General features: G+C 53.6%; 65 protein-coding genes and 6 non-coding genes across 71 annotated transcripts; 32 read left to right on the forward strand and 39 right to left on the reverse strand.

Moving 5' to 3' along the window:
* Window positions 1-3,810: 3,810 nt before the first annotated feature.
* On the forward strand, window positions 3,811-5,291 carry COL26b_003804 (uncharacterized protein; the record flags this gene model as incomplete). Its single annotated transcript, XM_053176695.1, has 2 exons — window positions 3,811-3,924; window positions 4,002-5,291. 2 exons carry the CDS (start codon window positions 3,811-3,813, stop codon window positions 5,289-5,291), a joined length of 1,404 nt encoding a protein of 467 aa, XP_053039305.1.
* A 1,289-nt stretch (window positions 5,292-6,580) lies between these two features.
* Window positions 6,581-6,662, forward strand: COL26b_003805. Its single transcript has one exon. It is a non-coding gene; the product is annotated as a tRNA-Ala (tRNA).
* A 314-nt stretch (window positions 6,663-6,976) lies between these two features.
* On the reverse strand, window positions 6,977-7,886 carry COL26b_003806 (uncharacterized protein; the record flags this gene model as incomplete). Its single annotated transcript, XM_053176696.1, has 2 exons — window positions 6,977-7,476; window positions 7,571-7,886. The coding sequence occupies 2 exons, from the start codon at window positions 7,884-7,886 to the stop codon at window positions 6,977-6,979; spliced, it is 816 nt and encodes a 271-aa protein (XP_053039306.1).
* Window positions 7,887-8,630: 744 nt separating this feature from the next.
* COL26b_003807 lies at window positions 8,631-8,741 on the reverse strand. The gene has a single exon. It is a non-coding gene; the product is annotated as a tRNA-Leu (tRNA).
* Window positions 8,742-10,082: 1,341 nt separating this feature from the next.
* Window positions 10,083-11,459, forward strand: COL26b_003808 (uncharacterized protein; the record flags this gene model as incomplete). Its single annotated transcript, XM_053176697.1, has 1 exon — window positions 10,083-11,459. The coding sequence occupies one exon, from the start codon at window positions 10,083-10,085 to the stop codon at window positions 11,457-11,459; it is 1,377 nt and encodes a 458-aa protein (XP_053039307.1).
* Window positions 11,460-11,546: 87 nt separating this feature from the next.
* Window positions 11,547-12,338, reverse strand: COL26b_003809 (uncharacterized protein; the record flags this gene model as incomplete). Its single annotated transcript, XM_053176698.1, has 1 exon — window positions 11,547-12,338. The coding sequence occupies one exon, from the start codon at window positions 12,336-12,338 to the stop codon at window positions 11,547-11,549; it is 792 nt and encodes a 263-aa protein (XP_053039308.1).
* A 2,715-nt stretch (window positions 12,339-15,053) lies between these two features.
* Window positions 15,054-16,304, forward strand: ALTA7 (Minor allergen Alt a 7; the record flags this gene model as incomplete). Its single annotated transcript, XM_053176699.1, has 4 exons — window positions 15,054-15,080; window positions 15,454-15,539; window positions 15,617-16,109; window positions 16,134-16,304. The coding sequence occupies 4 exons, from the start codon at window positions 15,054-15,056 to the stop codon at window positions 16,302-16,304; spliced, it is 777 nt and encodes a 258-aa protein (XP_053039309.1).
* A 902-nt stretch (window positions 16,305-17,206) lies between these two features.
* On the reverse strand, window positions 17,207-18,406 carry COL26b_003811 (uncharacterized protein; the record flags this gene model as incomplete). Its single annotated transcript, XM_053176700.1, has 4 exons — window positions 17,207-17,507; window positions 17,573-17,774; window positions 17,839-18,053; window positions 18,132-18,406. 4 exons carry the CDS (start codon window positions 18,404-18,406, stop codon window positions 17,207-17,209), a joined length of 993 nt encoding a protein of 330 aa, XP_053039310.1.
* An 855-nt stretch (window positions 18,407-19,261) lies between these two features.
* On the reverse strand, window positions 19,262-20,285 carry COL26b_003812 (uncharacterized protein; the record flags this gene model as incomplete). Its single annotated transcript, XM_053176701.1, has 3 exons — window positions 19,262-19,801; window positions 19,855-20,065; window positions 20,137-20,285. 3 exons carry the CDS (start codon window positions 20,283-20,285, stop codon window positions 19,262-19,264), a joined length of 900 nt encoding a protein of 299 aa, XP_053039311.1.
* Window positions 20,286-23,929: 3,644 nt separating this feature from the next.
* COL26b_003813 (uncharacterized protein) lies at window positions 23,930-24,703 on the reverse strand (the record flags this gene model as incomplete). The annotated part of the gene is made up of 2 exons (XM_053176702.1): window positions 23,930-24,154; window positions 24,179-24,703. 2 exons carry the CDS (start codon window positions 24,701-24,703, stop codon window positions 23,930-23,932), a joined length of 750 nt encoding a protein of 249 aa, XP_053039312.1.
* An 11,739-nt stretch (window positions 24,704-36,442) lies between these two features.
* COL26b_003814 (uncharacterized protein) lies at window positions 36,443-38,130 on the forward strand (the record flags this gene model as incomplete). Its single annotated transcript, XM_053176703.1, has 2 exons — window positions 36,443-37,122; window positions 37,179-38,130. The coding sequence occupies 2 exons, from the start codon at window positions 36,443-36,445 to the stop codon at window positions 38,128-38,130; spliced, it is 1,632 nt and encodes a 543-aa protein (XP_053039313.1).
* Window positions 38,131-38,705: 575 nt separating this feature from the next.
* Window positions 38,706-39,220, forward strand: COL26b_003815 (uncharacterized protein; the record flags this gene model as incomplete). Its single annotated transcript, XM_053176704.1, has 2 exons — window positions 38,706-39,077; window positions 39,215-39,220. 2 exons carry the CDS (start codon window positions 38,706-38,708, stop codon window positions 39,218-39,220), a joined length of 378 nt encoding a protein of 125 aa, XP_053039314.1.
* Window positions 39,221-40,489: 1,269 nt separating this feature from the next.
* Window positions 40,490-41,389, forward strand: COL26b_003816 (uncharacterized protein; the record flags this gene model as incomplete). Its single annotated transcript, XM_053176705.1, has 1 exon — window positions 40,490-41,389. One exon carries the CDS (start codon window positions 40,490-40,492, stop codon window positions 41,387-41,389), a length of 900 nt encoding a protein of 299 aa, XP_053039315.1.
* Window positions 41,390-43,471: 2,082 nt separating this feature from the next.
* On the forward strand, window positions 43,472-44,762 carry COL26b_003817 (uncharacterized protein; the record flags this gene model as incomplete). Its single annotated transcript, XM_053176706.1, has 4 exons — window positions 43,472-43,654; window positions 43,708-44,006; window positions 44,057-44,404; window positions 44,456-44,762. 4 exons carry the CDS (start codon window positions 43,472-43,474, stop codon window positions 44,760-44,762), a joined length of 1,137 nt encoding a protein of 378 aa, XP_053039316.1.
* A 1,261-nt stretch (window positions 44,763-46,023) lies between these two features.
* COL26b_003818 (uncharacterized protein) lies at window positions 46,024-46,826 on the forward strand (the record flags this gene model as incomplete). Its single annotated transcript, XM_053176707.1, has 4 exons — window positions 46,024-46,050; window positions 46,109-46,146; window positions 46,200-46,337; window positions 46,409-46,826. The coding sequence occupies 4 exons, from the start codon at window positions 46,024-46,026 to the stop codon at window positions 46,824-46,826; spliced, it is 621 nt and encodes a 206-aa protein (XP_053039317.1).
* A 161-nt stretch (window positions 46,827-46,987) lies between these two features.
* On the reverse strand, window positions 46,988-48,155 carry COL26b_003819 (uncharacterized protein; the record flags this gene model as incomplete). Its single annotated transcript, XM_053176708.1, has 3 exons — window positions 46,988-47,197; window positions 47,255-47,893; window positions 47,949-48,155. The coding sequence occupies 3 exons, from the start codon at window positions 48,153-48,155 to the stop codon at window positions 46,988-46,990; spliced, it is 1,056 nt and encodes a 351-aa protein (XP_053039318.1).
* Window positions 48,156-48,637: 482 nt separating this feature from the next.
* On the reverse strand, window positions 48,638-50,460 carry COL26b_003820 (uncharacterized protein; the record flags this gene model as incomplete). The annotated part of the gene is made up of 3 exons (XM_053176709.1): window positions 48,638-49,808; window positions 49,867-50,265; window positions 50,414-50,460. The coding sequence occupies 3 exons, from the start codon at window positions 50,458-50,460 to the stop codon at window positions 48,638-48,640; spliced, it is 1,617 nt and encodes a 538-aa protein (XP_053039319.1).
* Window positions 50,461-51,122: 662 nt separating this feature from the next.
* Window positions 51,123-52,726, reverse strand: COL26b_003821 (uncharacterized protein; the record flags this gene model as incomplete). The annotated part of the gene is made up of 3 exons (XM_053176710.1): window positions 51,123-51,953; window positions 52,009-52,349; window positions 52,411-52,726. 3 exons carry the CDS (start codon window positions 52,724-52,726, stop codon window positions 51,123-51,125), a joined length of 1,488 nt encoding a protein of 495 aa, XP_053039320.1.
* Window positions 52,727-53,311: 585 nt separating this feature from the next.
* COL26b_003822 (uncharacterized protein) lies at window positions 53,312-56,236 on the reverse strand (the record flags this gene model as incomplete). The annotated part of the gene is made up of 5 exons (XM_053176711.1): window positions 53,312-54,452; window positions 54,506-55,254; window positions 55,307-55,988; window positions 56,043-56,058; window positions 56,158-56,236. 5 exons carry the CDS (start codon window positions 56,234-56,236, stop codon window positions 53,312-53,314), a joined length of 2,667 nt encoding a protein of 888 aa, XP_053039321.1.
* A 904-nt stretch (window positions 56,237-57,140) lies between these two features.
* COL26b_003823 (uncharacterized protein) lies at window positions 57,141-58,670 on the reverse strand (the record flags this gene model as incomplete). Its single annotated transcript, XM_053176712.1, has 2 exons — window positions 57,141-58,297; window positions 58,622-58,670. The coding sequence occupies 2 exons, from the start codon at window positions 58,668-58,670 to the stop codon at window positions 57,141-57,143; spliced, it is 1,206 nt and encodes a 401-aa protein (XP_053039322.1).
* Window positions 58,671-59,716: 1,046 nt separating this feature from the next.
* COL26b_003824 (uncharacterized protein) lies at window positions 59,717-61,221 on the forward strand (the record flags this gene model as incomplete). The annotated part of the gene is made up of 5 exons (XM_053176713.1): window positions 59,717-59,884; window positions 60,221-60,410; window positions 60,467-60,490; window positions 60,812-60,937; window positions 60,992-61,221. 5 exons carry the CDS (start codon window positions 59,717-59,719, stop codon window positions 61,219-61,221), a joined length of 738 nt encoding a protein of 245 aa, XP_053039323.1.
* Window positions 61,222-61,760: 539 nt separating this feature from the next.
* COL26b_003825 (uncharacterized protein) lies at window positions 61,761-62,852 on the forward strand (the record flags this gene model as incomplete). The annotated part of the gene is made up of 1 exon (XM_053176714.1): window positions 61,761-62,852. One exon carries the CDS (start codon window positions 61,761-61,763, stop codon window positions 62,850-62,852), a length of 1,092 nt encoding a protein of 363 aa, XP_053039324.1.
* A 1,389-nt stretch (window positions 62,853-64,241) lies between these two features.
* COL26b_003826 (uncharacterized protein) lies at window positions 64,242-64,636 on the reverse strand (the record flags this gene model as incomplete). The annotated part of the gene is given in 2 exon segments (XM_053176715.1): window positions 64,242-64,548; window positions 64,566-64,636. 2 exon segments carry the CDS (start codon window positions 64,634-64,636, stop codon window positions 64,242-64,244), a joined length of 378 nt encoding a protein of 125 aa, XP_053039325.1.
* A 982-nt stretch (window positions 64,637-65,618) lies between these two features.
* On the reverse strand, window positions 65,619-67,266 carry COL26b_003827 (uncharacterized protein; the record flags this gene model as incomplete). The annotated part of the gene is made up of 2 exons (XM_053176716.1): window positions 65,619-66,115; window positions 66,171-67,266. The coding sequence occupies 2 exons, from the start codon at window positions 67,264-67,266 to the stop codon at window positions 65,619-65,621; spliced, it is 1,593 nt and encodes a 530-aa protein (XP_053039326.1).
* A 752-nt stretch (window positions 67,267-68,018) lies between these two features.
* Window positions 68,019-68,724, reverse strand: ERV14 (COPII-coated vesicle protein; the record flags this gene model as incomplete). Its single annotated transcript, XM_053176717.1, has 4 exons — window positions 68,019-68,111; window positions 68,169-68,235; window positions 68,293-68,448; window positions 68,624-68,724. The coding sequence occupies 4 exons, from the start codon at window positions 68,722-68,724 to the stop codon at window positions 68,019-68,021; spliced, it is 417 nt and encodes a 138-aa protein (XP_053039327.1).
* A 1,756-nt stretch (window positions 68,725-70,480) lies between these two features.
* Window positions 70,481-71,869, reverse strand: COL26b_003829 (uncharacterized protein; the record flags this gene model as incomplete). The annotated part of the gene is made up of 4 exons (XM_053176718.1): window positions 70,481-70,602; window positions 70,660-71,206; window positions 71,268-71,669; window positions 71,729-71,869. The coding sequence occupies 4 exons, from the start codon at window positions 71,867-71,869 to the stop codon at window positions 70,481-70,483; spliced, it is 1,212 nt and encodes a 403-aa protein (XP_053039328.1).
* An 821-nt stretch (window positions 71,870-72,690) lies between these two features.
* NIC3 (Kynurenine 3-monooxygenase) lies at window positions 72,691-74,581 on the forward strand (the record flags this gene model as incomplete). The annotated part of the gene is made up of 4 exons (XM_053176719.1): window positions 72,691-72,802; window positions 73,062-73,279; window positions 73,329-73,748; window positions 73,802-74,581. The coding sequence occupies 4 exons, from the start codon at window positions 72,691-72,693 to the stop codon at window positions 74,579-74,581; spliced, it is 1,530 nt and encodes a 509-aa protein (XP_053039329.1).
* Window positions 74,582-74,877: 296 nt separating this feature from the next.
* On the reverse strand, window positions 74,878-76,031 carry COL26b_003831 (uncharacterized protein; the record flags this gene model as incomplete). The annotated part of the gene is made up of 3 exons (XM_053176720.1): window positions 74,878-75,312; window positions 75,387-75,759; window positions 75,814-76,031. The coding sequence occupies 3 exons, from the start codon at window positions 76,029-76,031 to the stop codon at window positions 74,878-74,880; spliced, it is 1,026 nt and encodes a 341-aa protein (XP_053039330.1).
* Window positions 76,032-76,831: 800 nt separating this feature from the next.
* COL26b_003832 (uncharacterized protein) lies at window positions 76,832-77,874 on the forward strand (the record flags this gene model as incomplete). The annotated part of the gene is made up of 5 exons (XM_053176721.1): window positions 76,832-76,916; window positions 76,978-77,288; window positions 77,339-77,449; window positions 77,509-77,809; window positions 77,867-77,874. The coding sequence occupies 5 exons, from the start codon at window positions 76,832-76,834 to the stop codon at window positions 77,872-77,874; spliced, it is 816 nt and encodes a 271-aa protein (XP_053039331.1).
* Window positions 77,875-80,477: 2,603 nt separating this feature from the next.
* COL26b_003833 (uncharacterized protein) lies at window positions 80,478-81,890 on the forward strand (the record flags this gene model as incomplete). Its single annotated transcript, XM_053176722.1, has 5 exons — window positions 80,478-80,803; window positions 80,862-80,991; window positions 81,048-81,607; window positions 81,662-81,788; window positions 81,840-81,890. The coding sequence occupies 5 exons, from the start codon at window positions 80,478-80,480 to the stop codon at window positions 81,888-81,890; spliced, it is 1,194 nt and encodes a 397-aa protein (XP_053039332.1).
* Window positions 81,891-82,361: 471 nt separating this feature from the next.
* COL26b_003834 (uncharacterized protein) lies at window positions 82,362-85,280 on the reverse strand (the record flags this gene model as incomplete). Its single annotated transcript, XM_053176723.1, has 6 exons — window positions 82,362-82,864; window positions 82,917-82,974; window positions 83,029-83,648; window positions 83,703-83,966; window positions 84,020-84,694; window positions 84,776-85,280. 6 exons carry the CDS (start codon window positions 85,278-85,280, stop codon window positions 82,362-82,364), a joined length of 2,625 nt encoding a protein of 874 aa, XP_053039333.1.
* Window positions 85,281-88,113: 2,833 nt separating this feature from the next.
* On the forward strand, window positions 88,114-89,588 carry COL26b_003835 (uncharacterized protein; the record flags this gene model as incomplete). The annotated part of the gene is made up of 2 exons (XM_053176724.1): window positions 88,114-89,367; window positions 89,424-89,588. 2 exons carry the CDS (start codon window positions 88,114-88,116, stop codon window positions 89,586-89,588), a joined length of 1,419 nt encoding a protein of 472 aa, XP_053039334.1.
* A 3,296-nt stretch (window positions 89,589-92,884) lies between these two features.
* On the forward strand, window positions 92,885-93,352 carry COL26b_003836 (uncharacterized protein; the record flags this gene model as incomplete). The annotated part of the gene is made up of 1 exon (XM_053176725.1): window positions 92,885-93,352. One exon carries the CDS (start codon window positions 92,885-92,887, stop codon window positions 93,350-93,352), a length of 468 nt encoding a protein of 155 aa, XP_053039335.1.
* Window positions 93,353-94,057: 705 nt separating this feature from the next.
* Window positions 94,058-94,525, reverse strand: COL26b_003837 (uncharacterized protein; the record flags this gene model as incomplete). Its single annotated transcript, XM_053176726.1, has 2 exons — window positions 94,058-94,139; window positions 94,173-94,525. The coding sequence occupies 2 exons, from the start codon at window positions 94,523-94,525 to the stop codon at window positions 94,058-94,060; spliced, it is 435 nt and encodes a 144-aa protein (XP_053039336.1).
* Window positions 94,526-101,403: 6,878 nt separating this feature from the next.
* Window positions 101,404-102,042, forward strand: COL26b_003838 (uncharacterized protein; the record flags this gene model as incomplete). The annotated part of the gene is made up of 1 exon (XM_053176727.1): window positions 101,404-102,042. One exon carries the CDS (start codon window positions 101,404-101,406, stop codon window positions 102,040-102,042), a length of 639 nt encoding a protein of 212 aa, XP_053039337.1.
* Window positions 102,043-108,121: 6,079 nt separating this feature from the next.
* COL26b_003839 (uncharacterized protein) lies at window positions 108,122-108,477 on the reverse strand (the record flags this gene model as incomplete). The annotated part of the gene is made up of 2 exons (XM_053176728.1): window positions 108,122-108,161; window positions 108,305-108,477. 2 exons carry the CDS (start codon window positions 108,475-108,477, stop codon window positions 108,122-108,124), a joined length of 213 nt encoding a protein of 70 aa, XP_053039338.1.
* Window positions 108,478-113,149: 4,672 nt separating this feature from the next.
* Window positions 113,150-114,381, reverse strand: COL26b_003840 (uncharacterized protein; the record flags this gene model as incomplete). Its single annotated transcript, XM_053176729.1, has 4 exons — window positions 113,150-113,324; window positions 113,383-113,737; window positions 113,800-113,893; window positions 113,956-114,381. The coding sequence occupies 4 exons, from the start codon at window positions 114,379-114,381 to the stop codon at window positions 113,150-113,152; spliced, it is 1,050 nt and encodes a 349-aa protein (XP_053039339.1).
* A 1,683-nt stretch (window positions 114,382-116,064) lies between these two features.
* COL26b_003841 (uncharacterized protein) lies at window positions 116,065-117,267 on the forward strand (the record flags this gene model as incomplete). Its single annotated transcript, XM_053176730.1, has 1 exon — window positions 116,065-117,267. The coding sequence occupies one exon, from the start codon at window positions 116,065-116,067 to the stop codon at window positions 117,265-117,267; it is 1,203 nt and encodes a 400-aa protein (XP_053039340.1).
* A 1,444-nt stretch (window positions 117,268-118,711) lies between these two features.
* Window positions 118,712-119,382, reverse strand: COL26b_003842 (uncharacterized protein; the record flags this gene model as incomplete). The annotated part of the gene is made up of 2 exons (XM_053176731.1): window positions 118,712-118,758; window positions 118,854-119,382. The coding sequence occupies 2 exons, from the start codon at window positions 119,380-119,382 to the stop codon at window positions 118,712-118,714; spliced, it is 576 nt and encodes a 191-aa protein (XP_053039341.1).
* A 661-nt stretch (window positions 119,383-120,043) lies between these two features.
* Window positions 120,044-121,832, reverse strand: COL26b_003843 (uncharacterized protein; the record flags this gene model as incomplete). The annotated part of the gene is made up of 4 exons (XM_053176732.1): window positions 120,044-120,268; window positions 120,320-120,669; window positions 120,743-121,440; window positions 121,501-121,832. The coding sequence occupies 4 exons, from the start codon at window positions 121,830-121,832 to the stop codon at window positions 120,044-120,046; spliced, it is 1,605 nt and encodes a 534-aa protein (XP_053039342.1).
* A 1,726-nt stretch (window positions 121,833-123,558) lies between these two features.
* Window positions 123,559-124,515, forward strand: COL26b_003844 (uncharacterized protein; the record flags this gene model as incomplete). The annotated part of the gene is made up of 2 exons (XM_053176733.1): window positions 123,559-123,977; window positions 124,113-124,515. The coding sequence occupies 2 exons, from the start codon at window positions 123,559-123,561 to the stop codon at window positions 124,513-124,515; spliced, it is 822 nt and encodes a 273-aa protein (XP_053039343.1).
* A 1,166-nt stretch (window positions 124,516-125,681) lies between these two features.
* Window positions 125,682-127,276, reverse strand: COL26b_003845 (uncharacterized protein; the record flags this gene model as incomplete). Its single annotated transcript, XM_053176734.1, has 2 exons — window positions 125,682-126,968; window positions 127,019-127,276. 2 exons carry the CDS (start codon window positions 127,274-127,276, stop codon window positions 125,682-125,684), a joined length of 1,545 nt encoding a protein of 514 aa, XP_053039344.1.
* A 1,757-nt stretch (window positions 127,277-129,033) lies between these two features.
* COL26b_003846 (uncharacterized protein) lies at window positions 129,034-130,125 on the forward strand (the record flags this gene model as incomplete). The annotated part of the gene is made up of 1 exon (XM_053176735.1): window positions 129,034-130,125. One exon carries the CDS (start codon window positions 129,034-129,036, stop codon window positions 130,123-130,125), a length of 1,092 nt encoding a protein of 363 aa, XP_053039345.1.
* Window positions 130,126-130,390: 265 nt separating this feature from the next.
* COL26b_003847 lies at window positions 130,391-130,462 on the reverse strand. Its single transcript has one exon. It is a non-coding gene; the product is annotated as a tRNA-Ala (tRNA).
* Window positions 130,463-130,466: 4 nt separating this feature from the next.
* On the reverse strand, window positions 130,467-130,540 carry COL26b_003848. The gene has a single exon. It is a non-coding gene; the product is annotated as a tRNA-Val (tRNA).
* Window positions 130,541-131,533: 993 nt separating this feature from the next.
* COL26b_003849 (uncharacterized protein) lies at window positions 131,534-132,325 on the forward strand (the record flags this gene model as incomplete). Its single annotated transcript, XM_053176736.1, has 1 exon — window positions 131,534-132,325. One exon carries the CDS (start codon window positions 131,534-131,536, stop codon window positions 132,323-132,325), a length of 792 nt encoding a protein of 263 aa, XP_053039346.1.
* A 1,725-nt stretch (window positions 132,326-134,050) lies between these two features.
* On the forward strand, window positions 134,051-134,122 carry COL26b_003850. Its single transcript has one exon. It is a non-coding gene; the product is annotated as a tRNA-Met (tRNA).
* A 3,477-nt stretch (window positions 134,123-137,599) lies between these two features.
* On the forward strand, window positions 137,600-139,474 carry COL26b_003851 (uncharacterized protein; the record flags this gene model as incomplete). The annotated part of the gene is made up of 5 exons (XM_053176737.1): window positions 137,600-137,984; window positions 138,039-138,093; window positions 138,141-138,308; window positions 138,370-138,510; window positions 138,571-139,474. The coding sequence occupies 5 exons, from the start codon at window positions 137,600-137,602 to the stop codon at window positions 139,472-139,474; spliced, it is 1,653 nt and encodes a 550-aa protein (XP_053039347.1).
* A 280-nt stretch (window positions 139,475-139,754) lies between these two features.
* COL26b_003852 (uncharacterized protein) lies at window positions 139,755-140,988 on the reverse strand (the record flags this gene model as incomplete). Its single annotated transcript, XM_053176738.1, has 3 exons — window positions 139,755-140,448; window positions 140,506-140,715; window positions 140,774-140,988. The coding sequence occupies 3 exons, from the start codon at window positions 140,986-140,988 to the stop codon at window positions 139,755-139,757; spliced, it is 1,119 nt and encodes a 372-aa protein (XP_053039348.1).
* Window positions 140,989-144,067: 3,079 nt separating this feature from the next.
* COL26b_003853 (uncharacterized protein) lies at window positions 144,068-144,923 on the reverse strand (the record flags this gene model as incomplete). Its single annotated transcript, XM_053176739.1, has 2 exons — window positions 144,068-144,567; window positions 144,734-144,923. 2 exons carry the CDS (start codon window positions 144,921-144,923, stop codon window positions 144,068-144,070), a joined length of 690 nt encoding a protein of 229 aa, XP_053039349.1.
* A 2,249-nt stretch (window positions 144,924-147,172) lies between these two features.
* On the forward strand, window positions 147,173-148,962 carry COL26b_003854 (uncharacterized protein; the record flags this gene model as incomplete). Its single annotated transcript, XM_053176740.1, has 3 exons — window positions 147,173-148,401; window positions 148,454-148,605; window positions 148,667-148,962. 3 exons carry the CDS (start codon window positions 147,173-147,175, stop codon window positions 148,960-148,962), a joined length of 1,677 nt encoding a protein of 558 aa, XP_053039350.1.
* A 1,179-nt stretch (window positions 148,963-150,141) lies between these two features.
* On the forward strand, window positions 150,142-151,560 carry COL26b_003855 (uncharacterized protein; the record flags this gene model as incomplete). Its single annotated transcript, XM_053176741.1, has 1 exon — window positions 150,142-151,560. One exon carries the CDS (start codon window positions 150,142-150,144, stop codon window positions 151,558-151,560), a length of 1,419 nt encoding a protein of 472 aa, XP_053039351.1.
* A 389-nt stretch (window positions 151,561-151,949) lies between these two features.
* Window positions 151,950-152,744, reverse strand: FPR2 (Peptidyl-prolyl cis-trans isomerase fpr2; the record flags this gene model as incomplete). The annotated part of the gene is made up of 5 exons (XM_053176742.1): window positions 151,950-152,158; window positions 152,217-152,290; window positions 152,345-152,386; window positions 152,448-152,505; window positions 152,564-152,744. 5 exons carry the CDS (start codon window positions 152,742-152,744, stop codon window positions 151,950-151,952), a joined length of 564 nt encoding a protein of 187 aa, XP_053039352.1.
* A 3,284-nt stretch (window positions 152,745-156,028) lies between these two features.
* On the forward strand, window positions 156,029-156,304 carry COL26b_003857 (uncharacterized protein; the record flags this gene model as incomplete). Its single annotated transcript, XM_053176743.1, has 1 exon — window positions 156,029-156,304. The coding sequence occupies one exon, from the start codon at window positions 156,029-156,031 to the stop codon at window positions 156,302-156,304; it is 276 nt and encodes a 91-aa protein (XP_053039353.1).
* Window positions 156,305-157,774: 1,470 nt separating this feature from the next.
* Window positions 157,775-158,413, reverse strand: COL26b_003858 (uncharacterized protein; the record flags this gene model as incomplete). The annotated part of the gene is made up of 2 exons (XM_053176744.1): window positions 157,775-157,998; window positions 158,278-158,413. The coding sequence occupies 2 exons, from the start codon at window positions 158,411-158,413 to the stop codon at window positions 157,775-157,777; spliced, it is 360 nt and encodes a 119-aa protein (XP_053039354.1).
* A 5,414-nt stretch (window positions 158,414-163,827) lies between these two features.
* COL26b_003859 (uncharacterized protein) lies at window positions 163,828-166,116 on the reverse strand (the record flags this gene model as incomplete). The annotated part of the gene is made up of 2 exons (XM_053176745.1): window positions 163,828-165,588; window positions 165,664-166,116. The coding sequence occupies 2 exons, from the start codon at window positions 166,114-166,116 to the stop codon at window positions 163,828-163,830; spliced, it is 2,214 nt and encodes a 737-aa protein (XP_053039355.1).
* A 4,981-nt stretch (window positions 166,117-171,097) lies between these two features.
* Window positions 171,098-172,272, reverse strand: COL26b_003860 (uncharacterized protein; the record flags this gene model as incomplete). The annotated part of the gene is made up of 4 exons (XM_053176746.1): window positions 171,098-171,279; window positions 171,373-171,403; window positions 171,469-172,079; window positions 172,134-172,272. The coding sequence occupies 4 exons, from the start codon at window positions 172,270-172,272 to the stop codon at window positions 171,098-171,100; spliced, it is 963 nt and encodes a 320-aa protein (XP_053039356.1).
* Window positions 172,273-173,126: 854 nt separating this feature from the next.
* Window positions 173,127-174,806, forward strand: COL26b_003861 (uncharacterized protein; the record flags this gene model as incomplete). Its single annotated transcript, XM_053176747.1, has 2 exons — window positions 173,127-173,877; window positions 173,932-174,806. 2 exons carry the CDS (start codon window positions 173,127-173,129, stop codon window positions 174,804-174,806), a joined length of 1,626 nt encoding a protein of 541 aa, XP_053039357.1.
* Window positions 174,807-175,891: 1,085 nt separating this feature from the next.
* Window positions 175,892-178,307, reverse strand: COL26b_003862 (uncharacterized protein; the record flags this gene model as incomplete). The annotated part of the gene is made up of 3 exons (XM_053176748.1): window positions 175,892-175,918; window positions 176,067-177,033; window positions 177,988-178,307. The coding sequence occupies 3 exons, from the start codon at window positions 178,305-178,307 to the stop codon at window positions 175,892-175,894; spliced, it is 1,314 nt and encodes a 437-aa protein (XP_053039358.1).
* Window positions 178,308-180,517: 2,210 nt separating this feature from the next.
* COL26b_003863 (uncharacterized protein) lies at window positions 180,518-181,396 on the reverse strand (the record flags this gene model as incomplete). The annotated part of the gene is made up of 2 exons (XM_053176749.1): window positions 180,518-181,085; window positions 181,215-181,396. 2 exons carry the CDS (start codon window positions 181,394-181,396, stop codon window positions 180,518-180,520), a joined length of 750 nt encoding a protein of 249 aa, XP_053039359.1.
* A 380-nt stretch (window positions 181,397-181,776) lies between these two features.
* Window positions 181,777-183,088, forward strand: GPI14 (GPI mannosyltransferase 1; the record flags this gene model as incomplete). The annotated part of the gene is made up of 2 exons (XM_053176750.1): window positions 181,777-182,483; window positions 182,605-183,088. The coding sequence occupies 2 exons, from the start codon at window positions 181,777-181,779 to the stop codon at window positions 183,086-183,088; spliced, it is 1,191 nt and encodes a 396-aa protein (XP_053039360.1).
* Window positions 183,089-183,528: 440 nt separating this feature from the next.
* Window positions 183,529-186,333, forward strand: COL26b_003865 (uncharacterized protein; the record flags this gene model as incomplete). Its single annotated transcript, XM_053176751.1, has 6 exons — window positions 183,529-183,565; window positions 183,627-183,692; window positions 183,743-183,825; window positions 183,877-184,028; window positions 184,081-186,068; window positions 186,125-186,333. 6 exons carry the CDS (start codon window positions 183,529-183,531, stop codon window positions 186,331-186,333), a joined length of 2,535 nt encoding a protein of 844 aa, XP_053039361.1.
* Window positions 186,334-186,484: 151 nt separating this feature from the next.
* Window positions 186,485-187,654, reverse strand: COL26b_003866 (uncharacterized protein; the record flags this gene model as incomplete). Its single annotated transcript, XM_053176752.1, has 1 exon — window positions 186,485-187,654. The coding sequence occupies one exon, from the start codon at window positions 187,652-187,654 to the stop codon at window positions 186,485-186,487; it is 1,170 nt and encodes a 389-aa protein (XP_053039362.1).
* A 3,142-nt stretch (window positions 187,655-190,796) lies between these two features.
* COL26b_003867 (uncharacterized protein) lies at window positions 190,797-192,827 on the forward strand (the record flags this gene model as incomplete). The annotated part of the gene is given in 2 exon segments (XM_053176753.1): window positions 190,797-191,171; window positions 191,184-192,827. 2 exon segments carry the CDS (start codon window positions 190,797-190,799, stop codon window positions 192,825-192,827), a joined length of 2,019 nt encoding a protein of 672 aa, XP_053039363.1.
* Window positions 192,828-194,051: 1,224 nt separating this feature from the next.
* Window positions 194,052-194,123, reverse strand: COL26b_003868. The gene has a single exon. It is a non-coding gene; the product is annotated as a tRNA-Thr (tRNA).
* A 3,727-nt stretch (window positions 194,124-197,850) lies between these two features.
* COL26b_003869 (uncharacterized protein) lies at window positions 197,851-198,360 on the reverse strand (the record flags this gene model as incomplete). Its single annotated transcript, XM_053176754.1, has 2 exons — window positions 197,851-197,940; window positions 198,073-198,360. The coding sequence occupies 2 exons, from the start codon at window positions 198,358-198,360 to the stop codon at window positions 197,851-197,853; spliced, it is 378 nt and encodes a 125-aa protein (XP_053039364.1).
* A 1,362-nt stretch (window positions 198,361-199,722) lies between these two features.
* Window positions 199,723-200,917, forward strand: COL26b_003870 (uncharacterized protein; the record flags this gene model as incomplete). Its single annotated transcript, XM_053176755.1, has 2 exons — window positions 199,723-199,960; window positions 200,037-200,917. 2 exons carry the CDS (start codon window positions 199,723-199,725, stop codon window positions 200,915-200,917), a joined length of 1,119 nt encoding a protein of 372 aa, XP_053039365.1.
* An 881-nt stretch (window positions 200,918-201,798) lies between these two features.
* On the reverse strand, window positions 201,799-203,902 carry COL26b_003871 (uncharacterized protein; the record flags this gene model as incomplete). The annotated part of the gene is made up of 3 exons (XM_053176756.1): window positions 201,799-202,728; window positions 202,787-202,970; window positions 203,022-203,902. The coding sequence occupies 3 exons, from the start codon at window positions 203,900-203,902 to the stop codon at window positions 201,799-201,801; spliced, it is 1,995 nt and encodes a 664-aa protein (XP_053039366.1).
* Window positions 203,903-210,259: 6,357 nt separating this feature from the next.
* COL26b_003872 (uncharacterized protein) lies at window positions 210,260-210,818 on the reverse strand (the record flags this gene model as incomplete). The annotated part of the gene is made up of 2 exons (XM_053176757.1): window positions 210,260-210,495; window positions 210,584-210,818. 2 exons carry the CDS (start codon window positions 210,816-210,818, stop codon window positions 210,260-210,262), a joined length of 471 nt encoding a protein of 156 aa, XP_053039367.1.
* Window positions 210,819-212,092: 1,274 nt separating this feature from the next.
* COL26b_003873 (uncharacterized protein) lies at window positions 212,093-213,974 on the reverse strand (the record flags this gene model as incomplete). The annotated part of the gene is made up of 2 exons (XM_053176758.1): window positions 212,093-212,355; window positions 212,408-213,974. 2 exons carry the CDS (start codon window positions 213,972-213,974, stop codon window positions 212,093-212,095), a joined length of 1,830 nt encoding a protein of 609 aa, XP_053039368.1.
* Window positions 213,975-230,629: 16,655 nt separating this feature from the next.
* COL26b_003874 (uncharacterized protein) lies at window positions 230,630-231,962 on the forward strand (the record flags this gene model as incomplete). Its single annotated transcript, XM_053176759.1, has 2 exons — window positions 230,630-231,241; window positions 231,294-231,962. The coding sequence occupies 2 exons, from the start codon at window positions 230,630-230,632 to the stop codon at window positions 231,960-231,962; spliced, it is 1,281 nt and encodes a 426-aa protein (XP_053039369.1).
* Between the last annotated feature and the right edge of the window lie 2,088 nt (window positions 231,963-234,050).

Raw genomic sequence — 234,050 nt, forward strand, 5'->3', positions numbered from 1 at the left:
ATGCACGGGTGTCAGCAACAACGTGGTGGCCTGGTAGGATTCGCGACTCTGGGGGGCCGGACGTCAAGGACCCGTGGCGCAGTGAGGAAGGCTGCATGTGTTTTTCTTGCTTCGGCAGATCGTCGCTGGGGCGCTGTGTTGGTTGCTGCGGTGGTGCTTTGTGGTTTGTGCGTGCATGGAGGCGGGCTCAGAGGATTCGCGCTGCAGACTGCGAAGTGTGGTGGTGATCATCCTTCCAAAGCACTTTGCATATGACTTAGAAAGTGCACCGTGGGACAAGCTTCTTGAAGCTCATCCCAGCTGAGCTGAGACGGAACGTGGGAGTGGCAAGTCTGCGCTGCGAGTTTGCGTTGGCTCTGGGACGGTTGGAATGAGGGGCAGTTGGGGTAAACCCGCTGCTCGTATAATTGAAGACGGTGGCACGACGACAGGCCGATTTAACGTTGCGTTGCGCCTGGTTCAATGCGGGACGGATGCCTTGGTGCTGTGTGAAGCGTTGGGGACGGCGCACCAGAGGCCGCCACCGTCAACCAAAATCTCGTTCGACCCGAGGCATGGCCGGCTGCCCTGCGATGAGGTCGATTGAGTGCCAGACTCAAGTATGGACGAAAGTGGGATGCCACCCCGTTCCGCCTCTGTCAGCGCTACTCGCGAGGAGCTGCGAATGAGAGGGCACAGCCAGGCGATTGGGCAATTTAAGACGACATGCAGGCAGGTCTTAGACAAGTGCGTCTTGTCTGAGACTTGCATTGAGACCAGCCATCCGTCCCTGAGAGTAGGGCACAGCGTGGAGAACTTGCAGGTTTGGGCATTTGGAGCCAGGATAGAATTCGCAATGGTATGCGGGCATCAGCGCATGGCTGGCAACAGGCATCATATCGCAAGGATGACTTTGTAGTTGCGCGAGATATCAGAGGCTGGTGATCAAACAGGGCTCTGTTCATCCTGCCGTTGGTTGCGATGGGACAGCGCAAAAGCCACAGTGCGATTGGGGGATGAGGCGGTGCGCCTCATGGCGGGGCATCCTTGCTGTCGTCCAGAAGTCTCCTAGGCTCTGCCAACTGGTGTGGTTGGCGGCTACGGGATTAGTTTTTGCACTTTGATCGGGCTGGGGAACCCTGCAACGTCTGTGGGCTGTGGCAGAGCGCATTCTTGGATATCAGTCATGAGAACATGTCGAGAGGGCGGTGGCTGGAGGGTAATGCATCCCAGGCATCAGCGAACAATTCTTGTGTTTGAGGTCTCTTGGAAGTGGGAACATTTCGTTGATGGGTCGTCACTGGGCGGTGATGCTTGTTGTGCTTTGGGTCATGATGTTGCTTGAAATAGTAGCACGGGCAAAACTGGAGACGACCCTGAGCGCTCGAGCGCGCTGATGTCCTTCCTCATGTGGGTAACAAGACCGAGGAAAGCAAGGAGGCCAGCGGCATGGCGACCTCGTCACTCCTGAAGCGCCTCATTGCTGGTCGAGTCGCTACGCGGGAACGGGAAGTTACAGAAGCGAACTCAGTGTCCTGGAACAGGATAAAGCTGGTATCCGTCACCCTCGAAAACAAAGACTGCATCGTCGCCAGGAGGAAGACAGTGTTTCGTCTGATGTCACGCGTGGACCCCGTGTCAAGGACGAGATGGGGGTCGCGATGGAGAAGTGACGCTGCGGTGGTCCAAAAGTTTTGGGTCTCGATACTTTGAGGTGAGCGTTTGGACAGAGTGGGATCGAATGGAGCGTTGTAGCGTTGCAGCAGCCAGGACAGCCATGGACCAAGGGGCCGGAGAAGTGGGCAGGGCTGGGTGGTGGTGACCACTGACGATTGACCAACAGGTTTGACGGCAGCACCGCCTGGCGCACCGCCTCAAGCCCCGAGACTGGAGGTCGGGGTTGGGCTGACTGGTAATGAGGCGGCGATGGCTTGGTGGCTTGATGGCTTATGTTGAACTGGGAATGTTTAGGGTCTGACGGCATACAGCTGGAGATGGGCGCGTGAAGTGGTTCGTCGGTGAAGGCCGAGAGAATACCAATTGCTTGAATCTAATCGAAGGAAGCGCGGGAGACGCATTGATGGAGAGGTCGGTTCCCGAGATTCGGCTTGGTCCGTTTGCTGGACACGACAGGGCTCTTCCCTCCGCATTGTTTCGCCCGTTCGTGTTTCCCGTCGCGTATGTTCCCGGCTGCAATAGATGAATATTCGAGGGGTTGTTCATTCGACGAACACCAGTTGGACAGGTGCCATCTTCTGTAAACTCAAAAAGTTGCATTGATTGCTTCCCCTGCCATCCGGAGAGCCTCATCCAGTGTGGACGTCGTCGTGTGTCAACGGGCATAGCCTCTTGGGCGTCCGTCTCTTCCGTGGCGGTTCGGTCCCTTCGGGCGCAGGACCAGCCATCAGGGACGGGCGGTGTCTCTTGGTCTGATATCATCGAGGAGCTGTATCCGCGGGGTCCTTTGCAGAGGACGCGACGACTCGCATCGTCGCAGCAGAGGGGGCGGCTGATTGGCTCAGGGTCTGGCTGTTCCCGCCGCCGGCGCCCACTAAGGAGCATACACGAACCCGGGGTGGGACGTTAGTGTTTCCGTCGAGGTCGTGTTTTTGGAGGCCCAGGGTTGTCGGCGGAGGGACGGCCTTTGCACAGCATTGGGTAAGGTAGGTAGGTAGGTCTGCTGTCTTGTTGGTGGTGGGTGATGATGATTGCGGTTTTTGGGAGTGGTCTGCGAAATGAAATGAATGCACTGCGTGCACCGAGCATTGCATTGCATCCGGAGCTGCAGATGCTCGAAAGGAGAACGAGATGGCACCTCAGGCACGAGAGACAGAACCGAAGAAAAAAAAAAAGACAAAAAAAGGAAAAGGCTTGGCTGGAACTGCAAAATGGGGGAATGAACGAACAACGGTGGTGCTGACGGGACCTGGACCTGACCTCCTCCAGCGTCCTGCCTGCCCGGGCTGACGGTAAACCTGTGACCGTGACTTGACGCTGCTGCCTCCACGTCCCTCCTTCCCATAATCCATAATCTGGAATCCATCTCCATATCCATTTGCATCCAATACTTTATTCATATCCATCCTTACCTACCTACCTACCTCATCCCTATTCGTAAACCCTTCACTGCTCTTCTCTCTCTCTTTCTCTCTCTTCCCCATTCAAACCCCTCTCCTCCACCCTCAGCTCCTGCTAATAATAAGGCGAGGTCGGTCCCTAAATACCCAAAAGGCATCTCTTACACCTCCTGGCTGAACACACCCACTGGCACCCTCTCCAATCCCCATCCCGTGTCCCACCTGGCGTCCTCGTACACTAACGCACCTGGTCCTGGTCCTGAACCTGGACCTGGACCTGGCCTTTGGGTTGCCCCCCCCGGGACCTTGCCTGCAAACTGGGACCTGCACCTCTGTCCTGCACCTGTTGTTCCATTCCTTCCTGACCTTACCTTGCCTCACCTCGCTCACCTCATCCGCACCTCTCTCACACACACTCACACACACCTACCAGCCAGCAGTCTGCGCTTCCCGCCGCTGCTTCCCTCCTTCCTGTCTCGTACCGTTCCTCCAACCCACCGGAAGAAAACCCTTCTCGCAACCGACTTCGATTACATTTCGCGCGTCGCGAATTCCTCCATATTCCGCTTCTCCATCTGCTGTTGTCAATCGTCGGTTCTCAATGTCCCAGCTCTGACGCTTATTTTTTGCCCTGCGCAGCTGGGACGCCCCGCCGTAATTCGCCTTACGCCTTACCTTAGTCACCTCCGCCCTCTTAACCGCCGCCTCTTCCGCTCTGCGCCCTCCATCCTTTGTCACTCGTTTCTTTACCAACATGTATCTCAATATGCGAATACCTCTGCAGTTGCTGGGAGCTGCTCGAGAGCACTCGTCCGGGGCCTTGCGTCGACGTGACGGCGATAGCGATCCCAGGAAAGTCACCATCATTGTAAGTACACTATCATGCCATGGCCCCGAGCCGCTCGTGCCAGTCAACAACACCACTAACACCTATCGCCATTACAGGCAATCCTCGCCGCCCTGGTCCTCATTATCTTCGTCGCCTTTGTAATATTCTCCTTCCGCGCCTCTCGACGCAATCGCCAACCCTCGAAAAACTCCTCCCGTGGAGGCTTTCTCAAAATATGGAACACGGGCGCTGGCCGGAGCAGGTACCAACAGGCTCAGGATGAAGAATCAAACTCCACCGAACAGCTAGCCACCCGCAGCTCCCGTACTGGCCCGACTTCCCTGCGCTTCGATGCCTCCGCCAACCAGTCACAGGCCGACAGCCGCTCCCCCAACAGCGCCGTGAACCGCAACACTTCTATTCGCTCAGTCATGACCCTACCAGCTTACAGGGTCGATGCCAACGATAACGAACAGGTTTTGGGTCGTGAAGGCGAGCGTGGCGGTGTGGATGTTGTCATTGAGTACCCGACGGAGGAGAATGAGGAGGAACTGCGTGACCAAGAGATGGAAGCACTGTATCAGATTCGCCTGGCTCGACGACAAGAACTTGCCGAACGCGAGGAGAGGAGGAGAGAGCGTCGCGAAGCGCGAGACCGTGGCGACCACGTCGCTCTGGAGAACATCCGCACACAAGCCCGCAACGCCAGCAACAACAGTGTCGTTGGCGTCCTCCGCGAAGAGCATGAACGTATCAAGGCCGAACGCCAAAGAAATGTCTCTAGCGTATCTTACGCCGATCTTGGCGTTGCACGTCACGATGGCACCCGAATTCGAGCCAACAGCCAGGAAAGCGAGAGGATGGGCTTGTTATCGGACGCTGCTAGTATTGCCGCCACATCAACCAGGTCCGTTGCCGAGTCGGGCCACAGGAGAGGTAGCTCCGTTATGAGTATCGACAGCGACCTCCCCTCTCCTGGGCTGCCGAGATCCCGGGCGAACTCGCGACCAGATACGCCCCGTCTAGACACGAGAGCCGGTTCGAGCCCTGAGATTATCGAGGCCGATGTTGGAGAGGCCGATGTTGGAGAGGCCGGCATCCCCATCTACTCTCCTCCCGGATACGACGAAGTTTCCCTCGACGATGAACACTCCAGAAGCAACACTCCTCGGCCAAATGTCGAACCCCCTCCGACCTATCCCGGACCCTCTCAACAACGCGCAGACAATCTTGCCTCAGATATGGCCGACTTGGCCGCGGAGGAGCACACGACTGGCCAACCGGGGCAGCAAAGCCAGCAGAGCCAGCAGAGGAAGATACCACAATTACCAAGCCTTCGGCTACAGCAATTACCACAGATCGTGATTGAGCCATCCAGCGCCAGGCCTCGTGATGACGAGAGGTGACGGTTGATCCTGGATAGAAGAGAAGGAAGAAAACCGGATGAATGATGGCTGGATTTAATGAGCCCCCGTGCAAAGGAAGAAAATTTGGTGGCGATCTTTTTTGATACATATGGCCTGAATCGGCAAATCACATACACACTGAGCGAGTGCTGTCAGGACGAGGCAAGCTCTCCAAACTCATTGTATAGTACCTTACCAGTAAACTGGATATCGGCGTTGGGCGAGTCTCGGCCTGGACAGGGAGTTATAAAGGATACCAGAGCGTGTTCAGGAGGTTTTGCACCTCTGCGGCCTGCGCGCCCGAGGTACCATCATATTTCGAAGCAATCATTTCAAGCTTTCACTCTGAAAATGACTTTCTGTGCTCATTGGTTATACTGCTCTCGACGGTATTATCTGCCGAGTGCTCCTCGAGTGCACGGAAGGTATGCTTTATGATCTGCATTGTATGTAAGTAACCCTTGCTCTTATGACATGGCCAAGTTGCTGGGGCCAAGTCGAAGGTCAATTCCTGATGCTTGGCCTAGTCTTGATTTTGGGTCCTGACCTGTTTGCACTTGCCAAGCATCTTGGCCCAATGCTTGACTCTGCCTCCGGTTTTCCACCGGATCGAAGACGAGCGATCGTAAAAGGCTGTAGAAGAACTTGCGGAAAACCCATGCGCAGTATTTGTATCAGCAGGACCGATCAGAACCAAGTGCAGCCAAGACACTCAAGGGCCTCGGATGTGCTCAGGATTTTTGTTCGTCGACGTCAAGCTCACAAAGCGCTATTTCTCTTACTCTTCAACGATACACATTCGCCCTAGGTGAAGGTTCTGCTGCACGTAACCTTTGAGTAACCGGGGATGGGTTATTGAGTTTGTGCAAGCAGCCCTATTGGAGGCAATCAGACGACAGCAGGGGGAAGCAGGGAATCATCAACGGGTGCTTGGAGACTCCCCAAAATCCTCAGCTTATTTTACCGTCACTTCAAGCAGCTCGTCTCAAATGAGTCATTCTTTCTGTCCAGTACAGTAAGGCCCGACGCGGACTGCTTTTGTTTGGTGGTATTCCCTGTCACCTGAGGTCGTTTCCATCAACACATCCTGGCCTCTGCATCAATCTTATAATCGATGAAAAAGCATGAGAAACGGAGGGCGACTGATCAAAAGCCCTTGACGATTAGCATAAGCAAAGCTGGAGCGGGATTCACTATCCGGAGCGAATATGCAACATTTGCGCTCGTCGTACATGTACTACTCTGTGACCCAATGACAGTATCCGAAGTTATTCACATAACGCGTTGATGGGCGTTTGGCGCAGTGGTAGCGCGTCCGCTTTGCATACTCGCATCTGCGGAAGGTCTAGGGTTCAATCCCCTAAACGTCCATGACCTTTTGCTGATTCTTACGACTGATGCGTTTTTGCTTTGAGGGTCTTCGCACGCATTTCTTGACTTTTAGCGTCTTTCAAAACAGCTGTGCAACAGCTCACAATACAGATTGCGGTGGTGGTAAACAATAAAAACATGGCTTGGTTCGCTAGGCAAAAAGACTTCGGCCGGCCTGTATGTACAAAGTGTCTCAATCATTTCATCCATGCTTTGCGGGCTCTGGCCGTAAAGTGAACACCTCCCGTCCCAAAACGCCGATAACCCAAAAACAGCCCGTTCCCCAAAACTCCAATTTTCATCCCAAGATGTTATCAAATCCAGTGATCGTCCAATGCGCGGTTCTTGTCGAGGTACTCATACACCTGCTTGGGGTCCTTGCACACGTGCTTCGCGTCCCAGCCGTCGCTGCCCGTGAACCCGGGGGGGAAGGTTGTCTGGGTGCCCTCGAGCGCGACGTCGCCCGAACACAGGATGGCCTGGCGCAGGTACTCGAAGCAGTGCTGGAGGTGCCAGGGCCCGTCGGCGCCCTCGGTGCCCTCTGGGATGTGGGAGTGCATGTCGACGGCGGCGGAGCCGTTGACGGAGAGGCCGGCGTAGCTCTCGAGGATGGCGTAGAGGCAGTGCAGCTGGTGCGTCATGGAGGTGGTGAAGACGGTGCGCGGGGCGAACTCGGGCAGCGGCACGGGGAGGTTGCTGTGGGCGCGCGGGTTCTTGACCTCGAGGTAGCCGAGGCCGCGGGGCACCATCTTGAGCCAGTTCTCCTGGAGGGAGGCGTTGGTGAAGAGCGACTTTGGGTCGTCGGGGACGAAATCTGTTGTCGGGTGGAAGGTTGTTATTTGCTGGGTGACTGGAGGTTTCTTGTGTTAGCCAAGAGGAGATTCGACTGGGATGGGGAAGAGACGAACATTCTGGCGCGAAGCCTGTGAGGTCGCCGACGGGTTCGAGGCGCTTGTCGCGGGCGGGCGACTGGAGGTATCGTCTCTCGACGAGGAGGCCGACGACGACGAGCATCAGCGCCGTGTCGAATACCCAGCGCCAGCGCCTGAAGGCCTCGCATTTCTTGGCGCACCGGCTTCGTCTTGTTGCGCAACCGCCGCCGTCTTCGATGTCTGCTTGCTTCCACGGCTTGTCGTCTTCGCTCAGCAGCGACACGCTGATGTCGGTCATGGAGTCATTGTGAGGCGAGACACCGCGGCGGGTGTCTGAGTAGCCGTGATTCATGGTGTCGGTTGTCGTATAACAGAGGGAGCTCTTGATGAGTGATGACGATGGCTATGTATGTCTTCTTCGAAGAACAAGATACAGCCTGACTATCGAACGCTTCAAACTAATAATTCGATCGTTGAAGGATAGAAAACCCAAGGCCCAGACTTCTGGGCCGCCAGCCAAGGACGCGGCATCATGTCCCTATTATTCGGCCAACGTGAAACACCCTCTGGGCTGATGTCCCTCCCAACGGCGGTGCGTGGCGTCGCTGGCCGGTCGATGATCTGAAGGAGATCCGACACTTTGTGTCTGAGAACGGCGGAGCGGCGGGAAACGGTGACCCGTGCGTCTGTACGTACCCTGGGCGAAAGGACTTGAGGGTGACCCATTGTCATGTGGCCGTGGACTCTTTTCTCTGAATAATACTTGCGATGGTAGAAATCCGAGATTCGGTCACAAAGATTGGGATGGATTGATTGAGGTCGGTGGTGAATGAGATACTTTACCCATGCGCCCACAAGATTTGCGCCAACATTCGCACTTGCAGGCTGCCAAAGCCAAGCTCAAAAGCCTAACGAGTTAAGCATAATCCCCACTGGGCAGCTAGCTTCCTTCCTGTGAATAACAAATGTCGCTAACAATTAAATGATATTGTTGACTATTGGCAACCCATCAATCCGCAATGAACTGCGTCTAAGCGTCGGAGATCAAAAATTCAGTATGTCTGAGACTATTCCGATGACGATAAAAAGGCAAAAATGACAACTGTGAGATTCGAACTCACGCATCTTTCGATACCAGAATACTGCCCTTTGGAAGGACAAGCTCGTCGCTTGAGTCTGGCGCCTTAGACCGCTCGGCCAAGTTGCCCGATGATTTCCGAGGCAACTTCATTGCTGGAGTACCCTTGCGCGCAGGTGTGGAGACCTCGCCCAGTTGCAAGCAAGCTTCATCCGAAGCACAGCTTCCGTCCAGTTGCTGGGCCCGGTGGTTTTTTTCTTTGGCTTTGGCATTCTGCAGTTGACTTCACATCATCTGAGATGGTTTTCTTTCTGAGTACAGCAAGCTTTCGCTCACCTACCACGTCAAAGCTGAAGCCCCAAACCACCGCTCAACCTCTGGCCCAAGGTTTGCGCGCCAGCTCTGGCTGACTTCATCATCGTATGAGCTTCACTGCCCTCACATCACCTCCCTCCAACAAGACCGAATGTCTCGGATGCAAATGGCCTCCGGCATGGGCCCGTCCGCACCGGCCTCGGCGGCCGCATACCGCCGAGAACATGCTCCCCCGTGGGCCTCCGTTATCGTCGTCGTCGTCAAAATGTGGAAATCATTCGAGTCCCCAAAGGTCCAGTCGTCAGTGCACCGGGAAGCCTAAGCTGGACTCGGCCTAGCCGGTGGGAATACAGCGGAGACCAGCAGAGGACGGGAGTTGACGTCGGCAATCTTTCAAGCCTGCTTCTGATTCTTTTGTTGCTTTCACCCTGCCAACATGTTTGGCCTCCTCTGGGCGAGGCGTCTGTTGCTGGAAGAAGGCCAGTTGCGGCCCTCATGGGTCGAGCATTGGCTGCGATAGATATCACTTACATCTTCACCTATTCTTTGGATATGTTCACTAGTACCAAGGTGTATTAGACAGACCTCCAAACCATCACTTTCTCGGGAGAAGCCTCCCGATCGCAACCCTCCCATGCCCTGGCATCCGCACTGCCGGGACGAGGTGGCGGATGCGCATCTCAAATCCATCAACAAAGATTTTTTTTCTTTTACACGGCCCCCAAAGATAGGGAACAGTGGACCCTTGCAAATGGTGCAATACGCAGAGTTCCATAGTTTCCCATGTGCCATCCCTTTTTTAAATGTCCGTCGGTCTGCCGCCGCCGCCACTGGTCCTTTGCCGCTTCCACTTCCCGATTTCTAATACATCTTCCGACCTTTCGTTTCCTTTTGCTCGGCGTCAGATCAGGATAAGACCACGCTCGTTTGGGGGAAACACATATTTAATGTTTAATCGCTCCTTCTCTCACTTATAACATCGACTTGAGCCGCCGGGCAGATTTCCCGACTAGATCTTCGAAAGGATCGCCGTCGCAACGTCGCAACGAGCAAGGTTCACCCGCCAAGGAGGCTTGCATGAACCAACGATCCCCCTCTCGGGACAACATCACCACGAAACGACGAGCAAAAATTCCAGCTCAAAAAATCTAGAACATGTCTTCGGCCCGAGACCCGGCCGCCGAAGCCGATGAGAAGCACGGCTCCGCGCCCCCGGGCCTCCGTTTAAACCACCCCTCCGAAACGACTCTCACGCCCGGCTCGAACTCGGACAACGACCCCGAAACCCAACCCTCCGCGGCGGCGGCGCCCACGACATCCGACCCCGGCGCCGTCCCAGATGGCGGGCTCGAGGCCTGGCTCCAGGTCCTCGGGTCCTGGGTCGTCCTCGCCGCCACGTGGGGCCTCGTCAACACCTTCGGCGTGTACCAGACCTACTACGAGACGACCCTCGCCGCGACGCCCTCGGCCATCTCCTGGATCGGCTCGCTGCAGGGCGCGCTGCTGATGCTCGTCGGGCCCGTCTCCGGCCCGCTGTACGACGCGGGCTACTTCCGCGAGCTCCTCTGGGCGGGGCTCTTCCTCATCCTCCTCGGCCAGTTCATGACCTCGCTGTGCACGACCTACTGGCAGGTCCTGCTCGCGCAGGGCGTGTGCATCGGCCTCGGCTGCGGGCTGACCTTCCTCCCCTCGACGGCGATCCTCAGCCAGTACTTCCTCAAGCGCCGCTCCTTCGTCATCGGCATCGCGGCCACGGGCTCCCCGATCGCGGGCATGGTGTTCCCCATCATCTTCGGCCGGCTGCAGCCCGTCATCGGCTTCGGGTGGGCGACGCGCATCATGGGCTTCATCCTGCTCGGGCTGTCCGTCATCCCGGCACTGTGGATGCACACGCGTCTGCCGCCGTCGGGGCATAAGCGGTCGCTCATCGACCGGACGGCGCTGCGCGACCCGGCCTTCATGCTGGTCATGGTCGGCTCCTTCTTCGCGTTCCTGTCCATGTACATTGCCTTCTTCTACATCCAGCTGTTCGCAGTCAGCCGCGGCATCGGCCCGGCGTCCTTCTCGTCGTACTTTGTGACGCTGCTGAGCGCGGGGAGCATCCCTGGGCGGGTGGTGCCCAACTACCTCGCGGACAAGATCAGCGCGGTGTACGTGCAGACGTCGCTCGCTGCGGGGGCGGCGATCATGATGTTTGCGTGGCTGGGGATCAACAACATGGCGGGCCTGATTGTGTTCGCCATTATCTACGGTTGTTTTTCGGGAGGCATGGTCAGCATCACGCCGAGCGTCATCGTGAGTCTGTCGCCGGACCTGGGCCGCGTGGGGACGCGCATGGGCATGATGAACTTCACCTCGGGCATCTCGATCCTCATCGGCACGCCTATTGCCGGCGCAATCCTGGGAGGATACAGCGAGGTGGAGTGGCAGGCCATGATCGGGTACGGAGCAGCGGCTCTGACGGTGGGATGTTTCTGCTTCACGCTGGCCAAGATCTTCCAGCTGAAGCAAGAGCGGTCTCTGAAGGCTTGAGTCAGTGGCCAGTAATGTATCGCAATCGTGTATATTAAGAGGGCTCTGTTCCACGTTGATCGCGGCTATCAAGACGCACTTGTAGAGTCACCGCATCCACCACCAACCGCAAGCCACTGCCGCGACGCCGCCAAACACAACCGCCCACCGAGCCAGCCCGCGCATGATCTGCTCTTTCGCAAAAGCATCCATAGCGTCCCCGTCGTTGACGTTCGGAAACGGCACATCCGGGATCGGCTTCCCGAGAGCCTTGCACAAAGGCTCCCACCCGTCCTTAACATGGTAGAACACCAGCTGATCCGCGGGCACCACCCTTCTCAGCCACGCCTGGTGGGTGTCCCACACGGCGCGGTCCGGCACAGGAGCTTCGTGAGGAAACAGCTCGCCCCAGCGACCCTTGGGGATCGCATCAATGTACCGCGGGAACCAGCGCATGGTCGGGACGAGAAACAGTGCAAACGACAGAAAGGCCTGCAGAGACGCGTTGCCCGTCTTTTGGATGCTGCGGACCCACGCGTCCGGATCGCGGACGGTGCAGATGACCTTGACGCCGGGGTGCATCTCGAGCAGCTCCTCGAGGAAGAGCATGCCGGGCACGTCGAGCACGGCGGCGAAGCCGTCGTCCAGGTGGTTTCTCAGCGTCTCCCGGACGACTTTGTCGTCCTCAGCTGATTTGATCGGGGTGTGCTCGAGGGCGGCGATCCAGGAGCGGATCTCGGATTCCGGGCCCCTGGTGACTTGGGTGCCGCCGTGGTGGACGGGCCCGTGTAGGAGGATTTCGAGGGCTTTGCTGAAGGAGGCCGTGCCGGTTCGGGGGAGGCCGGCCCCGATGACCTGGAGCTTGGTCCCAGGCTTCGGCTTGGAGGCTTCTTGGCCCATTGTGAGACTTGAGATGCTTCTTTGAAGATTTTGCACTCGAGACAGAATGCGAAAGATGGAGCCACTGTAATCAGATTAGATGAATGAGTGATACTTACGAGTTTCCCTTTTTGATGCCAATGCTGACACCGTTCACTAAGGAGGCCGAGGATGCACCTAATGACCCCTTCCGTTTTGGCGAATTAAAAGTCACTTGTCATCCTTCTCACTCGACGTGGTAAGGATATCGGTCACAGATGCACAAGGCAGAGTGTTTGGCATAGTGAAGCAGTTGACAATCTGAAATGGACGAAGCCGTTGCCAGATACGGGCGTGAGAGGTGAGTCCCAGGTGAGAGCGCACACCTCCGTTCACCGACCCGACTCACCGAGAAATCCAGCGTTTCGTACCCCATCAAGGTCGGCGGGCGCTTGCCAATTTTGGCAAATGGGAGTGGAACTGGTTTTCGCACCATATCGAGCATCTGTGTCACTGAGCCGGAGACAATAATAGTGCGGCGAGGTTGGCGGTGAGGGTCCGTCGATGCATCGGACGTTGGATGCGTTTCGTTTTCGTGGTGCGGATAAGGCTCGATGTGGGCATTGGCTGCTCCGTGACCCCCGTCAGCGAAGCCAAGTCTTTCTATCGTGACCTAGCCCTCGAGAGATCTCGATAGCGGACAGGGCCTAGGTGTTGTAAGCCAGATGTTGAAAATGAAGACCAAGGTATTACCATTACCCAGCGATTCATGACCGTGTACCTACGGAGGTAACTGCGGGTTACGATGCGCGGATCCGTACCAGCGGCGGCGAGGGCGGCCTATCACGGCGGCAGGTGAGGGTCCAGCGCTGTGTGTTGCTGATTCATCCTTGGATCATGGCGCTGGTGCAGCTTAGCAACCGCTTAACTCAGACCCGCGCGCGAGGGATGACAGCGACAGCGACAGCGACAATGTGTGGGGTGCCGCAGCGTCACAGTGCTCCGTCGTCGGGTCCAGGCGGTGTCTCCACTGAATGCTGACGGCGGTTGACGAAATCTGCGACCATCTGCTTTGTGATCTGATGGACCTATCCAATCCATGGATATCAGACGACGATTTCGATGGGCGCAACCGTCCAGGATCGGTCAGAGGGAACATGAGTCCCACGTGTAAGTCATGAAGAAAAGATGTTCCGTGCAGTCCACGTCGTACCTTAGACACTGGAATCCCCGGCGTTCTTTCATTGGCTCACCGTGTTCTGAGCTCCGTAGAAGGATATGGGCTGCCATTTGTCAGTCAAGACTAATCTCTTCGTCCTGCCATCGATCGTCACCGCCAACTCCGGACCTCGCTCGCAAAAGATGCCTTCGGCTCCGGCACTTGGCAACAATGGGAGGGAAAACAGGCTTTGGTACCTGATCCCATCCCGCCGTCTGGCTGAGCTTTGACCTTCGAGGGCCTCAACTCTAAGTGAGGAACGCTCCTGATGTTAGGTTCGTCTCGCGGTTCGTCATACCAATTTGAGGGAACGGCAAGAGGGCAATCCGTGATACACCCGCGATCCGAAAGTATTTGCGCTCCTCTAGAGACAGTCGTGCACAAAAGAAGAGCCTCCCCCCCCCACCGTTGGCTGCCAGGTTGCTGAGACTAAAGTGACAATGGAAGTGCCGCCCTTACCCCACGGCCGACAGGGTGGTCGAGGAAAGGGATTGCCTGTGTATTCGTAAGGCTTATGATAGCTGATGGCGTTGTTAAGCACTTATTCAGCACCCTCGTCTCTTTCAGAAATCCAGCCCCCCCGCTGCTGGACCACGGATCACTGCGATCTGTCGCAGGGCAGCTACTGGAACAAGGTCGGCACGGGTGGTTTCTGACATGGGTTCGATGGGCAAGATGGTGGTGTTCTCCGGGTAGCTTGCATCATGGCTGAACTGGATGTTGCATCGCGACCTGACGTGCCTATCGCAACCCATCCTCGCCCGCGGCTCCGATTCGCATCGTGTCTGTTTCCTGTGATGAGTATTGAGTGAGACTTTGATTGCACAGAAACAGTATGGCGGGTAAGTACTTGCCTACCTAGGTACAGAGTAGAATACATTGAGATCACGAACCCAAGAGTGTACTTACCTGCCTACCTAGCTACCTCAGGTGGTCATGTCACAATAACAAGCCAGCCCCGCAGCGGAGCATGGACCAGCTTGGAGGGGTGTAGCTCCCCATGCCAGGCAGGGCAGGGGCAGGGCAGCTGCTTTCCTTCCCTCCCCTCCACCCGCCCGGACACCTTGCGGTTTGTCAATTGTCGCGCGCCTGCTTACAGCACCTTAGCTGAGCAGCATGGAGCTCTTGGCCGTTGAAGCTGGATGAAACCGCACCTCATCGTCCACCTCAGATCCCAACCTACCTATGGAAAGTACCTACCTTGACGCCCGTCTGGTTGGCCTGCCCGAGTCTAGCGTGCCTTTGATGATGCAACACCGCCGTAAGGTACCTTATCCAAACCCCTCCAGCCCCTCTCTGGCCGTTTCCGCGCCTGGCCAAGCTGCCGGCCTTGCGTGGTAACGTATCCGTACCTTGTCTTGCCCGTGTACACTGGGTAAGGTAGATTGATATAAGATGTGCTCCTTCCCAACAGACGACACCTCTCACTCCATTCCCTCTCCAGTTTCTCTGTGTTGAGCACTGATTTCCTCTCTTCACTGCAATCGATACCCTTCCTTTTCTATCCATCCGTCCTACAGAGACACACATCTGCCACAATGGCTCCCAAGATCGCTATCGTCTACGTGAGTATCCACCCCCCAGCCCGTAGCTCTTCTTTCCTAATCGGGCAATTTCTTCTGTCCCGTTCTCTGCCCCCTCTCCCCACCTACCTCACTCAATATCTTACCACCTCACTCAATCTCAACGGTGGCTTGGCAACCTCTGTCTCCCTTTCCAAGTCTACCGCATGCCTTGTACGCAGTAGATGCCCATCGTTGCCTCTGGCTGCAACCGAAGGCCTCGTTCTGCAGACAACATGACGACTCCCGCGCACAATCATGACGCCTCGATACGCGTTGCCCGCACCTCGGCGCCCTGAACCCCGCCGCGATCGCCAACTCAACTCCAACCCTGCCCTTAAGACCGCCATGCTAATCCCGTGCGCCCTCACAACAGTACTCCATGTACGGCCACATCCGTACCCTGGCCGAGGCCGAGAAGGCCGGTATTGAGAAGGCCGGCGGCACCGCCGACCTCTTCCAGTACGTCCTGCTTTACTACAAACCCCTCCCCCGCCGCGAGTCGCTTGTAATCCGGCTAACCATTGTGCAATCAACAGGATCGCTGAGACCCTCCCCGAGGAGGTCCTCACCAAGATGGGCGCTCCCCCCAAGCCCAGCGACATCCCCGTCCTCGAGGACCCCTCCACCCTCGAGGCCTACGACGCCTTCCTCCTCGGCATTCCCACCAGATACGGCACCTTCCCCGCCCAGTGGAAGACCTTCTGGGACAAGACCGGCAAGCAATGGAGCTCCGGTGGCTACTGGGGCAAGCTCGCCGGCCTCTTCATTTCCACCGCCTCCCTCGGCGGCGGCCAGGAGTCCACCGCCATCGCCGCCATGTCCACCCTCGCCCACCACGGCATTATCTACGTCCCCTTCGGCTACGCCAAGGCTTTCCCCCTGATGGCTGACCTCAGCGAGATTCACGGCGGTGGTCCCTGGGGTGCCGGCACCTTCGCCGGCGCCGACGGCTCTCGCCAGCCCTCCGAGAAGGAGCTCGAGATCGCCCGCATCCAGGGCCAGTCCTTCTACGAGACCGTTGCCAAGCACGTGGGTTGACTGCATGGCAGCAAGGACGGTGCCAAGGTGGAGAACGGCACGAGCAACGGCACCAACGGAGCGGACAAGCCTGCCCCGGTCAAGAAGGACCCGCCCGCGACGGAGAGCCGGGCGCCGAAGGAACTTGACGACAAGGACGTCAAGTCTGGACCGTGTGGACTTCCCAACAAGTGTGTGGTGCAGTGAGAACATAGCCTCTGCACGTTTAATCCTGTAAAATTATCACAAAAAAAATACATTGTAATGACATACGTTCCACTTTGCACACAAATCATCCCATCAGTACGTGAACGGTTCTGCCACCGTCAAGAAACTCCGCCTACGCCCGTTATGACACTCGGACGCCATCCGGTCTACGGCTGCGGAGTCAAAACTTGGACGGAGCAGGAGCAGGGTCCAAATAAGCTTTGTCGCCGCGCGCAGACATCGGGGACGGACGCGACCCTCCTCGGACTGGCTGACTGCATTACGGCCAGGAGAAGTCAAGGCAACGATAGGTCAGACTCTGGACCACGGCAAATGAGGGATCGAGCCATCTCAAGGACAAACCAGGAAGGCGGGGGAGAGGGTTGGAGAAGAAGAGGTTTAGCGCACGGGACTGACAAGCTGACATGCAGCGCTTTCGTAGCAGAAAGAAAACCTTCTTTTGTTCGTTTTTGCCGTTTGCCCACGAACGATCCCTGGAATTGGAGTATTTAGACTTCTCGACACCATTTGCAGAATAATGGTTCGAAGATGGATGGTGGCCGAGGTTTGACCGAATGATTGAATTTTCGTCTGCCTTTAGTTCCATCTCAGCTCCGTCTCTTTCAAGGATCATCGAATGACAACCCCGGGTTATGGGTCGTAATATCGCCGACCACCGCCGACTACCGGCCGCGACGTCTTGGGCTGTGTGGCAGATTGTCATCAAAGTCTGTGACTATCAGTCACAAACGAATGTTGGGAAAAACAAGTCCTTAATTCACACATTGACTGAACTAATAGGGCATCCATGTCCACACATGTTATTTGCCGTTCGCATGTACCGACAACGCCCTTAAACAAATGCAATATCACCATGCCAAACACCGTATGCTCAGTGGCTTTTACCTGCCGTGGAAAAGGACGTTGTTGCGGTCGTCGACGTTGACCAACGTGTACTCGGCCAGCTGGGGGTATTCGAAACCCAGAGTGACGGCGAGTAGGTTGGGCTCGGTCCAAGTAGGACGCAGGCCACGTGCTTCCATACGCTCCCACCAGTCGAGGTACGTCTTGGAGTTCCTCACTGTGAAGAAGTGGATCTCAACCATGAGCTGGCCGATGGGGAACTCTCCGCTGGCAAAGTCGGCCATGAGACCGTCTATGGCCTCGAACTCGGCCTCCTCAATGTCCATCTTGAGAATGTCACTGTGATGTCGCCATGTCAGTGGTTATGTTCAGCGTGGAGGTCAGGAGTGGGAAGCATTGCGTACATGTACTGATGACCGTTCATTTCCATCAAGTCCCTAATGCTGTAGAAAGGAGGGGTCGCGTTCAGGTCCGTCTTTCCGGCAATACCGACCTGGAGGAACTGGGCACGAGCACGGTTGGAAGCCTCGAGCTGTTCGCCAAAGTCGACAACGGAGAAGTCGTACGCCCAGACGTAGCAAGGCGTGCGGCTCAGCATTTCGTTCTCTGAATGGCGAGCCTTGTCAGGAAACACCATCGCCAATACTCAGTGATATGGCGGGTAACTCACCGAAGCTAGACTCGTCACGAACGCCGAACGAGTAAATGACACACTGCTTGTTCTTGGGGAAGTTGACGTAGTGCGACATTCCGCATACCCACTTGCCGCCGTCTCCCATGCGGCCAACACGCTCCATCTCGTGAGGGCAGCTCCATGAAGCTGGAGTAAAATCCCAGATCGAATACGGGCTCGTCTTGTAAATTTCCGCGTTGATGGCAGGGAACCTGATGGATGTGAAGACATATGGTCAGCCGTGGGTTTCCTGAACTATGGACGTGGGATAACGGGGAGGGCATTCATACATGGGCATCTTGGAAGCATCACCGTAATCGGCAGCGATCATCTCGTGACGCTGTCGGACCGTCTTCTTCCATAGAGCCTCGGATCTCTCCATGGCCTCACGCAGGGAGGGACGGCCGGATCTGAGCTGGGTGATGGAGCCAACCTTGTTTGCCGCCCACTCCTTGGCCTGGGGTGCGGAGCCGCCGATGGCAGACAGGAAGGCGAGCACAAAGAGCAATCCGGCAGCCAGCCAGAGCATCTGGACGATGCGGCGATTGTTGGCGGGCAAACTCATGATGGAGTTTGGTTGCTAAATCGAGAGTCAAGATGTGACTATGCTCCGATTGTGGATCCAGGAGAAAGGCGGGCTGCTTTCGTAGAAAGCGGAGGATGAAGAGAAGATGATTGAAGAGCTGGTGGCTCAGGTAAGGTAGATTAAGTAGAATGAGGGAGGGGCGTTGCCAGAATGTACACTGCAGCCCTTGAATGTTTGTAAGCGTGGCTTCCCACCGTGGGTGGACACGGAAGTCTCGATCTAGTACCTGCTCAAAAAGGGAAGTATATTTAATCGCAGGAAAGAAGGGGCGACTTCCATCCTCCTTCCTACACGTTCCAAGGGACATGTTGGATTGGAGAAGCTGAAGAGAGAGAGGCTTCTCGGCGGGAGGCGGAGGCCAGGGATGATGAGACCCGGCATGCTCAAGCCAACACAAGGGTGCACCAGGGTCTGTCCTCACTTCAAACATTTGCCTGTTGATTCAAGGGGGATTCAACGCGTGCCATACATTCCTGCACATCTCCAAAACCTCACGAGCTTCTTTGCTCGACTGCCAGTGCAAACGCCACCTCCCTAGGCTAAACTATCACCGACGCCATGCTTTGTTGTACTCACTCAGCTGAAGACGAAGCCTCCGCACACCAGTCAATCGCTGGCGATAGCAGCCACCACATGCCTAATGGTCTTCTCGCGCTGGCTGAGCGCCACTGTGGGTGGTGCAATTATAAATGATATTTTAGCATTGCTGGCTTTAACTCGAAAGGTACATTAAACGATGCAGGCCAGTATCCTGACAGACAAGGGAGAAAACAACCGGACACCTATCCCATCCCACCCGCTACTCCTCGTCGTATTCCTTCCAACAAACTATGATTATCGCGCTCCAATCTCCTTCTTGACCAACACGCACATCGCCTCCATACAGTCGATGCTCGCAATCTCATGCGAGAAGGGGTATTTGGTGGCACCGACCGGTTCAACATGAGCCTCGTACGCCGGCAGGCTCATCATATCGTCCAAGATCTCGTACAGGAAACGCATGAAGGTGCGCTTCGTGGCGTCGGTCCTGGATGGGTCGCCCTGCCACGAGGTCAAGTAGCTGGTGTGCAGGTCCTCGATGATGTAGATACCGCCGGGGCGGACGTACTGCCACAGCTCGTGGAGACTGACTTCCTGCTGCCGCATGCTGTGGCCACCGTCGTCGATGAGGATGTCTAGGAGACCATCGGCCGTGGCAGCGGCACCCGCTGCGTGGAGGAAAGACGGATTGGCCTGGTCGCCGAAGTGGACCGCCGCCTGAGGATGCTCGGCAGCCCATGCCTTGCCACAAGCCTGGTTGTACTCAATGATGTTGATCTCCAGTTGGGGGAAGTACTGGATCCAAGTCGAGAACGAGGCGCCGGGACCGTACGACTACGATGGTGTAAGCTTGCGGACGGGGAGGAGATGTAGGAGCCCAGACTTACCATGCCGCAGCCGAGACCGATCTCGAGCATCTTGACGTGGCTGTCGCGGAAGGCCGGGAGGTACTTGTCATACAGGACGGCGTAGTTGTGGTCCGTCACCTTGTCCGTGCCGGAGTCCTTGGCCAGGTCGGCGAATGTCGGCCGCTTGTCGTGCTTGCCGTCGTAGGTAGACACATGTCCTGGCCTGTAAGTGTGGCCATTGCTGCCGGCACTGCGATTGAAATGTCAGCATCATAGGCCGTTCAGTTGCATATAATGAGAGGCTTTGGGGCGAGGACGCACTTATTCCATCCTGTCGTTTGCTTGATAGACTCCGGCACACCCTCACGCGAGACGTGAACCGTGGCAAGGAGGAGGAGGAGTGTGGCACCAGCGAAGAAGATCGACAGGTACCTCCTGTTGGCGGACACGTTGGAAATCGGAGTCTGCATCGTGATGGTAATGTTAAAGCCGATGCTCTCTGCTGGACTACCGAATTGTGTGAAGAATAAAGGCTTGAATAGTGGAGAGAGAAGATGGGCAACGAACGGCGAGCGTCCTGCTCGTTTAATACTTCACGTACAACTACTGATCATTCTGTCCTGATCGTCAGTTTTCCATCCGCTTATGTTTCCAGTCTCGTCTGCGCTCGGCATTCGTTCCAAAATACCTGGAGCAAAGCTGGCTTCGTCCTACCCAACTGTAACTGGCGGCAACTAAGCGACCCCATCTTGGGTCACTAATGAGATTGGTCGGTACTATCGATTGTCCGAAAACGGCGTTCAACGATGTCGCGGGGCTCTGCTTGGTTGTATGGACGGTGATGTAAAGGCTTGGAGGCATCCCTCTTATTCGCTTGTGAGACCAAGTGCTTAACGTTTTCGGCCTCTTCTACATGTGGAGCCCTCTCGAGATTCCCTCGTTACTTTGCTCAGAGGTAGCGCAATACTGTAGGCACTGGGGGTATCTCCCTACTGGCTGCCCCGCGCTGACGGTTTGGGGAAAAAGCCCATGTCTCGGGGAATATGTAGATATGACCATCCGCAATAACTCTCTGTCCACGGCAACGTTCATCCCCGACGTGTTCGCGATCCAGAGCATTTCGTGAAACAGTGTTTCGATCCCATCCGCGATGGCATTGGCACCAGGAATGTGTACATCAGCGCCGCTTTCCACGCCCAGTGACATTGTCTAGAAAAGAGGCAAATCTTACCTTCGTTATCTTCTGAGAACAGCGCCAAGTGTACTCTTGGGGTCAGAGGAAGGATAAGGTATCCAGTAGAGGGATGTCTTAACCTCTACCTGTATCCCCATCGTCTTCTCTGGTGAAGAAAACAAGACGCGAGAGATTATGTAACAACTCAACCTTTTATCGTTGCTTTTTCTACGTGAAATCCCTCTTCCTTTGAGTCTTATTCCGACCACGTTTTGACCGCATAGAACGTAGGAACGTAGGGAAAATCACTTCTGTGTGTTGCTCGTTTGTTCTACTTACTTGGCTTGAAGTGGATGCGTACCTGTTCATCTTCCGGGACGATGGCAGATCTGGACTTTTTGAAAGAGAGTTAGCCTGTCTCGCGACATCGATGCGCCATCATATGCGGCGGGCCGAAAAGGTCGCTAGTCTCGGGACTCGATGGGGAGAAAGCTCGGATGCCGCTTCAGATTTCCTGCATCTTCGATTCGGGTGCCGGTTCCGTTTCAAACAAAACGCAGCGACGGGCCGTCCTGTGAATCCTGTATCTGAGTCCGAGCGAGATGGCCGGTTTCCCGCTAAGCCTGTGGAAGCAAAGAATGTTTCTGACGGGGGCTTGACGTCAGAAGAGGTTGCCGGGCCGCATCCGTGAGAACTAGCACCATCAAGCGAACTTAGCCGCCCGCGGATGTGTCTGGCTGTTTTCGGCGACGCTCATGTTTAGCAGCAACGGTTGGTCTTGGGTTGATGAGTCACTGTTCCTCATCGAAAGAAATAAAAACTATGATACCGGTAATTGTCCCGAGAAAAACAACATGGTTTCATTATAAAACTGTGGATGCCCTTCCCAGGCTTCAATGTGGTCTGCGCTTCGGTACGCGAATGACGTGTGTTGGAGAGTTGGTAAAGCTTGTCGTGGGAAAAGCTCGCAGAGATGGAGTTCTTGATTGATTGAACTCGAGCTTAAGCCTTCCCGGTAGGGCTGTTCTTGAAAGAGGTCTTTCTCTGGGATCATCCATGATAGGATTCGCAGGATGCAAGCCAAGCCAGGGGAATTAGCCACGCCAGGAAAAGAAGCTCTGTCACTGCCACGCGACCAGTGAGAATCCTTCGACGCCTCGTCTGCGAATTGACCACCGCCCACTTTTCAGACTCTCCTCGCGGCGCGCATATTCCATGCCATAGCTTCTTCCCGGACCTGAGACGTTTCTTCGCGGCCTTTGCTTCGATATTCTGACTTCTTGGGAAAGTTGCCGGCACTGATACTTTGCTCACGGACGGGAGAAGACCGGTAGGATTTCCATCGACGGACGTTGTCCGCGCCCAGGACAGGGTGAGCCACAAGCCTTTTCGGCACAGTCTGCCGTGGCCCGTCCGTGTACATGGTTCGCATGTCGAAGATCTCAAACCTCGCCCTTCTGAGTGGGAAACGTCCAAACTCTCCGTCGCCTTCGCGCCTCTAGGAAGGGTTCCGGGTGTCATGGCAAGCTCCTTGCAGCAACCTTGGCTTTCTGCCCACCGGCCGGTTTAGCCCTTTTCGCTGCACGAGACCGCGTCCCCTTCCGTCCGGTTTCTGGAAGAATCACAGGCTTCCTGGGTCGGGCAATTTCTGGTTATCTTCTTACTGGCATTCCATGTCCGAACGTCGAACGCTGCGATGCGCCGAAGACCAGTCTCGCCTGGACCTGTGCTACGGAATCCCAGGTCAGACTGAGCTTGCGCCCCTCGGCCGAGTAATCATCAAGCCAAAGGCACATGCCAAGTGGGCTGTTTCCATGCAGCATGGGGTTATCTGCACCTATCAACTTCCTTCCTTCGGCGTTGCGCTCCTCAATGCAAGGGCGCGCTGCTCCAAGAGTCGCAGGTATACTCTCGCCTTGCGAACTTTGCTCAAGGCGCAGTTGTCGGAGGAATATACAAGCCATGGAAGTCCCTGCCGCATCGCCACCAATAGTTGCGACGACCAAAGGCTTCCATCATTCATACGGGTCTTTTCTTTCTATATAGAGTACTGTTGAGAAGGATATTTATCTCGTTATCGCTCTTGTCAAGTTGTACGCGTTTCCACAACAGACCTATTGAACCCAGCGTTCACACCAAGTAACTAGTGTTCACCACTCAATCTGGCACATTGCTCTAAATTTTACAAAGTGAGTCCATCTGGCGACTGATTGTGAGAAGACCCTGTTCACACCTCTTTCCAGTTACCCGCATCGTTACTTGCCAGCCATGGACTACCAGAGTTCCCGCAGCTCAAGTCGCCAGACGTCAAGGTCAAGCCCTGGGCAAAGAGACGCCAGCGAAAGATCTCGCGAAGGTTCTCAGTACGTCAAGATGGCAGAAAGTGAACGACGACGAGAGGTCCCTCAAGGTCGCAGCGGTTACAACCGCACTCGGGATCACGGGATGTCGACCAAGGGGAGATCAGGCTACAACTAAGCTGGCCTCGATGCCTGTTGATCAGGCCAAAACGAAATCAAAACATAGACACATTAGAATGGGTTCGGCGTTTATAGAATAATCCTTTGGACACAGTCATAGAAAAGACACTTGGGCAATCCAAAATCATGCATTCAATCTATTCACATACACAAAGCAAACAAGCCTTCCGGTCCAATTTCAAAATACCTCACCGTCCTCTGACAGCTTGCCTCCCACCAATCCAAGTTTTCCGTGTAAATCTGCCGGAGTGCTGTTGTCCTCCGTGGATATCAGATACACTCTCCAAATTTCGACGACCGCGCCAGAACAAACTTCGCCAGAAGAAACCGAATCCAAGATACAAAGAAAAGCTGATGATACAGTAGACAGGAGCACAGTGCTCCGGAAGGCCGTCTCCTTCCCCTCACGCATCGCCGTCGCAAGCCGACTGCGACTCTAGACAAGCCTGCCATCCGTCAATCAAGGGTCCGACCCATCCGACTCGTCCGACTCAAAGGTATCATCCTCTTCGTTAGGGTTCCTGAGCGGGCAAACGCAGTTGCAATCCGGGCAAGGTTCATTCTCATCGTCCACAACGGGGCGTAGCACTCGGCAGCGGCAGGCCCACCAAACCGGGCCGGTCTCTGAATCGAAGCGCCGGTAGCGCCGGTAAAAGTGGAGACGGACGCCGCAACCCACACAGAACTGCCGCAAGGGTTCAATGTTTACTGATTCGGGGTATTTGCGCTTCTTGTTGAACGGTCTGTAATTTCCGTTGGCTTTCAGGATGGCGTAGGCGGGCTGGTCCTTGCCGAATCTGTCTTCTCCGTACTTCTCGTAGCAGTAGTAACAGGTGCGACCACTTCCGCTAGGCTCACTTCGGTCGCGCTCTATGCTGGCCGCCAACAGTGTCCCTTTTGCGTTTGCGGATTTTTGAATCTTGTCTTTGTACCAATCGCTTGAGTCAAAGAGTTTCTTCAGTGTCACCGCGTCCAATTGACCAAACTCTTCCTCTCTCGATTCAGGAGTCATACTCTGCAGCCTTAGTGAGAGGACGTCGATCGAAGCCTCTTGGCTCAGCTTCTCCTCCGGCTGGCGATCCAACGATAATGCGCCGCTGTTGCTTGCGGAGCTTGCTACTGAGCCCCTCTTGGCCCGTCTGTTGGATTGTTGCCCGTATAGCGAATTGGAATCGGTGTTGGCGTGTTGTCCGGACTGGGGATTGCCGTTTGTATTGACCGAACCGAGGGGCATGATAGGAGACGAACCCTCATCACAGCTGATGAGCCTGGACTGAGGAGACGCAGAACATCTATGGCTCTGCATAGGGGGGTACATGGACGGTTGGTGGTAAGGCGGTGGAAAAGCTCGAGATGCAACGAGTGAAGATGGAATCGGTGAGTTGGATGGTGAAGGAACAAAACAGTGCACTTGATGTTGGACAGGCTGAGGCGTGGGCTGCTGGACGTATCGGTGGTGAGGAGGAGATAGCGCGGTAGGCTGTTGAAGAAGAGTATCGACAGAGAGAAGTCGTGTTCTGTATTCTGAGCCTTCGGGCTCTTGGCTTGGTGTGCGGGCCTTCTTGGCCATCGGTGCTGTGGATGATTCAGAGTTTTCCGTTTTGGTTGAGTGTGGAAGACGTCGCTTTATCAGAGTTAATAAGCGGCTGGCGTCAACTGAAGGATGACGAGAACGTCCGGATCGGCGAAAGGCCAATGCGGGACTTTGAGGATTGGGTTCCCAGGTTTCCACTGGAGACGAGTACTGATTCTGTTCGCCACCAAAGGTCTCCATGTCGTATAGGTTCGGGGCTCGCTTTGGTTGGTGGCAGCCTCGAGAAGGTTGTTGGGTCGTTCGCTCAGCTGCTTGCTGGGAAGTGCGTCTTTCCTGGACGCTGATGGCCATCTTGAGAGGCTCTCCGACGTCTAGTGAGGTTGAACGTTTCTGTGCGGATGTCCCTTGATGGAGTCAGACGACAGCGACGTGAGCGAAGACGGAGAGACAAACTTGAAAAGGATGAGGTGGAAGAGAGATACAGTGTGTTCGTATCGTATGAGGAGGCTGGTGAAGAAGAAAAGAGGGTACGAGGTGAGTTCTCCGCACTGGCTCTTATATGCTAGCAGAGCCCAGGTACCGGGGATGTTGGACAAAAGAACGCGGGCTTTGAGACAGGAGCGCTACCACAGACCGGGAGAAAAGAGAAATCAAGCTCAAGGTAAAAGGAAGGCGACATGCACCCTGACAAGCGATGGATGCCTACCGGCATATCAACAACGATAACGTGACAAGGGGTGGGGTAAGGTAGAAGAAAACTGTCAAGGGAAAAGACGCCAACATCGAACGGATACCGTATCCGACCACGACGAGCTTTCCACTTTAGAACCGTCCATCCATTGTAGCGACGGTATCGCAAGCCCACAAAGCCCTACAGCTCAAGTCCGAGATACCACCATGCAAGCATTCATGGGTTTCGTAAGGTGCTGATGCATCACCGCCGGCTAGGACCACACCGGCATGGATCTTCGGGAGGACCAACGGCGCCAGCAGAGACTGCAGACTGGCGCAGAGCACGCCCTACCAGTTGCGGTCCGATGCAACGCTGTTGTTGGCGGTGTATGTCCACCAGCATTTGTCTCTCTCTCTCTCGCTACACGCAGCGCTGGTCGATGTGGGCCAACGGGTGACCAGGTTCTTGAACTCTCCTGGAGTCTCGACAACTCGAGGGCGTCTGCCCGCTAGTCCCTGTCGTCGGCGACTGTCCAAAAAAAGGCTGCAAGTGGGGGCATCTTGGCGAACATGGTGCAGGGAAAAGAAACGATCGATCAATATCTAGACCCCAGTGGTAGGAGCCGCTAGTCCTAGAGGGGAGGGTGGAAGGGGGGACAGGAGGGGCGATGGATACCCTCCAAGGTCGACACAGACTCTGGTCCTCCTGCAAAGTCCAGATAACCCTCCCCCACCCTAGGGTATGAGTAGCCTGTTATTTATTTAAATTTCTCTTATATTAGTCTTAGTATACTACTTTATCCCTTAACTCTTATAGTTATCCTGCTTTTTTTATACGATCTAAATTATTAATAAAGCTTATAATAAACTAGCTTTATACTTAGTAAGTATTAGTTATTAAAGCTACTAAGTAAAGTTATAATCTCTACTCTTAGAACTAATATAAAATAAGTATTATTAGTATTATAATAAGAAATTAACTAAAATATTCTTATATATTTTAATACTTAAGTATTATAAACTAATTTTTTAATCATAGTTTAGTAGTATTAAGTTTATAAAGAATCCCTATAAATAGTATAAGTTATAGTTTTTAATAATAAAAATATACTTCTTAAAATAAACTTCTAAATAAATTAAAAAATTAATATTATATTTAAAATAAATAAGGAGTTTCTTAAGTATAGAATTTATATTATAAAGTAATAATCTATATATTTAATAAATAAAGAGAGTACTAACTATTTATTATATTACCACGTTTTTTATATAAAGTAAGGTTTTTATAACTTTAGTAGTTATAGTTATTATAAAGAAAAGTTATTTATATTTTATTAATTTTATTTTTATCTCTTTAGAGACCTCTATATCTTCTAATACTAAGTATAGTACTCCTATGTTTACTTATTAGGTTATATCTCTTAGGGTTACTTAGTCCTTTACTATATCTGTACCTTGCTGTATATTGTACCTCGGCAAAGTCCAGATATCCGGTAAAACATCCCGGGTTCTAGGTTCACAATGAAGTTGGTCTGCAAGTCGTGTCCCAGAAGTTACACAACGTAACACTGTCGCCGCCTCATATTCCGACTTCTCGGACCAATGGACCTCATCTATCCGTCCTCCTCCATCGGTCTGATATTTGAGGACGAAGCTGTCACTTTTTCAAGAAAATCGTTCGGGCACAACCTCTCGACAGCGTCTCTGGTCTCATGGACGGAGAGAGAGAAATGAGAAAAGATGCATGATTGGATAATGTGGACGACCATGAACACGACACAGCCTGTGCGTACGGGAACCAACAACCCCTGCCTCTGTCTTCTGGGCAGAACTGTGTATCCCAGCATCGTTCTCCACGCGATGGACAGATGGATTATGTATGCTGCTAGCCTTTAAACTACGCAAGATGGCCAAATGTGCATTGGTCTTTGTATGTCATCTGCAGCACCGTTGGCAAGGATTCATCAACCTTGCGTCTGAAGTCACCCTCTTGATCCCCGGTCACAGCTTGTCTCTCCCAATCGTAGACTGCGAGGTCGCAATGAATCCACGAAGGAGGCACGCACGAAGAAGAGAGAGCAGATCCATAAGGGCTATCAAAAAAATTGCTCAGGCGCTCGAATCGCCGGAGCGCGCCCAGCCTGCTAGTCGGAAGCAAACTGCAGGTCGCATACGCCGTACTGGTGAACGGGAAAAGGGAAATTACGTAGTATGTCCAATGTGACAAAATGTGTGATAGTAATTTAGTGTGCATGTCGACCCGTCCCGTCGGGTCCAATACCACCATCTCACACATTTCAAGGCTCGTTCAAGGTGCTCAACCTCTGTTGGTGCGGTCCTGTCGAGGCTGGCCTGGTCCATGATTGGCTCTCTCCTACCCTTGTCAATCTTGTTGGAGTTTCGATGACCACCGGACCGGGGTTGTGAGGTCCGAGAAACATCACCGGGCAGGGGTGTAAGCAAATTCATCAACGGTCCTTAGTGCCAACAATGACAATATCAGCGATTGATCTGAGCGCTGCCCTCAGTCTTGTGGGCCGCTCGACGCTCGGAAGACGTAGGCTTGCATCCGGGACTGGAGACGCCCTCGATCATGGACACGAAATGGAGAGCGCCGGAACCCCGCCTGTTATTCCCGGTCTCTAGCTCGGTTCTGAATGGGTACCAAGCCCACGGTCGTCGGAGGAGGAGATCGGCCCCGATGGCTCGCTGCGGTCCGTCCGTGGAGCGATCAGTTCCGTCTACGTTGTTGGAGCTTGAGATTTCCTCTTTTCATCTCTGCGCACCGGCCCCCGAGCAGCTGGGAATCCAATCTGAGGAAGCCAAAGGACGGTAATGTTCACCCTCCTGCTCCGCCTCTTGCTGCCCACCCCCTCCTCTTTTCCAAAATACCCCTGCTGGTACAGCACTTGGCGGGTACGTGACATCCACGACCCGGCCTGGCCTACATCCTAATAGCATGATCAGTCCCCTGCGGTCGGCCGCCCTGCAGTCCATGTTTGCTTCCCCTTCTGTCACCCAACGCGCGCGTCCTGCATCAGGTTGATATGGAGAATACTTGCGGTTGGTGGCGCAAAGACGTTGGCGCAGTTGCCGGGATAAGCGCGGTAACTTAGCCTTTAATTGGACACTGTACGAGTTACGAGGTCTAATTCGTTGCGTCTCTTGTAATCACGTCTCCTTGCTTCAAAAGACTACCATGAGAAACGTACCGTCGCCCCAGGGTGCCGGACGGACCTGTCCAACCCCGGGCCCCGGGACGTAAAGACGTAAATACCTGGCACGTTGACACACACTGGCACACTGGCAAGCTAGCAAGCTGGCACACCGGCTGACCAGGGTCCCCGCCATGGTGTGCGGGCTTGCAGGCATGTTCGGTGTTCGGGGCCAACGCGGCTCGATCTGGTCTCCGCCTCTAATTCCCTTGTGAACCAAGATGCACTAAGTTGTACGCCAGCAGTGTGAGGGGGACAAGAGGGCATCGGAGAGGAGAGAACAGTGGCGAAAGAGAACAACCGAAGCCAGCCGGCGCAGACTGACCGTAGTGGCCTTATCAGATGTAGGGTCTACGAGGAGAGCATGGCGACTTCAGCCCTCACCAGTCCGCGAGACGTCCGAAGTAAAGTCTTCTCAGGCTCGTTGCCACGTGGATAATGTGTCAGTTGTCAGTTGAGAAGGACGTGCACAGCAAACAATGGCCTTCCATTTCATGCCATCTCATCATTCATTCAGTTGATCGTTTCACAGCGTCGGGCATTACCTGATCAAGCCACAAGATGGTGACCAGTAATTCTCCGGTCGTCCACGTCTGATTGGTGTCGCCAACTTGTGGCGTACTTGGTCGCCGACTTCGACGGAGCTTCTTCTGGGCGCACACAGATAGATACATGCGATCCTGGGTAGGACAGAAATCGATCTATCCGAGGACTCGAGTCACACAAAATCAACGCTGGAGACGCATTCACGCTGTCGACGATTTCAGGCGAGCCGCTCATCGCGGCGCGGGAAAAGGGGGCGAGGGGGCCAAAAGGGGGGGAAGATTGGCGGTGACACCAACGCCGCCGCAGTGCCACTGCGGGATGACTCGTCAGATGCGGCGAGGAAGCTTGGGAAGAAGTGCTCTGGGCGGCGGAAGACTCGTCAGATATCATGCCACACCTGAATGGAGTTTGAAGTCAGCATTGAGGCCTGAAACTGGCCAGCTGAATGGCGGTCACATATGATGGGAGCGCTCGGGGAGACGGTGAGTGGCAGTACAGCATCGCAGCAGGCACCTCAGCACTCGTCATCCTTCGAAAATTCCAGGAGGCGACCCAGCGGACTGGTTTAGGTCGGCGATGTCCACTCATTTAGGCAAAGTGAGGATACTGTGCCGCTGCTTTGAAGACAGCCACAGAGAAGGGCCGAAGAGCTGCTGAATGGTGCCGCTGGGATTTGGAATTCTCCATCACGACTCCGTCATGTTCACGTCTAAACTGATAGCATGGAACAACATCGGAAGGCAAAAGGGTTGGTATGATACTGATGCTATCAGCAGACCGCCCGGCGAGCAGCAAAGGTCTGGTGGATCTCCATGGTTCCAACAACGGCTGTTGCTCGCATGCGGCCTTCATGTAGCAAGCTGACGTGGGCAACAGCGACGTCCTGCAGCGTTGGTGTAGCAAACCTGACGTTGGCGACAGGAGATTCCCTACTGCAGATGTCGTATTGAGGCATGACGAATAGCGAACTGAGGAAGCGGACACGGAGGCGGACACGGAGAGAGAGTCCTTGGCCTTGGGTTCCAACTTCCTGCTCGATCTCCCCTGAACACAACAAGCGATGACAACAACGTCTCTCAGGAGCGAAGATCGAGAGCGAATGACAGGAGCCAAGAACTCCCTCTCAGCCGATCTCAGCCATCTTGGGTCCTGCGGGCGTCGTCCATCAAGACGACAAACATTGTTCCAAAACCGCCTTCTTGCGTCGAAGCCAGATGAAGGTACGCTGTCCAAGGGGCTCGCCTAGGGACGCAATTCATTTGGAATGTTCCATGATGGAAGTAACATGCATGCTGAATCTCGACCGCTTCTTGGAGAGGCTGTCGAAGGGGGTAGGGCTACGCCGGGGGTTTGGCCACATGGACTGGACCGACGTTGGCGATAATCCGTGCTCATGTCGAAAGAGTTGCCTCTTCTAAGCGCCCAGACGTATGCAGTTTGCTTCGACCCCCATTTACCTGGGGTTATACACGGTTCCCGTGCGCAGCTGTAACGGAAACGCAGATGCTGAAAGCAACCAATGAAACCAACTCCAACGGCGTCAACTCCGGTAGACCAATCACGAGTTGCATGGGGGAAAGGAGTAGCCACCACTCACTTCGTTTAGCCAGCCTGACTGCTGCTACTACTGCTGCTAAACTAGTCTTTGTCAACCATGATAAAGCCGCGAACTGAACGTCAAACCGCTCGAGAGGTTGTCAGGGGAATCGCATACGCTCAATCCGGTGAAAACCCCCGGCTAGCTGACCGGTTCATGTTGACGTTCAACGGTACTAAGAGGAGCTGGAGCCGGGAATAGCTTCATGCTGCGGGGACGTACACAACGTCACAGCCCCCATTCACCACCACCCTCGTCATGTCAACGGGCGGCGGGTACCAGTGCTAAAAGCAACCCTCATGACACACCCAGGGGCGTGATTCTCTGGTGAGGGGTAGGTAGACCACGTTGTTTTCCCAACCTGTCTTGCAATATTGGGACATGACGATAGCAGTGGACACGCAATGCGAGGTCCTTTCGTCTCTCATTAGCCTTCCTCCTGCGCTCTTCCGGGTATCGGGGAGAATGCCCGGCCGTGTGTTTGCACTAACAAGACGAGCGTAACTACAGACATGGGTGGGCATCTGGGAAAGTGGTGCTGTCACTCGGCCGAGTCTCGCAGTCTTCGTCGATCTTGGTTGGTACGACAAGTGTGAGAACTCAAAAAGCGGCGGAGCCTCCTGGACGAGAGGACAGTCAGGGATCAGCGATGTTCTCAGATGGCGAATAGATTGTGAACCTCGCCCGAGCAGCAGGACCTCGAGTCTCGACCGTACTTGAAGTGGAGCATCGGACTACGGAGTCTGACATTGGGCTGGACTTGGGCTTGGGTTTGGGCTTGGGCGGAGAGCCAGTTGATTCTAAAGAGTGGTAATAATACCACAATACAAATTGTCCCTCAGGTCACATCAAGCAGACGATCTCTTATTCCCGTGCTGCAGACGTGTTTTGACATGCCATAAACAAGCAGCAATTCACGAGTCCCAGCTTTCCAGCAAGTCTTGGCTTTGCAGTTGCAGTGACTCCTGGCTTTCCAATTCACAACGTCTCATACGGAGTACCCCGTGAACAAGCTGGACAGACCAACCATACGTATGCCACGCTCCGCTCCAAGTGCCTGCCGGCGGGATAGACAGGACGAGCTGCCATATTATGGCACCCCGGCCCGTGGTTCACCGGTCCCCGTAGACGTTGAATGGCACGATGGCATGCATACCGTCATGTCCAACGCCACATCTCGCGGTGGTGGCTCCATTGAGGCTCCCCAAGGTCTAACGTATCCACTGGAACGGCAACCTGGCTCATGTTGCGCCAGATCCCTTGGACTGCTACAAAGGCACATCAAAGTGGAAGAAGGCGGCAACGCGGCGGTTACTTCCTCACTTTCCCCGATAGAGCAAATGCGGATTGGCCACACAGGACAAGCGTGCGTCCAACTCACGAAGAGGCTACAGGGGGGTTTCGCTTGTTGGTAAGATTGTGACCAACCGGACCTCGTCGACATATTGAACGAGACCACCACCAGCAGGTTTATCAAGCGCCCAGATCCTCGCCAGCGGTGCGGGTCTGCCCATGTGTGGCCCAACAGACGAGCAAAACGGTATGAGGGGGCTAATGCGAAGATGCCTAACGGATGTGCTCGTCTGTCGAACGTGTGGTCGACGTCTTCTGTCTTCTGAACCCAGCCACATCCAATTTGTTCGAACGTGTGGTCAAATCAAAGTGTGACTAGGGAATCGCTCCTCCAGACTTCTGAAAGAGTAGTAGGAGGAGTAGAAGGAGCATGAGACTTTCTCAGCTGGCTGGGGGACCGACAAGGTCTGGTTGCTCCTCCGGCCTGGTCCTCCGTCCGACTTCGAAGGGTGATGGGCGCCAACACGACGAAGGCCCCCGCAGGACCAGTGATGATCTCCAACGTCAAACTCGTTCAGCGGGGAGGAGACAGTATCCAGGTTCAACCTGCACCATGGTAGCACTCGTCGTGGAGTACGCGGTCGATAGGGCGAGATGCGGACATCCTAGACTTCATCACCTCTTGATGGAGGGAGGTGCTCGCGGGGAGGAGGGTGGTCGTTGTTTTCCTCGCTGAGAATCAAAACAAAACGGATGACGGTTACGGCTCTCCCTCCCAAGACGACCAACAACAAAACTCATTTACATTATCGCCAGGGATGTGCGCGTTCGTATTGGAAGGTAGCGAGAGTCCCAGTCCCCGGACGAATGTTTATGCTGTTGGTAGATGGACAGGGAAGCAAGCAGCAGCAGCCGGCGCGAAGAGGCCCTGGGTACTGACGGTTGTTGCTGCTGCTCACTTTGGGCGGAATTGGGTCCGGGAGATCGGGGGAGCATGCCGGTGACGAGTGAAATGGCTCGGAAGACGGTTTTGGGAAAGACGATGGAGAGAGATGGAGGGGGCAGTCCATGTCATGCCAGCCTTGGGAGCGGGCGGGCAAGACGGTGGCCATGTCCGAGCAGTTGGAACTTGGGCTCTCTCTCTCTCTCTCTCTCTCTCTCTCTCTCTGTCTCCTCCTCGCAGGGAACATCTACCGTAGCATTAGCATTCATAAGAGGAAAACCGTCGCAGCCAGCGCAGCCCAGACCGGGTGCGTGTGGGATATGAGGAGCGACGAAGGAGAAATGAGAAAAACCCGAGAGTTCGGGAATACCTGCACCCACCTGCCTGCACCACAACTGAAATTTCTGCCTGCACGGCGACTGGATGGATTTGGATTCGGTTTGCATTGACAGTTACTCAGCGTTCATAACTGTAATGCAGTCGGACGAGGGACGACAACGTGGGAGAGGAGCGCGCAAACTCAAGCGCGCCATCACGCCAGACCAGACCCCTTTGCGCCAAATGCCATTCCAAAGCTGGGAATCAATGCATTTCCCGCTTCTTCCCCCGCTCCCAATAGACTTTGGTCTACGGTTCATTGACACCTCGAGCCCTGAGTTCTTCCCCTCTCGGTGAACAAACCCCGTGGATAAAAGTTGGCTTCTGCTTTCGTGATCCCCCACTCGAGGGCGGGAGGTGCCTGGCGGGAAGCATATCTCTCTTCCGCAAGCATCACATCGTGGACCAGGGGCCTGCTGGGCGGAGTCGTACGGGAGGTGGACTGGTCATCTCCTGCACCGAGCGCCGGGCCAGACTGATATGTTCCGAACAGAGTTAAGCGAGAAGAGAGGGGGGCCAGGGCAGAGGAGCACTGAGGAGGCGCCGTTTGGGCGTCTGCGCCTCGGACGTGTCTTGCACGTGTTTTGGGACCGTTGGTGCTTTGTCTCTTGTCCTCAGTCGCCGTTTGGTCGAGGGGCCCAGCACCCGCGGATCGTTCCGGCCCGTCAGGAAGAACCTGGGACGAGAGAGAACTGAGGAGTGAGGAGTGAGAAAGCAAAAGGATACTGGATGATGCCCGATACGCGGCCGCGGTGAACCACCCAAAGACGAAGGGGAGGAACCGGGGCGAAGGGTCCCAATCTCCCCCCGTTCCAACAGATGGGTAGCAGGGCAGTCCCCCGAATTGCCAACACGCAGTTCCTGAACTCTTTTCGCTCTCGTCCTCGCAGCGGACCTTCACTCAGGTGCTGGTCCCAGCCCGCAGAGAACATCCCAATGCAAAGGCAGACGCGGTTCTTGTCGTCGCCAACAACCGCGGCGCATCCCAACGCGCGTCCATTGCCTCTTGCAGAGGAGGGTCGGCAAACAGCAGGAGAGAGTCCAGAGCTGCGAATAGCGCATTAAGCTTACCCATTACCCAACGATTCTGCCACTCTGATGCTTGTTGTTGTCTGTCATTGGGAAGATTGGGGAGGGAAAAGAGGGGAACAGCTTTGGGCATCCGGTTGCCTCGGTGCAAAAGTGCCATTGCCCGAGGACTTGGGACCTGCGTTGGCGTATCTCTTAGGTCACCACACGACGGAGGAGTAAGACGACGACAACGACGATGGGCGTGAGCAATCAATGAGACAGGGCAGCGGGAGACTGTCGATAGAAGCCGCCACGCAAGCGGAACCACGTCAGTGCTCTGTCTCTGTTTCCGTCTCTCTCGCTCTCTGCTTCGGTGTCGTGATGTGTCGTGATGAGAAATACGTACTCGCTCTCACTCCAAATACCTGCCGAACACACTGCTGGAACACACAACACACAAACACACACAGACAGCAAGGTCCCGAGTCTGACATCCCCAATCGGGAGGCGGCCGGCGTCCGAACACGCTCATTGGGCGCCCCGAGCTCCCCCAATCCCGAGGGGGAGCTTTCTTGCTCCTCCTCAGCGATCAGTCTTACTGTCTTCCTTGTCCATCCCTGAAGTCGCACCATGCCTAACCTGGAAATTGGGAACGCTGCCGCCCCCATCTGATAGGTTGCCGGGCTGGCGACTCAGGGAACAGCTCGTCGTCGAAGGCAGCTCTCCCGCCCGTTCTACTGCGTGTCTGAACTGTGACTTGCGTGTGTGTGAGAGAGACAGAGACGGAGATAGGCAAGAGAGCTCCAGGTACAGCAACAGCAGCAGCGACAAGGCAGTGTGTCAAGTGTCATCGAGCTGCTACCGCCGCCCAGCCGGTCGGGACTTTTGACGCCCCCAAAATTCATGCAGCCCTATTACCTCTTCATTGCGTAGCTCTGGTTGCTGTTTTGCAGCGGCGAACCTGTCGTGTGCCGCCGCCTCTCACAGCTCACCCATTGCCTTCTTTGGAACATTCTCTTGGCCGCTCATTCGCAGGCTTCCTCGCAAATCATTTTCGATAGCCGGGCCAGATTTCTCCTTCCCTCTCTTGCTTGGTTTTTGATGCATTTGATGACGACAGAGCACATACGTCTGCCCCGTCTGCTGTCTTTTCCTACTTTGGCGCAAAGGTCCGCCCAGCAGGGCCCTGAGAGCGACTCGCGAGCCCATCTCATAGTAAGACGGAGGAATATTACCTCCTCGTCCGCTCGTTCAACCTGCTTTTTTCGGGCAGGACATTGGACCTTTTGGCCCCCTTGCTGCATCGTGTCGTGTGCCTTTCTTATCGTGCCACGCAAAAGACCTGAGGAAAAGCTGCCACGACTGCGCAAGCCAAGGTACGCAACACACGGCTCCGCGGCAAACGCATACGGCTCGCGAGTCGCAGATACGTCGAGGTTGCAGCAGTAGCTCCGGCGGCAGAGCGAGAAGCACTTCGTTGCCGCAGGGAGTGCCTTATTTTCAGTTTCAGACCGCGTGTCTGAACGTCGGGGTCCCATCACGTCAGGAAAGGGATAAGATTGCACTCTGCGTCTTGTCACCACACCATCATCATTGCCTGCCCTGCCCCAGCGATGCCATCTCAGTCATATTTCTTGAGCTGTCTTCCCTCCCCTTCGTTCCTTTTGAGAGTCCCTTTTGGATCAAGGGACTGACTCGCACCTATTCTCTGTACTACACCCCGTTCTTGAGAGAGCATCGGAGCGCCACAGCCAAGCCCACGGAACCGTTACACCGCAGCCAAGATGCATCGCCGCGCCGAGCAATCCGACGACTTCAATGGGGACCACGAACCCGCCGCGCCGTCTAGGTACTCCGTAGACGAGGAGCCCACCGAATCGACGCCCCTCATCGCCGGCGATGGCAGCCCACGCCGTCCCGGCGCCGGCCGTGGCCGCACCGACTCCCTCATCCGCGCCGCCAACACCATCCACGTTCCCAAGGTCCACAACCCGAACGTCATCGTCGGCATCTTCTGCGCCATTATCCTGCTCGGGTCTGCCGCCGGCGGGCTGTGGACCATCCCCACCACCCGTAAGGTCGAGGACATTGTCTGCCGCCATTACTATGACGTCCTGAGCAACGAGAACATAGACGAGAGCCTCTGCAAGGAGGACGCCATCCAGTCCAAGGTTGCGTACATTTTTGCGGTGTATAGCGCCCTCCAGGCCTCCATCGGCGCCATCTGTGCATTCCCCTGGGGTATCGTTGCTGATCGCCTCGGCCGCAAGATGGTCTTCTCCCTGACCATCTTCGGCATGGCACTGGACCAAGCTTGGTTTGCTACGGTCTGCGCGTTTCCCCGGGTGATTCCCCTGGAGGCCCTCTGGTTTGGCCCCTCGATGCTCATGATTGGCGGTGGAAATGCGGTTCTGAGCGCCATCGTGCTTTCAATGCTCGCCGACGTGACAACTTCCGAGAACAGGTTTGTCTTCGAGTCTTACTCCGTCGATCGTCGAGAGATACTAACTTTTGTACCAGGGCAAAGAGCTTCATGCATGTTCACCTGGTGTCAATGATTGGCAACCTGTGCGCCCCCGCCATCGCCGGCTGGATGATGGAGAAGACCGGCCCTTGGCCCGTCATGGGGTTGGCGTTTGGCCTCTTTTCGACCTTGATATTCACCATCCACCTCATTCCCGAGACCAAGCCAGCTGCCCAAGTATCCGATGACCCGATTGAGGACGAGCCCGAGGTCGAGTCTCCCGCGCTTGGGGCCATACAGCACACAATCCTCCGCCTGAAGGAGTCCTTGGCGCTGTTCAAGTCGCCGTCCCTCATACTTCTGCTTGTAGCGATGCTCACTTCTTACCCCGTCATGCTGTCGACGCTGCAGTTCATGTCCATCTTCGCCTCGAAGCGATACCACGTCTCGCTGTCGCAGACAGGCTACCTGTCGTCCCTGTATGGCACGGGCGTCTTGCTTTCGATCGTGCTCATCCTGCCGGCCTTCTCGAGGCTCCTCGCATCCACCAAGATGCCCAAGTCGCTGCGCCTGTCGGACGACCACCAACGCGACCTCTTCCTGGCCCGCCTGTCCTCCGTGGCGCTGTTGATCGGTTCCCTGAGCATGTCCGCATCGCCAACGGTTGGATCCTTCATCGGCGGCCTGGCCATCCTGTCGCTGGGTACCGGTTGGGGCAGCTACGTGAAGAGCGTCAGCAACGTCTACGTCGACGCGGCGCATCGCACCCGGCTGTTTTCCATCATCTCGCTGGTTGAGACTGCTGGACAGACGTATGCGCAGCCGTTGCTCGCAGGCCTGTTCAGCCTGGGCATGAAGATGGGAGGGCTCTGGATCGGCCTGCCCTACTTGGGTGTCGCAGCGTTCTGCTTGATCGCGCTAACTTTGTTGCTCATTGTTAGACTACCGCCGCCCGAGGGCAAGGTCCCGGAGGACGGTGGCGAAAGCAATGCGCCCGCCCAACACTAAACGTTCCATGATTTTCCTTTGTTGCTGTCCTTTGTTTGTAACAACACCTGAACGAGCGATTTCCTTGTTTGTTTCGATACCATCCACGCTTTTAGAGAGAGAGAGCGACTCTGTCGTCCTAGAAAGAAGATGAATAAAGTAGACCTTCGCAAGTGTAATCATGGCCCGAGATGCGGCTTACCATATGACGGCTACTCGTCCCCATTTCCTTGGTAAAAGTACCATTTTGTACGTCACATTCAGTCGGAGCGCAAGGAAGCCATTGGATGCGTCTGGAGCAGATGGGACTCCAGGAAGGCTAAAGCGATTTAGCTGTGGTGTCCGCTGTTACCCTTGCTCTAACCCTGTAAAACACCGAGTTAGCGACCCATTTCCAGCCATTTCAGGGGACGAAGTCCGGCATGATGGTCTCTTGTGCCTCCTGCGCCGCGGACCCGCTTCGCCCGGCGCCTTCGCTACTTAAGGGTTGGTGTGGTCCTCGTCGTCTTCGTCGAAAAGACGAGCGCAGCGAGGTTGTTGTCCTCTGTAATCGTTCACACAATCGAAGAAGCCTCGACAGACATGTGCGCGGGAGGATGGCGGACGCAGTCGACGTTAGCAGTACCGCGGGCCATCTGGAGGCTGCTGTCCAGCTCAGCGCTGCGGTGAGCCGGCAGATTGACGCCATCTCCGACGCGCCGCGAGTGCTCACGACCCTCTCGGCTGATCTGCAAGAAGTGCTGTCGATCCTCGAGACATTGCTTTACTACCTCAGCAACGACGACACGGCCAAAGGAGTCCTTCATCCGTCCACAGCTCGAGACCTTGATACGGTCCTCAAGAAATATGCCAAAAGCCTGTGTCTGCTGGAGGAGAAGCTGGAGAAGGCCACCGAGGGCCGTTCCGGGGGCAAGCTGGGCTTGTGGAAGAGGACGATGCTGACGCTGCAAGCCAAAGAATTCACCGACGTGAGAGAACAGCTCGCGACGCAGAAAATCATGCTGAATATCAGTGTGGCGGTATCTAATTTGTAGGTGCTCCGAGAAAAAACAGAAGGAGTCGGATGCTTTCGCATGGACGTGCCTGCCTAACATTTTCTCTGCAGTATTAATACGACATACGAAGCGACACCTGAGAACCGGAAGGAGCTCGTCAAGATGAAGACGGACGTCGCCAATGTGCTTCTGAAGCTGGACCACAGCCAGCGGCGGCAATTCCATCGGAGATGTCCATCGCTGCGATCTCGTCACACAAACTGAGGCTGGTTTGCATGTCGCAAGTTGTCACAAGTCAGGTGTTTGACGATTCAAGCACCATAGAACATGAGTTTGACGCCCTCATCCTTCTTTTTCACTCTCCGCGACGGATGCTGACTTCCTTTAGGCGACAAACAGGAACGATGTAGAAGGGCACGGCATGCGAAATGTGACGCTCGACTCGTGGCTAGCGGAAGAAGAAACGACGAGGTTGATGACGATCTTCAGTGTCCGTGACACTCCATTCTCCCCGGATCGACGATACCCGGCCGGCCTGCGATAGTGTCGTCGGACTATTTCAGGACGAACTGTATGCCTCCCTTCGTGTGGCTTCAATGTCTCGATTCCCTGCGAAGCCCTGATGCAGCGAGTTCGGTCGAATCAGCCGAAAAATAAAAAATACTAATAACAAAAACACAAAAGACCTTTTTGATAGTGGAGGAAGGGTCCAGGCACCAGGCAAAGCGCCGGTGGTTCGCATTGTGGCCCAAGACAGGGGGCCCTTGAGGCAGCCGGGATGGATTCGGATGGTGAGATGGCGAGGCGGGGGATGCGAGGGGATCTGCGACCACCAAGACAAGGGAAGCGGGTGGCTTGAGTGGGGCACAGCCACCAGCGGCAACGCAAACACGGCCGCTGAGAGGCCGCTGGAAAGCACCCGTCAGCCAGTCGTCCAGTGGCTCCAGGGATCTTCCTCAGCGGGTGGCCGTTTCAGACGAAAAGCTGCAGCGCTTACTGGTACGTCATACCCGCTGAACCTCGCCGCCGTGGGGTCCAGTCAGAAAAGGGGAGGCCCACCCTCACCATACACATTAATGCGCCGCGCCTCACGCACGAAGGCTTTCTCTTCCATCATATTAGACACCACTTCGCTCCCTAGTGGTACGCGAAACAGGGCCGTCAGTCTTTCATTGAATCAATCAATCAATTAAACCGAATCGTCGATAATGATGCCATGATTTTCAGAGGGCTGGAAACGACCACATCGTCTGCAATTGCGAGTCGTTAATCACGGTACTGCACCTTGAATCTCCGAATTTCCCGCTCGCCAAACCTCAATCTCGAATTCGATACCCAACTTCATTTCTTTCTAGACGCGAGTCCTCCACTCGCACTTCGCCAAAATGTCCTTCTTCAGCCCCCCGAACTGTTCCGTCGACCCCGCCACCATCTCCGTCGCTGGCAATGCCGGTATCGCTGGAGTGGCCGTCTTGCTCTCCTTCACCATCGCCGCCACCATCGCCCTTCTCCTCAGCTGGTCCATCGTCTTGTTCGAGCGGAAGGAACGTCCCTCCAGCATCCGCCGCAAGCTTCTGAACGGTTACTCCGATACGCAGATCCTCCAGGGCATCGCCATCTCCATCCTCGGGCTCGCCACCACAAATCGCATCGTCCCCTACCACTTTTTCATCATCTGGTGTCTCTCCAACATGAGCATGGCCGTCCACAACGCTACACTCTTGATCTACGGTCAGCTTCTCCGCCAGGACTGGCTACTCCGTACTCTCCGACAGAGTCTCATGACCGTCAACCTCGCGCTCAACTGCACATACGGCGGCGTCATCCTGCAGAGCCTGGGCAAGGGCATGAAGGACTCCAAGCTGCCCGTCGGCTGTGTATGGTCCTCCTTCAACGGGACCACCGGCGGGGGCTCCTTCATCGACTACGCGGGCACGATCGCCGTCATCGTCGCGAACGTTCTCGTCTTCTTGGGCGCTAGCTGGTACATCCACTCGCGGGGGAAACGCTTCGCCAGGCCAATGATCATGGGCGGCCTGGCCCTCATGACGGCGTCGGCGATTGGTGCCGCTGTGCGGTCCTTCATGGCCTCGTCCGTCTTTGGATCCGGGCCCCAGGGCTACAAGCTTGCTGACAACAGCGAGGAGAGGTGGGAATTCGGGCAGTTCCTGTCTATCCTGGTATTGCTGTTCCCGATAGTCAACTTGCTGGAAATCTGGCGGGGCGAGATCATGGTGGCAGAGCCCGTCTGCGAAGAAGCCGAGGACCAAGAGAAGATGCTTTAATTCAATTTTCTTTTTCTGTTCGCATGTAGATCTTTCGGAGCGTGACTGGGCTGGCTTCATCGTGACAACGGCCTCGAGAGACTGTACTAATCGAACGGGCAATTTCAGTCGCGAAGACGGTGTCGAATTCCAGGGTCTGACCGGTATGTTAAGTCAATACTGAAGAGGATGTCTGGCATTTTCACGGGTTTTTCAGTTTGCCATCCTTCTTCTTTGGAGTTTACAGGGCCATGCAGGCGAAGCTCTGTCTCTTAAACGAAAAGAACCAGATGAAAACCAAAAATTCCTTTACTTCGGGACAACGCGCACGCAGCAAAATTTACATCAAGGAATGAGACCTTTGTTTGCATGTTAGGGTACATGCAGTGCTTCCCGAGATTTGATGGGTTGCAAACACCATTCCTAAGCCAAGCTGCGGCGGGCCTAAGCACGTGGCGCTGCCGAAGTTTGGATGTTTGTCAGTTGGGTAAATCTCCAGCAGAAGCTTGTCTTATCGACAGGACGGCCAATTGGTCGTGGACAAACCTTGAGGCGTAGCAGCTGCTGCTCTCAGGCGGCTTACCTCGCCCATCTGCTATGAGTGATGTTGAGCCCAAACATCACGAAAATCCAAAGCTCTCTACAGTTGTGCCGTATCCACGTCAAACCAATTGTTGCATGTGCTCTACAGATTCAGCTCATGGCGTTTGCGCCATAGGAGATTTCACATGGTAGGCTCCCAGCTTGCTGTGCTCATCTCAGTTTGCTATGTCCAACTCCTTTCCGTCTCCCCATGGAAAGAGTGAAGCGGGCTTTGACACATCCACCTATGGGTTTGACACCACAACTTCCTTCCATACTGTCAGAACCTCGTTCCTTTTCAATGCGTGCGCCATGCTTTCGGACTTCTCTATTGGAGTATCCTCATGCATATCTAACGGACAAGAGAGTTGAAGGACAAACACACTCCAACGCACATCAGCACGTAGGATCTACCGCCACCCGACCAGAACAGTGGTGGATCAACCTCTGCAGGCAACAGCCACAACAACTACTTATCGATGAAGCTGCCAATAATTCGGCCTGGCAACGAGCAAGAGATATCAGCGAGCTGATTTTATAGCTCGTAGCACAAATCCCCGGTTCCTTCCTCCATTGCAAGGCTTTCGATTACACTGCTGATACTAGGAACCCGGAAGTTGTGGAAAGCAGCAGCTTCCCGTGTTTTGTCCACCAAAACACACAACAACATCGCCAACCCACCCAATGGACCCGATCAACCTCACCTCAACACCAAACAGACACAACAAATTTACTGGTTGCCCTCAGTTCTTGCATTAATCCTCAACGCAGTAGCACTTACTCGGGGATATCAGAAGTCGCGGCAGGTTCAACGGCACCTCTTGTCTTTACTTCCTTCTACCCACGCAATTGCCTCTTCATCTTACGACACTCTCTTTCCCACCGACTGAACAGACACCTCGCTCAATCTTCGTCAGCTCTTGAACCTCCTGCAGACGTAATAAGACTTGGACTTTCCTGGCGGCTTAAATTCGTGGCTTCAGCTTGCCGTTGACAATCTGCTCAAGAGCAAATTCTGTCACCAGTGCCAGATAGGACCGGCTTCATGACAACGACGGCAACAACGGCAACAACAAAACTCAAACCAATATCATTCAACAGAAGGCGCAATCCATAAATTTGGGTGATACTGATAAGCCTTGATAAGATTTACTATCACTGCCCGGTCGACATCCAGCGGCAGGGACGACAGGGACGACACTTGAAGCTCTTCAGCAACTTCCTTCATTTCCGATCTCCTCTGTCTGCGACTACCCAGAGTGCTACCTTCCGAAGCTCGATATCTCACTGAATTCAGGAAAGACGCACATGATTATCGCGCTTGCCAACAGCTAGGCTATCAATTTCAGACATAATTAATACTTTTTTGACTTCGCCGAGCGATTGTTGCACTCATTTCGATACACATCATCATTCACATTCTTTTCCATTCAGATATCCCGTTCGCTCTCCCATAGATTTATACCCACAACGAACATTTCTACCTGTCGAGAACCACGGCCTTGTGCTCAGCCCACGAAGATGCTGCCGTCGCCGCTTGCAACGGGCGAGCCGTTGGCCCATGACCCTCCAAGACCACATTCGAGAGATGGTCGCACCAACGAGAAGATTCAGTCCTTGGATTTAGACGCGATTCTGCCCGTGGACTGCGACTCAATGAGGGTAAATGAGGTTATCTCTCTTCAAATGCAGATCGGGCTCAAGGTTAGTCACGCGCGCACACCCATTCCGGCCTCTTGAGCTGACCATAACCACAGGACCTCAAAGAGGACTTCATGCTGTTCTCGGAGGCCGTGGGATCGAAACTCCAGCCATTGCATAGCAAGCATATGACCTGGAGGACGATTCCCCTCGTCCGTAACATTGTGGTTGGGGGCGAACCCGACGACGAGGATGACAGCGACGACGACGACAACGACGACGAGGATGACGAGGACGATGACGAGGATGACGAGGACGACGGAGACTACGACATTCTCTCGCCCTTTGATATGAACGATGTCAGCGACACAGACGTGACTAGCGAGGAAGATGATGAGTCGGTGGAGCTGATAATGTAAGTCAGATTCATGGCTATGAAAAGAAGGATTGGTCTAACATCACCAGTACCGGATTCGGTCACGACCTTGAGACCCTTAAGCCCGCGGGCCTTCCGCTCTTGCGGGCCATGAAGGGTGAAGACGGTTTTGAGGAGGAGAGGCCCATCATCTTTCAGAACGAGTTCTTCGAGATCCGGCGCTCTCCTGTGGCCGGCTGGGGTGCGTTTGCCACGAGAAAGTTGGACAAGGGAGACCAAATCCTCGTTGAGAAGGCCCTTTATCATGCGACTTATGAAGATGTGGAATCGTCCGTCCTCAACCTTCATGAGCACGAACAGAAGGTCGCCAATGACCTGCATGCCCATTTCGGCCGCGATGGAGAGACCAAGGCGCAGGCTGTTTGGAATACCAATGCGTACGTCCCTTTTCCATTTTCTCCCAAAGCTCCTGCTAACCCATTTCTCAGGTTCGCATCCAAGCTCCCCAAGGACACCGTCTCGACACGTAAGAAGGGTTCGGGGGCGTGTAGGGATGTTGCCGGCCTCTTCCCCATCGCTGCTCGCTTCAATCACTCCTGCAATCCCAAGGTGGGGCACAGATACGATGCTGAGGAGGAGGTACTGATATTCGAGGTCCGCGCATGGGTCATCGAGGAGGGCGACGAGCTGACCATCAGCTACGGTAAAGATCCATCGGTGTTGTATTATAAATTCGGATTCAACTGCGGATGCGGCTACTGCGGTGGTTTTGACGACAGCAGGTGGAACTTTTAGGTGTGTTCGGGCGTTTGTAAGATATTTGAGCGGGAGCAACTTGGACAGAGAGCATGCAGATAGACATTGCGGAGCGGCCTGCAGCGGTTTGCCTTTTGGCACATTTTCAGCTTCTAGGATGATATGGCGCGCATGAAAAGCACTCGGGATTCTTCTTCCAGGTCTAGACCCCCCTCCAGCCGTGTGATGTGAACCGTATGCACTCGCTTTCGGGGAGAACCAATCCGCTGGCACACTTGCACGGCGGACATGCCCCGATTTGACCTGTCATTTTTGAGAAGATATGACAACACGATGATGAACACGCAATGCCCCGCTCCAAAGGCCAGGGTGTCGATCGGAAAGAGGAAACAACCCTTGCTCGTTCTCCAAGAACGCCGCAGAACTGCAGAGGAGCCATCCACTGGAAAAAAACGAGTCAAGCTGCGAGTTACAAAACCCTGTGCCCCTCCTTCATCTCGGGAAAATTTCCAGCCCAGTTTTCTGGTTACTTTGTTCTAAGACATTGAGTTTTGCATTAAAATGGCTGATGCAGTGGCTGAGAATACAACGGCGAGTCCCGGAGCCCGGGTGCCGGAGTCTACTCCGAAGAGCCGGTCGCCGACCAAATCGCCTCGGTCACCGCAGTCCCCGCAGCCCCCGCAGTCCCCGGAATCCCGAACTTCGGCAGCCGGCGACGCCCCGGCACCTGTCCCACTGGAGGTGGACGATACACCCAGCGTTCGTCACCTATCGATGTGAACTATATGTCGTATTCAGATCTGACACTTGAGCCAGGTTGATGGCCGCTCGATTGACGAACAAATGTAGGCTCGTAGGATTTTGAACAACTATCGGTGATGTTACTGACACGCTGACTAGCTCCTCTTATACGGCGTCATTAACTTCATCTGTTATTGACTACCCCACCGAGTATGGGCGACGCTATCATGCATTCCGTGCGGGAGGTAAGTCCCTAGTGAACATCGCTGGCGATGAACATGTTACTGAGATATAATTAGCGTATAACTTTCCGAATGACGAGGTACCCGCCGATTTGTCAAGACGTTGATTTTGAAACTTATTTCCTGTCCCAGAGCGAGATGGATCGTCTTGACTTGACCCATAGCATGGAGGTTAAGGCAATTGGCTATGAGCTTTACCTGGCACCTCTGAAGCCCGAAATCCAACGTATTCTTGACTGTGGGACTGGGACTGGTATTTGTGAGATACGAGCGCTCTCATACTCTGTTCACTGCTTAGACTCCCAGGGGCCATCGAAATGGCAGACTTCTTTCCCAACGCCGAGGTATGATCTCCGAGTAACCCCTTGCTGCTCACACACTGACACATCGGATCGTCCAAAGATTTTTGGGAACGATTTGAGTGCGATCCAGCCGGAATGGTACACTCCTCGAATCCCATCCTCGGAAGGGACGCATAGCTGACTTAGCACAGGGTGCCACCGAACGTGAGATTCGAGGTTGATGACCTCGAAGACACGTGGGTCGGCCACCAACCCTATGATTTCATCTTCAGCCGATACATGGCCGCATCGCTCGCCGACTGGCCAAAATATGTGAGAAACATCTACGAGTATGTTTCGCCGTTATTTACCATGATGTCCTCCACCCTCCAACCAGCGTGTCTAACATGACATGGTGCAGCAACATCAAGCCCGGCGGCTGGGCCGAGTTCCAGGACTACAACCTGATGCTAGACTGCGACGACGGCACGCTGGAGGGGACGGAGGTCTGGCGCTGGAACGACCTGATGATGGACACCTGCAAGATGCTCAACCGCGAGGCGGCCCCGGGCCCGAAGCTGGAGGACTGGGTCAGGACGACCGGGTTCCGCAACGTGCGCCGCCAGGACTTCAAAGTGCCGCTCGGTCGGTGGCCGAGAGATCCGCACTTGAGGGATGTGGGCATGTGTAATCTGGTGCAGACGCTGGATGGGCTTGAGGGGTTTACGATGAAGCTCTTCTGCGGCGTTCGTGGGTGGAAACCGGAGGAGGTGCTGGTGTTTCTTGCTGGGGTTCGCAAAGAGCTCAAAGCTGGGAACATTCACAGTTATCTGAATTAGTAAGTCACCCGTCAACTGCGATTTGAGGATTATGGCTGACGTTGTTGGAAGTTATGTTGTTTATGGACAGAAGCCTGAGGACCAAGAGGAATGAAAAGTGTCCATCTGTTAACATGCGTTGGCTAAGAAAATGTACATATTCTTCAATTAATATGGATAACTCATTCAGACTTCTTTGGCTGCCTGCTTGCAACATTGGGATCGTTCTCGGAGTACGCGATGTAAGTCCACCGCTCATCATACGGCTTTGTCTTATCCACGAACCGCAAGTCCGTTGACACGCGAATGCGGCCCTTTGGCGACTGGTTCATCGCCCCAGCATGGACGGCGTACGGGGTATGAAACACCACATCCCCAGCCTCGTACGCTCCCTACGAAACACCATCGTCAGTAATCACAAGAAGTCTGCAAAAAAAGGCGAGACTCACCACAAGCCAGCCGCGGGCCCAGTGCTCCCCAAACTTCTTCGCATTCCTATCCAGCCACCCGCCCTTCTCCATGTTCCTGTTAAACGCGGAGATCCTGTCCGGGTCGGGCAGCTCCGCATTCACCCTCGAAAAGTCCTGCTCATACTTCTTCCCAATCTCAGCCGAGCGGTCCAGGTAGATCAGCCCGCCGCCCTCCAGCTCCACGTCGCCGATGGGCACCCACGCCGTCACGCTCGTCGGCGGCCCCGCCCGCAGGAAGACCTGGTCGTAATGCACGGGCGTCGTCTCGCCCCCCGGCACGGCGCACCGCAGCAAAGACCGCGGGAGACACCAGGACTCCTCGAAGCCGGCGAGCTTGCCGACGAAGGGCTCGAGCTCGCGGCCGACTTTGTCCTTGAAATCTTGGTAGAAGGCGGCGCTGTGGCTGGCGATGGCGTTGTCGACAAAGGGGCCTTCGTCCTTGAGGCCGCAGGCGACGCGGACGGCGCCGGGCAGGAGGAACTCGCGCCAGTCGAGGCCGGAGAAGATGCCGTCTGCGGGGTCGGTGCCGGGCTTCAGCATGCCGGTGCCGTTGTCGACGAAGGTGAGGTAGTCTGAGCGCATTTGGTTGACCATGTCTGGGTTGAGGAGGCCCTTGACCTGTGGGCGTGTGTTAGTGAATGGGCGTGAGGATTCGCGGAGAAGGAAGGGGTACCCAGACGACACCGTCTTGCCAGTATCTCTGTTGAATCTCCTCGATGGGAGTGTCGGGGTAAACGGGTTGGAGTAGCCTGACATCGTCGAGGATACCGCCGTTCCCATGCAGCGAGAGCTTCTCATCTTGTTGGACCACGGACTTTTCCTGTGAGAAGACAGGTTTTGAGTGGATGTCAGGGGCGCTGTAACCGAGGACTTCAGTCATGTTGGAAATGTTGACAACTCGTCTAATGTAGATCAACACAAGTATCAATGGTAAACAGGAAACTTTTGCGTGTGAAGCGAGCAGCTTTGTGTCCAAGTTGACATGCATCCATCTTGGAGTGCTACGTGCATCTCCCGTCTTTATGCACTCGAATCCTGTTGACTCGAATGGTCAGCTAAAGGAGACGGTGCCACGAGTGATTGCCGAATACAGTAATGAGCAGCGTTCCCCGAATCATCGCCCGGAGGCGGGGGCGGGGTTGACGCCCGGGGAAGTTGTTGATTTCCTAATCCGGTAATTCTGGACCGTTCCCCGGAGAAGCCGTGGGAATCATGCAGATTCTTCGGGACGCCAAAGTTGGGGTCTCATGATGTCAATACGGGATATTATGCTGGGGAAAAGCACTTTCGAGACTGCGTTTGTCTGTACTCCAATTGCTACGAGAGTAGTAAAATGCCGGCGGTAGTCTTTTACGCGGTCGACTACCTGGCTTCGACATCCACGTACTCATCGATAGCCGAAGTGTCAAAGAAGAGATTCGACCACGGGCCGCCAAAGTCCATCAAGGGCGTCTCAAACGCTGGCATCTCATCAACAGTACATGCACTCGCCAACATATCCATCCCCGTCGACGTTGTCCTTGCCGTCACCTCTCGCAGCTCGTTCAGTATCTCAACATATCGCTGCCCCACCAAGTCGCCTTGCACACCGACCGGGAACTCGGCCATGGCCTCCTCTGCCGTTTCCCTGACGTGCGTCGCCTCGGGCCACAGGTGAGAGTACATGTATAGAGTGCCCAACGCGGCGAACTGCATGTAATTGACCAGCCAGAACGCCCTCGAGAACAGGCCTCGCTGGCAGAGGTAGCGGCACTCGTTGACGACCACTCTGGCCGCTTCGATGGACTTGTCGTGACACCTCTTGACCCACTGCTCGAGTCTCGATACGACTCCGGTGGCAGGGTCCATGGAGTAGAGGATGAAAGGGCGGTAGAGCAGGAGACTGGCATGAGCGAACATCAGTTTCAGTGTGCACGTTTGGCGTTGGGTCATTGTAGATAGCGCTGATGGGGGCAGGGCGACGTAGTTGAGATAAGCGGGGAGGTTGTCCTGCCAGTCCAGCAGACTCTTCTCGAACTCGGCCGCAAACTGGTGTAGCTGGGTGATGCTGTTGTTCCGGGCCGCGGGACTGTAGAACTTTCTGAGGATCTTGCCTAGTATCCTGGAGAGGCGAGCATAGTGTATGAGTGCCGCGGCAGAGCAGAACTCTCCATTGGGGGCTACTCGGCAGCCCGTTGCGGTGATGTCGTCGTCGTCGGCCAAGGCGCATTCGTCTTGGTCAATGTCATCGTCGTGTATGGCGCATGGACGGCCGAATATGCTGCTGATGATTCGGTCGTTGACGTAGATGGCCCAGAACAGTCGCTTGCGATACTCGTGGGTGATATAATTGCTCAACGGGCCGACGGAACGGCGGTGAAGGCCGAGGGCTTGGGCGTGGCGGACGACGATGCCGAACGAGGACCAGGCTTCATGCATGCGCGAGTGGTTCAGCAGGTAGTGTGTCGCGAGAAGTCGTGCTTGGAGAGATGCAAACGTGATTTTACTGGATTCTCTCTGGAGCTGGCGGTCGGCCATGTGGTAAAATCGGACGCTTCATCGGTAAGGGTCAGTCTGAATCGCGAGGTATGGTGGGCCTTGACGTAAGATACCTAGAAGAGTAACCGCAATACATGTTGTTGACTCTCGAGTAATGGGAACCAAGCGTCAGTACCATGCAAATCAGGGCCAGGGTGTCGTTGCTGAGACTGTCGTCCTGGCCGTCGCTGTAGAGCTTCTCGAACGACTCCATCAGAGTCGGCTCATGCACGAAGCGCGACGTAGTCAGGCCAAAGTCGAAGAAAGTCCGCACCAGTCTGTCGGCGACGGGCTTCGGAGGAAGGATCGGGGGCAAGTTGCTGGACTCGGCGAGTGGGTAGTCGGAGAAGTGAATTGACATTGACGGCAGACGGGCGAGTTTCTGCTTCGCCATGTGGAGGAAGGCAAAGTCGGAGGCGCCGCCATGGAAGTGGCCGTACTGGTCCTCCTGAAGCGGCCCGTCGGGAGTCTCGCTGGAGGTCCCATTCGCCGGTGGTGACGATTGAATTGGTGAGAAGTCGTGAAGGCTATCTGGCTGGGCGCCGTGTGAGTGCTGCTGCTCGAAAGAGATTGTCGTCGCCGTTGCGACTGGCGATGGTGCTGAGGGTGTTGCTCGTGGACGTCTCTCTGGCGGACACGGCGATGCTGTTGTCGGCATATACTGACATGGCTGGTCGTGCTGCTGGCAGCGGATACATGGTAGGTGGCCGGAACAGCGAGTCTTCTTTCTTGAAAGGGAGTAAGTATTGGGATACGTTTTGTGAAATACAGCAACCCACTCTCTACAGGTCATGCAGGCATTCCTGATCTTCAAAGATGGCCCATTCTGGCCGTCAACATGAGTGCCTCTCCGTTTGCGTTTCTGGCCGGCTGTTTGTCCTGGAGTTTGGTACGGAACAATTTTCAGTGGCGATGCTCTGGCAGAAGCAGTGCGATCCATCTGTAGTCGAGGGGCACGAGTTGAGCATTCCCAAGCACTTTAATCGCTTTTTGAAGAAGGCCGTCTCGAACACGTGTAGTTGGCAAGCATCATCTGCAAACGGGCAGCTGAGGTGAAATCAAGGAGCAGGAACTGACTGACCAACCCCCTCTTTCTTACTGGCAGAGGGGGCAGAAGGGCGCTGCAGCCAGTGTGGAGAGGGGCACGTCAGGGGCCCTAACCCACTGGGCTTCACTGGGATGGCATCAACTGGCTGTCTTCCTCCGTCTTCAACCGTGACGACCTCACCAGTGTAATATTGTCGTGTCAGTTGGTGTTTTGTTCTAGATTCAACGTGTAACTCATGCAACCAGTTCTTATATTGAGCTCACCTCCCACAACATCTACCAGTTACAACATGTACCTAAACCCACTTGCCCGCTGCGCCGCCGTCGGCCCGCTCACACCTAGCTCCCTCCCGTCATCCATCTTCCGGTTCTCCCTCCGCAGATACATCCTCGTCACCGTCGCCGTCACAATCGCCGCCCCGGCCGCCACCAGATTCACCGTAAACGCCGCGAAATACCGCGGCGCCCCGTTGTACAGGTACGGCGTCCACACGTTCGGCGTGTTGCACACCGACACGATCAGCGCAATCGCCGCCGCCCGCTTCGTCACCGGCTGGTTGATGGTCCCCGCGATCCACGACAGCAGCACCGTCGACCCCGCGTAGAAGGACGCCGGCATTAGCATCATGGCTGTGTACCGCGCCCCGACGTTGAGCGTCGACACGGCGATGACGTTGGCCGCGAGCGTCACCCCCAGCGGCGCCACGACGTGCCAGTACCGCTCGCCCGCGCGGTCCGAGTGGAACCCGTTGGCGAGCATCGTCGCGCAGCAGAGGATGAAGGGCGGCGCCGTCAGCGCGTAGGTCACGGTCCGCGAGTACCCTAGCGTCGCGACCACCGGCGGGAAGAAGTTGGTCACGCCGGCCGACGTGAAGATGCAGTACAGCGTCGCGAGCATGAGCCACGTCTTGGGGTCGCGGACGGCTAACATGAAGCCCTGCCGCGCCGAGACTTCGGAGCGGTCGTCGCTCTGGCCCTGGTCCTTTTCGTAGTTGAACTTGACCCATGCGCGTTCCGTCTCCGAGAGGGACTTGATGCCGTCCGGCGAGTTGGGGAGGATGAAGGCGAAGAGGAGGGCGAGGCCGACTGTGACGACGCCTTCTACGAGGAAAAGCTGTTGGCGTTAGTCACACGGGATTAGAGAAGAGAGAGTGAAGCATGTTACTCACCCAGCGCCAGCCCCCTAGCCCATATTTGCCGTCCAGCTTCAGAATTGCGATTGCGAGTAAACCGCCAAAGGCATTGCCCAGCTGGGACCCCGAGTAGAACAAAGCTGCGCGGAGAGCATACTGCCGTCGGTTGAAGAAAAGAGAGAGGTAAAAGAGACCGCCCGAGAAGAAGACGGCCTCCACAAAACCGACGGCGAACCGGGCGACCGCCAGGCTGGCAAAGCTCTTGACCACCGTCTGCGCCGCCGTGACGATGCCCCAGAGCGACATGGCGCAGCAGATGTAGACGCCTGGTAGTTTGATCTTGCCGATGATCATGTTTGACGGGATCTGCATGATGACTGTACTCAGTTGTTAGCCGAATTCCCCTCTGCTTCTGTAAAGTATGCGGCGATGACTTACTATATCCCACAAACAGAACCGAGACGCATGTCTGGTACTGCGTCTCTGACAGGTGCAGGTCTTCCGTGATCCCGGCCAGCTTTGCCGCGGCGATGTTGTTGCGGTCGAGGAAGTTGAGGATGAAGGTGATCATCAACGTCGGCATGATGATGATGTCCATCTTGAGCGTCGCTCTCCTGCCGGTCTTCCTGTACTCCGCCGCCGAGAGAGACCTCAGAATTTCCGGCATGGGGTGCTCGATAGCACCTTTTTGCTCTTGAGATACATCCTCCTTGATGGACTCATGGGCAATGGAGCCGGCCTTTTCAACGTCCATCGTGAGCAGGTAAAGGGAGTTTACCCAGGATTCTGTAAGAATGTCAATGATCAAATGGACCACCCGACAGACATGACGGGGTATAGTTGAGCACTCATTTTCGCGTTATATGTACTCATCACCGTTGGACTTCGCCAAAGCACGTTCATGTCACCTGGTCTGGACATCTTCCCGGCCCATTCCCCGCCCTTGACATCGCGGGGTTAGCTCCGGGGAAGACCAGTTTGTGGGGGATGGGTAATCCGGGGTTGGAGAACCTCACGTTGCGGGGGACGGGTCTGCTTTCCCAGACTGCACTCCCAACCAGGTTCCCCGGGCATTTCCGCCCTGCACGGCGCAGATCTCGTATGTTTCCGTCTCGGGGGGAATTCGTGCATGAGATAAGGGAACTGATGTGCCGGATAATCTCTCCTGAGGAACTGCCATTGGCCGCTGAATGCCGACCGCAAGACGTGCATGTAATGGACCCTTTCTTTGGTTGGCCGCGCATCTTCACTCTCATGGCGACACTACTGCAAAGTCTGACGTATGCAATGGTCAAGTCATTATCATCATTCTAGTCATACCCTCTATAGACATCCGGCATCACGCAGCACACTCAGCCAAGTCCCCCTCCCGCAGCGCCTCAAGCAACACCCGCGCCGTATCCCGATCCGTCCTGTCATCCCCGCCGTGCGTGAGCTCCCCCCACGCCGTCTCGATCCAACCATTCGGCCCGTCGTGCCCGGGCATCCCGTCGAAATACATGCCGTCAAAGTCGCCCTCCACGCTGACGGACTGGTCGTCCAGCGGGAACGCCGCCAGCACCTCCGCGGCCAGCCCGTCGATTCCTTCTGAGGGTGGCCGGTCCGCCATGCTCACGTCGCCCCCGGCGCCGGTCCCGCGCGGGGAGGTCCCGTCCGTCGCGCTGTCTTGGCTCTGCGACGTAGGCGAGTTGCTGTCTTCGTCGGAGGGGATGACCGTCACCGTGCCCGGTTCCATGCGGAAGAGGCCGGGCCGCAGCGTGCCTGTTTCAAAGTCCATCATCGACGCTGTAGATCCAAGGCCGCCGAGAGCGCCGAGACCCGCCCTGCTCTCGTTCCGTTTCCTTTCGAGGAGCGCCTTGAGCGGGTTGAAACCGCCTGTGAACAGGCCGCGGAGGCTGACCGGAAAGTCGCCGTCCTCGGGAAGACGCCCCTTGCTGAGCGAGAGGTCCATTGTCAAGGCCAGACGGAGGTATGAGCTGGGCTGCGACGCGAGGATGTCCGTCCAGTCCGCGATCACGGCGCCGCCCTCATTCGCGCTGGCAGGAGCCTCCCCAGTTGCCGAATCTATCTGTGCCAGGTTGACGATGTGCCGTATCGTCTCGCTGACCCAGTCGACGCCGTCGTATTGCGGCTGGTACGTCTTCATGGCTTCGATGAGGATGTTGAGGCGGTGCTGCTTCAGCGCCGATTGCGTGTTCGGGTCGAATGAACGCGACGAGGCGGAGAGCTTCACGTCGAGGATATGTAGGACCAGGGGCAGGGCGGTGCATGCGACGGCGCTGATGGGCAGCCAGCGGGCTAGCCTCAGATGAATGAGTTCTTTTAAGCATTCTGTGACGCCGGACGCTGCGTCTTGGAGCTCATGTCGGTTCTCTCCGATGATGACGAGGTCTGATGTGGGTATGGCGCTGAATGAAGGGGCGGCGGCCGTGATTGCGAGGTGTAGGACTTCGTGATGGCTGAGAACCACGCGTGAAGAGCTGCTGATGTCAGCGACGATGCTTGAAAAGAGTGATAAGTGCAGGCAACTTACTGATAGTACATGTACATCAGGTTGGTGTACAAGATCACAGAATCATGCTGGAACTCATTCCCTGGCGACTTCATCCTCGCGACGGAACCGCCCCCGAACATGGGGAATCTGAGCGTAGCGCCCTTGTACCACCTCCGCAGGGCCATCTTACATCCGCGGACCCGGTCCTGCTCCTCGGCGCGCATCTCCCGGCCCCAACCGGGACTGTCGTCCAGCGGGAACACCAAGATGAGGATATCCGTCAGCACGACGCACAGCTCGACGAGCTGCTCCAGGATCTCGGCGAGGCACCGCTTCGTGCCGGGGTTGTACACCCTGCTCCGCTCGATCTCGTCCGCGAAATCCGAGTACCCCAGGATGCCGTTGGCGTCGAAGTCGAAGTGGCTGCGGGTGATCTGGACGCCGCGGCGCATGCCGAGGCCGACGATGCGGTCGCGGATGATGCAGCACCACCACAGCCTCTTGAGCAGGTTGCGCTTCTTAGGGGGCGCGGTGCGGGTTGCGTAGTGGTGCGCCTCGACGGTCTTCGCGTTCTGGATGGCGATGGTGAGCCAGGCGGTGTTTTGTTTCCGCAAGGCGGGCGATGAGGGAGGGGACCAGAAGGAGAGGAGGAGGGCGGCTTGGGAGATGGCGAGGGGCGAGGACTCGGATTCAAGGTCGTAGAGGAGCTTTGCGCGTCTGTAGAACGCAGCGCGGGCGGCGCGTATTGTGGCGAAGCCCAGAGTCTTGATTGTTTGGCGGGACACGAACTAGAATGAGGTCAGTTGAGTGTTTTGAGAGCTGTCTTTGAGTGAAACTCACATTACATGAAGCGAAGAGCATCGCTTGAAACAGAAGTAGTGACAGTCGGTCGCTTGGCATACTGCTCGGGTTCATGCAATACACGTCCCAGAAGTCTCCCTCGTTGAGCATTGGAAGGAGGGGATGTACGTGGAGAAAGTACTGCTGTACAAACTCGTCGAGGATCGCACGCGTCGGTATCCTCAGACAGCCCTGAAGCTCTAGAAAGTTGACATCTTGGGGAGGGATGTTGTGAAGGTTGCCCAGGGCCAGGAAAGGGTAGAACGAGAAGGTGACGTCCAGGTTGAGGTGCCGTTGGTCGGCAGATAGCTGTCCTCCAGTGGCGCTATTCAGAGGTAATGAACCGGCCGGGAGAGACTCGAAGCTCGCTCCTGTTGCGGTCGAGGGCTTGGCCGTGTGTCCATGGCTGCCGTGGTCATGCCGGCAAGTGTTCTTGTGCGCCGTCGGGCTCTTCTGTCGGTCATTGTCCGCAGCCAATGGCGATGATTCGTCACTGTGAGAGTGGTCGTGACCGTGATGCTGGCCATTGGGCTCAGTCAATGGTATTGTCTTGCCGTCGCTGCCTGTTGCTGCAATGGGGTCGACATCGTGAGTATGCTCTCCAGACTCGGCGCCATACGGCGGATAGGACGCCTCTGCGGTGTCTGCGTTCGGGGCGTCATCTCTCTGCTGAGCTCGCCGACTATGGGCGGTCAGCAACGCTACAAGAAGCGCCAGTAGTCGCGATTCCACTTACAATCTCGAAGCTCTCCCTGTCACAACACATGTCTCGCTGTCGAGATAGCAATTCATACACGGACGGCCACGTTGTGAGACATCACATCTCACTTTGCGAGCGCGACACGACAGACACGCCTTGGGAGCGCGCTTCCGGATCTTGCTCTGTGATTTGGGTTTGGAAGACTCCGCAGCTGCTGCTTCAGTCGCCATGATGTGGGTTTGGCCGGGACACTGTATATGCTTGCGTGGTATCCGTGGAGAGAGCTGACCGAGGTGAAGCTCGTCTATCGGCAGTGACTACGGGTCGAGAAAACACACGAGGATGTCGGGAAAAGTTCAACTTCCCAGATCAGGATGGACCGAAGACGGAGGATGGGGACGGGACACGGAAAGCAGTTTGCGGGGTGTGGGGAAGAGGGGAGACTGCATGGAATTTCTGGAGACAAAGTCTGGGGGTCTGGAGCCGTCGACGATCCTTTGACGCTACACGTCTGGGGATATCAATAGCGGTGGTCTACTCGTCCTGGACAGTGGACACGGAGCTTGGGGGGCATGCAGCTCGCGGCCGGAAATTATGACCAGGGGAAGCTATTCCCCGTCCCCGTCCGTTGCGCCGGCGGCATGGTTTGTGAAATCGGATTGATCGGAACTGAACGGCTTTCATTTGCTGACTCGTATATCCATGTCCCTTGGCAAAACGCTATCCAGCATCACGAACTGGAGGCTCGATCTCGAAGAAGAAGGCCGAGGCTGGAAGTGGAGGGATGGGAATTGACAGAGCAAATGAGAGTCAGGAAATCGTTTGCCGATGACACCAGCCGAGTCTCGAAGGGAGACATCCCAGAACTTCTCCACACGAGCTCGGCGCCGAAAGCCAATCACCAGCGATGTAACTCTCTCCAACTGACCATGCAGGTCGAGTCATTAGTGCCTCTCCGAACCCCGAATCTCGGAACATTTCCGCACGCAACCCACCTCAAGGGACGAAGCACCACACCAGACGCGGAAATGACAGGTCCATTCCGTCATATTCAACTGCCTCACCCGCACTGCCGTTTTGTTTTAGGTTCGATCTGATGTATCAATGCACTCTGATGTCGATCCAATGCCAGGATCACCATGAGATCCCTCCCTCAGAATCGGAATCCGACGATGATTCTTCGCTCTCGATCGGCTTGAAGACCCAATCGCCATCTTCCTCTCTCAACAGACACACCTTCTCGTCCCCGACGCGCTTGTCCAACCCGTTGGGCAGGTCCATGCCATCGCCGACTTTCAGGAGGATCGAGGGATCGATTCGGCAGAACAGCATTGGCAACGAGTCGCTCTTCCACACAGATATGTCATCGCGGGCTCCCCGGATAATGGTGTGGAAGAGATAGTAGATGCTGATGACAATCAAAGCCGTCGGGAAAATGAGCCACCACCACGCGACGATAATCATCTGCCTTTCCATGACTGCCGGACAGCCGTACCGCTGCCAGTCTTTACGCCTGTTTCGCACATGTCCATGAAGTCTGACCTCATTCGTGAGACTGGTGCTGAACCGACCGATCCAGTCTTTGAGGTTCCCTTGAGCGTTGTAGAGACCCTCGACCCAATCCGAGGAGAAGTTGATGATGGTGTACTGCTTTTCGTACGTTCCCTCAAGCAGGGGATCTGTGAACCGTTGTAGTGCCGCTAATGCCTCCTTGGTGACGCTGTATCGAGATGAATTTGTAACGTTCATTCCCTCCGGTATGTCAATGAAAACGTACTCGCCGAAATGCGCACTGTTGTCCTTCTTAAAGCGTGTTGTGTGCCACTTTTTGTCCTCGGGGACTGTCTGATTCAAACCACCGTCACCAGCCTTGATCGTGTAAGTCTTCATGCAGAACCACAGGGCGCATTCGTGTGCAAGGATCTTGGTCTTCCGCCTCGTTCTCGACACCCAAAGGAAATCAAATACGTTGATGTAGGTGCGTGAAGTTGAGTTCATGTGATGGAAGATACCGTCAAGCGAGTTCGTCACCTTGAACTTTTCCGTGTTCGGTGAGTTGGCGACATCGAATGAAGTGTCAGATGGCGTCCTGTACTTGCAAGTCTGTGACTTGTCGGTGCACACAGTGTCGACGCTCAGTTGGTTGCATTCGCCGCAAACCGCAAGTGTTGGAACGGCTTCCCATGTACAGGTATGGTTTTCCGGTTTACAATCGGCTCCGATATCCTTGACATCAAGCGAGAAAATGCCGCTATAAACGGCGGCTTTCGTGGATACGTTTAGGGCCGGCACTGCGTTTTGTCAGGTGAAGTGAAGCGACAAGAAGGCATCTACTTACGAGGATCAAGTGCCCGCGTTACCGTGAAGTCCTACAAATCACTTCTCGGGGGAGGCTCGACTAGACCTGCTGTTTCGTTTTTCCATGGTCTGGGCTCGTATTGATAGAGCTGTTGAGAGGAGGCCTCAAGTCCATGGACTAAGATGACAATCAAGGCTCCGATGCATGCCAGGTGCCTGTTTTGCAGAGTTAACCATGGGATTTATCAAGAGTGTCGGGTGTTGCATCCATTACCTTGCCCGCAGACGCCAAATGAGGCAGATACTCCCCCACAGACCACGCGAGGCTTCGTCGTATATCTTGAAGTCTTCCAATCTTGCACGCATGTCGTGGGTACGGCTTTGGCGCGCGTCAGAAACCCAAATCCAAGCGGCCTGGCTGATGCAGGATTCGACAATGCCACTCATTGCAACGCGGACACATGTGAACATGGCGACTATGATGACGTCGAAGTCGACGCCTAAGGGCAGCACTGGTACCAAATCCTTATCGAATCTTTTGAAGATGATTCCCAAGGCAATCGCCCCGATGATGCAGACCACGACGAGGAGGTATTCGTCGATCCACTATTTCGAGATGGATCTCCAGTTGCTCTTCGGGAGAGGCCTTGGAGGACCTTCGTTTGCATCGTCGTCGTCAACAGCGCCATCGTGGTCAATCTGGGTCAAGCGGATGTTTTCGTTTCGTATTCCGCCAAATCGGAGATTCATGGTGTGGCGGACAAGGAGGAAGAGAGTAGTTTCCTGATTCGGAGATGGAAAGAGCAGCAAGAAAGAGGAATGCTAATAATGCAGTTCGTAGAGGATAATAGGTAGGTCAAGCAGTTGCTGCCATCATCTTAGGTGAGTGATGCGACGTTGATATTTTGGAGATGGCAGCGCGGAAGGATTGTTGTCTGGATGAAGTCGCGACGACACCCGAGGCATCGAGCAGTGGGCAAACATCGTGCGCTCGACTTTTCGCGGAAGGAAACCTCTTCTATTTCTCATTCCCCGGCAACTGCCTGACGAAGGGTCGTTCTTTCCTTGATGCGAAGAGGTTGGTGCAGACCTATTGGATATGCACGACGATAAGGAACGAGGCAGGGAGGGACGGATGAAGGAACCTCCTTAGGTAATGTTCGGCTCGCTGCGTCTCCCCGATAGGAGTGATTCGCCTGTACAGCGCTGGGCACGCTGCCTATGTCTATCCTGAGAGAATTTACACTTTTTTCTCTAGGAATTGGCTACCGAGGAAATTCGCATTGGTAGCCGTCCGGTCGTAGAGCTTCTTATCAACGATGCATGCCCTCTTCGTTGCTCTTTTTGGCCTTCAAGGCACAGCTGCGTGGCAGCTCCCCCACCGGGTCCTAGCCAATTCCCCTCACGGCCAGATGCCCTTGACCTTTCAAACCAATGACGACGACATCGACATCTCCGGTGCCGATACCATCGCTGGGCTGAAGACCTTTGCCAATCTGCCGTTTGTGGATTGCTTCTCTGGCGGGGACGCCGAAGGTCAATTATATGACATTGCCATCTTCGGCGCCCCTCACGATACAGTCCGTCCACCCCGAATCCAACATTAATTGGCGTGTACATCTGACTTGATGCACGCAATAGACAACTACTGGCCGCCCGGGAGCTCGATTTGGTCCACCGGCCATTCGTATGGGCAGCCAGAGAAAAGGGCCTGGGCAGTGGGACATTTTCACTGGTCGGCTTTTCCCCCCAAGCGGCCGCACAAGTCGGTCCTCTAGCTGACCGTCCTCATAGGTCGTGACCCCTTGCAGAGTTGGGCCAGAGTGGTCGACTGTGGTGATGCACGTCTTACATGGTTGGACAACACCGTTTCCCTGAAGCGACTTGACAAGGCACACAAGGTGATAGGTCTTTAGCTCCAAACCCAGGAACAAGATGCTAATGAAGACAAGGGCATCTCCGGACGACCAGCAGCAAACTCGGCCGTGTCTGTCACACCCAGGATTCTCGCGTTGGGCGGCGACCACACGACTACATTGTCAGCTCTTCGGTCGACGTATGAGAAATGGGGACCTGTCTCTGTCATTCACTTTGATAGTCATATTGGTTTGTCTCAACGACCACTGACCACCGTGACACCAGTTGCTGATATTGGAGTTCAGATACGTGGGACCCTTCCGTTCTTGGTAAGTGCATCTCACTGAAATATGTGTCGATGCTTATACTCAAGCCTTTCAGGTGGAGGCATATCAGATTATGCGTGAGTTGAAAAGTCACTCTTTATGTACTTGTCTTTGAGACTGACTTGCTGCTAGTGGCCTCAACCACGGTACCTTCCTACATATTGCCCATGAAGAAGTAACCAAGCCTGGAGCAAATTACAGTAGACCACGACTGACACCGCTAGCACCTCATCCTGAATACTTCCATCCATGCCGGGATTCGGGCGCCTCTTATCAGACGAAAGGGTGATCTGAGAAACGATGTTCGATGCGGCTTTGAGATAGTAACTGCGCGGGATCTCGACAAGCTCGGCGCACAGGGCATTATCTCCAAGATCAAGGAGCGTGTCGGTGACTCCAAGGTTTACATCAGTGTTGACATCGATGTTCTTGATCCCGCTTTCGCTCCAGGTATTTTCGACTGGCCCGTTTAAGCTCCGCGAAATGCATGCTAACACATGTTAGCTACCGGAACGGCTGAACCAGGAGGCTGGTCAACCCGAGAGCTTCTCACAATTCTCGAAGGTCTAGAAGGCCTTTCAGTTGTAGGCGCCGATGTAGTGGAGGTGGCACCTGTTTATGACAACGCAGGCGAAACAACAGTCCTAGCCGCGGCCGAGGTCGCCTATTCCCTCATCGACCTCATGGTCACAACTCCTGTCAAGTCAAAGGCTGACCTGGAAACCGGCCAATGAATACTAGCCATATCCATGAAAGATCATACTGCAGACCTATGAGATGTAAAGGAAAGATCAGTGCTCACCCAATGTGATAGACAATAAGGGACCTGCTTGTCGAGGCGACATGCACAGGCGCCTTTGTTCAAAGTCGCATAGGGCCTTGAGATTTTGTTTTCTGATTTATGCACTAGAAACAAAAACAATGGAGCCATATCTCTTACACCGCGACTATTCAAGGATCAAAGCCGGCCACTTTGACCTTGCCCAACAGCATTCCTCATCTAGACAAAGGCAACTCGAGGTGTTCGTGCAGTTAGCGGGCAACTCTCCACTGACAAAGCCCATTGTCACTTACCAAGCATTGTTCGCTCACTTGGTTTGCAGATTTCGACGACCATATATCACAGGTTCCAGCCGGCTCAATCGTCCATCTCAACTCAGCTCACAACTCGCACTCACACAATAATATTCCTCGAGTATCATTCATCACAGCATCAATTTCTAATCCATAATCAAATTGATCAACACCGAGTGCGTTTTCGAATCATTTCAAAATGAGTTTGAGTTCCAACACCTCGAATGATTCCGACATGAACACCGCCGAAAGCCCCCAAGATGTCGCCATGTCCTTTGACCTCGACTCCCATCTCAACGTCAACGCCCCCGTTCCTCAATACGTGCGAGACTCACCTTCGTCTACACCCACTCGCTCGTACGACACTAGCAGCCTCCCAGACTACAAAGAGCCAGGCTACGACTATGTTGCGGGTTTCGGCTTCCGTCGGACCCCATCCCCAGGCTCCGGGTCCGACCATCTCGTCCCCTCGCCTACCCAGCGCCGCACATGGGAAGTCAACACCGATGTGCGCATGCAAATCCTCTCTGACCGCCAGGATCGCATCGAAAGCCGCCAGTCCGGATCTGAAGCCATGCAGGAATCGCTGGACGACCGCATGGACATGATCTCGGAGCGTCAGGACGTCGATTCCATGCGCATCAGCAGCATCCGCAAGGACCTCGAAGAGATTCAGGACGCGCTGCGCAACGGGTTTCGTGGGACCTGGACCAGCGATCATCCCGCATTCTGCAGACTGGAGCGTGGTGGTCGTCCCACGGGGCTGGCAAAGAAAGCGCGCGCTCATCCCTTGCGAGGCGCGAAGGGGAGCTCTGTCAAGTATAAGCATTCGCGGGATAACGAAAATGAAGATGGGATCGACGCGCTTCCGTGTCCCAAGCGCCGCAAGCCATCGCCCTCAGCCGAGACCAGACCTGTCGTCCTTCCTCCCAGTGATCATTTCAGCGATAGCGACACAGAGATGATGGAAATCGAGAATGTCAGTGTCATCGAGTGCTCAACGATTTATGCCATGGCAAAGAACGCGAGGCCTACTACAAAGGGCGAAGCGAAGGGCAAAAAGGCGGCGTCCAAGGCTCCCACCCCAGGTCCCGCGCCTGCTCCTGCTCAAAACAACACACGACCTCCTCGGCACGCTCATCCTCGTTACGGACTTAGGAACCTCAATCAGGTGCAGGAGGATAGGGAGAAGAGAGAGGCGGCGAAGCAGGCTGCGGACGCAGCGCGACGACAAGAGGCGCACGATAAGAGAGTAGCCGCGAAGAGGAAGAGAGAGGGGGCGGCGCAGTAGCAAGAGGCGCGCAGTAAGACGGAAACTGCAAAGAGGGAGACAGATGCGGCGGCGAGGGCGAAGAGAGCGGCAAACAGGGCTACAAAGAGGGAGAATGGTGGATCTCAGCCGGCTCCTGCGCAGCAATAGCAGCAAGACCCAGATCAAGAAGATGAGGAGGATAATGAGCAACAGGATGAGCAACAGGATGAGCAGCAGGTCGAAAACGATCAGCAAGACAACCACGTGCAGCAAGCTGGCGAGGTACACGAACAGCAAGATGAAGAACCATAACAAGGAGAGGGATCGAACACGAGCGACGATTCACGGGCCGGCGAGGAAGGGGGTCAGGGGGGACAGCACGATCTCCAGCAAGACGAAGTCGAGGAAGAAAAAGATGAGGAGCCCCAGCAATAAGAAGGTCAGAATACAAGCAACACAAGTCATGATTCAGTCGATGAACAAGTAGAGGACGGGGCTGGAGGGGGGACAATTAGCCTCCATCAAGACGCCAGGCAGGACGAAGACGTGGAGGATGCTGGTGAGGGCTACCAAGCTGACATATAAGCAGAGCAGAGCCAGGGCAACGGAGGGAACAGAACACTAAACGTACAAGGTCAATGGGAGTCTACCGGGATAGGCATAAAGAATACGAAAGGGGTGGTGGGAAAGAGTTGAGTTGTATTTTCTCGTGCCTTGGAACCCTTAAAGTGATGGCAAGAATCTTTCTCAGTTCATCTAGACGCTCATAGTTAATTCTTCCCCTAGATATTGAAGCATTAGTCTATGTCCCTCAAGTCAACAGCAAGACCCCCTTCAGTCCCCCATAACCAACCAACCAAACCATTCCACATACCTTCCATCCATGTAAGCCCGGACCCATCTCCAGAAGGCTCACCTTTCGGAGCAGGCAGACAAAAGAGACCCCTCGCGTGCCCCGTCCCCCTCGCATACGCCATGCCAAACACAGCCCTCGAATGGCCCTTCCCAGACACGAACGCCATCTCTAGCAACCTCGCCCTCTGCACCATCACAACATCATGAAGATACCTCGGCGTCGACGGCTCAACCAGCGGCCGCGACCTCCATCGAAGCTCTCCCTTCTGCTCATCCCACTTCCTCCTCCTTGCAACCCCTTTCACCGGCGCCCGCTGCACCCTCTCATTCTGCCAAACCCTCTTCTGCGCCCTCCGCTCCGGCGTGCGTATCCTCTGCTCCTCCCACCGCGCCCCCTCGACATCCCAATAACTCCCGCCCCCCTCAATCTCCCTCTCATCCCACCCTTCAAGCTCGCTCGTCTGCCACCCAGAAGACCGCCGCCTCTCATTCATCCGCGGCCGGCGGGGCTGCATCCTCCTCCTCGTCTGGCCCGCCACCTCCAGAAGCGGCCCCCGTTCGCGCTGCGACCGCTCATGCGCCGCCGTGTACGTCGTGGCGCACGTGCTCGACGTGTAAGTCGACATCCAGGACGGCGAGGCGGTGTACATGGCCGCGTACACCGGGGCCGCGGCGCCGTTTCTGGGCGTAGGAGTCTCGTCGTCCGGTGACGGGAGGAGCACCTCGGGCACGGGGGCGGGAGTGTCGGAGCTGGTCGCGCGGGGAGGGAAGCAGGCCTTCTCCAGCGACGACTTTCTCGCTCCAGCGGTTGAAATTTGTTGGCGCCGTTTGCATCGTTTGCATAAGTGTTTCCTGTCCTTGCATCGCGCACACGGGACCTCTAGAGACGGCGCGCACTCGTTGTCCTCCTCGTCGCTGCTGGATTCTGAGTCGTCCGCGGGGAAGACGTCCCAGTACATCGAGTCCATCTCTGCGCGCCAGTGCTATTTGAAGGAATCGTGACAGCCTGGAAGAGAGGGGAGAGACAAGACTGTCGGAGGTTGAAGATATGACGGCCTTCCGTGATGGTAGGTATGAGAAGATCAGACGAACATGTGATTGCCCAGTTTCTTTCGTGAGTGAGGTGACAAGATGTATGATGTGAAGGCAAGAAAAAAAAGGTCGAGGTATGTTCAATGCGCGTGACAAAAAGTTGAGACATGCATTTGGGGTAGCTCAGCCAAGAATGGCCGGTCGATGACTACACCACCTGATTTGCGGGAAGGAGGCGCCGGATTACTTCAGCCATCTGCGCCGGCGCGCTTCGTGTGTCTGGGGAAGTAGCCTGTATTGACTAAATCTCAAGCTGTTCTATTTTTGCAGCAGTCAATTGGAAGCTAATGCTAGAATTTGACGTGGTTCTAGCTCTGAGGCGGCGTTTTGAGATTTCAAGCGGGAAGGAGCCGGTGGAGACGTGCGGACATCTCTAACCTCACCTTAGAACACCATCAAGGAAGGAACGAACATCCCATCACGAGCCTCACTAAAAGGAAATAGCAGCAACACCTCTTTTTAGAAGATGGGCAGCTTCTACATCAAAAGTAAATCAGATCAAAATGACAAAAGATAACGCGACGGTCATCCGTTAGGCCCTCCTCGCTTTTGTTTTTTGCGAGATTCGAACTGAGCGTCCCTACCCTCAACAGAGTAACCAGAAACTCATCGGGTAGTATTGGTTTTAAGTTGTTAGAGATGCTTTACCAACTAGACCATTCGGCCCATCTCTTAGTTGTGACTGGTTGAGGGTGCTTGCACCAAAGCCATACAAGTAGCATACTGCGCGCAACACACACGCGCAGGTCCGAATTTTTGCATTCCCTTTTTCTCCCAACGCCAAGCAATGCCTACCAAAAGAATTACAAGAAACCCCGCGTGCTTCTCTGGATGTAGTCCCTGAGAGCCTCCCCCCTCTTAGTCCCAGTACCGGATATCCCCCTCCGCGCCCGCCGAGACAAACTTGCTCGTCTCCTGCGGGTGCCACGCGACGCACGTGACGGCCTGGTCGCCGGCCTTCAGCTTGTGGTACATCTTGCACGTCTTCCAGTCCCAGAAGCAGACGTAGCCCTGCGTGTCGCCGCTGGCCAGGAACTGCCCGTCGGGCGACACGTCGACGTCGATGGCCGTGCCGGCGTTGTTGTGCCCGCGGTACGACTTCTTGCGGTTCTGCCGGAACTTGTCGTTGGCCCCGTACACGACGATCTGGTTGTCCGACGACTGGAACGCGACGTACTTGCCGCTCGGGTGCGGCGCCGCCCGCGTCATCGGGTACATGTACGGCTCTGCGATGTACTTGATCGGCACGGGGATGTTGTAGTCCCACGCGCGCAGCGACTTGTCGTCTGAGGTCGTCATGAAGCGCCGGCCCTCGTCGACGAAGGTGATTGTGTTGATTGCGGCCAGATGGTGGTCTGCATGTACATGTTAGCATATACCGAGAGCAAGAGAAAAAAGTGAGAAACATACCGTATTCTTGCACAATCTCGTTGCCGGCGCGGGTGTCCCACTGGATAATCTTCTTATCCGACATGCCTGCCACAAACTCATGCGCATGCTCCGCAGACGGGTTGAAGCGCACGACGTGCGGCGTCTTGCCCGTCGAGAACTTGCCCAGACAGCTGCCCGTCTCCGTGTCCCACAGCTTGATCTGCCGGTCGAAGCTCGCCGACAGGAACCGCGTGCCGTCGTTGTTGAACGTCGCGTCCGCAACCGCCTTTGAGTGGCCCGAGTACGTCCGCAGCAGCTCGCGCTCGTGGTAGACGTCCCAGATCTTGACCGTCGAGTCCGCCGAGGCCGAGAGCAGCAGATGGCCCGACCCCGGGAAGAAGCGCAGCGCCGTGACGGCCTTGCTGTGGTCGCGCCACGTGTGGATCTGCTTCTTGGGGATGTAGTTCGTGATGCTGCCAATCTCCTTGCGCAGGTCGACGTCCAGGTCCTGCGGGACGTGCATGTACGTCCGGCCCTGGTAGTCCCGCTCCGCGGCGCCGTGGAACGTCGTCGTCTCCTCACCCATCTCCTCGACCTCCTTCCGCCTAGTCAGGGCGGCCTCGGGCGCGCGCACGACGGTGCCGCTCTCCACCACATCGTCGTCGTCCGTGACTTCTTCGTATTCCTCATCGCTCGCGAGCTCCTCGCCCTCGCGGACGACCTCGTACTCCTCGCGACGGTACCGCGCCCAGGGACCGACGTATGCGCCGTCGCCCTCCGCAATCGACGCGTCGCCCTTCTTCTCGCGCCCGGAGCGTATCCTCGCCGCCTCCTCCTTGACCGCCTCGCCCGTCTGGTACTCGCGCTCCGGTCCCCCTTTCCGCTCGATCGCGCGGTGCTTGCTGCGGAAGGTGTGTTCTGACAGGAAAGTCTCCTCCGCCGTTCCCGTGAGAACGTTTTTGCGCTTCAGGGTGGTGTTTGTCTCGTCTTTGAATGGGTTCGCGGGCCCTAGCTTCGGGCGGGCGAGGTCCTCGCCGGTGTAGGGGACGACGGCGTGGTCGGGCTCTGCTTCCTGGCGCACAATCAGGGCGTCCTGGGGAGCCATGTTTGGCGTGTACTCTCCAAAGCCCGACATCTTGGATAGTATCGTCTAGTTGCGGGGATTTGGGGGTTGAAAGGCGGTTGCGTCGCGGTTGGAAGATTTGGTCGCGATTGTCAAGGTCCTGGTCGCATCTGCAAAAGTTGGTGTCACGTGACTCTGATGTCAGGCCTGAGCTTTCGCTGCGATGCAAGCTCCTGGGTGCAGAAAAGCTTGGACATCTGCAGTCTACGAGCACAGCACATTTACGAATCGAACCCTGGGAAAGCTGCTGGCAAGCTTTTGTGTTTGAACATGATGGAAGCAGTGATAGAGGCACAAGAGGCACAATAAAACATCTGTCATTACTCAATTATCGCAACCCGCCGCTCCCAGGACCAGCCGGCCTGGCAGCAACATAAAGTAAACAGCTAGGTATTTGTCTTTCGCATCATAAACTTCCACAACCATTCCCTCCTCCCCTTTGTCACATTCCTTTCCCGTTCATCATCATCAGAATCCCAAACGGAGGCGATCATAAACCAAACCTCTGCCCGTAAACTCCGGGAGACCAAGGCGCGGGCACCCGCGCCGTATTCTCCGCCCCAGACCCCCACCACCGCATCCTGGTATCATGACCCCATGTCTAGCAGTTGCCTGCTTTATGCCTTCATAATGAGCCACCTCGTAGCGTCCGGCTGCGGGGAGGCGCAGCGTCTGCGTTTCGGTGTGCTCACTCTCGTCCACACGGCATGGTAATGTATGTACTGGAATCCGTCCCGTTGTCGTTCGCAGTATGCGATTCATCTCTAGTGAGCCTCGTCACGGATGAGGGCGACGATCATGCTGTAGAGGTAGAAGAAGAACATGACGAGGTGGAAGCCGAGCTTCACGAAGGACTCCTGCAACGGTGTTAGATCTGGGCATGCATAACCTCTGCTAGAGTAGTGCTTGCTTACCTTCTTGTGGACGTTCAGCTTGCGGAAGATCTCGGTGGCATCCAGCAAGTGGGTGTTGTCGACAATCCTAGGCCAAAGTCAGCTTTCATCCCTTCTCCACAGTGGTCTCAAGCATGTGACGTACTTCTTGATGTTGTAGGCAAGCAGCGGCAGGTTCAGGATTAGCGGCACCCAGTAGCCGTTAATCAGGAACAAGAACGTCAGGAATCCGTGGACAGCGGCTTCGGGGATGATGTAGGTGTTGAGGCGGTTGCAGAGGTCAATGGGGTTGATGTAGTCGCTGTAGGAGGTGAGGGTTAGCTGTCAATTGTCCCATCTTTGAAGTGATCGAGAGCACGAGCGCGCTCTTGCAGCCGTCTGCAGCAGCTGCAGCTTGTCTAAGCTCGCAGGGCAGCGGCCAGCGGCGATGCACGGTGGGCGCGCGTCGACTCGAGGTCAGGAGGAGGACAACGTACCATTCCAGATCGCTGTACATGATGGTGAAGAAGACTTGGAGGAACAGGTTGACGGCATTTATGAGGACGGCGAGGAGGTATAACCACGCTTCGCCAGACATGTTGACGGCTTTGGCAGCGAGCTGCGCTTGATCGAGATGTAGAAGATGAGGTGTTTAGTTGGCAGAGATACAGACAGCACTGATCGGGGGTGCTGTTGTTGGAGGTAGGAGAGGAAGCTCTCGTCTCTTTTTTTCTGCGCTCAAAAGGGCTGGTTTGGAGCTGTGTGCGATGCGGGCAGGTGGAATGCTTCGACGTCACTGGGGTGATGTACGAGGGAAGCTCTGCGCCGAGGCAACCGTTGCAGTCAGGAATTGCAGTCGGGGGGATGCTGCGGAAGCTGCAGAAAAGTGCGAGAGAGATAGATAGACAGAGCCAGACGACACGTGTGGGTATCCAAGGGGTCGATGGCGAAGCCGAGTCGTGGTTGGATCTTGTTGGCTTTTTGGTGGGAGAAGGCAAGAAGCAGCAGACGGGGACGGAGACGGAGGAGACTCTGCTCTAGCAGGCGAGTTGAGGCAAGGCGAGGCGAGGCGAAGCCAGGTGAGGTAAGAGAGGCAAAGGCAAGGTTAGGTAGGAAGCGAGCCGAACAGGGTTGAGGACACCACACAAGCCAAGCTAGGTACTGAGGTGAGGTAGTGCGCCGTTGACTGAGGTTGGGCCGTGGAAAATCGGGAGGGTGGGTGTGGTGCGCGCGGGCAAAGGCTACGGGGCTAGGTTTTCCCTGATGATGAAAGAGGCTCCAGTGTCGATGCCTTGCTCCAGCACACCACCACCACCACAACAACCATCAGGGCAGCGTGAGGTGCCCTCCATTCAACTGAACCTCCAAGCAGCGGGCAGGCCCAGATTGGGCTCCCTGCCTGGCCAGCAGCGGCCAACACCCGACCAACAGCCAGTCAGCGCCCTGGGATTGCGCCCCGCCAGCCTGCACCTCACAGGTGCACCACACTCACCAGATGCACCTAGCAATAACGCAGTACAGGGGATACGTACCGCTAGATAATCCTCCGGCAGCGTTTTTCTGATTTCTCACGCTCCGACCGGCGACCCCAGCGAATCCCATCGATGCGTGGCCGCGAATTTCAGACCCGCCAGTTGAGCCACACTGAGCAGTTGATGGCACAAGCGTGAGGGGAAACACAGAAAATCCCAGATAAATCCCCAGGGGTCCCCATCGCGGCGAACAGGACCCCTCCTTCGTCCCAGCTGCCAGGTGCTGCTCCCGCCCCTCATCCAGCTGTCGACAGTCCATCAATGGCTGTGCCTGGTGGGGAGAGGGGCATTTCGCATCATCGTCAAACGTCCATTCTTTGCCCGCCGGGTGGCTGGGAGCGGAGGCTGGGGGCTCGACGGGCTGTCTGCCGGTCTTGGCCCGGACAGCCGCCTACAACGCGTGCTATTGTATTACGAGTCCGAGTCGCAGCCTGGACCGGAAGCTTGAACAGCAGAAGCACATGTCCATGTTCCTAACTTGGGATGTCCCTGGCTTAAATGCCCCTCGATTGACAGCTGTCTTTTCCGTCCACCACATGGGACAGGGGACCGCCCCAGACGTCACGCTTGGATCCGATCTCACGTGCCCGTGCTTTCAGTATCAATTCTTTCGCTTTTCAAGTCATGATTCTCCAAGGTATCATGCCCAACGCTAGCAACCTCGTCCGCTCTGCCGGCTCGACACCCTGCATGAGCTCGATGCCTAGGTGTTGCCAGTCGTCACCACGTAAACACTGCACCAAACCATGTATCTCCTTGTTTCCCCCCTCACCACAACGCCTCCTGCTGCTTGTTTATGCATATGTGTATACTAATGCTTGTTTATGCGGTCGTTCCGTTGGCATCGCCGTTGGCGCCGGGCATCGGGATCTTTCCACCAGGGGAGTCGGCTTTCCTGGCAGTGAGGACCTCCACGCCATCCTCGGTGACAAGGAGCGTGTGCTCTACAACATCATTAGCAATCTATCCATGCCTGCTATCTTTCACCAGATATCACTCACCGAATTGCGCAGTCCTCTTGCCGTCAATCGTTGTGCTGGTCCAGTTGTCGGGCCAAGTGATGTCCCGGTACTTACCAAGAGCAATCATGGGCTCAATGGTGAAAGTCATGCCGGGCTTGCACTCGCCAACCTGCTTGTTCTTGGCGTAGTGAGGAACGTTGGGAGGGCAGTGGAACAGCTTGTTGATGCCGTGGCCGCAGTACGTGCGGATGACACTGCAGTTCCTCTCCTTGGCGATCTTCTCGATGATGTTGCCAAAGTCGCGGATCAGGGTGCCGGGCTTGACCGCAGCGATGGCGGCGTCCAGACAGTCGCGAGCAGCCTCCACCACCCTGACGGAGTCGGGGTCGGCCTTTGCCCGCTCGCCAACGTAGTACGTCTCATTGAGATCGCCGTGGTAGCCCTCGTGGTACAGCGTAACGTCAATGTTCAGGATGTCACCGTCGAGCAGGACGCGCTGGTCGGGAATGCCGTGGCAGATGACCTCGTTGAGGGAGGTGCATACCGACTTGGGGAAGTGGTTGTAGTTGAGGGGAGACGGGTAGGACTGTTGGGCACCTGGTCAGCTCTCATGCCCACGCGCGCTGGTTTCAGCGCAAAGCACTCACGTTTCTCTCTATGCAAGCCTTGTGGACAATCTCGTCAATGGCGTCCGTGGTGATGCCGGGCTTGATGGCAGCGGCAGCAATATCCAAAACCTCTCTTGCCAAGCGGCAGACCTTGCGCATGCCCTCAATTCCCTTGGCATCCAAGATATCAACCTTGTTCCTGTTCAGAATGGACCTGGGGTACTTGGGCTGGCCATCTTGCCACCAGTCGGGGTGGGGGATCGACTTGGGAACCTCGCGGCGGGCGGAAAGAGGGTAGACGGGTCGGAGGGGGCCGCTGAAGGGGTAAGTCGGGAAGGGGTTGAAGACACCTGTCTCTGGATCTGGTTTAGAGACGACCTTTGGCGGGAGGACGTGGTGGAGTATACTTGTCTCGGTCTTGTGCATGGCCTTGTGGTTGCCCTGCACGCAGTTAGCAGCCGTCGTGGTTGTCGTCGCGGGCATGATTCTGCATTGCTAACCCAGTTCTTCTTGAAGCAGTCCTGCGAGCAGAAGTAGCTGTCCTTGATTCCCAGCTTCAAGCATGTCGGGCACTGGAGGGAGCCAGCATCGTTGGGGCAGTCGACTCCCAGGCACTTCTTCTTCGCGGGGGGTTCCGTCATGGTGGGCGGTCGTTGGTCGTGTGTCGCAAGAGGAACGGCAGTGGTGTTCACGAGGTGACGATGGTGTTTGAAGACACTTGAAAACAGAGAATGGAAGTTTACGCAGAAAAGACCCTGGGAAACGACAGGGTTCGGATGGAGAATGCGGCGCGGCAGCTAACAGCACAGCATATAGTACGGTACGACGGGACTGGAAAGTGACCTGACGAAGAATTGTTTCCAGTGGAGGCCAAGAGTCCAAGGCTGTGATAGGTACGTTGCCGCAGCTCGGGCGCTTCCACACGTACCAGGTCGGTTCCCCGCCACCAACAGCGACAATTTTTGGTGGGCTGGCGGGCGGGCGCTTGCTCCAACGGTCTGATGTGTCTTATCGATTGGCTTCAATCTTATCCGATAAGGACTGTTATCGATAGGCGATACCTAGCACGTACTTCAGGTTATCAGCGTTTGCGGCTAAAGGCCGAAGCAACTGGCACCGCGGAGCTTCCCTTGTCGGGGCTTCCGGGAAATAGCCGACGTCTCCGAGACGGTAACGGGCACCACCTGGACCTGAACCTGGATTCTTGGTGAAAAAAAGCTTTCAAATGCAGGTGAAAGAAAGGTGCGCTCTGCGGCGTTGCGGCAAGTCGTTGACGCTCTCTCCCTCTGTCCCTCTGTCCCCGGCCGCCCACTTTGCTTCTCCCCCCGGCCGACTCGACCCGCCAATGTGCGAAATCATCATGCGACTCTCTTCACGCCACCGGCCGTAGACTGTTTTCCTTTTTCCAGCAATCCCTCCCGTTGGAATTGGAGAATCTCTTGGTTTCGGCGCCCAACCATCGATGGCCGGCAAACAGAAAGTTGTAGTTGTGGGCGCTGGCCCAGTCGGTTCGCTGGCTGCGCTTTATGCCGCGCAACGCGGTCACGATGTCGAGATTTACGAGTTGCGTCCTGGTAAGTCTTTCTCTCTTGGTCTCGGTCGCGTGTTGCTATTCCCGTTCAGCCCTCTTTCGGCTCGGCCGCCGTTGCAGAGTCGCGGGGGATCCTCCAAGCCCCACCACCGTCTGCGCCGAGGCGGTGATGTGGATGAGATTGATAAGATTGCTTGCTTTTGGCCTCTGCATATCTCTGAAATGGGGCCGCATCGACTTCATTCACGATAAGCCTGGTCACTCGTAAATTCAATTGAATGCCGCTGACGCTCGCAATGCAGACCTGCGAGATCCGACGACAACGTTGTTGAACTTCACCCGCTCCATCAACTTGGCACTCTCGGAGCGCGGCATCAACGCCATGCGCAATGCTGGCCAGCCAAAGTTACTGGAACATGTCTTTGGCGCCACCATTCCCATGCGCGGTCGCATGATTCATGGCAGAACCCCGAAAGGTGAACTGTACGAGGCCTCTCAGGACTACGATGTTCACGGAAGGGTGAGCCAACCGGTTTCTAGGGGTCCTAACCCAGATGCTGACTGCTTAGGCAATCTACGCCGTGGATCGCGCTGGTCTGAACAAGCGCATGCTTGACATTCTCGAGGAGATGCCCAACGTCAGGTTCTTCTTCAGTCACAAGCTTACCGGCGCCGACTTCAAGAAGTGCAAGGCCTGGTTCGAGGTGATGACCTCAGAATCGGCTACTGGTCGCGCGCGGGAGATTGAGATTGACTTCGATTTCATGATTGGCGCCGACGGAGCCCACTCCGCCGTCAGGTACCATATGATGAAGTTTGCTCACATGGACTACAAGCAAGAGTACATCGACACCCTCTGGTGCGAGTTCCAGATCAAGCCGGCGGAGCCTCCCTCTAAGGACAGTGTCGGCCCTCATTTTAGAATCTCGCCCAACCATCTGCACATCTGGCCCGGAAAGGACTTTATGTTTATCGCCATCCCTAGCGATGTAAGTTGCTGAAGCTAGACAAATCGCCAAGTCATTCTGACTAACAATCATAGGATGGATCCTTCACCTGCACGCTGTTTCTCCCCAATGAGCAGACCGCAGCTTTGGAAAATGACCCCGACAGCCTGCCAGCCTTTTTCGACAAGCACTTCCCCGGCGTCACAAACCTGATTCCCGCTGACGACTTGATCGAGTCATTCAAGAGGAATCCCCATCTGCCTCTAATCAGCATCAAGTGCAGCCCTCACCACTTCCAATCATCCGCTGTCCTGGTAGGCGACGCCGCCCACGCCATGGTTCCCTTCTACGGCCAAGGCATGAACGCAGGCCTCGAAGACGTCCGCGTTCTCTTCTCTGTCCTCGACAAGCACAGGGTTCTGGATGAGAACAACAACCCGTCGGGAGAAGGAAGCGACGCTTCAACCGCAGCGTACCACAGAACAGTGGCTTTCGCTGAGTACACGGCCAACCGAGTCCCGGACGCCCACTCCATCAACGATCTCGCGCTGCAGAATTACGTGGAGATGCGGGCCTCAGTCCTGTCTCCTCGCTACCGCCTCCGCAAGTGGTTGGAAGAAACCATGTCTGTCTACCTGCCTGGCCTTGGATGGCAGACGAAATACTCCCGCGTTAGCTTTGGAAACGAACGTTACTCCGAGGTTGTAGCGAAGAGCGACCATCAGGGACACGTCCTGATGAAGTCTTTCGAGGCTCTTGTTTGCAGTCCCTTCGTTGTGGGAGCTGTGTACCTGTGGTGGAAGAGGCCACAGTGTGTCATGGGTGTTGTTCAAGGGGTGCTGAAGAGTTTGTTGCGGGCGACAGAAAAACCATGATATCGACGACAATTTTGACATTAAAATACCATCTCCTGCACGTTAGACTCAAGAAATACACCACTCGGGCGCAGCCTGATCCCGTCTCATGTCGCAAGACCCAGTCTATCATGACCTTTGTGTTATGTGGTACATTTCAGTGCGAACGTTAAGATACTACATGAAAGAGCCAAGCGCTTACAGATGACCACCACTCGGTACGCTTGCTTGCTACATCATCACTACACGGAAGAAATGAGGCGGCAATACGATTAGCCAAGTTGAATTGAGAAACCCAGATCTATGCTCAAATTCTCTTACACTCCGTCTAGTCCCTTGTACAACGGCCAGCGATACTCCTCAGACGGAACGTTAAACCTAGCCTTCAAGTCCATCGTGGCAACCTTATCCATGTCCTCGCCATCGAGCGCAAAGTCCGACTCGAGGTTCTCCTTAATCTGCCACTCAATCACGCTCTTGGGAATGACGGACCTGCCGCTGTTGACGCCCCACGCGAGAGCCACCTGCACCGGCGTCTTGCCATGCTTCTTCGCCACATCGGCGAGGACGGGATGCTCGATGAGGCGATGCATGTGCGACTCCCTCTTGCTCCACGACACCTCCCTGTAGAACGAGTTCTCGTTCCCTAGCGGGCTGAAGTGGATCATGTGGATGCCGTTCGCGCGCTGCCACTCTACGAACTCGCGTTGCTGGAGGTAGGGATGGAGTTCCGTCTGGTGAACCGCGGGCGCCTATTTTGGCGAAAAGCAGTGAATCAGCTTCAGCCTCCATCAACTTATCACCCGTCGCCTCTGGGAAAACTTACCACAGACCCCTTGTCAAGCAGCGTCTGCACCTCGTCCTTGCTAAAGTTGGAAACCCCGATCGCCCTGGTCTTGCCCGTCTTCAGAAGCGCCTCCATCGCCTTCCAGGTATCGAGAAACGTCGTCTTGCCCATTATCATCTTGCCCGACGCGTCCTTCGGGAAGCGGTCCTCGCCGCGCGCAAAGGTGCAGGGGTAGTGCATCAGGAACAGGTCCACGTACGGCGTGTCGAGGTCCTTGAGGGAGGCGTCGAGCGCGGGCTCCACGTCGTCCGGGTGGTACGAGTTGCACCACAGCTTGGTCGTGAGGAAGACGTCTTTGCGGGGGACGCCGCTTGCTTTGATGCCCTTTCCTACCTGCACCTCCGTGTCGTACCTGGCTCATGTCAGTTTGGTGCGTCGACAACAGGTAGGCCGGTCGTTGGCTTACACTCTGGCGGTATCGATGTGGCGATAGCCGCACTGCAACGCCGTCTTGACGGCGCCCTCCTGGGCGTCTGCATCTTGGAAGGTTCCGAAGCCAATGGCGGGTATTTTTGCGCCGGTGTTGAGCGTGTGAGTGGTGAGGCCCCTCAGTTGATGCCTTGGGGCCAGGCTGCGCCGCCTCAGGACTTGAGCCGAACCGGATCTGAAGAAACTCATGCTCATGGTGAGTTTTGAGGGGAATGGCGGGTGTTATATGGTCCAAACCAGCACGTCTGGTACGAGAGAGGAACAGCAGAATAATCGTATCAGACGGTGGCTTTATATCGCATTTCTCATTCAGAAGAAAGTGCTACATTGCATGAAGACAACAACATCCTTCCTCCCACCGGCTTCTGGTCCAAGAACCTCCGTCTGCTACCCCAACTCTCACCTACGCAGAACCTCAAGATGATCAGCAGGTCTCTCCGGATGAACAGACGCGGTGCGACATCCATCATGCGCCAAACCTACGGCTCGCCTCTCCAACTTCGCCAATGGTGTTTCAGCCGGATATCTCACGCTGCAGCCAAACACCACCAACTGTTACAGCCCGATGCCCGCCGGACCGCATTGAGAGGCGCTGCTGTCGTTTGGTTGTGTTGGTGGAGATCACCCCGCAGCGTCGTCTCGAGGGAATCCTTCATGCTGCCCGTTGTTAACCCCGCGTTCACCCCGCGATTGTGGAGCACGCGTCCGCCAGCGCTGAGTGGTCTGCGCCGAGCCTAGAGCTCTGCTCGTCTCGAGGGAACGTGTGATGATGCGTTTGAAGCTCGAGATGATCCGGTTTGTTACGAAGTTGTGGATCAGGGTTGCGCTTCACGTTGGGGAATTGAAGGCACTTATAACGTGACGATGCCATGGCTTTATAGTCTCTTTCCCCAAATCATCAGCAAAATTCAGATACCAACCGATTAAAGCCCTTGGAAGCTTACACGGCAGACCTCTCTATCCCGAGATATCTTAGATCACACACATCAGACAACATGTCTTCATCAACCGGCATGCCAGCGGCGACGACAGCCGTTGACGTCCAGCCAGTTCTCACACTAAAGGGAAAGGTCATCGCGGGTACGTCACAACACACCATCAAGTGAGGTATACACAACCCCTCCGTTGACACTCACCACAGTCACCGGCGGTAACCGCGGCATCGGTCTCGGCGTCGCAGAGTGCTGTCTTCTCAACGGCGCCGACAAGGTGTACTCGATCGACCTCGCGGAGCCCGGTGAAGAGTTCGCGGCGGCCTCCAAGCAGTTCCCCGGCCGCCTGTTCAACGTGCAAGCAAACGTGACCGAGGAGGAGAGCATCACCGCCGCCATCGACAAGATTGTCGAGGAAGCCGGCGCCATCCACGGCGTCGTCGCCAACGCCGGCCGCACGAACCACAAGGCGGCGCTGGACTTTACCAAGGAGGAGATTGAGACGTTGTTCGGTGTTAACGTGAGCTTGATGCAGAGTGGTAACCAGAAGCTGTTGCTAATGATGCGTAGTTGTTTGGAGCCTTTTACACAGCCAGAGCCGCGGCGAGGGCGTTCATCAAGCTCGGCATCAAGGGATCTGTGGTATTCACGGCGTCTATGGCATCTTACCGCCCCAACAAGGTTTGTCCTCTCAATTTCGAAAGGAGCCGTCGCATAGAGCACGATTGACACTGTTCCAGCGCGTGCCCTCGGCACCTTACGGCGCCTCCAAGGCCGGCATCCGCAACATGGCCCACACGCTGGCGATGGAGTGGGCAAAGTACGGCATCCGCGTCAACAGCGTCTCCCCCGGTCTCGTCCGCACCGCGATGACCTACTGGGTCCCGCAACAGCCGGACTGGGAGCAGCAGCTGAAGTACTACGGAGGCATCCCAAGGCTGGCGGAGGTTCAGGAGCTGGGTGGCGCGTACGTCTACCTCCTGAGCGACGCCGCGAGCTACACCACGTCGATAGACATTCCCGTCAACGGTGTTATTGGAAGTAAGTTGATTCCATCGTGTGATGATGATTGAGCGTTGTCTGACGAGTTCTTTCTAGTCTGCTGAGTGTGGTTGATAAGAGAAAGCACAACAAAAATTAAGCAAAGCGATGTCTTTTTAGAAGGAGATAGAGTCAACATGTGTCACATAGTTCACCAGTGGTGGAGTGCAAGTAGAAACCACCTGGATAGTGTCGATTTTTTAAGCGGTGTAGTGCTGCAAGTTGCGGTGGATATCAAATCAAAAGATTTTCGACGATCCTGCCTCCGTCTTGAATCATGGTGTTGTGTGCATTTGGTCGTTCAGCACTGATTCGAGTCAGGGGCTGCGGGTTTTGGCTGTGCCGCCCCCTGGCTTGCAGGCGCTGCACGCGGTGTTGTTGCGCCGAACACCGAACCCACTACTTGTGAAAGTCACCCTGTTATCGGAGCCGAGCACAAGAGACGAACAAGAAACAAGGATTTGAGCAGAAATAAGAATGACGGAGAGAGGGTGTCTGTGTGAGGGAGAATGAGAGAGTCGGCTTGTTTGACAACCAAAACCACCGGGGCCCGCGCCCGCGCATCGTGAGAATTAACATTGTTCCTACTGCCCACGCCCAGTCCGTGCCTTGGAGCCTCAAAGTGATCAGAAACTGCAGCCGAGATGATGATTTCCAAACTTGATTAAGGGCTGCCTTGTAGGGCCCGAAAAGCTGGCTGTGCGACCACGGACTTTGGCGATCGGAGCGTGGGGGTCTGTCTTAATCGAGGAGGTGCAACGCTCATATCGGCTCGCAACATCATTGGTGAGCCTGGCTCCGTCGCATTGCGACTGTGCCATTTAAATCGAGGGACATCAAGGGAGCCTCATCTTGATTACCAGCCTATGAGGAGTAGTTGATGGGGGCTGTTCAGAGTGTGATTCATGAAGTCTTAAGCCGCGGCGGCCGCAGGAAAAGCAACATGGAAAAGATCAAATGGGTCCAGTCAGTCATGTTGGTTGCGTTGTTAGTACTTGTGCTGCATTTTGCTCCCTGGATTCTTCACGGGAATAAGGACTTGTTGAAAAGCGCCGCTACCAGTCTGAATCTGCGCCAAAAGTCCTCCGTATTGCGTGACGATATCCCTTGAGAATTCCTTGCTATCTCTTGGCAGCTCCCGTTCTCGGAATCGTCGTCCGAACCAAGCCCCGCGGATAGTTGCAATGCTGCTGCCAATCGCCCTCGCCAACCCGTGTGCGTGGGCCATTGATTCCAAAGAAAACAAAAAGTCTTTGCTAGGGAGGGTCAGTGATGTCGGTTAGGTTTTTTTCCTTCTCAAGCACAACCGCGCGCGAAGACCCATTTCGGGCTATCGGAGAACCGGAGGAGTCCACAGGTCCCCGGGCAAGCTCCGTTAAAGAAAGCCTGGAGCCCCAACCGTGAGATGAGTTTAACTGCGAGCTCTCCGCAGAGTCCGCACACACGAGTGTGAGCGGACCCTATGGAGAATTATAACTCAACCCGTTAAAGACAGACGGACCTTGCAACGGGTACCGTACGTACGGCTGACTGGGAGTGAAGACATCCATCGACAGGGAAGCATTTTACATCCGCGCCAAGCTTTCTGTAGACAGCAGATCCATCTCTTTTATTCCTGTTGGCGACTCCACTCCCTCCTAGAAACGAGAACTTAATTTCATCTCGTCTCGCGGCTCTCGTTCGTCCAAAGTCATTCCCAACTCTCTCCACAAGCGGAGTTGATGTTGCATCTTGAATGATGGGAAAACGCGCATAAACAGAGCCAGTGCCAAAGCAGCAGCACTGCCGACAAGCGACATCCTGTTACCGCAGTCTTGGGCCGGAGCCAAGCCTCCTGCTTCAGGAAGTCAGGAATCCCAACCTGCTGTCTCTGGCAGGTCTAGGCACTTTCGCAATCTTGGTTATCGTTGAGGAATTCTCATTTCCATTCTGGTCAACAAGCTGGTAACGACTCGGCTGCTTCTCCGTACTCGGACGGTCGTTACCAAATCTTGGGCAGGATTTACCTCATTGTGGGTTTTCTTCTTCTTAATAAACTAACCAATGCCCTGAAGATCCGACCACGGTGACAGGATACCCTTGCCTCAGCCACATGTGAAGTCCCAAAATTCTCCGGTTTAGGCAAGTCGATGCCTTCAAAAACAACTTCCAAAAGAAACGAGTGGACTCTCCGCGCCATTACTAAGGATGACTGAACAGACACCCCCCACGGAGGCCTGATTGCTTCAGCCAAGGAATCCAGGCATTCGGGTATCTCGGATTGATTAGATTAGATCGTGACTGGCCAGTCGGCGGGTTCTCTTCACCTCCTTTCGACTCGCGCGGCAGGGGGCGTCCCAGCTCCCAACTTGGCAAGTGACTTGGCCAAGGCCTGATGTTTGCTCTTTTGGGAGGACTTGAGATGAACCAGTACCTGCTCGACGTGAAGAACATACGGCCTAACCCTGAGGCCGCCGGGGGTAAAATGCACCGACATGGTAGTGGGTGCTCTCGATGGAGATCATCGTGGGATGGAAGGGGTCTAGCTCGTTCGGACAGGAGCATATAAGTCTGGCATGAGTCGCAGTAGCTACTTATGAAGAAAGGCGTCACCAGCTGTGCTTGGCAAAGATCTACACTCAGTCTTACCCATTCACTCCTTTCGACGGTCTTTACAGCATAGTTCACGATGCGTTCCTCTCTCTTCGTTGCCGCGCAGTTCGTCGCTGCCGCTTTCGCGGCTGAGCCTTGGGAGAACGAGGTCGACACCGGCTTTGTGACGTACCTCGATAGCACCAACTACACCAAGGGCAGCCTGCCCCTTCTCAAGGACATCCGCGCCATCCCAGACTTCGACTGGGCCGCCCGCCAGAAGCTCGACAACCAGAAGTACTCCTTCTACCGCACCGGTACTGCTGGCGAGTTCAGCTACCGCCACAACCTGGACGTCTGGCAGAAGGTCCAGCTTCGCTCTAAGCACTTGAGCGATGTCACCAAGCTTAACGAGACCCTTCCGTATGTTATAACGACAAATACAAGTACAAAAGTCCTTTTGACTAACACGTTCCAACAGCGTCACTATCCTGGGCTACAACTTCAGTGCCCCCATCTTCATCGCGCCTGCTGCGCGCGCTGCCTACGGAGATGAGGCTGCCGAGCTGAACCTCGTCCGCGCCGCTGGCAACGAGAACATTCTCTACGTCGTAAGTCATGGCCCTAAAGGATGATTGGTAGACATCACAAGCTAATGCGGCCAAAGCCCTCCATGTACGCCTCCAAGTCCATCGAGGAGATCGCCACCGGCAAGAGCAACAACACCCTCAACGGCCCCCAGGTCATCTTCCAGCAGATCTACACCAACGGCAACCTGTCCGTCACCTGGGAGAACATCCGCCGTGCCGAGCGCACCGGCGCCAAGGCCATTGTCTGGACCATCGACGCCCCCGGCGACTCTGTCCGCCACCGCGCCGCCCGCTACGACACCACCAACGCCAACTCTGTCTCCTCCGCCCTCACCTGGGACATCTACGACCAGATGAAGAACCAGACCAACCTGCCCATCATTCTCAAGGGCATCACCACTGCTGATGAGGCTCTGCTTGCCGTTGAGAAGGGTGCCAAGGCCATCTACATCTCCAACCACGGTGGCCGCCAGCTTGACCACACCCCTGGACCCCTCGAGATCGCCTACGAGATCTACCGCAACGCTCCCGAGGTCTTCCAGAAGGTTGATGTCATTGCTGACTCTGGTGTCCGCTACGGCAACGATGTCCTGAAGCTTCTTGCTCTCGGTGTCAAGGCTGTCGGCATGGGTCGTCCGTAAGTCAATCCCGTCTTATCTATATTCAGACCCTATCCGCTAATTGGGCGAAGTTTCATGTACGCCAACTGCTACGGCCTCGAGGGTGTCACCAAGGCCATCAACATCATGAAGACTGAGATCGTCCGTGACGGCGCTCAGATGGGTGCTACCAACCTCCACAACATCAGCATGAGCTTCGTAAGTCCCATCATTGTCCGTTGTTGTCGAGTCATTGCTAACATGCTGCAGCTCAACACCCGCCAGCTCGAGCAGAACGTGTACCTGTTCAACCAGCAGTAAACAGTGCCATACACACGCACAGCACCGCACTCATGACTTGTCAGATTACGTTTCATTGCATGCAGTCCTACTGCGGTTAGAACGGCGTTCACATTGGGATTGGGGTTAGCACATGTCGGCTCAGCTTTGAGAGTCATCTTCTTGTCTATACTTTTTCAGATATTTACATACCACCAAAGTACTTACACTTTTTCATTACTGCTGCGGTTAACCATGAATTACGTCGAGAAAGCTCGAGTGCTCAAAGGGGAATGTTTGATATTTTTGGATTAAGGGGCATGTCTCTTAATGTCAAACGGCGGCGCCAGGAGACCGCATTGAGCCAAGATCCCGTGAAGGCTCCACCTCCCCCGGCCCCCACGGGGTGGCGTCTCCGCCAGAGTCCGGAGAACCCGACAAATGCCGGATACGATAGCTCTTCCCAAATCAATTGGCTATGTCGATGCTTTGATCCTTACCGCCTGAAGACGACTAAAACGCTCCCTTCTCTGGTCCAAAATAGCCCCTTTCTGGGATTGGCAGAATTCCGATCTGGCTGCCGTCTACACCTGCACCACTCACCGTGTTCCCCCACCATTTCAGAGCTATAGGATTATAGCCGACGGCGAAGAACATGACGAGCGCCGAGACCGCCACGCCGGCAGTCAAAGCGGCCGACAGGACGTAGTTGTACTTTTCCCACCAAGCCAGCCTGTGCCGGGGCAGCCAGTACATGAAGATGAAGCCCAGAATCATCCCGGGCGTCTTGTACGAAAGGTTGGATGGCGCCCAGTGCTGGATGCCCTGGATGACGAGAACGGGATTGAGCCAGAGGAGTGAGGCGACGAAGGGGAACAGGGTCCGGTCGAGGAGGGCAAACGTCTTGGGGCTGAGCTTGACGCGCAGCTTATCGCGTACGCCGGGCAGGTACTTAGGCCCGTATCCTTGGCCGACCAGGAAGACGATGGCGATGAGAGTGCCAATAAGGAAGCACCCTGCAAATTCGGTGTTAGACAGACTTCTGATGTTGGATGGAGGAGCACTTACACTTGAGGATTGGGTAGAATGAGACGAACATGCGTTCTGAGCCCAGAAGACCCCACATCTAGGCGACTGTTAGTATTCTTGTTCATGGTGTAAGCGTGTTTGTTGAACGAACCAGAGAGTTGGTGTAGAGCGGCGCACCGTCGTTTGCGCAGGTGAATCGGCTCGGCTGGTTGGGTGTGCAAAGCCCCTTGACGTTCTCCAAAATGAAGTTTTGAGTCGCAACAGCCACGAAGCAGGTGATAATGATGGTCCCAATCTGACTTCTGAACACCGCGCGCGGCGCGATCTTCGTGTAGTGAGCCATCTTCTGATCCTGCACGTAGTTATCACCATAACCTGCAAGCGCCCAAGAGCCCAAAGTCTGCGAGAAGAGGAAAGCGTTGGTGTTGCCGGGGAGCATGTAGCCGGTGATGACCTGGATCAACGCGCCGAGACCCAGGTTGGTTCCCGTCGTCGCCGAAAGGAACGAGAGAGGGACGGCGAAGACCAAGTTGATGGCGATCATGAGGAACGTGATCCAGATGGGTGTGTCGAGCGGGTAGATGCTGAGGAATATGCAGGAGACGACGATGGCAGCTACGAGAATCAGGAGGAACCACCAGTCGGGGACCTCCTTGTACTTGGCCATGAGTCTGCTGTGGATGTCCATCGCGCCATCGTAGTTACCTTTCTTGTAACGAAGACCCTTGTAGAAATCAACGTAGGCTGCAGAAATTGTCTTCCATTGGTTGCCTGCAACATGTTAGCTCAGGTCCAGCGAGAATGGGCGCAGCTGATATAACCAACCCATGATGTAGAGGAAGTAAATCGGGTAGAAGCAATAGTTGCCTCCAACAGTGATGAGATACCCCGCGGAGTAGAACGGAGGGGAGTAGTCTTGGTAGAGAGTCTCGTTCAGCTTGTTGTCGACGACCACGTTTTGGACCACATATGGGGTGCCGTCGTTGGCAAACGGCGAGGACGAGTTGATGGGAAGATACGCCGTGTTGTACATGTTGGTATAGTAAATTCCGAGAATGATGACTCCGCCGAGAATGGCGCCGCAGTATTCTGGTTTCAATGTCAGTCAATTGTACCTTCTGGGGTGTTTTGGGGCAACATACGGGTGCAAGTGGCGAAGAAAGGCATAGACAACGCTGCATACGAGGACGTGGCGATGTTCCAATCGAACGTGGTGATGGGGTTGAATAGTCCCAGTCCAAGGGAAGAACCGGTGATGATTGCGAGGGTAACATTTTGAGGCGAAATCCAGGTCATCCAGTTGAAGGTCGCCAAAGCGGTGAACAAGTATCCAGGGATCCAGTAGTAGAAGAACATGCAAACGGTACAGACATAGAAGAACTTGTATCGAGAGATTGTCCATCCGTTGATGTTCTCCCTGGGCTCTGGCCGAGTAAGCGCCCGGTTCATAGCAATCGTCGGCAGAATCGTCGGCCACAGTGCCTTGACGGGATAGACGCTGAATCGGCGGAGGTATCCTGCGAAACCCATACCCATAAGCTGTACGAACAGCGTCAACATGATCTGGTAGCCGAAATTGACGAAATCAAGGCCGTAGTAGACTGGAGACTTTTGAACGAGGATCATTCCGTAACTGTTGGTGGTATAGATGGCGATGTTGTAAGTGATGGTCGCGAACATTTGCTCCTTGAAAGTCCACGGACCCGGGTTCAAGGAGTGGCGGACACCGAAAGCTGTGAAGCCCCAGTCAGGTAGAATGAACTCCAGAACTTTTGCGCATGGGAATAACAGAATCTGGATGACCTGTCCGCTCAGAGCTACACGCCCAAGAAATTAGCGAGAAGACAAAAAGGCAAAACTAGCACTAGCATGCCGCCTATAAATCCCAGGAGACTCACAAATGGCAGGGAACCTGGAGTTAAAAAATGTCGAGATGAAGGTGCCGATGACAGCCCATCCAATGCCCAGGAAATAGGCTCGGATGGTTTCGATCGGGACGTTTTGATCGTCCAGAATCTCGGCAACGGCGCGAACGCCAGGGTAAGGAGACGAGTAGCGGATCATGACCGCGTCGATCCTCAGATCGCGGTCGTAAAACTCGCCGTACGCTTTGGGTCCCTCGAGAAGTCTTTTCATGCGCTCTCGCATATCAGAGGGAAAGTTCCAGTCGTCCTTGAAGAACTCCACGCTCTCTTCGATAATCTCGATGGCCTCTTCCTCTGTCATGCCATTGATCTTTTCCAAGACGTACTCATGCTCGCCGTTCGGGGCCAATTCCTCCAGCTTCTCATGGGAGATCTGATCCCCGATCCGTTCATTGCTCTCAACTTTGGCCGGGATCTTCTCGATATCGTCCGCGGCCGGGGACGGCTGGTCGGCGGTGATCTCCGCTTTTCCGGACATTATGGCTTCAGAACTCCACGCGGTGGTGCCGTCCGGGCCCCGGTGAAATGGATTGACAAGACAACTCAGAGAGAGAGATGAGCACCGGACTGACAATTCTGCATCATTCGAAGCGCGGGGACAGCTCCGACAATATATGTCGGAAAACCCGTCTCCCGACTTAGAGTTGGTGGCGGATGCAGAGGCGGGGGAGTCGGGGTCTCGGCCCAGCTGTCGGGCGAGATAGGTCGTTCGACAAGGGGAAGCACCGCTATCTCCTCCATCTCCTCACCAAACCCCCAACAACGTTGCATTCCTTCGGTTCAACGTTGCGCTATCAAGCTGTCGAACAGAAGGTCTGTGATCGTCCCATACACATATCCGTATCACCCCGCACGGCCAACAACACAACGGATGACCTGCCAGACCGGGCCTGCGGGGTGCATGGGGTTGAGAGGGATCCGCGCCCCTGTACGTGCGCTATCGAACGACGTCTAACCAACGGCAGTTGATCATTTGCCACGGCAAAAACAGTCCGACGAAACTGATAAAAGCGCCAACATGAAATAGAGGGGTCGGGTAGGGCACTGTCGGGTACTTGCGGAGAAAAAGTGAATTCTGGGCATGCAGTCGAGCATTTGCGGGAGGCATAACTTTTAGGCTGGCCAAAAGCGGTAGCAATACCACGGGCTTTTGTCCTGCCTGATTGCTTCCCACATGACCTGTTTATGAGCACCAATATTCCGTGTTGCGATGCAAGCTAGTCCGGTGAGCGCGGTGAGTGGATGGAGAGTTCGATATCTGTTACGCGCTCTGCAACCAGCACAATATCGTGAATCCGGATTTGATCGCACTGCAGGAAGACGTGGACGTTTTCGATTCCTCTGGCCATTGGACAGCGGACGTATGGCTTGAGTTTCATGGAGCTATTGGTTAGTTGAGCGGGTAAGGCGCTTTCTGGCTTCAGGTGGACCTAGGCCGAGCCTACTCCTTGTCCCGCTAGGTCAGCTGTGGCCGCCAATGATTCCGACGTCTGGTCTGAACATGATTCATGTGTGCTTTGATTCATCCGCTCCAGTGTTATCTAGATCAAGTATGCATGGGTTGATTAGAGGGCTATCCTGCTGCATGTGTCCAAATCGCAGCATGCAATATCAGGGCTTCTATTGCGGAACTACACGCATCTACGGGGATGAACACGTGGTACGGCCGTTCCACTGGTATGGTATTGGATTGCATCTTCTTGCATGTCACCATCAAGATGGAATTTTGGGAGACTGGCGAATTAGATCTGAGAAGTACAATTTTGGGCCGCAGATGGCTGCCTCCATGCACGTCCACATGTGGAGATGCGAGAGGAAACTCCAGCAAAACGTTGACGTAACCTTGGAGCCACTCCCTTGAGCATGTTAACCAGAATTACAACCTTCATTGGCATAAATTACTATACTAGTCGTTCAACTAGGCCGTCCAATCTATGTCTCGCCATTCGTGGCTGAGCTTGAGATTTGCAAACTTTCGGATGGAATTGGGACACGGGAAAACATGATGTTCAGCTTAGTAGTAATCGGTTTCCAAACTCCTCCTTAGACAGACTGGCGCAAAGTACCTGCGGCTAAAACCAAACGAAACCATTGGTGATCGAGGATGGCTGATAGTTTCTGTGACTACCTAAGTGACTAGGTAAGTTGTCTACCATCAAAGGCACTAGATGTACCCATTGCTGTGGCCTATAAATCCAGCGAGATTCCCGAAAAGCTACCCATTCTATGAATTACCGAGATTTACATCAAGATTCAACACTTGCCGAAGGGGCAAGACCGGTTGCCCGTCTTCCAGATAAACACAGATTCAAAAAGATTGGACCAAGAAACAATTATGATCTTGATACGTGATTCCTCTTATAGCCATTTTGAAAGAAAGTACCGGGATCTCTCGAGAGTCCTGTCGTCACGAGGTTCGCCTAATGGTTTAGTCTCAGAGGAGAACATCTCGCCGCCGCGATCTTGTAATCATGTTGTCATAACAGGGGAGTGATCATAAGAAGGTTCTCTAGTAGCCTCCTTCTAACTTTGTGAACTAACACATCCATCAAAATGTCAATCTCGACTCCGTTTTCGAGCTCTTAGTCTTCACAGATTCTTACTGCTGACGCTGCTGATCCAAAGCAAATCGTTGTGGTCTAGTTCCGTTAGGCTGACTATATTTTCGTTTTCGAAACATTCTGCCATTTACGGAATTTGGGAAGTAGGATGGCTGAAATCCAGTCTTTGTCATTCCGATGCTAGCCATGTCCTATTCTTAGTTGGGATTGAGGCCACAACGACTTTTAGGCTCCCATCTTGTTGGAATTTCATTCTTGTATGTGGGTGGGTCGCCTACTACGCCCGTATCGAAATCTAGACTTTTGAGGTTCAAACGCCCCCAACCTTGAGTTACAATTTTTCAGGTGTGATTGGCTGTGGAAAAGTCCTCATTTTCGAGTTCGGGCGTAACAGCTTGGATTATAAACTGGAGATTGCGCTTAATGAATCTCTTTTGGGCATCGATGCCGGGTGAAGAAAGGCGCGTGGATGGGGCACAGTCACTTGTGGGTTCTGGTGATAGGAGGCACAGCTAGGTAGTCACACATGTGTCCGCAGTTTCGGTGTTGCAAATGAGATCAGGATGAGGCAACTGTGTTTGATCGAGAGAGTGCTGGTGATCCGGAGCCGACTATTTATACTCCCATCATTCCGTCTACATTTGGCGTGACACACTGCCTCTCTTCACTCATTTCTGTCTACTCAGCCTTCCCCAGGGTCAACTGCATCGTCCGTCAACATCCAATCTCCTTCAGTAAGAGACTGCCATAATGAGAGCGGAAATCTTCATCACATATTTCTGTTGCCTTGGGGCTGCTTGTCTGGCGTCCCGGGTATGGAAGCTTTTCTGGTCATACAAACGATCCAAGGTCGTGGATGAGAAACCAGTCTCCGAAGAAACCGACGAAGAATTGAGAGACCGAAATATCGAAAATATTCAAAGACTCGTTGGAAGTCACGAGATTGCCGCTGTGCTCTCCGATCTTGTCAAGAACGATGGAGCTGGGTCCTGGCCACCCCGAGCGAACCATGCTCTCGGTGCCTGGCCCGAAGCTCTGCGGCCGTACCGGAAGATTTACATGGAGCTGGCTCCCCAAATCCCACAAGCCAACCCCTCTCTGGACGACAACGTCAATCTCGCTCGCATCGCCGAGTTCCGCTCCCAATTCCGAACACTCCTGCGGGAAGAAGTTGACCTGCCCCAGGTCGAAGGTCTTCTGAGCAGCACTGAGGCCGACCAGTGGAACGCGATGCCTCAAGATGTATACAACGCCTTCTATTGCTGCATCGCTTCCTGCAGACATGCGTATCGATGGGCTACTATTCCGGTTGTGAAAGTAGCCCAGATGGAGACGCAGGTCGACTTGCCTGAGGAGCTGGTTCTTCCATGGAAGTACATGCAGCGAAGTTTTGATTGCGCATCCGACGCTGGAAACAATACCAGTAATCTGATATTGAACTTCGACGCCGACGGCGAATACATGTTTCGAGCTAACACTGGTATGACGCCACACATCGTTGCGGCCGAAGAAGCGTTCGCACGTATTTTCCACGAAACCGAAGTCCGGGCCGTGTCCGTTTACTATGAAATGCTTCAAGCCACTATCACTTGGACAAGAGGCGACATGGCAGAGTGTGCGCGTCATGTGGCGGCCGTTGGCACACAGTTGAGGACAGTACTGAAAAGCTATTACGACCGTATGCATGAAACTCGCATCCCTCGATCGGTGTGGCTTTCAAGAGTACAGAGCTTTTTCGCTTGGAGCGCCGGCAACAAAGAGCAGCCCGACGTTCGATTCAACGGCTTGAGCGGAAACCAGGTCTTGCTCTTCCAGGCGTTGGACGCCTTCCTTGGTCTCGAGCCTTACCTATCAGAGGAAGACCTGGAGCGTAGTGTGCCTGTAAGGCAGCGCGCACTAGGCAAAGCCTTCCGGAAACATTCTTTTAGGGACCAGCTTTCTCCCGAAAACAAGCTCCATGTGCGGATTGCGGAAGAGATGGAGGACGTTGTAAAGCGCCTTAGAGTAAGTTTGCCACCGAGTGTCTCATCGGAAAGACGATTGATACTGACATCAAATAGGTGTTTCGCGCCGCCCATAGGACTCGTTCCTTGCCATACCTAGCATATCCCGCTCCCGAGAGACTACCCATGACGGCGGCAAAGTCTCTGCTCAAATCTGATTTGAAGTCAAGTTTGGAGTACCTCGATGCTTTCATGCTTGGCCGACTTAAGCAGACAGTATGAGGGGTTCTCTCAGGTATGCGACTGAAAATCTTGACCGAAATACCCTCGGGTACCACTACATGTAGACTATTAGAAAACGTTGGCAACAACGTCCTCATTATTAATATTATCCAAGTACGATATCAATACTTGAGACCTGGAGAGAATCCCACTTGTCTTTGTGCACCCGACCAAGGCCCTCTCGATAAGCAATCCCATTCCTCCAGCTGATCCACATGATATTGTAAAATTCATACTTCTCGCCAGCCTTTGGTCGTTCTTCCAAAACATACTCTGGAATTTCTCTTGCAACATAACTCTCAAGGCCATTTGCGATGAAGCCCCGGGATATGGCAATCAGCTGCAGCTCAACAGGACTTTTCGCCGGATCCAAACCTTGTCTTTCGAAGTGATCCCGGCTGTGCAGTCGTATCACTCCGGCCCATTCGTTCTGAGAAGTGCGCATCGACACATGAGCAGTTGATGGATTAACTGGCCCCATGCTAGTTATATCTTCATACATCCATACTGCGCCTGAAGCTGAAAGATGTGCCGTTTGCACGGAGCCAAAGAGGTATGTCGCCTCAGAGAAGCTGGGAATCTTTTGCTGGTGCGAGTAGTCTGGATCCGAGAGAGGTATAGGGTACCAAAACCGTGCTGTGCAAGACTCGTGCTTGTACAAATACTCGCCGAACCCGTCGGGGAATTCCTCTATGGTCAAGCTCTCGCCTTTTCGCCGCCTTTTTCGTGTCCACCCTGAAGGGAGGGGGCACTTTGGGTCTCTGTGGCGATCTCTCCATAGCGCCCACTCAACTTCCACCGGTCTCTTGCCAGTCCTGCCAGTGACATCAGAGCTGGTGAACCATTTGGTAATTGGGATAATCTGTTGCCGTGAAGAGGCAATCCAGCCGCTGCATGCGGCCAAGAAGTCATTCCCTGTTGCCCAACCCGCAAAATGGAGACGGCCTTGCCATCCTACCCAGGACCAGGTCGGCAGGCTCCCACTGTTGATACCGCCGCATGTTGTACCTGTGTCTACTGGTACGCGACGTACAAGATCATCTCCAGGCTGCCAAAGTAAAGTTGCATCGAAAAACATCTCTGGGAGCCCGCAAAGAAACCCTCCCTTGAATGCCCTTGAGTAACATGGAAGCATTCCCGCTATAGCAGCGAGACAGTCTTGTGGGTAGCTGAGTTGTCTTTGGTTGAAATCTTCCACTAGGCGTGAAAAGACAGTGAGAGATGGGTACCCAACATCCAACAAGAAGTCGCGATTGCGGTCGGGAAGGTCCGGATGGCTGTGGTCTTCGTACTGGGTAAATTGACAGCACTGAAACCATACGCTACTCTTCTCGAAGCATATGCGTCTTCTTGCGAACAGATACTCTTGAAACGTCCATCCACGATCGAAGTAGTCAGCCTTTTTGGATGAAGATTCACCCCTTCCACGCATACCCATCTTGGTACGAATCAGAAGCAACCTCTCCCCAAATGGGATAGTCTCCTGCTCGAGGTGCCTGGGTTGCGCCGCAGGCGCCTCTTTCAACCCCGGAATCCCACTTTCGGCATTCTCTCCGTCAATTGGGACGATGACAGCTTGAGCATGGGCGAAGATGGATGCCATTCGGCCAAGATGACCGTTGAGAAATTCTTCATCGTCCTGCACAATGCAGAGGCTATCCACCCAAAGATAACGTTCGCCAAGCAGCCTCGTCAAATAAATCGCATGTCGGATGGTTTGGGGAAGAGCAGTGTTGTTCAAGGCCCCTAGCTTTTGTAGTTGAGATACGTTTGCTGTGAACGTTTTGGGCATGTCTACTTTGCCCCAGACGTAACTGAGTGCCATGTAAGAAGCATTTTCAGGAGCTGGAGTCAGGCAATTTTCCGTGACGTCGATCAGAATCTTCAGCTCAGGTTTGGGAAGGTATCCAAGATACTCGGGTTTACTGCACCTGTCTACGTGGCCAGACGTGCATGTGTCGTACCACCGAATAAGAGTCTTGTTGTCGATCCAGGAGGGATCAAGTTGGACCCCATATCCAATGAATTGCTTTTTGTCGAGGCTTTCCAATACATCTAATGAAGGCGACGATTGACCATAATTATCTTTCAGCGTAAAAGTGACTGAATAATCGAAGTAGTTTCTGAACAGGTGCGGTTGTTCTGTGGCTCCCTCTTGCAAGTCTAACCAGCTCGTTATCTTCTCCAACAGTGGTCGATGGCGAGTACATGCTGAAGACACAATTTGATTGACAGGCTCGAGGTCAAGAGATACGTGGTCGGTTGGTTTCCTTTTCATCGCCGAAATGAATCGTTTGCAAAAGTCGCAACGTGTTGCTCCCTGCATTTCGGCACATCCTTCGTTTCTGGCTGCCAAATGCGATTGGAGGAAGGCTTTGATAGGCTGCAGGCACAAGGACATCGCGTTGTTGATGACAGCGCCCAATGGGAGAAAAGAAAATCAGCAGGAATTTTGATCAATAGATGGTTGCCTTCGTGCAGGCAATCACTCATCATAGTCGTGTCGAATGAGTGGGGTTTGTCCGTAGACAAAGGAGAAATCGACGACTTCTGAGGCAGCAGGTTTAGCGCCCAGCCAGGATGAGTCAGCGCTGGTAGACCTGATTTGTCGGGTCAGACGGCTTCTAAGCGAGGATCTCATCACTGAGTCTGGAGGCACGGGGTGTCAGTCCATTCATTCTCACCATGGCCTCCTTACGGACAGCTGATACGCGCTTCTGGCTGGCATGCTAAGTTACTCCATCTATCTCAGGGTAACTAGTCAACTGGAAGGTGCATAAAGACGATTAAGGGTCCCGTCAATGCTTTTAATCCACTTCGTGCTTATCGCCCACTACGTCAGCAACTGCGATGATGGTGTGAGACCTAGGCCTGGAGGTGTTTGAGCTGCCGCTTGTAGCCGGCTTACCAAAGGCCACATACAGTCAAGTTACTGACAGGGGTCCAGCTGACGATGCGATAACACCAGGCTCTTCCTTCTTGATGCTCGGACTCATATGATCTGCGTTTAGAAGAGAACACGTATTCCTACTCATGACGGGATTATGTGTGAGTGTCGTTGAATCGAAAATGAGTTAGGGTATAAAAAGCTCAGATGCCCTGTTTGAATACATGTACATTTGATTTATCACTCAACTACAAAGTTTGTGCCAAACACCAGTGCTTTTGTCCTCACTCCGATTTTGGGTGTCGACTTTGTTGAAACCTCCCTAAGCAAGCGTCTTAACTACGACTCGATGACTTTCACGATATCTGCCGTCGACTATGACGACGCTCAAGGGGTTTCCAAGAATAACATGACGGCATTTTACCATACCGACGCCCACTGGCGAGCTCTTTGGAAGTCGACCACACTTGAAGAAATCATTAGAGGTGCCGCTGCTCGAATGTCGCATGGTCTTGCATCAGGCCGCGAAGGAAAACGGCACTTGAAAGCCACTGATGACGACACTGGTGAAATTATTGGGTATGCTCGGTGGATTCTGCCTGATGCCAGTAGCACATTGAACTGGCCAGAGGCTCTTGTCCGAGAACCAACCGACGATGAATCAGAAAGTTTCAAGGCCAAGTTCCAAGCCAACACCGAGGAAGGTATGATTCCGGGGATGGATACGCGTCTGCAAGAGGCTCTTGGTCTTCCCCTCGAGAATGCTGAGATTGAACTCATGAAGAACCAAGAAGGACCATTTCTGGGTATGCTGGCCCCATTTGGTTCAGTCACCTCAATACTTGCACCATATCACTCGGAAGTGAGCCAAGACTAACTTTAAAAGTCCTCGACTATCTGACAGTGCATCCGCAATACAGACGGAAAGGGATTGCGTCCGCCCTGGTCAAAAAGGGTCTAGAGCAAGCAGATGCTGTTGGAATGAAGGTTTGGGTTATGGCTACAATGGCCGCGCAGCCGATGTATCAGAAGTTAGGTTTCCAGCTTCTCAAGACGGTGGAAACGAATGTCACTGAATTTGGGATCGAAGAACCGCATCGCAAGTCTTTCTTGATGAGACGGCAACAGCGAGCCGTGCGTTGAAGGGTTGCTATTTTATTTTCTCGGTAACGATTGGATGGTTATAGGGTACGTGATGAGTAATGAGAGAGTGGTATAAGTATGTCTTGCGCAGTTGGGTTCCTCCAGTAATAGCAGTCGAGCAGCAGTCGGTGGTTTCAATCATTTTGACAAAATAATACGAGCCTCTGATCAGGTGCATGCTTTATTCGGGTAACCATAGTGATTCTTCTTCAAAATAAATCAGTAAGTGTATCGGAAATCGGAGGCATCAGTTTCCTGGAAGAAAATAGGAGCAAGTTAGATTCAAATTGCCTGTCAAAATGAGGTGAATGTATGGTACTTGCCTCTGAGGCTTCAAGCTCAACCTCACCACGCTCAGCCTTAGCGTTCCAGTAGTAAAAGTAAGCGCTGAGGCCGAGAATAATGATGATATTTAAGACGGCACATCCCATGCAGGTGCTTAAGCCTGGGAGATACCTGGGCTTATCTTGACTCCTGTAATTTGATCAGAGTTTGTGGTTGTGTCGAGGTTGAAACGGGTGCTGAAACGATGGGCTTCTGAAATGAATACTCACCGGAAAATGAGAGAACCGGCGATGCCGCCAACACCACCGAACGCAACGACCAGGCCGCTAGAGAATGCCCGCTTCCATTGTCCTCGGATGTTATTTGCTTGATAGGCCATGACGACAGGAATAGAAGAAAAAGAGCCGGCAGTAAGAAGAAAGACGCCGGTGTAGCGTACAGCCACGTCGTTATGGAATCCGACCAGAGCGGTTCCAACAATGGCGACAACCATGTCTCCTATGATGATGGGACCACGTACCATGAAGTGATCTCCTAGCCACCCGGAAATCCACATGAGAATCGCACCGAGAACGTACGGTGGGGCGATCATGATCTGGGCTTTGCCAGTGCTGAAGCCCATGTTCTCCTTCAAGATAATGGGGAGAAAGAATGACAAAGCTGAAGAAACAGGGTGTTAGTTCAGCCATGGATACTCGAAGACTCAACAACGCACCAAAGTTGACAAGGGCCTGATTGAAATAAATCAATGCAAATGCCCAGACCTTGACATCAGCCCCGCCTCGCAGGAATCCTTTCACACTAAGAGCGGGGAGCTTTGCATCCCCGCGATCTTCTTGAACACGAGACACAACCCATGCAATCTCTTGCTGAGACAGAAATCCCCAGGTTCGCTTTTTGGTGTCGGGGAAACCGACCAATACGAAATAGCAAAGGACTCCGAGACAACAGGTGATGATGCCTTCCATGAGGAAAATCCATGACCAACCCCTAAGTCCCGCCTTTCCTTCCAATTTGGTGAACTGTCCCACTCAGTTAGTCTTAGGCACCCTGGTTGATGTTGAATAAGAACACCATACCCCAAATGCCAGGATCCCAGAGAACGCAGTGGCGAGACACACCACAATGTAAAAGGCTGAGTAGCGCTTGCCAACCTCGTCTATGGCAAATCAATATCTCAACCTGTTCATGTTGAGGTAATGTAAACTCACAGCGAGTGTACCAGGTACTGAGAAGGTAAACACAAGTGGGGAAGAAACCGGAGTCAAGAGCCCCGAGAACGACTCTCAGAGCAACCATCTGGCCCCAATGTTTGAGGAAGGCCATGCCGATGACAACAAACCCGCAAATCATTGTGACTCCCGTGAAGTAGGCTCTTGGGCCAATTATTCGAGCGAGTATGATTGAAATTGGCTGAAAGGTAGTGTAGGTCGTGAAGAATACAAGGCTGATAATTGACTTTGTTCAAAATGACGTTAGAGTTGATATGCCCAATACGTTTGTTGAAGTCGGAAACAAAATCTAAGGAAGTCGAAGTCCTACCCATCCAGGTGACTTACATAACGGTTTCCAATGAGGCCCAAATCTTCTGTCATGCCAGCAACGGCGGCGGATGGTAGGTTCGATCGGTCAATAACAGAAAAGCAATACAAAAGCCCGACAGCGGCTACGACACGAATGTCAACCCGCCTCATGATTCTCTTCTGCTCTTCTGGCGTAAAATCCCCCAAGACTGAAGCTTCTGCTGCTTCGCCACCCGAAGTTGAGGCTCTGCGGCTCCGAGTTCCGTTCTTACTGTTCAAGGTCGACATTGCCGTTAGATGATTTTGTTGCTTGGTCGTGGAAGATCGAAGATTGGATGAAAGTCTATTGCCGAGGAAACATCCTTCAAAAAGGCATGACATGTTTTATATGCTTTCTGTTCGACGAGGCTAGGTTGGGAGTTTCCAGTGAATTGACTCGGTGGTTGCTTCTCATCGACCATGACTTCAGATGGCAGCGCTCTTCCACTGTTTACTAAGACACATTACAATATATCTTTGTCTTTGTGAGCACCGGATCATCATGGAAGCTGGATAAAGGATGGTCAATTATTGAGCACTTAATTGAGCTACTCAATGACTGACATCGTGGGCGGGGACTCGGGGCAAAAATTAGTTCAAGGATGTTCCTACTTGCGCCTCGCTACTCGTGGCCCCCCTGCCATTGCTAAACCTTCCCGCGCGTGAAAACGTCTGTATCCACCTAGCAAGAAGTGCATTTGTCGCTGCCTCCGAGATATCGATTTGCTCTTACCGCTTCACAATCATTGCATTTCTTGACACCGGCTTCATAGTCTTGCTTACTCTGTACTGATTAGCGCGCGGCCTGGGGTGCACCTTCCTTCTGGAACCAGCATGAAGAACTTGCTAAGCTTCCTGATCATCAACTTCATTCACGATGCACACAGCAATGGAATGGTGGTCCTGGTTTCATGAGCCATGACTAAGTCTTGAGGATGGGGTCGGTCAGACTGGCACTCTGGCGCGCCGGGTAAGTAAGCAACGGCTAAGTGGAGTACCACCGATGTCATCTGCAGGGCGTCGCCGATGGGATTGAATCTCTTGGTTTTGACGTAGGATTGCGGGATTTAAGGACTTGGCGAACTCGTTACCAGCTCCCGTAAGCTAATGACATAGGCGCCGCTGGCCCTGACAAAACACGACAAATCGAGGTCTCACGAAGATGAGCCCGCGCGCGAATGATGGCTGCGCAGAGACAAGGTCCGCGCATGGTCTCATGTGCTCCAACGTTCCCTGGTAAATATGTTCACCGCACCTTGCAGATGGATCCTGCGAACCGGAATCCCACTTAGCTGGTCTGGCGATGACAGTCAACATGCATCACCGTGGAACCAACACAAGGTATGCCGGCCCACAGCAAAGAGCAGAAATCTAGGAATAATTAGTAGGACTGATGCAGGTGCAGCACGCCTAACACGAGTATTTGATCCTCCCAACTGTATTTGCGGCTCTGTAGGATGCCGCAGGCAGCCCGGGATATTTGTCCAGGTCGTTCCCCACAGCTTACCTCTCGTAGGGATTGCACGCCGCTGGTAAGAGTAAGCCATCGAATACTTCCAAAATTAGATCAGATGATGCCTTCACTTCATTGAACAAGTAGTCATGGTCATAAAATCTCATTTACGGTATAAAACTCTCAGCCCAGTAGCAAGCAAATTCGATTACTGCAAATTTACAAACATTCCTCCGTCAATAAGCACCTGAGATCCCGTCATGAATCCGCTCAGCTCCGGACAGGCCAAGAAGACTGCTGGCCCCGCCAAGTCTTGGGGCTTTCCAACACCCATGGGTATGCGCTGCTGGAGATATTTGCGCTTTTCCTCATTCTGCATATCAGGCTCCGCCAGTTGAGTGTGAATAGTGCCTGGCAACAATGCATTACACCGAATCTTGTCCTTCGCCAACGCAATTGCCATTGACTGTATCATGGACAACACAGCGGCTTTTGTCGGCGTGTAATGTGTTTGTAGGCCACCACCAACGAGAGCAGATATTGATGATATTCCAATGATCGATCCGCCGCGTCCTTGCTTCACCATCTGGTTGGCTGCCGCCTGACAGGAGTAGAACGCCCCGTTGACGTTGACTTGCATACTTTTGTCGAATACATTTTTTTCAAGACTGAGTTCTCATAAAGTTAGTAACCTCGAGGCTGAGAATGATGCAAAGAAGGGCCAACGTACGTGAGAAACTCAGCAGCCTTGAAAATTCCTGCATTGGCAACAAAAACGTCAAGTCCACCCCATTTCTTGACTGCTGCACTGACAAGAGCTTTGCCTGTCTCAGGGTTGGTGACGTCTCCAGCAAGTTCTATCAGCTGGCCAGTCGGTTGATCTTTGGTGCCAGCTTTTGCGATACTTTCCGCCTCCTCCAATAGACTGTGTCGATGCTTCTCATCTTGGGGCAGGCCCAAATGATTTACAGCGACATTGGCTCCCTGTCTGAGATATTCCAAAGTAATCGCACGGCCGATACCAGTTGTGCCTCCTGTGATGGCAGCAGTTTTGCCTCTCAACAGACGGCAACTAGACAGAGCCATTGTGAGAACGATGGATGCTAAAGAGTTGAGTAGCCCCTCTTGTCATCAACGGTACTGAGACTCAAGGACGGCGGAAGAGCAGACTACTTGAATCGAACCTGCAGGGTGAGTTACCCTGTGAACAAACGAAATGGTCTACCCCGCTTGATCAACGTACCAGTGAAGGTCCCACTCCCTCGTCTCGAGGGAAACCCGATGGGTATAAGCCAATTTGCCGGTGTTACAGGTCGACGAGAAGATAGACTTCGTCTCGTCTCGACCACGCCGCCAGAAGCCTTCGAATCTCGTCTCTCGATCAACGGATACTAGCCTCTGAGGGCTACATTGCATTCACACACCAGACAACATCGGCGCCAGGGCCGGCCGCCCACCGGGCCGTTACGGGACATCCGGGACCCAAGCTCGGGTCTCCAAATTGTGGACCGTTGCCCCAGATTACCCCGCACCGGCTGCAAGATCTCCATGCGGCTTCCTTCACGCTGCTCGGATTCTCCTAAAGTTGCTTTCAATGACCCCACGAATGATGCCACCAGGTATCACCGCACCCTTGATTTCTGCCATCCCGTGACTTCGAGCACAGTTATCGTTCCAATATCTGTCAGGGCGCAAAGTATCCACTGAAGTCCACAACATGGTGATCGAGGAGGAGGGAACTAAACGTTACTTCACAAGAGGTCGACTGACCAGAGGCCGCGGCTTGAGAAACACGACTGGATGGTAATACACCTATTCATCCTCTATTCATCGGGCGTGTGGTCTCATATTTCATTGGCTAAACGCATACCGCTCAGCGCAACCTGCCGTCGCCGCCACGTCAAGTGCGACGAGAAAAAGCCTACTTGCGGAGGTTGTGAAAGGACCAAACACATCTGTATCTATGCGCCACGGCGACCACCAAACAGAAAACGCACAGGCAGTCCCGGAGAAGTGGCTCACACTCAACATGAGAGCGATGCAGCACAACAAGAGTCTTCTTTGCCTCCGCGATCGATTAGCCCCGGCCAGCAATCCCCAGAGCCCCAAGAAACACCTCCAGCAGTAAACGATGAAGAGCCTATTTCCGCCCCCGTAGTATCATGGGATGCACAGCCGCAACTGAACATACCTACTACGTCGCCGGACACCACCCTTAGTGTTGGAGCTCAGGATGAAACATCACCAGCTTTTCACGTCAACGAAACGCCCAATGCTCAGGCTGGATGTCCGGAGCATCTTCCAGAGACAGGATGCACGGGTATTACACCTCACAAGTCAGCTACAACAAGCAGCTCTTACGGTGCCAATCTGGAGAATGCAACGGCAGTATGGGTTGACCTACTTCTTCAAGATGCTGCTATGCAAGAGTTCGACTTCACAAGCTTCAATGTGGACCAAGAAAGTGTCGATATCTTCGGAAGTTCCGTCGTGCAGTCACCAGCAGTACGAAAAGCTCAACCAAGGGTTTCCTCAGATGGGCTGTCGCCGACTCCATGCACCTCCAACTCTTATTTGATGGAGAGGACACCGAGGTTGAACGATTACCAACAGTTTGAGAAGCAAAACTGGTACTCGACAAGCCCAATACACATCTCTTCTCATGAGCATGTGATTTTCCAGAACTTTGTGAGGCATATCGGCATGTGGGTGCGTAGACATGTTTCCCCGGCGTTTGGCCGTTCTAAACCTTTAGTAGATGGACTTCTTCGACCCTCGGAGACCTTTCGGGACACAGGTTCCTCAACTAGCGGTATGTCTCTGACGAAAGTTGTCTCTGCAGAACTTATTACTTAGTAGTAACGTCTCGACTTAGATGCATAATGTAGGTCTTATGAATGCAGTCCTAGCGCTTTCGGCTCGTCACCTTTCCTTGAGCTCAAAGGTTGGAGAAAAGGACCATCAAGATCTGAATGAGGCCTTGAAATATTACTACAAGACTCTGCACTACATTCAAGAGGCAATGCAGTACGATACATACAAAACAAGCCTTGAACTGCTCGCTACTTCATCCATCATATCTGCATATGAGATGTTGGATGGATCACGACAAGACTGGGAAAGACATCTCAAAGGTGTTCACTGGATACAGCGCTCTCAAACCATACATGGTGATTCTGGGGGTTTGAAGCAAGCAGTATGGTGGACGTGGCTTTGCCAAGATGTTTGGGCTGCATTCCGTGAGAAGCGTCGCCCCTTCACATTCTGGAGGCCGGTCAAGACATTGGATGAGCTTGATCCTTATCAACTTGCGGCTCGTTCCGTGTACTTCTTTGCCCAAGTCGTAGCATTCTGCTCCAAAGAAGACACAGAAGCAGCAAAGAATGACCCGATTGCTAGAGTTGCCGCGGCTGATGCGCTCAAAGATCAATTGGAAAATTGGAGGAGGCATTTGACGGCAGAATTCCAACCACTGCCATACTCCGGTTCCGTGGACGATGTATTTGAGCCAATTTGGATTCACCCCCCAGCATGCGGTAAGCTGTGACATGTTGAGCACCGCCCCCAGCGACCAAGATGTTTACTGACGCCCTGTGAAGCGATCGCATTCCAAGTCTATTACTGCGCTCACATACTTTTGCTTTTGAATGTGCCAGTACTAGGAGGTCTAGAGCAGTACACACAACAACGGAAGCGTCTCATGGAATGCGTGAAGAAGGTCTGTGGGATTGCCTTGACACTCTCTGACTACCCATCAAGTGTCATGTGTTCTCAGTGTCTTTACATAGGTATGTCATCGTCACCGCCGGCCCCATGAACTAGAACGCGTGCTCATGGCCTTAGCTGGAATTCCTCTTGAAAGCAGGAGAGAACGGAATTGTGTTCTAGGGCTATTGGAGGCCTGTCGCGAGAGATCCGGCTGGCCAGTCAAGCCGCTAGGAGAGGAACTCTCAGCAAGATGGGAAATCTCAGAGGGTAATTGAGGAATGACTCCAGAAAAAATCAAATTGAACACAGATTCAATTCACTTGGTAGAAAAGGAAACAGAAACTTGACTGCTAGTGAACCCAACATAAAAGCTCTCTGACTTCGCATTGGTGCTCAAGGTCGAGCCGCATCATACAAAATCTCTGTGAAGCATTTTGAGCCCAGGCTTCTCCCATTCATATTGCAGTTTTCATGCATGTCGGAGAAGCGGGGATGAGACACGACAAAGGTCAACATGGAACAATGGTTCGTGTTGGTTGGTGATCGTGACGTCCCTCGTGACGACCCAGACCCACTGCCATTCGATTTCCTCGACACGGAAGCCAACACATCACCCCAGACCCATCCGTCATGTGGTTGACGTAAATTCGCCACTATCGATATCGGATCATGCACAGAAATAAGTCAAATATCCAATACTCGGGGTTTCCAACGGCTACCGCTTGACGAACACATCAATATCAGCATTATCCTAGTTCCAACGTTTACACACACATCATGGCCGTGCCGACCAATTGGAAGGACAACAATCGACATCTCCAGATCTTACGGAATGCTGAGAAGGGGCGCTATGGCGTGATCGCAGCCATTGCGTACAACCTCGAGCAAATCTACGGGCTTGTTGCCGCTGCTGAGCAAACTCAGTCACCCCTCATCCTCCAATTCTTTCCATGGGCGGTGACCTACGCCGACGGTCTGCTCGTCAGGACTGCCAAGGAATCCATTCGCCGAGCAAGCGTGCCGATATCGATACATCTAGACCATGCTCAAGATGAGAAAATCATCAAGCATGCGGCCGATAACCTCCCGTTCGACAGCATCATGGTCGACATGTCGCACTATGAGAAGGAGGAGAACTTAGAGAAGACCGCGACATGGGTCAAGTACTGTCACGAGCGCGGTATTGCCACGGAGGCAGAACCCGGGAGGATCGAGGGCGCTGAGGATGGGGTGATGGATACGGCCGGGCTGGAAGCAAGCAAGACCACGCCTGAAGAGGTTGATCAATTCATCGCTACAGGCGTTGATGCTCTAGCCCCGGCTTTTGGTAACGTCCATGGCGAATATAGCAAGCAAGGTCCGCAATTGGATTTCGACAGGTATGCCGCTGCGCTGGTTAATTTGGTGTGCTTCTAATTGAGAATCAGGTTCGACAACATACAAAAACAGATTGGCGGGAGAGTACGGGTTGCTCTTCACGGCACAAATGGATTCCCGCCGGATCTTATGCGGCAATGCATCGCTGCAGGGGCGACCAAAATCAATGTGAACAAGTTGGTCCTAGACGAGTATTACATGCATCTTAGACATCAAGTTGCGCGGGTACCGCACACTACCTTAATCGAGGAGGGGACGTATCATGTGAAGCGCCAAACGATGGAGTGGATGGAGATATGCGGATCAGCCGGAAAGGCATGAGTGATGTTGGTCGTCGGCTAAATGAAGAAGGGCATAGGGGTAATTAGCAATGGATCGATGCATATCATCATCTTCTTCACCAGATCAAAAAGAACAACCTTATCGTTTGGCTGGAGGCGCGTGCATCAATGCTTCTACAAATCCGACTGAACTTGGCTGGTCAAATCCCACGCATCCCTGGGAAGACGTCGCCTCCATCAGAGTTGAGGTCAAAGTTGTCGATTTCATCACCCTTCATCGTTGCAGGAATTGTGGAAAACGCGCTATAAACGCGTCCAAGCTGCACTGAGTCACAGGGACTTGTCTACAAAAAACATCAATTCAGGAGGCCCACACGGCAACGCCAGAGAACCGGGGTCGCACAATTTTACTCTCCTGGCAAAGCCTGATTTCATGCTGGGAAAAGAGAACATTACCAAAAATGAGAATTTCAAGTTGGAATTTCTAGATTGAGATTGGCTTATTGATTTTGTTTTGAATAGACGAGCCTCCGGCACAAATGCTGTGGTCTGTCGACATTTACTCTTTTTGGCAATTGCCGTTTGGCCGTATCAGATGCTCTCCTTTGGGAGAACGATAGCCTGTAGTACACCCATTCGTGCTTTCAGATGCTTTCCCATCCCGTTGACAGGCTTCAGATATGCTGCAATACGGCAGTTTACCGCCCTGCTATGACACGATTACGTCTTGCGTAAGGCAAACAACGATGAGGCGTCATACTTAAGAATCAGAGGGAAACCTCTACGCCTAACTCATATGAAACGGGTGAGCGATGGTCGATTATATCTGGTAGTTTCGCTCACTCCAAAGATCCAAGCCTCGTCAAGAATTATTCGATTCGCCCTACACGTCTATCATCAGAAGTTACAACCTCCGAATATGGAAACGCTCTTATGGCAGTCGCAGGACGTCGAGATGGATCCAGCCTGTGACGATGCCAGTAGCAACAGCTCAGACTCTGGCTACGAAACCATCAGTATGACGTCCCCGATGCAATGAAAACCAGACAGAAAGCAGATTGCCAAACGGCCCCCACTCGTTCGCATCCCAGAGCTATTCGGTTCCATCATGTCCACAAAGCTTGTTGTCAACCCCAACTACTTTGAGGTAAACGCTGTCGGAGACGAATGGATTGCAAGGTAAGCATACGCTTTTAAATCCAATTTTGGAATCGTTTTCAGTCCGAAACTAACGCACCGAGCTTCGCCCGGCATTGTCATGAAGTACAACGAGGTGGAAGCAGCAAAGAACTCCAAAGTTGATGTGTGTTTCCTTGCATCAATTTGGTCACCAATCGCCCCAGAAGACCGCTTAAAGATCATGTTGGATTGGCATCACTGGGTTCGTTCTTCCACTAAGCCAACTCGTATGTTTCCAAATACTGATCAATGCAGGTGTTTCTTTTCGACGATCGTAGGTGGCACTCCAATCTCGAACTTGTTCCAAGAAGTTACTGATAATGCGTTATCATAACAGAGTTTGATGAAGGACACCTCAAGCTGCTGCCGAGGAGATTAGTCAAAACATAGCCATCATGGGCGGCGATGCGCCTCGCTATACTGCCGATTCCAATCCCATTAGATATGTGTTTCAGAGATGCTGGGATGCCATCAGCGAAGTATCCAGTCCAGGTTCGTTCTACATTGCCCTTGAAACCGACCACAACTCCTTCTCATTGTCCATCCGCTCCTCATAGCAGATGACTAGGCTTTGCATGTAATTGGAAGTGACAAGTTTGTAAAGTGCTGACTTTTAAATCTAGAGATGCAAAATCGATGGATTGATCAACACAAGCGTTACTTTGCACAACTGCTCGTGCAGGTCGATCAGCAAGTCAGCGGCCAAAACTTCATACGCGACGTAGATGAGTACATGAACATGCGCAGAGGCACAATTGGCGTGTACCCAGCCATCAACCTGACCGAGTACGGCTCAAACATCAACCTGCCACAACATGTGTACGAGCATCCAAGCCTGCAGGAATGCATGACTGTCTCGGCAGACCTGGTGATATTGTGATGTTGTAAGAATTAAGGGTGCACAGCGTTTTGTATTCAAGCCTTTCAAGCTGACACTTTGCGTTCTGCTAGGGTGAACGACGTCTTGTCTTACCGCAAAGACCTGGCCTTAGGCGTAGACCACAACCTAATTTCGCTGCTCATTGAGAAAGATGGTCTGAGTATCCAGCAGGCAATGGACGAGATTGGTAATATGGTCAACCAATGTTACCGAAGATGGTATCTTGCTCTGGCAGAGCTGCCATCCTATGGGGAGAAAATCGACCGCGAAGCTATGAGATTCGTGGAGGTTTGCAGGGCGTTGGCGCAAGGGAATCTTTATTGGAGGTAAGTAAATCCAAAGTTTCGACTGTCTTGTCATGAACATTAGACGAGGAAAGCTAACAAGATCAACAGCTTCAAAACAGGTCGTTACTTAAGCCGCGAGGGCCATGCCGTGCACGAAACAGGCATCATGCATCTTCCACCCGCATAGAAGGAATCTTGATCGTTGCTGGGAAAATTGGAGTGCATTGGAGTGGAGCTAATCATAGACCGATACAAAAGTTGACGCAAGGATCGCGGGCGCTGCTGTTTCTCGTAGTGGATTCTCGACAAACCCCAAAATGGGAGACCATTTAGAAATACAGGACTTTTCGCGCAGCATATTGTTTTCACATGCAGCAACAGTGATTTTTGATTATATCTATGGATTCCAATGAAGCTCAATACCATAGGTATCAAGTGACCCCTATCACAAGTTGTTCATGTGCACCTTATCTGTCATGCCACTTTTAATGCCACCGTAACTATGAAACTGCTGCTAAAGGTTTATCTCCACATGAATGAGTGCAGCCGGGAGAGTTTAGCTTTGATGCGGTAAGGAAATAGCCACGTTCTGATATCCAAGAGATAATCGGGTGAAGAAAAGCCATCGTAAGACATGAAGTTGCACATTCGTCGAGCAAACCCCTATCTGAGTCGCCCATGAATCTTTGTGGGTGTTCTTCCTAAAACGAGTATCGAGGATTTCCGTTTCGGGATTCAGCGATCGGTAAGTCTCTAATTGGAACTCCCCGGCCACCTCTGGTTGGTTGTCGTACACTGAGAAGGGGCGCACCAACAGTATATGTGGAGGTAGATTATCCATACCTTGGGGATTCGCAGAAGTGCGCTATGATATCCGAAGAACGCGACTCACCATGAATTACGATAATGTCATCGTAAATTAGACCCGTGAATCCAGGTCTAGCTGATTTATCGGGTCCCAGCTTGCCAAAACAATCCACAATACGCCGCAGCAGTGGGGATAGAAAGCAGTGGCCACATGGATAATTACTATTGTGAGGATCAATTACACATCTGAGGCATACTAAGAGCGATATCACTGATTGCTGCACATGAGATAATCTGTCGATGTATTGCCGTATGGAGCTACAATTTATGGTTTCATCCCCTGGCAAAGTTTCCAGGACCAACTTTGGGCCGGTGTTCTTTGGTAGGCAGAGAGACAAAAATGACAGCACCAAACTAAAGTATTAACGCGACATTCAAAAATTAGTTATATCGTTTCTTTCACAGCTCTGGGGGCAAAATCCATATTGCAGTTGAGCGAGCCCATGACAAATATGGTGTGTTTCGAACCATCGTTGTTTCGATTGCACGCGACATTGTTCTTGACACATTTTGCCAGGCAATATAGTCCGGATCTCGCCTAATGAGCTCTCGTTTGCCAGTGCGGAGAGCTGGAAAGCCATCTACGGTCACTCCGGAAGTGGCAGGCAGATTGCGCGAAAAGGACCTTTCTATGACGTCCTGGCTGCCGGCTTCAGCAGCAGATGCATCGGAAGCGAGCGTGATCCCCAGAAACACGCCGTCATGGGCAAGATTCTGAGCCCATCTTTTTCGCAACGTGTTTTGGTCGAACAAGAGGATATTATCTCAGAAATTGTTGACAGGTTTGTCACGAAAATGGGAGAAAAAGGGGGATCTGGAACAAAAGGTTTGAACATGACCAAGTGTTACAACATGAATTCATTTGAGATTCTTGGCGAGATGGCTTTTGGAGAGAGCTTCCGCAATCTTGACATTGGTGAGCAAACTCGTCTCTGGCTTCGGTCGGGTTCAATGCTTTGGCAGATGGCAGCTCCGCTGATTCCAAGACCAGATATCCTGAATTCCTGGGCGGATTCTGCCCTCGAGCATCTCTTTATTGTCACTCTTATTGACAATTTGCGGCGCATTGGGTGGGTGTCCAAACTTGCAAGACGTCTCATTCCCACATGGATCGTCACCAACAATCAACATTCGAACTATAGCCGCCAACAGGTCGAGAAGTAAGTTGAGAGTTGTCCAATGGTTCCCAGTCAACTCGTGAACTAACGAAACCTCTCGTCAGCCGTCTTCAAGTCAAAGCGGCACGAAGCGACTTCGTCAGTCCGCTCGTCGACAAGGTTCGCGCAGGAGAAGTCTCTAAGGAGGAAATGACAGCTCACGTTTCAACAATCGCGTACGTTCAATCAAGATTCCGTCGAGTTTGCTTCCGTAAATTCTGAAGGATACACCTAACGTGACCTCGCAGAATTGCTGATGGAGAGACCGTGACAACTACTCTATCAGCGTTGACATATTTCCTTGGTCAGAATCCAGAGAAGCTGGAACTTCTCAGCCAGGAGATTCGTGTCGCTTTCAAAACCTACGACGAAATAACCGGATCGAAGGCCCAGCAGCTACCATACCTGCAAGCTGTTATCAATGAAGGTCTTAGACTGTTTCCTCCCGCTTCCGGGGGCGCGACTAGGCTCTCTCCTGGCTTTGAGCTGCACGGCCAATATATACCTGAAGACGTGAGTTTGAGCAAGCCAAGGCAATCAGTGTATTCTTCACTAATTAAAACAACTACTGATGGATGTACAGACGGACATCAGCGTCAGTCCCTGGTCCACCGTTCACAATCCAGAGTATTTCTCCGACCCCTGGCATACCAAACCAGAGCGATGGCTGGACCCTCATTGCAAAGATAATAAGGATGCCAGTCGTCCGTTTCTGCTTGGTCCTCGGGACTGCTTAGGAAGAAAGTAAGTCACAATTCACTCTCATCGCTCTGAAAGTTGACCGGTCTGACAAATTTGCTACGTCTAGCTTTGCATGGATGGAGTTGAACCTCATGTTGGCGAAACTTCTGTGGTCGTATGACATGGAGCTCGTGGATAAAGATGCCAGGTTCATAGAGCAGAGCAGAGTGCATGTCTTGTGGTGGAAACCGAAATTGTTTGTTAGATGGCATAGGCGTCCTACGTAAACGGCTATGTTCTCCCCTCAGAAGTCTTTCATGCCTTCTTCTATTTTCCGCTCCATCATACCCCATTGACCCTGCGCTCTCTGTCCTCCAAACCAGTAGTTGCCTGAGGAGTCCTTGCCAAAAAGAATGAGCCCATCATTAAACTCATAAGGGCCTGGGACTGCCTGAATATACGAAGGAAACAGGGGGCCATCAAGTTTGTTGACAGATGCCGCTGAGAAATCGGTCTCATAGAGTCTAGCCCGTTGCCAGTTCGTGAACATCAACAGCTTCATGGAGGTGTCGCCAAATAGAGGAGGGGCCCTGTTAATCGGGTCTTGTCGGATGAGTGACGTATAGGCTTCAATCTGCTCTCGTGAGCCTTGCTCAATGAGCGTATGACGGATTTGGGAAGCCACATAGCTTAGCGGCTTTTGGAGAAGATCTTCCGCGGGTATCAGAGTTACAACGAAGCCGACGCAATTGCTTAGTATCGGCCTGTCGTTGGGTATGAGGTCTTTCAAAGCCCGCCGCCACTCATAAACCTGTTGTAGCGCCATCTGGAGTGCCATTATGTCAGTATGCCACACCAGTCTTTGATTGTTTTGCATGGTTACTCACCGTACGCTCAGAATTTTCAGATAGACTTGAAAATGAGAGCCGTGCAACCCATGCCAGGATCACGTCTCCTTCACTCACAAACTTTGGCTTTTCCTTGCCGTCGATGCTTGGCTGCGCCTGAAGCTCAGCCATGGCCTTTTCCTTGAGCCCCCGGAGGTACTCAGCAGGAATGCAGACAACGCGATTCTCCTTCGGCTTGATGACCAGATTGTAGAAGTTCCAGAAGAGCCACTTGCCCAGACTGACCGTGGACATGTGCTGATGAAAAAGGACGTGTGGCCTAGTCGGATTCTTGCCCAAATCTTCCAGAGCATATGCACCTGTCAGTGGCTTTGGTATGTCATCTTCCCGCCTTTGAAGTTTCAGCGACCAAGCGTTGAGAAGAGACCCGATAGATACGGCATCAGCCGACAAATGCAGCCAATGAAGGACTATCACTGTCGAGTTCTTGAAGGAGACGATACGCAGTCCAATCTGTGGCCGATCCGTGAAGAGGTAGTCATTCAATCCTCTGGGAATATCAGGGCCGAGTTAGAGGTCCGATAGATGGCTGGGGTCACCGACAATAGAGGGCTGACCGCTGCTCGGTGAGCGGGGTATTATGGATGCAGTGGGATGATCCTCGGCAGCCAAATGACTTAGGTCAACATGTTCAAATCCGACGGCTGGGCGATCTGCGGAAAACGCTTTCGGGATGTGGTGTTCAAGCTCTCCGCGGTTCTATACGGCCATTTCAAGTCAGATCTTCATCAATTGTTCAAGAAGACATGCTTTTTCGGATGATTCGAGCACCATGCCTTACATTTCTTCTCAATCTGGCTCCCAACCTATTCCAACCCGGCTGATTTAGCAGACCTCCTAGAGAGTCATGTAGCAATCCAGGCGCAAGGACGCTGTCAAAGTTGAAGAGGGCGTAGAAGACAAAGTTTCTGAAAATGATGGTATCATCAAAAAATCCCACGGGAATAACTTCATCAGTTGACACACGCTGAGGTTGCGGTGATCTCCAATAATTGGCAAAAAAGTTGAACATTGTGTCGAATAATTTGCGGATTCTCCAAGATTTCAACCCAAGGGCAGGAGGGTCGTCTCAAGAATCCGAGCCATTTTATGTAGTAAGATGGGCAGCGTTACCTTTTTCTTATAGATAAGGAATGTGATTTACGAACCTGGATCTTGAGCAGGCTGAAGCTAGAATGCGGATAAATCACCCAGTTGCAGGAAAAGAAGTAAAAGGCCGGGCGAAAGTCGATGCCGGGGTAGGATGTGCCAATTTAGAGCAATAACCCTTTGCGGAATATGTAAGACGGAAGATGAGTCTGACCCTGAACACCTCACCCAATCATCCTCGACGGCGCCAACGTGGTCCCACTGAAGCATGCAATTGACACCAACGTATGCTCACTCGGACGTGTGGCTCGAGCAGGCTGTGCGGAATATTATCTGTCTTTGGATGTTTGCGACTGTTTGCCCGAATGCTCCTCATCCACTCGCGTAACACAAGTCCCATAATTTCACAGGAAGACATCCACGGAAACGCTTTGCTTTGCTTGGCACCGCAGTGCATTGGGCCCAGTCGCAAGCCGTGCTATCTTGTCAACATCACGGTGAACCATTCAAACTTGAACTATGTAAAATCATGCGTTTCCTTTTGAGATGATGATTTATTGTTGAAAGATGTCGGATGCAATTTCATGTAAACTCAGTACAGATCGGCACTGGGCTCACCACAATCAACCAACTGAGGCGCATGTTTCCCCATACAGTGACAAGGGTGCGAAGTTTTGACATTTAAAACATATGGTTGGCCTTCTGCGAATCCATGTTGTGTAAAACCACCATTGCTGATGATTTTGAGCAGGAAACATTGGCAGTCTCATGTTTTTGAAGGGCCCAATTGAGAATTTGCAGCGATTCCGAATGTTTTTCTAATTTCTAAGTAAACGCTTGCCTAAGCCTTTCCATCTGCCGCTGGTACTCTTCATACACAGTGTCTAGGCCAGATGCATTCACTTTGAGACTCGTAGTTGAAATAAAAGAAAACAATTCCTTCATTCTCGAAGTTATAAGGTGTTGAGTGATGAATCGCCGATCAGCCCTATCGTCCACAACGAATGATCCCATGTTGATGTTCAGAGGAGAACCTGACAGTCCTGGATCTTTTGCAACGTCTCCGGATCTTGCTGAAGATGAAGCACTCAATAGCAGTGAGACCAATTGTTGAACATTCATCAACATGAGAAGTGCGAGGCTCGGGGTAGTAGAACATGCCGAAGCGCACGTGTCGACACCCTTCCATCTGTACATGGAACGCTTGAAGAGAAGCAGTAGACGGTCCACTCGAACATTCTCGCCAGATGTCTGGAAACCAAATAAACCTGCAGTCAGGTCTTGGAGGCATGTGCATACGCTTGAGAACGAGGCTGCCGAGTCGCATAGGCAAGGACTTTTAGGAAATCGTACGACGTCTATGACATCGTGAAACCCAGTCAGAGGTGATAGACGGGCAGGCAGCTTATCTTGGGTAGATCCTGAATGCCTTAAAGTCCACGAGTGATCAAGAGGTGTCTCCACAGGAATTTCCAACGTTTTGGCTCGTCCATCTTGCCCATGTGGTGTACTCCTGCTTGTATTGGGTGCCGATGAGAGTATTGCTGTTGATAAAGCCCGATCCGAAGGATTATGGTCGCCAATAGACCTTTCATTAATATACTCTGATGTTGAAATCATGTCTGGAACATGTGACATGACACAAGTGTCGTTTATGAAACCAAACAGACTGCCCATGTCGTCAACTTCATCTTCAGCTTGTCGATTTGCTATGTGTCGAGATGTAGCTGCCGTACTTGGACTTCCACTTAGGTCGTCAATTATATCGATATTGTCCAATTGAAAATCAAAGATGTTTTCTCTCCCAACAAAGTCATTCTGTCCGCCTGGTGTTGAGCTGATTGCTCTTGGCGGTGTTGGACTTATGGCTGGGTGGCTGTCTCCATCCTGAACCGTTTTCTCCCCGATGACTTTGGCTGGTCTAGTTGATCTAGGTGGTCCATCCTTGTCACTCTGATTTGATTGTCGAGGTGCGTGTTGATTTGAGCTGTATGTGCATGTTCTTCTCGTGCTGTGACACTGGGCACATTTGTCTTTGCTGAACTTCTCTCGACACTTGACGCGTGCTCTTCGACACTCGTCGCACGCTGGCTGCCTCTGCCGCCTGCCGCGAATCGATGAAAATTCGTAGAACTCTGTTGGAGAATTGTCTTCGTTCTTGTCAAAAGAGAGCGTTCCATACATCTTGTCAATCTAGACTGTGTGATGATTTGGGCACCTTTCGTAGAGAGTGGTACCAACCTTGGAAGTCCCTCATCAGTCGAAGCCCACAGTCCTCGGAGCAGTCTCCGAGTTATGAATGATGTGGTTACCATGACACGTCATCGGGATGTTCTCGTCCCCGCTGCAGATTTCTGCGACTGGGAGGGGCTGGAAACATTCCAATGCAGTGTGTTGCTGGTTGTTGGTTCCGATACTGGGGGCCGCAGGAGACCCTGATCCCTTACAGATAGAGATCTGTTGGTAGTCCCCGCCGGCGAATTCCTGGGCATGTTTGGGGGTTTCGGGCTCGTGATGCAGCTGGATATGTGTGTACAGTTTGGCGTCAGCATCAACATTCAAGCCCATTCAAAACTCTAAGTAGGCAACGAATTTGACTTTCATCAATGCCAATGATGTTTAATTATCGCAGCCAAGTTGGCGTGGCTGGAGGGTGTTCCCCAGGTGAGTTCCTTCTGTACAACCCCTGATGAAATGTGGCAACCAACGCCCGGCCGCAAAAGACACCCTTACCGATAAACTTGGATAGGACGAATACCGACGTATCATTCGTAACCCAACCCCGCACCTCCTGGCTTGCATGCAAGTTGAGAAGAAGTACCACGCCTACAGACCGCGAAAATCAGACGATAGAGTGGGTGGGTTCCTCGAAGACCCTGTCAGGCAGAGGGTGTGACGGGGCATCTAGGGCAGATTTACCAACCAAGGATATTTTTACACCCTTGCACGTCTATGTTTACCCTTACAGTGCTCCAAGATACTCGTGGTAGACGATCTGATTGTTTGAAGAATAGAAAATTGGATTTTGACGCTTCTTAGGTGCACGTCATTCAACCAGCGATACGCCATGGAGACCGAAAAATGGTGAGCTGGCAAACACCTTGCCCGATACCCCTGCAGAGCTAAAAGTATCCGTCGGTCCCAACATCGGCTGCATCGGCTACATCTGGGAATCTTGTCTTGTTGGTGCAGTTTGTGTTGGCATGCACTCGCGAATCCCATCTGGCGAACATGGGCATCATTGGGATGGTCATGGGCTGCTGACTCGCGAGGTGCATGAATAGGGAAGTTGCACGTCGCTTCTGCGTGTTGCTGCTGCCCTGTGTTGCTGATAACAGGATTTCCTTCGCCCCCATATGCATGGCAATGACTGCTTCGCCAGCTCTAGTGGAGTACCAGAATGCCCAAGACCTGTGGTATAATGTCGTGGGTTGCCCAATAATAGGTATGGCCCCTGAATCAACGGCCATCCCATTGACTTTTTTCTCAATTTCAATAGGTACATTGGCGTTGCCATCCCTTGATTCGTGCATGTCGAGCGTCACGTCAGCCCACCGCCTCTTTTCTTCGGACAACAGATCAGCCTCCGCTGGCTGTGGCTATTGTTAACAGCTAGCGCAGCCTAGCTATCTTGCAAAAGTAGATGGGCTAGCCGTTATTCTGTGCGGCTGATAGTACCGTAACAGAAAATGTCGTATTAAACAGATACACATCATCAGGAACTATAGCACTGTCATTGTGACAAAGAAAAACCAATATAATATGTGTTACTTAGGAAAATGCCAACATGTCATTGAGGACGGTGACACAGCATCCCTCAGACTTTGATCACCACCTTTCCCACGTGCTTTCCGGAGTACAGGTAGTCACAAGCCTCCCGAGACTCGGAGAAAGGGAAAACGCGGTCAATTAGAGGAGTGAGCGCAATCTTGTGCTTCTCGAGGAAGTCGAAGAGCTGGATATAGTCTTTTTTGGACCCAACCTTAATGCCCCTGCAATTTCGAAGAGTGATTAGCACAGCTTGTAGTCTTTTGTCTTGCCTGAACTCACCTCAGACTAGCTCTCTTGCTCATGAAGCCCAGAATCGCGCTCTGGTCCCACTCTGCCTTGAATCCGTCCAAGAATCCAACCAGAGAAACATGGCCGTTCTTCTGGCGCAGAGCATCCAGGTCTTGTATGATGGATGCTGGACCAGTGTTGTTGACCACGACGTCGACACCTCTACCGTTGGTAATGCGCCGGACCTCAGCTGCGACATCGGGTGTTGTCTTGTAGTTTATTCCTTGGACCGAAGGATGAAGCTTCTTGATGGCAGTGATCTTCTGGTCGGAAGACGATGTAATGATTGGCTGAACTCCGGCAGCAGTGCATAAGAGGAGGGAGAACATGCTCACACCACCGGTCCCTTGCTCATAAGAAGGTTAGTTTAACTTAAGGTTGACAGAGGTGTGATTCAGGATCACGTACCTTGCAACAGAACGCTCATGTTCTTTTCGGATGCATCGCTGGGAAGATCCAACACGTTCCAGGCAGTAACTCCGGCGCAAGCGAGAGTGGATGCCTGAAAAAACAGCTTTCATCAGCAACCACTCACACTGAAGATGGACATTCACAGGAACATACCTCCTCCCAGGATAAATACTCGGGCAGGTGAACGAGCTGTTTCGCCTCAAATACTCCATACTCTCGAAGAACACCTTGAGCATCTCCTCCAAGTGCTGCAACATCATCGTCAATGTAATCATCGATGTCGTTGATGTCAAAGATAGGCACAACGTGGTCACCCAGCTTGAAGTCTTCAACAGCGTCTCCAACCGCTACGACCTCGGCTGCACAGTCAGATGCGATGATACCTCCGTCTATGGACTTGGCGGGATAGCGTCCATAGAGTATGCCGACGTCTCTGAAGTTCAGAGAAACCGCGTGAATTTTAATAACGACGTTGTTGGAGCCAAGGGTCATGGGTAGTGTCTCCGTAGCGGCTTCAATACTCAGGGGTAAGCTGCCGAGAGTTCGCCTGATGGACTGATAGGTCTCTGGGTAAGCCATGTTGAGATGAGGAAGACAGTGATGACTTGTGTTCTCAGGAGAGAAGATGCTGTTGTAACGGAATGAATGCAAAATCTCATTTCACGAGAATCGAGAATGGGGGAGCCTTATATGACCTCGTCGGGTTGCGGGTACCGTACCATCATGCAAGAGGTGACCAATCTCCGCCGCATGATATATCAGATAGTCTTTGTGGTGAACGTTTGACGAAGCCGGGAATAACATGGGGTAAGGTTTGTTGACTGCTGTCAGCAATGATCGAATTCATGATAGGATGAGATCGAGCACACGAAGTCGGAGTGACGGCACGCAGAAGTAAGCTACGATCTGCCTTCCTGATTTGTAAGACGGTAAGACTCACGTTTGGTGAAACTCCGCTAACCAAAAACTCCGCTGTCCCCATTTGTAATCGAGCACTTCAAGCAACTAATGGCTCCAAGAAAAAACGAAATACAGCGCCATCCCCACGAAAATCGCAATTTTTGCCAGCAGCTTAAATATCAGATAATTAACTTGGACAGGTCGCTGGAGCAGACCTTCGTGTATGACTTCGTGATATCTTTCTACACAGCCACAAGCTTTCCTTTGTTGAACGACACGCAAATTTTAGGAGTAAAAGAATCATTTCCTCGACTCATGTTCGTCGATGAGCTCTGAAAGATCGGGGTATATGGCGATGTCCAGTAGCAACTATGTAGGATGCTCATGGACTGGATCTATGAACATGTGATCGGTCGCAAGCATGTGATTGGTCAGGGGTTCCCTGACCAATTGTGCGAGGCCTTTTTGTCACTCTTCACCACCAAATGCCCGAGGACTCTGTCTCTTTTTTGTCTTCTTCTCGCGTAAAAGACTCTGTCTCTTTCTTTCAAATTGACCAATCAAAGGACTCCCGTCTCATTTAACCAGAATTTTCTGTGTTAGTCGTTGTCCAGCAGCGTCTTTCACCTTGACGGGTTGAGGCTGAAACCTTGATTCAAACCATAGTTCATCCGAAGCTTAAATGTTTCAACCTGCATGTCTCTGGCGTTGTTGGATTTGTCGCCGCCAGAACTCGACATTCAATGTCGTGTTCAACTTTTTGCAGCACCATGTGTGGGCGGCTATCTGTGTTCTTCACCGCTTGTTGAGACCTTGCCCCCGAAGAGTCTGGACCGTTGAACAAGTCGTTAACCCCGAAACACGACAGATTTTTTCCCAATCCGCAAGCAGCACCCAGCTCGCTTATCGGAATTGCTTCACGCTAGTCCAGAGTCAGCTTTTCCAATCTCAGGGTCCGGGTCCACCCACGAGATTTATAAACCCACCGCCACCTACTTCATCGCTTTTCTCCGTTCCCTTTACCCCTCCAAGACAAATTGCCCATACCTCAAATCACCTTTTCTGCAGCATGGCATTCTTTCAATTACTCATTTCCAGCAGCAGTATACGTGCCTCTAGGAGTTGAACACACTTCACTCGCTTTGCATTGCTATCTTGCATCATCAGTGCTACCAAGATTGACCACAGAGACTCAATTGCCCCGGTTGCAGACGCCTATTGACCCCGCGTGTCACCACATTGCTCAGATCGTGTGCATTGATATCACCACATTCACCCGCGACTAACGTGCATTCATTCACTGTGGACATCACCAAATTCAACATGGCTGCTTCACTCACGGCTAACCTACAATCGCTCACTATGACCGCTACCGACAGCGACAACATGTCTCAATCGACAACTAACCCCACCATCGACCTCCTCGAAAGCGATACCGCCGCCTCACTGACGAGCTATCCAGCATCGAGCGCCTCGAGACCCTCCTCCGCCTCCTCAGCTCCCTCCGACGATCTCTCGAAAGCACAACTCCCGGGAGCACCCATCTCGCCCCTGTTCGAAGTACGCGACACACCCACAGCCGGTCGTGCCGTATTCGCCACCCAAGATATCGGAGCCGACACCCTCCTCTGGCGTGCAGAGGACCTCACAGTCTTCGCCCTCCTCCGCGAGTACAAGCGCGAGGTCTGCGGACAGTGCTTCGCGTATGACTACGGCCGAGACCTGCGCATTCGGGATCAGGTCGTGGGCTTCGCCTTCTGCTCGGAGGAATGCCAGAAGAAGTGGCACCAGGAAACTGGTGAGCTTGGCGTCCAGGCATGGACTGAAGTCGAGAAGCTGGTCAAGAAGAGGGGTAAAGAGGATAATGAACTGGTTGACATTGGTTTACCCCGGCCGCAAGCAAATGAAATTGCAGAGGCCTGGGAGGAGACCAAGGCACAGGCAGAACTTGTCCGGGCGTCAAGGATGGCGGAGTTGGGTGGCGAGGGCGTGAAGATCACAAAGCAACACCGCAAAGCTGTTCAAAAGGCGCTCCAGCAACCAATCCAGCCGGACGTCATGAGCTTTTGCGTTAGCGGCCTCGTCGCCCGGTACAACCACCCCGACAAGTGGGAGCATGTGCTGTCGCTCGCTGTGGATTCAACGCCGTACAGCAATGCAGACAACTTGAAGGCATTCACCCGCACTTATCTGCATCTGCTCGCCATTCTTCCTCTCCGACTTATTTCCCTCGCCACCCGGGAGACTTTACACCAACTCATTTCGCACGACAGCCATAACTCATTCGGTATCCGCTCGTTGGAAGACGAGGGGTCTGAGTTCTTTGGTTATGGGTGCTGGCCATCGGCTAGTTACTTCAACCACTCCTGCGGCCCGAACATTGTGAAGAGGAGGGAAGACAGGGTATGGGAGTTCAGGGCTGCAAAGAACATTGCGAGTGGAGAGGAGATGAATATCACCTATTTGGGCGGCGAAGAGAAAGATATGCCAAGGGATGCCAGGATGGCGATCCTGAGGAAGAATTGGGGTTTCGATTGTGGATGTAAGCGGTGTCAGGAGGCATGATAACATACATTAAACCTCACCAAATAATCCACGTCTCCTTCATACAATGCAATCGTCGCCTCCTTTCCGAAGACCTTGTGGTCCAATGCGTTCCATATCACACATCAACCGCAATGACCTCCTCTCCACTGGACGCAGGATGACTTCCAACGCGGACAAGCGGTACATCTATCCAACGCTGTTGCAGTCCTTTCCCGGTCAGACCCCGTCCGCCATTCGCCTTTGTAGAAATTGCAAATATTGACTCGACCAGAACGAACTCAGATCCAGCCTCGATACCTTCAGCAACGCTGTGGGATGTGACTGGGATCATTGTTCGCTGGGATGCCAAGTTTGTGTTTGAATCTGGCTTGAGGGAGGAACAGTCTGAAGTTCTTCCACTGCCAACGAGACCTTTCGTGACCACCCCACTCGCACCAGCGGAGGATAGTATCAGCACTGAACCCTTCTTTTGAATGATTGCCTCAGTTACGCCCAGTGTAGCGTCATCTGAGATGGTATCAGTGACAGGAAGTGGCATGCCGTCGGCCGATTTGCGACTGAAAATAGCGAACCCGCCCTCGACCGTATGCAATGTCTTCAATCTCTCACTCGCTTTGATCCGGTGGATTCGCACATGCCAGTCTGGCCAACGGTTCGTCGGCGGGATCAGTGTCGTGTCGACGGTGACCGCACGATCGCCCCAGGGATACCAGACAGCGCTCGCCACTTGCACCTTTTCTGAACCTAAAGAACTTTTGAGATGAGCTCTTGAAAATCTCACTTCATCGGACTTCCACTTGACTGCCCAGGTGTCGCCCCCATCCTTGCTGAGAGCCAGGGCATTGTCGGGCGCAATTTGTTGGATGAGGGGGCCTGTCGGCACAGAGAAGGCGAAAGCCGAAGAGTAAGTAAATTTGCAATACTTTGCCTGGTTTGCTTTCATTGGCCATGCGACGAATTGGCCCGGCGAGAGGAGGAAGTGGTGGTTGCTGCTGGGATGGTTGCAGAGAATCTGTTCTGGAGCCCGAACGACAGTCACTGAGTCCGAAGGCGCCGATTCAGGGTATGACGACTCGTCTTCAGTCCAGAACGAGTCGTTCTCGCTGAGTCCAACGGCAATAAGAGTCTTCAGGCACCAGTAGGGGGACTGCGGTGAGTTGTAATCCTCACACATGAACATGTTCCTGACTCTGATGTCAGTACCTCCTACGAACCCATTCCATCCATTCACAACTGAAGGGGATTTGATGCCGAGGTTAGGGCTCATCATCATGAAGTCGCCAATGACTGGAACAGCCTTAAACTAGAAGAAAACGGGTGAAAGCTTACGGGTACAACCATCCAATATTAAGAGTTCCATCTGGGTAGAAGATGTCTCTGGAGTTCTCGGCCCACCATCGAAGATGTCTCATCAAGAACCCCTTCACGGCACCGGGTGTATTCAGAGTTGCTGGCAAGTCCTCTACTTGGGCCAGAGCCACGGCTGCGAAGTAGCCACCGCAGGCAAATCTATAAGTCAGGGATCGCCCGAAGGGGATAGCGGCACCTTCGAATAGTTAGACGCAACCTATTCTTCTTCTAAACTCGGAAATCGCAATACTTACCATCAGCGTCGAAATATCTCCAAAAAGTAGCCCCAAAGTCTCTAGCACGCTGGCGATAGACCGCACTTCGCTTAGGGTCTAGATCTGCAGCAAAACGTGAATAAAGCAGTTGGCTGAACTGGATGGCAAAACTGCCAGAGTAGTAGTCTGCCTGGCGCCCAATTCCAATGGCATCACGTCTCCCCGTCTTTCCGAATTGCTCAAGCTCATCGCGGGCCTGTTCGGCGGTCTGCCAAGGTCCATCGGCTGACCATCCATCCATGCGATAGAAGGTATCCAAAAGCTCTAGGTCCGAGTTCAACTCGTCTCGGACGTCCTCGAATGGAACACCACAGACTTTGCTGAGCGCTAGGTTACCAAAGACTCGGAACCAACGCCAGTTATTCTTGGGCATCTCCATCCCATTGAGGGTACTAAGCCAGTTCGTGACATTCTGTTTGGCTTGGTCGCTTAGTGGAGCGAAGATCCTCTCAGGGGCGGACAGCAAGGCAAATGAGATAGTCTCGGCCTCAACCATGCGTTGGTCCATATCGTTGATCTTTCCCCAGTATTCTGGATGTTCTGGATCAGTCCCGGCAACGAAGCCGTCGATCCACGGTTGAACCACTTCATTGATTGAGTTTGCCAAGTCTGGATCCGATGTTGATTCAGCCCCAAGAAGAAGAGCCCCGACCGCCCACAGTGGTCTTGCAAACCCTTCAAGCTGGGCTGCTGTCTCGTCAAAGTGCGTCGCCGTTGAGACTGGGATCCGGATTCGGGCTTTGGACGGAGAGAAGTGGGGTATCAGCGGCCGGAGGAGAGCAAGCGTGGCACAGATTAGGTCCGATCGGGTCCGGAAAGGGTTGTCTGAGAAGCCTGGCAGGGGTGGCATTTTGGATGAGTTTGGAATAGCATGAATTATTCGGGATGGCGAAAAGAGCCGCAACTAGTTATTGCAACCTTGCTAGGTCTTATTTCGTCCTGACAGAGGGGACGGATAATGAGTTCCACAAATCAAATCGGGCGTCGGGCGAATGACCGGGTGATTCTCCGGCGTTTGTGTGATCTGCCGGATGCTCATTCTTTATGTTGGTTGCCGGCATACGGCTCAACGGCACCCTTACGACCTGTGGGTCACCAACTGAATCGAGCAACAAGTTATACAAATGATTTGTTTATTGTTCGTTCACATGAGTAGTTGCCTAGGGTAGCTAATCCACGTGCTTGACATCAGCACCTTTAAGGTTCTCTTCGTCAAGATCCAGCTGTTTCTGCCTCTTCTCTTGCTTACGATATAGGAAGAAACCAGTCGTGAGAGAAGCCCAGCATCCTAGAATGAAGAAGAAGTTGACGATGTAGCCCTTTCTCCATCGGGGAGCCTCTACCACTGGAAAGACGACAAGGGGGTAGAAGCTTGAGATCGCGAAACCGAGCGTCTGGTATTTCTTGTTAGCTTTTTCGAATCTCTGAAAGTATAAGCTACTTACCAGCATGCTTCCTGTGCAGAATGCGCGTGCCTCAGCCGAATCCTTGAGCCAGTAATTCACGGTTGGTACCAAGATGGGCGTGACGGCTGCACTGACGCCGAAGAGATAGTAAGACACAAAGTGCAGGCCATGCGGCACGAACCAAACCATTTGCACGATGTTCGCAAACATGAAGATCGCCATTACGATCTGGAAGATGACCCATGTGGGATACACCATGCACAGGGATGTGGCCAATACTGCCGCCACGACTGAAACCCCCTGAGCTCCTGTGGGGATGGTGTTGATCTGTGGCACCGTATAAATGCCCCATTTGTCTGCTTGATCTTTGAGCCATAGAGCCATCTGGCCTATATGGTGAGTGCATCAGCTTATGCCTGGCGAAATACATCATGCGATGATGTGGTAAATGAAATCACGAACCGTGAGGGTACGCTCCTGACAGAAACAACACATAGGCGAGAACGCCAATGTACCAATGCCGGTGACCAAAAACGCGCTTGAACATCTGCATGCTGATCTTCTTGGGCTCTTCGATGCCTTCCTCTCGCATTCTTCGTTGGCCGATTTCATGTTCTTCCTGAGTAAGCCACCAAGGCTTGCCGCTGGTGGGCATGCCGGGGAAAATGAAGTAGCCAGCGATGCCGATGGGAAGACTGATACAGCCGTCGATGATGAATAGCCAGCGCCATCCTGCCATACCATGAACCCCGTTTAGGTTCTTGTAAGCTGCCGCTTGAAGATATCCACCGAACATCACACCAATGTTATTTGATCTGATAAGTGTCAGTGCGATGTCGAGGATGGGGGGAAGTCTGTTCGTGTTCACATACACATACCACAAGCCCGCGCGCTTGAAGAGTTCCTCAGGCTTATACCATGAGGATAGAATGAACAGAGAACCTGATGCAACTGGGGTCTCGAGTACGCCGAGTAGGAACCTGGTGCCGTAGATCTGAGGAGCGGTTTGAAGCTTGCATTGAGCAAATGTCAATATGCTCCACAGTACCTCCATAGTTGGCAGAAAGTATCGGGAGTATTTAGGTCGGGAAAGTAGTAGCATTGCTGGGACTTGGCAGATGATGTAGCCGATGTTGTAGAACGTTTGGAACATGGAGTATCTGCACTCATTTTGTTAGTTGCCGTCAATCTACTAGTTGCGGTTTGTCTCAGTATCTTACTCATTTCCAAAAAGCTTCAATTCTTCTTTCATGCCAGAGACGTAAGCGGAGTTGATGTTGGAAGAATCCAGCCACTTCAAGAAGAAGGCTAGTGATGTGAACGTGAGCAGAAAAGCATCAAGTTTTCGCAGAAACTTCTTCTCCTGTTTCGAAAGATGTGAAGGATACCAGTCGAACATGTAAAGCCATGCGATCCAGAGGGAACGCTTCGGTGCTTGATTTTCAGTCTCGCCGGCCTCCTCCATCACCGTTGACGCAGCAACAGCTGGGACCGCTGCGTCCTTAGCCACATGATGTTCCGTCGTCGCATGTTGATGTTGAGAAGTCTCCATTGAGACTGTGGTCGATGCCGCTGTGACCATTGCTGCTTTCACCTAAAGTATCTGTAAACGAGGAGAATTCTGCACGGAGGACTCAGAAGATCCGAGGCCGTGGTTCTGGAGCCGACGCCAAAAAACTGGAGATGCAACTCCACGCCGTCCTCGTATCTTTTTATGTGAACAAGCCGTCGATACGACGTTCATCTGATCTACGCTACCCCAGCCAAAGCCACAATTCTCCTCCCACACGAACTCCAGTCGGGCGGCAGTGAGCGGTTCGCGTGGCGCCGGGCATCGGGCAAAAGCTCACCGGGGTGCTTATTCGACGTGACCCCTGTCGTCTCTCCAGTTTCTCCGCACCAACCTCGTTCCACGAAACTGCCCACTGTTTGCTATCACCCCGGTCCCACGAAGCCGAGAATGCGGGGAAAGCTCCGTTCTGGTCTCGCTCTCCGTCTGAGGGGGAGAAGAGCGAAGAAACCAAGAGGCGAGATCACCTTGATCAGTTAGCCCCCTCGGCGTTCAAAGTCCCTCGGCGATTTGCAACCGAACGATGAAGGGCCCCCGGTTCCCCCACAAGCGCCCCCAAATTCCCACCTCATAAACGCGGAAAACCCTCTTTGCCCACATCCTGCATCGTCGCGTCGCACGATTCCCTGGCCGACGATTCTCACGCAAAACCGACGGGAAGACACAGACGCGCTGCACTTGCGCCCGGTGTGCGCCCGTCCTCGCTTGTGCTCCTTGTTACGGCCGATCATCGCTCGCGACCCCTCAGCCCGGCCACCCGTGCCGCCGGCCACTGCCGTCTGCCAACCCGCTGCCCGGCGATCCTCTTCGAGGCCATGGAGCTGGCCACATCGGCATCCGCAACGCAGCAACCCAACGATGGGTCCTCCGAGAACGACATCCCATCTTGCCAGGGTTGTCGGCGCCGGAAGCTCCGTTGCTCGCGCGACCAGCCGACATGTTCGCACTGCAAGCGATTGGGTACGTCGGACTCATGCGGCCGGCGGGCTCCGCCGATGTCTCACCTGCGAACTTGAGATGCTGATTGGCTAGATTCACCTTGTGTTTATGACCTGAAGAAGAACAAGCCTGGAATCAAGCCTGGAGCGGTGGAGAGTTTGAATCGAAGAGTAGGTGCGTAGTTAAACTGTCATCCGATTTTGTCACGTACCAAACACGCGGATGAACTAATGATTGCTCAGAGGTATTGGAGAATGCTCTGTTGAACAAATCAGAGCAAGGTCTGCAATTTCCGACCTCGAGCGGAAGTGGAGAGTCGAGCAGCGGGCCTACGGAGTCTCAGAACGTTGTCGGCATTTTGTCTTTGCTGGCTCGTGAGTTGCACAAGCTCAGTTCTAAGACCAAAGTAGGCTCTCAAGCAGGCAGTCCCGATGGCATTGGCGACCATGCGGTGCTGTCCCCCACGACGTCCAGTTCATCCCGAAGGTACACGGTCGATGGGCTGGAGATAGTGTCTCACCCTCACAACCAGCCCCGGAAAAGGAGACGCGTTGATAGCTGCGGCAATCCCAATATCGATCTCGCGTTTCCCCTCGAAGACCTCGAGAATATTACCACAAGTTTGCCGTCACCAGAGCTCCTGGAAGATATCATCAACATTCACTTCAACATCATTCAGCCATGGATTCCAATACTGCATGAGACTCAATTTCGACGACGAGTTCACGATCCAGAACAACTTCCACGATTGGTCGTGGTCCTGCACGCGATGGTGGTTGGTGCTCTTCGGTTCGTTGACAACCCCGAGACCCGCCTCTCGGCCCAAGAAGTTGAGCGCCGCACTTCAAGGTCCAGGAGCATCGTGGTTCTCAACGCAATGGACCATCTGTCTGTGGAGAATCTTCAGGCACTTATCATAATTGCTTTCTGTGATGTGAGTCTTCTTACAAGGAACAAGTGGACTCCTGTTAACGTTCAGGTTCAGATCGGGAACGGCGATGCATCCAAGGCATGGTCAATCGTGGGGTCCTTAACAAGAACTGTCGAGTACCTCCAGTTGAGCATCGAGTCGGACCACCGCGAAAAAGAGCCTCTATTGAAGCCATTGCCCTCGATAGATCCGCCACAAAACTGGACTGAAGAGGAAGAAAGACGCAGAGTCTTTTGGAACATCTTCAACTTGGACAGGTAAATATTCTGCATTCATAAGTTGTCGACGTTGGAAGCTAACTAGCCTAGGTTTTGTTCAGTCACCACAGGGTAAGCACTCAAGTTTTAATGTTCAACACTGGCAGCAATCGTGGGTGTCTAACATCCTTGTAGATGGAACACGAGCTTGACCTCCGACGATGTCCACCGCAGACTACCTGCAGATGGAGGCCTTTGGCACAAGGAAGAGTCGGTTATTACCCCGTATTTTGGCATTTGGGACCGGTCGGCTGCAAAGATAGGCAATTCCATCGCTTTCTTGCCCGCACACTATCCAAGCCCGGAGCAGACAGCCGATGCGCCGCCGCAAACGCCAGTGTCTGCAAACCCAAATAAAGGACCCAACACTGTCGATATGACTACTGTTGGCGCTTTTGCTTACTGTATCGAGGCAACCGAGTCGTTGAGTCGAGTGACGACCTACTTCCTCCAGCAGAAGATCAACTTTCAGGACCGTCAAGAAGTTAGCAGCTGGCTCACACGGTTCAAGGAGTTGGACCTTCGTCTTGTTCAGTGAGTTTCACCATTAGTAATGCGCAGATGACCATACTGACATGCAACAGTTGGAAGATGTTTCTGCCTCAGAAATGGAAGGACTCCAATATTTCTAGACAACCAGCCCTTATAAACATGGATCCCAACTTGACCTTGGCGCACGTCACCCACAACACATCAATGATCCTACTTCACCAGCGCATAGCGTATCCAGAGGCTCGGTGGTCGAATATTGTGAAGCTTCCTAGCTTTTGCAGTGCGGAAACTTGCCAGATTGCAGCAGTTGAGACTGCAACTATCACCCAGAAGTACCTCAAATACACACCCGAGAACAGCCCGGCAACCAGTCAGTTCGCGTTTTGCGTTTTCATCAGTGCAAGGGTCCTGCTTGGTAAGTTTATAGCCGGGAAGAGAGGATCCATGATTCACTGTCTAACGATATGTAGTACATTGGCGTTATTATGATGCGGACCTTGTCTCAGAATTCTGGCTGCTCGTGGAAGGACTGGAGGAAATGGCCAAGCGTTGGGTCGGCCCAATTCTTCGAGAGAAGCATGGGTTGTGTCTTGCCGGCAAGTATGCTGCTCAACTACGGGAGCTTCATCACAAGTGTGAGACGGACTCCCAGTTCACAGTCGATGTTCTGGGTTACTCCAGCGGTATCAGCGGCCAAGGTTGCAGTCCATCTGCCCAGACGCCAGGATTCAGCCACCATCAGGGAAACGCGCTCTTCTCACAACCATCCAAGGCGACTCAGCCCCCTTCATCGAGCCCCTTGGCACCTCACCAGACGTCCGCCGCATCGCAATCGAGACCGCCCCCAATCTTTCCCACTCAGCAGTCACCAAACCAGCTTCGCCAAGGGTCCATGATCGGGCCAATGGGTTCTCCGCTTAACATCACCGGATTTACTCCTCGTGAATCGGATGCGCCCGATGAGCTTTCCGCCATCTCGCATATGCTGATGGATCAGAGATTCATGGAGATGGACAGAATCATCAGTTTCGATGACATGATGTTTACAGCGCAAACTGCAAACCCAGGACAGTCCGGTATGTCAGTGAGTGGGTGGAATCAAGTAGATAACTCACGATTGGAGTGATTTGTTCTAAGGTATGGTAGGAAGTAATGACGGTGGTAGGAAGTCTATTTGAGATACCCGAGTTTGCCCTGTCTATCAATGCATATTCAGACCAGTCCCATCTTCAGCAATCTGTTACCGAATTCAATAAGATAGTAGTCGCCATATACCAACCCATGGTCCCAGTATCTCTTGTGGTCCCGTGCATTGTGGTTCGCCGTCGCATTCTTCAGAATGGCCTCAAAGGTCTTGCCCTCTTCCGTGTCAATGGTCGTGATCTTGCCATTTTCGAAAACAAACTTCGCCTTCTCAGCGGCCAGCGAGAAGTCTAGGGTATCCTTAATAATGAGAGTAGCCATGCCTCGCCATTTTACACTCTCTTCGTTGAGGCCCTGGCCTGCCAGAGCTTGAGAGAGAACGAGCATGCCGTTGGCAGCAATAACGCCGGCCGAAGAGTCTCTCAAGGGATTGGCCTCATCCTCAATGGGTGCATCAAAATCCCAGAGGGGGACGTAGCGGCCCTTTGTGCGGTTTTCTCCCTCAACGGGAAACTCGACCGACTTTGGCGAATTCTCAAGACGGAAGATGAAGTACTCAGCCAATCCGAGAGCAACGTCCAGGAATTCCTTGTCGCCAGTCCACAGGAAAGTCTGGGCGTAGCCCAAGATGGCCCATGCCTGCCCTCTCGCCCAAGTGGACTCGGCCTTGTATCCTTGGCCGGTGCGTCTTTCCTTGATTTCGCCGTTGTTGGGATCGAAGTTAATGACATGAATGGTACTGTAGAATGGGCCAGTAACAAGGCCTCTGGGATCCTTTTCCGTTCGCAGGTTCGACTTGATCAGTGTTTTCGCATGCTTAGTCGCCGCGTCCCACAGATAGGTTTCACCTGTATGAGATGCTGCGTAGTACAACAGATCGAGGTTGCACATTGAGTCGATGATAACCAGAAAGTCATCAGTCAAACTTGTGATGGTAACACCATGTTGGGTCAGAGCGTCCCACGACCGCATCGCTCCAACGGTGTCGTTGTACCGGGTGTGAAGAGCTTTCGCGGCAGTGATGATGGACTTCAAAGCTTGCTTGTCTTGTGCAACCTCCCATCTTACTCTCATTGATGGCTGAATCATGAAAGACATGTCATGGGTGTCTGTTCGCTTTGCCGTCTCGTGGAGCGGTTCTGACCATGCGGCGCCGAGTGACCAAAGTTCTGAGAGCAACGCAGCCTTCTCGGTACCACCTGGCATCGTTTGAGGGAACTTGACTAGTCTCTCGATGAGGGAGTAAATGCTCCCAGGGAAGAAACCGCATGTCCAAAAGGACGCCTCTCGCAGGTGGTATTTCCCCGCTTCGGGGCCCGTCTGGAGCACATACTCGGGGTATGCTGTTGGGGGATTCTGGATATCATGAGCAACTTGTCATCATCCCTTGACTTCGTGATGCTCACATTGTTGACCAGAGAACCCGTTGCCGTTTTGAAGATCTTGGCCGTAATATTTTCTTCGAACAGGCCATTCAGTTGGTCTTTGGTTGACTTGGACCGAGACATCTTGATTCTAGAAGCAGTCCGGCCTCCGGTCTCAGAAACGCTAGTGTCGCTATCAGCATTCAGTTCCGTGGTACTGTCGGACTCGGCGTAAGCAGCGCCCTTGTTCGAAGACAAGCGGTCTGCAGGGGTCTGGTCGATGATTGTACCAGGGGCCATGTTGTTGATGATGTGGGTTTGGTGGGAAACAAAACTCCTCTTTCTAAATGAATTACTCACTTACGACAAATGTCTTGATGCGAGATCGTGAGATCCCGGGCTAGCCTTTTAAGTCGAATGTGTCGTGGAGCGGGCCAAGGCTTAGCGTAATGTTCTTGCGGGAAGAGTTGGCAATGGACAGATTCCCCGGCCTTTCATTCGGGACAAGATGTCGTACGAAACCTTCTTTCTTCTGGAACGGCGCAGTCTGCCTGATTTCTCGGTGGAAACATCGGGCAAAACATCTTACTGGAGCGGGAATCGGGTGGTGTTGTGTCGGCCCTGCGGGGTTGATCGCCCGGGCGATCCCCCGATGCCCGATGTCGACATCTGGAAGAGCGCTGCTCAATTCTTCTCTCACTCGCTTGGGGTGATTGAATTTATGACTGGACGGAGATTATTGGATGAGAACGACCTCTATATAACCTTGAATCAACTTCTTCTCTGTTTAGATAAACATCAAGTGTCCCGAGCGTCAAGCGACATGGATCCTGACGACGCTTGGCCATCGACATGCGCAGTTCTTGAACATGCAATTGTATGCATATCCACGATCAGGGCATCCCATGTGAGTTCTGAATGCACAGAAAACTCATGTATCATAGGCCTGTTGTTGTTGCTGCTGTTGTTTTCTCAGGTCCTGTATCGAGTGGGGTTATCGATGCCTCCCGTGATAGCTCAACCTGGCGCGCTCAATGGCTCAATCCGCGGCTGGGTTTTCCCAAGATCGAGACTCTCTCCAATATCGGCGTTCCTCAAATGTGCCACCAACAACAATTGTTTTCTAGAAGATGCTACGAGTCAGCCACAACTTAGATTGTATGCAGCCAAGCCGAATATCCGGAAACATGTACACATACGGATCTTGGCTTCCGTTGGCTGACGCCGCATTGCTATGATTGCTACCAAGGTATTACCAAGTGTTTCCCGGGCACGCGACCAGTTTCCCGATCCAACCACGAGCTCTTCGAGTCTTATCTTTTGAATCACCTGATCGGACTCAGACGTGAAGCCGTCCGAGTGATAACGATGCTACCAGGGCCCTGGTTGAACCCTTCTGCTTCGGGTTGGCGAGTCCGGGTCCCCTGATGCACATATTTGGCCTTGGCAACTCGTGCATCATCCCCACGCTGCGGCATAGGGCTGAACAACGGTTCATCCGATGCAACACAGCTGAAGACTTCGAAGAACTCGAGCCGCGATGAGGCTTGACTCGCGCTCATTTCTTATCGGGTTGGCCATGAGCACTCCACTGGATTACGAAAAGCTTATCAGCTTCTCATTTCAATAATCCCGCTCGACGTCACAAATGTGACCAAGACAAGCCGGGGAAATTGGGAACCCCACAAAGTGGATGTTACGCGACGTCGCGACACCATCGCCAACGAACGCCAACACTCGCATTCGAGTCCGGTACCTTGGCGACCCCAGTATCTACTAGACTCAGCGCGGTAAGCGAACAGGAGAGACCATGATTCCCTGAATTGAGTGAAGCCGAAATTCGGGGTCGCCTTCGTCCAATCGACGCCTGCATTTTGCTAACGTGACAACGGCCCGGCCGCCGTTGAAAATGGAGGTTTCTCCCGCTCCCTCCCGTCCCCTTCCGTTCCGTTCTTTATCTCTGCCGGCATCGTTCTCTCAGACTGGTCTCAAAGTTTTGGCAAGGCGCAGCTACCCTCAAGAACACAAGCTCGACAACGCCATCACCGCAAGGAAAGATGAAGACCTCCGTCAACCCCGTCGTTGCCTCCCTCGGGCTGGCCCTCGCCCGTGGCGTCGCGGCCGTTCCTTCGGTCTATGCCAGCAACCACACCGTTGGCCCCGAGCTGAAGACCTGGCCTGCCGAGGCTGCCAAGTCCCTCAACGCGATGATTGCTGCCAACGCCAACCAGAGCAACTATGCCGTATTCGACATGGACAACACCAGCTGGCGCTTCGATCTTGAGGAGTCGCTGCTGCCGTTCCTCGAGAGCAAGGGTGTCATCACTCGCGAGGCCATGGATCCCTCGCTGAAGCTGGTCCCCTTCAAGGACACGGCCAACTACACCGAGACGATGTACAGCTACTACCTCCGCCTGTGCGACATTGACGACATGTTGTGCTACCCCTTTGCGGCCCAGATCTTTAGCGGCATTCCTCTCAGCGAGCTCAAGGGCTACGTGGACGAGCTCATGGCGCTCAACACCACCATCTCGACCACCTACTACGAGGGCGATGTCATTACCCCCACCGAGGTGTCTCCTCCCAAGATCTTCACCGGTCAGGTCGAGCTCTACAACAAGCTGATGAACAACGGCATTGACGTCTACGTCATCACCGCTTCCGGCGAGGAGCTCGTCCGCATGGTTGCCTCCGACCCCAAGTATGGCTACAACGTCAAGCCCGAGAACGTTATCGGTGTCACTCTCGTCATGAAGAACCTGACCTCTGGCGAGCTCACGACTTCCCGCAAGCAGATCACCGAGGGCACCTACGATCAGGAGGCGAACCTTGGTCTCGTCATGACCCCCTACCTATGGACTCCTGCGACGTGGATGACGGGCAAGTGGGCTGCCATTCTCACTTACATTGACGAGTGGAAGAAGCCTATTCTCGCCGGTGGCGATACCCCTGCCAGCGATGGTCCCATGATCTTCCAGGGCGTCGACGTCTCCAAGGGCGGCATCCACCTTTGGATCAACCGCAAGGACAGTGCTATGGAGGAGATGAACGGCATGATCGAGGAGTACACGGCCGAGCAGACGAAGCTGGGCCTCCCCGTTACTGCCGACAAGAACTGGGTTATCGTCAAGCCGGATGACATTCTGTAAATCAGAGTTTCTGTTTGGGGTACGCCTAAGTATGCAGCACCGTGGGCACAAACATTAGAGAAGCAAAATAGAACTAAGAGTAATGTCTATGATGTACATTTGATCTCTGTGCACAGTCTTACTAGTGTTAAACTCAGACTTACAGGTGGGCGTATGGGTACATACGCTCATAACGTCCGTATCCAGCGCTCCACGCCCATCTACATATCCACCAATATTCCCAATCGACACAAAAAGCAGCTCGCAACGCGACGAGGCAAAAGACTGGACGAACAGGGAATCGAACCCTGGACCACTCACATGCTAAGCGAGTATTATACCACTAAACCATTCGCCCAAGATGATTTCGCCCGGACTTGAACCGGAGACCTTCAGTGTGTTAGACTGACGTGATAACCAACTACACCACGAAACCATTTGAATTGTTGAAGATGTCGACGAAAAGAGACGCTAAGATTTGAGGGCGGGTCGATGGGGTTGTGGGAGTGACGAAACCCTGGTGGGGGTTGAGTCTTAACTGGGGATGTTGATGGGCCCGCATCAAGAGTTAAACTACAGACGAGAGAATAGGACTTCACTACCCCCAAAAACATTACTAGAAAGAAACATTCAAGCCGAAAGTCATTTATGGAGAGTAACGAAAAAAGATTTCCGGTGCGTGGGAGAGGGCAGACCTGTACATGTCAACTCATTAAATGTAACTAGAAGAAAAATTAAATCAGCATCGGAATCGTGAATAGAGTACTTTGAGCTTGAGACACAATTCTGGGAATACGATATCATCATGCAGCGTGGATAACATGGGCGATTCCAACGAAATCAAGCGATCGCTCAGTTGAAGAGCCTCATCAGATTTTGGCTCACAATGCAATATCATCCCGTCGATCCATTTTGAGGGGGCCACTAGGTTGTTTGATCCCACTTACTAAGTCTAGGTTCCTTCAATGGAGCCTCAAACGAGTTAGCATGCATACCATATAGCCGATATCCACCTTAGACCCGTTCGGGTGGGCAGTTTGCTCTGTCCAGGATCCTTCTCCGTTATACGTTTAGGCTATTAGAAGCTGCGTGGCTGGCATTCTTTGAATGATCTTTAGAACTCCGTGGCAATGAATTACTAATTCTGAGCTGATATAGGTGTTTTATTCAAGTATTTGCGAAATCACGGAGCCCAGCATATGCTTAGCGCGATGAATGACGTCGCCGACACAAGCCCTGGCGTCACCACCCGACATATGGAATTAAAAAGGTGACGGAATTCGACTTCATCGCTCGAGGAAGAATGAAGCAACGAACTTCTTCAAGCGACTTCCCATCACAGATAAAAGCCGCTTCAAACATTTTATATCCCAGCCAAAACGCATCGCTTCTCCAATATCCCTATTGTGAACCATTCGCCGCAACAACTATGGCACCAACGAAAGACAGTCTCGGTTTCCAATGCACCGTCATTACCGGCGGCGCTGGTGGCATCGGAAAGGTCATGGCCCAACACTTCATCTCAAAGGGCAAGAAGATTCTTCTCGCTGGCCGCACCGAGTCAAAACTTCAGGAAACGACAAAAGAGATTGGAGCTGCAGGCTACTATGTTCTTGACACCGGCGATGTCGACTCCATTCCGAGCTTTGTCAAGAAGATTACCACCGATCATCCGGAATTGGACTGCCTAGTCAACAACGCAGGGGTCCAGCGACCCCTCGAGGTGCTCAAGGACGATGACTTCCTCTCAAAAGCCGATCAAGAAATCAACATCAACATCCGCGGTCCAATGCATCTGGCTTTGGGCCTACTGCCACACTTGCAGAAGAAGGAATCGGCTCTGATCATCAATGTGTCGAGTGTCCTGGGCTTCATTCCATTCTCAATCATCAACCCGGTCTACAATGGCACGAAAGCTTGGCTGCACTTCTGGAGCATGAACCTCCGCACTCAGCTGAAAAATGGTGGTTCCAAGGTCAGAGTGGTGGAAATCGCACCGCCGACAGTAGCTACTGATCTTCACCGGGAACGATCGGATCCAAATGACAACAAGAAGGAGAACAACCCTAACGCTCTGAGTGTGGATGAGTTCATGGAGGAGGTTGCAAAGAAGTTGGAAAATGGTGATGAGACCATCGGCCCTGGCATGGCTGGTGAAGTAATTGACCGCTGGTACGGTGCGTTTGGCGAGCAGTATGCTAAGGCGGCGTCCGGCAAGTAATAGAACCAACGCCAGGTTCTCCTTCATAAATACTTAAAACGGAAATATTTCGATAGAAGTTGAAGAATCCTATTGGTCAACCTCAATGCTGCCCATTATCATTTCCTGCTTACTTCTTAGCGTAGTGTCTTGCATGAGAACTCCCCAGGCTGAAGTTTTCAGATCTTCCCCAACGTTTTCAAACTATCGGTCTTCGATCCGTAGTGATCGTAACAACCAATGACTCCATTTCTAACCCAGATGCCGTACGCTAGACAGTCGCCTCAAGTTAGCCAACCGAGCATGCATGCTACTTTTGGAAATACTCACAAAGATCTACCCATGACCAATTATTGCCTCTCCAGAACCAATTTTTTCGCGGGCAATTCAAGCAGTACAAGTACAAAGTGCTGCCTCTTTCTTTTGGGTCTTGCTGCAATCTACAGCCCTTGCATTTATGGCCTCCGCTGAGGAAGAATGGTGTTAGCTGCGTTTAAAGCCGACAAACTCGTGTCAGATTCAAGGAAAACGTAGCGCGCCCTCCTAGAGTCTCCGGGAGAAAGGCCGAAAAATCATGCCTGGGTCAAGAAAAGGAGGACTCAACGCATCGGCCCATTTGAGGAACCCATCAAAGTTACCGATACACCATCGAAGGTCAATCCACGTGAGGACTTCGTTACCGGCGTCATTCTTGCAGCGGGCATTCAAGACGATTGGCGTCTCATAGTCCGGTCCACCAATATCGTATGTGATATCCTTGCACAGATTTTGGATGCAGTCAGACTCGAGTGGGCAAGTCCTGGCTATGGTCGTAGACGCAAAGATGGATAGAATGACAATCATAGCGAGGTTTGTGAGACTCATGGTTGCGACGGGAACAGGTGGTATGTACCTGTCAAGGCGAGGGCCTGATCTTCGAATGCACGAAAAGATCCTGTAGAGGCACAGATCGGACGAGCGACTGGTGGAAGCGGCGCGATGTATTTAATGAAGTAGGCTCTTTTGGTGTCTCACCAGCTCATTTTTGAACATTGGACGGATTCAGATTCAAACTCGAGTGCCATAGCACCGTGTTTGAGGCATCCCAGACCGTTCATCTTTACATTAGAGAAAGAGACCCAAGACGTCTCAGGTACCTTTTCCGGATGTTGACATCAATCTCTGACAGAAGGACACAGGGAGAAACTCAGAATGGCGTTCTTTGGCGAGATGCTGGACCCTGGTGCCCCTTTATGCCCCCTTTGTGAAGTTCCAAGCCATCGTGGTAGCTGAGTTCGATGGTCTTCTCAGCTTGGATCTTTGAAGATGATGAGGGCTTCGGGCGAGTCAAGTGGAAATGTGTTTTGCAGTACAATGCAACTACTTCCAGGAAGTAAAACAAAATACTGAATGTCAGTTTGAGCTGTCATATGTTGCCTCAGCTTCCACCATGTGGCACAGATCCAAATTGTGCAACATCCACCACATGAGACAATCTTTCACTGCCCGCAAACCTTTGACGATTTGCAACTCACTGCTCAACAAAGCAATCTTGTATCACCACCTTTGATCACTGGCAACCTATGCAGCCGTTTTCATTTGGGTCGGTTCTCAAATGATTCAGCGGGCCTATTGTGGGTCCGTGGAACCACTGGTCGGATTTGAGTTGACACAAATTTTCATTCCATCAGACCCATAGCCGCGAATCATTTCCAGGGCTTCTTGAAAGACTCATGCTCGGGCACCGCTCATCCAATACGTCCCACAAGCACGGTAGCTCAGGGGTAGAGCGCTGGGCTCATAACCCAGAGGTCCCTGGATCGAAACCAGGTCGTGCTAGTTTTCATTTTTGCACTTTTTCTTCTGCTCAGGCTACGCTTAGGAAGCTGGTGATGTGTTTCTTCGTATTCTATTTATTGATTCTGGCGCATCATCTGTACTTAAGGTGCCTATATCTTCCTTGAAATCTCCGAGCCTTAGTAATTCTGCTCCTCAACAATTGCAGACAGGGTGAATCAAGTTGGCATCAGAGCTTCCCCTCAGTGCGTCTTTGGTCCGCTAGTCTTTATCAAAGAGTCGCCATCAACTCTCGTTCTTGACTCAAGGGGGACGATTATTGACGGGATTGGCCAACTACCCATGCAAGAACACGACTCCACTGAATCCTTCCAATAGTCTTGACGTCTCACTCATCAACGCGCTTCCCTCAAACCCCGCTCGTCGCATACTCGTTCAATAGTCCTTCTCTCGTGCTCTCTTTGCCGCACACCCAACAGACGGTAACTCACAACCGAAGATGAATAAGCAATGCATCTACTGCGCGAAGCTATCAATCGAAGCACTGGTCGAGCTCGCCAAGATCAGCTTTGAAGCACAGAGATTTCCACGAGATGCCTATTACCAGCACCACGACTCGTTCAGCGCTCTTGAGCAGTCAGCTCACGATGGCTGCGATCTCTGTCAAGTCATACTCCAATGCTTCCAGGAGACACCTTGCGACGTAGAACAACCTCTGGAATGGCCACAAGAATGGAATGAGACAGGCAAGGCGTTCTCGGACGGATATCCCCAAACAATGTACTCTGTTGCGAAGGGACTTGAAGTCTCAGACGTTAAACTTTGCATCAACACATCACATCTGTACGATTCGCAAGGGTTGAGGGATGTAAAGGTCTTTGATGAAATAATTGTCCAAGTCGGAACCTTGCACATTGAGACAGATGAGAACTATGGCTTATGGTCATTTCCCCAGCTTGTATTGAGACTGAGTACTCCTAAAGGTTGGTTGGAAGCTTTCAGATCCATCAGAGGGTCATGATCCTGAGCTCACATCTCTATTCCAGACCAGGCGGTTTATGTGGAAACGTTCCGTATTGGGAGGTTCGAAGTTGACCCAGATCTTGGGTCCTTGACAAATCACCAACTGGCCAAGGAATGGCTTACAGAGTGCTGCCACGATCATGAATCATGTCTCTCGCATCAGATGCATGAACTTCCCAGCAGAGTCATCGATGTCGGTAGCTCTCCGAACGAAGGCTCTGTTCGTCTGCTTCTCTCCCATGGCTTGAAAGCAGACTACGTTGCCCTGAGCCACTGCTGGGGTGGAGCAATATCGCCTCTTTTGACGACCGAATCAACTGCCACCTTCCAACAGAACATCGACATCGAAGTATTACCGGCTAACTTTCGTGACGCTATCACAATAACACGTCATCTTGGTATTCGCTATCTGTGGATAGACTCTCTGTGCATACAGCAAGATTCGAAGTCGGATTGGGAGGTCGAGTCCAAGAAAATGGGGCTGGTATATCGAAACTCAACGGTGACGATCTCAGCGATGATTTCCGGGCATAGCAAGTCAGGGATCCTGAAGACCAGCCAGTCAGCACATAGTCTCGGTGCTTCCATCACTTTGGACGTCTTTGGAGGCAATGATGACACATCTAAGGTCACCGTGATACGGAAGAATCTACAGGAAGAGAACCTCATATCTTTGGATAGGCGCAGTGCGCTGGCAGAGCGTGGTTGGACCCTTCAGGAGTACATTCTGTCTCCAAGGCATCTCTTATACGGGCAAGAGATGATTTACTGGAGATGTCCTCAAGGTTTCAAATCTTCCGACGGCTTACCGCCAGGCAACAACTCACCGCACACGATTTACAAGGATGCTGCAAAAGTCATTTGCTCCGACATTCTACGGCATCCTAAAGCAGTACCGCCTGACATCGATGCCGTTTTTCGAGACTATTCCGAGCTTGTCAACGCGTACTCGCAACGAAAACTGACATACGGCTCGGACAAGCTGCCCGCGTTTTCCGGTCTGGCCCAGCGACTTCATCCGGCCATAGGAGGTGAATACCTGGCTGGGATCTGGACAGCTAATTTCAGACAAGGCCTGCTCTGGACAGCAGAGATGAAATTTTGTCAGCATGTCAACGAGCCTTATCGAGCACCATCATGGTCATGGGCTGTGACCGATGACCTGGTGCTTTTTGAGGGTCCACAAGCGGTTGAGGAACAGGTAGTGCTGAATTCGACGCCATCAAGCGCCAAACTTCTGGAATACAGCATCAACCCTAGGGTCCCTGACAATCCATACGGCGAGATCCTTTCAGCAAAGCTGGTGGTGGAAGCCTTGACGAAACCATTCGTGCGGAGCCGCCAAGTGGTCGACACAATTCTAGACCCAAACTCGATTGGAACTGTCAACTTTGATGAGCCAACTGGCCCCGAAGACTCGGTTCCAATGGGCTGGGCGAGCCTTTTCCGCATGAAAACAGAAGGTGGAGACTACATATTCAGCATCATCACTCGTCCGGGTGACGATGCTGATTGGGAAGTCGACTTTCATTACTTTCGGGAGGAAGACTATCTTTTGATGCTCGTTTACACCGACGACGATGTAGCAGAGGACGATGAGACTGAGTGGTCGCAATCGCCTGCGTTTTGCCTGATACTTCGACAAACGAGCGATGAATCTCAGGAAACATACGAGAGAGTCGGATTCGCAAAGTTGCAAGAGCCTAGGCTGAGATGGCTCAAGACTTGGGAACGATGCGTTCTGACGCTTGTGTAGGAACTTAATCAACAACGAGAGGGTTGTCTCTTTCAATGCGACTTTGGAATCGCAACCCGCGGACATGTGAAGATAAAGTCGGCCCACCCCCGGAATCTGCGCATGAGTCGTAACCGCACGAAAACGTCGGTGTCATCCGTGACCCTGGTCATCGCAGGCCTGTCGAATCCCGCCTGTGTTTCCTATTTCTCTCATTCTCCTCATGGCAACCCCCAACAATATTGCGACTCCGATGCGGGGAAATCGTTTGCCAAGTTTAAAATCCGATGTGGTTTCTGCTCCGGTTCGTGTGGAGAAAAACATGGCCAGATCGCGGGGTCACATCACAAATTTATAAGCGCCCGACTCGGAATCGCGCGCTCTTCTTAAATGCAACCTTCCCCCGGTGTGCGCATTCGGCTGATTCCCCCGCGTTGTTTACCCAGGCGCATCCGCCCGTTCGTCTTGTGACGCGCATCCTCGGCGCGGAGCTCGGTGGATAGCCTACATCGGAACGATATTTCAATGGTGCGCGTAACAGTTGCGATGACCTCACTAATGCTCGACTCAAGCTATCCATGCCGGGGAACACGGGGCCGTGCGGGGAGGATGGTAGCATTTCGCTCTTGGCATCAAGCTATAAGATGAACACGAGTCGTTCGACGAATTATGCTTAAATACTGGTTCGCAAGATGCGATGATTGAGACTCTCTAATCGTCCCGGCTCGACCACGTCCACACATTGCAGCTCCAGTGCAGCCATGGCCTCCGTCGCGTTCACTCTTCTAACGGCGCTTGTCAGCCGGGCTTCGGCCAAGACCGTCAAGACGCCGACGCCTCAGATGGGTTGGAACAGTTACAACTACTACAACTGCTACCCGAACGAGACGATCATCAAGGAGAACGCTCACGCCGTCGTGGACACCGGTCTCGCGGAGGCCGGGTACTCTACCGTCACGACGGATTGCGGTTGGCCGGCCAAGGACCGTGATGCCAATGGAGAGCTTGTGTGGAACCCGGCCCTCTTCCCGTCCGGAGGCGCTAAGGAACTCGGCGACTACCTCCACAACCTCGGCCTCAAGTTCGGCGTCTACTCCGGCGGAGGATACTTCCAATGCGGATCCACTGATCAGCCTGCCTCGCTGGGTATGCAAATCATCGTGGCTGCGAGTGATTGACTGGAGTTAACGATGATTTTAGACCATGAGTTCACCGATGCGAAGTCCTTTGCTGCTTGGGGCGCGGATATCCTCAAGTAAGTTTAATCTCTCGAACTCAAGGACGATTCTGACAGGACCAAAGATACGACAACTGCTACCCCATTGACCCTACGGTGATGGTCGACTACGTCTCTGAGGAGGCCATCTCCCCGGACCGCTTCGTGACGATGGCTGAGGCGATGAACACCACCGACCGAGACATGGTCTACCAAGTTTGCCAATGGGGAACAGGAACCGACCTGGGTGTTTGGTAAGTCGTCACTTACCCGCATTTGTCTGCTGACATTGACGGAAGCTAATCTCGCATGCAGGGTTCCCAAGATTGGAAACAGCTGGAGAATCAGCAACGACATCTACAACAGCTGGCGCAGCATCTGGCGCATCACGAACCAAGTCGTCCCCTTCTACAAGTACACCGGCCCTGGTGCCTTCCCCGACATGGACATGTTGATGTGAGTGGTCTGATGATAGTCTGCCTGATATCACCGCGGAAACTAACTGGAGCACTGCAGCGTCGGGCTCAACGCCTTGTCTGTTGAAGAGGAAAGGTTTCACATGGGCATGTGGAGTATTAACAAGTCGCCCCTCACTCTGGGCGCCCCGGCCATCCCCGCCCTCGTGCCGGAGCACACCTTGTCCATCGTCGCCAACAAGGAAGTAATTGCAATCAACCAGGATCCGCTCGCCAAGCAGGCCCAGCTCGTCCGCCGCTTCACCGAGGAGGAGTGGGACGTCTGGGCCGGCGAGCTCTCTGGCGACCGCCTCGTCGTCGGCATCGCGAACTGGAAGAACGACTCCCAGGCCGTCAGCTTCGACGTCGCCGACGTGCTGGGCGTGGCCTCGGCCAACGCCCGCGACGTCTGGGCTGCGAGTGACGTCGGCTCCATCTCGGGGACTTACGAGACGACCCTCGTGGGCCACGAGCTCAGGCTGCTGGTGCTCTCAGACCTCTCCAGGGCGGAGCCGGTCCACAGCTCCACCGGGTATTACACGGCCACAACGAACGGTACGCTGTCCGGATCAGCGGCCGCGGTGGCTTGCGGCAGTGGTGGATGTCTGCCCAGCGGGTCGAAGGTGGGCAACATCGGGTCAGGGGCTGCGGTCAAGTTCGAAGGCGTCGAGGCCAAGAGCGAAGGCAAGAAGTTGCTTGGCGTTGACTTCATCAATTACGATGTCGCCCTCGACACTGCCTGGGGATTTGGTGCCAACGTTCGCAACATGACTGTCTCTGTGAACGGCGGTACTGCTAAGCGGTGGGCATTCCCCATCTCTGGAGGCAACTGGTTCGACACAGGCCGCTTGTTGGTCGAGGTTGATGGTTTCAAGGGTGACAGCTCCAACACCGTGGAGTTCAAGAACGTCGGCAGCGAATGGGCTCCTGACTTGGTCGGCTTCGAGGTCTTCGAGTCCGTCTAAGCTTTTGAGCAACAACTTTTCTTCTTTGCACATTATTACAAAAGGACACTCAAGACAATGGTCGTCCACGTTAAGGTAGTTTCTAATCATATTGATCTGCCCACCGAGAGTCCTGTCTTTACCACACGGTGACATTGTACAAAGGAAAACATTGGTGCATTTGAAAGTACATTAATGGGGTATACGTGTAAAACAGCATTTTAACCAGTGCATGCCACCCAGTCCTCCAGTCGTGTTCGATAGTACCATAAAGTTAGTGCGTTGAAAACGTCGGTAGTGGTCAATTACTCTTCTCAAGCGAGCGAGAACGAGGGTGGCCGGGGTTGCCCGTGAGCGAGTCTTCGTCGTCGATCTTGTAGAAAGTGCTGCCGCTGCCGGTGTCGTCGTGTCCCGATCTTCCACCAAACGAAGGAGTGTTGGAGTGCTCAGGCGTCTGGTCGACTCTGATTTCAACGTCGACTCTTCGGTGGATTCCGTTCGCGCTCTTCGGGATGTTGTCCAACTGCAGTTCGGCGGGAACGGCTCCGACGCTGGCTCGGTGATAGCTCTTGAGTCCTGCGTCGTGCTCGCCGCGGTTACCATCGTGCTGTGTCGTGCGGTGGCCGCGAGAGTGGCCTTGGGAGTAGGAAAGCGAGTTGAATCTGAAGCCGCTGTCTTGATCCTTGGCGAGCCGGGTGATGAGAGACGCCATGGACATCTCAATGTTAAGCTTGACCATGTAGGCGACGGGGTGGAACTGGATGAAGACGACTTGGTTGGGTAGCGACATAAGTCCGATGAGCATGCCGTCCATGGCAATAGAAAGAATCATGAGCTTGGCGTTGAAGCCCACAAGGGGCTTGTATTTGACCAGACCATGCTGGCTTAGGAGTCTTGTCTTGACGATGCGCAAGAAATACCAGTTGAGACCGGCATCGACAATCAGGATGAGGACCTTGGAGGTGCGGTCCCAGTAGTGGTTGATAAGGACGAAACTGCGGGCATGAGGTCAATGTCGTTGAAGGGTTCGTCTTATAGTTGGGTCAACTTACGTGTCATTGACAGGAGGGGAAAGATGGGATGGAATCCAGATAATGAAGACGGCGATGTTGATCACAGTGATGAGCACTGCGGTTCCCCATTTCAACCTCATGATTGTCTTCTGGCTTTCCGCAATGACTGCGATTCGGTTGATGATGATTTGCATCAACAGTTGGACCTCAAAAACCCAACAAAAGAGAATGAAGAACAACACCGGCACCCTAGCCAACCAGAGTCAGTATGAAATTTCTCAACAGATATTGTCTCGAATAGACGTACGTTGGTCCTAAAATCCCATCCAAGAACAACCAGCCGATGACTGTGATGACGAGGTTCGCCAGAATCTCACCCCACATCATGTAGATGTATGAACTTCGAAGCGGGTTCCGGTTCCTCCTCGTCTGCTTCATGGCCTCCCATACTGTCAAGAATCCGAAGCCGATGGTGAAGCCGGCCGCCAACGAGGCGATCTGGTAATCGACCTTGGACGCCATCGTGAACAGCCGTGAGCCGGAGTCGTCGTCGTCGTCGTCGTCGTTGTCTGAAGTCGAGTGTGTGTACGGTCGATGTTTCGAGCTCGCCAAAGTCCTGCCCGGTCGTCTCGAAGCTTCGTGGATACGCCCGGTATGCGAGAAAGGTAGGTCCGCAAGGCGAGACCGGTGGGATGTCGTCAAGACTTTAAACTCTAAAAGAAGGGCCCCCAGAGTCCATGTCGAGTGGGAGAGGCCACTCTTAAGGCTTCATGCTTCTCCAAACAGCAGTGGGCTGCGGATCGTCCTCGCCCAGTTTCCATGTCCCACTCTTTCCCGGAGTATTTACTGCATGAGTCTTTCTGACTACACCTCAGTGTGAGCCTGTGGCAACAGCACGGCAAGCTTTTGTTTTGGGTACGCTGGAGAAGCAGTCTAAACGGCCCCGGGCAGCCTGGGCCGCGGGAGCAAAACCCTTAGCCGACGCTGGAGTGCCTCGGTGGACTAGCTAGACCCAGATGAACCCACATGGTGACAATTGGTAGTGTCATCCTTAGCCTGACGCCACAGCGCCGTAACGTCGGAGGAGCCCTTCACTACGACGCCGTAGTGGCAGAGAGGAAAGGCTTGCGTACTATTATGGACAAGGTGGTGGAGGGATATGAGACGACAGGACCTGCAATCGACACGCCTTTCCTTGAAATCTCGCCGTTCCTGCGTGCATGGCACGTATTCTGGCGGGCAGAAAAACCAATTAAGGTAGAGGCCGATGGAAGTCCTCGGCCGCCAAGGGTTAGCCTGAGGACGGTAGCAATACAGCTTCATTAACCTGCAGGTGTCACAGTCCATTGGCCCGAAGGCAAAGGATCAACAGGCACAGCAGCCGTGTCTTGTCTTTTCGATGTGCCGTCATCCCTATCGTTCAACTGCCGGAGGAAGGTTTGCTGAAGAAACCCAGACGCAGATCTTGGAAAAGATCAAGTCACGCAACAGACGGACGGGGGCCCTTTCCAGAGGCCCTCCTGGAATGCAACTTGGGGTCCGGAAATACAGGCATCCCCTTTCCGGGGGTTCAGTCTTGTCATACGCGCAGCGTGGCGGGCATGGGTCTTTCTGGGTCCCGCTAACAAGAATCTCGCGAAAAAGGCGGGGAATATTAAAAGGAGACGATGGGTCAACAGTGTCAATAACTCTCCTTCACAGTAAACGAGCCAGCGAGTCACAGCACGAGATTCCGGTGTCTTGCTGGAGACGGGTGCGAAAAATGTGTTCTGGATCAGCAGAGATCGGCACGGGTTCCATGTATTGATGGATGCAGCTGAGGCCGTGCGCTGCTCTGTTCTTCACGCCAACGAGTTGACAAGTGATCAAGGTCGCATTATGCCATCTGCCACATCTGCTTTTTAGAGTGGGCGGGCAGAGGCTCAACTGCTGACGTACAGTAGATTGCGAAGGGAGACCCAGACTGCGATGAAGAAGACAGCATCTCCCGGCGAGAAGGTCTCCAGCATCTCCAGATGCAATGTTTCTTCATCAACCCACAGTAGCACTAGGAAGCGGGAAAAAGAACTCAAAACACCCGGTTCTCCTGGCGAAGACACCGGCCAAACACGCCAACGAACCACATCCTGCAAGAAACCCCGAACAGCCGTTCATGCGCATGGGACCTCTTCACCCTCGTGCGTTCTGAAACGTGATATCTCCTGCGTCCCAGTCCTTCTGCTGGGCCACAGGGCCGCATTGTTCCCTCCCGGAGATATTTTCCACGTGGGTGAAAGCTTCGACCTAGTATCAATCAGGACACGAGAGCCGAGATAACCGTCAATCAGAGTGCGAGGACGACCGTTCTCCATCCGAGGAGGTAGCAAGGTAGCAATGGCCCTTCGCCTTTAACCATCGCCATTGGGGCCCATTCTCTGTGCGGCCCCCAATGGAAATTTGAACCCGCCAAGATTAAGATGCCAGGGGCCGAGAAGCGAGCGAGAAGAAGGCTGTCACAGATCTCCTTTCCTCATCATTTTCTTCTGCACCGTTTCCACTTTCTTCAGCGCAGCACGCCAGTGGACCGACCGTAGACGACGCGCATCATGAAATGCGGGGATGTCGCGCGCTAATGACATGGGAACTTCGACGCTTCATCTCTTTTCTCGCCCTTCCTCGTCCATTCATCTCTCAACTAAGCAACATCGTCCCGAAAGGATAGAGCGGCTCGTACCCGAGGTCTAGCGACATAAGGTGGCAGTAGAAAGAGGGGCGTCGAAGAGAGCTGTCCCTCTTCCGACACTGGCACCGGGCGTGGCGTCAGTCGCTTGAGCATCCGGCACTATTCCCACTTCGTCCCCGTCGTCCGTGGCTTGTCTCGATCTGCACTGCAGTGACGGTGATTCGGTGAAGAACCCCCTCCAGAACCACGGTTCCAAACGCAAAGATCCGCGTTCTGCAGCAACTCGAGTTCCGCGTTCGGAAAGTCAATCGGCATATAAGAAAAAGGTTGCAGCTTGTCACAAACCGACCAAAGCACACTGGACGAACTATTGTGAGTCTCGTGACCGTATCCGTATGCCCCTGCGACTGCGTCTAGTGCGTGTGTGGGGAGAGTCTGGAACTCCCGAGCTATGAGCAGACCTCTGGTACTATGGCCAGTCATCATCTTGCTCTCGTCTGTGTTGTGTAAGCGAGCTGAGAACCGGCGCACTCTCTCCGGCAGGGAATCCTAGGGCGCGGACGTCGATAGCTTCACAGCTATGCTTCATCTCCGGGCTGACAGCTTTCTAGCGCGGTCACGAGGAATGACAGACGCGAGGGGGACTCAAGACGGTGATGGTATGATGGTATTTTCTTTTTGCAATTCCGCACTTCGCCACTTCGCCCGACTAGAAGCTGAAGAGAATGTTCGACCCAGAGAAAGCACACGTTCGACCCCGCCGAGAAACGAAACTAGCATCAAAACTACTGACATGAAAGGTGCGGGATGCTAACTGAAAACGGGCAAGAGAACCAAGCCCAATCCAACCCTCTCAACACATGAACGCCCTGCTCATCAGATATCCCCTTCTAAAACCCGCTGAACCACATCATGCACCCAGGACATGCGCACAAGTCTCTATAATCCTCCAAATCCTTTGACGGGAAATGTAAAGTTGACGTGGTGACTCTCGGTTTTCATACCGCCCGTGTATGCCGCCTTGTTCGCCCTCCGGCTTGCCTCGACCCCCGTCCACCCGATGACCGCGACGAAGGTCCTGCCGCCGTTGCCGCCACCGATGCTCGCACTCCCGCTCGCCATGCCGCCGCTGCTGCTGCTGCTTGGACCTCCTCCGGAACTGTTCCTACACAGCGAGAACCCGCTCGCTACGCCGTTGCACCCGGGCATCGCCTTCGCCCTCTCGACAATCTCGCGCATCCTCTCTTCCGGCTCTCGGCAGCCCTCGAAGCTCAGCGTCTCGACGATGGGCGAGTTGATGACGGCCTGCGGCGCGAAGGGCTTGAACTGCAGGAGGTAGCTCGTGGGTTGTCCGCTCAGCACGGGCGCCAGCTTGGCCATGGCATCGGCATAGTCCCTCGTCCTCTTCCAGGCCTCGCTTGCCTCAGCGTTGATCCAACCTAATCGCGGAAGCACAGTCACATTAGCTCGGCGTCTTTCCGGTCTCTCTCTTGCCTACTACGGCAACTTTCCCCGGTCGTTGATCGGCAAGGCTCGCGCGCAACGGTTTTTGTATTCCTCCCCGCCCCGTTCCCCTCCCCGGGCATAAGGAGGTTATTCACGTACCAGCGAGGAGCTCCAGCTTCTGCGGATCTTCGCTCCATGGGCCCCATCGAGTGCGGAGATATCCGGGCTGGTTCTGGAGGACTTGAAGCATGGACTTCAACTGCTCTTTCCAGTCATCAATGCCACCCTTGACGGGAATGATTACACGCTCGGTGACGGCGTTGGCAAGCTGGGCGGCCGCAGGATCCATCACTACAAAGCTGCGTCGTGCGTGTGTATGTGCTTGACTTTGCTTTTCGACGGCAGGACCTTTTCTCGTCACACTCTTTCTCCTTTTTTTGCAATGAAGCTAAATGAGGCAATGGGCAGATGACTTGAAGTTGATTTATAGTTGCTGCTAAGGTCAGACAGAGATAGCTAGCTGGAGACGTCCGGATCCTTTTCTGAAGTAGTGTATGTGGTAATCACGCGTCCCCCCTCTAGAGCTGATGTGGACACAACCCTAATCTTAAATACCTCCAGCTCAACGAGACCGAACAAGACGCGACTGGATCAAGGGATTGGTTCCAACCCAGAAGTTTAGTCTCAGTCCAAGGTGTGTGTGTGTGTGTGTGATGGGTGTGATGGGTGTATGGTGTGTGGCTGTCTGAAGGGAAGGGGATCTTGGCTGATGACGTTCTCCCGCTCAGCAGAAACGGTGTTCAGGTTCGCCCGACAATCTGGCACCGCACTTCGGAATGTGGCTCACGAGCGCAAGGCCGTCGGCGTGTCATATCCCGCCCTCCCTTTTTGCCCAACGCAGTTCGCAATCGTGGGAACCCCCGATCAAAGCTTCATGGGGGGTTCGCCAATGTCCGGCTCTGCCTGCTGCCACCGGGGGGGAAATAAGCTCAACGCTCGCACTTCGCAACATTTCGCAATCGCAACGATACCCGGTGACCGAGGGTCGTGTGTGGTATTGGTATTGGTATTGGGCTTGGGCTCCCATGGCGTCCCAAGCTCCCCGTCGTCTTGCTGGGCCGAACAGCCGACGAACCCCAAAGCAGGAAACGTTCTAGAAACACCGCGCAGTCCGCTCCGCGCCGACAGAGGATGGCCGATGCGAGAATTCACCAACCGCTCCTCCGGAACTGGCCGCACCCCGGTTCAGTCCGCCCGCCCGCCTGTCTTAGGGCTGCGGCTTTACAACGTCAAGCACGCCATTGGGTGTGTGGCAGGTTTGAAAGAGAACGCAAGCAACCCAAAATCGAGATGGGACGGGTGCAAGAGAAAACGAGAAAAATAAGCGTAATGTGTCGGTGTCACATTTGATATGTGTGTGTGTGTGAAAGAGAGATGGCGAAGAGGGTGTGCAACCGTAATGATCTGCCGCCCGTCCATCTCGGACAACGCCGGCCGAACGAGCCGACGGGCTGGTTTACCCCACGGACATTGTGGACGGGACCAACTCAACTTGTTTCGTTTCATTTGCGTCTCCCGCTGCGACGGTAAGACGCTGTCTGTCAAGACTGCATCTTGCAGCATGCAGCATCTCACAGCGGGAACGGCTGTCTGTATGTTCAAGGTTCCCGTCAAATAACGTTTCATGTCAAGTTTCTGTCCCGTCGACTCAAGGTCCGCAGCTTCCGCCACTCGTTTCTCCTGCAAGGCCGGCCATCGTCAGGAGGCCCAGCGGACAAGAGACTACTTTTTTGTTTTTGCTCTCACTCGCATACTATGCCTCTTCAGTCTGCAACCCAAAACTGCTCCACGACACCCGTCACGTCAGGTCGAACAGAGTTTCCTGACACGCGGTTGTCTTCGTACCTTATCGAACTCAGCCCAGCGGTAACCATGGGCAGCTTGCGCCACAGACGGAAGTTACCACTTACGTGGAGTCGGCATCCTGGCCACGCCGGACATCTCTCAAGCCACATGTCGGAAGCATCTGTCAGTCTCGAAACGAGTAAGTGTCTGCTTGGTATTGTTCGTATTAGGCAGCTGTCGACGTCGAACAGGTGGTCGGTCCATTGACCTAAAGCGACCTCTGCAAGCCACCCCTTAATAAGTAGAAAGAGCCGCGTATCTCAGTATCGACTTCGGACGGACCCGACTCTGTCGGCACAGAGCCTCGGTCTCTCGTAGTTCCCCGGGTAGCATGGCCTAGTTGACTCTTGCCGACTGTCCCCGTATCTGTATTCGCTCTGCCCGAAGGTGATCTTTGCGGATCTAAAACGGGCAAGGAAAATTGCCCCACGACGTCGTCTCCGTACCATGAATTGCTTGATCATGGTCCGGTCCGCGAGGTTGACTTGTCTCGAGGATCCACCGTCATGCTGAAGTTGCATAGTGATTGATGCGAGACCGACGGTCGAGATTGGTATTAAAAAGATTCAATATCCCAATTAACAATAGGATATGAAGGAGCATCAGAACCATCTGTATCTTGATATTCTGCTGGACACCTTTCTACATCCAGAGAACCCCCTTTCCACGTAGCCAACCATCCGATCACCCACAATGGCACCAATCCCAGAACCTATAACTCTCCCTCCAAACTTCACACCCGAAAAGTTCCAAGAGTTTATTGTTCGCGCCCAAGAGATCTGCGGCACCGAAAATGTCCGCGTGATCCCCAAAGACAAGCCCCTTGAGGGCGACTCGTACCTGAACCAGCCCAAGTCACACGACCACTTCCCCCTCTACGAAAAGACAAAATTCGTCGCCTCGGCCGTCGTCACCCCGCGCCATGTCCCGGACGTCCAGGCCCTCGTCGGCCTGTGCAACGACCTCGTCATGCCCGTCTGGCCCATCTCCCTCGGGCGCAACTTCGGCTACGGCGGCGCCTCCCCCCGCGTCCCGGGCTCCGTGGTCATGGACCTGGGCCACCACATGAACCGCATCCTGGAGGTCAACGTGGAGGGCGCCTATGTTCTGCTGGAGCCTGGTGTTAACTTTAGGGACCTGCATGAGTACCTGGAGAAGCACAACCTGCGCGAGCACCTGTGGCTCTCTGTGCCTGTCGGCCAGGGCTCCGTGCTCGGCAATGCCGTCGAGAGAGGCGTCGGCGCAACACCGTATGGCGATCATTGGGGTATGCACTGCGGCATGGAGGTCGTGCTGCCGAATGGGAAGCTGGTGCGCACGGGGATGGGCGGTGTGCCGAACCCCAATGCCGACAAAAATCTCCGCCCCGACGAGCAGCCTGGCTGCGAGACGTGGCAGCTGTTCAACACCGGCTACGGCCCGTACAACGATGGCCTCTTCTCCCAGAGCAACCTCGGCATCGTAACCAAGATCGGGATGTGGCTGATGCCCAACCCCGGCGGGTACCAGCCCTACGAGATCACCTTTGAGAACGACTCGGACTTGCCCAAGGTGGTCGACATAATCCGGCCGCTCCGTCTTCAGATGGTCCTCCAGAACGTCCCGTTTCTCCGGCACACTCTGTTGAATGCCGCGCACTGCGGGCCCAAGACGAAATACACCGACAAGGAGGGCCCACTGTCCGAAGACGAAGTCAATGCCATTGCGAAGAAGCTCGACTTCGGACGGTGGCAGCTGATTGGTGCTGTCTACGGGCCCAAACCCGTCCGCGATGTCCTGCTGGGCGTCATCAAGCACGAGTTCCTCGCAATACCGGGGTCGCGGTTCTTCCTTCCTGAGGACCGCGCCCGGGAGAGCCCGCTGCGTGCCCGTGAGTTGTTGATGCAGGGTATTCCGACCGTGGAGGAGTTGAGATGTCTGAAGTAAGTGGCATATCATCGCATCGCCGGAAACATGAGCTAACATGAGCTATAGCTGGCTTCCCAACGGCGGTCAGCTCCTGTGGGCCCCCATCTCCAAGGTCTCGGGCGAAGACGCCAAGAAGCAGCACGATGTAGCCAAGAATCTCATCACAAAGTATGGGTTCGACTACCTCGGTGCATTCGCCGTCGGCATGCGAGAACTTCGTAAGTCACGAATCTTGACTGTGAATCTCGACCAGGAAACATTGTGCTAATGGTCACCAAGACCACGTTATCGGCATCCCGTACCGTCTCGACGTGCCTGACGATGTTACGCGCATCCGCAAGCTGGCCCACGAGCTGATTAAGGAGACCACAGCACACGGCTGGGGCCAGTTCCGCGCGCACACTGCCCTCATGGACCCCGTCGCCGACGCCTTCAACTGGAACGACAACGCGCAATTGCAGCTCAACGAGGCGATCAAGAACGCCCTCGACCCCAACGGCATCATCGCGCCTGGCAAGAACGGAGTGTGGCCCGCGAGCTACGACAAGAAGAAGTGGGTGTTAGACGGTAACTAACCGTCGGCCCGGTGGAGAAACGATTTGGTATTGGGGTGCGGCGGCGACTCGTGCCGAGATGACGTGGACTTGATGATCCATAAAATGCAGAAGCAGAACTAGAAGGGTGTAGAGGGCGTGGCCGAATCTTGGAACGGCGCCGGAGATAGGGGTGGTAGTTGAGAGGCTTGAGTAATAGACTCCGCGCGGCTAGATCTTGCATCCAAGGCTAGAGTCTTGGACCGTCGCCGGAGTTGGTTAGATGAGATTGATTCAAATTGAGATACGTGCTGATGCATCTCGATCATGTTGTGTACCCCATGTTTTCTGCGTGATGAGGTCTTTGATCGGGATTTGCTGTGGTTGTCCAAAGAAGTCGCTTAGGTTGGCATAGAGAATGGAAAATGCGACAATCCGACCTTCCTCCGGACCTAAACATCCGGAGACCGATCAAGGACGACACGCAGAATAATGTCGTTTCCCACGTTCAACATCATCGCGCAGTCGTTGTTCCATAAGTTCATCTAAATGAACGTCCTTCCCGACGCCCTTCCACATTCCGAAGCAAGGGATAATTCCATCTGGGCTTCGAAAAAGAGCCTCATCCGTCCGATGTAAGCGTCATCAACACCGGGGCCGACCAGTCACGGCCAGGCGGAGCAGATCCACCGGCGCCCCCCTGGACCGGTTAGCCCCACACCGGACCTGACTCCGTGAGGTACTACTGACGTCTTTCCGTTGGTAAGGCTGTGGGAATAATTGCGGTTCTACCGTGGAACATCGGAAATTCGATGGTTTCTTATTTCCCCTTCGTATGCCGAGGAAACAAACGCCTGAGCTTGTTTGTAAGCTGGTCCGTTAGGCTCAATCTGGCGGATGACGGCACAATTACACCCAAAGACTCTGTAGCGCGTGAGTAAGACGTTGCAACTCTCCCCGTAATTTCTTCCTTTTGAGATGAGAAATTCTCCGATGAGCCGTTCATCCCGAGTCTATGAACTCATCCCCAGCGGCTAATGCCCAGGTCGCTGGGGAAATGGCGAGCCGAGATCGGGAGGTGATTTTGTGATGTTGTAATGGAGTCGTAGTCCCGACGCTTTGCGTAGCTGTGCAATCCAGATTTGTCTTCTATAAAAAGCAAGACCTGTTCATGTGTTCACAGAAAGCTGAATTCTTCAGCACATCCTCACAGAAAACAAGATGACTAGGATAATGGCGCCCCGAAGCATCCTCCAACATGCTGGGCTTCTCGCCTTAGCGACGACAATCCGCGCGGTCCCGTTCGTCTCTGAGCCTCAGACAACAGTCACTTCCGAGCCAACAATCACTGCCTCCCAAGTTCCCGTCCAGAATGTGACTTCTCATGGCCCTTACACAGGACCATCGCCAACCACGACGGGGGCCATCTCAACCAGCATTCTCGCCTCAGAGGTGCCGCAGCTTCCTCCCCCAGACGATGCGTACGACTACCCAGCGGACGGCGCTCTCCACGGCGACCAGCCCGCACCGTACACTCCTGCCGGCGGTCTCGGCACCAACGGCTCCGCGCCAGTATACCGCGTCCAAAGCGACTTCGACTACCAATCTCTCGCTCTGGCCCTATACCAGGAGTACATCGAGCTCGACCTTTTCCACTGGGGCTTGGCCACGTACCCCGTCGAAGACTTCGAGGAGCTCGGCTTGAACGCCGAAGACCGGTACCTGCTGCAGTTCATGGCGGAGCAAGAGATCGGCCACGCGACCGTCATCACGAACATGCTCGGCGCTGAAGCCCCGCAGCAGTGCACGTACAACTACCCCGTCTCGAACCTCCGCGAGTATATCGACTTCAACCAGAAGCTCACGCGCTGGGGCGAGGCCGGCGTCTACGGCTTCCTGCCGCACCTGAACTCAGGCCCCGCCGCGCAGCTGCTGTTGCAGAGCATCACGACCGAGGCGCGCCAGCAGATGATCTTCCGGCAGTTTGAGGGCCTGTTCCCGATGCCCGAGTGGCACACCGTCGGCATACCGCAGAGCTGGGCGTGGACGCTGTTGGCGCCGTATATCTCTAGCTGCCCGTGGAACCAGACGCGGCTGATCTGGCAGAATTTCCCTGCGCTGCACATCCTCAACCAGCCGAACCCGTACCGCATCAACGGATCGAGTGCCTGGAACGAGACGACCGGCGGGTGGGCTAACACGGCGGCGACGGGGAATATCACCGACTCTGAATCTTGTGTGAACGCCGCGGATCCTGGGGAGGACTGCAACCCGGCCATCTCGCAGAACCGGACCATGCCGCTGTCGTATGCCGGCCGCCAGGTGTTTTTGCAGTGGGATGCCCCGGGTCAGCCGGTCGGCCCGAACAACAGCTACATCACTTCGACGAACGTGAAGGAACCCAAGTTCGCTGCGTGGGTTTCCCAGTTGAACGTCACGTACTCTGCCCTGCAGAACGTGAGTCAGGACGATCGTACTGCGTACACTATCCAGCCGAACGTATCGACTTGGGAGTTTGACCCAGCGATCAACTCGACTATGTTCTTGGCGTTGACTGACACCGACTTGTACGTCACGCCTTACAACTTGACCATGATCAACCCGCATGTTGCCGCCCTGGCCGTGTACCAGGCTGGTTAAGGATTAACGAACGAGGCAATGTGGGAGCCTTAAACCTGAGCAGTTTCGGCGCAGGGAGCGAGGTTTCAATTTGTTCTGTACAAAGACCGTTAGCAATCAATCTTAATGACATCACGATGTAATTACAAAAAACCACAAAGTGACTGCGAAATTGTTGGGTGCGCCGAATGTAGTAAGGCGAACTTTCGCGTAAATTGATTGGCATTATTGCTCGCCTAGAATCATAACAACTTCGTTGCACGTCAAATATTTCTCATGTCAACCCGTATTCGCCGGTCCATGCTATGATGCAGACCCGTGTTTCTTTTGGGAAAGGCAGTAAGCCCAAAGCGGACATTTCCTTTTTTTCTAGCCAACGCATGTCTAACGCCCTGTATGGTTGCTCCCGTCTAGAGCTCGTTGTGCTCCTGGCCGTCGGCGTCAGAGTCGGCGACAATAGTCTTGACAACATCGGCAGCCTCGGCAACCTTGCTGGCGACCTTTTGAGCAACGCCCTCCTTGGCTGCCTCAGCGGCCTCGCTGGCCTTCTCGGTGGCCTTGATGATGATCTTCTCAGGCTTGGGAACGCCGTCGATGCCAATGAGCTCGGTCTCGAAGACTGCGGAAGATAACGGTTAGCCGGAGTCGTCAATGATTTGATTGTCGATTGTACATACCAAGGGTTGAGCCGGCGGGGATAGGGCCCATGCCGCGGTTGCCATAGCCCAGCTCAGGAGGGATGGTCAAGGTCCTGTAAGGCGTCAGGATCGGTTGGTCTCGAACGTTTGGTTGTCGCCCATCTTACCTCTTCTCGCCAATGCACATGTCAAGAAGACCCTGGTCCCAGCTGCAACGTTGTCAGTCATGTTTCTTCGGTCTTTGCTTGTCAGCCGAGTGATTGGACTAACCCCTTAATGACCTGGCCGCTACCAAGCTTGAAGCTGAAAGGGGTTCCGCGGTCGTAGCCTTGAGAAACGAGACGTCAGTATCATCCATGGACCTGGCAATCGGCGCAGCATCTTACTGGCATCAAACTTCTGTCCGTTGGACTGGAGAGTGCCGCGGTAGTGCATGTTGACCTTGTCGCCATTCTTGGTCTTGCGCTCGCACTCGACGGCCTGGGTAACGTCGATCTGGAGCTCGGCGGCGGCGACGCTGACGGCGCTGGAGGCCAGGAGGCCGAGAGAGAGGAGGAGACCCTGCATTATGGCTGAATTGGGACGGTGAGGCGGTAGACTGTGCTGAAGAAGGTCGAGATGCTGTGATTGAGCGGTCAATTGGTCGAATTAGAGACGAACAGCTGGCGAGCAACAAGGAAGACAGCTGCAACGAGGGGCCACCGCCGCAGCTGTGGTGGGTTGAAGCCACGCCGCCTCTCCCTCATTGCTATTTTCCGATTGGCTCATTCACAGGGATAATCCGGAGATACGGACCCGTTTTTGTTATCGATAAAGGGCACCTGCAGGTGACGAGGGTGGCTTATCGCCAGGGACCTGCCCCAGCTGAGCTCCAGCTGACAGCTCTGGACTCTGTGTGACGTCAAGCACCAGCAACAACCCCAAGCAACTCTCCCATCCACCATTCCTTTTCACGAGGATTATTGGTGATAGTTGTGGGGGTCTGTCAACTGCACATGAGGCTATCGACCGCCTTGGACTCGCGATGGGCTTTTTTCCGAGTCATTTGACCCAACCCCAGTTCGCCCAGGAATCCATGAGCCGCAGCATGTCTTGCCTCGTGTGTCTGGACCGGTCGTCGATTTGGTTCCCGGTTTCTACCCTTTGGTGTTTTCTTTTTCCAAGCCACAGCTTGTGATCTCGACGTGGCTGCGATGGAGTCATCGGTGTCTGGGCTGTGCAGCGTGCCCAAATGTCATTTCGGCCGAGGCGGAACAACACGAGCTGTTGAGGCAGACAGGGACCACGCAGTCGCGTCTCATTAGCCCGACGTCAACGCCAATCATAACCCAAAGGATAGTCATCGCGACCATCACGGCCTGCGGTTGAGGTGCTGTTGAGGTGCTACCCACCTCCGGCGAGTCGGTGCTGTCGCGTGCCTGTCAGACATGCTCGAGCACCAGTCGATTGCCAGCTTCACGGAGACTACTGCAGCAACAGAAACCTATCAGGCGACCGACTTCTCGTCGTAGAGGGTCGGCGCAAAAGGGTTCCTTGCCTATCCGTCCGGCATGTCGATATGATAATGACAAACGACAGAACGGCCACTTAGAGAAGGTTTACAGACATGCGCACTCTAGCACACCTGTGCTATACGCTTTTGAGGGTTTGCCGTTTCGAATGTCTTCGGCATTAGCTCCGTCGTCTCTTCTGCCAGAGCCCGTCTGGCCGTCTGTCGTCGACCTCCAGTCGCAGATCAAACCATGCAGCCCGCCCTACTTGCCCGTCTCCGTCTGCACGCCAGAGGCATGAACCACTCCACACGGCGAAAAGAGCACTCGCAGCAGACTGCTATCCGCGATCCGTTGCCCATTTCGTGCATTCACTGCATTACATGCTGCAGACAACCTGCGCTACTGGAGCGATCGCTGCCACATGCATACTCACCCGCTGGAGACCCGATCGAAAGGGCTGGATGGCGGCCAGTTGGGTCGCTGTCGCAGCCCGCATGACAGGGTTTCCCCCCAGCAATCTTCAAAACATCAGGCACGATCCGAACTCTCTGACCCGTTGGAGAGCCCGACTGGGCCGCTTCGAGAAAAAACACAGACATTTTTGCTTGTCTCCGGCGGGCGGTCCCGTTTGAGTGGAAACTCTGAGATGAGAGGGCAGAAAAGCAAGATTGCACCTACGACCGAGGAACATCGACCATCAGGCCATGGGTTGGGAGGTTGGGCAGCGATGGCGTCGCTTCGCCGGGGTCTAAGCCAGCCTACATCGATGGCAGAAAAAAGAAGAAAAATTTTCAACTTTGTGGAATGCCAGATTCGGCCTTTCACACTCTAGAGAAGATGTTCTTCGGATTTCGAAGACATCGGACACGTACAACCCACGTCGGACCATTCGGGGCCTTTCCTCGAAGCTTTTGCTGCACGGCGCTTGAAGCAGCCAACCATGCCCATGCTCCCTCCAGCCCAGGCTATCTAATTATGCCACAGCCTGATCTAGTCCAGACAGTGACAGACTTCAGACAGACGGTGAGGGCCTCCTGGACTGTCAGCTTTTTCCATTTTTCACTGCAAAATAGCCCCCAAAGCTGAAGAAGTCTGGGCGCCGAGCAGCCACAGGCTCAAGGCTGCATAAACGCGCGTTGCTGCTTCGTAATGAAAGCAGGCTGGCATGCACCCCGGGTTTCTGGTACGATTTGCACTTGCTTCCCGTTGCGCGCATGACGAAGCAAGATGACAATATCAACGGCGCTTAATTTGGGAGGCGTAAAATGCCAGTGTCATGAAGCAAAGGGTTCACCACGGACGCAACAAAGTACACACACCTGGAGGCGGCAGTAATAGGCCGAAACAGAGCGGCAGTCCGTCAATCATCGCCCTGGCGAATGCGCCCTGCAGTTGTCGTCAGGCCCAATCATTCCGTGTTGTTCGCCACCGGGGCACTGCTCTCGCGCAGCAGAAGCTCTGTCATTCGCCGGGACGTTGGTCCGGGTCGAAGTTGACAAAGTTACTGAGGCATCGGCAGGACTTTTCCAGCAAGAGTTTCCTTTCCATGCTGGCGGGTCCACCATGCAACACCACCCTTTCTGCTGCACCTGCAACATCAAACAACAACGCTCTTCCCTGCTTCTTCGGTGATCCAGGACGTTAACAAACAGAGACTAACCACCTTTGCCCTCATCCTGTGCCCAACGGTCCCTGCATCCAGTGGCCTGGGATATGACAAAGCTGCCCAAGGACTTCCAGCAGCAAGGCGACACCCTTCTTTCTCACGGTCAGCCCCAGGTTCCAAGGTTCATGGTCCGAGGTCCAAGGGGGCTCCATGATGCTACCCGCCCCCCACTGCCTGTCCACCTTCGCCCGTCCGTCGCCCAGCGCCAGCGACCACCACATCCTGTCTCCTGGCCACTTTTCCACTTGGTGCTCAGCCGCGTACACGGCTGCAAGACTTTCCCCAGGGCTGTCTTTCTCCCGGCCTGGCCTGGCATGGTCCGGATGCATGGCATGGCCAGGCAGGCAACCCAGATGGGTCCCGTCTGCTGTACCCACGACCAGCTTGACCCTGGCTCCGGCAAGTGCTGATGGCTATGCCCCCGTACCAGTGTACTTGATAGAGGCATCCCATCCCATCCCACATCAAGTGTGTTTGCAAACAGTCCTCCTCTTCCAAGTATATATCTATCCTGCCCTCGGCCTCTCTCCTCTTCCTGCTCTTGTCTCTCACCAAGCAAGTAACCAAACATCTGTCTACACAAAGCCATCTTCCTCAACCGAGTCTTCATCTTCTCTCATCTCGACCAAGTCACCGTTCTCGAGACCAAGCTCAACACCACACCTTACAAACAAAACCTCATATCACACAAAATGTCTTCCAGACCAGTCATCATCCACCAGGCCGCTCCCTCCATCAGCAGCGCCTACACCGCGTCCTCGGGCTCTTACCCATCCTCCAACGGCTCTTACACCCCTCGCTCGCTCTCACCAGCCGACCCCGTCTACCACCGCGTCCACGGCGCCGAGAACCACATGTCCTCGAGCAAGGTCTCATCCAAGAGAGTCACGGTGGTCAACCGCAACCAGTCTGGCTACGAGCACGGCGCCCCGTCACCAAACTACGGCGGCACCTTCCGTCGATCCTGAGCCATCGACGTCGATACCACATCACCGTTCATCATCATCATCATCATCTTGTTGTTTTGCATACATTGGCGTTAGGGGACTAAGACATCAGGGGGCATCGGCGGCAGCGACAACATCTGTACGGCATACTTGTATCATTTATGGGATATCGGAGAAATATTTGGAGATTTTTCACGGGCAAGGATTATAATGCGAGATGCACGCGGAGGGACCCAAGACGACGGGCCCATAGGGCATGAGGGAGGCACGGGATTGATTACTTGCAGATTGTTGTACCATCATAGCATAGCAGTGTGTATATGTGCCTGTTTAGATTAGATTGGGGTTCGCGGGTGGTGCATTGGCAGCCAACAGCGTCTTCTTCAACAACACCTGGTTTCAAACAAATCATTGTTTTTTCCCCCAATTGCTCAACCTCCTTCCCCTTTCGGTTTCCCATAATTATGTTTTGCAGTTACTATTTTCGAAAGTGAATGCCTGTCCGTCGTGTGAATGACTTGCTTCGTTCTTTTTCTCGTCCCGTGCCTGTTTGACGTGCAGAATCCGGCTGCTGCAAAACATGTCCTCCGCCCCGTGGACCCTTGAGGTCTCAGTGGTCCCCTTCCTTGTTTTCCCTGCCAGTGAGTGAGCGAGGCCCCGAGTAAATGCCCCGAGGAGCTGGGTATATACGGGCACTGCAACGCTGGGCGGTCGGGTGGCCGGTGATTCGCTGCGGCGGTTGAATGCCCTGCATTACCGCAGTATGGTACTTTCATGCAAGGGCAGATGGCAGCTATGAGTGCTGGAGTGGCTTTCAGAGAGGAGAGAGACACCACCACGCCAGGCCTGGGCCCGCTGACCTGGCAGGCAGGGAACAACAGCTCCGAAGTGCAGGAGAAAATTGGGATAGATGGACTGGCTCTGGAATTCGGAGCAAGGCGATGAGGTCATGCGAATCCGACAGGGGCCTGTTCACATGTAAACGACCCTCGAACGGGCGGGAGTGTTCCAAGAATAGACGGATGGGGATGGGGACCCTGAAATGTCATCGCATCTTGATTGCGTGCATCATGGTAGCATTTACGATAGGGCTGATGGAGACGATGGCGCGAGCATGTTTGTTCGTGATTGAGTGCAGTGATTATTGTTTTTTGTGATATGTTGGGAAACAAGTAGATCAGCTAGCTAAGGATAACCATCTGCAAGGAAAAAGACGTCCCGCATTGCCTGGTTCCAGCGTCAATTCGACCTGTTTTTGGGTGTGATTCGGTTTGGATGTTTATTCATATCTCATCAAGGAAAACAAGGGACCCGTCCGCCTCCACATGTAAACTGCAAAGTGCGATTGATCCTACATCGTATTGCAAGTCATCCGCAGCGGCTCGTTGACGTCGCATCGCAATCGCAAGAGTGCCGGGTTTACTCCTCCACAATCAATCCCGTCCGCCCCAGTTCATGGGTAGTCTTGATGAGGCTGTGAACGGGACGTCTTTAAGCACCACCCTCACGCTTGGCGTACTCGTCCTCGATGGCCTCGGCGTACTTGTCTTCAGCGGTGCGCGGGTCCTCCTTGAGCACGCCCTCCTTGACGAGCTCCTGGGGGTCGGGACGGTGGGAGAGCTTGTCGTTGAGGGAGTCTGCGCGCATGTGCATCTCGAGCTCCTTTTGGTGGGCGATCAAAGACGGCGCGGCGTTGGATGCGGGAAGGATGTTCTCTGCGAGGCGGGTTGTGGTCAGTCTCTCTGTGGTCACGATGCTCACGGGTTTGCTAGTTGGGGATATCATGGGGTGATGTTCATGATGCGCCGGCGGGTGAATGCTCTGGGTTTAGTGGTTGGGATCGGCGGGTGAGGCGGGCAGACGGGTGGTGGGGTTTGGAGGGAAGAGTGGTTGCAGGGGTCCGGTGGTAGTTCGAAAAAAGGGGAAAACAGGGAAGTGAGGCCGTGAGGCAAAGGAGGCGAATTGCGAGGGATTGGGTGACGGGCGAGACTCACTCTCGACGAGTTCCGCCCGGTCGGGACGGTGTTGGAGGTGTGCCTCAAGGGAGTTCTTGCGGTCGCCGCGAGAGGGCGAGATGGGGGTCTCGTCGACGGCGGGTTGCTGCGTGTTGTTGGTGCTGTCGTCGGCCATGGTGGATTGGTGCTTTGCCGGGGTAGTTTGATGGTTCTTGGTTGTTTGGACCTTTGGTTCTGGGTTCGTATCTGCGGTCGAACGGGGCGAACTGTCTCTTGGTCGAGGGATGTCTCGCCTTGTTTTTCGGTGGTATTGAGATGTGCAAAAGCTTCTTCCGCCTTGCTTTCGTGGGCTGGACAAGCTGTATGATTCAGGATATCCGGTTGGTCGCAAGTGCAAGTTTGGTTCGCGATGGGTATGGGTTGTAGTGTCGATGTTGTTAATGTAGGCGGGAGGAAAGAGGGGCTGAATGGGAGGTGGTGGTGTTTTGTACTCGTTCGGACGTCAGCCACCTCGCTTCAGTCTGGAAAGCAACAATCAAGCCAGCAAGTAAAGCAGGCAGGTTGGTATGGCAATGGGCGCTTGCTGGCTCAGGCACAAGGCACATGGGACGGAGAGCTTCGATAGGTAGAAGCCAGTCCAGCAGGTCGAGAATGTGGTCTGTCACTCACTTCGCTGGGGGTCGGGAGACACTTTCGCGCAGAGAAGGGACGCTGTTTGGCCGCAGCTGCTGCATAAGACCTGGTTTTACCCCGCCCGTGACCCTTGAGCCTGGGGAAAGCGCACCTGTGCAGGCAGTGACTGCCCCTCTCTATTGCATCACTACACGGCAAGCAGTGCCTGCCTCTAGTGCCTGCCCTGCCCAGTCCCTGCCCGAAGCTGCACTTTGTGCCTGAGGATCCTCAGCTCCATGATTGGGGGAAGCTGTCATGGCAAGCTCCCATTTGCTGAACTTTCTCCATGGGATGTGTTTGTTTGCCATTTGCATCTGATGTTGCAGCTCCATCACCTCGGAGACGTCGGCTGCTTTGATACCTACCGTCTGGTAAATGCCTTTATCGATTTAAACGACCGTTGATGCCGCTGCATGGAAAGCTCAGAAACATCCAATGCGAGTCGCGACAGCTGCCAAAGCTCTCGGCCCGCGCGTCCCCTGATGACTCTGACGACGGATGACGTCTGGCGCACGGGAGACCCCCAAAGCCACACACGCCTAAGGAACCACGGAACCTAGCTCGCCCACGCCAATCTCGTTCCTCCACCCGTCATGCCACCAAGCTGGCCTCAACCCAGCTGCAGGACCCTGGGAGAAACCACAGACGCGCAGCCTCGGTGATGGGATCATGAGGACCGAATCGCCCCTTCACTTTGCGCTGCGCTACCCATCCCCTGGCTGCCTCGTCTCATGACCGCACCAGTCCAATGCCGATGGCCGTCACGACAACCACCCCGGCCGCGATGGTTCCGCCTCTGCGAGTGTCATCATGTCAGCGAGCCCGGTCTCATTTCGCTAGCCAGGCTACTCACAACTTCGGCCCTTTTGCTTGCCAAATGGCCACGGCGTCCCAGACGCAGAGGATCGTGCCAGCGAGGATCACCGTTCCCATCTCCGGACCCTTGCCCTGCCGCGCGAGTGCGAACAGCGCTGCTGCGATTGCCAGGTCCCGTACTCCGAGGAGCGGCACCAGTCGCCCTACCGCGTCCGACGGCGGGAGCCCGAAGAATTCATACCCCGCCCGGTACGGAAGGAGGACGTCCAACGCCCCGAGGACCGTGTAGCTTGCTGCGACAGACAGGCCAAGAGTCCGCCACGTCGATGCTTGGAGGGAGGCCATGGTGAATGATGCTTCAACTGTGTTTTGCTTACTTTTGTGATGCTGTGATCCAGGGAAAGTTGGTTGCTTACGGACAATCTGACGGACAAGCTTCTGCTGACTTTCCATCAGGCTGTCATCCAGCTCTATCTGAACCGCTACTGATGATGCAGCCGGCTGCGGCCAATGACAGATGCAGCAAGATGCGCAACAAATCCGTTCATCTTAGCTACCAATGGGGGTGCTTCGCTTTTCCACCGATCCCAACCACTAGCCTGATTGTCAGCTTTCAACATCCACAGCTAAGTGGGCGCATAACCGGCGAGCCGATCAGAGGACCTCAGCATTCTGCTGTGGACAGGCCTTTCCCGACAGACAACCACATGCGGCGTTCTGGCAACGGCACCCAGTGCTTTCAAGGATATCAAAATTGTCGATCTCCAGGGCCACAGAGTTGGCTTTCTAGTGACTTGGAGGTGGAAATACGTGATCACGTTACAGCCTTGGTCGGCGGACATCAGCTGGCACCCCGATGTGCTCCTAAATACGCCCCCAACCATCACTAGCCGCGGTTTACATGTCCAGCTGCCGAGTACCCGGGTCAATGGAGGACGTAGGTGCTTATTGTGGCCAAAGTGCATGATTGTGGAAAGCCTCGATGGCGCCCGAGGATCGCTGAATGGATTTCTCTGCATTGAGATGCAGAACTTCCAACCCAACACTAATTTGTCAGTGTCCAGACTGAGCTCGCCCTACATCTACTACATCCCACAGGCCGGAATCCGCTTTGACGACCCGCTTCCGATGTACCTGAAGATATCGGACCAACAAGTCGAAGAGGATTTCAGGGGATTGGACATGTTCACCGTCTCGCTGGAGGACAACGATCCGCTCCGGATTGGAATTTGCAGGTCAACAATCCCGCCCGGCACGTTCCCAGGACTGGAGGCAGAGAATAATGGGTTCGACGTTTTCAAACTCCCCAAGTCGCATGCGCGCCAAGTCGTTCTCCAATGTTCGGTCACGCATTTTGATTCCCCTCATCTTTACAGCAGCAAGGCCACCGTTGCCGTCAAGGAAATTGCGGGGGAAGACCGCCTGGGCTGCTTCATCAACACAAATGACGACGCTCAAGCTTCGATTTGGGCGATGATTAGCTCCCATTCTACAGGACTCGACGACGCTATTTCTCAAAATGGCCCTCAGACCGACGATGAGGCTCGGAGATGGTCGTCGGTTTCCCAGTTGGTCGGCACGGGTCCGTGGTCGGACCGGTGCGCAAAGAAACTCCCAGGTGATCAGTATGTTCTGATGGCTGCGATTAAAATGTCAAGAGGCATTCCGGTGCTTGTCCTTAGGATCAAATAGCTTTCTGGCAGATGATAGCGGTTCTCAGATCACGGCAGTAGGCATTAAGCAGTCTCGTCGCAAGTAAACATCTATTTCTGCATGTGACGCTGGGCTAATGGTCAACCGCTCCATCATTCGTAATAATCCGCGCTCTAAACAATCCATTCCTTATTTAAACTAGACCAAGCGACTGCATCTAAGGCGACTCGGAACTGGATGACTCGGGCTCAACGTTAAAATCCCCGAGATCTTCCTCAAGCCCCGTGTCCGTTTGAGGCTGGGCTATCGAAGAAACTGTCTGCGGTGGCTCGTGAGGCAGAGAAAGGGTTTGTTGTCCCTCAGACAATAGGATAGAGCTGGGATGGGGGAGGGGCATACTTTGTCTACTCTGCGGCCAAGATGGCCAGCTATCTCTGGAGGGGTCTTCCGGTCGTGTGTCGTGCTCCAATGGAGTGTTTTGCGTGAGTTCTTCAAATGCAGAGCTTGCATGGAAGCTAGGATCGGCGAGGTCATCGTCGGCACTAGACTGAGGGGTGACTGAGTCATCGTTGAGTATATTCTCAGATGAAGATCCATGAGTTCGCTCCGGCACCGAGGGGCTAGCTGAACTCCCGTCATTTGAGGGATGTGGCGAACGGTCTATCTCCATGGACTCACCGTCAAGTTCGTCTCTCCAGATGGTCTCTGGCCTCGGTTGAGGCAGATCTGACGGTACTGTAAAATCATTACTCGAGGAGGCATGTGCCTGAACTGTAGGCACTGCTGAAGTAGCCCCAGGAATATTGCGTGGCGGGATATTACCCTGAGTTGGTTGAACGGAAGGGCCCCCTCGGAGAGCACCGCTGTTCCTAGGTGATGTTAGTCAATCAATGGCCGCAAGCTTGGAAGTGACACATACTGTGCACTATCCTCGCGGCTTCGGAAACCTGTTTGATTTCTCGCGCGCGGAGAACGAGATCTTGAAACAGAATGAGGTGGTGGAGGCGTAGAACACATCTGTGAACCGTCCTGGCGTTGCTGTGTTTGGGTCGGCTGTTGTATATCTCCTGTTCCCGAGCGGCTGGTGCCGTCGACCGTAACGTCAACGTCAGGAGTCCAGTCCATAGCGTCCTGTGAAGTCCCCGGCGGGTTCGGCGCAGGTATCTCCTGTGCTGCATTATTTTGGGCGGAGGGGATCGGTACGTTGTCATTTGTGGTGGCACGCGTCGATGTGTGAGCACCAGCCAAGGTCGGTAGCTCGGAAGAAGAGCCACGGCATGCTAGCTGGGGCGCCTCCGAAGGCCTACTCTCGCCCGTCTGTCCGATAATTGACGTTTGGAGAGGGGGAAACTGGCCTGCATCACTGCTGAAGCTCGACGGAGACGTCAGACGTGCTGGCCGGGGAGAGCCAGGAGGTCTAAGGCCCGCTGGATCGGGAGTTGATCTCTGAAGAGGAAGAAGCACAGGAGATTGATTGCTCAAGCTGGGAGATCTGGTCGTGCCGTTCAGAAGTGGAGATGACCTCATCATAGGTGCAAGCCGAGATGTTCGACCCTGAGCTATCGGTGGCGACGACCGAAGAACTGCTACAGGCGAACCAGGAAGTCTGCTGTTCGGTAGCTCGGAACTTGATCTTGGTGGAGGAGAAGACGAAGCAGGCTGGTACCTAAGGACCGCAGCGTATGACAATTGAACGGGCCGTGGTGCAGCGAGAGGCTCACTCGCGCCCGTTTGCTGGGAAGTGGATTGTTGAGCATCGAATGGAGCTGGTCTAGGCGAGCCAGGAAGTCTACTGTTAGGTAGTTCGGGAGTTGATCTTGGTTGAGGAGAAGACGAAGCAGGCCGATTCCTGAGGAATGCAGCGTATGGCCTTCGAGGTGATTGTGGTGCAGCTGGAGGTCCAGTCGCCCCCGTCTGCCGGGAAGTTGATGGTTGAGCATCGACTGGAGCTGGCGAACCCTCCAAGTCGGAGGACGAGGTAAGCTGATGTGACTGAGAAGAATCAGGCGGCCCATTCGTGCCATCCCGTTCGGAGCTGGAGGCGCCAGGAGACATTTTATGACGTTCTTGTGTTATAAAACGAGATGATGCTGATGCGATATGGAGAATGTCAGGGGAAATAATGTGGTGACGCAGCGTTGGTTAGAGTTGTTGATGCTTTGGCGAAGACTTGCTGATGTTCGTTGAAGACTTGTTGACGTTTGGGAGGGATGAAGAATGACGTTGAAAATGGACAAGTAATAGTCACGCGCTCAAGAGAGGTGCCGTCCTGCGAGGCATCAATAGTTCTTTCCCCGATTTCGACTTGTGAAGCCGGGACTGCCTTCCCACATGGAGTCTCAAAGACCAAACGCAGGAGGAGCCATGCAGCTTTTGCATCGAGAGTCACTTTCACTTAAGAAATCCAAGTTCATCGTAGTTGCCCTAATCATATCATTTCTCCATCATCTACTTCCTAGCTAGAACATCTTTGATCCAAGCAGTTTCCTCTTCGTGGCCGACGGCCATAATCGGCTGCCTCGACTCGTCGCGAATGAACCCGTACCGTATCCTCAACTTCTTCAGCTCATTGGTCAGTTCCGAACCATCCAGCCAAGTTGTACTTGACGGCAGATCAATGTACTTCGAGTTCCGGATCGTCGTAGAGACGTAGCCGAGAATCTCAGGGCCGTGGGTCAAGTGGATGAACACGACGCTGAGAATGCCTCCCGCCAGAAGAACGACGGCAGACAGCAAGCAAAGTGATATCCACAGCTTTGAGATGACGTATGTCTCCAGCAGGGTCGACGACTCCCCTATGAAGGTGATGTTGGGCTGAAAAACGGCATCCGCTTCGGTGCTGGTGTTTGCAATCGTGCTGGAAACTTGGCTAAGGGTGAGATACGTGTTGAGCAGCTGTCCAAAGCGTGCGCCGACTTTCGAGGTGTCGAGCTCATCCATCAAGACTGCCGTGCCAGAAGAAATGTTTTCGTAGGTCGGGTCTTTGAGATAGTACAAAGTCGGATCGATGAAGCCGGTCATATCCCGGCCTGTGGCGACCGGCATCTCGCCGGCGAAGAAGTCGAAAGATCGAGGGAAAGATAGTTGGGTGATTTGCTCCGGCGCATGGGTCTTCTGTGACAATCGCTGCTCGATGACTCGGCAAGATCGCTGGCCCGCGAGGTACGAGCAACTGACGCGTGACTCGACGTACTTCTGGGTGATGTCGCAACTGATCTCCAGGTTGTCGCGGTTCTTCTTGGTGATTTGAGGTTGAGCCAGAGCCATTCGAAGTAGAAATTTCGTCGGGCCTGCGGTGATTCCGGTCTCGTTGGAAAACATGGCCAGGCTTCCGTTGTCTGCATATGCTGGCATCCAGTCCCATCCCTGTCCCTCCTTTCCATGGGTTATCCAGTACAGGTCGACGAACCTGTCAATGGCAATTCCCCATTGAGTTGAGATGTAGCCTCCGGACCCTCGTTGGTAGTCGTATCCTCGCCATGTTCCATTAGGGTATTCCTCCGTCATGTAATCGGTCGTCACGTTGGCCTTGGCTGTCCTGTTCGCAGTGCCCTTGGCGATATCCGAAGCGGGGAACTTGGTAGCGTTTGGGCATACGAGGCGGATGTAACTCGACTCCAGAGAAAAGGTTGCGTTTCCCGTTCCAGCATAGTGAACTGGAACACCGGCCAGCGACGAGTATTCGACCTCTTCGGGGTTGCTCGAGATGCTCCTCCACGTACTATCTGCATCCTCACTCAAGTAAGGGATTCTCACGTTGCCCCACAGGTCCATGGCGTCGATTTTATTCGCCTTCGGTGTTCCGACGAGGATTGTGTACAGTGTTGCCAGACTCGCAAGCTTCGGTCTGTTCAGACTGTCCACGACGCTGCTGCCCTGTCCCGACGATACGCCATCTGCGAGAGGCGCTTGCGTGTCGAAATAGGCTATGTCGACGGGGCTGGGATCAGGTACGAGACTCGTGTCCATCATACGCAGGAAGGCTTGTGCTCCCAGGGGTGAACACGCCCAGACGAGGAACAGTCCAATAGCAACGAAATTCAACGTTCGGAGTTGGAAAAGGGTGATCACAGTTGAGCCAACGGTCCTGCTGCCCATGAGCTGCTCGAGGAAGCCCATGGTTCCTCCCTTCTCAAGCTTCCAGCGAGCAGCCTCCGACATCAGACGGCCAATAACCGACGCAAAGAGGATAGGGAATGCCGTGGCAAGCTATGTTCAAATTGTCAGCATCATCATACCCATAGTCGACTCTTCTGTGGTAATTATGACGGTGGCTCTACATACCACGGTGATTGCGTTCTCCCAGGCTGAGAGATCGTCTCCAACTTGTGAGCCGTCGAGACGCCATACTAGTACAATGAAGACGATGACAGCTAACGGCAAGATAACTACAGCGAAGTCGGCGAAGATGGTGGGTGCCGTGGCACTGTAGTTTTTGCGACCTGAGATCTTGCCGTGGGCCTGGTCATCTGTGGCAACGGGCTTGTACGATCTTGTCTGATTCTGCCCATCAACAGATACTAGCGGGTCGTTGACTTCAGCAACTTGGGCCTCAGCGCCGCCGGCGCGCTTGACTCGGCTTTCCGATGACGGCCTCTCCGCATCAGTTGGCCCCAGCCGTGTCTCCGATGTGCGCCGGGAGAGATTCGGTGAGACCGGCGAGACGCTGTACTGCTGGTCTCTCATCTGAGATTGCGGTGAGGGGTCCCTCGAACTCGGACGAAGGTTGAACGCCATGTCGAATGCCTTTCAACTCGCAGCACTATGCCCAAGTCGGTGCTGACATTGGGAAACTCCAGCCTCTCGACTTGGCGGGGAGGCATTGAGGTTTTAGCTTGTGTTCTGCTGACTTCGTGCTCCACCACACCAACGATGATCTGCATAAGCGGCGGAAGGATCCTTTGAGAAGCAAGCAGGCGTCGAATCAAACAGCGAGCTTGTCGTTGAATGTAACCAGCAAAATGTAGGGGTGTGCAAGGCAGCCGCCAAGACTCGCTTCGGTTGTTGCCCCCCTGTAAACATGCCCGTCTGCCCCTGATTGAACCACTCACAGCGCATACCTCTACAGCCCTAGCATACATGTGTGTGAGTGAGAGCCTCTGATCGAAAGATGCAGTGGGACATTCTGCCAGAACGGCAAGAGGATCGTTGCGACTGAAACACAAATGATCAGGCTGTGTGAGGCTGCATTTTCCCATTGTCAGGTTGCTATTCCTGTAGAACAAAAGCTTGAAGTCGTGATCCAATCAATGCTCAAGCACATTTCTTGTCACGGACGCACTCGACGTAGGACTCAACACCCGTGGAAATGACAGAGGTGGTTCACTCAGAAGGCTTCAATCGGGACTCATTCAATCCTCTCTCTTGTCACCAAGTCGCCCACGTACGGCCAGGCCACCCAACGCTTCAGATAGCTATAAAGACGCCAGAAAGGTAGATGGTTTGAGTTTTAATTATGATAAGAGAAGAAAACCTTGCCCAAGAAAATGAAACACATCAATTCTTATTCAGGATATAATAGCTAGACTCATAGTTTTGGGGCCATCTCAAACAAGTTCAATGACCTCCTCGTCGCAGCCTGAAAACCAATCTAACTGACTGCGTACAATCGTCCGCCATCGAGTCGCGTCAAGCGCCGGTGGACGCAAGGCCGCGTAAGTTTCTTCAAATCTGAATGTGCCTAATCGAGAAAATTTCCGTGGGCTGAGGGTCTCTGGGGAATTTGCGAGAACTTCTCTCAAGACAAGCCCGATTGGGCCAGACCTTTCGTATTTACTTTCACATTTGCCGAATTCTAACAGCTCTACATCGATGTAGTCTTTTTCTGAAGAACTGCCGGAGATGAATTCCGTCTCTAGTGCGTCTGGTTGCATTCTTCCTGATACAAGAGTACCGAAACGGTCGAGGTCGTAGTCTTGAGAAAACGGTAGGGAGGGCGTCGAGAGGTCTCCCCTCAACGTTCCCAATGGAATGGACCAATCTGATGAGTCGGATGAATCCGCGTCAAGCGTGCTGTGTTCCCCAGCAAATCCACCATGCAAGGTCTCTGTGATAGAAGTTGTATCGTTCATTCCGATCTCGACAGCTGGTTCTCTTCGCGTTGTTGCTGCCCCATTCTCCTCAGCGTCGGCTTCATACCCCATGAAGAGGCATTCAGGGTCCACTAGGACGTAATCCTCTTTTTCGTATTCGCCAAAGGCGTCACGTGGAACCGCCTCCTCCGACTTCATTATCGACGAAGCTTTGTGGCGAATGCGGTCGTATTCCGCACGAGACTGACGAGAAATATTTGGATTTAGGACTCTCGCACGTCGTAGGTGTCCCTTCATAGTAATGCGGCCCTCCCGAACACCGCCGAAAGAGTTCAGTTTAGAATCCAAACTTACTTCAACATTCAACACGTCGATCTGGCATTCGAAATCATTGTGTTGATGGAACGCAAACGATATAGGTTGGTTTCCCGAAAACCAAGACCATGAGGGCCCTTGATAGTTTTGAAGCCTGAGAGTGGGCTCGGCCTTCCATGCACGTGTTTGCCACAGAAGATCCAGAGGGAGCGACTGCCCCCAAAGTCCAGCATAGTAGGCGTCTTGTAGCTTGCGACTGAACATCTGAGATAGACCGGATATCGCAATAGCTCGGTCCTCGGGCTTAGTGAGCCTACCATGGGTGAATTTTCCAATTTTCCTTCTCCATAGACGATGCATGGCAGGTGTAGACGTGTATGTTTCAGAAAGGCCGGTCACTTTGGAACCATTCCCTTGGGCACTGATCATGAATCGTCTGTAGTTTTCTTGAAACCTGTCAAGCCTCTCTGCGGGTTGCGCTTCACCAAGATATTGCTCCGTGGACGCGCAAGACCAATGTACTCGCTCGTACTCAAACTCCAGCAGTCTTACTGAAAGCCATTTTTCCTGAAAACACCATCCCCGGGTCTCTGTTGGTGGTGAACAATAGTACTCGTGTTTCAAAGAAAACGCAGTTGCTTCCAGATCGCCTGAAAACCTGGAAAGCCTCAATTTGAGCGGAACGATGAGGTCTGCAATGTTCTCCAGTGGGGGGTATTGTAAGAATCCGTCGGCGCAAGCTTGAGCGCGGCTGGCCACGATTGTAACAACTGCCTGGTTGCATATGTCTGGCATCTGGGGAATCTCCTCGTCGATATCATTCTGGTCATCCTGGACTATGCAGAAAGCGTCTACCCATAAGTAGCTGAGGCCAAGGTTGTTGGTAACTTCAACTGCATCTTGAATGGTTTTGCCGATGTTCTCCCAGGGAACTGTCCAACTGTAGGCCTCGAGGCGACTTTTTGTTGTTTTGCCAGGTTGGTCTCCGCCCCAACAATAGCTTAGTGCCGCGTACGGCTCTGCCATGTCCAAGCCGGTTCGGAGGCGCACTCTCAGACTGAACTTCCCATCTCTTTCCTCAATGTGTATTAGTCTTTTTGGAGAAAATGATTTCCTATTGGCGCGGCATTTCTCATGATACTTCTGACAATAATTGAGCATCTGCCGCAATTCCATTTGCGCAGTTACATCAACGCGCTTCGTTAGAGGGGGTTCGACTTTGCATACGCTTAACTCGTCTATTTGCGCGGCCGTCAATTCTTGTTTTTGTTCTATCCAGTTCGTCAGTATTTATACCCTGGTTATAGATTACTCTAAAGATGGGGTGAATTACCATGTGGAATGAATAAATCTATACGCAGTTCCCAGCCGTCCAAACCAGAGGATGGTTCAGAACAGTGAGTATTTGAGTCCCAAAATCCGAAGCTGACAAGGGCACAAGGAATCGCTGATTTCTGGAAATCCAATGCATATGGTTCGACCCATAGCATGAGAGTTTTCGAGTCTTCATCTTTCAGAAGACCAGCGTTTTGTTGGAAAATCAAGTCAACAAGAAAGGTAGCCAAAGGACAAGCGATATGAGCTCCGTGTTTGAAGTCTTCGAGGCAAATATTCATGCGGTATTTTGTCCCTGGGCCATTAGAAAATGAATTCATCTTCTCTGGCAACGGACATGAATCGTCTATGTAAAAGTTCAGGCATATCTTGCAGGTGTGCCTGAGGTGGAGAGACATGTTGGTTTTCATTTGCAGAAAACTGTCGACAGAAAAAGCGGAAAGGTTGAAATGGGGTATAACGTAGGTAGCTTGATCCTCCCTTCCAAGTATTCGTGGCGCGTGTAGACAAGTTTCATTTATAGTCTCCTAAAGTATACAGCCTCATACTGCCAAGCTTAGGCAGTAATGATATGTGTCTGTTGGCGATTGGGCGGTACACCGAATCAATCTCACACCATTGAATGCATACTCAGGTGTCTCACTTAGCGAGACATGCAGGCCACGAGAGTGTGCTGCGGTGATGTAATTAGCGTGTCCAGATCATGATTCAGCTAAAAGGCTGGTGATTCTCGAGGTGCTAATCACTACAGTCCGGATTGAACCTTTCGTGTCTCATTTTGGGACATTCCCAGGAAAAACACCAGACTGGCTTCAAGCCTGTTGGCTTTGCAGCCATTGTGATGTTGCAGGTTTGTAATATGCAGGCTGAATTGGCAAGGAATCTCTTCAATTCGAACTCCAAAATAAAATCACACTGTTTTTAAAATTCGCATGTCATTAATAGGGGGCTTAGAGGCCCAGTCTCAAATTTTGATTTCTTCGATTGTACGCGGGTTCGATGATTGATTAGCAAATATCAACGTAGGACTGGCCGAAGCCAAAGAACTAAGACGTCTTGACAGCTTGAGATATTCTATAAACCTCGTAATGACTCAAAATGCCCGTAACATGTTAAAGCACGCCGGTGCTTATCAACCAGGGAAGCCCGATGAAGACCCAAGCCATCATGAAAATGGCAAGCGGTGCCGCTGCAACCGAGCTGAAACTTTCGAGCAGCTCAAGAACATAAACCACGAGAGGTTTCATGATCCATAACAACGATTTGATCGGCTTGTAAATGAAAGTCACAAAGACCATTCTTAGACACCGAACCCAAAATCGCTCGTCTGTGGCAGGTGGTTCTTGCCCTGGCTGTCCGGTAGGTCCTGCCGCATGCTGGGATTCGCTGGTAGTTTCATTCCCTTTGAAGGTCATGACATTAGTCTTGGTTCCGGGTGGATATGAAGCAGTCGAAGGCGGGAAGATACCGGGCAATCGTGCATCTCGCTGCCACCGTGGGCCGGCTGGTAGGGTGAAGATCCCTCGCTCACGCCTAGAGCCCTGCACATCGTGAGTCCGGCCTTTTGATCGGAACATGCCGATTGTACACGAATATGAGGGACGAAAAGCTTTGAATACTCGGGACTCCAAATCTTTGCAATGTTTGCTAAGGATGCTCGTGAGCGGCTGATGCGGGAAAAGCCGCACGCAGCCTGATGTTGTTTTTGAATGCCTTGCCAAGGCCCAGACGGCACTGCGGCTCGGCTGTCTAGTATGACATGCAGCCAAGCGAGACAATGCTGAAATGCCCAACTAATATCGGGTCTTTTGAGTAGGCTTAACGTCACCAGCACTGCGGGAAGATTCTTTTATTTCAGTTCGATTGCACGATGCAAACTGCAGTCAAGTGTGCTAAGAACCACGCCTGTCGTAGGATCAATAATCCAATTCCATGGAGGACTGGTGTCATTTCATTTAAATTTGGACATCGTCAAAAGCTTCTTGTTACTTCATGCGCCCCTCAAATACCAACATCCAACTTGACTGAGCCTTCTTTTACAGGCCCATGCACTTGAACTTCAACAGATTATTCTCCACAATCTCTTTCTCCATAGTCATCAGCTTTGGCATATCCCACATGCAGCTGAGCCATCTTCCACCAAGCCACTCCCTCTTCTTACTGGTAAGATAGGGAATGGAATGGGCAGCTAGCTCTGGGGTATCGGTCATCCTGACTACTCGGACGTCAGCATTTTTTGTTAAGAATAGAGAATCGAACTTTTTACACTGTAGTTTTTCGGGTAGGTTTGACGATAAGTCAGTCGGAATACCACCAGGGTGGATGGAGAATGCGAGAACCCCCTACCAGTTGCATCGTCAGTTTCGACCGTAAGGTATAACACAGACTCGGGCTGCGTGAGACGTACCTGATCACCATATTCATCCTGAACAAATTCGGTAAAGCGGATGAGGGCGAACTTTGATACGTGGTATGCACCACCACCGGCCCCCATGAAGTGCGCCGCAACTGAAGACATATTGACAATCGTCTTATCGCCGCCCTTGAGCATCAAGGGCAAGAACGCTTTGGTGGCTCTGTATGTGCCCCAGTAGTTCACATCCCAGGCCTTCATGTACTCATCATCATCCGTGTCCAGCAGCAAGTTGAATGGGGCCATGTAACCGGCGTTGTTAACCAAGATGTCCAGCCGCCTCCATTCGGTCGTTAGCCTCTCCGCTGCCGCTCTTACGCTGGCCATGTCACTGACGTCCATCTCGAGGGCAAACACTGTGGGCTCATCTCGCCCAGCGTTCTTTGCCGCTTCACGGACGGCAGCGACAGTAGAAGAGACGTCTGATCGAGCAGCTACCGCAATATGAGATGCGCCGGCTTCGGCGTAGCCGATCGCAATGGCCCTGCCCAGTCCCTTGCTGGCACCCGTGATGAGAACCGCTTTCCCGGAGCAGTCTGATGAAGTGAGTGGGTTGATCTCTGGGTACGTGTCGTGATGGATCACATCTCCGGTGAATGTGTCAACTGCAGGCTGTCAGACCGATTGAGCTAGATCGGAGACGAGGTCTAGAAGCATACCCTTGCGAGGAGGGAGACCGGTGGGCCCCGCGGGAGTGTTTTCCGCCATGAGTGGAGTCAGGTTCAGTTGAACGAGCGTTCGTTTGATCTCTGTTTCGACGTCTTCTTTCAGGAAGAAGTTGTAGATTTGGTTCAACATCTTGGCCGGTTGCGAACCTTCGGCGGACGCTAGTATCGTAATGCCGGACTTCCCCACGCTTCAGGGGTGGCGCTCAGGCAGAACAGGCGTTTTGTTTGTACCACGCCTCGATCCAGTCCGCAAAGTGGCGGAACCTTGCTCTGCAAAACGCATTTGAAATTGGATCTGATGATGTTTTAAATGGAAGACGACACGAGGTTTTCAAGACCGCGCTGCTGGGCTTGCTTACCACCCCAGGATGGGCGTAAGCGAGCGCATCCAGCCGCTCAGCCATTGCCAGCGAATACACTGTGGAGCTGGCCGCTGACTCTTCTTGGTCAGCGGGGCGCATATCGCTTGTGCAAAGGGTGCTCATAAAACCATGATCGATTGCAGCAGTCCTTATATCATCCGGTGAAAAGCGGTGAGTGCCGGGCAAGCCGGGTTGCTGCCGATCAGAGTGTATCGGCTGTTACCGTGAATCCGGGGCCGGTCCGAGAACAGCCCCACTGAATCCGTGATTTCCTCCGAACATGCATACCGAGGGCCCATCGACGGCTCTCAGGGTTGTATTTTGATCTCCGGCAGCTTATCAAGATTCAGCTGTTCAACGCTCTAGCTAGATGAGGCAGCTACATCAAGATGCAAGTAAGACAAACACCCCACTAATCGCACGAATCCCCTTGCTGGATAACACGAGATTGCTGACCGGGGTTGTAATCCTCCGAACCTATTTGAGGCTGGTATCAGCCCAGAAGAACGCGTCAATTGATATCGCGGCTACACCTGCGCCACGAAGCGTTTTCTGACATTGGAGTGCGTTAGTGGTTCGTGAGACCAAATCTCACATCAGTTGCACTCAAAACGCCAACAGCATGGCATCATCTTGGTTTGCCATGGCCGTCTCCCGCCTTTTGTGTTCGGTGTATGCAGCTTCATTCTGCCGCGATCCTTCAACTTACAATTTCCCGCCCCTTCTAGACGTAACTCTAGATGATCTACGCCAAGGGCTCGACAGCGGCCTCTTCACTAGCGTTGACTCGGTGAATGCCTACGTTGCTCGCATTGATGAGGTGAACGATGACCTCCATGCCGTCGCCGAAATCAACCCTGATGCAGTCTCCATCGCTGCTTCTCTAGACCAAGCTCGGGCGCAAGGCGGACCTCTTCTTGGACCTCTGCACGGCCTCCCAGTGCTGCTGAAGGACAACATTGCCACCAACGACAAGATGAATAACACTGCTGGCTCTTTCGCGCTCGTCGGCGCAAGAGTCGGCGAAGACAGCACCGTAGCGGACAAGCTCCGCAGAGCCGGTGCGGTCATTCTTGGCAAGGCCACCATGGCTCAATGGGCGACTTGCCGGGGTACTAACTCCAGCGCTGGATGGTCTGCTCGAGGGGGCCAGCCGATCGGGGCGTACCATCCAAACCAAGACCCGCTGGAGTCCTCCTCAGGAAGTGGTATCGCATCTTCAATCGGTCTCGCGTGGGCTTCACTTGGAACGGAGACTCTGGGATCGATTACTATGCCCTGCGATGTCTCCAATCTTGTGGGGATCAAACCCACCCTCGGTCTCGTCTCACGGCACCTCGTCATACCCATTACTGAGCACCAGGACGTAGTCGGTCCGATGGCTCGTACAGTGAAAGATGCTGCGCATTTACTAGCAGCTATCACAGGGCCAGATCCTCGAGACAACTACACTTCCGCCATACCGTTCACAGAGACGCCAGACTATGCTGCGGCTTGTGTCGACTCAGGTCTCCAGGGGAAACGAATTGGTATTCCGAGGCACCTGTTCAAAGACACCCCTTTACCAAACACCAACTACTCCATCTCAGTCTTCAACTCGGCAGTAGACATTCTGAGATCTGCCGGAGCTGAAATTGTTGACGACGTATGGCTTCCCGTGGGTGACCATGTTACACGTCTGCTCAATCTGTCCAGCCAGGTTATGGGCGCAGACTTCCTCGTAAACCTCGAGGAATACTTTGCGAAGCTCACATACAACCCTTACAACATCACCACGGTCGCCGAACTTCGAAACTGGACGCAAGACGATCCACGTGAAGGCTATCCGGAACACAATACTGAAGTCTGGGATATAGAACTTGTCAGAGGCGTTCGCAACACCGATCCCCTCTTCTGGGAGCTTTACACCGAGAGACAGTATCTTGCTGGTCCACTGGGGTACGCAGGGGCTTTGAAGAACCACTCGCTGGACGCTCTGGTACTTCCAACGAGATATATCCTTGGTCCCGCCGCGCTTCTGGGCACGCCCGTCATAGCTGTTCCTTTCGGCCGGCACCCAGATGACACACCGATTGTGAAAGATGACTTCGGCAATCTTGATGTCTTGGCACCGAACTTGCCTTTTGGTATCGGTTTTGCTGGAGCAGCGTTCAGTGAGGAGAAGTTGATAAGCATAGCGTATGCTTTCGAGCAGAAGACTAAAGCTCGAACTGCGATCAAGCCATACATCCAGCCAAAGACTGAGTTAGGGGATATTGTACAATCAAGGGAATGGCGAACGAATCGGCTGGATCTGGTGTAGAGGAAGGATCTACTCTTTGGGTGATCACCCAGGTGATCGGTAGGTCTTCACAAGAATTTGATACCAGAGGACGTGCAAAGCCCCGGTATTTAAATAAGGTAAGGAAACGTAACCAATTATCAAATCTGCATATATGTATTTACATCTACACACAAATGAGAAAACAAGTGCATGAGGTATGCACCAGCAACTTCAAATTCACCCAGTAAGCTTACTCTAAAACGACTGTAAAACGATCTATAAAGCAGAACGAAGATATTGCACCACTTTGATATGACTCAGTGCCACCGAGCTCATGCCAGACGCCTTCAAAAGCGGTGGGTTATCATCAAGATATTTCAACCCTGAGACGACACTTTCTTTCAAACACTTCTTGGCCTCTCGGAGTGCAAAGTCAAATGCCGTACGCCCCTTTTCGTCTGTAGCTCTGAAGCCTGCTCCATGCTTCTTGAGAACCTGGAGTACTGCTAGTGGCTCGAATCTTGAGACGGACCCGTCAACCCAGGTTCTTACGACACCGCACACTGGTGGCAGTAACAGTTCATCCGAATCATGTGACTTAGATCCCCGGAAAACACCAAAAAGCGAAGTGCTCGACCGTTTGTTGTTTGGAAGTTGCATGGGCTGGTCAGCTGCTCCAGGCCCCCCTTTTTCAAGAAGGGCTTCGTATACTGGCAATCTGCTGTACCTCCACATGCCGTGCGCCGCCCTCAACAGTTGTAGAGCTTGTTTTTGTGAGGCTTTGTTAATAAGAGTGGTCACGGAAGTGTTGATCTTGGAGACGATCTCCCGGCCTTGAGGATTGCACGGCGGGAACGCAAGCAACCCGTCACACGACAGCTGATTCCGATCCGTGATATCAAGAGATAGAAGAAACTCCACGACCGCCTTCTGACCAAAGGTTGCAGCCATCCACAATGGGGTTCGCACAATACGCCTGGCCTGATCAGATTGGTCCGCATTCTTCTGCGGCACGAAGAACTGCTCAGGCGTGTTGATTAGAGCGCCGAGCATTCTGTCGTGGGGGTTTCCGAGCGTGAGCAGGAATTCAATCTCTTTCACGCAACCGGCAGCCCCGTCCCTCCCTAGCCATTGGTCTGGTACAGGATCTGCTATAGAGAAGAAGGATAACAATGAATAGCAAGGCAAGTAAGAGCCACTTGACTCTCTGAACTCGGTCCAGGTGTCAGCCGGTTTTTGGTGGAATGTGCAAAGCATATCCGGGGTCTGAGGTGTCAGGGGCAAGGCTTTCATGCTGACCATCTCAATGATGTTCCGTCGAATACAGTCAAAGCAAACTTGACCAGCCTTTTTGGGCTGATTCGGGTACCATTTTGCGGAAAGCGCATCGACGTAATAGTTCTTTCGCAGAAAGTCGGTACCTAGGTCAGCCGCCGCTCCCACGTCAGTGATGGCCATCTCAACCATGTCCCGGTATAACGCGTGAAGTCTCTGGGCCGGGTTAGAAGAGCTCACCGAGATTTCGCCAATGGACACTGAGGCCATGACGGTTCTCTCGGGCCCCTCTGGCAACATGTCTTTCCAGATGTCTTCATCCGGGTCCATTGTCTTGCGACAGACGTCAACCATAAGCGACAAACAAGCGAGGGTTCTCTCGTCATCACGGCCGCGGACCTCCATGTTCAGCTCGATGGCTTGCATGCAGTGAGACTTTGCATGGTCTAGGTCCGACTTGAGGGCGTACGTCTCAGCGAGCAAACGATGGACGTCGCTCGTTTGTGCTGGGTCGAGCTCCTCCCTCTGTGAAAGGCGATTTAAGATGAGGAGAGCTTCGTCCGCTTGGCTAAGCTGTACCAACGCAGTGGACAAGATCAGCCGGATGTTGATGTTGACATCGTCATACGCAAAACCCTCGGCTTGAGTCACCCCATAAGATTGAAGTAAGCGAACCACCCCGCCAAGGTTCGGCTCAGCGAGTAGTATTTCGGCCTGGACTAGACGTTGAGCATCGAGATGGAGCGCAAGACTGGGATACCTTTTGCATAGAATCTCGGCGTCTTTACTGTTGGGATCCGTTTCACCGAGAGCTTTTGCAAGCATGCGGATCAGACGAGGGTCCTTTTCAGACCCAGGCTGGCCATCAAGCACTCTAACAAGATGTGGAATAGCCTTGGAGAATTGATTGCTCGCAATCATCTGCTCGGCGTGCTTGATCCGTCGCTGGTTGAGTTCGTCGGCGAGGCTTTGGCTGCTAACGCCCGTCGCTCTCGATGTTAACGAAGTAGCTTCTGAGATTGGCGCAGTGGATATGCTTCCAGCTCGAGTTGATGCGGTGTCAGAGAGAGATCTGGCATCGTCGCCGTTGACGTCGATTGCCCAGTCTGAGATTTGTCTGTGCCTATCTCCGTGTATGTATGGACCGAAAGCCAGCCCGGCACTCAGCATTTCGCCAAAGTCTACCTCTATGGGGGCAACAGAGTAAGGACCTCGTCTCGTGCGGACCGTCGTATTGCGGGAAAGAGGACTTAATGGGCCGGACAACATGGATTTGGAGTCGAGGGTTGTGGCTGCGTCTTTGATGCTACCGCACAGTCCTTGGGTTGCCATTATCATCGAGCGGGTTTCTTCGAGCATCTCCATGTCAATTTGCAGGTCTGAATAGCTTGTACTTCTCGAAGCTGTCTCTGGCACATCTGTGTGTTGAGGTTCGTCTAGCTGGAGTGCGACCAGAGTGCTGCTGACGCGGGACAGGCGTTCGGAAGCAGTTGCTGAAGATGTCAAAGTAGCCATAGAAGCTTGCCGGGCGCTGAAGGAAGTTTGTGACCCTTTGTTTTGATCCGCCAGTGCCTCTGGGTTGCTGCGATCATTGGCATCACTGGATTCGGTCTTTTTGAATTTGGCCTGCTGGATGTACAACTCCTGGGCCATCAATTCCTGCTGATGTTCTGTTGTTGCTGTCTCTAAGTCCTGCATTCGTTTTGCGAGATCTTCAACCAACATGGAAATCTTCGCCGTCGTAAGCGGGTTATTGCTCGCAGCTGCGTTGTACCTAACACAAGCCGCCTGGTTAGAGACGAAGGCCGTCTAGACTGAAACCTGGAATAGACAAACGACATACCCTGAATGTACTATAACCGGAAGTTGGAGTGCCCCTATGCAAGTTGCGATCTGCCCCCTGAGCGCATGAATTTGATCATCATATCGTTGAAAACGTGCGTACGTCCTCACAGAGGTCGCCCATGATCTATCGCGGTGGATCTTGACGAAGATGTTGGAAAGCCGCGTGTACGCGCGATCGCATGATTTGATCACGGGGACGAGCTCCGCGTACCGACAGATATGCTCACCAAAAGTTCCGCTGGAGATGCAGTTCTCTAGCAAATTAAGATGGAACCTGGTAGCCTCGAGCTGCGACTCAAAGTCCTCTATCCTATCATCGATGCGCCGGATGTCATGATACGCGCTGCTGGCAACTTGAACTGTCTTTGAGAGAGCGACCACGAGCTGGAGCACGGCGGTGGCGCCGCCTATTACTTCCATCTTCGCATATGAGGTTCATGAGATTGCGTGGGAAATGCCATGGCCATTTCCCTTGACAGATAATGCCCATTTGAAATACTAGGGAGAGCTGACGTGGAAGGAAGCGGGGTCGGGGGGCTTGATCAGGCTGGCAAAGGGGGTTATCAGCTATCTGTTGGGAGCATTCTGCTTGCATTTCAGATCAGGCTCTGTCCCGCATTGGAGCGAACTATTGATTTTCTCTACTGCGCCGCCACAACATGCGTGCGTCAGACACGGCAGGATCTTGCGCCATCCTCTTTCTGATCAACTGGTGACGTTCGTGGTTAAATTTAGAGGCGGCGTTCGCGAGCACTCCCAGAAGGCAAGGAACTTGCGTGTTTCGATTTTCTTGTGTACAGAGGCCGATAAACAAATATGAACTTTGTCGTTGGATGAAAGGGTCTTCAGTCATGTAGAAGTCAGGGCTTGTCTGCCTTTCACCAAAACAAAGGAAATTGAGGTTTCCGCGGGTTGAACCTCGCTCTCCGCGGACGCGTGAAGTTCATATGAATGATGGGCTAGGGTCTCTGGAATAATGTCAGCGGCGTTTGTTGAGAGGAAGGACCCATTTTGTCCGGAGCCTTCCACTCTTCCGGGAAAGCCCATCATAATAAGGTCATGCTTTCTAATAATAAGAGGCTTTGGGGGCCAAATGGCAGGCCACGCCCTACTGCGTACACATTCTATATCAGTGGCCGATTGTACACTCGACAGGATCCACAATTCTGAGGCTTTCGGCATTCATGAGCTAGGTGCTGTGCCACGGTGCCTCTGACTCACAGCCTGTTATGACTTGCGATTTAACCAAGAATCAAGTGTTGGCTCACTGGCCTGACTGTCGAGTAGTCGGCAAGAGCGATGCACCACCTTCAGGGAAATAGTGGCTTCCAAAGGCATTGTACATTCTTCAACTACTTGGAGAGAGTACCTAGTGCAACATTCACTTATTGCTGACGGACTTAGAGTCCGCGCCGGGTTGAGGAACGGGTCCCCGGTCGTCCCGTGTGAATGATTCTCGGAAGCTTAAGTAGTGGGCTCGGGGAGATAGAATGAACCGCTTTAATATAAGAAGTTTTCAGACCACCCGTTATGGGTTGATCCGAACAGTACGACAACGTCGGAGTCAGAGCCGGCCTAGGAGGCCGCGGCTTAGCTCGCGCAACAACCCACTTCCCCTGATGATAGGACTTGGCGGTTGATTGAGAGTCACGTAGCACTCCAGTTGCATTAATCCTAGTCAACCACATAGCGAATCTATAAATATGTTCCTGTACCAAAGCCCCTTCGCACTATTATGTTGTCGCGCTTCTTCAACATCCACAACACGCTCATTCAACCAATTTTCAACGCTGTAAAAATGCCTTCTACTCTGAAGATCGCCCTTCTGGCCTTCGCCGCTCTTGTCTCCGCGGTGCCATCCTCCCCCAACAATGATGACGGTACTCTTTTCGCAGTAGAAAGTCAGTGAAAGCCCCACACCCTCTGCCCTACCTCGATGTTGACTTGATGACAGAGCGATGCGAGGCACTCTATGCCAAGTGCAATGAGAACACCGACTGCTGTGGCCCCACACCGGTCTCGTGCAACTACATTCCCATCTGCGGCGACAACCGCTGTGTGTCTTATGACCCTAACACCCCGTACAACCCCACGTGCTTCTAAACAGCTATACTTGGATTGGATAATGGAACAATTGGGTGGGATGATGGGACCAGACTGTTCTTAGGAGTTCCTCACATAGCACAAAAATGCATTGAACAGCCACGGCTTTGAACATTCATTTTGAACCCAATAACGCGTACACTCAACACTTGGTATACGTCACGCTTTAAGTGTGAAACCGAGAGAAAGGTACAACTCCAGCAGGGATAAGGTCTTGTATATTGCTGGCTTCACCTAGTTCCAATCCTGTCGTTGTTCTTGCGGATGTAGCGTAGAGTCGGTGGGCGGCCGCGAGGTTAATTGAACAACAGTTCGGAGATGCTGGGATGAGTTACGATCTCAGCGTGAAACCAGCAGACCGTATCCCTTCGCACGAATGGATCCATAAAAACTCAGTCTTTCCTTCAATATTTTGAACGCCGGCCCTCCTGCCTTTCAGGCCGGTAACTGCAAATGGAACACCCTCTGACTTCGTCATGTATGCCTGATAATTATTGGTACTGCGCCCAAAGACAAGAATGTCTGCCTCACTCCAGAGAAGAGGGGTCAAAGTCCTCCTTCATATCAGGCACCCAGCCCTTTGGCCTCTCTGTGCCCCGAATCGCTAGACCGTAGCCCAGCTTCTCCACCTTGCGCACCGACTGCCTCATAACCTCCATCTTTCCTCTGAAGTCCTTGGTCGGAATCTCTGGCAGGATCTCGAAGCAGCTGCTCAGCTCGTGAATATCCTGCAGGATGTTGCGGCCCTCAACGCCGGCGAGCTGTCCCGTTTGGGCTGTCGTGACGGTGGCGAAGCGCATCATCTCGCCGAACAGGTCGAAGAGGCCGTACATGTAGTCGTTCTCGGTCAGAGGCACGTTTGCCGGGACCGCGGCTGCTGTGTCATCTGGGCTGATGAGGGTCTGGGTACGCAGGTAGTGGGTGAAGGAGAGGGCCTCGACAAGTTCCTCGAGACAGCGAAGGGAGTAGGCGTAGCGGTAGCGATTGATGCCCTGGATGTCGCCCTCGATTGAGGTGAGGTGGTTCTTGATCTCTTCCATGCGGGTGTTGAGTTCCTTCTGTGCGAAGTTGGGGAGTTCACCGAGCTTGTTGACTCTGTGTTGTGTCAGTGGACAGTGGTGCACCTGCTGGATGCGCAGGGGCGAGGGTACCTTTGGCAGGTGAAAATTCTGTCCAAGTGTTAGCCGATTCATTCTGATTCTGTTCAGACGAGGAAAAAAATACATCTTCTTGCTCAGAGCAGTGACGTCTCTCGAGGCCTTGATGATGCGCTCTCTCCGGTCGTGGTGCTCGTCCAGCTCGTCGCGGAATTTGGTGAACATGGGTGTAAACTGCGTCACGGGTGCCGCGGGCTTCTGCTTGGCCTCATTGGACCGCATGTTTCCATCACGATCGCGCTTAGACATCGTGAGTTTGTTGCAGCGATTGTTGAGTGCCGTTGATAAAGTGCCCTCCGCGATGAAGTCGGTGATGCAGTTTGATGGTTGATGCACAGGGTCAGAATTGATGGTGGGGTTGATTGGAGCAGAACCCCCGGGTGTGGGTCCATACACAGTGTAGCGGCGGGTGCGGGTCTCTGCGACAGCCAGGGGCTTGCCAGTTATGCCCACGTCACTCAAATTTCCCCAGTTGGGAAGGGGAAGCTACGACTTGAAGCTTCAATAATCACGCGACATCAACAAATCGGAGCCCGGGTGTTGCGATCGAATACTGCACGGTGTCCAATGGCAGTGTAAAGTGTCACATCTTACCGGAAATACTGGGAGGATTGAAACACCGCCCAACCATGGCCGGCCTCAATGCGCTCTTCCGGCCCGTGCCGCTCTTCGGCGCCGCCGCGCTTCTCCGCGTCGGCATGCTCTTTTATGGTCTCTGGCAGGACGCCAACTCGGCAGTCAAGTACACCGACATCGACTATTTGGTTTTCACCGATGCCGCCCGCTTCACGGCGCAGGGGCGCTCACCTTACGACCGCGAGACTTACCGCTACACGCCTCTCTTGGCGTGGATGCTCGTTCCGACCGCCTGGGATGGATGGTTTTCGTTCGGAAAAGCGGTCTTTGCTGTGGCAGATCTCCTGGCAGGATGGCTGATTGTGCGTATTCTGAAGAGTCGCGGCGTCGATGAGGGAAGGGCTCTGAAGTTTGCCAGCATTTGGCTTCTCAACCCAATGGTTGCGACAATCAGCACGAGAGGAAGCTCCGAGGGTCTGCTCGGTGTGATGGTGATGGCACTTCTATGGGCTGTTTTGGAAAAGCGGACGGCATTGGCCGGTCTTCTGCTCGGATTTGGGGTGCATTTCAAGATCTACCCGTTCATCTACGCACCGGCAATCGTCTGGTGGATGGATGATGAGACCCTGGGACGAAAGGGGGCTGAGCGTGCGAAGTCTCTTCCTAAAGTCCTCGTCAACTTCTTGAATCCGGAGAGGATAAAGCTGGCAGTCGTCAGTCTTGCAACATTCATGGGTCTGAACATTGCCATGTTCGAAATGTGAGTCTTAAATGAAACTCTCTTTGGTTGCCATGCTAAGATCCTCCAGCTACGGCACCCCGTTCTTGGTGCATACCTACTTTCATCACGTCACCAGGATAGACCACAGGCATAATTTCAGTCCGTACAACATCCTTCTCTACCTCAATTCGGCACTGCCATCCACAGCGACCATCAAGGTTGAGTCTGTGGCATTCTTCCCTCAGATTATGCTCTCGACCATACTCATCCCTCTCGTTCTGGCGAAGAAGGATCTTGCAACATCAATGATGGCGCAGACTTTTGCATTTGTTACCTTCAACAAAGTCTGCACCAGTCAGTACTTCCTCTGGTACATGGTCTTCCTCCCGCTCTATCTCCCCAATTCGGCATTTCTGAAGAGCCCGAAGCTGGGAGTGACGGCGCTGGGTCTCTGGGTTGTTTCTCAAGCTGCATGGCTGCAGCAGGGATTTCAACTCGAGTTTTTGGGATACAGTACATTCTTCCCGGGCCTTTTTGCGTCCTCGGTGGGATTCTTCTTGGTCAATTGCTGGATCCTAGGTGTCATCATTGGTGATGGAGCAGAGGCAGCGAGCACTGTCAAGGCCATCGAGGCCAAGAGTTGATATAGCAATACATGGCAACACTGGCCTGTTCATTCTGAATAAAACTAGATTTAATTAAAGTGTGGCTCTCACCGTTGGCTTGAGTGAAACGGTCGATTCGGCGTCAATGGTTTGCAGGCAACCAAGCACGACCCTTCCGGCAACTCAACTTGAGAAAGTACAATCGCCAAATGTGTCAAAGACAATACCTTGATTGAAGCTTTCAGGTGCAATCGAGCCAGGTTCAAAGGTGCTGTTGCCTGGAAAGTGGCCACGTGATTAGGCGTCACCTTCCCGCAGGAGCACGTCCGAACGCGATCCAACCAGTCGCGCAACTTCTCCCCACCATTTCGCACCTTGCAGGCCAAGCACCCAACGACTTTTCCCAGCGCCACAACGTCCTCCCATTGCGCAACGATCTGCAAACATTTTATCCTGTGGATCAGATACTTACTTCTGCAATGTGGCTGCTAGAGAACGAGGGAAACGCGCTCGAGGGTTCGTATTGAGCTTCCTGCTGACAGCTGCCAGCGACACGAGCTAACGCGATTGATCCCAGGCCGGCGCATCTGGCTGCGCCCCGGAAAACTGTATCTCTTTGGCCGAACATCCGCGAATGTCGAACGTATGCGATTCAACTGACTCCCGAATGACTCACGTTGCTGACAACTGCAGCCGGAACCCTCACGATCGCCCACAAGACCATCTCGCGCAAGCACATGACGATACAAGTCGACAAGGTTCCCGAAGGCGACAGCGTACGTTCTAGTTGGGTATACGTAAGGCAACTCTGCTGATCTTATTCGCAGCAAAATCTGTCTAGTCGGTCGACGATAACGATCGAAGACTTGAACACGAAGGCGGGCACAACGGTCGATGGACACAAGTATAAGGGCGAGAAACATGTGGTGACCGAAGCGACGGCAGAGATCAAGATTGGCGGTTGCACGGAAGTCTTCCGGTACGGTCGCATTCTGTCGCGAAAAAGTGAACTGCTGCTGACCATTTTCTAGGTTGACATGGCACCCGGTGGTGCTGACCTTCAGTTTCTCTAGTCGCGAAATGCAAGCCGACCCCTTGTCCCGACTGCGAGCCGACGTCGAGCAGCTGGACATCAAGCTTACATCCGAATACGATGTTGAGCATACGACACACGTGGTGGTAAAAAAGCGTAATACGTCAAAGGGCCTTCAAGCTCTTGTTAATGGGAAATACATTGTGACGGACTCATTTGTCGATGCGATTGTTGCGGCAGCGACTTCGGAGCCAACAGCTATATGTGCGCTGGAGGATAACTTCGACAGCTCCTGGCCCGATGCCTTAACCCACTTGCCTCCACGTGGCGGCGAACCTGTCGAGCGTCCTAACGCCGCTTATGCCCCCGACGAAGGTCGCCGCGGCATCTTTGAGGGATACACGTTCATTTTCTACGAAAAGGGCCAGTTTGAGAATCTTCGCGCGCCCATCATCAACGGCAAGGGCAAGGCGCTTTACACAAAGGTGACCCCCAACGCGACTACTGTCGACGAGTTCATTCTGTACGTCAAAACAGAAGCAGGCGAGAAAGGGCTTGGGTGCTTTGAAGATGGCAGCGAGGGACGAGGTGTTGTTGTCGTCCGCTATACTCCTAGCAAAGGTGATGCCATGGCCTGGTATGCAGAATTCTTCACTCAAGTCTCACTCCGATTGGACCATAGGCCCATTGAGCAGAACGAGTTCCTTGAGGCGATTCTCGTCAAAGACGCCAGTATTCTGCGTCGGCGTCTGGAGATTGACCCTACTCAGGAGCCTCCACGCACAGCGCCGCAGCAGGCTTCGAGCAGTGACTCGATGGATGTTGACCAGCCCGCCCCTTCACAACACACACCCCAAGAGTCTGCACCGTCTGCTCCACCAGTGAGACCAGCTCGTGTGCGAAGGGCAGCCACCAGACGTTTTGCTGGATTCGATAATGACGACGACGATGATGATCCCGTGGTTCCCAAAGAACCAGAGAGCGTGCCTGTCAACACTCAACCGGAGACCGAGGAGGGGTTATTCGTGTCGCAAGAGGCGGCCGCACTTGATGAAATCCCAGAATCGTCACAAGAGACGAGAACCAGGAGGTCACAGAGGAAGCGGCCTCCAGTAGAGGATGACAGCATCATGGATGATATTATCCCAAATGTAGCCGCAGCCAAGCGACGACGGATTGAGGCTGGAGAAGATCCAGACCCGCGACCTAAGGAGCCCGAACCTCCAAAGGCTCCGGAGCCGAAGCCTGCTACCAAGGCCAAGAAGGTGAAGCAAGAGATTGATGTCCTCGAAGTCGCTCGCAAACGTCGTGAAGAACTGGAGGCTGCGGCCAAGGCCGAAAAGGATGACCTTCGCAATTTGCCAGCCGACCTTGACTTGGCAGAGATTGGTCGGAACCAAACCACGGTGGCTATGCCTGTACGTCAACGGCCGGCAACCAGGACTCACGAGGAAGACGTAGCGAGCGGCAGATGGAACCCTGCCTGGAATGGACGCAAGAATTTCAAAGGCTTCGTACCCCGTGGCGAGCTCACGGGACGACCGCGCCAGAAAGTCATTGTCCCTCTAAAGGAGGTCAAGAAGAAGGATTATGGCATTGGCGATGAGTACTGGCTCGAGGACGATAGTCAGAAGAAGAAGAAAGACGACATCCAGAAAAGCGGCAGGAATACTAGTCAGAAGAGTGGCACGAGTACTGGTCAGTCTGCCGCTTCCCGACGTGTGTTACTTCAAGATCGGGGCACAATTAGCATTGTCAGCAGCGACGAAGAGGATGAGACGCCTGCACCCGAGCCCGAGCCAGAACCCGCCCCATCACGATCGAGAAGCTCCCGCGCCACGACGACACAGTCTCAAGCTACTAGCCAAAGTCAGAGGACGACGCGCGGCAAGAGAGCAGCGCCGCCTCCGGCTCCGGCCGACGAACCACCTGCGAAGAAGACCCGAGCGGCGAGGAAACCTCGAGAGGTGGCTGACAGCGATGAGAGTGACGACGACGACGGGCTGAAGTTCAAGTTTAGGAGACGCTGAGATAGCCCAAAGCTGATCCTGAAGGCCTGCTGTTCAAGTGGAGCGACGAGTCAAAGGGAGCTATAACGCGAAGTCGGGCAAGAAGGCTCTCAAGAAGCCGTGCCCGCGAAGCTGGCGAGGGCAGCAAGGCCGACGACAATGATGCGGACGGCGACGCTGAGATGGTTGACTACAACGCCAGCGAGAAGGATGCGGACGATGGCGCCGAGGAGGCCAACTAGCGATGTTTGTATGATTGCGGTCGCTGTGAGCGGTGCGTCTATTATGGGGTATCACTCTATCAGTATCTGTATGCAGGGTCGACCTGTTAATACACAGCGTAGTAACCGTATGTGCCTGTCTCTCTCTTCTAAAATGTGCAAAAGAAGGGGTTTAATCCATCTCATCCATGGCGCTCGGCTTCGCGCCTTCTTCCTCGTCCACCAGCAGCCCGACCAAACACGCCGAAAGCATAGTCTCGTAGTTGACCCAGGGGTGGATCTCCCCAAACAGCTTCGTGCCGTCTCGCCCGGCGCCGCGGAGCAGCTCGGGCTCGCCGGCGGGGTGGTAGGGCAGGTAGGGGGTGATGTTGTAGACGCGGCCGCCGAGGGCCATCCAGGCGTCCTTGCCCTTGCGGCCGGTCATCTTCTTGAGCATGGAGGGGGTGACTTTGAGGTAGGGCGTGGAGGGGGGCAGGTTGCGCAGGTCGGCGTTGGGAGCGGAGATGCGCGCCCAGTCGAGCGGGGAGTGGCCGGGCGTGAGGATTACTTTGCGGCTTGGTTTGGAGGGTTTGGCGGAGTGTGTTGGCGGCGGTAGGAGCGAGGAGGAGGAGGAGGAGGAGGTAGGGCCGCGGTTGGGGACGGGGCCGCGGGCGCGTTGGGGGGAGTTTGCGGCTGGGAAAGCGGCGAGGCGGGGTGGGACGGGGCCTCGTGAGGATGGTGGTGGGGGAGGCATGCTCCCGCGGCCTGGGAGGGAGTTTGTCGAGGTGTTGTTGAAGAGAGGCGGGGGAGGAGGCATGCTGCCGCGCCCGGGTGCTGGAGGGGGCGGCATGCTTCCGAGGCCGAGGGTCGGGGTCGGGTTCGCGCCTGTGGTTAGGCCGGTTGAGGAGGGTTCGTTGAGGGAGAACGAGGGTACGGCTGGGCCGGGCGGGGTGGAGGGGTTGGCTTTGGGTGTTGTTTGTTCCTCCTCTGGCTCTGATATCACCGGGGCCGGGGCAGAGGTCGCGTTCGGGCGGCGGACGATTGTGGGAGGAGGAGGCATGGCGAGGCCGTCGTTCTTCGGTGCCGGTGCCGGTGTCAGGTCGGGGTCTTCGGGGAAGTTGATGGATGGCGGGGCAGGTGCGGCTGCGGTGCGCTTTTGCTCGTCGGGGGCGGCGGTGCCGTTGCTTGGGTTCTTGTCATCATCCGGCGGGGGACTTGAGCGTGTCTTTGGTGGCGCCGGGAGGGATGGGGAGGGACGCCAGGTCAGGAGGAAGGGCGGCATGAAGGGGTGTATCCATGGCGGAGGGGCGACGATGACCCAGACGACGGAGGCGATGATGAGAGAGACGCCGATGTAGCCCATTTTTTGTTGTCCTTGATGGCGTCGCGTTGGAGAGGCCGTGGGGGGGCCGCGACAGAGGTTGGATGGGTCGTCGTTTGTTGAGTGAGGGTCCTGACAGAGAGGCAGTTCGAGGTTGACGTCGTGATGGGATTTGGAGAATGTTGCGCTGCGAGCGTCTTCGGTCTTTGTCAGCGGGTTCCACGGTCACGGTGAGTGGTCAGCTGTCTGGCGCGGGGCCCGCACTGGAAGCTGGAGAGGTGTGGTGGTTGTTCCCTTAACAGGCGGCTGCTAAGCGACAGGGGTGCACCGTGTCCCCTTTTGGTGGGGTTCAAAAGTGTTGCCTCGGAGGGCGGAATGACGCGCTACGAGATTGAGATTTCGAGATGGAAAGTCGCGAAGGAGGGAAAACAGATACGTACCGCGACGTTCCGCTAGCGCGTGCCCACGTTCAATTTGGCCCGGCCGGGCAACAACCCGGGATCACGGGAGGAAGGGGGGGAGGAAAATAAACGAGATGGGCGCTGTCAAGGGCCCAAAACAAAAATAAAGCAGACTGGGAAGGGTCCGACCTGAAGGGGGAAGGCACCGAAGGAGAGACGAAATGTCACCGCCGTCCCGAAGGTGAATCGTTTCCCGCCCTGCCGCCCTTGTCCCGCTCTTTGGCGATATTCTTTTCCTTTTTTATTTTCTATCTCTTGTGAGCAGTGAGTCTCCGCTAAGCTGCATTCATATATACCCAAGGTGTTATGGACCAAGGGTAGGTATCCGTAAGGCAGGCAAGAGTTCGAGACAAGCACTGCACACTGCACCTCTCGAACCAAATCACACAGCACACAAGACGAAATGTCACGACGGCAGACCTCTGAGATATCCGGGATTGGTTGTCTTGTGTCGTGTGGAGTGGGTTTGTGCAGGTTGGGACGCATAAATAAACAAATGCCAATCGAGATGAGGGGGATCCAACGGGCGGTTTCGAAGAATGACAACACGCCAGGAATAACATGGCCCAATGGACGATGGCCCATGGATAGTTTTGTGCCTTGCTGTGGACGATAGCGAACATGTCATATTGCATTATCTGCCATTCCCGTTCCCAGGTTCGCCTGCGCTCTCCTCTTTTTTTACGGATCCTCGGTGAGGTTCAAGCGTGAGAGAGGAGTCGAATATGCAACTTTGAGGCTTGCGGCTAACTGGGCTGCTACTGGACGCCCCCGTTTCGTGGAATCGTGAATGACATTCTTCAACTTGCGTCCTCCCCCCCGCCGCCGCTGCCCATTCCAATCTCTCAGTCACACTCACCACTCGTGGTCTGTCTCGTTTTTGATCCCCCAAGTTTCCCTATTCCGGCACACACACCTTGGACGCGTCTGTTCGCGGTTGGTTGCTGCTGCTACCTTACCTGCCCTGTGTCACCGCTACGCCGTTGATCATCAACCTGCATGTTTCAATCGGGGACCGTTTCGTGTCGAGTCAACGCTGTTTGAGAGAGACAAGCGCGAGACAACAAACCAACAACTCTTTTTCTTCTTCCTTTCTCGGTCTTGGTCTTTGGGCTGCAAAGCACATTGCCTCCTTTTTTTGACTCCTATCCGGACGGGACCCCAAGCTGAAAAAGGTGAAGCGGCGAAGTGGTCCATCACCGCCTTTTGCCTCACCGACGACGAACCCCTCCCCTCCCCTACCCCCCCTCTCGCACCCCCGACCTGCAGCAAGCAAGCACTTGTGCGTACGACGGGCACAGTCATACACACACGAGAGAACCGGCATCGTCGTCGACTGCCTCAAGCGGAATTGCAGGCCCTGCGAACCACTTTCCTCGAAGCCCACCGTCACCGGTAAACTGGGCACCTCGACAGTCGACCACCGCGCCCATCCCTGCTGGCTTCTATTTTTCTTTGCACATCTTTTGCAGGTTTTCATTTTGCAGCCTCGTTCCTGGGAAAGGAGTGCACGACGACGACAGAAAGAGGCAGGGAGCGCCCGTGTTCGTCCAATGTGGTTTTCCGTTTCCCGGCCATGGTAGCCAGTGAGAAGCCGAGGACGGAGGAGGAACCCCAGGAGTACCAGCACCTGTACCTGTACCTGTACCAGCACCTGTCCACCACCGCCGCCAGGAACCCGAACCGAACAGTCACCTGCAAATAGGTAGCGGCTGCTGCTGCCCAAAATGCGCTCGCTCACCTCCGCCAACACGCCGGCCGGCTGCAACAATCTGTCGACTGCTTCTGAAGACCTCACCAAGAACAAGCCCAAGAAGCCCGACCCATCCCGGCTTCACAGAAACATCAGGCCATCGTCGCTCTCGCCCGCCACCCGCAACCCCGCCCTGTCGTCAGCAGCATCAACAGCAGCATCGTCCAGGGCCTCTTCGCCTGCGCTGCTCTCGCCGACCTCGACGCCCTTGCGGCCCGTCTCACCAGCACCAGCATCCGCGGGTCGCAAACCCACGGTCGCCCAGATTCGAGCCCGAACCACAAATAATCCCGCTAGCACGCCCACGCGAAGGTCTGTCTCTGGCTCTGGCATTGGCAGCACTGGCACCACCACCAGCACCACCACCAACACTCCAACCAGCAGACCAAAGACTGTCGCTGCCGCTGGAACTAGTGCTGCGACTGCGACTCGCACTGCTGCCACTGGCCCACCAACCGCAACGGGGCCCCGGCCACGCATCACAGCTACCACCACTAGAAGTAGAAGTACTGTGACCGTAACCACAATTGGCGCAGGCACCACCAAAACATCAAACTCCCACTCCACCACTACAACCGCAACCGCCAACCCAACCGCCGCCGCCGCCGCTGCTACTGCTACTGCTGCCAATCCAAACCCAAACCCAAACACAACATCCTCTTCGCAACCACCACCCGCGACCGCCTCCAATACCACCACTACCACAACCACCGACGCCGACGACGCGGGTACCACTGCGGAAACTCCTGCTACTTCCCCTCAGGGTTCTGCCTCCGCCCGACGACAGCAACCTGCACTGTCCTCCAGCTTGCGCTCTCCCCTCCGCAACAGAGACCAAAATGTCCTGAACCCCTCATCTCGTCCTGCCAACGCTGCGCGAGCGAAGCCGTCGCCAACACCTTCGCCCACCTCATCCTCCACACCCGCATCCGCATCCGCCTCAGCATCTGCCTCTCCCACGCCCACCACAATGCCCCCCTACGACAAAGGGGGCAGCACGACTACCCGCCAGCCGGGAATGCCCTCCCTCACCGCAAAGGGAATGAATCGAGCTCCCCTCACCCCGAAAGTTGCTGCGAAACCAGCCTCCGTCGTGACCCCCCTGGGCCGCCGCCGCAACGATAATACGAATAACAACACCCAACACCCGACTTTACATGCCACTGCTGGGGGAGGAGCCAAGGACGACCTGACGAGTCCTGCGCCCTTCCTGGGCAATAATATCACACCGCGATCCGGCCCTCGCCAGAACCGCGTCGACAGCAATAATAGCACTCCCAACGGCACACCGAACCCCGACCGGACCAACGATTGGGATCACCAGCCCACTTTCCAGGCTGAGCCGGTAAGGAGACAGGTCGTTACCTTCAGCCCTGTGCCTTCCACCGCTGGCAACCGCCACGATGCCGACTCCAAATTTTTCTATGCGAGCGACGCCAAACCCTCCGCGCCCGCTCCCCAGCCCAAGCAGCCTGTTGCTGCTCCTGCCGCCCCACAGCGAGCTTCCACCTTCCTGTACGCCAATGGCAGCGCCGTAGACAAGAATCGGCCCACGTCCGCCGGCGTAGGCTTCACGCCGATGCTCGCTCCCTCGCTGGCACCGTCATTATCACCGACACTTGCGCCCACGCCGGAGCCGCCGCAGAGCAAGTTCTTTTATGCAAATGGAGCTCCAAATCTGGCTCCAGGCTTCAGGCCGTCGTCTGCAGCTTCAGGCACGGGGCCGACCATCGCAGAGTCGAGAAAGAAGGCTAGGAATTCAGCTGGCTCGGCAAGCGGTTTATCGCTTGCGTCTAGGCCCATGTCGCCCAACAAGCCGATACAAGCTCCAGCTGCTCCGCCATTGGTTAAGAGCAATAGTCAACCGCAGACTCGGACCCAGATGACCAGCCCGCCGCCCCTGGCGCCTTCGATGCACAAGCGCAAAATCAGCATGGACGCCGTCTCTCAGGTAGCCAGTCATGTCAACAGCCGGCCCGCGAGCCACGTCGGCTCTGACGCTGCACCTACCGATGCCATGATCATGTCACAGTTCATGGCTTCTCAGTCGCCGACTCCCTCCGGAGTGTCGTCTCCGACAATGGCCAGCTTCTTCCCTAACCAGCCGATCACGATAGCTTCGATATTGCAGGCAGCAGATGAGCTGAGCGAATCTGAGGGAGAGGAAGAGGAGGAGGACGATGACGACGACGATTCCAGGGATCTGGAAGAACTCCACAGCCCGACCCGGTCGAACCACGGCGACCCTTTGAACGATATGGTGAAGCACGCCAGGAGGGAACGCAAGGTGCAGGATCTGGAGATTACAAACGCTTCCCTGGAGGCCATTAACAGATCGCTCGAGAGGCAGCTCAGGAAACAGACGGCTGAATTGAGGAGGTACAAGAGACTGTCCCGGTCTGGCCGTCTGTCCTCGGCTCCCACCGCGCCACCAGCGGAGGAACCGTCCGAGCCGACCACGGGTCTTGGTATCGAAGGTGTTTTAGATCTTTCGGACCTTAGTGAGGAGGAGGAGGAGGTTGAAGCTGGAGGTGAAGGCGGGGTTGAGGGCGAAGGCGATTTAGAAGACCTCGAGGATTCCATGTTTGAGTCATCGGAGCTTGACGAGACGGACTCTGCCAAGTCGGACCCCGAGCGCGACACTCGGCGGAGGAAACGAGACGAAAAGCGACTTCAGCTGGATCTCACCAAGCACAGAGAGCTGCTTGTCGACAGTCAGAAGATCAATCAGAGCATCAAGAAGTGCTTGAATTGGACGGAGGAACTCATCAAGGAGGGCAAGAAGGCTCTCGAGTACAAGGTCCAACCCAGCGAGGTGAAGCTGCCACCACGTGTGCTCCAGCCGGCTTACCTGCGGGACAACGAGGATGAGGAGTCTCGCAAGGATGGAGCGTCAGCACCGAGCAGTCCAGTGGATTCCCCGAGGAGTCTCACGCCAAACTGGAGCAAAGAGCCGCAGGACCGCGATAGCGGTATCGAGCTGCCGACGGAGGGCTCATAACAGCGCCTTCAATACTACACATTATAATCTTTCAAGCAGACCGGGTCTCCCGTCGCGGCCTGGACGTTGCGGCGGCATCGCACAACATCACCACTCACGGAACATTTTCCTTTCACAAAATCACCAAACATTGCATCGGGAGACAGGATTAGTCGGAACCAGGCGTTTTCTATTTTCTCATTTGTCTACTCGGCCTTTCGGCATTTTAACGAAAGGAACGACATCATCGGCGAAGCATCATCTTTCCTCCCGAAAAGGGAGGGTAGAAACACTGCGACTGCTCATTTTCTGCAAACAAACCGGTTTTCCTTTGTCACACGTTTTTGTGTACCAACAGATACCCCAAAGCAACTTTACATATAAAGAACGGAACATACAAGGGCGGGCCGAGTGGGATTTGAAGTCCAAAAAGAAGGCGACCACAACTGATTTTTTCGCCTGCGCTTGGTTTGGGGAGGAAGTTTCGACCCTTGCGATATCTCTGCTCATGAGCAGGGGATGCAGGAAGAAGACCAAGAATCAAGACGGAAAGACGGAGGAGACGAAAAGGGGAACATGCAGATGATGACGAGCCGATGTGTATAATATCGATTCGAGTCAAATAAGACCAGTCAAAGACTCTGGTGATGATTTCAAGTTCATGCTTCTTGCGTTTGGCGGTGAGTGATGTCAGATGTGAAGATCAGGGGTCCATCCGGGTACCTAGCGGGGAGTTCCGAGGGCTGGGCGGCGATGAGGCTGAGGGTTCTGGACCAGGACTCTGTCTCGATCGGGATGGGAGACGGAAATATCAGGTCCCACATGGGTGCAAAAGGGGGCCGAGGTATTGCTTCTTTCGTACGCGGTGAATGTCTTGCTCAACGGTCTCAATTACGGGTGGTAGGGGTGTATACGGGAGGTGCAGAGACAATGCGTCGGGCCCTTGTGAGCCTCCTTTTTTGAAGAGCGTGGCTTGGGTGATTGCGATGTGTCCTGGGAGGGAGGGGAGCTTGTTGGCTGGGGGTGAGACAGGAGGTTGACTGGGGGCGTGGCCTTCGGCTCGGAGACGGAGGTGACGGGGAGCGAGGGGGGTTTTATGGGTGAACAGGCAGCCGACCGGATTGCGGATACTCGGTGGAGGGAGGATTGTGCATTTAGAGATGCTGGATGGCGATGCAAAAAGGAAGGAAGAGGGTGAGGAGAAAATGCAAAAAGACTCGGCCGACGGAAATGTCGGAGGCTGCTTGCCTCGTGGGTGAATCGAACACCCGATCTCCTCATTACTAGTGAGGCGCTATACCACTTAGCCAACAAGGCGCTGGAGACGACACTCTATATTTGGGACTAAGGATGGCTGGGGAGCGGTGTGGAGCCGACGTCCAGTTTGGCCGGGGTGCAGGCGTTAGTTTTGGTTTGGGCGCGGAGGTTTTGCCGACGACTGTTTTGTCTTTAGTCAAGATTTGGATTGATCTGAGGTTTTTTTTAATGCTTTTGAGGGGTTTCTGGGGCTTGGTGCTGGTTGTGGGTGGTTGTTTAGTTGGCAAGTGGCTTCGTCATGTCAGTCAGTGTGTGAGTGCTGGTGTTGAAGCTGCTGTGGGGTTAGGCTGTGTGGTGTTTGAGGCGGCGTTCTTTGGGGGGTACACCACGAACCCATTTCGTTCTTTTTTCGACTGATTCGTGGTAGAGCTCATGTCTTAGTCTGCTCTTTGCGAGTGACTCGAAGTCGATAGATGCTCCTCGTCAGTTGTATGGATGGAACATGATTGACAGTCCCCATCACCATGTAAGTGCGGACTGCCGTTTATTATTCGCGCCAAAGGCTTCCGTGACGACATGTTCTTTTACTCTTGGGCTCTGAAACTTATTATCCGAGGGAAGGCGGTTGGGCTTCAACCTTTTTGGTTCCTTGGGAGTTTCTCTTGCAGAAGATGTCGGCTTGCTCAGAGGACTTGAAGGCTGCGTGTGGGAATTGGGCATAAAATAAGCCACCCTTCGTTGAATACAGTTCAAGTTGGATGCTTTGATGAATCTCGGCGAATATTCCAGCCTCATTGCGAACTCCACAAACTCTACATCTCGATGGAGGACTCAAGGGCATGCTCATGATGAGCGGTGTCAGATGGTCGACACTGCGCGGCTCCTGCCCCTTCAGCATTGTCCTGCGCCTTCCTATACGTATTCAAGAAAATCATCCCACGATATTCAAAAGAGGAGGAGAAGTCTCCTATGCATTGCGTCGTGTGGCACGTATCGTGGTTGAGTTCGCTTGCATCGAGGTTTTCACCATCTCATGACGACAGTTTTACAGAACTCAATGCCATGAGAATGCGAAGAAGCCATTGGCTTGATGCTCTACCAAACACTTCGTCCAGCTTTCTTTATATACGCGCCTGGGATTGAGGCATCTCTTCTCCTCCAGCGCCGGTGGTTGCCCACGCGCAAGGCATGGCTTCAGCTCTAAGAGGCCGAAGATGGCTGCTGAGAAACGAAGACGTACCAGAAATGATTCTTTCCGAGGATTTGGCTGCCTGTTAACGAGGTAGAGATCATGCCACGTAAGTTTTGACTTTTTTGACTAACGTTGTCGGCCGCTCTCTATCTGTGGTTGGGACTCGCCGGCGTGGGTCTGTCGTCTTTGCCTTCGGGTGTATTCCAAGCGCATAGTCAATGCTGGGGAGACACCGATGAGTTTCTCCTTACTCTTGACGAGCTTTGGAATCCCTCTCAATAGATAGTGACGAGACTCCTATGACGATTGCCTTCAGTAGCCTGTTTCTATCTGAGACAAAAAAGGGTCGCATTGGCTTGTCTACCGTCAAACTGAGGAAGCTCGGTTTTTATGTTCACATTCAGGTCATTTATTGCTTGATTGATATCATAGCAAGTGCTGAGAAGAGATCTGCTGTTCTGCCACTTGCGGACACCTCATATCGACGGTGGTGATTGCACTACATCGATATAAATGATCCCAAACACCCACACAGCGTCTCAACAAGAGATAGCATTGCCAGTCATTGTCTCTAAATCGCCTACACAAGCTTGAATCCTGTTTCGGTGCAAGCTTTCTGAAGTAAGAATAGCATGGTCGCTGTCATGGGGTTGTATAGTCACACTATGATCCCCCGTTTTCTCTGGGCTATTCATGTATGATGCACTGCAGCTCTTTCAGACGACAGAAACCTCTATGAAAGTCACTGGTTGATTTAGAAGATTGTATTCTGTAAGCTGCTCGTGATTCGTGGTAATCGCCGTTTGCTGATCGGCGCCAGTCAGCCTTGTGTAGCGGTGCCAGACCCATTCGACCATATCTAGAAGCTGTGCCCCATTTGTGAGAGGGTGGAACAAGAACTTCATCTTATCCGGCATCTCTCATAAACTTTCCATGTAGATTAACGCTATTAAGCCACTGCTCCGCGGGGGAATGCTTGAGACTTGAAGCCTGAAAGTCATGGAAACGAGACGACATACTAATTTAAAAGCCCAAATAATTCTGTAAGTGCACACGAAAAAGGCAATGGGCCAATCCATGCGATACCTTTGGGCGGTTAGGTAGCGCAGTATCATTCTAATGGGCTATGAGTTGCCGTTCAGAGTGGTTGCCTTGAAATCTTTGTGAAGGAGGCAGCTTTCCGTGTGTTTCGTCATTTTGAATGTATTCACCGCAGTCAAATGTAGACAAGCGGTGAAACAAGAGTATTGGACAGATGATCCGTGTCACAATTTGTACATTCCGGAAGCTATGGCCACTTCCACAACGTTACGTTTAGCAGTACTATGCAAAACCATCTTCGGAAGGACTTTTCTTTCTCTTTGACGGAAGTTGGTCCGAACGCCCAGGTGATCGACCTGTTAACTGGCTCTCTATTATTGATCATCGCTGTTCGCGATGTATTCACTACATACGAGCAGACTGTTCATCATATCCAAGAAGAAAAAATGTACCAATACTTCTCGGCTGAGATCGGGACTGAAGCATCTCTTCAAGTCATTCGCATGCTTTCCTCTAACCAAAAGGACATCAAGCCCAACCCATCACACTTCGCAATTGTTGAACTCGATTCTGGGTTCCGTGGCACCAGGAAGCTTTTATAGCTGTTCACATGAATATGTTCCGGAAAGCATCGCAGTCTTGTTTTGGGATATCGACTGTCTTTAGGGGAGTTTTGTGTAGACATGATGATATCAAAGTTTTCAACCACCAGCATGTGCGTGTATTAAGTTAGGCAAGTACCAGTCTTAACTCTGCGCACAAATCTCAGGAATTCTTTTTATTTTATTATTTAATGAAGAGAAGCAATTTGTGAAAGGAATGGTTGCGCAATTCAACTTCAACTAACAAGTTTCCAAATTCCTAGCTCCAGCCCGGCGTTCTTCACCACAGCTTGACTCATGACAAATAAAATGTAGGTATAGCTCCTTATCGCCATTGCCTTACATTTTCTCAGTCCTAATCAAGCTTGTAGGTTATAGAGCTTTGAAATATCAAGTTCACCTTCATAATACAGCTTCTTCGGGAGTGTCGTGAGACGCTGCTGCTTCGCGGATCCGGATCCTCAACACGGAAAGCTCGGCATGAGCAATGCGAACATTGAAACGCCGATAAATAGCACACGAGGTAAGTCGCAACTCAAACGGAAGGACCAAGCCCTACTTTGGTAAAGTTTAAGGGCTCTTCATTAATCTCCTCCTAGTTCAAAGCAGAACGCGGAGAGTGCTACCTACTGAATCGCCCATACTCTATGTGCTATGAAAGTTCATCAACAACGGAAGCTTCTGTAAAAGCGAGTTAGAAATAGTCTCCTGAGCGAGGAGCTTTGGTTAAACCGGATTTTGACACAATTATTCAAGCCTGGACCTGAGCCCCCAAGTATCGACAGGCTCAAGTCATGGCAAACACATACTTTTGCAAACAATGTCAAATCGCAAACAGCTGGTGGTGAAGTTGGTCGTTTTCTTAGGAAATCAATTTCCCCCATTAGAGAGGAGACGTCTAACCATGTTGTTTGTGTTTATTGAGTGAGCTGCAGTTCAGAGACCGAGTCCACTACTGGCCAATCTCCACTGTCTCAGTCTTCCAATCCCCAGTCAACGAACCACCAGCACCAGCGCCGACAGACTGCAGCTTCTCCGGCTGCTGCAACAATTCTTTTGTAGTCACTCCGGGCCAAACGGCCATCCACCTCCCTGTCATCTTTACTTTCGCGTGGCCTGCCTTCCACACATCTTTTGAAACCCTCGGCTCGCGTAGCTCGATGACATTGCTTACACTCTCACCAGGAAGCAACGTAACTAGGGATTCGGCACTTGGTGGCATCTTGCGGGTAAGTTTGACGGCGTCGATGTGGATAGGCTCAGACGCCCCGGCGGGCGTGATCGACACCAGACCCAAGCCAAGAGCGGCCTCATCAAGGGGAGAATCCCACTTCAGGATCGTCACAGGAGTGTCAGGACTAGTGTTCTTGACCGATACCGAGACGCTGGGGGCTTTCGAGGCGACGGTCTGGGAGAGGCTCAGTTGCAGATGGGGAAAGGACGACGACTCGGAGTCGACCATCGTGGGCGTTGGTTGGGCCGAGAAGAAGTAGAGAGAAATGACAATGAAAGCGCCTATAGCTAAGGCGGTTGGGAGCGATAAACGTCCACGGCTGCGCTGCTGGGCGATCATGTGTAATAGCTCTGTCCGTGTCTGGCTGGTAACAGACTGGTATGATGCGAATGCTTTTTCTGCGGTTGAACGTTGAGTGAGTTGAGCGGCAAGATTGGTGACGGGCTTTTTGGGGGCCCCTTCAACTCTAAGACTGGATATATGCAGGTAGATGAGAAAGGCAAGTTGCCGTTGTAAGGCTAAGAAGGAAATGTTGCCATTGAAAGCGGGAAAAGTTGCCGTTACAAGAAGGCTGTCGTATTGTTCACTCTCGCTTTACGAATTTTCAAGGGGCTGCAACTCCTTAATGATGTGTTTGTGGTTCGTTGTTGAGTAACTAACAGGCTGAGGAATACGAGAAATCCATATATGAGAGGCGCAACTTGAGGCAACTGAGCAAGCGGCAAGTTTAAGCGACGTTTGCAGAATATTAAAACTTGCGACACGTGCGGGGCAAGCTTGTGCTAATTCTTGATGAGGCCAGTTCATTTCAAAGAGACCAGCCTAGAATCTTTCGCCTTGCCATGCCTCGCTAAAGGGTAAGTCGGTAAGTCGGTACCCCTTGAATCAACTTCTCACTTGTGCCAAGTCGGCCAAGAAAGCCAAGACATTTTCTGATTGGTGGTGCACGGCTGTGAAAACAAACAGCGAATTAGAAGACAGGATTTAAATCAACACACGGCTTCAATAACTTATTACAAACCAGGCAACTCCCCCACCATCACTCGTTGTGATCGACAACTCAGAACAACCATAATCTTCCGTGAAGAGGGGCCGGGACCAACTTGTGACTTTCCTTTTCAATCCTCCAATATGCTTACTAGTCAGTGTTGGCCAAAGTGCCGCCTCTCTGGAATTCGAAGGCACAGACAATTGTGATTCGACCCCTGTTCCCAGATCGCTGTCCATCAGCCTCAGTTTGTCCCGACGAACGTGTCGGAAAAGTAGCTGTCTTCAAGCCCCATCCCAAAATTGCTCGTTTTCAGTGGCGGAAAAAAGCATCTACACCTTGAGATTTCATTCTCCACGATACGACTCATGTTTCGGTCCAGGCTGAATGCAGCCTCCCACAGCGGGGCCGGCGGGTTGCTCCTTCACGAGGATGTGAAGTAATAAAGTCGTGCTCTTCCGCTGACGAAGGAAGGATATTCTAGTCACAATTCAACAGCTGAGCTGCTACCGACCAAGTCCGGAAGATAATTCATTCATCCGCTCATTCATTCATTTATTCATTCGTTCTTACGTTCGTTTCTTCCACATCCCTTAGCCAAAATGAAGGCCGCCACTGTTGTTTCCTGCCTTGCGGCCCTTGCTAATGGCGCCGCTATCAACCTTGCTCGCCGAGACGCAAGCCCTCTTGATGTCAAGATTGAGCAGGTCGGCAACAGCGAACTGAAGGCCACCATCACCAACACCGGTAGCAGCCCTCTGCGAGTTCTCAAGACCGGTTCTATCCTTGACGACACTCCCGTCGAGAGGGCTCAATTCACGACCGCCTCTACTGAAGGCGGTAAGTACTAGATTTTGTTATGACGCTTCTCATATAAGTTGGTTGTTAGGATGGGCCTCTCTAATGAATCCAATAGTCAACAGAGTTGCTTTCAACGGCATCCGCGTCTATGTCCGTGACACGAACCTCCCCGACTCTGCCTTCAAGACAATTGGTGCTGGTGAGAAGGTCGAGGTCCAGTGGGATCCCGCCAAGGTACACGACCTTAGCACCGGCGGCGAGTTCAACGTTTCGAGTGTCGGATCTCTCCGTTACGCCAAGGAGGGAAGCAACGACATTGCCGGCCAGATTGTCTACGATTCGGGCGTCCTCACCGCTAAGGTCGATGGAGTAAAGGCTGCTGAGGTTCACGCCGCGTTCCACCAGAGCCTGGCTGCTAAGCGCGCCAACGTCCAGAACGACTGCACCGGAAGCAAGAAGACGGCCATTATCAAGGGCCTTGCCGAGGGCCAGAAGCTTGCCGCCGCTGCGCAGACGGCGGCCAAGGCAGGTACCCGCGTGGAGCAGTACTTCCGTTCGAAGTCGTCGGGCACCAAGGCTGCTGATGTCCTTGGCAAGGTCGCCGACTATCTTGGCAGCTCGACTGCGGACGCCAAGATGTACTGCTCCGATGTTGGCAACTTCTGCGCCAACGCTGCTGCTTACGCTCAGGCAAGTCATCTTGAACTTTTCTTCCTTAATGACGCAAGTACTAACAAGCTTTCTCAGCCCGGCCTCGACGGCTACATTGTCCTTTGCGAGAACTCTTTCGAGGTCCCTGTTTCTGGCGCCGGATGCCGCGGTATGGACCTGGCTTACCTCATGATCCACGAGGCTACTCACTTGTCTGAAATCGGCGCCACTGACGATGTTTGCTACGGATACGAGGGCTGCGTCGACACCATCAGCGCGTCTCAGTCGCTCAACAATGCGGACACTTTCGCCATGTACGCTAGCGGTATCAAGAACAGCTGCTAAATGGGCGAGGGAGTACCTGCCGTCAACATGTTTTGACAAATTTCTTTGTATATCTAGCGAGTACTTGACGTATCTCTTACATAAATTGATTTGGCCTTGACGGCCGTAGGACTTAAACACACAAGATCTACGTCTTGAACGTTCGTGGATTAACAATTGCAGCTCATAATAACTCGCCAATAACTTGAATGTTTCTGGTGGAATCTAAATGACTGTGGTTCTTCATGGATCTCAGAGAGTAATCCTCACCCTATGACAAGTGCCCAAACCTCTTTCCGTTTTCACAATTAAACCGGGGACCAAAAGAAAGTAAACGAAACACTGCGCAATTACTCCATCCTTGCATTCGATACGCATAATCCCTACTTATATCATTAGAGGTGATCTTTGGGCATTTCCTTGGCTAGGGTTAAGCATTGTTTCGAAAAGCTGATTACACTGTTGACTAGGTGATGTGGACGTCGGTCAATGAGAGTTCAGAGACAACTGCTGGGGCGACGTCACGGTAGGCGAATTTTCAGTCCGGGTTCGTTTAAGCCTCGCTGCAGTCGGATACTTCTCCTGCTCGTCATCAACCGGAGAAGGTCAAAGTCACAAGAGCCGTCCATTTGACCCCAAGCAACCAAGACCTCACATATTTCCCCGTCAGAGTCATACGGCAGTCAAAAAGGTGCACCTCCAGGCGGCAAACATGGTGAAAAGAACTTGCGTTGAACCGGTTGTGTATGAGTGCTGATGGGACTATGACCCTTAGCTACAAGGTCAAAGTAAAACAAAGTTCAAACGGCATATTCTCAGATGGAAAAGCCAACTTAAACCATGTGACGAGCAAATTCCAACGCAAAAGAAATCATGCTCTAGTGCCAATTTGTGCCGGTTACTCAACCCCTCTGTGGCAGACTTCCCATCTGTCTCCTCGCAAAATCTAGGGTATCTGCGACCAACTTGTTGGCCGCATCTTCTCGGGCCTTGTCGTACACCTTGTCCTTCTCGAGGTGATCCGCATACTTCTTTTTGAAGTCCTCGTATTCATTGCGGATTTTCTCTTCCTCTTCGTGTCGCTTGTCGTCAGCCTTGCGATGCTCATCATCTGCTTTGATGCGCTTGACCTCGTCATCATGGCGCTTCTTTTCCTGCTTCCTGTCATCTTCCTCGTGTTTCTTGTCAATCTCATCGTGGTCTTTTCGCTGCTTCTCAAGGAGTATGATTTTCTCAGAAGCCTTCAGGAGCGCGTCGGACTTCGAAGTGAGTTCAGACTGGGTAGTCTTGAGCTTAGCCGTGGCGTCATGCAGTTGCTTCTGGAGTGCCTGCTGTTGCTTCTCCGAATCTCCGTTCTTCGACTTTACCACACAGATCTCTGCCGTCAGTCTCTTGTTGTCTTTCTCTAGAATCGAGTTTTTATTCCCGAGCACACGCAAATCCTCTTCGAGACGGGCTTTCTGCTTCTTCTCCTCTTGAAGCTGGGCATCTGTCGCATTGAGCTGAACATTAGCGGCAACAAGGTCCTCCTGAAGGCGATTGATATGAGCCTTGAGCTTGTCCAGCTCTTCGTGGAGCTCCTTGATGATCTCGTGATCTTTTATGTCGTGTGCCGAAATTTTCTCCATCAGTTGACTCAGCTCCTTCTCTTTAGCCTCTGCTTGCTTCTTTGCGTCCACTAGGCTCTTGTCCAGAGCAGCGACTTTGCCTTTACCCTCAGCAATCTCGGCGTTCAAGGCCCTGACATTAGCTTCGTGGTCTCCAATCTGCTTTCTGGCAGCATCAAGCTGGTATTCACTGTCGTGCAGCTTGGAGTCTAGCGCTTTGAATTGCTAAGTGGTGGTTAGAGACCATATTTTGCAAGACACCTAGACATTATTGAGAGCTTACCTGCTCAGCATACTTGGCTTGGTATCCAGCCTGGTCAATGAATGCAGCTGCATGAGTCAAAGTATCGACCAATGTTCGAGGGAAGGGCATCGGTGCAACAATGCGAGGAAGCGAGGGCTGAGGCTGAGGAAGCCTGAATTCGGTTTCCGCCTTGTTCGGGGTTGACTCAGGCGGATTAAAGTCGCTGAGTCAAATGTGTCAGTTTTGCAGGTTTATGAGAGGCGTTGAAACTCACTGAGAGTGGCGATCGATCAAACCAGCGAGGGTGAACTCGCCAAGGTCTTTGGCGGAACTATCCTGAGGTGATTTCATGCGGACGGAAAGCTTGCCGGTTTGCCGGTTGAAGGTGCAGTCCAAGTCGTAGTAGGAAGTGTAAGTAAATCTGACAACGTCATCGTTCTCAGCCTCAATCTTCTGGTATTCGCAACGGAGAGACGGATCGTTGGCTTTGCCAGCATAGTTCTTCGTCCATTGCCAAAGAGATATGATGGGCCTGCCTTGGCCGAAGCCCTCAGGAGCGATGAAGGCAGCCATCTCGTTTTTGGCGAAGGTGGACCAGTTGATCTTTCCGGTCCAGACTCGGACAGTGTCATTGGCCTTGTCGCCGTGAGAGTGAGTACCCCAAACACGCTTGAGACTCGACGAGGTCTCATGGCTTGCGCAATCTGACATGGTAATCTTGATGTTCTCGTAGGCTTGCTGGCTGGTGATCTTCCAAGAGAACTTCGGGTGCTTCAGAGTGAAGACATCGTCTCCCTTGTCGGTCTTGGAAACCTTGTCGATAGAGATTGTCTGAAACCAGTTGGCCTTCGGCACTCCGTATTCATCCCGCGTCCACTGGAAGAAGACATAGGCAGGGTCACCGGTGCGAACAGCTCCATTTGGCAGTATAACGATGAAAGTCTCGTCCTCAGCCACCGCCGCACCCTTCCAGTTGAGCTTGCCCAGATAGACGTACATCTTGGTGGGATTTGAGGTCGAAGCAGAGGGGTTCTTTGGGCCCTGGCTGGTTTTCGGTTCGGAAGGAGGCAAAGAAGGGTACGGAAGATGATTTCTGAGTATCTTGATGGGGATGAATGGTATGGAGATGATCTTGGACGCCAAGCCGATGAGCATTTTATTTGTGGAAGTTAATCGCAGTGTGGGTGTTTTCTCATGATACTTCGTTCAATCAGTTTGCCGGTTCCCGATCTTATACTGCAGGGTTAGGGCGCTCATTGACAGGAACTCCTTAGCAGTGTGAGCTTTGGTTCAGCTTTCCACATTTTCGCTTGCCAGGAGGAGCTGGTTATATGAGATGAGATTTTGTTTCTCATTTGTTGCCTCTACAAGTGCGTGTCCTGTCTAGTTTGATTCGGCCCAAGCACATTGCGTAGGTAGCTGAAGTTGCCGGAGCTGAAGTGCGAAGTTTCCGAATCCGGCAAGATACGAGTTAGTTTTGTGGAAACGTCAATGCCACTCAGAAGCCACATTCTTCCCCGCGAGATATTTCAACACAGTGAAAACCGAAAACATGTCAAGCTTTTCGATCCGCGGGACAGCATCAGTCGATCCTTCCTGTCTCGGTAGACCTTAGCTGCAGAAAGACTCAGACAGTGGACGTTGATTCACACTCATCTCACGGTTCCCTACCAATCAGAATCTGAAGTTCGGAATGGGTTCAAGAATGGAGCTATTATGGCGGCTCTAGCCGACGGGCGCCGTTCTCGCATCGCTTAGCCCAAGATTGCTTGCAGGAAGAACCCAGAGCAATGGTTGTCTCACTTCCGCGTTGAGAAGACCGGCCGAAACGCCACAGAATTGCGGGACTAGCATTTCTCTAGCCCCCGACATGGCAATGTAGATCCCCGTGGAATCTTCCATGATAGATCTGCCGCGTCTTGGCCAAGAAACTGGATGGGCACTGATCGCCAAAAGTCAGCAGAAGATGACTGAGGGTTCGTCCATTGCGTGTTTCCCTTCAACGACTTTTGAGCATCTTCTTCTCTTCATACATGTTCTCAACGACAGAGGTGCCAACCTGCCAAAGTCTTTCGGATGAAGCTCCTTCCACCGGAACAAGTGTCGCAGAGCACATGCCAGGCGCTCAATCGCAACACGCGGGACGGAGAAAGAACACCGATTAGGAATCGAGCATTGCGGGTACCAACGTTCGGGACGTCCCTAGAAGCCTCCACGCTCACTGGCGATCGGAGGGCTTCTGTGCCAAGCTGCTAGATGTCTCACACGCGATGAAGCCGTACGTTCCTAACGTTTGCAGTGGCGAAAGCGGAATGACGTGAGTGGGGAGCCACCAATTGTTTTCGGCAACTACAGTAACCATCTTCAATGGGTCGAATTCTAGGATATCAGACCCTAAAGCTGATGGGAAAAATGAGGAGGTGTTTCTCGTCAGCTTCAGCCACAGCGTTGGGCGTACCTGTTCGCCACCAGCCACACAGCCGTTCACACGCAGAAAAAAGAGCTATCAAGATCGCATGGAGAAATTTTGAGCAGACACAAGCAGTACACAGATTGTTACTACGGAACTCACACATGTAAATGGATTTCCTGCCGGGACAGTTAATTGGCACTGATCTAATCGACTCGGCTACACGACGGCTGTTCCCTTTGTAGCCAAGGCGACCCTGATGGCCGTTTAAAGTCAGCGAAGGGATATCCAATGCCTTGGTTCCCTCTTTCTAACTGATGACCCTCCTGGACTCAAACGTTAGCCTGGGCTTCGTGTCGTTCCGTCGAATATCTGCAGGCCTGGAGTTCTCATCAGCGGAAGAGGCAGACTTCGTTCGTGTTCATCAAAGCCAGAAAATAAAGTTCATGAGAGCAATGAGGAGGGCCTTCACAGATAGTCCATAGTCACAGCGACAGAGAGCAGTCCAATCAGTAATTACTGACAAAGGTTGCCGATGTGCTACTAGCGTCTTGGAAGAATGAACAACCTTTTGGTCCTCGGCTGCGCTGATATTCCAAGGTTCGGCTTGAATATGAGTCATTGAAAAAGAACGCCGTACGGTGAAAACATTATAAATGACGCTTCCCATAGCGCATGCACCGGATTTCTTCTCGCAATCACCCACCGCAGAAATGACGGCTATCAGCATGGAGCAACCGCACGCCGAGACTCATCAGTCAGCGCCCGCCGACGGTCTCGAGATGACGGTATTTGATCGTGAGCACCGGAACAGATTGCAGAGCCGCATCTGCGCTCTTCCCGAGGAACTTGTCCTAGAAATCATGTCTTGCATGCGACTTACCGAGATCTATCTCACCCGCCAAGTGTCCCATCTCTTCTTCCGGCTCTCTGGGGCAATCCCTTTTCGAGAACTCCGCTTTCCCAAAGAATCTGATTCCGCAAGCAATTTTTACAACAGGTACCGTTACAATGACAACAGACACGTAGTCAGTCACTCTCAGCCAGTCTTTAACGCGTACGTCTGGAAAATCCACCCCCCTATCGGCGAAAACCCGCTTGAGATTCCGTACGACAAGTTTTCGAAATGGTGTAACTGTAGCGAGAAAGTTGCGTTCACTCTGCGGCGTCAATCTCTCTGCCAGCCATGCTCGCAGCAAATCCCGGACGAAAATCAGCTGGCTGAGCTGATAGCTGACTATAGAAAAGATGTCTGGTGCTCTGTTTGTAAGTCGAACCATGAGGCGATGTGGTTTTCGCATGAGTCGCCACATGAACAGCCCGAGGGCTCAAGGCGGTGTATTCTTTGGGAAGGACGTATCCGACTATGTTCCCATCTCTCTTTCAGATAGACGGATATCAACCACTGGAAATCCCGAAGACGCAATTTCCCCATGGCGGGAGCATATTCGAATGCCACCAGTGCCTCGTTGGAGTCAGTGGTGCACAAAACCCGGCGGTGAGGGCTTTCGCCGAGGTTACAAAGACGAAACGTGGCAAGGAGGAAAATCGTTACAAGATCGAAATGAGTTGGAGACTACCCGCTTCTCCTATCGAGAGCTGCTCTTCCAGGCGACGCACATACGACAACATGCTTTGCCGGCATGTCACCTGGACAGAGATCCTGAGGCATATCGTACCAGGTCAACTTCCGGGATTATTGGAGTGCTCTATCTGCAGCTTCCAGTATTCATGGACCAAAGCAGAATCGGGAGAAGAGACGCTTATCCGGGGATGGCGAATTCTTTGGAGACCTCAAAGAATTCAGGCATCTCAGGAAATAGAAACCTACGATGATCTCGAACCTCCTTCTAAATCGCTCTTACTAGATCCAGAGTCATACAAAACACACAACTTCTCAAAGCATGTCCTCTGGTGCGACACCAAAGGGTGTTACAACTCTCAGGGTGACTTCAGGAACATCCTTGATAAGAGCAAATCCTATAAAAATTTCATTTACCGCCCTTTAGAACCCAAGTACGTTTGGTCGTCCCTCCCTTTAGCTGTAGAACATTTGCTAACTTCCATTTCTCGTTGTAGCCGATGCGATTCTTCTAACACATATTCGTGTGACGAACTACGAAGAACTTTGCGAAGATGTAGAAAGTCTAACTTGGACTGGTCAGCAAAAGACAAACTTTGCAGCTGCGCTATTGGGCCTCCTCATTTTGAATGTCCACAGCCAGACGAATGAAAAGTGAGGTTATTGACGAGGCGGTGGCTTGTGTTACCTTTCCATATGCTGCCCTTCGGGCGCAGTTGTAATTAGACGAAAGCACACAAATTTGACCGACAAGAGTTGAAGTTCAAAGTTGGCATTTCCTAGGAGACCGTGAGCTTCTTCAAGCTTTTTCTCTGCTCATATCATTCTAAGAAAACATTTACGTTACAATCACTGGGAGATTTGAGAGGTTGCATGTTATATGTTCTGTCGAAGACCAAACATCGAGTGCCCAGGTGGGCTAAGCTATTCAGGGGGGACATTTTGACAACAAGACCTGGTGGCGATATTCTGACGGCTTTATGAGAGCAGAATATGAGGTTTTATGAGTGCCTACGCTTATAGCCGGAAGGTTTTGGTCAAAGATAGGCCTTAAACGTCACATCTTCAGGAATCTGAACTTGTCAGGTCTATACGACAGGGTCTACGCAGGTATCAGGAGTCCGAACTTGCTAAACATTTGGATCTTCTTTTCAACTGAAGAGAAGTTTTGAACCTAATTGACCTGAAATTACATCCACTCCCAGAAGTGAAGTTTGATCTGTGTGCCTAAACAGTCAAGCTGTTGTTACGAGGGCAGAATCAGAAACCTCGATTACGGTAACGATAGAAAGGAAATAACTGGTCTTGCCAACACGACGGCTCTCAGTCACGGCGACCCTGATGAGCATATCACGTCAGCGAAGGAACACCCGAGACCTCGAATCCCTCCTTCCAAGCGCAAACCTTAGGCCCGAATCCGCCCCAGCCATCGAGAAGAAAATGACGTATCAATATTTTAGCCAGTAGTTTGCCCTATCTGGCCCTCTAAAGCTATCGGCATGTAGGCGTATTGTGTGATTCTAGTAGGCTGTAAAGGGCAAGAAGTGTCTAAAAAAGCGGTACTGAGACAGCTGCATCATCTGGCAGCTGGCTTCTGGGACCTGGCAAACGAGATGCTAGGAACCAGTTGCCAGTACTTCGAGCCCCCGGTGTCGCTGCGTGCCCACCACGCAGCCCTACTAACGACCTGGTTGGGACAGCCAGAAGTCCTGGCAACTGGCCTCCAGAAACTAAAAACGAGGTGCGAGTCTGAGGCTTAGCCTTTGCTTCTTATCGCCTCGCCAAGTGACTGCAGGTTTGATTTCTTTTTTATCAGAGCTGAAGGCACACGTCGTTCGAGTGAACAACAGCGACGAAACCAAGTCTAGAAGAGCAAGGAGGAAGGTTTTGGAAATTTTGTAGGCTGAGAAAAGCTTCTCGACGCTGTCCATAGCGTCTGCGGAAAATAGACAACCTCTTCGTCCTCGGACGCCATCGGAGTCACCGGTTTGAGTCATTGAGAACAACGGCTCAACTAATAACGCATGAACCAGGCGCTCTCCAATCAATTTACGCTGAACATTCATTCTCGCCATATCCGTCGCACAAATGACTACTACCGGCACGAAGGAGTCGAGCCTCATGACGGCGGTGCTCGATCGGGAGCACCAAAATAGGGTACAGAGCCGCCTCTGTGCTCTTCCCGAGGAAGTCATCGCCGATATCATGTATCAAATGCGAGAAGCCGACCTATATTACATCCGACACGTATCCCATATGTTCTTCAGACTCTTTGGAGAGAAGCGCTTCTCGAAGTTCAGAAGCGACAGGCCACCGTACCGCTTCCACTTTTCAGGACACGAGGGTTGTACCTGCCAGCAGGAAGTGCAATTTAAGCTGCTACGTTTGGTGCTCATGTCTGCGGCCAGAGCACCGCACTTCCTCTTCAAAGCGAGCCATGAGAATCTCTGCCAACCATGTCTGCAGCGTATCCCAGACAGAACGGAACTAGAGCTCCACCTGGCTCGCTTCGAGGAGAAACTGAGGTGCTCTGGCTGCGGAGAGGATCACCAAAGGCTGTGGTTCTCCAGGGAGCAGCTCTTCAAGCTTCACAGGCGGAAGCGGAGGCGCTGTATCCTCTGGGAAGGACGCGTGCGGCTGTGCTCTCATGTTTCTTTCAGATGGGGTCATGTCAGCCACTGGGTCGAGGCCAGACACAATCCCAAGCCCGACGGCTTTGTCTTTCTTGAGTGCAAACAATGCTTCGATGGGGTTCACGGAGCAAAGCCCCCAAAGGTTGAGTTTCTTGTGGAGCAGTCCACGAATGGGAGACTCAAGCGCGAGGTTGAACTAAGCTGGATGGTTCCTCTTTCAGCTGTCGACGGCGAATCTCCTGGACAACATAGCTACGACCAGCTCCTTTGTCCTCATGTTACCTGGACGAAGGTTCGAACTCAAGCTCTCAAACAGTATCGTAAAGACTTCACGTGCGGGAGCTGCCACTCCGAGTATTCAATTTCAACAAAGGAAGGAGAGAAAGAAACGTTCGTTCAAAGGCGTCGTTTACTATGGAGTAACGCCCAGATTGAGAACAACTACAGTCGAGTCCTCAAGGTGCGCTTGATGGACCCGGATTCGTGCGAAATCGACACGAGCTTATCGAGAAATGTGTTGTGGTGCGACAGCGAAGGATGCTTCAACGCCAACGCCAACCCCAACCCCAACTTCCGCTTCGACCTCTGGGTCAAAAACCAAAACCCATATGCCCACCTGAGAATTTTTGAGTCCTATTCCTGCCAAGGCCTATCAACGACACATTATCCCTGGTCATCCGACATGTTCAAGGAGTTCAAGCTTTGCTCCTGCAAGGGCGTCAATTACGTTGTTGACGACCTTCACGAGCAGTTGTGCAAGCTGCGGCGCGAGCGGCTGCGACGGCAACAAGAACTATATGATAAATACCCCTGGCTTTTTGTTGACTACCTTGAGCGGTCAAACGATACTTAGCTATCAATATATGTAAATGAGGTGTCTTTCGGTTCTACACAAGATTACAACGCTTCGAATTCACCCCGTGCGCACTCTGCCACACCCGTTCCTCGCTCGTCACGTCTCCAATCGTCACATTCCAGAACCAAGTCTCCAGCGACGGAGTGTTCGCAGCACCGGCCCACTCCAAGATCACAGCCTGGATGCCGTACTCTCCAGGCGCGAGGTTCAGGGACTCCGGGATCGAGATGTTTGGGATCGTGTCATTGTACCCGCCGGAAAGCTCTTCTACATCGGCGAAAGTCAGCACTGCCGATCTGATGATCTATATCCAATGCTCGGCAAAGACAAGGACAGCTGCAGGAGAGTTACGTACGACGCAGATTGGTCCGGTGGAATTCGCGACTAATGCTTCCCGCGTAGACGGAAGACGTATCGCCGATGCCCCAGATCATGAGGTCCTGCCTGGGCTGCATGATGGCCGTCGTGACCGGCGCGTCCCACACGTCGCCGGGCTTGATTGTCTGCGGGAGGCCGATTGTCTGGAGATATCCCTGGACCACGCCACTCAAGAGGGCCGCGGCGGTGGTGACGAATGTTGAGGTGCGCATTTTGAGGAGGTGTTTCCGTCGACTGGCTGTTGCGAGATCTGGGAGCTTTTTACTAAAGCTTTGTACGCTTCGTAACTAGGTAATTTTGATACCAAGAGATTGGAAAATACTCCTCGAATCCAAGATTGGGCTCAATGTTCTTATAACTACCGCAGTCTGCCACTTCCAGGCCTTCGTAAGAAAGGATCTTCCGTTCCACTGAGAACACCAATAGGCAAGGCAGCAGGCTGACATGCAGATAAACTATTCAACACGGTGTTACATTTACAATTTAAATCCCCTCGTCTCTCGTTTAGTCAGATCCTTTGATGCGACTTTAGGGATTCAAATCGCGTCATGACGTGCATGTACTTGAGGGTAAGCGGGATCTGCTCCAAACCATCTCACCTTTTCTCAGCGCAACGTCACCACGAACATTCGAACGACAAGTTTACCGTGCAGCCTGGACACGGGCTGAACCGCTGAGCCGCATGACTGCATCGGTGGTTGCATTAATGTCTCTTCGGCAGTGGGCATGTTACACCCTGTGCTGACCTAGAGCCCAGCCCTCGCCGTATTTGAGACTCTGGAAGAGCTACTGCCACTCTGCGAGGAGTCCACGAATATTCTAGCGTGGATTCGTCGACTCTGAAGGGTGTGATATCTTGGTCCGCGTCTTCCTCGGAAGCGAGACCTCGAGGGACACACCACCAAGCTATCTATAAAACTCGGACCGTCGACCCGCCACGGACTCTCGCTGAAGCATACACAAAATCAGTTTAAGGTTGCAAAGATACTTATCTCTCATGATGAAAGTTCAGTCCACGCATGCTGGCCCACTTGCTCGTGGGAACAGCCGCCCCTACATCATGCACAGACGGACCAGGGAACGCAATAGCAGAAAGAGAAACCATTTTTGTTGACCATATACGACCGGTGGACAAGTGAAGGAGGAATAGTTTCCTCCAGATGCAGAGCCAAAAGACAAAGATGCCTCAAAACGAACTTGCTGATTCTTGCCCCCCTTCCGTCCAGACTCCATATTAACCCATCGTTCCATGTGTCATGCCCCCAACTCCGTCGAGATAAGAAAAGTCATGGACCCAGGTTTTTCCAAATCAGATTAGGGGTATGATGCTTCTATGGCGCAGAGACCTCGAATTAACGCCCCTTCCGGTACCCCTTGTTGCTGTGCAAGTTCATTGTTGTCGTGATATAAAGAAAAGCAGAAAGGAAGCGTATGATGTCTTTCACACCTTGCTTGCTTTTTCGTTCGTGCGCAGATGTGTGGCTTTCTATGGCAATGCGGCGACGCTACCAGCCAGCAAGGCATAGTTGGCCAGCTTCAGTGAGAGGACTCTCGAGCGCGGGTAATCAGGGCTGATGATCATGCGGCCGTCCTTGTTAAACCCGACTTCGCCAAAGGATTCGCTCAACTGCTCAAACTTCGCATTTGGTCGCACTCGGTTCAACTCTGCTAGAATATTGTCGCTCCATACGCCTGAGCACCAGCCGTCGCGGAGGACAAAGTACGGGTTCAGTGGTGGAACGGGAGAATCTAAGAACTCGTCAGTACAAAGCCATTGCATGGTGTTGGAGGTAATACATACCCAAGTCCACAAACCGAATCCGCAGGTAGTCGAGTGCCTTCAGAGTTGACATGGAGTGGATGCCTGCAAGGACAAGCATCTCAAACGCGTGGATAAAGTTCATATCTTGAATTCCACTTCCCGAGTCGTGGAACTGTGGCACCGGCCGGCAGCAGTTTTTGACTGTCAGGTCAATCGTCTTGAGCCGGGTTGTTCTCGGGTCGGATCTGATGGCTGCCATGTTGAAAAAGGCCTTGCACACACGACCAGTGTATGCCAGGTGCTCAAGCGCCGGCGTCGCATCCGCCAGCCGAGTACAGAAGTGTACTTGGTTGGAGACCTTCATGTAGAACGGAGGGCACGTCAATTCCCGTCTGTAGTCGCTCTCCAGGCACAAGTTGAGGTACGTCAAATTTGTCGGCAGCTTGGGAAGAATGCTGGCCATGCTTAAGTAGCTCTTGGACTTGGGCTTGCTGTAGGAGCCGTGCCACTCGTTCAGATTAGGGAGGGAACTCAAAATGGCTGCGAAATCGGAGTCGCTGCGCATGAGATTCCACTGGCCCTTGGTCACCAAGGTGCGCACCGATTCGAGGGTGGGAAGATGCCAGCCAGCCGGCCGCCTATGCCAGCTATGCTGCACCTTCGGCGCCTTCTTTCTCTCACCACCCTCAATCGTCATTACGCAAACGTCAGGCAGAGCCTGGGAGACGAAAGAGAAGGCTTCCTCGAGGCTGCAGTTGTTGGCGGGGAGGGTGTAGGTCGCATTCGTCAATCCGTCCATGGTGACCGTTGGGAGGGCGAGGGTAGTGCTTAGCGCCAGCGGTCCGTACTTGGGCTGGAACACCGGGAACCAAATCTCAATGTGTTTCACGTAGCGACGAAGGTGGTCGTGCTCGCTGAAGTAAATCATGGCCATCTCGAGGGATTCCACTGTCGCCTTGATCTTGATATGGCGATACAAGCGCTCTTGAATCAGGATTCTCCATACGGGGCTCACGAGGGCCAGTTCTGACAACTCCCTGCGCCGAGAGTGTCGCAGCGCGGTTCCCCAGCTCTTGGTCACGCTCGGCATGCCCACCGAACTCTTTGACGTTGTGGATACGCGGTATCCGAATAAATGATCAAGGATGCACTCGTGAATCTCGGCGGGAAGATCGTTCAGATTCAGTGAGGGCGAGGCCTCCGGGGTCTCGAGGGAGTAGGGATGGGTGGTGATACCCGGGCCTCCGTAGGCCTCGGTGTCCTCAGCCATCGGACAGCAGCAATCCGAATTTCGTTGATCGGGGTGGAGGAAGGGAGTGCTGCTGGGGCGGGTCGGGGGCACGAAGTCATTGCTCTTGGCCTGTTCGAGGGGAGGACTGGAGGGTCCGGGAGATACGGGGTTGGAAGCGGTGTTGAGGATTGTTGTGATGATTGAGGCAGTCATGATCGAGGTTAACTCTTCTGTAGCGTTGGCGTTACCATTGTAGTCGTCTCGCGACGGTCGCCTATCGATACCGGAGGGGTCTCGGTCTCGAGAGACGTTATTCGTGACGTCGGGGTGGTCGTCGTCGTTTGTGTGCATGGACTGCTCGACGCAAACGGACATGGTCGCCTGGATGGTTGAAGTGAGATCGAAAAGCTAAGTTTTTCGTGGTGAAGTCGGCGATTCCAGGGTCATGGCAGGTTGGAAATCGGAAGGCGTCGAATGTCGTCGGGGTTGGCGGGAATTGGTTGTCAGGCGGGAGGTAAAACTGGAAGGTGAAGGGAGATTGGCCTGGGCTGCTTTGACGATGGTGGGGGAAATGAAGTCCCAATAATTCAGAGACCCTTGATACCAAGACCGGGGGGGTCAACAATGATGAGCAGCTGTTTTGGTAGGCAGGCCGCCGTATTCGTCAGGGCAGGGCCAGGTCCAGGTGTAGGTAGCGGCCCAGCGATCCAGTCAGTTCGCTGAGAGTCTGGGACTGGGAGGGAGTGGTCCAGTCCAGTCTAGTCGTGGCGGTAGCGCTGCGCTGGGGTCGCTTCGCTTGACCAAGCCACTTTACGCGGTCGGTCGCGTGCGCAGCGGCAGAAAATGGTCCAATGGGGCCGTGAAAGGGAGGAGTTGGCGAGAGGACGCAGTTAAGAATGGGTGGTGTCGATCGATGGATGGCCGAGCGAATGGCGGCAGTCGGGGGAAAAAAAAAACCACAGTGACAGACTGCAGACTGCTGTTGACAGTTGCGGACCGAGATATTCCCAGAAGGTGAACGGTTCAGTTAAGGCGCAGTCGCAGATGCAGCCGCAGGGGGTCTTTGAGTGAAGAGACGATTGAATAGAGCAGACCCAAGCAGAGAGACCAAAAGACACCGAGACTCAATGCTGGCGTGTCGTGTATGGATGAAACGGGCGCCGGACACTTGACAAAGTGTTTGGGCGGGCGGGAGCGCAAAAAGGCTGACTTGGTTGCTTTAGGTGAAGCAAGCAGGTCGCAGGGTCGCAAGCACGCAGGGCAACGCAGCGAGGCACAGGGCGGCGGTGCGGCGGGCGCGGGTGCGGGAGCGGCGTGTTGCGGTGCGGCAGGAAGATTGGGTGAGGAGTGGAGGGTCGACGGTCGCTGGCTGCACTGCACCGGTAGGCAATGCGACGCGAGGACGAGGCAGGCAGGCGGTCAGTCGACGGGGGGTGGCGTGGTCGAGTTGGGATTCCCGTAGTCGCAGTTGCAGTCGCAGAGAGTGGGTGGTGAAGGTGGTACCAAGGGATAAGGTAAGATAACACCGGCCAGGGTTGCGTCCAGAACGGGAGGACGGAGATTTGATGATGACGGTATGGTCTGGTTTTGATTTCGGTGACGAGATGAAAGCCGGGAAGAGGCAAGAGTCAACCGAGAAGAGGGGGGTAACCAACAGTCGGAAGAGCAGTGAATAAGAAGAAGCAGACGATGCAGAAAAAAGAAAGAAAAAAGAAACAAAAGGAAAAGGTAAACCGGTAAAATGGAGTCAAGCAGGAGAGATATGACGGAGCCGAAGAGGAGACAAACGGAACGGCAGTCGGTAACTTATTTTCGGGGGCTGCGTGGAGGGTTGCGGTTGGAAGGTGAGATGTTGGTGCAGTGAGGTAAGGTAAGTGCCTTGTTAGGTACCTTTGGGGAAGGCAAGGCACATGAGGGGAAAGACAGAAACACCACGCAAACCTGGAAAGAAGGTTACTTTTTGGCCAGGCAGGCGCGCCCAAATCGCGGACCCTTTTGATGGATGGAAGGCAAGAGCAACACTCGGAACAGAGCAAGAGCCACTGGGGGCAATTGCAGCAGTAATGGCAAGGCAATAGCGATGCAGGTCACGGCAGGCAGGTGCAACCAACGGCAAAAACAGTACCATTACCACCATACCTCCTGCCTTCCAACTGAAGTGGAAAATCAACATGCGCCCGGCAGTCAGGCACCTCAGGCTTCACCAACCTGCCAACCACTAACATCCATCACGGAGGATGGGAACAACATTAACACTGGGCATCAACAGCACCACCACCACCAAACCATCATCAACAAGCAGGCCCGATGAGACGTGCACAGCCGTCTTCCGCGACGAGCTCCGAGAGTCAGAGTCAGCGTAAACATAATCAGTCCGTCCGCGCCGTCCTGCCCGAGCCGTGCGTGGTTGGCCGTTGCAGCGCTGCCTTAGCCTGCTGTAGTGGCCACACTCAGTGTGTCGTGTTAGTGAGAGCCGCCGGGGACTTGCTCATGAGGTAAGGTAAGGTACCTTAAGTACCTCACCTCATTCAGTATCCTGCGCAGTACTGAGGTGGACGTCCATTTCAGCCACTGATGACGGCCCGGACCCTCGACACGGGCCAGTTCCAAGTCGATGCGTCCAGCGATGGTCCCAGCATGCGCAACCACCACTGGCCACCACTGGTCAACACCGCCGCTCATTTGCCGCCTACGGCGCCACTCCTGGCGGGGCTCCACCTGCCTTATCCTTCAGAGGTACGTGCCTTGCCCACTGCGCTACTTATCTCTGATACCGATAGCCTTATCGACCCCCATTTCACAGTGTTGGCAGCATCATTGTCTGCTTACCTCATCCGCAGTCTGCCGACCGTAGCGAGCCGAACGACGCCAATCTGCGGGAGTTCCGAAGAGGCAACAACCAACAACACAAACGCATGAGTTTAAGCCGCAAGTCATCCCACCTTTTCTGCTCGATGCATGAATCCGACCAACTTTTACTCCATCACGTCACTCCCCTATTTTTCTTTCTCCCCTATCCCGAATTTTCTTCCGAAAGGGTCCATTGTCTCCCGCACCCGGCCGCCAATGAGGACTCGAACATGTTGGTCCAACCTTGCGAATTCCCGGAAATTTTCCGGCAGAACACCAACAACCAACCTGGAATGCCATCAACATGCCACATGCTTCTTCTTCAGCATGGCACAGGACAACGGCTGATCGACAAACAACCAGCCCTGCCTGCCCTACGTCAGCCCCAGCAGAGTTCGGAGCGAATGACAAAGGGATGACAACTCTTCTTTCGCCAACCAAAAATGACGAAACACACCCCAATTGAGTTGCCAAAATAGCCTTTGCCAACCTTCCACGCCCACGTTTCAACTTGTTCTACGGCAGGCATGGCAGCTGCTGCTGTCAACCTTCGCCCACGGGGGAACCGATCACGCGCCCTGCTTTAGTCAGCTGTAACGTGTCGCGAGAGTTCAAACTCTGACCCAATGTCATGACAGCGTTGCCATATGCGGAGCAAGAGCACCGGGCAACGTGCTGACCCGACGACGCCGTCCCTCCGGCGAAGGCATTCCGCGAGCGGGCGGAAGCGACTGCAGAAATGTTATTTTGCTCAAATTTGACATGATTCATCAAAATCACCGAGGCCGGTGGACGACATCTCGATTCGTCCAGAGCTAGCGCCACTGAGAATGCCTCACTGGAATGCCAACGTCTCGGCAACGGATGCCAATTCCTTGGAGAGCAACGGAGAGGGCGGGCAACCCTCTTTATCAACGCATTCTCGGCGCCGATACTGCTCGGGTTGACTTGGCAGTAACGGCCAAGCTGTCGGAGTTAAGAACTGTCTGGCGCATTGCCAAGCGCAGAGTTCACGCTTTACTGAGTCGAATATCGTGAATCACGCCGGCTTGCATTTCCTCGCTTGATTGATCGACAACCAGGCCCTTGTTTCCAACTGAGTCGGACAGCGCGCGCGCACCTTCGTTATCGGGTCCCAGGACTCTGGAACCTGCCCCGGTCAATAGCATTTGGACCGGTCTGGAAGGTCATCATGGGATTGTCCCACTCAGCTGAAAAAGCAAGAGCCTCGTTTGAACAGTAACCCGCGACGTCAAGGAACTCATGACTCCGGAAGCGACCGAAATGGTGATCCCAAGCTTGACTTGCGACAGCATGCTGCCTTGGGTGCAGCTGACGACGTCGGCATGTCCGCAGACAGCGCATCCACATTAGCCTCGTTCAGAACTTTGTGAGGTGAGCTTTATACTTGATCAATCACTTGACACCCATGAGGCTATTCCTATCATTGCATGATGCCTGGGCACATTTCTTAGAAGGTGGGAAATAAGCTGTCTTCCACAATAGAATGATATGATGAAACTAGGTGACATGCTCTTCCTGGAGTCGGTTGGGATACTGCGACTTCAGTCAGAGCCGTCATGTTGTAAATCGTAGACGTCCAGGACGTGACCTCTGTCGGCCTCTGTATACGTTTGGTCTGGTATCTCAACACAGACACGCCTTCTATAGACATGGTGATATCGCGTCAAGCTGCAAACATGTCAATGCGCCTGGATGAGACTAGCAGCATCTAATTCCCTGTGCTACTGACGGTCAGCTTTGAACAGTTCCGGTCATCATTCGAGGGACTGCCCGTTTACCTGAGCCCCAACTGCTTGTTGACAGGCTCAATTTGAGAGCCAAAAGAGTGTACCTATTGGGCGCAGAGTCTAGACGTGATCACGAGGTCATGAGATCGAGAAAAGGAACGTCATTCCATGGGACGTATTGTTGCCGTACGCAAGTCAGATGTAGTATGCTTCGAATCCCTAATCCCAAGACTCTCATGCTTTTCGTTGGGGCCAGGAACAAATCTTAACTATCGTTAAGCGTGTGCCCTCATCAACACAACAGAAACCTTTACACCACCTAGGGTAATTAGCTTATGATGAGAATGAGATGGTAATATCCGAAAGTAAGGTTTATCATGGCGAATGCCCCAGAAAGCTGTCCCTGATACGGCACCTCGGTGCTCAATGAAGTCGCGGCAAAGACATATCGTATATAGCTGCTAGCCTTCGTCAGAATCGTTCTCCTTTACCACTTCCCACGTCAAGGTACTGTGTTAATTTGTTGCGAACTGGATCGCTCGAAGCATCGGCCGAAGAACAAGGCTCCTCTTCACTGCTATCGTCTCTACTCTCGTCTGTCGATGTCTGGTGCGGATAGAGGGAAGGGTGAGTGAGGATAGAGTGTGAGAGAAGAAGAAAGACATACAGACGTCCGGTCGGCTAAGATCAGGGAGATTAAAGCTGAATAAGAACGAGCTAAGTAGCGCAACGTAGCGTGAAGCAAGGTAAGGTCGGAGCAGATGATGAATGATGATTATTTTTTTGGCTGGCGCAGTTGCCTCAAGTCGGCTTTTCGAAAGACCAAGCCTACTTTCATAGTACCTTCTCTATCAACTTCTTCTCGGATTATTTGCCCCGCTGAACTTCGACAGTAATATCGCCTCTTCGATCCAGCTTGCAACAGCAGTGCCCCTGGGGCAGGCACTTTCTGGGGATCTTGCGGCCTTGCCAGTGCTCAATACCACTGGCATGATCTCATGCATGTGATCAAGCACTTTCACGCCGGTTCCATTACATCATGTCTACTTTGTGTTGTCGACTTTGAAGGAGCCTTCCTCATGACCATGTGGGGGACAGAGTAATAGGAGGTCGAGAAGTTTGTTTGCCTCATCAAGGACCTCATCGAGACGGTTGCCGGGCTGGATCTTTGGGCCAAGGGTCCCAGAGGTCGTGTTCTCGTCAAGCAATACGTCAACGGGGTCTCGAACGGCTGACAGACGATGCACAACACCAAGACATAGAAGAAGCCTGTGTAGCCCACGTCAGCGAAAGGTTCTCATCGCATGTCCTGGGAGATGTGCACAAGACCGTAATGCCCTGGCAACACAGATAAGGAAGTGCAGTCCTTTCGACGATAACGGGCTGAGTCTAGCGTCACCATTTGGCCAACGTCAAATGGGAAGAACCAGATTGTGCACGCGGTTTCCTTGTACTCATTTAGTCACATCGTCGAGCCCGTTCTTGGTGATGCTTAGGCGCAAACATCACCTGCTGGTAGAAGTGATGTCTGAACGAGGACAACGTGCCCTCACTATCTTCGGACCGTACTTCCAAGCCGCATATCTCTCTGAGGCAGTTGCTCGTGCAGAAATGGCCTTGAAACCTCTGTTCATAGTATAACACAACAGAGAGGAAGACGAGACGCCTCACTAGTGCTAAACATCAAGCAATCCACGGCACAGGACTATGGCTATGTCCTCGCGAATCCCACACAAGCAGAATACTACCGAGCTCGGAAACTTGATCCCGCCGCCCAGAGGTGCCATCGACGCCAAAACCAAACATTTCAAATCATCTCACATTGGTCATCCCGCAAGCCAAGGCAGGATCACCAAGGCGCCGAGACGTCACACATGGGCAACGCACATCTCGTTCTTCACCAGATCAGCAATAACGAGATCCATCCAGCCAACACACATCAAAAACAAATCTCGACGAAGATCATCTTGGCAAAATGGGCAAGCGAGACTATATGTAACCTCTAAGCAATGCTAAGCAAACAACAAGCGAGCCTCAGAAGGTCTTTTCAAATATTGAAACAACCACAAGTCACAACACCGGACGCGCCATCAGCGTATAATACCACCAAACCCGACAATCCGATATGATATCAAAGCGAACTCGAGGGATCGGCGCCTCGGATCCTGCCATCCGACAAGGCGGGCCGCGGGCCTGGGGGAGTTTTGTCGCTGGCGTCGCACGCGGATACCTTAGAATAGCTCTGATATAACCCATCGCAGACCAAGACATAACCGGGGCCCGTCGACGCACGGCGTTGGCCGAGGAGGAGGAGCTCCAAGGATCAACGGAGGGACTGGGAAGCTTGCTCTTTGCTTTGCGTCTGTTCTTCCTCCGATCGGCGCCGCACTCTTCGTCCGCTCCCGCGATTTGTCACCGAAGACTGCTGTGACATTTCTCATGGACAGGATGATGGACCAAACAAGGTTACACATCGGCAGAGGATACGACTTTCCCACTCTTTAACCAGACGACCCTCCGCTCCGAAACCTCGAGACCACGCACCCAGGCGCAAATCAGACCACAAAACATGATCGACGAAAGATTCACCACTGCCAAAACATATGCTTGTTCGGTATGCGGGCGACACCAGCAAAAGACATCAAGCAAGGTGCGAGGTATGGTTGTTGGCTACCTACTCCAACTTTTTGGCTCCAGTATTTTGGAACAAGCTCAACCGGGAGGGGGGATGATTGTGGGGGGTTGCACCAAGGGGGAGTTTCTTCGGCCCAACACAGCTCACCTTTTGCGGCGTCAAACGTCGGAACTTCCGAGATGTGTGTGGTTGATGCTGCTGGGGGGGCTTACTGCTCTTCACCACTCACACAAGCGCGGTGCGCAGACGCGCAATTCCTCGTGATTCAGAAATGCCGCCAAGACTTACCAACGGTTACCGAAAAGTGGGCGACGCGGTCGTCGAGGGATTCGCGCGGTTCAAAGCCTTCCAGCAACAACAAAACAAGCATTTTTACCGGGAAGAAGAGGTCTTGGCAATGTTCGAAGACGCGTGGGCTTTTTTCCCTTTTTCTATACACTGCTAACGGCATGCAAGCGGTGGGGGCTTTCCAAAACATACAGGAGTTCGTTCGTGTTGGAGATGGATGACGAACGCAGGTTGCTTCAATGTTCGAACCGGGAAGAGAAACTCGTCTGAAATCGAGGATTTGGCAGGTGTCTGACGACGGCCACGACGACGGCGACGGCGGCGCTATCTTCGTTGCTTGCGTTGCGGATAGAGACGAGCGCTGGCACTCGCGCCGCGGAATGGTCACGGCTGCGTGGGTTCACCCTATCTGTGACAGGCACGGTCTCTTACCACGAAAGAGTTCGGATCGTTGTGACGGACGTCCAGATTTCGAACCGCCAAACGGTGGTCTCCTACTCGTGGGATTTACTTCGCACTCAACGGTCGTCGGTGACGGTGAGGGGACGGGTTGACGAGAAGCCGGGTTTGATGTTAAAGCTCCGGAGATGGAGAGACCGAATCGGCGGGCCGTTGAGAAGAGCCTACCCCCGGGCCGGACTGGGAATGGAAGCCAATCTATCCTTTGCAACAGGAATGCGCGAGATCGTGCCGGGGGCCGATCAGATTGGAGATACGGGACTAGTTGTGGAAGAATACAGTTCCGAGGCTGCAAGCCAAGGCGCGAGACAGCCGCATATCCTCGTGTAGGTCCTAGGTTCCAGACCGTGGAGTATTACACGAGAAACGCAAGATTTCTACAGAGTAGATTGCCCTTTATTTCGGGTCCCCTAAATTACGATGTATTGGCATTGCGGCGGTACGAACGCTGGGCATTTGGGATATTGCGTACGTATCGTAGCCGATGTGCTCTTTACAGCAAAATGATTTATTGCTTGTAAGCGAGGGCGCGGCGACGTTTGCATGCGTGCAGCGTCGCATCGTGGACGGGGGTGACGGTGCCCCTCCTTCATCTCTCCAGTGCAGCGGTGGACTGACGATACGTTATGGCTGGTCGTCAATAACCACCCGGCCCAATGAATGGTTCGTCGAATGTCGGTTAGTCAGGTCCTCCGTATGCTCCGTATCCTCCGTAAATTGTAAGTCCATCGTCCCAGTTTCTGTACGGAGTATTGGTGGACTGTCTGTACGGTTTCCAGTGTGTCAGTCATCACTAGCATGCACCAGAATCCGAGTCACACAAACACGCCCAAAGCCTGTATCCAGACTGTCAGCCATGCCTAATCTAGGATATCACACATAACCACAAACAATACACAACCCAGCGGCGCAGATGGGATGGCGTGGGCGGCTCTCTGAGACTGGCGTCGTCACCTCGAACCGTTCGCTGCTCCGCCAGGGAACCGGCGCCTCCCAATGTCCAATGCACTCACTCACCTGCTGCTGCATCAATGGGCAATAAAGCACAATGAATGATCAATGACCCCCTGCCTGTGTCTAGCCCTGTCTCGCGGCCTGCACGACTTGTCAGGCCCGTCGATGTTTCATCCGTTGTCATGTCCAATCCGTCACAGCCAATCACCTGCAGCCAGACCCGCCGCGCCACGCCTGTTTCACCGTAGCCGATTCGGTGCTGGCGCCTCTTTCTTCTCTTCCTTCTCCCTCGTCGAGTCCCCCTCCCCCCGGTCACTCAAACCCCTGGGCCAGCAGCACAGGAACCTGTCCAACTGTCGTCTGGTCTTTTTTCAGTCTGGCGTCGCTGCTGTGCTGCTTCACCATGGGTCTTGTCCTTCAGTGGGGAACGTCGTCCCCCTTCAGCCGCGCTGAAAGGTGGACGAGGGGGGCAACCCAGTGGAAAACCAGCAACCGCCTTGCTCGACTTTGAACGGGGCCCATGGCATAAATCTTGGTCGCTATTAATCTATCCCCTTCATAGCGCTCCTCACCGCTGGAAATTCCGCGCCCCTCGACGCCTGGATTCTGGAGGCTCGGTCGTCTTCCATGAAAAAGAAGATGAACCAAGCCTTGCTCCGCTGCATAGTCGTTGCTTGTCCGGCTTTTGACAGCCCAGCCGGACGAATAACTAGCCAGAGGCTGATATTGGGTGCAATAATTGCAGAGATTCTCATTGGCATCTCTATTGCCGGAGATTTCGTCTTCGTCAGCCCACCCGCGATATCTCCGGCCCTTTCTCCCTCCTCCTCCGCCGCGCCTCCGCGAGGTCTCTTCAACGGAGCCGGTGGATCTTCCCAGGAGATTGAATTCCCGTAGCGATAGTGCAGATTGCGTCGTGGACGACGACGACCATGAGCTTACTTCACGTGGCGACTCTACGTCTTGCATCAAACATCGCCAGTTAACAAGTCATGGGCCCCCCTTACCCGAATAGGTCTGCCAGTATAGCATTCCTCAAACGACGCACTCGGCGATTCATTCTCACGACAGGAAGAGCATTATGAAGCACGCCGTCGTAAGCACCTATTAAAAAAAGAAGCCAAAAAAGTATATCAAGCCCGTCCTTCGGGACGTCTGCGGTTCGTCCTCCCGCATCCCGAGAGTGCCGCGTCCATGTCTCAAAACAGCCGCCGAACATCGCTGCAGCGACCGACCTAAAAAAAAATACCCGCTGCCGTCTGCTGTGGTTTGGTTTTTAAGGGATGACGACGAGTGGGATGTCATTGCTGCGGCCACCGTTTTTGTGCAGCAACAACCGCAGTTTGCACAAATTCAGGTGTAGGGTAGGTAGGTACCTCGAGGTACCTGGCATCAACCATGCCCCGGTTCGCCAGAAAGAGAGATCGCTCCATTCCGAGATGGGGAGGCTCCCGAGATTAGAGCAAAGCAAAAAAAAATGATTGAACGGAACGTGCGCGTTCGATTCCCACCTTCGTGCGACGTTAGCTCCGATGATTGGCAAGGGCCCATGTGCGCCGCCTGTTGCTCTTCTTAACGGAATGCATTCGTAGTCTGGTCCTGCGGGAAATTTCCAACGATACAGCGGTGTTTGTACGTGGTGTCTTTCACCAGGCTAGGGACCATAGGAAGGACATGCCTTGATACCGCCGCAGAGCAGTTCACCGTTCACCAGCAAGATTGACACAGCGAACTCTTCGGGACCACCAAAAAAAGACGCACTTCATTACGGCAACCGTCAATTAAGGTAACGAGAGTTTTCCGTTAAACCTCCGGCCCAGATTAAATTTCTCGCTCGCTCGCACGCAACGGCCAACAGCATCAACAATAACGCAATCCAACGGCGCACGTAGTCAATTAGAGTTGAAGCCGTTCTGCGGATCGTGCGTGTGTACTCTCTTTTTTTTCCGCTCACACTTCACATTGAGCTTCCTGTCGTCCAAATTGCGGTGCTGTAATTTCGGAGCAAAGCAGAAGATCATCTCCCGCGGCGCCAGCCCCTCAGCTTTAACTTTGTATTTTACCAATTCGTGCGAACGACTGGATTCTGCGCGTAGTGTATCACAAAAGTTAAATGGCTAGTTCCCCGCCCACGGCGACGATCATCTTGCGGCTCGTTAAATTGAACCTTTCCCAACGTCCGGCAAGTCTGTTCTGATAACTGCTTTAATTTATATAATGACCGCCACGAACACGACGTCTGAGCCTCTCAGTCCCGGCCTCGGCGCATGAACGTCGAAAAATAGGGTACGGCGGAGTAAATGGCCTACCTGCCTTTGCTGGCCGCCGTCCGCCGTTCGGGACCCCCGGTTGAACCTTGCACAAAGCCCGGGGCTGAACGAGGAAGGTTCAGCCTTCTTTTTCTTTCAGGAGCTGGATCGTTGAGATGCCGGTGTGCGATATATTGCAATGGCAGATATAGTATTTCTTCCGTCTTGCGGTCTTGCGGTCTTGCGCTCCTGCAACCAACGCACTTTTCATTCCGTGGCGTTAGCTTTCGCGAGATCAATGTATTGCAAACCGGATACTGATACCTGCGATGAACAGGTTCGCTTGACCCAGATGTTAGACTATGTGCCTAGGTAGGTCTGGGGAAGACAAGAGACAGGAGCCAGAGACAGGACGGTCTGGGCCTTGCCTTGTCGCCTGCACGCCAAAACTACGGGACGGGATATGGCACAAGGGTGTCTTGGCAGCGTCGCCTTGCCGCAATTCTTTTTTTGGTCCCTGGGGTTCTTTGCGACGAGAGACGATCGATTCCCACCGCGAGTGCAACCCGCCTTTTTGGCATGTTGAAGAACATGCTCGCACACGCATATCTTGAGGAATCTGACAGGAATGCTTTTTTGGAGAGCTTATTGCGCAAGGGACTGCTTTCGGCCTCCTCCCCAGTCGGAGCACATTGACGGTTTATTGGATCTGGGGGAGCTGGGTTAGTAGGTACTTGGTATTGTGCTCTTGATGTCCTTTTCTTTCCCACGGCCGCTGTACCGCCGTCGGCTTCCTACCCTTTGGCTATGGTCTGTTCTCCGCACCGACCGCTTCGATCCTACCGACGAGGGGGTGCTTGGGGATTGTCGCGGGAGATTGACGGGCGGAGCGTCTGTGGTTTAACCTGTTTTGACGTTGACGTGACCCCCCTTCCTGCTGCTGCTGCAGCACCCCCCAAGCGTCGCCCCGGAGTTTAGGGTGCGAAAGGGGAGGGGAAGGGGGGACGGTGACAGAAGGGCAGGGTTCGGACGCGAGAAAGGGAGGTTCACGGGTTTCAACGGTTTCGAAAGAAGCTCCTCGAAGGTCGTATTGCTGAGGTTTGCATGTTCCGCTATGGGACGGATGCGGGCCTGAGAACACGAGCGGCCGAGGTGATGAGATGTTTTTTTCTCGCCCTTCAGGTTTGGGTGATTGTGCGTTTTGCATGATGTGCCATGCGGACTTGCATTGAGGACGCGATATTACACAGAGTCCTGGAGGTGAAGACTAGACAACGCCATTGGATGCTTGGTGTTGCACTGAGTTGCTTTTTGATATCTCCCCTTTAAAATTGCGCGAGGCGGCTCAAGCACCGAGAAGGCCAGGCTGCGGCGACGGCGTGTGGCTTGCGCCGTTGGCTTACACGCCGAGCCGCACGTTAGTCGGTTCATCACCCACGAGCCAGGGGGGGCCGGACGTGCCTCGGAGGAAGCATTCGAGGAGGGGCGAGGGAGGTCGCTTTTTTAGAGCTGCTTACACAGCGGGATCGATCAGTCGGTCAGCGTGGTGTGAGTGACGTGAGGGCAAGAAGGAGCGGAGAGGCCGTGGGTATGGCGTCTCGGTGCCGGGCAAGGAACTCGTGGACCTCGCCGCGGGATGGGCGTGCACACATGGCGAGATCAGGGATGCCAAGAGAGGGGACGACGGGATTCGGCAGACGGCAGCCAGTCCAGTACACGGGACCGCTCGACGAGGGGGACGAGAGCAGGTATGCATGCATGCATCGTCATTACGGGTTGGACGGGATATGGGCTTTAGCGATATGTAGAGGACCGTCATGATGAAATGAAGAAAAGCTTCGTTGCCGGGATGGCGGAGTCCGTCTGGGCCAGTCGACGACGGGACCGAGATGGGGGTGTGGAAGGTGTTGTTGATGACCGACGAAGGTGTGCACTGCATGGGGAAATCGGAGAGAAGAATTGGGATGCGGAGATGGGGATGGGGAATGGATGACGGGTCGACTGATGGCTGCAGATGCAAAGCGTATCTGCGAGATGGCTGCGAAGCGGTTGAGACAACGTGTGGTCTTGGGATGTGTTGCTACTATGGTACTCATCGGAGGAGAGGGTTTTGCATGAGGCAGGAGGGGAAGGAAGGAGGAGACGCAAGCCCAGAGGAATAGCGCAGAGTCAAGACATATTGGTGATGCTGACGGAAACGAGCCAAGAGGTGGCATGTTGCGAGGCTGCGACTTGTGAGGGTATCGACGACGAATGCGATTCGCAACCTCCCAAGCCGAGCCAAGAGACAATACGCTTGTGGTGTGCACTTGCATAGTATTGGCGATGTCGGGTGTTGAGGGAGGCATAGAGTAGGCATGGGTGTACGTAAGGCTGGGTTTGACAGTTGCACAGTCTCGCAGTCAGTCAGTGTCATCAGTGCCAGGCTGTCAGCATCAGCATCAGCTCTGGTGCACCGCGCCTCCTGGGAGTCAGGTGCAGTTGGGGCAGGCAGTGTGCATCTCAGTAGTCAGCAAGCCAAGTGAGCCATAAGTCAGTGATTCAGTGTCTGACGGTTAAACTCCGTCGTCGTGTTGATTGAGTGCACTCTCGGTGGGACACGCAGAGCGCCAGCGAAATGGAAAGCAGCCAGAATGGAGGCGAGGTGGGCGTTACAGATTTATGGAAATGACAGGGTCGAAACAGGCCCCAGTGGGGAGGATCGACGACCAGCGTCTCCAGGCGTTGGGCTTGTTTGACTTGGCACGGCCACTCACAAGCGCGCTTGGCTGCAGCAGCGCCCAGATAGGGAACCGCTACGCTCGACGCCTTGCCGTCTCGGGACTAGCCTCCGTCAGATACGTACTTGCCCCTGCAGAAGGGCAGGCGCTACTGTCCGTAACGAGGAAGGCACCTTCCTGCCAGATTTTTCCAGGGGCAAAAGGGGAGGAGCAACAGCAACAGCAATGGCAAGAGCAACGGCGGCAGCAGGAAGGACCTCACCTCAGATCAGGTCACCACCTCCTGCCTCAAGGAAGATGGGAGGGAGCGAGGCAACCGTAAGAAACTGCGATGAGGGAAGGAACGGTTCAGGTCCAGACCCAGCCCAGGTTTAGGTAGGGCCATGTCCGGGTTTGAGACGGAAGCAACGCTGGATTCTGGAAAAAGAATACCCCAAGGAAGCATCCCAAACAGCCAAAACAGAGAGAGACATTCCATTTCACACTCTGGCGTCCAGCGTCCACCGAAAAGACGACGACGCTGACGAACCCGGGCGGCGGGAACCAATCAGATGAGCCCATCCACAGCGACGGGCGTCTCGTTGCTGCACATCGAAACGGCGTCGTCGTCTCGCTGCTCCTGCTCCTGCTCCTGCTCTGCTCCCTCTCGGCGGCTGTGGCCAACGGCATCTGCAAACTGCATGTTTGCTTCTGTCCTTTTTTTTTTTTTTTTGTCTCTCTCTCTCAGACTTACGCGCGTGTGGCTGCGGCACTCATTTGCTGCAACCTGCGTGGTACAGGCCTAGGAGGCGGCGGTTTGCGACGGCATGTTTCTGCTCGATGCGCCTCTTTTCCTCCCCCAGACTTGCTTGTTTCTGTTTCCTCCCAACTGAAGACATCCTCAACGCTTGCTGCTGGTCCGAAGTATTGCAGACGTCTCGAAGGGTTCGCTATTTGCATTTCTCAGCTGTCAAGGATGACTGGGCCAGACCACGGGTGGACAGTCACCGAGATCTCATCGTCAAATCCATCTCGTCAACACCAACCAGTCCCTCCATCCCATTCTTTTCGCCGCACGTCACCGACGGCGTGCCAGGGATGGTTGGCCTGCGTTGGTGTGTGTCCCCCAGCACCACGACGCACTAAAAAAGCGTGCAGTGTGTGTGGCGCCCCGGCAATCAACGACCCTGGCACCCTGCCAATGGCCACCTCCTCGTGGAGGTTGATTTTGATTTTGATTCTGATTTTGGCGCCCTGGGCCGGATTGAACTCGACTGGGACCTGGCACGCACGCCGAGTCGCTCGCAGCCCGAAAATAATTCATGACGAAGGGTCGGTCGTCAGCAGCATTAGCAGGACCCCCATTTCAATACAGCAACCACCCATACCACCTTACCTACCTTACCTTAGGTACCTAATGGATAATGGACCTCAGCATCTGCGACTAGGCGACATGTCGGTACCCCTTCACACCTCGACATGCACCTCACCAGCACCTCACATTTTAGCCTAGTGTCAGCGGCCTGCTCCCGAGAGACACTACACCCTCCCGAGTAAAGACAAGAGGCAACAAATCGGCGCTACAACGACAAGGAAATAATGAGGGAAAATTGTGCAGGGACCCGCGAGGCCAGCCGAGGGGAGCTAAGACTCTCTGCTGCTCTGTTGATCTCACTTTGAGACTGCGCGTGCGTGGAAGGGTACTTGGCTAAGGCGCTTGGTACTTGGCTCTCTGGTGGTCTGGTGTCTGTTCCCTTCCCCGAGGGTAATCAATGGCCACCTTAAGGTACTACGGCTGTGATTGCATGCTGTCACTGCCACTGCCTCCCTCTGCCTCCTGCTTCTGCTATGGAAATCTATGCAACAGCCTGCCTGCCAAGTCTCGGATGCAGTCGACCCAAAGCCAAGCCCAAGCCATGACAAGCAGACACAGCAGACCCGGTACGTACTCTATACCTCCTGCTGCATTTGCATCTCTTGTCTGGTCTGGTCTTTCTCTGCCTCTTGCTTTGGTCTGAGTGAGTGAGTGAGTTCTCTTTCGCTCTCAGCGCAGTTGCAGCATTGTCTCTCCCCTCTCTTGTCTTTCTCGTCTCTTTCTCGGCTCTCGCTCCTTGTCTTCTTGGAGTCCATGGGTCCAAGGCCTTATTCACTTTGTGCAAAGAGCACTGTCCCCGTCTTTCTCTCTCTCGTCTCTCTGCCTCTGCCTCGCCTCTGTCCCTTGTTCCCACTCACCCTCTTGCCTCTTGTATCCATACCTTAGTCCATCGGTCGTTGCTCCTAACCCCGGCCTGGCCTGTCCGTCTTCTTGCACGAGCACAAGCCCTCCCCCATCCACACTTGATCCACCCCTGCTCTCAAGGGCCCCAGTCCTCTGATTCCCACCCCGGGTCAGGTCCCAGTCCATGTCCACCCCTTCCCATTCCCATACAGGGCAAGGCAAGGCAAGGCAAGGCATGGCCCAGCTGCTCCAGCGCAGACCGCAGATGCAGGTACCTGATGTACCGCTTGCCCCCCCCCCCCCCCGGCTCGCTCCCGTCCCCTAGTCCTGTCGTCCACTTCGTCCCCCCTTCTTTTCCTCGTGGCCCGTCGTTATACTTAAGTTACTTCTCTCAACCTCCATCCAGACCCAGCTGTGCTTGGCCTTCCGTCTTTTATCTTCTTGCTCCGTCTCTCTCTCTTGTTGCTTCCATCTTCCTTCCCTCCAATCCTCTCTCCATTTTAGTATATCCATCAGTCAGCTCCCACGTCTCCCGTGCGGCCGGATAGCTATACCTCCTCCTCTCTCCAACAACAACCGTCTACTTCTTCGCCTATTCTTTTATCATATTTGTTTTACTCCGGTTCGGGCTTTTTTGACTTGAGATCAAGAGCGTAACAAAGGCTTTTTGTCGTGACTGGTATCCGGATCCCTTATTGCATCTTCTCTCAACATCGCACTCCTTCCGTCGCTCGACCACGACTCACTCACTCCCACGCACACCTCGACGACCTCTTTCCAGCCGTCGACTTTTTTGCTCACAGACCAGCGGTCTCATATTTTCGCTTCTTAAACACACCAAACACGACGACGAGCTAGCTCTCTCCCGTACAAACCTTCCTTGCTTAAATATCAACAACCCGTATTTACATACACATCTCGCCCAACATGGTTCGCGCCGTTTCCACCTTCGTCGCGGCTCTGCTGCCCGCTCTCGGCCTTGCCGCCCCCTTCGGCCTCGGAGGCAGCTCCAGCTCTACCAACACATCCGGCTCCTTCATGGGTGTTCCCATCTCCAACCTCGACGCCCTGGACCTGATTCCTAACAAGTACATTGTCGTCTACAACAACACCTTCGACGACGATGCCATCGACATGAAGCAGCAGTCCTTCATCTCCTCCATCAAGAAGCGCAACATTGGAAAGCGCGCCCTCGACGGCCGCGAGCTGTCCACCTCCACCAAGAGCTTCAAGATGAACGGCTGGCGTGCCATGACGATGGAGGCCGACGACACCTTCATCATGTCCGTCATGAGCGCCGACGAGGTCGCCTACGTCGAGCAGGATGCCAAGGTCAAGCTGTCCGCCACCGTTTCCCAGACCAACGCCCCTCCCGGCCTTGTCCGTCTGTCTCACGCCACTGCTGGCGAGACCGGCTACGTCTTTGACCAGACAGGTGGCCAGGGTATCACCGCCTACATTGTCGACACCGGTATCATGACCACTCACTCCGAGTTCGAGACCCGTGCCACCTTTGGCGCCAACTTCATCAACAGCGTCGTATGTACTTACAGCTTACACTTATTCCGCCTTGGAAACTGACACGATTTAGGACACTGACGAGAACGGCCACGGCTCCCACGTTGCTGGCACCATTGGCGGCCGTACCTTCGGTGTTGCCAAGAACGTTAACCTGATCGGTGTCAAGGTCCTCGACGGCGATGGTGCTGGCTCCAACTCTGGTGTCCTCGAGGGCATGCAGTTCGTTATCGACGACGTCCAGAAGAAGAACCTTACCGGCAAGGCTGTCATGAACATGTCTCTCGGTGGCTCCGCTTCCCAGGCCGTCAACCGCGCCATCCAGGCTCTCAACAACGCCGGTGTCGTCCCCGTCGTCGCTGCCGGTAACGAGAACCAGGACGCCGGCAACACCTCTCCCGCCTCCGCTCCTAACGCCATCACCGTCGGTGCCATTGACGCCCGCAACGACCGCAAGGCCTCCTTCTCCAACTTTGGCCAGTCCGTCGACGTCTTCGCCCCCGGTGTCAACATTCTGTCCGTCGGCATCACCTCCAACACTGCCACCAACACCCTCTCTGGTACCTCCATGGCCTCTCCCCACGTTGCTGGTCTCGCCGCCTACCTCATGGGTCTTGAGGGCCTGAACACCGTCAAGGCCGTCACCGACCGCATCCTCGCCCTCTCCGATGCCTCTGGCGCCACCGTCCAGCAGAACACTGCCGGCACGACCAACCGCATCGCCAACAACGGCCAGCTCTAAGCGAGCTATTTCATTGGTCCGATTACCATTTCACGAGAGCTCGAAGCATGAAACCACACATGGCGTCTTTTCTTTAACCTCGATTTCCTTGGTTTAATATCCGCGACACTTGTGTACTTCATTTTTTTGGTTCGAGGAGGAGACGAAACGCAAAGAAGAGAGTAAAAATATTCACGGCATTTTATTAGAGGATACCCAGTCATAGCATGGCGCGCGGGCCTTTTCGACTGCAAAACCTGTCCCGTCTCTCGACCAGGGAGAGGGATAACTTGTATGTAAAAAGACACTTTTAAGCAAGAAGAGGTCATCACACAAACACCATACCGCATTTCAAGAAACTTTCCACAGACAAGACGCAAAGAAAAAGAACAAAAACCCTCGACGGGGCTGGTTTCCTCGTAACTCTTCACTGTCCTGGGTTTATAACCTTTTCCCTCCTGTCTAGTCAACGATTTTTCTCGAATCATTTTTCATTTATAAGCCAAAAACTTGTATTTACTTGCGACGGGGGAGGGATGGGAAGACTTAGGTAATGACAGCAGACAGCTACAAGACGTTAACTTCATCTCTTGCCTATCCATCGAGTGACATGACTCTTCTATCGTGATCACGATCTTCCAATACACACATCACAATCTGCAAGCACGACGATCACCAAGCAACCCCACCCTTCTCACCGGACCGTTGGAACGAGATGAGACGGGAGGCGAAAGAACGTCACCCACGCGCGCACTCGGAGACGGAAAACCCAATCTGCGTGGATTCTTCAGATTCCTCGCATTTGCATCTTTACCGATACGATGCGAGGCCCGGGGTTTGTATCGCGAACTTGGACAATCCCGTTGACCATACACAGCCTTCCTTCCCTTATTTCATCCCGAGTCTTGTTAGGTAGGACATGATGCCATGACGACACTACACTTACTCAACGCACGCGCACCCTCGTCGGGGAGGTCCAGCGGTCAGAGCCAAAACAACACAAGGCAAGACTTTCGCTCGCTCTCACACGCGAAACAAGGTTTCACGGCACCTTCACGACGGGATGGGATGAACTTAGCGCCGCTGCTGTCCTGGTGTGCCTTCGCACGCGGGGAGTTCTCCGGCCGAAGCAGCAGTGGCCAGGCCCACCATCACCGCATTCGGGTCTGTAGACGGCCCCCAAGGTTTTCCACAAGTTGACTAGTCTCGTGAGTTGAGTGCTCGGAAGGTCGGCTGGGGCAGCTTTTTCGACCACAGAGATGGGACCAAAAAAAAAAAAAAAAGAGAAAAGTTGAGTTGAAAAAGCTAAAGTTGCTTAAGAATTGCCCGGGAGGGTAGTGTAAAGTCTCCCTCTTATGATGTAGCGAGCGCAACGAACGAACGGGACGGGGACGGGGAAGGATAGGACTGGACTCCCCCAATAGAACGGAAGACAGGTTCCGAGGCCAGGCCAGGCCTCCCTTTCCTCACCTCCTCGCGCTTTCGCTGACTTGTTCCCGAAAGCTTCTTTTAGTCCAGGCTGAGAGAGAGAGACAGAGGCATGGGAATGATCAGCTGTGAGCGCGAGTCAAACATCACCGTCTCGGTACCCCGAACCCGAAATAGGAAAGCTTCTGGGGTGGGTTTCCTGTGGCGATGATCTTCCTTCACGGGCAGTGCGTGAAAACCGAAGACGAGGATGATTTCCTCTCCATAATAATCGAGGCCATGTAATAAGTTGAACAGTCCAAGGGAAGAGCGAGAGAGAAACCCCGAAAAGGGCTCCCCTTCAACAAAACAACGCTGAAGCAGACCCCCGATACTTGGGCCATCTAGTCCGCCTGTCATGACCCTAGGGGCGACGGGGGCCAGCGTTCGATGTTGCAAAGGTACGGAGAACCGAGTTCTTGGCGTCATGGGCTTCACGGGGCTTTCTGTAACGAACCACCTTCAGCTTGGAACGGAGGCCGGGAAAAAAAGGCTGAGGAGGCAAAACCAGCTGAAGAAAGTTGAGCCCACCAGGTACGGATACACCACGGCTGGAACAGGGGACGTCCTGACTTTGCGCGTGTCTTATTTGTGATTGTGGTTTATTTCGTTTCCCACGTGTCGAATATCGATGTGCTGTCA

The sequence above is a fragment of the Colletotrichum chrysophilum genome (assembly GCF_026319265.1).
Source record: "Colletotrichum chrysophilum strain AFK26 chromosome Unknown scaffold_22, whole genome shotgun sequence".
NCBI lineage: Eukaryota > Fungi > Ascomycota > Sordariomycetes > Glomerellales > Glomerellaceae > Colletotrichum > Colletotrichum chrysophilum.